Genomic DNA, 288,358 nt, shown 5'->3' with positions numbered 1-288,358 from the left:
GGGGACAGAACCCAGGTCTCCCGCATTGCAAGCGGATTCTTTACCAGCTGAGCCACAAGGGAAGCCCAAGGATACTGGAGTGGGTAGCCTATCCCTTCTCCAGCAGATCTTCCCGACCCAGGAATCGAACTGCGGATCTCCTGCATTGTAGGCCGATTCTTTACCAACTTAGCTGTCAAGAGTGTTCTCACCTAAAAGATCCTGCAGATCCGATTTTTTTCTGAGGGGCCTGGCTACACGTGGTTCCTGTTTTCCTTCCATCTCTGCAGATCCCTTCCCCACTCTCTAATCCTTTGACTCAACCCAAGCCTCTCTCTGGTCCTTGCAACCTACGAGAGGCTCATTCACATCTATCTGAAGCAAGACTCCCAAGATTGAAGTATTAGGGCAGTCAAAGATAAACAATGATGCACTGATTAATAAACATCTCAAAGGGCAGCAAATAACAGGTGATTTCTTTTCCCCCTTTCTGAAGTTTGAAGATTAAGAAGCCCTGGAGAAATAGGCACTGATGAAAACATCTCGAAACCTGTTAAACGTCTCCGCTGCTCCCCCTCCTCTGGACTTTTCCTCCTCCTCCCGTGTTCCCCTGCTTCCCTGATAGTTTTCTGTTCCTGCTCCCACCCCTCTACGACTTGTCTTCCCCGTGTGGCTCTCTGTTCCCTCTGCCTCTTCGCTTCCGTGTCAGTGTCCCCCGCCCCACTGCCTCCACGTCCTCTCTTTCCCGCACTCTTTCACCCTCTTCCTTCCCTGGCTGCTTTCCTTTCCTTGCTGCCATTCTTTAAAGACCGCGCAAGAAAAGGAAATATATGTGTTGGGATTTCTTGTGCTTATTGTATTTTGTGTTCTGTTTTCTTTTTAATAGCAGGCGATCTGAGCATTTTATTTGTGATTAATTAAAAGAAATGCCAATGCAATCCGCTTTTGCATGTGTCCCTCCAATTGTTTTCTTCCATGCACTGTGGCCTTGGCAGAAAATAAAGGCTCTCCAAGCCCAGGACTGTGCATAGAAGGTTACCAGGGAAACAATGGATGCTCTGATCAGTTTCTATTTGAAAGACTTAAAAAAAAAAAAGAAACACTCCCTGGTGTTTAAGTAGAAAAGAAAGCAGAAAGAGAAAGATGTGATCAATTATTTTCTAAATTAGATTATTAATTCGAAAGGTATAGAATTCTTACTACAGTGCAAATAGCAATTTTAGCCTTACTATATAGCCATTAGTTCTCTCAGGGGTCTCCTGTAGCTGATATAAATCTTTCTGCTAGACTAGTCTTTTAATTTTTCCATGCTGCACATTTCCTTTGTGAATCTAAAAGTAAAAAGTTTCAGAATATATCCTACCCTTCATAGGCTCAGGCCAGAGCCCCAGTCATAATTCTTACCATCCTGTCAAATGATTATAATTCCTGGTGACATTAATGTCACCAGAGAAAGTTATCCATGGTTTGTTAAGCATTGTAATGCTAATTGCTCATTTGTCTCCAAGAGCATAGTCATCTGCCACCTAGTGTTTTAATTAAAAAACTGCAGTAAGTGACGCCTTCAGCCAGGTTCCCTCTGAACTCCCGGTTTGATGCTCTGGGTTTAGCTTCAGACTCTTCTGGGCAGCAGACAAGTCCCTTTAGGAGAGGCTACCAAATCCAGCCTCTCCATTCTGAGCAGCAGAATCCCACCTGTGACGTCAGGCGGGGTCCCGGGGTCTGTACGTGAGAGCATCCAGAGGAGTGAGCTGACTCAACTTCACGGGGGAGCCAGGGGGCGCCGAGAATGGGCAAAATGGGCATGGCGTGAGAAGTGTTCAAAATGCATGCAGTCCATGTAACAGTTTACCTCAACGATAATTATATGCGGTGAGCGAAACTATGTTTTCACTTAACATTTCAGAAATGTTTACGTGTCGACTGCAGGCTGGGCGTTGGGAATGAGACAGGCAGTGTCAGACAGGGGTCCCGCCCTCGGGAAGCTGAAGTGAGGAAGATGGGGAACAAGAGAAGCTCATATTAGGACGCACATATAAAGGAAATAAACAGGGTCAGCAGGTCAGCGTTCTCGACAGCTTTGTTTCAGGTGGCCAGGGAAAACCTACTCCAGAAACTGGCATTTGAATGAGACTCACATACTGAGAAGATGCCAAGTGGAAAAGTAGCTGGGGAGAGTCCTTCCAGGCAGAGAAAACAGCAAGTGCAAAGGCCTAGGAAAAGAAAGGATCCTGGCGTGTCCAAGCGCCAGAGAAAAGGACAGTGTATCAGTGTCTGAAGTGGGGTGAAGGGGTCAGAGTGGTGTTTGTTCTCTAGACGTAGCCAGTTCGGGGCAGGAGAAGAAGCCAAATTGCCCTCTGAGACTTAAGTTTTGAGATCAGTACATGATGGATTATATATTTATCGGGACTCTTTTTGGTTCCAAGAGACAGAAATCTAAATCAGACCACATTAAGAGAAAACAAAGTTGATAGGGGAGGGTTTTATTGGAGGGTTTTTCATGGAATCAGAGAGATTACTGTCTGGGGCTGCGGGGGTTCTGTGTCACCAGCTGTTTCTCTGTGTGCATGGTGGAGTCAGACTGTCCTGGCACTAGGCTAGAACCATGGATGCTGGTACTTCTCAGCTTCATACAGCCTCCTAATCAAGCAAGAAACAAAGGGTTTTTCCTCCCAACCCAGTCTGAAAAACACAGGGAAGGACTCTGATTACCTTGACTTCTCGCTGACTCCTTGAACTGACTGTTGTGGTCAGGGATGTGAGGAATTATGGCCCAGATAGCCTTTGTCCTGTGCCCACCCCTGTGGCCAGTTACTGCAAATGCAGAGCAATTATGTGAGAACGTGAACATGGCCCCTGGGATATCAGCATCACTCTGATTTGTCTGTCAGAAATGAGAAAGAAATATGCCACATCATATGAAGGCTAGCGTGTCAGTAAGATGTCTCTTTAGCTTAAAAAGAAAGACAAGGAGGTATTGAGTGATATTAATACTACCCAAAGAAAGAATGGGTTTTGTTCAGCCATTAAAATACAGAAAGAAAAAAAAAAAAATCCTGGAGATGAAACCTGGTGATTCTCCCCTAAATGATATCTGGGGGCAGGGAGTCTTGGCTAATGTCCCCTCTGGTGACATATATTGATGAGCTAGCTACTCTCTCTGAGCTGGTCCCTCTGTGCCCCATCCCCTTTTCGTTCAGCATGATCAGTGAGTTTCTGATATTAATTTGAAGTATACACTCATTGAAGAACTTAAAAGGCTCTGTTAGCTTGAACATAGCCAGGGATAGTCTTAGCTCTTTTCCCAATTTTTTCTTCTTTCTTGACCCAGGTTCTGTTGATATGTTTCTATGTCCCGCACTGGTTCACTTGAGATTTTACTCTCTTGTAATATCATTAACAAGCATATCTGACTCTCAGCATCAGCTCTTTCTGTTAGCTCACATAGAATTTGGCATCCTTTTCACTAAGAAGACTTTACTTCCGTCTAAAGGGTCCTACAAAATGCTCTCCTGCTAGTTAACTTGTGATAGGAAAATATCTTCTCCTTCAGTTTTTATGACACTGCAGTTCAGTTGTGTGTATATGTGTGTGTCCCTCTGGTTACCTGCCTTGTCTTCAGCATGGTGAGCATCCACTTTTTGGAGAAAGTTCTGTATTCCATTGCTTTTGACATAAAAACAACCATTTAACTACTGAACATGGGTTCAATCTTGGACAAAATTATGAATGACAATAAAGATTGAAGGCAAAATATTAAATACCTTTCTGGACTGGACTAGTGTTTACTGTTCTGGGGATCTCAGTCCTCATTATGGTCAAAATGTACTGCAATCACTTGATTCTCAATAATATCTGGATCCCACCATGTCTGAAAAGATGATGAATAAGACTTGGGTCCTGACGTTAACACCTTTTAAATTTGGGACTGGAACAGATAAATGTGTACAGATAATGATGATGCTAGGGCTTCATGGTGATCAGAGATCTGTGGGAGGAGGGCACTGAGGTCCTAGTGATGGAATTGCCTTTGTAGGACTTAACAGCTTGAATAGGTGAAAGAGGAAGAGAAATTCCAGGTACAGGGGACAGGGCTCATTAAGAGACCTCCGTCCAGGGGATTTTCCAGGCAAGGATACTGGAGTGGGTTGCCATTTCCTTCTCCGGGGAATCTTCCTTACCCAGGGATTGAACCCAGGTCTCCCGCACTGCAGGCAGACTCTTTACCATCTGAACCACCAGAGAAGCCCATAAAAGGACGGAAGAGGAGTGCTAAAGAATCAGTTGGAGGAACGTGGACTCCTCTTGTAGGAATGAATGATTGAGTCCATTAGAATGGTCGTGGAGCAAAGAATTTGGGACTGACGGAAAATTAGGCTGAAAGTCCTAGAAGGCAGACTGTAGACCACTCAGTGACCATGCAGAAGATCTAGAATTTGTTCTGTAGCAATGGCAATCCATCAAAGAGGCGTGAGCAAAACGACGTCTTTGTCAGCAGCTCATGGAATGAGCTCAGTGGACAAGAGCCCGAGAAGGCTGGCGGACAAAGTATCCCTTAGCTGTCGCCTTGCCATTTGTGCAGGCAGAAAATAAAAATCTGACTCCCGCTGGCGCCTGTGAAAACAGAGGAGAGATGGTTTCGGGAGACCGCGGAGATGAAGAGAAGGGGGGAAGAGGAGGAGGAGGGACTGAGGCTGACCCCAAGGACTCTCACCGTCTCGGGGTCAAGGGACGCTGAGGCCACACACTGAGGCGGAACACTGGAGAAAAGAGGGAATTTCAGTTCCTGACACATCACGTGTGAGGCTTCAGGGAAACGTTCAGGTGGAGCTGTTCAGCTTAGAGCTCAGTCTCCGGCACTTCACGGTACCTGTTGAGAGCTGCCTTTCATGCGCTGTCTGCCAGGTGCTGGTAAGTTTTATAACACCTAAGGTAGATATCAGGAGCCACACTCTTCAGATTAAAAGAGAGAGGGAGAACTCAGACACTCAAATTCCCCACATTCACACAGCCAAAACCAGAATTTGAATCCAGTTTTGCCTGATTCTAAAATCTGCGTGGTTTTCAATATTTTGCTTTCTCCTGTGCTTATATTTTCCTCCTTATTTCCTGAGGGACAATTCAGCTTAAGTGTTTAAATAGGTGTATAAAATAATTCTCAGCCTGAAAAGAGAAGTTTTAGGTCATTCACTTCTTTGTCAGCCAGGATAAAAGGAAAAATAACAAGAATATTTGACATATTTCATGCTCAAAGGCTTATAACTGAATTCTTCTAAGGGAATGGTGAGCAAGCAGAACAAACAGAATACAGTTTTTTGAGTTCTGTTTTTTAGGCCCTAGAAACAACTATACCGTCCCACTGGTGAAGTAGATATTGTGCTAATAAGAAACCATGATTTTAGAAAAGTGAATAACCATCATTATTAGTTTTGTGTTAAACAGCAGACTCTGTATAGAGAGACTGGGGCTCTAATTCTGCTGTTGAATCTAGTTACTGTGTTGTAAAAATTTAGTATTTCAAGATCATAATGTCCCCACCTAGTAAAACAGCTTGTGACAACACATTTTTCAAGAAGCTTTTGGATATCTTAGACAAAACTGCCCCTGCTGGTGAGATTGGAAATTATCCCTTAAATATACAGATATGGGAGCATTCTGCCATTTCTATTCCTTTGGGTCAATGTCAAAGGGGTGGTATCACTTTAAAATCTATATGTATATGTGTGTGTGTGTGTGTGTGTGTGTATATGTATATACACACATGTGTAGATATTCGAATATATCTGTAATGATCTGTAATGGAGTCAAACAGATACTCATAAAGCAGCTGCTCTCAATCCTGACAGCACATTTGAATCATTTGCAGAGGTGTTTTTTTTAAAAAAAAAAAAAAAACAATAACACCCTTGGCCCCAGCTTTGAGATTCTGATTTAAGGGATCTGGGGTGGGGCCCTGGCATTAGTGGACCCTAATAGCTAGCCAGCATGAACAAGCACTGCCCTGAGGAGAGTGCTTTGCAGGTAGATAAACCTGAATTTTCTTCCAAGGAGCAAGCATCTTGATTTCCTGGCTGCAGTCACCATCTGCAGTGATCTTGGAGCCCAATAAAATAAAGTCTGTCACTGTTTCCATTGTTTCCCCAGCTATTTGCCATGAAGTGATGGAACTGGATACCATGATCTTCATTTTCTGAATGCTGAGTTTTAAGCCAACTTTTTCACTCTCCTCATTCACTTTCATCAAGAGGCTTTTGAGTTCCTCTTCACTTTCTGCCATAAGAGTGGTGTCATCTGCATATCTGAGGTTATTGATATTTCTCCCAGAAATCTTGATTCCAGCTTGTGCTTCCTCCAGCCCAGCATTTCTCATGATGTACTCTGCATATAAGTTAAATAAGCAGGGTGACAATATACAGCCTTGACATACTCCTTTTCCTGTTTCTAACCAGTCTGTTGTTCCATGTCCAGTTCTAACTGTTGCTTCCTGACCTGCATACAGGTTTCTCAAGAGGCAGGTCAGGTGGTCTGGTATTCCCATCTCTTGAAGAATTTTCCACACTTTGTTGTGATCCACACAGTCAAAGGCTTTGGCATAGTCAAAAAAGCAGACATAGATGTTTTTCTGGAACTCTCTTGCTTTTTCAATGATCCAGCAGATGTTGGCCATATGATCTCTTACTCTGTCTTTTCTAAATCCAACTTGAACATCTGGAAGTTCACGATTCATGTACTGTTGAAGCCTGGCTTGGAGAATTTTGAGCATTACTTTGCTAGTGTGTGAGATGAGTGCAATTGTGAGGTAGTTTGAACATTCTTTGGCATTGCCTTTATTTGAGATTGGAATGAAAATTGACCGTTTCCAGTCCTGTGATCACTGCTGAGTTTTCCAGATTTGGTATCATACTGAGTGAGTGCTTTCACAGCATCATTTTCTAAGATTTGAAAGAGCTTAACTCTAACTCCATCACCTCCACTAGCTTTGTTCATAGTGATGCTTCCTAAGGCCCACTTGACTTCATATTCCAGGAAGTCTGGCTCTAAGTGAGTGATCACACCATTGTGATTATCTGGATCATGAAGATCTTTTTTGTACAGTTCTTCTGTGTATTCTTACCACCTCTTAATATCTTCTGCTTCTGTTAGGTCCACACCATTTCTGTCCTTTATTGTGCCCATCTTTGCTTGAAATGTTCCCTTGGTATCTCTAGTTTTCTTGAAGAGATCTCTAGTCTTCCCCGTTCTATTATTTTCCTCTATTTCTGAGGGGGAAAAAAGCCCCTGAGGAAGGCTTTCTTATCACTCTTTGCTATTCTTTGAAACTCTGCATTCAAGTGGGTATATTTTTCCTTTTCTCCTTTGCTCCTTGGAAGAAAAGCTATGACCAACCTAGACAGCATATTAAAAAGCAGAAACATTACTTTGACAACAAAGGCCCTAGTTAAAGCTATGGTCTTTCCAGTAGTCGTGTATGGATGTGAGAGTTGGACTATAAAGAAAGCTGAGTGCTGAAGAATCGATACTTTCCAACTGTGGTGTTGGAGAAGATTCTTGAGAGTCTCTTAGACTGCAAGGTGATCCAACCAGTCCATCCAAAAGGAATTCAGTCCTGAATGTTCATTGGAAGGACTGATGCTGAAGCTGAAACTCCAATAGTTTGGCTACCTGATGCAAAGGACCGACTCATTGGAAAAGACCCTGATGCTGGGAAAGATTGAAGGTGGGAGGAGAAGGGGATGACAGAAGATGAGATGGTTGGATGGTATCACCAACTCGATGGACATGAGTTTGAGTGAACTGCGGGAGTTGGTGATGGACCTGGAAGCCTGGTGTGCTGCAGTCCATGGATTTGCAAAGAATCGGACACAACTGAGCGACTGAACTGAAACTTGAATTTGAACTTTACTTCACTACCTATTAAGCTTTCCTGGTGGCTCAGATGGTAAAGGGTCTGCCTGCAATGAGGTAGACCTGGGTTCGATCCCTGGGTTGGGAAGATCTCCTGGAGAAGGAAATGGCAACCCACTCCAGTACTCTTAACTGGAGAATCCCATGGACAGAGGAGCCTGGTAGGCCACAGTCCATGGGGTCGCAAAGAGTCGGACACGACTGAGCGACTTCACTTTCACTTTCACTACCTATTGGCTTTGTCTTTTTTTGGTCAGTTATTTATCTTCTCTGTGTCTCAGCGTTTCATCTGTGCAAGAAGAGTGATAGCTATTTTGTGGAGTTAGCCTGAGGATTAGGGGTACAGAGGGCCCAGTGCCCCGTGCAGGCCATGCTGATGGAATGACTGAGAGCCAGGCTGAGGGGCTAAGACAGAGGAAGGGGCTGGAGGAGCAGAGAGGATAGGTGGGAAAGGGCCAGGGCAAAGCCAACTGAGGCCGCCTCCGCCTTATAAAGACGTGTGTCCTGCTCCTCATGTTTGTCTTGGAATCCAGTTAAAAGCAAGAGGTTGGCTCAGAAAGAATGAGCAATTTCCCCCAAGGAAGTCCTGCAGTGTGGAAAACCAGGGTGCTCTGCCACCTTCTCTCTTTTCTATTTTTTTTGACCTGGGAAGGTTTACAGTACCTGCGCACAACCTGAAACCTCGGTCCTAAGTTTGCCACTTACTCTGGAACAGCGTCCCATCCCAGTGGTCCTCAAGATGTCCCCAGCCCAGCAGCACCGGTATCGTGTGGAAATGTATTAGAAATGGGACACTGTGGGACCCCTCCCCTCTGACCTACTGAGTCAGAGATTGGGGAAGGGCCCAGCAAACTCATTTACAGGCTCCCTGGATGATTTTGATGCTAAATTTTGAGACCCACTGTACTGAAGTCTTATAGTAGGTGCCCTCAGCAGTAAAAACAGTTACAATAAGTCAAAGCCACAGAAATTTGGATTTCATTCACTAGTGTATCCTAAATCTTGTCTTCTTGGCTCAATGAATTTTATAAATGGGGGAATATCCCAATTAATTTTCCTTCAGAAAGAAATAGAAAATCATCGTTTAGACCTCAGTTGCTAAAGCTCTCAGACAACACTTAAAATTACAAATTACCATATTTACCTGTGTATGTGTGTCCTTTCATATGCTTAAATATATATTTAATTATTTATTCATCTTTGCGAATTCCTTTCACAATCACTTCTCTAGATGTTGGAGGTTACTCTGCTATGCTTCCCAATTAGGTGTGTTCTTCCAATCACGTTGGTCTGTCCCTAGTGAGCCTAATTTCCACTCACAGTGCCTTTTGTACAAGGAGAGACCACCAGTGCAGGGTGTAAAAGCTTAGATTCTAGAATCAGCCACCATAGGCTTCATTATATATACACATATACATGTATATATATTATGAGAGACATTAAACTTGTATTTTGTGGTGAATTACTTAATCTCTGAGACCCTTATTTCCTTATCTATTGAAATGAGATTAATAATTAATACCTGTGCCTACCTTATGGGATTTTTGCAAAACGTGTTAAATAATCAATAAATCCTACCTATTATTGGTATTGTGACTTCCAGAAGTCTCTCAATGAGATATAAAACACATGTCAATTTTTGAAGTAAGAAGACGTAAGTGAATAATAGGATTTTTGTGGGATTTATAATAAAATATTCAAAGCAGTGCTTTTTAAACCTTAGCATGTATACAGATCCCCTGATGTTCTGGTTAAAAGACAGACATGGGTCGATTCGGTATGTCTGAGATGGGGTCTGACATCCTGCATTTCCAACAAGCTCCCCAGGGACACCAGTGCTGCTTGTCCCAGTTAAAAACACGGGGCTTATGTCTTGGGACGTGTTAAATATTCAATAAACATTAGCTTTTGGTATTGGGACTTCCAGAAGTCTTGTGCTTTTAATGACAATTTAAAATTTCTTTCAAAACTCAGAATTTTTAATCAGGTAGACATTATATAAAATCTATGTCTTTCAAAGCTAGGGGGATGTTACCAAGATCTGGCTATTATTAACTGCTTTGTTTGGGTTTTAAAAAGTGGGAGAAGAAGAGTATTTTTCCTCTTCGTAAGGAGCTGCTTCCCACCCCAGTCGGAGGCACTCGCCCTTGTGCTTCGTAATACCTTCCAGCCTCCCTTCCCTTTTTCAGCCAGGCAAATCCTAACCTGACCTCAGCATCCAGCTCTTTTAGGAGAAATCTTGCTCTCAGTACATGAGTGACTTACCACATAGGTTTGCATGGTGTGATTCTAAAATAACAGTATCACGTTTTGAGTAAAACCATGAGCACTGATACACTTGGCAATCAGTGTTGTCCTTCACACCATTTGAAGAGACTCAGGGGTTTATGGAGCTTCCCAGGTGGCGCTAGTGGTAAAGAACCCTCCTGCAAATTCAGGAGTCGTAGGAGACCCAGGTCGATCCCTGGGTTGGGAAGATCCCCTGGAGAAAGGAAATGGCTACCCACTCCAGTATTCTTGCCTGGAGAATTTCCGTGGACAGAGGAGCCTGGTGGGCTCCAGTCCATGAGGTCACAAAGAGTCAGACACGACTGAGCGACTAAGCATGCCTGCGTGCATCCACAGGTTTATGATGGTGCTGCCATTACTTCGAACAGGTTTGGAGCTTGTTTTACTCTTTTGGAGTTGTCTCTCTGTTAGTACACACTAGGCTGTGTCACATGACAGAAAAATATTCTAATACTGCATTGACTGACTGCTATAAAAGTTTATTTCTCAGTGGCATCCTGGCCTAAAAGCTGGTCTGGGGCCTTTCCTGAAGGCTCTTCTCCAAATACTGACTCAGGAGGTGAGACTCCTTCCTGTGTGTGTTTCAGGCCTGTTTTAGAACACTGGGCTGCCGGCTAAGGAGTGGGGAGGAGCATGGACAGTGGTGTGGGAGGACTGTGATCAGGACCGGAATGACTGCACACAGGATCCTGCCAATCTCTGCACCCAGATAAGGAAACAGGGCTGGTGAGCGCTCACAGAGTCATTTCACAGGATGTGTTATAACAAGCTTCCCAGCCAGTGCATGAGGCTCGGCCAAGCGCAGTGCTTGGTCCTGAGTCAGTGGAGACACCATGTCCTTCCCCCTCTGGGTGGGCCGGCAGAGACTGTGGCATCGGAGGACCCTCCCCAGGTTACCACATTTGCTCATAAATAGCCTCATCCACTGTATCTAGTGTGCCACGCACATATAATTTCGTGGTTTGGGGACAGGGTGGGGGGTGGGCAGGGGAAGCACTCGTGTTTGGTGATACTAGCTATGACCAACCTAGACAGCATATTAAAAAACAGAAACATTACTTTGACAACAAAGGTCCATCTAGTCAAGGCTATGGTTTTTCCAGTAGTCATGTACGGATGTGAGAGTTGGACTATAAAGGAAGCTGAGTATTGAAGAATTGATGCTTTTGAGCTGTGGTGCTGGAGAAGACTCTTGAGAGTCCCTTGGACTGTAAGGAGATCCAACCAGTACATCCTAAAGGAGATCAGTCCTGAATATTCATTGGAAGGACTGATGTTGAAGCTGAAACTCCAATAGTTTTGCCACCTGATGCAAAGAGCTGACTCATTTGAAAAGACTCTGATGCTGGGAAAGATTGAAGGCAGGAGGAGAAGGGGACAACAGAGGATGAGATGGTTGGATGGCATCACCGACTCAATGGACATGAGTTTGAGTAAACTCCGGGAGTTGGTGATGCTGCAGTTCATGGGGTCGCAAAGAGTCGGACACGACTGAGCGACTTAACTGAACTGAGCTATTGACCAAAAGCCATTTTATCTGGCTTGGCCACTCTTCTTGACTCTTCCCCAAATCAAATGTATCTCCCAGTTATCTTCCGCATTAGAGAAACTCGAGTTAGAGTAGTATATATTCTGAACGTAATTCTATAAAGAGTTCCAGAAATGTCTTATTAGTGAAATCATCATGGTAAACGTCTCACGTCATGAGGGGGCTGCATTGACTTCGCTTTTGTCTGTGAAATAGTCTGCTTGTTAAGATAGCTGTGTGCAAGTTGGCGCCATCCTGCCCGGGATACTTTCCCTCCCCTTCCTCCCCCCTCCCTCATCTTCTCCTCACCTCTGCGCCCCTGCCCCTCCTTCCCCTCCCCTTTCTTTCTTTCTTTCAGATATGTTACAGGCTGGCTGTTCTTCCCCTTGTAGCCTCTCTGTAGTGAGAGCTTGCTACTAGACCCCTGACAGGTGCCCAGAAAAAAAATTACTTGTTGATTAATATGCTCTGTAAACATGTTCATAAAACAAAATAGGTTTAAGCTGGATCTTTTAAGGTGAAATTAAAAAAAAAATTCCTTCCCAGATACAATTATTTAATCTCACAATCAATTATTTGGAAGGGTTTCAATCCTCATTAATGATCACAGTCATAGTTTAATATATGTCATTCATTTAATGTACATTGTCTTTCTTTCCACGTATGTATGTATATGTTAGTCGCTCAGTCGTGGCTGAATCCTTGCGATCCCATGGACAGTAGCCTGCCAGGCTCCCATGGAATTCTCCAGGTGAGATTACTGAACTGGGTTACCATTCCCTTCTCCAGGGGATCTTCCTGACCCAGGAACTGAACCCTGGTCTCCTGCATTGCAGGCAGATCGTTTACCACCTGAGACACCAGGGATCCCTACAAACATAAAAATTCTGGAAAACATTATTTTAGAGGTATCTATCACTGACCTTAACTTATTAAATGATACAGATGTTACTGAATTATCCAGTGTGCAGACCTTCTCCCAGTGAGGATACAGTATCCTTACTGGGACACCATTACCTCTCCCTCTCCAAAAGCAGCGTTCTTGCTGTTATTCATCATCAAGTTGGGTCTGACTCTTTGTGACCCCGTGGGCTACAGCATACCAGGCCTCCCTGTCCCTTTCTATCTCCCAGAGTTTGAAGATATCTCCCAGATATGAACTCTCCAAGTTCACGTCCATTGAATCAGTGATGCCATCCAACCATCTCACCCTCTGTCGTCCCCTTCTCCTCCTGCCCCCAATCTTTCCCAGCATCAGGGTCTTTTCCAATGAGTCAGTTCTCCGCATCAGGTGGCCAAAGTATTGGCGTTTCAGCTTCAGCATCAGTCCTTCCAGTGAACATTCAGTGTTGATTTCCTTTAGGATAGACTGGTTGGATCTCCTTGCAGTCCAAGGGACTCTCAAGAGTCTTCTCCAATACCACAGTTCAAAAGCATCAATCCTTTGGTGCTCTGCCTTCCTTATGGTCCAGCTCTCACATCATCAAGAAGCTCTTTAGTTCCTCTTCACTTTCCAGAAGCTGCTACCATCCTAAATTTGGTGATTATTACTCATATGCCTATATTGCTCCTTAGTACATATGTATCGACACAGAAATACTTTATTTTTTTTTAAATATTCATATTAATTTTATTTTTTATTTTTTTTTAAATTTTTTATTTTTATTTATTTTTTTTAGGTAATTAATTTATTTTTTATTGGAGGCAAATTATTTTACAATATTATATTGGTTGGTTTTGCCATACATTGATATGAATTTGCCCCGGGTTTACATACGTTCCCCCTCCTGAACCCCCCTCCCACCTCCCTCCTCCCTTTATCCTCCCTCTGGGTCATCCCCACATGCCAGCCCCGAGCATCCTATAACATGCATTGACCCTGAACTAGTGATTTGTTTCACATATGACAACATACGTGTTTCAATGCCATTCTCCCAAATCATCCCACCCCCACCCTCTCCCATAGAGTCCCAAAGACTGTTCTATACATCTGTGTCTCTTTTGCTGTCTCGTATACAGGGTTATCATTTGCATCTTTCTAAATTCCATATATATGTGTTAGTATACTGTATTGATGTTTTTCTTTCTGGCTTACTTCACTCTGTATAATAGGCTCCAGTTTCATCTACCTCATTAGAACTGATTCAAATGTATTCTTTTTAATGGCTGAATAATACTCCATTGTGTATATGTACCAAAGCTTTCTTATCCATTCGTCTGCAGATGGACATCTAGGTTGCTTCTATGTCCTGGCTATTATAAACAGTGCTGCAATGAACATTGGAGTACACATGTCTCTTTCAATTCTGGTTTCCTCGGTGTGTATGCCCAGGAGTGCGATTGCTGGATCATATGGCAGCTCTATTTCCAATTTTTTGAGGAATCTCCATACTGTTCTCCATAGTGGCTGTACTAGTTTGCATTCCCACCAACAGTGTAAGAGGGTTCCTTTCTCTCCACATCCTCTCCAGCATTTATTGCATGTAGACTTTTGGATAGCAGCCATTCTGACAGGTGTGAAATGGTATCTCATTGAGGTTTTGATTTGCATCTCTCTGATTATGAGGGATGTTGAGCATTTTTTCATGTGTTTGTTAGCCATCTGTATGTCTTCTTTGGAGAAATGTCTGTTTAGTTCTTTGGCCCATTTTTTGATTGGGTCATTTATTTTTCTGGAATTGAGCTGCAGGAGCTCCTTGTATAATTTGGAGATTAATCCTTTATCAGTTGCTTCATTTTCTATTATTTTCTCCCATTCTGAAGGCTGTCTTTTCACCTTACTTATAGTTTCCTTTGCTGTGCAGAAGCTTTTGATTTTAATTAGGTCCCATTTGTTTATTTTTGCTTTTATTTCCAATATTCTGGGAGGTGGGTCATGGAGGATCCTGCTGTGATTTATGTCGGAGAGTGTTTTGCCTATGTTCTCCTCTAGGAGTTTTATAGTTTCTGGTCTTACATTTAGGTCTCTAATCCATTTTGAGTTTATTTTGGTGTATGGTGTTAGGAAGTGTTCTAGTTTAATTCTTTTACAAGTGGCTGACCAGTTTCCCCAGCACCACTTGTTAAAGAGACTGTCTTTTCTCCATTTTACATTCTTGCCTCCTTTGTCAAAGATGAGGTGTCCATAGATGCGTGAATTTATCTCTGGGCTTTCTATTTTGTTCCATTGATCTATATTTCTGTCTTTATGCCAGTACCATACTGTCTTGATGACTGTGGCTTTGTAGTAGAGCCTGAAGTCCGGCAGGTTAATTCCCCCAGTTCCATTCTTCTTCCTCAAGATTGCTTTGGCTATTCGAGGTTTTTTGTATTTCCATACAAATTGTGAGATTATTTGTTCTAGTTCTGTGAAAAATATCTTTGGTAGCTTGATAGGGATTGCATTGAATGTATAAATTACTTTGGGTAGTATACTCATTTTTACAATATTTATTCTTCCAATCCATGAACATGGTATATTTCTCCATTTATTAGTGTCCTCTTTGATTGCTTTCAGTAGTGTTTTATAGTTTTCTATGTACAAGTCTTTTGTTTCTTTAGGTAGATATATTCCTAAGTATTTAATTCTTTTCGTTGCAACAGTAAATGGAATAGTTTCCTTAATTTCTCTTTCTGTTTTCTCATTATTAGTGTATAGGAATGCAAGGGATTTCTGTGTGTTGATTTTATATCCTGCAACGTTACTGTAATCATTGATTAGCTCTAGTAGTTTTCTGGTAGAGTCTCTATGGTTTTCTGTGTAGAGGATCATGTCATCAGCGAACAGTGAAAGTTTTACTTCTTCTTTTCCAATTTGTATTCCTTTTATGTCTTTTTCTGCTCTGATTGCTGTAGCCAAAACTTCCAGAACTATGTTGAATAGTAGTGGTGAGAGTGGGCACCCTTGTCTTGTTCCTGACTTTAGGGGAAATGCTTTCAGTTTTTCACCATTGAGGATAATGTTTGCTGTGGGTTTGTCATATATAGCTTTTATTATGTTGAGGTATGTCCCTTCTATTCCCACTTTCTGGAGGGTTTTTATCGTAAATGGATGTTGAATTTTGTCGAAGGCTTTCTCTGCATCTATTGAGATAATCATATGATTTTTATTTTTCAGTTTGTTAATGTGGTGTATTACGTTGACTGATTTGCGGATATTGAAGAATCCTTGCATTCCTGGGATAAAGCCCACTTGGTCATGATGTATGATCTTCTTAATATGCTGTTGGATTCTGATTGCTAGAATTTTGTTAAGGATTTTTGCATCTATGTTCATCAGTGATATTGGCCTGTAGTTTTCTTTTTTTGTGGGGTCTTTACCAGGTTTTGGGATTAGGGTGATGGTGGCCTCATAGAATGAGTTTGGAAGTTTCCCTTCCTCAGCAATTTTCTGGAAGAGTTTGAGTAGAATAGGTGTTAGCTCTTCTCTAAATTTTTGGTAGAATTCAGCTGTGAAGCCGTCTGGACCTGGGCTTTTGTTTGCTGGGAGATTTTTGATTACAGTTTCAATTTCCGTGCTTGTGATGGGTCTGTTCAGATTTTCTATTTCTTCCTGGTTCAGTTTTGGAAAGTTGTATTTTTCTAGGAATTTGTCCATTTCTTCCAGGTTATTCATTTTATTGCCATATAATTGCTGATAGTATTCTCTAATAATCCTTTGTATTTCTGTGTTGTCAGTTGTGATCTCTCCATTTTCATTTCTAATTTTATTGATTTGGTTCTTCTCCCTTTGTTTCTTGATAAGTCTGGCTAGTGGTTTGTCAATTTTATTTACCTTCTCAAAGAACCAGCTTTTGGCTTTGTTGATTTTTGCTATAGTTTCTTTTGTTTCTTTTGCATTTATCTCTGCCCTAATTTTTACAATTTCTTTCCTTCTGCTGACCCTGGGGTTCTTCATTTCTTCCTTTTCTAGTTGCTTTAGATGTAGAGTTAGGTTATTTAGTTGACTTTTTTCTTGTTTCTTGAGGTGTGCCTGTATTGCTATGAACTTCCCCCTTAGCACTGCTTTTACAGTGTCTCAGAGGTTTTGGGTTGTTGTGTTTTCATTTTCATTCATTTCTATGCATATTTTGATTTCTCTTTTGATTTCTTCTATGATTTGTTCGTTGTTCAGCAGCGTGTTGTTCAGCCTCCATATGTTGGCATGTTTAATAGTTTTTCTCCCATAATTGAGATCTAATTTTACTGCATTGTGGTCAGAAAAGATGCATGGAATGATTTCAACTTTTTTGAATTTACCAAGGCTAGATTTATGGCCCAGGATGTGATCTATCCTGGAAAATGTTCCATGTGCGCTTGAGAAAAAGGTGAAATTCATTGTTTTGGGGTGAAATGTCCTGTAGATATCAATTAGGTCTAACTGGTCTATTGTATCATTTAAAGATTGTGTTTCCTTGTTAATTTTCTGTTTAGTTGATCTATCCATAGATGTAAGTGGGGTATTAAAATCTCCCACTATTATTGCATTATTGTTAATTTCCCCTTTCATACTTGTTAGTAATTGTCTTACATATTGCGGTGCTCCTATGTTGGGTGCATAAATATTTATAATTGTTATATCTTCATCTTGGATTGATCCTTTGATCATTATGTAGTTTCCTTCTTTGTCTCTTTTCACAGCCTTTGTTTTAAAGTCTATTTTATCTGATATGAGTATTGCTACTCCTGCTTTCTTTTGGTCTCTATTTGCATGGAATATCTTTTTCCAGCCCTTCACTTTCAGTCTGTATGTGTCCCTCGTTTTGAGGTGGGTCTCTTGCAGACAACATATATGGGGGTCTTGTTTTTGTATCCATTCAGCCAGCCTTTGTCGTTTGGTTGGGGCATTCAACCCATTTACGTTTAAGGTAATTATTGATAAGTACGATCCCGTAGCCATTTTCTTTATTGCTTTGGGTTCGAGTTTATACACCGTTTCTGTGTTTCCTGTCTAGAAAAGGTCCTTTAGCATTTGTTGGAGAGCTGGTTTGGTAATGCTGAATTCTCTCAGCTTTTGCTTGTCTGTAAAGCTTTTGATTTCTCCTTCATATTTGAATGAGATCCTTGCTGGGTACAGTAGTCTGGGCTGTAGTTTATTTTCTTTCATCACTTTAAGTATGTCTTGCCATTCCCTCCTGGCCTGAAGAGTTTCTGTTGAAAGATCAGCTGTTATCCTTATGGGAATCCCCTTGTGTGTTATTTGCTGTTTTTCCCTTGCTGCTTTTAATATTTGTTCTTTGTGTTTGATCTTTGTTAATTTGATTAATATGTGTCTAGGAGTATTTCGCCTTGGGTTTATCCTGTTGGGGACTCTCTGGGTTTCTTGGACTTGGGTGATTATTTCTTTCCCTATTTTAGGGAAGTTTTCAACTATTATCTCCTCAAGTATTCTTTCATGGTCTTTCTTTTTGTCTTCTTCTTCTGGGATTCCTATGATTCGAATGTTGGAGCGTTTAACATTGTCCCAGAGGTCTCTAATATTGTTCTCATTTCTTTTAATTTGTTTTTCTTTATTCCTCTCTGTTTCATTTATTTCTACAATTCTATCTTCTAGCTCGCTTATCCTGTCTTCTGCCTCTGTTATTCTACTGTTTGTTCCCTCCAGAGTGTTTCTGATCTCATCTATTGTATTATTCATTGTATATTGACTCTTTTTTATTTCCTCTAAGTCCTTATTAAACCTTTCTTCCATCTTCTCAATCCTTTTCTCCAGCTTATTTATCTGTAACTCCATTTTGCTTTCAAGATTTTGAAGCATTTTCACCACCAAAATTCGAAATTCTTTTTCATGTAGATTCCCTATATCTTCCTCTTTTGCTTGTGTTGGTGGGCATTTATCTTGTTCCTTTACTTGCTGGGTATTTCTCTGCTTCTTCATCTTGCTTATAATGCTTTGCTTGGGGTGGCCTTTCCCTCTTCTGGCCGTTTGTGGAGTTCTCTTTATTATGTAGTTTCCTTGCTGTGTGTGGGGTTGGACAGGTGACTTGTCAAGGTTCCCTGGTTATGGAAGACTGTGTCGGTGTTCTGGTGGGTGGAGCTTGATTTCTTCTCTCTGGAGTGCAATGAAGTGTCCAGTAATGAGTTATGAGATGTCAGTGGGTTTGGAGTGACTTTGGGCAGCCTGTATATTGAAGCTCAGGGCTAGTTTCCTGTGTTACTGGAGAATTTGCGTGGTATGTCTTGCTCTGGAACTTGTTGACCCTTGGGTGGTGCTTGGTTTTAGTGTAGGTATGGAGACGTTTGATGAGCTCCTATCGATTAATGTTCCCTGGAGTAAGGAGTTCTCTGGTGTTCTCAGGATTCGGCCTTAAGCCTCTTGCCTCTGGTTTTTGGTCTTATTCTTGGAGTAGTCTCTAGACGTCTCTATCTGTCATTTCCAAGGTGGTTCCCTCTGTTTTAGCTTCTGTTTGCTGGTCTCTTCAGTGTCTAATTTCCGCCCTGATACTAGGGGGTGGGTGGACACTTTTTAAGGCTCAGTTGTTCAGTCCTGTTCTGGGAAGGGAGGAACACTGCAGTCGATTATCTCTGGCGTCTGTGGGGAGTGCTCGCAGAGTCTCGGCCACACTGGGTTTGCCCCCGCTCACAGCACGTATGCTGTCCCAGTCTACACTGCACAGGCTCTAGGTTGCTCTGCCGGGAACTGTCTGAGGCCGGCACCGGGTTGTATGCACTTCCCAGGTCTGAGCGGCTCAAGTTCAGGTTCTCAGGTACTCCACAAAGGCGCAGACTTGGTTGGGCCTGCGTTTTGTGCCTTCCCCAGTCCGAGCAGCTCAGGGGACCAGGTGTTTGGCGAGCGCGGTCTCTGTGACTTATCGCCTCCCCAGTCCCCACCACTCAGTTTTCTGGGTGTACAACCGGCGCACCTTCTCAGGGGGTTATCGACCGGCCCGAGCCCAAGAAGTCCTGATTAGCAACAAGCCTGTGTGCAGTTTGTATCAGATGCCTTTCTGGGGCCGCGGTTGCCCGCTCCAGCTCTGGCTGCGCTCCCTGCCTGTCTCGGCGGGGGATGGGGGATGGGCCAGCCGCAGCCGGCTCACTCTGCTCAGTCCTTTATTCTGTGAGTGGGGCTGGCCGAGTCGTAGGTTAGAGCTTTCCGCCTTTTCATGGGGAAGCTATCCCACAGTCTGCTTTGCTCTCCCCAGTTCTCTCAAATTGTTCTCGTGGCATTCAAGCCCAGTCCTCTCTCTAAGCAGTTCAGCCGGCTCCTCCCTGCCCAGCCCCCGCTTGCTAATGGCGTCTGCAGGCGTCTGCGCTGCTTCTCCGCTGGGAGTTACCGTTTGGCTGGTAATCTGTGGGTTTTAAAAAAATCTTAAAAAAAAAAGAGGGTTATGTGGCCCTCTGAGCTTCCAAGGCTTGCCACCGATTCGCCAGTGAGAGTGTTTCCTGGTGTTTGGAAACTTCTCTCTTTTTAAAGCCTCCCTTCCCGGGACCGAGCTCCGTCCTTACTTCTTTTGTCTCGCTTTTTATCTTTTATGTTTTTTCCTACCTCCTTTTGAAGACAATGGGCTGCTTTTCTGGGTGCCTGACGTCCTCTGCCAGCATTCAGAAGACGTCTTCGAATTTTTGTGGACTTTACTCGTGTTCAAATGTTCTTTTGATGAATTTGTGGAGGAGAGAGTGGTCTCGCCGTCCTATTCCTCCGCCATCTTGTTCCTCCCCTCCCAGAAATACTTTAATAATATTTTACAGGTTAGAAATTTTACAAATGGTATTTTCTTCCTACATCTTTGACAATTGCCTTTTTTCCCCTTAATGTTATGTTTCTGAGGTACGTGCTGTTATATGCATCTCTAATCCATTTAACTGCTGTATAGTAGTCAATACTGTAAGAAAATGTATTCATCTGTTCTGCTATGTTAGCTTGCTTCTAGGTTCTTCCCAATACCTTTGTTTTTACAAGAAAAGAGCTTCTATAAATCCTTGTAAATACCTCAGTGAGAGCATGTGCCAAAGTGTTTCCAGAACATACCCACAGGAGTGGGAATGATGGCTTTACAAGGTCTTGCTGTTAACTTTACAGGGTCATGCCAAACTGATTTATAACGCCACCACTGTCATATACCAAATCCCCAAATATGTGCAAAACTGTTTCTGGTCTCTCTTCTGTTCCACTGGTCACTGTATCCACCAGTGCATCACACCACACTGCCTTAATTGTTTTTATGTTAATAATTGTATAGCAAGAATATCTGGTAGAGTTACTCTCCCATCTGGTCTTCTCTTTCAAAGTTGTTTAAGCTATTCCCAGCCATTTTATTTTACATAAGCTTTAGAATGAGCTTGTAAAAGTTCAACAGAAAGCCCAGGTAAGGTTGTCACTTGAACTGCGTTAGAAGAGATGAACTGAAAGAGGACTGACAGCTTTACAATGTTGGCTCTTCCTATCCTTGAACCTGGTTTCCTCTCGCGTGTTAAGTCTTTTCTTTAATGTCTTTCAAAGATGTTTTGTACTTTCTTTTCTTTTTTACAGTTGAGCATCTTTTGTTAGTTTTAATGTAGGCACTGACTGTTTTTCTTCTGTTACACTTTTGGGCTTCTCTGGTGGCTCAACTGGTAAAAAATATCCACCTGCAATTCCGGGGACCTGGGTTCAATCCCTGGGTTGGGAGGATCCCCTGGAGAAAGGAAAGGCTACCCACTCCAGTATTCTGGCCTGGAGAATTCCATGGACGAATCCATGGGGTCGCAAAGAGTTGGACATGACTGAGCGACTTTCACTTCACTCACACTTTAAATTTTCACAATGCTATGAGTTAGATATTTTCTTGTCTATTTTATAACTAAAGAAAGTAAGGTTCAAAAAGATTAAATAACTCATCACATGTTATTGGTGGCAAGTGACAGGGATGGGATGCAAAGTAAGTGCTGCCTGACTCCCCAATCCAGGGCTTTCACCTCCAGTCCATCCTCTGTCTGGTGAGGAGTTTCTTCAGTTACAGCATTTTTAGATTAAACAACTTTGTGTTTAAAAGTGCAAAGTAATCATCATCATCATCATCATCTCTCTCTCTGGGAAAACATCAAGATCAGTACTTCTCAAACTTTAATGTTTATGTAAATGACCTGGAGGTCTTGTTAAGTGTTCCTCTTGCTCTAGTAGGTCTAGAGTCTGAGGTTCTTTTCCCAGGAGCTCTTTTATGTAGGTATCCACAAGTATCTCTCAGTGAAATGTTATACCTGTTTTCATAATTACCAGGTGTTTTTTTTTCGGTTTAATGCTAGGCTCCTTAACATCTTTTATTATCCCTGCTCATGTTATCTACATTTTGTTTAAATCTTCATTAATGCTGTGAGTTACACATTTATAACTAAGGAAACTAAGCTTGAAAAGATTAAGTTACTCGCCAGTTGTCATAGGTAGTAAGTAAATGACCAGGTAATGCCTGTACTGCTGGTTCAAGGAGCTCCCTTTGAGAACCACGGCTCTATAGTTTTCCTCTGCAAAGTGACCCTTTAATTAACAACGATTAAAGAGGAGAACTCCACCAGATGGCAGCAGAAGCTCATTATATTACCTGGACTGTTGGACTGTAAAGAAAGCTGAGCTCCGAAGAGTTGATGCTTTTGAACTTTGGTGTTGGAGAAGACTCTTGAGAGTCCCTTGGGCTGCAAGGAGATCCAGCCAGTCCATCCTAAAGGAGATCAGTCCTGAATATTCACTGGAAGGACTGATGCTGAAGCTGAAACTCCAATACTTTGGCCACCTGATGGGAAGAACTGAGTCACTGGAAAAGACCCTGATGCTGGGAAAGATTGAAGGCGGGAGGAGAAGGGGACAACAGAGGATGAGGTGGTTGGATGGTATCACCGACTCAATGGACATGAGTTTGAGTGAACTCTGGGAGTTGGTGATGGACAGGGAGGCCTGGCGTGCTGTGATTCATGGGGTCGCAAAGAGTCGGGCACGACTGAGCGACTGAACTGACTGCACTGACTCTCCACTTCCCTGCTGATTGTTCCTGGCAGATGTCTGACTGAGATTACTTCAACGAGAGGAATCCTGTTCTCTTCTCCCTGCATGTCTGTGATCCCCTCCCTCCCACAGGGCTTCACTGTCGACAGCTGGTTTTCAGCAGGAGCATCCAGCTAGGCACAGGGTATCGTGCCTGCAGTTCCTCTCAGAAAGCTTATTTCAAGAGGCTTGTAAATGAGAGTGAAAAATTGTTTCCTACCCTTTACTTTTTCATCATAGTTAGGTCAATTTAGGCACTTAACCAAGAATGGGAGGCAATGATTTGAAATGTTTGGCAGGATATGAGAGGAGGAAATGATTCATTCATAGGGGGTGGGGGAGGGCAAACTGTTCGGGCAGATAAACCTGCAGCAGAGTCCAAAGATTCAGGGAGAATTCAAGACCAGTCGCTTCAGGCAGGAGCCCAGACCCAGCTTTGTCGAGGGTCCTCAGACCGTCCCTCTTACTCAGTTCTTCTTTTCTTCTTTTTTTTTTAAAAATTCTTCTGAACCTGACTTCCCTAATGGCTCAGATGGTAAAGCGTCTGCCTGCTATGCCTGAGACGTGGGTTTGATCCCTGGATCAGGAAGATTCCTGGAGAAGGAAATGGTAACCCAAGTATTCTTGCCTGGAGAATCCCATGGATGGAGGAACCCAGTAGGCTACAGTCCATGGGGTTGCAAAGAGTCGGACACAACTGAGCGACTTGGAAAGGAATTCTCATGTTCCCATCCTGAGGTTGGGAAGGTGAAATCAGAAGAATGACAGACTCCTGACTGACACACAAGCCCGGGCCGGGGCCCTGGGGAGGCCCCAGGGTACCCTGAGAAGGCTCAAGCAGGGGAGGTGTTGGTCAGTCCCTGGGGAAGGCCCGCCTCCTCATGGTCCTCGTTCTGTAGGAACCATCTCCCCCACTGGCTTAGTCAGCACACATCTCTCCGAGGACTCTGCCCGCATCTCTCAGATGGCTTCATCCAGGGGCAAATGCACTCATGGAGAATGAAGCAAACCCAAAAGGGTTGTTTGAGGCTCTGCTTGGCTGAGACCAGCACTGAAGGAGAACATACCTAGTCCGCTGCTCCAGAAACCAGGCAGGCCAGGGAGCCTAAGAGGGTTGGCTGGGGGATTGTGGTGATGAGGTGCTCACTGGCCCTTTTAGTTAAGGACCACCGCTTCAAGCCTTTGCTGGGAAGGAGGGCTCAGGGGGCAGCTTTCATGCCAGTGAGGCCCAGAAAGTTGAAGTTCAGAGCGGTCAGGGCCACTGCTCCAAATCCTATGGCTGCAAAGTATAGATTTGTGAATGCAGGACTCCAGTATGTGAGCTTTCGGATGCTGGGCTGCAACCCCCAAAAGTTGTTTTATTGGATTCATTTATTTTGCAGCACACACACACAGAACGCCAGAAATAAGAAACCAATCATCTGGAGACAGGTGAGTGGCCTCAAGACTTAGAAGATCTTGGACAATTAGCTCTGAGCCCCACGACTTTCCTCTGGGTCTGAGGATTCTGGCTCTGTCCCCATGAGGCGTGGTACCCTGGCCTCTGGAACTTTCAGCCACATTTCCCTGCTGTGGCTTTGATCACACCTTCCTTATGGCTCTCCGCCTTCTTCCTTTGATATATGTCAAGGCCATAGCCTGAATCATAGGTTAATACCCTGGGATTAGTTGCCACTGTGAATCATTTCAGAAAACAAAGGTGTCTTCTGTAAAAAAATAAAAAATTCTTCTCAGTTAATTCTTGTTATCTCACCGGTGGTTCTCAACTCTGTTTTGGCCACAGATTCTCCTGAGAATGTAGTGAAAGGCTACAGACCTCCTACCCTATAAGACACACACACACACACAACTTCAGGAAGGTTCATATACCCTCTGAATTCTATCCTGAAACCTCAAGCTGGGAACCCCTGCCTTAGATGGCCATTATTTGGTGTGTTTAAATTGAGGCACACTCACAAAATGCCACTGGCATCCTTTAGTAAGGAATAAGAATAGGAAGGGATAGAATTTGGAGGTTATCTTGAATTCATACCATTTAGGTGGGCATAAATAATAGTGCTTTAAAAAGCTCTAGAAAAAAGCATTTTCTTAGGAAAATGTTAAAGGTAATTTAATTGTTTGAAGTGGTAACATCAGGTGAAAAATGAGGGAGCAGGATTTGGAGGACACTTCACAGTAGGGCAAGGACCCAGGCTCTGCCCCCACAGAGTGCATGGACCTGCTCCCTGGATAGGATAGGGCTCTCCCTTGCTGTTAGCTACTGGGTGTGTGGAGTTGGGGGGGTCCTAGCTTGGGTTGGGGGGACAGACCAGGGGAGACTTTAGTTCCATCACATAGTACTGCTAGGGCTACTCCAGTGTCCACCTCTCGAGAAGGGAGCAGATTCCCAAGTCCAAGGTAAGGTTGAGCATCATAGGAGGCTAGAGCCAGCTCTTGAGGAGCTCTGTCTGGGCTCTGTGCTCCTTGGGGTTTAAAGATGGTATAACAGCTTTGCCATCACTCTACTAGAGTGACAAACCATCTTGGTTTCCCTGATGCTCTCCTGAAAGTCTTGCATCTCAGGAAACCCCAGTCTCAGGCAAACTGAGAGAGTTGGTCACCCAACTTGAGCCCCGGATAGTGACCTTCAGCAAGATCTTTAATCTCTCTGAGCATCAGTTTGCATATCTGTAAACTAAGGCTATCAACCCTGTGTTTCAGTTTATGAAGATTAGATTGGTGATAATGCATGTCCAGGGCTTCCCAGGTGGCTCAGAGGTAAAGAATCCACCTACCAATGTAGGAGACGCAGGTTTGATTCCTGGGTCAGGAAGATGCCTTGGAGGAGGGCATGGCAACCCACTCCACTATTCTTGATTGGAGAATCCCATGGAAGGAAGAGCCTGACAGGCTACAGTTCACAGGATCACAAACAGATATGACTGAGCACATGCGCACAAATGCATGTACAGGTCTTTCTCAGTTTACAATGGGGTTCTTCCTCACTCCAGTATTGTGGCCTAGAGAATTCCATGGACCATATAGTCCATGGGGTCACAAAGAGTCAGACACGACTGAGTGACTTTCACTTTTTATCCCAATAAATCCATCATAAGTTGAAAGTATCGAAAGTAGAAAATGAATTTAATACCCCTAACCTACTGAACAGTATTCTTAGCCAAAGCCTCTGATGCTGGGAAGGATTGAAGGTGGGAGGAGAAGGGGATGACAGAGGATGAGATGGTTGGATGGCATCACCGACTCGATGGACATGAGTTTGAGTAAGCTCTGGGAGTTGGTGATGGACAGGGAAGCCTGGAGTGCTGGAGTCCATGGGGTCACAAAGTGTCAGACACGCCTGAGCAACTGAACTGAACTGAGGGCTACTAGAATACCTATGGTTCCCTCCTCCAAGTCTCCCAGGGCCTCTCGGGCAGGTAACGAAGCCCAGCATCCATCTGGAATCAGGAGGACGAGCCCAAGATTAAAATGTGATAGTGGCTAATTCAACCTTTAACTCCCTTTCTAAACTCTTTTCTCTTCCTTCTTAGAACTCTTGAAATTTCCTCAAGGAACCTCAGCTTCTCTGCCTTTCCCTTCAAAAATCTGCCCTCAGGAAAGGAGTTGCTAGCAGACACCTGTACTTTAAGTGATTTAAAAGAAACTCCTAAAAGGGTTGGCATTTTAAATGTCTTGTAACATACAAGGCCTTGTCTCCCTGTAAAGGAAATTCCAAGACTTCCCTGATGGCTCAACAGGTAAGGAATCCGCCTGCAGTGCAGGAGACACAGTTTCGATCCCTGGGTCGGGAAGATCCCCTGGAGAGGGAAATGGCAATCCACTCTAGTATTCTTGCCTGGAGAATCCAGTGGACAGAGGAGCCCAGCAGGCTACAGTCTGTGGGGGTCGCAGAGTCACACACACGCAAAAGAAATTCCCACACTGGAAAGTTTGACTCTGATGGCTATATCAGTTCCGTGAAGTTCAGCTGCCCTTAGAAGCAAGCAGTTAAGATTGCAGCACTTAAGCAAGGTGGAGGTTCATTTCCGCTCCTTCCTGAAAGGGTAGGGTTGGCAGTTCTACAGCTGTCATAGACCAAAGCATTGTCAGTCTTTCTCTCCCTCCTGCTCAGAGCTGGCTTTCATCCTAAAAGTCACTTCCTAGTCCCCATAGCTGCTGGAGCTCCACTGTTACAGGCCATTTAAGGCATAAGAAAGAGGAAAGGTCAAGGGCTCAGAGTCAGACTGCTGAGTCAGTCCCATCTGAGCAGCCTTCCCAGAAGTCCAAGCAACACTTCCATTCACATCTCATTGGCCGGAGATTAATTACATGATTACCACCAGTTGCTAAAGATATTGGGAAATAGACTTCTTTCTGGGTAGATTTCAGCCTTACCTAAAATCAGGGCTTACATACTAAGGAAGAAGGGGGAGCATGGACCTAGAAAATGTACCAAACAGGGAACCTACTCTTAGTGAAAGCTTTTGTTGGTTTCCCTGGGGGCTGGTTGACTAGAATCACTGTAGCTTCTGGTCTCTCTGTCTTCTTGTTCTGGTAACCAGCCCAAATTTAATCACCCTACAATGATCATTAAAAAGAATGAAGGGAATTAAGCTATTGCAAGAGTTTGCTTCAGTCACTAATCATTGGGTCAGATTTCCAAAGGATGTTTGGTCTCAGGACTTAAAAAACCTACAGTATAGGCTTTTCATTTATCTGGGGGTTTAAGGATTATTGTGTTCTCTTAGGTTCTATATATAGCTTCTGATTGTTCCTCGTCTCTGTAATGAAATTAGATTCTGAAAGCAGCCAGGAACTCTTAAGAACAGAGGCTATTTCTTCTCTAACATTTATTGATCGTGACTCACATAGGAAATATAAAATGACCAATGGGCCTTCGGCTCATGACTTAGAATTGGTAATATAGTGGTGGCTGATTGCTGTGGAGAAATAAATCTTATGAGACAATTTCTAGCTTGCCCAAGAAGGAGTAAATCATTTCAGTTCAGTTGCTCTGTGCTAGCTGGAGCTAGCATTACGGAAGACGTCAGCTGGGTGCGATGCGCATTGTATTGGGCCTGATGCTAAAGAAAGTCTTCTGATTCCTTTTCCGTGAATACACGGTTCTCTCTAGCATTAAGGTTTAATCTCAGAAGTGAAGACAATAACTAAATCAACCTTTGAGCTAAAAAGAGTAATAAGTAAGTGCTAGAGGACACGACTGAGCGACTTCACTTTCAGTTTTCACTTTCACGCATTGGAGAAGGAAATGGCAACCCACTCCAGTGCTCCTGCCTGGAGAATCCCAGGGACGGGGGAGCCTGGTGGGCTGCCGTCTATGGGGTCGCACAGAGTCGGACAGGACTGAAGCGACTTAGCAGCAGCAGCAGTAGAGTTGGCTTCACAGATATCACGGCTCTGATCCAGGGTGGAAGCATCACCAGGTATGTGAGTTTGATCGACTGGAAAGAGAGTTCAGGAATCATTACGTGCTCTATTTGAAGAAGGCATTGAGAACAAACTGAACTAGGAGGTATCTTCATTTTAGACTGAAAAGCAAGGCCTTTTCCTCAAGGAAGAAAAAGCAAAATTTGCATTGCGCAAGCAGTTGCCATTTGCTGACTCATCTTTTGTGGAACCGTCTAGAAGGAGACGATATGCTGCAGGGAGTAGCACTGGCTGCCAGAGTACATTAGCCCTGATGGAGAAGGAGCGTGTAGTGCTGTTTCCTGAATTCAAAGCAGCCACTGTCCGACTGTGTCTCTTTGTGAAATGCCTCATTACGCAAGAAATATAAATTGGTTTTCCTCTGCAAACAGACTGTGTTTCTGGTGTTTCATGAATTGCAGCATATGCAGTGTGCCTCAGTAATCTGTGTGACCTGACGCTCTTAACTGTCCTCTTCTGGGCTTTCGTCTAGCCGGCAGGTCAGAGAACCTAAAACATAGTAATGGCAGCTGTTTTCAGCAATTCCACAGCAGCCAGTAAAGAGAACATTAAAGCTGAGTGACACTGCTAAATTCAGGCGGTTGAGCATGGAGCCCTTGGGTTAATTCTTTCCAGAGTCAGTAATGGTAATAATAGCAGCTAAGTGAGGCACCCATTCTGCAAACAGCTTTATGTTCATCAGTTCAGTTCAGTTCAGTCGCTCAGTCGTGTCTGACTCTCCGCGACCCCATGAATCACAGCACGCCAGGCCTCCCTGTCCATCACCAACTCCCGGAGTTCACTCAAACTCATGTCCATCGAGTCGGTGATGCCATCCATCACAGTCTCATTTAATTCTCCCAGCCCCCGCCCCCCCATTTTTCAGAATAGGAAAGAAAGTCTCAAGGTCTTATTGGGTAGAGTGGCAGTGCTGTTATGTAAATCTGGACCTGTCTCAGTGCAAATCCATGCTACTTTCTCCTCCATTTGCTTGCCTCATGAAGGTTCAGATTCCTTTCTCCTCTCATAGTATTTTAACATAACTTTTTGGAAGGAAAGAAGAGAGATGTTAGGGTTTTGTTTTTTTCCCCAGAACACAATAATTTTGTTAATTTTTCAGAGAAATTTAAGCGACCTTATGTTCGCCAGATCTAAGTTGCTCCCAAGCATTCTGCACATTCTCTAGATTATTATTAGACCTTTCATCCATGCACTGTACCAGGGCTTGCCACAAATATTTATAGGTGAAATGAGGAAATAGCCTCTGCTGCTTCACGGGGGAGTGTTCTGATACCAACCTTGTGTGTGTGTGTTTTCTCGGCACACCTTTCTGTGGGAAAGAGGCAACTACTCTTAGTCAGACCGTGGAGTCTTTCTACTCACTGACTAAGTGTCTATCATTGAACAAGTTTCGAACAGTCTGGGAAAATAGTTTGGTGAGATTCCAATCTTGTCAATACACGGGTCTAGTTTGTCTGTTATGAATGTAATCTGGAAAGACTTGTGTAAGAATTACAATAGTTACCATTGACCAGTAGGATTCCAAGTGTTTTTTTTTTCTCTTTGGTGTTGTCCAAATTTCCTGAAATAAATGGGTATCCTGTATCCCAAAGTGATATTTTTAATGGACATGAAAATTCCCAAAGCATAGAATGAGTAGCCAGAGGCACAGATTTATAGCATGAAACCTGTTAGTATCACACCGTCTCTTGTTTATGAATGTGATCACTGATAATAACGATCTTTGATATCATCTTTTCCAATTTTCAGAGGCTAAAAAAATAAACTGATCTCAAAAAAAAAAAAAAATGGCAAAGTGAAAGAGTTTGCCGTGGAGTTAATCACTATGAACCAGTGTCATTTAGGGAGCGAATACTCTCATCCCTTTGTGTGGCTTTGTGTTTGTATTCCCTTTGTACAAGGATTGCTTCTAGAGATACGAAATTGGGGCATCATTTTGGTTATCTATTTCCTTGGCAACACGTGGATTCAGGGAAGAGCTCTTGATGCCTTTGCTACTTATCGTGTGCAATTTCCATGGGCACAGGGTCTTTCTAAGTTAGCAAAGTTAGTTTTCTGTGAGACTGTCTTATTTGTTGTAAGTATCTGAAGCAGACGTGAGATACAATTTTGACTTTCAGAACTTCTGTTTATGTCAGCAATTCCATGAACAGCGGCAAAGGGCACTGTCCAGCACTGTGAAAATTAACTCGTTTTTCATGAAAGCTGTCTCTTAAAAAGATTTCCAAACAAAATTATTTTCAGGATTACTATTTAGAGTGTGACAATGAGGGTATTTCAGTTTTCTAGTTAAGTTTCTGTATTTCTCTCTCTTGTACATACATATATACTTTATAAAATAGAATATGAACTCTCTTTTAATCTCTGCTGAAATAGGATAGACCAAAATTTTGTCCAGAATTCTCTCCTTATAGTGTTTTCCTGGTAAATGCTTGAAACTAGTGACAGAATTGTACAGAGAGTTAGGAGGCAGAATTCTGGTCTTATTTTGCCACAGCCTCTGTGATCTTGGGCAGTTTTCTTCACCTGTCTGTACTTCCAGTTTCTCATCAGTAAAATCATCTAAGCTAATAAAAGTAAGGAAAACCAGTTTGAAAGAAGAGTGATAAAATAGAAAACAGAAAAGTAGGATTGCCTCTATCCCCACTCCAACACAACATCTGTTCCCGTTTCCGCCACACGTGCAGGGTTCATAGCAGGAAAGAAAGAACGAAAGAGGCCTCCTCATTGCTGGCCAGGTGCGCACATGATCCCCCAAACAGTTTTCAGGGTACTGTTCACTTCAGGTTCAAGCGACGTATTTACAGCCCCCACACATCCATATGGCTTGAGTGAGATAAGCTGGTTTATCTAACAGCCCATTAAATTTATACCCACCAAATTACATTGCTTTGCCAACAAAGGTCCGTCTAGTCAAAGCTATGGATTTTCCAGTGGTCATGTGTGGATGTGAGAGTTGGACTATAAAGACAGCTGAGTACTGAAGACTGTATGCTTTTGAACTGTGGTGTTGGAGAAGATTCTTGAGAGTCCCTTGGACTGCAAGGAGATCCAACCAGTCCATCCTAAAGGAAATTAGTCCTGAATATTCACTGGAAGGACTGATGCTGAAGCTGAAGCTCCAATACTTTCACCACCTGATGCGAAGAACTGACTTCTTGGAAAAGACCCTGATACTGGGAAAAATTGAAGGTGGGAGGAGAAGGGGACAACAGAGGATGAGGTTGTTGGAAGGCATCACCGATTCAATGGACATGAGTTTGAGTAAACTCCAGGAGTTGGTGATGGACAGGGAGGCCTAGCATGCTGCAGTCCGTGGGGTCGCAAAGAGTCGGACAGGACTGAGCGACTGAACTGAACTGAACTGAAATTTATCTTGACATTCAGGGATGCAGGTCTAGTTTCAGAATAAACAGCAACCCCCTCTCCTTTTTTTTATTCTCCCTAATATTTTTTAGGAGGAAGGGGAATTTGTTACAGGGTACTATGGAGTTCCTAGGCTTTCCAAGAGGGCCAGACTCTGAAGAGCAGTGTATCTTTTTCCCTGGGGACTGCAAAATCGGGGGGAATATCAGGCACAAGTGGCATTCTGCTGGTTCAGCCAACTGGACCCTGGCTGTAATCTGGGAAATCCAGGAGAGACACAGAGTGACCCGGCCTTCGGGAGGTCACTCCAATCTGCAGGTGAGTCAAGAACAGGCGCCTGAACCAATGAAACTTAACCTGCCCTTTGGCCCTCCAGGAAAACTCAGGGGCCTCAGGGCAACCTGGCTGCAGTCTCTCCTCTAGGGCTTTCTGCTGTTACTAAAATGTCCCCGAGCTCTCCCAGCTGGTGAGCGTCAGCAAAACCCAGCATTCCAGCCCAGGGTCTGTGCCCTGATGCCCGAAGCGTGGTTTGTGAACGAGCCTTGTCCGCGCCACCAGAGCTTGTTACCTCACCGTCTGGTCCATGTTTCATGACAGGTAAGAGGAGAGTAATACCCCCTTCGCCTCCTTCAGAGGCTGGTTGTGAAAGTCCTTGACGAAATTTTTTACTGCTCTGCAGAAGCCTGAGAATATTCAGGGGAGTATCGTGAATCTGCCAATCAGTCCATCTTAGGCTGCTTCAAGGACTCTTTATATGAATGACCTCCTTGCTCCTCTGCTGTGATCAGGAGCTCCTTTCATGAGTGATGGCGATTGTAGAGAGGAACATTTTTTCTCTCTTAAATATATTCTTTGACAAAATGCAAAGTTGGGAACTCTGTTGATACTTTTCTTTTTTGTAATTTTAGTTAGTCTATGAAAACAAAGTCTGCAATCCACCATGTGAAAGTGGTTGGAAAACTATAAAAGTGTAAAAAAAAAAATGAGGTGTTAATATTTTCTTAAGTAGAAAATACTTCCTGAGAAAACTCCTGTTTGAAGGGAAAAAGGTTGTGCTTATTGGCCAGAAATGTAAATGTCTTTACTGTCTGCTGTATTAATTGCAATTGTGGGGTTGCTGGGAAGGAGGAGAAGGATTCACGGAGACCATTAGTTCCCTGGCCCCATGAGGTACTACCCGAAGTTGTTAGGACCCTCTTCAGGTCCCGTTCCTCAGGCACTCCGAGCTTCCTGGTCATAAGGCAAATCCTGAAGGTGAAATTTTGGGCTTCCCTGGTGGCTCAGATGGTAAAGAATCTGCCTGCGATGTGGGAGACCTGGGTTCAATCCCTGGGTTGGGACGATCCCTGGGAGAAGGGAATGACTACCCACTCTGGTATTCTTGCCTGGAGAATTCCATGGACAAAGGAGCCTGGCAGGTGACAATCCATGGGTCACAAAGAAGGTGAAATTTACTTTTTTGTCATTCTTTCCTTTTCATTTCATTGGGCAAGTGCCTTATCCTACAAGGTGAAGAGGAAAGATTTTTTTCCTCCACTGATTGCTTTTGGTGATTCTATTGTAGGAGAATACCTGTTTTCAGTGAAAATAGATGTTACCATTTCTTATACAGACTTTGAGAAAGAAGATAAAGCCTTTTAAACATTGTTGATTTTTAAAGCATCCTTTTCTTTAAAAAAAAAAAAAATCCTTTTAAAGTGACCATCTCAGTGCACAAAAACTTTTCTCCACTTGAAATTATCTTTCACTACATAAAGGCCCCATTTGCAATAATATGCACTAAATAGTTTCGGCAATTTTGTTTGCAATTGCTCTATAGAAAAGAAAGTTAATAAATAAGTTACTTGAGCAGATCAGAAACTCTCCCACAGCTATAATGTTTGAAGTTTAAAAGGGTGTCACTCAGTAACTTGCTGCTCAGAATTTGTTGTTGTTTTTAGTCACTAAGTCAAGTTCGACTCTTTTGTGGCCCCATGGACTGTAGCGTAGTCTGCCAGGCTCCTCTGTCCATGGGATTTCCCAGGCAAGAATATTGGAGTAGGCTGCCGTTTCCTTCTCCATGGGATCTTCCCGACCCAGGGATCGAATCAGCATCTCCTGCTTGGCAGGCGGATTCTTCACCACTGAACCACAAAGGAGGCCCACTGCTTAGAACAGATGCCTTCAAAAATGGTGAGCATCAGTTTTAACCCTTCTATAAATCACATAGTGCAAAAACTGTGCATATGGACTGAATAAGATTTCTATTTCTCTTCGATAAGTATGCCCTGACAATATGTGGAACATTAACAATGGAAGGAAATAACAGAAATCAGCCAGTCAACCTTCTTTTAAGAACCTAGGAGACTGCCTGATGTAGTTGAAGGTATGTCAGTTTTAAAGTCAAGCAGGCAGATCTGCCCAGGCTGGGCTCAGCCATTTGACAGCTGTGAGCCTCAGGACGTCATTTGTCACTCACACCCCAGCTTTCTTATCTGTGAAGTGAGGATAATAATATCCTGAGATAACCCAAGTCCCAGAAAGCTGGGAAGTTAAGTGGCTTTCACAATTAGTTTAACCTTCAGAGCCCAGATTAGAAAGCAAGGACGGGATGCTGTTTCCCTGCACGATGAGAACACGACCAGTTAACAAAGATCTTGTCGCTGAAGGAACAGGTCATGTGATCATACAACTGCTTTTTTTCTGTATTCTGGCCCTTCTTGGTTCGTAGTGAATTGGGAGTCTGCACCTCTCGAGCTGAAGTCCTTAGAAGAGTTTAGCATCTGTAACAAATGATGCCTTGACTTCACAGGCATAAGAGGCAGGGAACACCTTGACTCCTCATGTTCAGTGACCTGTCCGTGAAAGAATTCCTCCTAATTAAATGACATCTAATATGAGAAGTTCGCCTCTGAGAGCCTGGCACTGGGACTTCAATGAACTTCATTTCTTCCCTTCCTTTCTCTCTCTCTCTCTCGAGGATGGTAACATGAAAGGCAGAAAGCTCAAGCAGCTTGGGCTTGCTCATTTCCTGTCTTTCAATCCACTGTTCTGCTGCCTTAGAGAAAGGACCTCCCTACCCCTTTCCGTCCAATCCTGACTTACCCAGGCTGGACCATGTGTCACAGCCCTTATTTGGTGTTGACTTTGGCAGAGGTGAACTTCTTTGCATTCAAGTGCTATAAATTTTGCAAACACAGTGTTAAGCGACAGCCATGCCCTAGACCAGCAAAGCCCAGGATGCTGTGGAGGAGGCTCGACATGATCAGTCTCAGAAGAAGGCAAGGCTGCTAGGCACCTCAACCTGGAGGAGCCTAGGTCTCCTGGTCACAGCTGTCTGCCTTCGCAGTTAGGCACCCATTCAACTAATCTGTATGGAGCCCGGTCCTGGGCACCTGGGACCCAAACAGTTATGTTCCCTGACTTCAGAGCTTGCTATCAGATTAGAGACGAGAACCCAACGAATGAGCAACTCAACATAACTGTTGTGCAGGATAAAGTTAGCTTTTGTGAATAGTGTGAGGAAGAAACACATGGTTCATCCTTTTACATTCGGTTACTCCATTCGAGAAGGGAATGGCACCCCACTGCAGTGCTCTTGCCTGGAGAATCCCCATGGACAGAGGACCCGGGTGGGCTACAGTCCACGGGGTCGCAAGGAGTCGGGCATGACTGAGCGGCTAACACTACTACACTACATTATTCCGTACCATTCGTAAAAAAAGACTGTCTTTCCCCCATTTAATGTTCTTGATACTCATAAAAATCAGCTCACCATAAATGTCTGAGCTTATTCCTGGATTTTCAGTGGTCTATATGCCATCTCTTTGCCAGTACCACATTCTCTTCATCACTTAGACTTGTAGTTAGTTTTGAAATCAGGAAGGGGATGTCCTCCAACTTTGCTCTTCTTTGTCAAGATCGTTTTGGCTATTCTGCATCCCTTGCAGTTGAAAATTTAATAGGGTTTAGGTTTAATCTGTAGATTAATTTTCATGGTATTACCCTAATAACAATAGTAAGTCCTAATGATCCATTTATTCAGTTCCTCTTTAGTTTTTTTAGACAATGTTTTGTAGTTTTTGGCATATATACAGTAGTTCATTTAAATGTTTTTTTTTTCTTTTGATGCTATTGTAAATGGAATTGTTTCTTGGTTTTCAGATTAAGCATCTTCTCTTATGTAAAACTTTCCCTGACCTTAACTCCCCCAAGTGAGGGCAAATAACTCTCCACTCAATGCTCCCTGTCTACCCCCCATATATCCATATTATAATACCCACTGTAATATACAAAATACAATAAAGGTCCATCTAGTCAAGGCTATGGTTTTTCCAGTGGTCATGTATGGATGTGAGAGTTGGACTGTGAAGAAAGCTGAGCACTGAAGAATTTATGCTTTTGAATTGTGGTGCTGGAGAAGACTCTTAAGAGTCCCTTGGACTGCAAGGACATCCAACCAGTCCATCCTAAAGGAGATCAGTCCTGGGTGTTCATTGGAAGGACTGATGCTGAGGCTGAAACTCTAATACTTTGGCCACCTCATGCGAAGAGTTCACTCATTGGAACCTGATGCCGGAAGGGATTGGGGGCAGAAGGAGAGGGGACGACAGAGGATCAGATGGCTGGATGGCATCACCGACTCAATGCACGTGAGTTTGGGTGAACTCCGGGAGTTAGTGATGGACAGGGAGGCCTGGCGTGCTGTGATTCATGGGGTCGCAAAGAGACGGACACAACTGAGCGACTGAACTGAGCTGAACTGAATATACAAAATGGCCCACATCTGTGAAATGTCAATTGCCCTTACTTGTAGGAAGAGACCATGTTCTATTCCCCTTTTTTGTTCTGAATACTTTCAGTTCAGTTCAGTTGCTCAGTCATATCCGATTCTTTGCGACCCCATGGACCTCAGCACGCCAGGCCTCCCTGTCCATCACCAACTCCTGGAGCTTGCTCAAACTCATGCTATCCAACCATCTCATCCTCTGTCGTCCCCTTCTCCTCCCACCTTCAATCTTTCCCAGCATCAGGGTCTTTTCCAATGAGTCAGGTCTTCACATCAGGTGGCCAAAGTATTGGGAGTTTCAGCTTCAGCATCAGTCCTTCCAATGAATATTCAGGACTGACTTCCTTCAGGATGTGGAGAAGGGAATGGCAAACCACTTCAGTTTTCTTTCCTTGAGAACCCCTGAATACTTACTTAGGGGCAATTATACAATAGCAACCCAGTAAATGTTTATAGAAAATATAAAAAGAGGAAATAATTGCCACCACTGAGGCTTCTAAATGAGACTTGGCAGATCAGTTAGGCGCGCTGGGGAGAGGGAAGATGGGGGACTGAGTCTGGAGATGCAGGTGACAGAGGCTGGAGCTGGTCTCCCACTACCCACACAAAGGGCAGCAGCAGGGTGAGGACGATTCTGCCAGTGTTTGAAGATGATTGATAGGTTGTTTATATCGCGGGATGTCAACCTGGAGACTTCCTCCAGGAACTTGCTTACATATGGTTATAGGGAGGTGAGTCTGATGTGTGTTAATATGTGTAGAAATAGGAAAGAATGTGAGAAGTGTTGGGAATTCAGAGTTTTTGAGATTTAGCAGCTGGTTAAATTTGAAGAGGAAATCAGTGGTTATAACGTTTTGATTATGAGAGGCCAAGAAGATGGACAGAAATCGCCCAGTTTGGGGATGAAGCCAGGGATGAAAGTTTGATGGTCTCGGCAATTTTAGCAAACGGCTCCCCTTCGCTCAGAAACACAGTCTCCACTGATCGTTCCGGGAGACAGCATCTCGAGTCTTCGCTGTCCTCTCTGTTAAATCACAGCCAGTGTATATCTCATCTCTAATTTTCCAACCGTTTAGAACAACTCATGACTCATCCTGATTCCTTCAGTCTGAAAATGGAGAGGGAATTATTCCTTTATTCCCTTAATGTGTTTCTGAGTTCAGGCTAGCCTGGTAGTATAAATTCCTTGAGCACGCCAAATATTGTGTATACTATGTTTGTGTTGTCTGACTACATAATGAACTTATCTTCTGTAAGGACACAAAGCAGTGTTTTGATATTGGAAGAATGCGCTGATTTTTTAGCAGAGTATGCATGTTCCATTTAGCTTTTTATTGTACTTTTTAAATCAATTTAACCTTTATAGTAGAACCAGAATGAATAAAAGGGGTTCAAGTCTTGGTTCTCTTATTCATTGACCTATGCACATTATCTAAGTTTCATGAAAGTCAATTTCTACAAGGTAGGGTTGTTGTAAAGATTATGTGAAATTATGTATTAATATATCAAGTCCCTTATAGAGAGATGCTTACACACATATTTTCAAAATATGTGTATTAGTTCTTCTTCCATTCCTTCTGTTTCCAAATATGGCATGCTTTCCACCCTTAAACTTCGGATAAACTGAGTCCAGTGGAATGGGCTTTCACCTTGAAATAGGGAACCAGAGAGCTGGGGTTGGAGAGGACGGAAGCAGTCTCATTTCCTGAACATTAAGGGCCTTTCAGTTCTGAATCCTACCAGTAAAAATAATCAGTAGTGCTCCCTCTGAACTAAAATATATTGTACCCAACGTAGTTTACATTTTTGACTGATTTCTGGTATATTCTACCAAGGCTATAATTTTTTAGTCTTTTTGAGCTTTTATGTTCATTAAACCTCAAGAGTGAGACCTACAAAACATTTGCATTCTGACTGCTCAGCAATTTAGAGGAGTCAGAAGAGCATTGGGCAAGGTGTCTTTACTTAAAAAACTCACTGTCTATTTGGAAGGATAAATATTGTGTAATGACAACGAATCACAGTAATTTGGCACTAAACGTTATGATTCAGACTTTAGGTATCATAGAAATTCTGACAAGAGGATTATTTTCAGAGGCTTTATGGCTAGAAGGAGACCTTAAACTCTAAGTAGAATATGACACATTAGGTGGGTGGATTTCCTATAAGAAAAAGCGCCTGAAGCATGGAAAAGCATGATAGCAGAGTCATTGTACCTGGTAGGAGATTTAAAACATCTTGACAAAAGGGAGCTTTTGAGATGGGAGTTATGGAGATATGATAGGAGCTAGAATAAATTCATACAGACTTTGCTATTTGCTTTGTTTCCAGACCTAAACTACCTGTTTGTTTTGTTTTTGAGGGGGAGAGATGAGAGTGTCTAGAAGGAACAAATATTGCCAGGCACCCATTGAAAGAAGACTTAGCTACAACCACTCTCTGAGTTGGTTGGGAACTAAGGACTATTTACAAGATCAAGAAGACTATTTATAAAATCACATTTGCTTCTGTCCTAGTGGGTATCAGGAAGAGATGCCTGTCTCCAATTCTACTAGCTACTCCAAGACTGGGCAGCTGCCATTCAAATGGCAATAGCCTCTTTGAAACAGTACATGATTTTTATTTGTGCTTAGTGAAAAAAATTGCTTCTGCTTCAGGTTGAAGATTCTTTGCCTTGGCTCATAAGAGATAAACTTGGATAGCTTAGTTTCCCTCTACTTTTTACATCAACTCATCCTTCCTCAGTTCAGTTCAGTTCAGTCGCTCAGTCGTGTCTGACTCTCCGCGACCCCATGAATCACAGAACGCCAGGCCTCCCTGTCCATCACCAACTCCCGGAGTTCACTCAAACTCATGTCCACAGAGTCGGTGATGCCATCCAGCCATCTCATTCTCTGTCATCCCCTTCTCCTCCCACCCCCAACCTTCCCCAGCATCAGAGTCTGTTCCAGTGAGTCAACTCGTCACATGAGGTGGCCAAAGAATTGGAGTTTCAGCTTTAGCATCAGTCCTTCCAATGAACACCCAGGACTGATCTCCTTTAGAATGGACTGGTTGGATCTCCTTGCAGTCCAAGGGACTCTCAAGAGTCTTCTCCAGCACCACAGTTCAAAAGCATCAATTCTTCAGCGATCAGCTTTCTTCACAGTCCAACTCTCACATCCATATATGACCACTGGAAAAACCATAGTCTTGACTAGATGGACCATGGTTGGCAAAGTAATGTCTCTGCTTTTAATATACTATCTAGGTTGGTCATAACTTTCCTTCCAAGGACTAAGCGTCTTTTAACTTCATGGCTGCAATCAGCCATGATCTTTCTTTTCTGAATGTTGAGCTTCAAGCCAACCTTTTCACTCTCCTCTTTCACTTTCATCAAGAGGCTTTTGAGTTCCTCTTCACTTTCTGCCATAAGGGTGGTGTCATCTGCATATCTGAGGTTATTGATATTTCTCCCAGCAATTATACCAGAAGGTATTTATAAATACAAGCCCTCTCTTGAAAACAAAATAACCAGACTCCCAAAACATATTTCAACTCTAGTTGAATCCTTCTAGCTCATCCTTCCTACTGCTTCCTAAGACCCTGTTCAATAACTAGTCCTGGTCAATGTTTAATCTTGGCGATGTCAAACTCGGCTTGGTACAGGTACATAACCACATGTCAGGAGCAGGATTTGGAAAGTCAAAAACACTTACATGCCCGACTTGACCTCTCTATGACTCAAGTTTCCTTATCTGCAAAAGGATTATAATAGTAGTACTAACAATGTTATTTCTTACCTAAAATCTTAAACTTGCACGAAATTGAGATTTTTTCATTATTTCATCAAAGCCTATGTTAAAACTGCCACCAAAACTGGGAAAAGTAAGGATCATCTCTTGACCAGTGAGGTATACTTTTGCTTCTCCTGCGTTGGCAGGCGAATTCTTTACCACTCTGCCACCTGGGAACCCTCTTCCTGTTCCTCCTTTAATAGACAATTAATATGAGTGGTTTTCTTTGTGTCTTCCATAGATTTTGTCATGTCCAACTCTTGGTAACCCCATGGAGTGTAGCCCACCAGGCTCCCCTGTCCATGGGATTTCCCAGGCAAGAATGCTGGAGTGGGTTGCCATTTTCTTCTTCAGGGAATCCTCCTGACCCAGAGATCAGACCTGTGTCTCCTGCTAGGCAGGTGAATTCTTTCCCACTGAGCCACCTGGGAAGCCCATAGATATTAATACTTTCATATAGTACTAATACTTTTTCTTATTATTCAGTTCAGTTCAGTTCAGTCGCTCAGTCATGTCCGACTCTTTGCAACCCCATGAATCACAGCACGCCAGGCCTCCCTGTCCATCACCAACTCCCGGAGTTCACTCAAACCCATGTCCATCGAGTCGGTGATGCCATCCAGCCATCTCATTCTCTGTCGTCCTTGTCTCCTCCCACCCCCAATCCCTCCTAGCATCAGACTCTTTTCCAGTGAGTCAACTCGTCACATGAGGTGGCCAAAGTATTGGAGTTTCAGCTTTAGCGTCAGTCCTTCCAATGAACAGGTATTAGTATAATACTAATACTTTTTTTTTCCTCCCCTTTTAGCCAAAGAGCTGCCTCTTTTTTCATATTGCTCTGAACTTTGCATTTTATACTTTAGAGAACATTCCTTAGTAGTATAAGAAGAACTTCCCCATTGTTTTTTATAGTTGCATGCTCCATAATTTATTCAATGAATGCCCTATCGATAGAAATTTAGGTTGCCTCCAAAATATTCTCATTAAATGAAATACTTCTATTAAAACCTCAGAGATCATTTTGCATATGTGCAAATATGTCTACAATATATAATTCTAGAAGTTATGTGAGTCAAAATTTAGATGCACTTGTAATTTTGATAGATATTGATAATTATTTGATACCCTGTTTCTCTGTGTTCTTACCAATGCATCATTCTTGAAATTTTCTACCTTTGCCAGTTCCGAAAGGTAGCAAAAATGATAATGAGGTGCAATTTTAATATTCATTTTGTTTCAGTTCAGTTCAGTTCAGTTCAGTCACTCAGTTGTGTCCAACTGTCTGCGACCCCATGAATCACAGCACGCCAGACCTCCCTGTCCATCACCAACTCCCGGAGTACACTCAAACTCATGTCCACAGAGTCGGTGATGCCATCCAGCCATCTCATTCTCCGTCGTCCCCTTCGCCTCCCGCCCCCAACCTTTCCCAGCATCAGAGTCTTTTCCAGTTTATCATGCGTGAATATGAGCATCTTTTCATATGTTAAGAGGTGCTCATATTGTTTTTAATAAAATTTCAATTAATGAGACTCAATATAAAAAATTATGTAAAAGCAGGGTAATAGCACAGTTTAATGATGTAAATAAATATCTTTTCTCTCTGAGCATCTTTCCTATTCAGATAGCAGTTTTACAGAAGTGAACAAAGCATAATCTTTAAGAGAAACTTAGTAGTTGGCCGATTATGTCTTGGCTCGTCCCAACATCAGTTGTACTAATGATAGTGTAATTGTTCTACATGTTTACTACGTGCTGAGTGTGATCCTAAACACTTTACATTACTTTTCTCAGTTAATTTTCGTAGCAACCACATTAGATAAGTTCCATTTCACAAATAAGAAAGGAAGGCCCCCAGACGCCAGGTAGCTTGCCCAAGTCTACTCAGGCAGAACATTCACACAGCTACGCAGAGAAGATCTCACATAACCCCCAATTTCTGGAATGTGGCTTTCCAGCCCTCCATTTTTCCATTTTAAATAATCCCAATCCAGGAGTAAATAAATTCAGCTTCTTAGGACGCATCTTTCAAGTAACTTCCCCTGGTGAGTTGTTGTAGGATCAGTAACCAAAGGAATTTCAAGACCATAAAGTAACATTAATCACATAAAGACTGGCCCAGCTTTATGAACCTTGAGAGTTACAGCAACGATATCTCCCCAAAAGAATAACCCCAAAATATACACAATCAAAGAGCTTATTTTTCTCATCTGAATATAAATTTTTATGTTTTATTAATAACTAGTTGATGTTTTTTTTGATAAAGAAATTTACAAGATAAATAAGCTTTACTATTTAAGCAAAATATGATAATGTAGTATTCTGTCTGTATAAGTAAATTTAAAAACTTAAAGGTTAAACTTATGTACAGGGTTCCTAGTGTGAAGAAACATGTGAATGGGCCTTACAGAAAGATGACTGGCCCTCTGGGTCACCACTGTTTTATAAAGCCTTGATGCAGACCTGAAACAGCCCCGGGTGGCCTGAATGGACCACCGCCTTCCCTGATGGAAGTGTTGGGCAGAGTGCAGGGCTTGGCCGTGGAGAGTTCGGGTCCCTCACTGGTGTTTTATGAGATGCAGAGCAGTAAGTAACCAGGCCCTGCACCTCAATTGCTTCTCTTCCTTGGAAAAGAAAAAGCCGTTTACATCCTTCAGAGGTTCCCTAAGACCACCCCAAAGACCAACTTTGGGTATTTTGTGCCAGACAGTGTCAGGTGGGAGGTACACACGGCAGCTCCTTTATTTTCAGATCAGTAGGCTCAAACCCTCTGTTTGGGTGTAGCCAGAAAGAACATTACAAACAGCCCAACTTGTCCATCTCCCAGCAGTGAACCCATTCATGGCCGTTGTCAACACCAAGGCAACTTTCAACTTCCACGAGACTCATGGGTCTCAGTATTTTATATCTGCCCCATCTAGTTCCAAGAGTCCCTTCTGCACAAAGCGCACATATGTTGCAGAGGAACCTCTCACCACCACGCACTTCTCTGTCCCGCTCAGTGTCCTCTCCTCTCTCCTACAGCCCCCAGGGAGATTACGAGCAGAAGGCCCCGCCTGCCGCGGAGGACGTCTCCCCTTCTTCAGACACGCTGGGCCTGGCACGTGACTCTGTCTTCTTCTTGAGAGCTTTTTCTACCTTTTGCTTTTCAGCCCACGTGTTGCCTCTTGGTCCTGCCCCTGTTCAGCCTCGATAAGCGCCCACCAACATTCGATAACTCTTACGGGTAGGCCTGTTCACCCTATGCATCTGGGAAAGATGAAATCGCTCTGAGCCAGTGAGGGGGTATGAAAGGAGAGAGAGTCCCCAGGAAACTCATACAGATTGAGCTACAGGGACCCACACTTGTGATCAAGGGGGCTGAGCACTGCAATCTGTGCCTAGAGTTATGGCAGCCACAGTTAGCTCTTTGCTCTGTGGAACAGAAAAGCCAAGTCTCAGCCAAACACTCATCCATGCTTTTAAGGACATATGAAACTGTATTTGAGAAAAATATAAGTTGGCTTTTCTTTGGGTTTCCTCTGCAGTCTGTTTCTTTGAGCTGGTGGATTGTCCTCAGTTGTGGGCAGGCATGTACATTGGGAGCCAAAATGTTTACAGAGGAATGCTACACCTGCTGCCTGATGTTCGGGTATTTATAGCTAGGGATTTCTTTTTAACCAACAAAGCAGGATAGTTGCCCTTATAGCATTCTCTACAGAGATCAGCCTTGATATAATTGCTATCCAGGTCCTATTAATAGAGATGATGGCAGTTTCATATCTGGACAACTTAAAGAACATAAGTTCTCCTTTACAGGAAGTTAGATCACCAGACAGAAATGTTGTTAGAAGTATTTTTGTTGTTATTCAGTTGCTCTGCTGCCGCTGCTGCCAAGTCGCGCGAGTCGTGTCTGACTCTGTGCGACCCCATAGATGGCAGCCCACCAGGCTCCCCCATCCCTGGGATTCTTCAGGCAAGAACACTGGAGTGGGTTGCCATTTCCTTCTCCAATGCATGAAAGTGAAATGTGAAAGTGAAGTGGCTCAGTCGTGTCTGACTCTTCGCGACCCCATGGACTGCAGCCCACCAGGCCCCTACGCCCGTGGGATTTTCCAGGCAAGAGTACTGGAGTGGGGTGCCATTGCCTTCTCCATTCAGTTGCTCAGTTGTGTCCAATTCTTTGCAACCCCATAGACGCTGCACGCCAGGCCTCCCTGTCTTTCACCATCTCCTGGAGCTTGCTCAAACTCATGTCCATTGAGTCAGTGGTGCCATCCAACCATCTCATCCTCTATCGTCCCCTTCTCCTTCTGCCTTCAGTCTTTCCCAGCATCAGGGTCTTCTCAAATGAGTCAGTTCTTCACATCAGGTGGCCAAAGTATTAAGAGTTTCAGCTTCAGCATCAGTCTTTCCAATAAATATTCAGGACTGACTTCCTTTAGGATGAACTGACCGGATCTCCTTGCAGTCCAAAGGACTCTGAAGTCTTCTCCAACACCACAGTTCAAAAGCATCAAAGTGTTTTAGATCCACTTACATGTACTGGAATTATTTTCTATACCCTTGGCCACCTCATGTGAAGAGTTGACTCACTGGAAAACTCTGATGCTGGGAGGGATTGGGGGCAGGAGGAGAAGGGGACGACAGAGAATGAGATGGCAGGATGGCATCACCGACTCGATGGACATGAGTTTGAGTGAACTCCGGGAGTTGTTGATGGACAGGGAGGCCTGGCGTGCTGTGATTCATGGGGTCGCAAAGAGTCAGACATGACTGAGTGACTGAACTGAACTGGCTTTTATTAAGGTTCAGTTTATGAATATGTTACGGCATCATTTCTAAATCTTCTGCAGAACCACTGTTGACTACATCACTCCTTTGATAACTTACATGAACACAGAGATATGTGTATATGGAGGGAGCTAATACAGAAAGATCAATACCCAGTTGTGGATGTGACCAGTGATAGAAGCAAGGTCCGGTGCTGTAAAGAGCAATATTGCATAGGAACCTGGAAAGTTAGGTCCATGAATCAAGGCAAATTGGAAGTGGTCAAACAGGAGATGGCAAGAGTGAACGTCGACATTCTAGGAATCAGTGAACTAAAATGGACTGGAATGGGTGAATTTAACTCAGATGACCATTATATCTACTACTGTGGGCAGGAATCCCTTAGAAGAAATGGAGTAGCCATCATGGTCAACAAAGAGTCCGAAAGGCAGTACTTGGATGCAATCTTAAAAATGACAGAATGATTTCTGTTCATTTCCAAGGCAATCCATTCAATATTACAGTAATCCAGGCCTATGCCCCAACCAGTAATGCTGAAGAAGCCGAAGTTAATCGGTTCTATGAAGACCTACAAGACCTTTTAGAACTAACACCCAAAAAAGATGTCCTTTTCATTATAGGGGACTGGAATGCAAAAGTAGGAAGTCAAGAAACACCTGGAGTAACAGGCAAATTTGGCCTTGGAGCACGGAATGAAGCAGGGCAAAGGCTAATAGAGTTTTGTCAAGAGAACGCACTGGTCATAGCAAACACCCTCTTCCAACAACACAAGAGAAGACTCTACACATGGACATCACCAGATGGTCAACACCGAAATCAGATTGATTATATTCTTTGCAACCAAAGATGGAGAAGCTGTATACAGTTAGCGAAAACAAGACCAGGAGCTGACTGTGGCTCAGATCATGAACTCCTTATTGTGAAATTCAGACTTAAATTGAAGAAAGTAGGGAAAACCACTAGACCATTCAGATATGACCTCAATCAAATCCCTTATGATTATACAGTGGAAGTGAGAAATAGATTTAAGGGACTAGATCTGATTGATAGAGTGCCTGATGAACTCTGGACGGAGGTTCGTGACATTGTACAGGAGACAGGGACCAAGACCATCCCCATGGAAAAGAAATGCAAAAGAGCAAAATGGCTGTCTGAGGAGGCCTTACAAATAGCTGTGAAAAGAAGAGAGGCAAAAAGCAAAGGAAAAAAGAAAAGATATAAGCATCTGAATGCAGAGTTCCAAAGAATAGCAAGGAGAGATAAGAAAGCCTTCCTCAGTGATCAATGCAAAGAAATAGAGGAAAACAACAGAATAGGAAAAACAAGAGACCTCTTCAAGAAAATTAGAGATTCCAAAGGAACATTTCATGCAAAGATGGGCTCGATAAAGGACAGAAATGGGATGGACCTAACAGAAGCAGAAGATATTAAGAAGAGGTGGCAGGAATACACAGAAGAACTGTACAAAAAAGATCTTCACGACCAAGATAGTCCCGATAACGTGATCACTGACCTAGAGCCAGACATCTTGGAATGTGAAGTCAAGTGGGCCTTAGAAAACATCACTACTAACAAAGCTAGTGGAGGTGATGGAATTCCAGTTGAGCTACTTCAAGTCTTGAAAGATGATGCTGTGAAAGTGCTGCACTCAATATGCCAGCAGATTTGGAAAACTCAGCAGTGGCCACAGGACTGGAAGAGGTCAGTCTTCATTCCAATCCCAAAGAAAGGCAATGCCAAAGAATGCTCAAACTACCGCACAATTGCACTCATCTCACACGCTAGTAAAATCATGCTCAAAATTCTCCAAGCCAGGCTTCAGCAGTATGTAAACCGTGAACTCCCAGATGTTCAAGCAGGTTTTAGAAAAGGCAGAGGCACCAGAGATCAAATTGCCAACATCCGCTGGATCATGGAGAAAGCAAGAGAGTTTCAGAAAAACATCTATTTCTGCTTCATTGACTATGCCAAAGCCTTTGACTGTGTCGATCACAATAAACTGTGGAACATTCTGAAAGAGATGGGAATCCCAGACCACCTGACCTGCCTCTTGAGAAACCTGTATGCAGGTCAGGAAGCAACAGTCAGAACTGGACATGGAACAACAGACTGGTTCCAAATAGGAAAAGGTGTACGTCAAGGCTGTATATTGTCACCTTGCTTATTTAACTTATATGCAGAGTACATCATGAGGAACGCTGGGCTGGAAGAAGCACAAGCTGGAATCAAGATTGCTGGGAGAAATATCAATAACCTCAGATATGCAGATGACACTTATGGCAGAAAGTGAAGAGGAACTAAGAAGCCTCTTGATGAAAGTGAAAGAGGAGAGTGAAAAGGTTGGCTTGAAGCTCAACATTCAGAAAACGAAGATCATGGCATCTGGTCCCATCACTTCATAGGAAATAGATGGAAAAACAGTGGAAACAGTGTCAGACTTTATTTTTTGGGCCTCCAAAATCACTGCAGATGCTTATTGCAGCCATGAAATTAAAAGACGCTTGCTCCTTGGAAGGAAAGTTATGACCAACCTTGATAGTATATTAAAAAGCAGAGACATTACTTTGCCAACCAAGGTCCGTCTAGTCAAGGCAATGGTTTTTCCCGTGGTCATGTATGGATGTGAGAGTTGGACTGTGAAGAAAGCTGATCGCCGAAGAATCAATGCTTTTGAACTGTGCTGTTGGAGAAGACTCTTGAGAGTCCCTTATACTGCAAGGAGATCCAACCAGTCCATTCTAAAGGAGATCAATCCTGGGTGTTCATTGGAGGGACTGATGCTAAAGCTGAAACTGCAATACTTTGGCCACCTCATGCGACGAGTTGACTCACTGGAAAAGACTCTGATGCTGGGAAAGGTTGGGGGCGGGAGGAGAAGGGGACGACAGAGAATGAGATGGCTGGATGGCATCACCGACTCTCTGGACATGAGTTTGAGTGTACTCCGGGAGTTGGTGATGGACAGGGAGGCCTGGCGTGCTGTGATTCATGGGGTCGCGGAGAGTCGGACACGACTGAGCGACTGAACTGAACTGAACTGAATGGAGTTTAGTTCATTGTAACGTGTTTGTGGGGTATGCCGTGTACCATGCAGTGCTAACAATAGGGAAACTGGATGCTGGCTGTATTGCAGCCTTTCCATGCTTCTGAAATTATTTAATATGAAAATGTTTTTTAGATAATTAGGGATAGATTTTCATACAAATATATATATTTGAATCAGAATTCCTATAGAGAAGTAAAGAGCAGAACAAAGTAAACACCAAAGTGAACATCAGTTCCATTTGCCTAAGGCCGTCACAGTTTGGCAAGACAGCGCAATGGATGAAACGTAAGTGCTTTAGCACCACACAGCTGTGTTCAAACCCCAGCTCTGCCATTTACCGACTGTATAACCTTGAGCAAGTTACATAATCACTCTGAACCTCAGTTTCCTTATCTGTTACCTCTGGAGGAGAAAACTGAATGCCTGTTTCCTAGGATTATTCTGACAACGGAATGAGGTGGTGCATAAAAGCACTTAGCTTAGTGCCTTCTGTCTTAAAATCGTGCCATAAATGCCAGTTGAATTATTACAAAGCGTCTGTCATCATTATTAACTGAAAAATTTTAAGCCAAAGCGTATCCTATTGACAGGGACAAACCAATTTTGGCTGGATCCCAAGTCAGAAGCAACCTCTTGCCTAGCTGTGGAATGTTTTAGATCTGTCCCCATTCAGCCAGCATTCCAGACATTCCCTGGACCACAGAAGGATCCATAGGCCAACAGTACTCTAGAAAAGTGCTAGACCTGCGAATCTGACTGAGCTAGCAGGCAGAACTCACCCTGATGTGGTCCTCATCCCCAATAATGGTACTTTTTTCCATTTCCCCATGAAACATAAACTTGATGGAAATACTTGTTTCATTTGTGCTTGCGCTGATAGAATGGCTGGTTATCTGAAACAGCGCTAGCATTTGCTAGGCAACCAGGAAACAAGTTTGGGCCGATGTGTTCATGGTAAAGAATACACCAAACACTGAGACCTATAGTTCCCGTCCTGGATTCGGGACACATTCATTATGATTCCTGAGGCCTAGAGGCAACACAGGAAACAGTCATGCAATTAACTGTTCTGGCTGGGAAGTGGCTCTCTGGAAACTGAGTTCTAGTCTTGAAACCTGGCTCCTTCCCTCTAACTTCCATTCTTCCACTCACAAACACCATTTTTTATTGAGTTAACTTTCTAGATAGAAATTTTAGTGGTCCAGTTCTCTCAGCAGCAAATAACAACTTGCTTCAGATTCTTAACAAATCCGAATTGATTCTTTAATGTGTTGTTTCTGTCTGGAATTTACCAAGGCAAAGTAGTTCACAGGAATCAACTTTTATTTAAAAGAGTTATTATATTCTTGAGATATAGAAGTCTTCAAATGATTTTCTTATCCTTTCTATGTTTCTTATTCTACCCCTCCCACTCCAAAGAATAATCATCTAAATTTTCCTTAGGCCTGACCCTCATTTCCTCTCTCAGCATGTCTTTCCCCCATTAAGCACTGTTTCTTGAAGCACATCCAGGTCTTTAGACTGGCTGATACACTGAGCAAATCATATTTCTTCACTACAGAGAAAAAGAAACCACAATTGGTCATCAGCGTGACTCACCCAGGCTTCCACCACCACACCCAAACCACACAACAATGCAGATTCTTTGGTTAGATTTAGTCAAGAAATTAAAGCTGTCGTGCAGGGCAAGCTTTTGTGGAGCCTTGTGTGCTTAATGTCACCTCTCTCTAGAGTTTATAATAGTCTTGCCCTTGCTTGTTGCAGACACTTTACGTAACATAGTTAATGAGGATTTTTATCACGCCCCTGGCCCTTTGACATTTCTGTTGTTTCAAAGACAGCAAGGAGATCCAACCTGTCCATCCTAAAGGAACTCAGTCCTTAATGTTCATTGGAAGGACTGATGCTGAAGCCGGAACTCCAAAACTTTGGCCACCTGATGTGAAGAGCTGACTCATTTGAAAAGACCCTGATGCTGGGAAAGATTGAAGGTGGGAGGAGAAGGGGACAACAGAGGATGAGATGGCTGGATGGCATCAATGGACATGAATTTGAGTAAACTCCGGGAGTTGGTGATGGACAGGGAGGCCTGGCGTGCTGCAGTCCATGGGGTTGCAAAGAGTTGGACACAACCGAGCAGTTGAACTGAACCGATTGTCACATGTGGACAATGAGTCCGTTCTAAGAGGTTTTTCATTGGCTTGTAAGCTCATCATTGGTCCAGGTTTTCTTTTGCTGAGAGAATGTATGTCTTCGGTTATAATACTCAAAGTTATTTTGGGCATTCGCATAACCTTGATTTTTTTAACCCAATATATGAGAGATCCCCCACTTTCTGGAGCAGAGAGTTGACAGCATGCACCAGGAACCCTGTGTGCCATCCTTCCAGCCCAATCCAGTTCCTCCTTCTCTGGGGTGGAGTCCCAGAGCCCATTAAGATTCCATCACTCTACACCATTCCTTCCAGCCCACAGCTGATGGGACCAGGGGTGGACCTGATTACACTGACCTAAATGGGTTTGCTTCCCTCATCGGGAGGTAGGGACAGGATGAAGAAATGAAGGAGACAGAGAAAAACTAAGTAGCAAAAAGTATGACATGAAGGATGTTGTACCTGAGGGTTATTGGGGAACCGAGAGTCCTGCAGGCCGGCCTGCCATGAAAGTGCGTGGCCGGTCCATCAGGGGAGCCGAGGGCAGAACTGGCAACAGAGGCGAGTGTCCTTGCAGCCTCCAAGCTGTGAGCTCCAGTCCCAAAGGAGGCCTTGTTGCTTTAGTTCTGCGTGCGTGAGTGCGTGGTCACTCAGTCGTCCGACTCTTTGCCTGACTGTCGCCTGCCAGGCTTCTCTATCCATGGGATTTTTCAGGCAAGTATACTGGAGTCGGTTGCCATTTCCTCCTCCAGAGTCTTTAGTTCTGGAGGGCCTTAAGTCCTCAATCGATCCTGTGGACTCTAGCTCACCAGGCTCCTCTGTCCTTGGGATTCTCCAGGCAAGAATACTGAAGTGGGTTGCCATTCCCTTCTCCAGGGGATCTTCCTGACCCAGGGATGGAACCCAGGTCTCCTGCATCACAGGCAGATTCTTTACCGTCTGATCCACAAGGGAAGTTCTCTTTAGTTCTGGGGGCCCTTAAATCCATGGAATGAAGCTGCCCTTCATTTTGTGGAGTAAAGTTGGCTTTTTTCTGTTACTTAACAGTGAAGATCTTAACGAATTCAGAGCATCACTGGAGAATTCCCTTCTCTCACTCCTGCGTATCACATTCACAAATTTCTTTCTGGGCTGCCATTCAAACCCATTCCTAGAGACCGCCTAAGAAGAGTTGTCCAAGCCCTCCCTGCGCCTGGGTCCCTGCTTCTCCCAGTGGTCCTCACCCTTCTCCGCAGGAAGTCAGCTGTCTCCGTGCTGGGTGGTCTCCTCCCTGGACCAGGAGTCTTGCTCCTTTCCCCTTCCCTGCAGTTTTCCATGTTGTTGTGCCTGGGAAGTCCCACCCCCTGATTGTCTAAATCCTGCATGTCCTTCAGGGCCCAGCATAAGCCCACCTGCTGTGAGATCTGACCACTCTCTGCCCCACATTTTGTCCTTTTCCAACCTTGAAGATTCTGCCACATATGTATTGACACTGAAAAGCATTCAGAATCTTATGTTAGATGAAGAATGCATTTCACCATGTAAATTATGATGTTATAAAGAGAAACCTATGTGTCAGCAAATTAACTGTGTGATGAGATTTGAGGGTAATTTTCATTTTATTTTCTCAGTTTATGTTTTCTTAGTTATTTCTACATTAAACACCTAAGGTACAATAAAAATAATAAAATGAAAATTTTTTCTTTGACTTTTAAGGACTTCCATAATTTGTGTTGTCTCAAAATATAGAACAAACCTACATGGTCTTGAATTGTTTCCCTTTCATTTATTCAGGATAGCTTTCACTTCCAAGTGTATTGTAGCATTCAGATCATACATCCTTGGTTTTTCTTAATCTTCATCTTTCTGTTCTGCTCATTTTGCTATGATCATTGATTGATTAGCTTGTTCTTGATAATATCTGAGTGAAATCATGTAAAAGCTTATACTATGTATGAGTGTGTGTGCTGCCTCTGAAGGATGAGATAGTTAGGCTTTCATTGTTGGGATCCCTGTGACCATCATTTCTGTCACCAACATTTTTGGGGGAAGACTTCAAGTAGCACTTCTTACATTTTGCATTGCATTGTTTTAATACAGACAAGATGATCCAAATATATATGTCAAGTGTGAATTTTAAAAAATAAACAAATGGTATATAAGTCATTCCTTGAGTGGGTTTGGTCAAATGCTCTATGTCAGGAGGCTGTATGACATAGGGCGTTTAAGTGGAGGTGTCGCAGAGGAGTCACCTAAACATATATCTTCCTCTCTGTGTGTGACAATGAGCTGATTGTATCTGTAGCTAAATGTATAATTAAGTACTGTGGATTACTCAGTGGACTTTTCTGCTTTTTCCCCCTTCCTTAGGGTTTTAATTGAGCACTATTTGGTGCTTCAGCTAAAATGATATAAATCACTTGTCTTTCCTTAAAAAGATCCCTGTGACCCACTTGCTTTGATTATCAAAAAAGCAAAGGCAAATATTATGGCCAGAGTTGGAATATACCCTCGGGTTGTCTAGACCTTGCATTACCTGAATGGTGTCTTCTTAGGACCATCCTTGACCATGGTCATCTGGTCTCTGCCCAGGTGACTACTGCAGATAGGATTCTGCACTGGCATGGGCTTTGGACTCAGTTAAATATAGTTCTGAATCACAACTCTGGTGCTTAGCTGTGAGCTCTTAGCAATTTGCTGAATCTCTCAGAGACTCAGTACCTTTATCTGTAAAACAAGCCTACTATTCCATACCTTACAGGGCTATTATTTTTTAAAACAGGTTACAGGGAACTTCTGACCAAATACACAGATTGAGCTTGTCTCTTGATTCCTTCTCTCCTCTGAAGCTCCACTAAAAGGAGAGTAAAGGGATTTAAAACAAATAGGAAAATTATAAGCCCACAAAGAGAGAGAATAGAACAGGAGACAGTTACAGGCATGCCTGGAAAATGTGCAGTGAGAGTGGAATATGGAAACTGACTTAGAGATCGGAGGAAGTGGCAGCCCAACCACCAGAAGCTACTGCCAGAAGGGAGCCAGGCTGAATGCCAGGGTGAAGTTTGGAATTTAGAGGTGGGACATGGGCTGAATCCAGGGAAATGGCTGACTATCTCCAGACTGAGGTTAGCCCCTCAGGCCCTTTCTTCCATCCCACACAGCAGGATAACTACCCTTTTCCAACCTCAGATAATATGAGGGACTCACTAAGAAAAGAACCAGACCAGGGAGAAGATAAGAAAATTAGAGGATCAAATCCAGACGTGCAATAGAGGGAAGGATATAATCAAATAGTGACATTAAAAAAAATAATAAAACAGAGGAACTGACCGATAGTCATTTAAATACACACAAGAATCAGGTAGATGGAGAATAGGTAAATGAATGGGTACATGGGAAATACATCTTAGGTTGATGGGTGGAGAGAGTAGAGGAGAGAACTTTGCAAATAAATTAACTTTGCAAATGAACTTTTTGAGGAGGAAGCCCGCTGGAGGGGGATTGTCTGATATTACCTCTGAATGTCTTTCTACATGCCAAGGAGAAATACTAACACATTTGCTTCAGGAAGCAGCAGTTTATTAGGATAGGATAGACTGTAATGCAGTAACCAGCAAATTGGAAACTTCAATGGCTAGTCAAATAGAACATTGCTTTCTATGCAAAGTTTCCTGCAGGTCCATCAGCTCCCCAAGGCAGCTGACTTTCAAGTTATCCGTGTTGTCTTTTACCTATAATGTCATCATTTCAACCTGAGACCTAGGCAGGAGAATGCAGAAGCTGTGGAAAGTTCATAACCTCTCTTTTATAAATACTGAAAGATAGTAGTTGATTTACAATGTCGTGTTGGTTTCTGGCATACAACAAAGTGATTCAGTTATTCGTGTGTGTGTATGTATGTATGTATTCTTTTTCATTATGGTTTGTTCCAGGGTGTTGAATATAATTCCATCTGCTATATAGTAGGTCCTGATGGTTTATCTGTTTTGCATACAGCAGTGTATATATGTTAATCCCCAACTCCTAATTTATTCTTCTCCCACCCCCTGTCTCCTTTGGTAACCTTAAGTTTGTTTTTTAGGTCTGTGATTCTGCTTTTGTTTCATGAATAAGTTCATTTGTGTCATATTTTAGATTCCACATATAAGTAATACCATATGATATTTGTCTTTCTCTTTCTGACTTACTTCACTTGGTGTGATAATCTCTAGGTTCACCCATGTTGCTGCAAATGGCATTATTTCAATTTTTTTGGCTGAGTAATAGTCCATTGTGTATATGTACCATGTCTTCTTTATCCGTCTTAGGTTGACAGATATTTAGGTGGCTTCCATGTCTTACCTGTTGCCAATCGTGCTGCTATTTACATCAAGGTGCATGTATCTTTTCAACTTCTAGTTTTCTCTGAATATATGCACGGGAGAGAATCACTGGATCATGTGGTAGATTTAGGGCTTCCCAGGTGGCACTAGTGGTAAAGAACCCACCTGCCAATTCAGGAGATGTGATAGACATGGGTTTGATCCCTGGGTTGGGAAAATCCCCTGGAGGAGAGCATGACCACCCAATCCAGTATTCTTGCCTGGAGGATCCCATGGACAGAGGAGCCTGGCGGGCTATGGTGCACAGGGTCATAAAGAGTTGGACACGACTGAAACGCCTTAGCACGCACCTGGTAGATGTAGTTTTAGTTTTTTAAGGAGCCTTCCTACTCTTCTCCATAGTGGCTGCACCAACTTACATTCCCACCAACAGTGTAGGAGGTACAATCACTCTTTTATGTTCCAACCTAAAATAACCCACATCATCTCTGCACTTCTAGTCAAGTAGCCAGATCTACTCACAAGGCCAACATAATTACAAGGGAGTCTGGGAAATGAGGGGGTTCACGTGGACTTTGATGAGCATTAAATGTTTCTACTGCAGGCTGAAAGTGTGGATACAGTGCCTGGCTCTACCAGGTATTGTGTAATTTACTTAACCTCTCGATAGCTCAGTTTCTACAACCATAAGATACAATGATGTCTAACTTACGGTATTGTTTGTTACAAGGGTTATATGAGAATATTCAAGTAAAGCATCTAGAGCAGTGGCTGTCCCAAAGTTCTCAGTGATTATTATCGATAGCTATCATATTCTCATCAGTAGTAAATACCTTGCTGTGTTCACCAGAGTTTGGCTAATCTTCATTGCCTCTAATAATTAGAAGTTTAGGCACGATGCTAAGGAAACGCATTACGCATGCATGGCATTTTATGGCTTAAATACCCATAATAAATCTGTAAAGCATGCATAATGAACATAATTCCCGTGTAATTAATTAGGAAAGATAAGAAACTGCTCAGGTGGGTCAAGGTCCCACTGCTAGCTGTGGGAGGAAGACTGGAATCCATTTCTCATGAGTCTTTGGTCCCAGACTGTCTTATCAAGGTAGAAGCCAAGATGGCAAAGGCTGCTGAATCTGGGCCACAGAGCAGACCAGCGGAGGAGAAAGAGTTAGAAATCTGGTCCCTTGGCATCCAGTATTTAAGAGAAGGCGATCATCAGTGGATCCTGGGAGAAGCAACATGCCCAGTCTCAAGCACCAGTGATGCTTCATGGCAGCAGAACTTTAACCATGCCTATTGAAATAAAAAGTCCAGATGTGAGCCAGCCACTAAGGTCAAGAACACACACTAACAGAGAGACGATAATGGACCCTCCTCATCAGAAACCAGGGGTGCAGTGGGAATAGCAGCCCGTGGAGAGGGCAGGAGTGTTTTTTTTAATTAATTTATTTTTTTATTGAGGGATAATTGCTTTACAGAATTTTGCTGTTTTCCATCAAACCTCAACATGAATCAGCCATGCTGCTGCTGCTAAGTCGCTTCAGTCGTGTCCGACTCTGTGCGACCCCATAGACGGCAGCCCACCAGGCTCCCCCGTCCCTGGGATTCTCCAGGCAAGAACACTAGAGTGGGTTGCCCCAAATCAAGCAACTGAACCTTCTTTCAGCTTAAATCCTTTTCACAATTGAACAACCAGTCCATCCTAAAGGAAATCAGCCCTGAATACTCATTGGAAGGACTGATGTTGAAGCTGAAACTCCAATATTTTGGCCACCTGATGCGAAGAAGTGACTAATTTGAAAAGACCCTGGTGCTGGGAAAGATTGAAGGTAGGAGGAGGAGGGGACGATAGAGGATGAGATGGTTGGATAGCATCACCGACTCAATGGGTATGAGTTTGAGTAAACTTCAGGAGTTGGTGATGGACAGGGAGGTCTTGTGTGCTGTAGTTCATAGGGTTGCGAAGAGTTGGACATGACTGAGCGACTGAACTGAACTGAAATTGTATGAAATGGTCATCTCAAACATTTTGAATGTAAGCAATTTTGCAGCCTCATAATTGGGGTAGAGAGGTTTCTTCCCCTGTGATACCTCTTGGATGTATAGTCAGGCCCACACAAAGCCACAGACACCTCCTGTAACAGAAATGTGACGAGTGCACCTCCCTTGTGCTAACACTCTTCTGGGCCCTGAGGAAAGATCAGTGAGCAAGAGACACAAAGTCGCCACTGCGCTATTAGTCGGACTTGGCTTAACAGGTCTGCTTTACTGTGTGTGATTCCCAGAGTCAGGGCTTCAGAGGCGATCTAACCTGTCGTGATTCCCGGCTCCGTGTGGCCATAAACAAGTGTTTCTATATCTCTCTATATAGACAATGTATATGTGTATATATTTATATATTATATACACTATATATATGATATATTTATCAGTCGTGTCCGACTCTTCGCGACCCCGCAGACTATATACAGGTCATGGTATCTCCAGGCCTGAATACTGGAGTGGGTAGCCTTTCCCTTCTCCAGGGAATCTTCCCAACCGAGGGATCGAACCCAAGTCTCCCGCATTGCAGACGGATTCTTTACCAACTGAGCTATCAGGGAAGCCCATATATATATATATGTATATTTTTTTATATACACTATATATGTATATGCTGCTGCTGCTGCTAAGTCGCTTCAGTCGTGTCCGACTCTGTGCCACCCCATAGACGGCAGCCCACCAGGCTCCCCCGTCCCTGGGATTTTCTAGGCAAGAACTCTGGAGTGGGTTGCCATTTCCTTCTCCAATGCATGAAAGTGAAAAGTGAAAGTGAAGTTGCTCAGTCGTGTCTGACTCTTCATGACCCCATGAACTATAGCCTTCCAGGCTCCGCCGTCCCTGGGATTTTCCAGGCAAGAGTACTGGAGTGGGTTGCCATTGCCTTCTCCAATATATGTATATAAATATATATATTTATCACATCCGATCTATGGTGATTCTTGCCTCTGTGTGATCATGAAGATGTGTGTATGTAGAAGTTCATAGTACAGACGTATTGAATCAAACACTGCATAAATCGTAACCATTATATTTATGAGCATTTGTTGAAAGAACCCTTTCTTCAAAGATGTTGGCATTTAAAAGAGAGCTGCTGCTGCTAAGTCACTTCAGTCATGTCCGACTCTGTGTGACCCCATAGATGGAAGCCCACCAGGATCCCCTGTCCCTGGGATTCTCCAGGCAAGAACCCTGGAGTGGGTTGCCATTTCCTTCTCCAATGTGTGAAAGTGAAAAGTGAAAATGAAGTCACTCAGTCGTGTCCGACCCATAGCGACCCCATGGATTGCAGCCTACCAGGCTCCTCCATCCATGGGATTTTCCAGGCAAGAGTACTGGGAGTGGCTTGCCATTGCCTTCTTCGTTAAAAGGAGAGCAATATCCCCCAAATACTAATTTAAGAGCTGAAATTTCAACCCAGAGAGAGAGAGAAACTGACAGGTTTGTGAGGGCAGGAATGCGAAGGTGACCCCACAGAGCACAGGGTGTCGCTGAGTGGCCCTGTTCTGAGACGGGGAGGCTGCCGAGACCCGTGAGGAAGTGTGCTTCAGACAGGTTGCGGAAGGGAGTGTTGAAAGCGTGGAAGAGGAAAACTCGAGCAAGGAGATCCAAAGCCTCATAAAGACAGCCCAAAAGGTGGACTCAGCCACACAGAGAGAAGGGATGTCATAGCCCTTCTTCCAAGAATGTTGTGGAGACACAACCCAAGTAAAGCTGGTTAACTCTTTCTAGCCTAAATGCTCAAATCAGAGTTCAGATCTGCAAAAGGCATTTCTTGGTACAGGAAGAAACTGGAAAGGTCTGAGTCATTTTTGAGCTGAGTCTTTATACCTGTGTCCAGCATTCTGCCTCCTGAGTGTATTTGTCGGCTAAGGCTGCCATAACAACAGCTAGGGCTTGTTTGCTGCTGCTGCTGCTGCTGCTGCTAAGTCACTTCAGTCGTGTCCGACTCTGTGCGACCCCATAGACGGAAGCCCACCAGGCTCCGCCGTCCCTGGGATTCTCCAGGCAAGAACACTGGAGTGGGTTGCCATTTCCTTCTCCAATGTGTGAAAGTGAAAAGTGAAAGTGAAGTCGCTCAGTCATGTCCGACCCCTAGCGACCCCATGGACTGCAGCCTACCAGGCTCCTCCATCCATGGGATTTTCTAGGCAAGAGCACTGGAGTGGGGTGCCATTAACCGAGATGCATTCTGCCTTAGTTCCGGAGGCTGGAGCCTGAAGCAGCGTGCCGGCAGGGTCTCAGTCTTTTTGCAGACGCCTGTCTCAGGTCTCTCTCCAACTTCGCTAGTGTCTCAGCATTCAGCAGCATAACTCCAGTCCGCACACGATGTCCTCCCTGTGTGTGCATCGGCACCCCAATTTCTTCTTTTTCTGACATCCATCATCCTGGGTTAGGGCCCCATCTAATGACCTTATTTTACCTTTGCTATTTCTGTAAAACCCTATCTCCAAATAAGGTCAAATTCTGTTGTATGGGGTTAAGATTCCAACATACCTTTTTTGGAAGGACACAGTTAAACTCACAACACAGAAAAAAGGAAACAGACCTCATCATTAAAGTACAATTGGCTTGAACAGTACAAAGTGAAGTGAAGTCGCTCAGTCGTGTGCGACTCTTTGTGACCCCATGGACTGTAACCTACCAAGCTCCTCCATCCATGGCATTTTCAGGCAAGAGTTCTGGAGTCGACTGCCATTTCCTTCTCCAGAGGGTCTTCCCAACCCAGAGATCGAACCTGGGTCTCCTACATTGCAGACAGACACTTTACCATCTGAGCCACCACGGAAGCCCCAATAGTACAAAGCGATATCGTATTTGCGAATTCGTATGAAGTAAAAATCCTGTAGGAGCAAAAGAGTTTTACAATGCAATGAAGCTTCTTTGCAAGAAGGCTGTTTTTACCACAGAACTACGCTGTGTTGATTTGATAACAAGTCATGCTTAAAGCAGGATCTTCTGTTATCCATGCTTTTAGAGTCTGAACTGGGTCTAATTAACAAACAGTGTTGTGAAACCAAAAGGGTACTTTGACCCTGCGGATACGGAGAAAGGGGCTGCTAGCAGAGTAGAGTTTCCTTTCTAGTTCTCTGTGTGTCACGAGGCAGCACACAGCACCCCGCCACCCTCCACCCAATCCCATTACAGACATGACAGCTGTGCCAGCAGAAAAGTCAGGTCACTTTACAGAGACAAAAATAATCCGAGTCTCAAAATTATTCCAGAAAAAGATGGCAGGACACTCCATCTTTTCCCTAGAATACCTTTTCAATATTCAATAAACTTTTCAACTGCTAGTTACTTCATAGCAGAGAGGCTGGGTCTCAGTTAAACTTCACCCTCCCAATTGTAATCACCTTTGTAAGTTTTATAAAATAGTTCAAAAAATAAGAATAACGTTTTTATATTTTAAACTGACAGTTAGTTCCATATGAGATCAATAATTGTAATCATGTGACTCTGGGTATGGGAAAAAACAACAAGAGGAAATATTTTCCTGGACCAGGAGGCTAGTAAGAGAGTGGTCCAGAGACTTTTGCTACTTGCAAGGCCTGGTCCAATTTTAGCACACTGAGTGGTCCATCACTTCCCTAGATCTGAGAATGAGCCTTCCCAGCACCGCGGGACACAATGGCCATGAAATGGTGTCACATGGTCGGATATGTGGCTATGAAGAGACCCTGCTGACTAGAAGTTGGTACTTGCCAGCTGCCTCTACAAAGATTATGTCATGACCATTGCAAGCTGCTGACCTTCAACACCCCCTGAAAGAAGTTCAGGGTGAAAATCAGGAATGAGGCACTTTGTGCTCTGAAAAAAAAAAAACAAAAACAAAACTGGCAGAATAGGCCTTCAGATAGTTAGATGTTTTCAGAAAAAGGTTTTATGAGTTCCAATTCTTGCATCTTCTCATACCTAGAAAACCACTGATGTCATTAATGGTGAAATCTGCTTTGGCTATTAAAAAAAATTTTTTTTTTTACAATTAAAAGTCAGAATAGCTATGGTTCAGACATCCTGGGAAATAACTATTTCCCAGATATCCTGAAAAATGATATTATGGGTGTGATTTCAGATTAGACGCTGTGACCTAATGTAGAACTTAATGCCCCTGTAATGCATTTTTGCTTCTGTACTTTGCTTGCTGCTCGTAAAACCAAAGTTACTCCATTTTAAGATAAGGTTGTTTTTAAGTAAAGATTCCTAAAATTGTTTTTGAAAAAAAAAATAAAGGAAAAAAAAAGAAAAAAAAATAAAATAATTTGAGTGTGAGCCGGACTTAATGACTTGCTTCCAAAGAACAGAGTATAAGAAGGGAGAGATTAGAATTCTTCAGTGGAGAAACCCAGCAAACACCACCTTACTCAAGTGATGGAGATGACTGTCGCTAGTGACAGAGCACGTGGATATCATTGTACCTTCCAGAGGACGTGCTGAGAAGCCACTTTCCACTGTAGGATTCCTCCCCCAGACCCACAGCCCCAGCCTACTCACCAGAAAAACATCAGATAACCTCAAATTGAGGGACATTCTACAAAACACCTGCCCAGCACGCCTCAAAGCTGTCAAAGTCATGACTGCCTGTCAAGGAAAGGCTGAAGAACTGTCACAGTCCACAGAGAGTCTGGGAAGATGTGACGCTAGTGCAAGATCCTGGATTAGAGCCTCAAACAGAAAGGGGCCATTAATGAGGTGACCGGTGAAATAAAGTCTGGGGTTTGTGAACAGTAATATACTAACTAACACTGGTTTCTTAGCTTTGATGAATGTATCACGTAAGATGGTGACATTGGGGGCAGCTGAACATGGGAACTTTATACTACCTTTGCAGCTTTTCTCTAACTCTAAAATTATTACAAAATGAAATTTTACTGGGAAAATGATTTCCTATTTTAACAAGAATTTTCTGAGAATAAACACCCCTAAAACTTTGAAATGAACTTTTATTTGTAATCACCATGTTTAAAGGTTTAAAGATAATCTTCCAGTAGCCCATTTATTGCTTGAAGTAGCTAACCAACATACTACCTGAATCTGCCAGGTAACAAAAGCACTCCTGTGGTGAGTATCTTTTCCAAAATCCTTGGAGGAACAGCAAATATAACTGGGTAAACAGAAGTTTAAGTGGAAGACCTGTACTCCAGAAGGATCCTAAAGTGTTCTTTTGAAATTCATAGATACCCATTGTGATGAAGACAGATTTGTAAGGAAGTATTTTTTAAAAAAACAGCTTAATTGAAATATCATTCACATACTACACAATTAACTCAATTTAACTATGCAATTCAGTGGTTTTTAGTATATTCACGAACATGCAAAGCACCAGTCAATTCTAGGATAAATTTTTATCACCTCAAAAAGAAATCCCAAACCCTTTAGCTATCACCCTCCTATCATAGGGCTTTCCTGGTCGCTCAGTTGGTAAAGAATGCAGGAGACCCTGGTTCGATTCCTGGGTCGGGAAGATCCTCTGGAGAAGAGATAGACTACCCACTCCAGTATTCTTGAGCTTTCCTGGTGGCTCAACTGATAAAAAATCCACTTGCAATGTGGGAGTGGAAGACCTAGGTTCGATCCCTGGGTTGGGAAGATCCCCTGGAGAAGGGAATGGCTACCCACTCCAGTATGCTGGCCTGGAGAATTCCATGGACTGTATAGTCCATGGGGTCACAAAGAGTCAGACACGACTGAGGGACTTTCACTTTCTCCTGTCCTGACAACCTTCTCACCCCATCAACGAACCCAGAACAGCTGCTGATCAACTTTCTGTCTCTATAGATTTACATATTCTGAGCATTTCATATAAAAGGAATCATATAATATATGACCTTTGATGACTGGCTAGACGTATTGTTTTTATAATCTCCAGATGTACTCTGAAACACAGATAGTTAAGGTACCTTGGAAAATTCACTGTTATCATTACAGATATTGAATCACCCATTTTGAAATATAATCTCAATCCCCAACCCACAAGATGTACGTAGCCCATCCACATTCCACTCCCGAGGCCATTATCAGTGTTTGTATGTAGCAAAGAATAACCTCAGCGTAGTGGTTAGGCACCCGCAGCAGAGAGTGAGACCTCCAGATTCAAATGCTAAGGCTGTCACTTAGCAGCTCTGCACCCCAGGGCAAATTATCCAACTTCTCTGGGCCTTAGTCTCCTCATCTGTGACATGGGGGAAGTAATGGTTCCCACCTCATTAAGGGTGAAACGAGCAAATATTACCGAGTGTGGAGAGCCATTCGATACAAATAGTACCACCAAGTGTTTAGACAGCTCTGCTGACCTCCTGATCCTATGTGATCAGAGACCGTTTCAGTTATAAGTGTCTTTTTAAGTTACCCAGTCGAGTGTACTCCTTTCATCTTTTGAAGACGGAAGTTTAGCCTGGGAAGACTCAACAGTGTGTTCTTACTCATTCCGTAAATATTTTTTGAGGACATAGTCTGTGCCAGGGAGAGTCTCAAGTGTTGTGAATAAGATTGAAAGGGTCCTTTTCATCATGGAGTCTAGTGGGGGATATGGATAATCAGGCAGGAGGTGAATCAGAGAACATTAATATTCACAATGATTTTACCTCCACTGGACCCTTTAAGAGGACCCTTTGCAGCGTGGCAGAAGGAAACAAGGGGGATTAGAACAAAAGAACATCTGGCTGATCTCTGAAGTGTTTATTGAAGAAGTTTCTGAGCAGGGGGTTGGCGGAAGGTAGTTAAAGTAAGATTCAGAGAGAAAGGATTTTAAAGATGTTTTGCTGAGTGTTCAGATTCTTTGCCCACTCAGGCACCTTCAATTGCAGTGAAGATTAAAATGCTTTTAGTTCCTTTTGGAGCACTGAGCCACTGTTTCTTTAAATATAAGCCAAATTTAGGATTGAGCCGTGTCCTGGGCTTTCTATGGGCTCAGACTATTACAGCGTAATGCAGTGCTGGGGAAGGTTAGAGCCTTGGGGATGGGAAGGCAGGAGTATTTCAGAAGGAAAGTGAGTGAAGGCAGGAACTGGGAAGAGCGGGTGTCCCCCAGGACCTGAAGGCAGGAAGGCACGGCTGGAGAACGATGGTCTGAAGGCACAAGGTTGCAGATAGGGCTTCCCGGGACAGGACCATCCTGCAGGTCCTGGGAGACCATGTTAAGCCCTTTTGGCACCGTGGAACCACCAGGGACCGTAAACAAGAGGGATGACTCACACGTTGAAAGTTAGTTGTTGGCCTGCGAGCATAGCGCACTAACTGTGCAAACTGAGCCCTTTTTAGGAACCCATATTCTCAGAATGGAAAGTTGCAAACTTACCTTTTGGGGAAACTAGCAAGGAAACTTTGGGAAATTAGCAAGGAAGGCAGAAGAAGCTGAAGGCTTAGAGCTCCTGGGCAAGCAGAGGGTGTCTATAACCACCTCCTCACATGCTGCCAGACTTACAGAGCAATCTTTTTGTTTGCTTGTTTTAATACTACAAGACAAAACTAGAAAAGAGAAAGGTTATTTTCTCTTAATTTCTACCCATTCTTAGCAATAACAGTTGTAAAAGTGTTGTTTCCACATATCTAGACAGTAGTATTGACAGCATGGCTGCTCTGTGAAACGAGGTGTTCTTCACTTTTGCCTTCTTGAAGACAAACTCAGCTGTAAAAGGAGGAAAATTTTAATTAAACAGGTTATGCTTTCAAGCCTAATGTTCTGTTACATAGCAGTCTGACAGCACGTATTTGCAACATTTATTCTCTCCTCCATTCTTTTTGCAAAGTTCTACGGAGAAGGCAATGGCAAGCCACTCCAGTACTCTTGCCTAGAAAATCCCATGGATGGAGGAGCCTGGTAGGCTGCAGTCCGTGGGGTCGCTAAGGGTCGGACACGACTGAGCGACTTCACTTTCACTTTTCACTTTCACACATTGGAGAAGGAAATGGCAACCCACTCCAGTGTTCTTGCCTGGAGAATCCCAGGGACGGGGGAGCCTGGTGGGCTTCCGTCTATGGGGTTGCACAGAGTTGGACACGACTGAAGTGACTTAGCAGCAGCAGCATGGTGTTACGTAGCCTTGAAGGGTGAAGCAGATGTGATAAACTACCTGAATCCTGCCCAGGGATGAAGGAACCCTACCCAGGTTCCTACCCCAGCTCCTTGGAGTGCCACCAGCTGGTAACCCTCATCAGCCCCCTTAGGGGTTCCCACCACTTAAGGGAGACATCCCCCCATCTTTAAAGTCACACTCCCTCCCCTTCAACTACATCTAAGGACTGGTTGATGCAGGCTTATAAAGGCTCAGCTCTCTCTTGCCAACCCTGGACATCTCTAAAGGGCATCACATCTTCGTCATTCCCTACAGGATTATGTGAGACTTCTGCCGGGTCTGCACTCCAGTTCAACTTCTTCCTTTGCCCATCTTTCCTTACCTTAACCAGGTATTGAGCCCAAGAGGAGTCCCTAATATCGCCCTGAAAACTCAGCCCTCTGTGTTCCACCGACAAGAAGCAGAAAATTGTGTCCAGTTGAAGAACAAGACCTGAAGGTATATGCGGGCATCTTACTCCCTTCAGTTCAGTCACTTAGTCATGTCCAACTCTTTGCAACCTCATGAACCACAGCACGCCAGGCCTCCCTGTCCATCACCAACTCCCAGAGCTTACTCAAACTCATGTCCTCTGAGTGGGTGATGCCATCCAACCATCTCATCCTCTGTCGTCCCCTTCTCCTCCTGCCCTCAATCTTTCCCAGCATCAGGGTCTTTTCCAATGAGTGAGTTCTTCACATCAGGTGGCCAAAGTATTGGAGTTTCAGCTTCAGAATCAGTCCTTCCAGTGAACACCCAGGACTGATCTCCTTTAGGATGGACTAGTTGGATCTCCTTGCAGTCCAAGGGACTCTCAACACCACAGACTCCACAGGTGTGGAGTCTTCTCCAAGTCTTCTTAAAGAAGTTCAAGTTTTGAACTGTGAACACCACGGTTCAAAAGCATCAATTCTTTAGCACTCAGCTTCCTTAATGGTCCAACTCTCACATCCATACATGACTACTGGAAAAACCATAGCCTTGATGAGACAGACCTTTGTTGGCAAAGTAATGTCTTACTCCCTGGAGGGACGTAAAGGCTGAGAAGTAAAACCCGGGATCCCCTGCATAGGTGTGTGTATGATTCAAGTTCTTGTTTGGTAGTAGTGAAAACTAAAAGCCATTTCATCTGCTCTTGATTCCTGTCTTCCTCCTCTGACCCTCCAATCTTCCATTCTTTCTCCCTCCCCGTCCTCATCTGCCATCCACGCACAAGCCCGGGGTGAGCTGAGAAGCAAGGTGTCTCAGTCCATTCAGGCAACTATAACAAAACACCACAGACTGCAGGGCTTGGGAACAACAGAAATGTTTTTTCTCAAAGTTCTGGAGGCCAGAAGTCTGAAATCAGGGTGCCAGCATGGTTGGGTGAGGGCCTCTTCCAAGTGGCAGACTTCTTATTGTATTTTCATAAGGAGGAAAGGGCAAGGCAGCTCTCACAGGGATATTGCATAAGGGCATTAATTTCATTCATGAGGGCTGTGTCCTCAGGACCTAACACTTTGGAAGGTCTCACCTACTAATGCCACCAGCTTGGACATTGGCATCCCAACTTAGGAACTTGAGGGGACACAGACATTTAGGCAATGGCAAGGCTCCTGTGGGCTAAACAGCATCTCCTCCAGGTCAGCTCTCCAGTTCTTTTATGCACAGAACTTCAGGGCTTCCCTGGTGGCTCAGCTGGTAAAGAATCTGCCTGCAATGCAGGAGACCTGGGTTTGATCCCTGGGTTGGAAAGATTCCCCTGGAGAAGGGAACAGCTACCCACTCCAGTGTTCTGGCCTGGAGAATTCCATGGACGGTATAGTCCATGAGGTCACAAAGAGTCAGACATGACTGAGCGACTTTCACTTTCACTTTTTCATCCCCGAAGGCATTCTTCTGGATAATCCAAGTCAGAAGCATGAAGCTCCTGCTCAGATACATGTTTGTTAAAAGGGAAAGGAGGCTCTGAGAGCCTTTGAATATTTCACTACTCAGTCTTTGCTGGTTTGCTAGAATGCTTATTTTCTGGCTTACTTAGGCAATCACTGTGGAACGGAGCAAACTTGGCTGAGAGCGTTAAATGGCCAACAGGACAGGCAGCTTTCGGTGGCATCAGAGGGCACTTGGATGTCAGCCAGAAGATCCAGGATTTCAGGGGTAAATTCCCCTCCTGGGGTGTAGAAAAAAATACTGTGGGTCGGGGCTTCCCTGACAGCTCAACTGGTAAAGAATCCTTCTGCAATGCAGGAGATCCCAGTTCGATTCCTGGGTCGGGAAGATGCCCTGGAGAAGTGATAGGCTACCTACTCCAGTATTCTTGGGCTTCCCTAGTGGCTCAGCTGGTAAAGAATCCACCTGCAATGCGGGAGACCTGGGTTTGATCCCTGGGTTGGGACAATCTCCTGGAGAAGGGAAAGGCTACCCACTCCAGTATTCTGGCCTGGAGAATTCCATGGACTGTATAGTCCATGGGGTCGCAAAAAGTCCGACACGACTGAGAGACTTGAACTTCCCTTCCCTTCACTTACACCGGGAGTCAGCCTTTCCTTTCGGAAGGCCCTCCTCCACCATCTTCCTTCAGCTCCTTTCCCGCACCTTCTCAGGCTGCCCTGCTTCTTCTCTGGACATCATCCTGCCTTTCTTTTTCTCCTTCACACATTTCCTGATGAAAAGTGATGAGTTCCTGCACAGTGGCAGCAGTAACGTGTGGTGGAGGAAAAGGAGGAGATACAATGTGGAGATTGTTCAGAGCAGGTTTCAACTCAAGTCAGAGATGAGGGGAGGGCGCAGCCCTGAGCTCTCCCCTGTCCCCAGCCCACCCGTCCCTCAGTCAGAATGAGCCCCTGCAGGGATCCAGCAGGGCTCTTAGGCTGTCTCTGCTGGCGGCTGCTCTCATCGCATGGTCATCGTGGATTCGTTTGTCTGTCTCCCCTACTAGACTGTGAGGTCCTTGAACTCCTGTTGCCCCCCCAGAGCCTGACACGGAGCAGGCATCCTGTTACAGACTAAACAAAGGAATAAGACAGAGCATGCGTCCAGGCGCAACCTCACTTTACTGTGCATTAAGGGCTTCCCTGGTTAGCTTCCCCACTTTTTCAATCTGGGAAAGATTAAGGGCGGGAGGAGAAGGGGACAACAGAGGATGAAATGGTTGGATGGTGTCACTGACGTGATGGACCTGAGTTTGAGCAAACTCCAGGAGTTGGTGATGGACAGGGAAGCCTGGTGTGCTGTAGTCCATGAGGTCGCAAAGAGTCGGACAAGACTAAGTGACTGAACTGAACTGAACTGGTTAGCTTAGACGGTAAAGAATCTGCCTGCAATGCAGGAGACCCAGGTTCAATCCCTGGGTTGGGAAGATCCCCTGGAGAAGGGATGGCAACCCACTCCAGTATTCTTGCCTAGAGAACTTTGTGAAAAGAGGATACAGACCATGGTATCACAAAAGTTGGACATGACTGAGCAACGAACACACTTTACTGTGTATTACAAAGACCTCGTTTTTTACAAACTGAACGTTTGCGTTCTTTGGATCAAGTCTATCAGTACTATTTTTCTAGCAGCATTTGCTCATATCATATCTCATATTTTTACAAATTCGCCAATATTACAGACTTTTTCATTATTATTATAGTTACGGTGATCTATGATCATTGATCTTTGATGTTAATGTGGTAATTGATTTTGGTGTATATTTTTAAATAAACACATGTACATTACTTTTTTAGAAATGTTGTTTATTGCATACTTAATGGATATGGCATCTGGTCCCATCACTTCATGGGAAATAGATGGAAAAACAGTGGAAACAGTGTCAGACTTTATTTTTTTGGGCTCCAAAATCACTGCAGATGCTGATTGTAGCCATGAAATTAAAAGATGCTTGCTCCTTGGAAGGAAAGTTATGACCAACTTTGATAGTATATTAAAAAGCAGAGACATTACTTTGCCAACCAAGGTCAGTCTAGTCAAGGCAATGGTTTTTCCCGTGGTCATGTATGGATGTGAGAGTTGGACTGTGAAGAAGGCTGATCACCGAAGAATCGATGCTTTTGAACTGTGGTGTTGGAGAAGACTCTTAAGAGTCCCTTATACTGCAAGGAGATCCAACCAGTCCATTCTAAAGGAGATCAATCCTGGGTGTTCATTGGAGGGACTGATGCTAAAGCTGAAACTGCAATACTTTGGCCACCTCATGCGACGAGTTGACTCACTGGAAAAGACTCTGATGCTGGGAAAGGTTGGGGGCGGGAGGAGAAGGGGACGACGGAGAATGAGATGGCTGGATGGCATCACGGACTCTGTGGACATGAGTTTGAGTGAACTCCGGGAGTTGGTGGTGGACAGGGAGGCCTGGCATTCTGTGATTCATGGGGTCGCAGAGAGTCGGACACGACTGAGCGACTGAACTGAACTGAACTGAATGGATATGGTGTAAACATAACTTTTATCTTTAGTTCAGTCAATTCAGTCACTCAATCATGTCTGACTCTTTGCGACCCCATGGACTGTAGATGCAAGGTTTCCCTGTCCATCACCAACTTCTGGAGCTTATGCAAACTCATGTTCATCGAGTCAGTGATACCATCCAGCCATCTCATCCTCTGTTGTCCCCTTCTCCTCCCACCTTCAGTCTTTTCCAGCATCAGGGTCTTTTCCAATGAGTCAGTTCTTCACATCAGGTGGCCAAAGTATTAGAGTTTCAGCTTCAACATCAGTCCTTCCAATGAATATTCAGGACTGATTTCCTTTAGGATTGAGTGGTTGATCTCCTTGCAGTCCAAGGGACTCTCAAGAGTCTTCTCCAACACCACAGTCCAAAAACACCATTCTTTAAAAGCATCAATCAGTTGTGGATGTGACTTGTTATGGAAGTAAAGTGTGATGCTGTAAAGAGCAATATTGCATAGGAACCTGGAATGTTAGGTCCATGAATGTTAGGTCCAGCTTTCTTTATAGTCCAAGTCTCACATCCATACATGACTACTGGAAAAACCATAGCTTTAAATAGATGGACCTTTGTTGGCAAAGTGATGTCTCTGCTTTTTAATATGCTGTCTAGGTTGGTAATAGCTTTTCCTCCAAGGAGCAAGCATCTTTTAATTTCATGGCTGCAGTCATCATCTGCAGTGATTTTGGAGACCCCAAAAATAAAGTCTGTCACTGCTTTCATTGTTTCCCCATCTATTTGCCATGAAGTGATGGGACCAGATGCCATGATCTTAGTTTTCTGAATGTTGAGTTTTAAGCCAACTTTTTCACTCTCCTTTTTCACTTTCATCAAGAGGCTCTTAAGTTCTTCTTCACTTTCTGCCATAAGGGTGGTGTCATTTGCATATCTGAAGTTATTAATATTTCTCCCAGCAATCTTGATTCCAGCTTGTGCTTCCTCCAGCCCAGCATTTCTCATGATGTACTCTGCATAAAAGTTAAATAAGCAGGGTGACAATATACAACCTTGACGTACTCCTTTCCCGATTTGGAAACAGTCTGTTGTTCATGTCCAGTTCTAACTGTTGCTTCCTGACCTGCATACAGATTTTCTCAGGAGGCAGATCAGGTGTTCTGGTATTCCCATCTCTTTAAGAATTTTCCACAGTTTGTTTTGATCCACACAGTCAAAGGCTTTAGCGTAGTCAGTGAAGAGAAGTAAATGTTTTCTGGGAGATTCTTGCTTTTTCAGTGATCCAAAGGATGTTGGCAATTTGATCTCTGGTGCCTCTGCCTTTTCTAAATCCAGCTTGAACATCTGGAAGTTCATGGTTCATGTACTGTTGAAGCCTGGCTTAGAGAATTTTGAACATTACTTTGCTAGTGTGTGAGATGAGTGCAATTGTGTGGTAGTTTGAACATTCTTTGGTATAGCCTTTCTTTGGGATTAAAATGAAAACTGACCTTTTCCAGTCCTGTGGCCACTGCTGAGTTTTCCAAATTTGCTGGCATACTGAGTGCAACCCTTTAACAGCAATCATCTTTTAAGATTTGAAATAGCTCAGCTGGAATCCCATCACCTCCACTATCTTTGTTTGTAGTGATGCTTCCTAAGGCCCACTTGACTTCACATTCAAGGATGTCTGCCTCTAGATGAGTGTTCACACCATCATGGTTGCCTGGGTCATGAAAATCTTCTTTGTATAGTTTTTCTTTGTATTCTTGCCACCTCTTTTTAATACTTTCTGCTTCTGTTAGGTCCATACAATTTCTGTCCTTTATTGTACCCATCTTTGCATGAAATGTTCCCTTGGTATCTCTAATTTTCTTGAAGAGATCTCTCATCTTTCCCATTCTATTATTTTCCTCTATTTCTTTGCATTGATCACTGAGGAAGGCTTTCTTACCTCTCCTTGCTATTCTTTGGAACTCTGCGTTCAAATGGGTGTATCTTTCCTTTTCTCGTTTGCCTTTAGCTTCTCTTCTTTTCTCAGCTATTTTAAGTCCTCATCAGACAACCATTTTGCCTTTTTGCCTTTCTTTTTCTTGGGGATGGTCTTGATCACTGCCTCCTGTACCATGTCATGAACCTCTGTCCATAGTTCATCAGGCACTGTCTATCAGATCTAATCCCTTGAATCTATTTGTCACTTCCTCCGTACAGTTGTAAGGTATTTGATTAGGTCTTACCTGAATGACCTGTATCTTCCCTGGGAAACAAAAATTTCATGTGACTTGCTGTGTTGTGATAGTCATTTCTCTGCAGTGATCTTGAACCAAACGTGCACTAGCTCAGTGGTATGCCTCTACTTATAATATGTGCAAATAAAAACACAGCAGAAGTTGCCATATATGTTTTAAATGAGCTTCCCGAGATCCTCAAGTGGTGGTCATGGTATCAAAGTTCCCAATTCCTCACCAACTACAAGAGAAAGTGAAAACATCAATCTTCTTCTTCTCCTTTTTTGAAATTCTTCTTTACTCATAATCATTAATGTGATATTTAGCTTGTAATTTTTCTGCTTATATGAGTTCTGACTCTTGAGCAAAGCCTGAAGGCTGAAGCAATTCATTCTCTTACAGATTTTGGTATCAACTGTATCATGAGCACACTGTGACTGTTTAATAATAAGCTAATATGTGGATTGATTACTCTTGAACTTGAACCAGTGGCTCTAGTCAGGTGGGTGGGCTCCTTCTTATTTCCTGATCTATCCCCACTTTGAATGAAATGTTCCCTTGGTATCTCTGATTTTCTTGAAGAGATCTCTAGTCTTTCCCATTCTATTGTTTTCCTCTATTTCTTTGCACCGATCACTGAGGAAGGCTTTATCTCTCCTTGGAACTCTGCATTCAGATGGGTATATCTTTCCGTTTCTCCTTTACCTTTTACTTCTCTTCTTTTCTAAGCTATTTGTAAGGCCTCCTCAGACAACCATTTTGCCTTGCTGCATTTCTTTTTCTTGGGAATGGTCTTGATCCCTCTCTCCTGCACAATGTCACAAACTTCCATCCGTAGTTCTTCAGGCAGTCTGTCTATCTGATCTAATATTGAATCTATTTCTCACTTCCATTCAGGGAGTTTGTGATGGACAGGGAAGCCTGGCATGCTGCAGTCCATGGGGTCACAAAGAGTCGGACATAACTGAGCGACTGAACTGAACTGAACTGATCCCCAGTTTCTTCTAACCACGACCTGCCAGCCAGTCAGCCAGCTCAAGCCTGCTTTCCCATCTTATAGTCCCCCAAACCCACAGAACTTCAAATTCCCAAGGTATGTTTGTATTTATTCACCCACTGTGTGTCTTTCAATGCCACCCAAATGATCATGTGTTACAAATGCTATATGACTTCAGCTAAACTCTTAAGTCCCTGGAGGGCAGGAAATATGTTTTTTAACCTTTATATTGCTCCCTCTACAGTCCTTTTCATCGTGCTTTACATGGAAGCCTTTCGAATATGAAACTGGCCAGTTTATTTTTTATTTTTGGATGCGCTGGGTCTTCATTGCTGCACACAACCTTTCTTTAGTTGTGATGGCGGCACTACTCTTCACTGTGGTGAGTGGGCTTCTCATCGCTGAGGCTTCTCTTGCTGTGAAGCACAGGCTCCAGCTGCATGGGTTTCAGCAGTTGCAGCCTGTGGGCTCTGTAGTCATGGCACATGGCTTAGTTGCCCCATGTAGCGTGTGAAATCTTCCTGGACCAGGAATCAAACCTGTGTCCCCTGCATTGACAGGCAGATTATTATCCACTGTACCACCAGGAAAGTCCTAAGTTCAATTTCAATTCTCCATTAAAAAATAACTCAGATTTTAATGGGAACTGTCCTTCCAGAGTCAGAATAATGTACTCAGGGATGCTGAATCTAGGCCCTTTAGGATCCTGGGAGAGGTGGTTCCAATTCCTGGGCCTGGAGGTGGGACCATTATATCACCCCTTTCGTTTTACATTTGCTTAAATTACTGTAGGTGTTTGAGCACAATCATAAAAGCATTTTTCACATTTATGACATATATTCTTTAATTGTGAATGTAACTGATGCCACAACCAGTTTTTCTTGAATGGGCAATCATAGGCCCCATATCCAAGTTGATTCAAATTATGTATAAGTTGTCTTGTGAAGTGAAAGTCACACAGTCGTGTCCAACTCTTTGTGACCCCATGGACTGTCCATGGAATTCTCTAGGCCAGAATACTGGAGTAGGTAGCCTTTCCCTTCTCCAGGGGATCTTCCCAACCCAGGGATCAAACCCAGGTCTTCTGCATTGCAGGCAGATTCTTTACCAGCTGAGCCACAAGGGAAACACGTAAGTTGTCTTAGGTTCATCCTAAACAGCACTTCCTGGTTTGGGGCTGTGAATTATAACAAGCCTGAAGTGAAATGTTACAAGCCAGACTAGAAAAGGCTCCTCTGCAGTGATTGCCTGCCTGTGGTTGCTGCTGGTTTGTGACGATCCGACAAAAGTAAAACTGTTAATGCTGTTTTTTGGAAATACCAGATACACAGATATTTCCTTTAAGAGGAAATGCATTGAAATCGTCCCTCCCTGCTTTCCCCCATGAAGAATGACGCTAGTCGGTCCCTTGAATAAAGGTAAGCCAGAATGCCCAAAACGAGAAGGGAGAAGGAAACAAGGATTCCATTCTGCCAAGGTCCATTCAGCATGACCAGTCTTTCTTTGTAACCTGCACCCCCTCTCCCCAACTGTCTGAAACGCAGCACCACAGACAGCAGTGACCCCAAGGCCCACATTGTCAATGCCATGGCAGGGTTAACAGGTTTTCTTCTATCGGATCTTCACAAACCAGCAGCAACCACAGGCAGGCAATCACTGCAGAGGAACCTTTTCTAGTCTGGCTTGTAACATTTCACTTCAGGCTTGTTCTATTTCACAGCCCCAAACCAGGAAGTGCTGTTTAAGATGAACCAAAGACAAAAACAATCCGGCCACCTCGCAAACAAAATTCAACAGCCTCCTGAAAGGTTATGGGGTTTAAACTTGGGACTGTTCTTAGGTTTTGATTGGAACTTAAGGCTTCTTCCACAGGAAACATCATTGCACTTTCAAAACTACCCTCCACCGCATAAAGTGGCATAAAACATACCGAGGCCCGTGTGTGTACACACACACACACACACTCACAACACACGAAGTCACACATAGACCAATTTGTTTCTGCAATCTGCTTCCTTATCCAGAGGGTTCAGGCCCCAGGGCCATCTGAGTTGGTAAGTTCTTCTCCTGGTTAACCCGGAGCAGACTGCAGAAAAGCTGTCTAATTCTTGAGATTCTTAGGGAGGGGGGCTTGAGGTGTAGACGGGGCCACGCCCCGGTTCCGCTCTCCTTGCACAACTGCAAGCCAAGTCTAGGCAAGTTGGAGGAGGAACCCCGCCACCTCCAGCCCCTCCTCCCTGGGACCCACTGGGGCACCCAAGGAGACCTCGGGTGCGGTGGGGTGGGGGTGGGGTGGGGTGTCCCTGGAAGAAGATACGGGATCAGGGTGTGAGCTGCAAACAGGGCGTCCCGGGCCGCTGCTGCCCGGGCGCAGCCAGCTGCAGGCAGGAAGGGGAGGGCCCTGCCCGGCGAGGGGGAGCCCCCGCGGGTCCGGGCTGGGTCGGAAAAGCTGCCTCACAGGCGCGCCCGCCAGCCCCTCCGCGCCCTCGCTCCCTCCCAGCGCTCCCCGGCTCGGGCCTCCCTTCCAGGCTCCGCCGCGCCCGCCCGGAGGCAGCGCTCGCACCGGCCTCGCCATGTCCCAGCCGGGCCCGAAGCCCGCCGCCTCCCCGCGGCCCCGGCGCGCTGCCCGCCACACCCAGGAGGTGAGTGGCGCTCCTACCGCCGGACTCGAGCGCGGGGAGGATCTCGGGGCCCCCCGAAGCCGCGGGTCCACCTCCAGAGGGGAGCTAGCCTGCCTGGCCTGCTGCCCCTGGGCGCCACCCCTCCCGGGCCCGGAGAAGCATCTGGAGAGAGGGGCGTGTGGACTCAGAACCTGCCTCTGGGCAGGTGACTGGAGGGGCCCACGGATGGCCCTGGGTCCCTGCCAAGTGCACTGGGCGCGGCGCAAGCCACACTGGAGTGGGCTTCCCTGGTGGCAAAGCTGGTGAAGAATCCGGCTGCAATGAGGGAGACCTGGGCTCGATCCCTGGGTTGGGAAGATCCCCTGGAGAAGGGAACTGGCTGCCCACTCCGGTATCCTGGCCTGGAGAATCCCCTGCGCTGGATAGTCCATGGGGTGGCAGAGTCAGGACACGACTGAGCGACTTTTGCTCACTTCTCACGCGTTGGGAAAAGTTGGTGGATGAGACGGGGGTGGGCGAGAAGCGTATGAGGGTAAAAGGAGAATGAAGTTCATTTGGGACCCCCCCGGCATTCCGGAGCCTGTAGGACATTTCAGCAGAAAAATTGGGTCTTCCGCGTCCAGTCCAGGCTGCAGGGCGTGGCTGCCTGGAGCAATAACACTTCTTCCCTAAGCAGCTTTGAGCCAAACCGGCGGGGCGGGGCGGGGCGGGGCGGGGCGGGGTCAACCGGGGGCGGGGTCAACCTGAGGGGCGGGGTCGGTATAGGCCCCGCCCAGCTGCCTTGCCCACCCCCTGACAGCCGTGGGGCTTGCAGAGCTCAGCCCCAGCCAGGTCTGCGGCAGGTGGAGTGCGAACCCGCGGCCCCTTGCTGCGCTGCACCCGTGTCCTCGCCGGTCTCTCGAGCACATCCATCTCTCGGAGCACATCCATCGTCGCCATGGCATTTGCAAGCTGGTGGTACAAGACGGTAAATAGGAGCGATCGTCCCTGGGCAGGACTGGGAAGGGAATGTGCTCCTGGGCTGTAGGCGAGGTCGCTGTTCAGGATTTTGCGAGCAAGGGTTGGGGAACAGGTTGTGACCTCCTCTCAGACCTTCAGGGGAGGCTCCGGGAGAGGCTGAGACCCACCCTGCTGTGGTATGTGGGAGCCGGCTCGGACATGCACGTGCTAGTCGGCGTGAGTTCAGGCTCACAAGTTGAATGGCACAGGGATTGTTGCTGGAGGAATTCTGCCCTCGGACGCGGATTCCTGGATGAACACGGACTCAGAAAGCGCTCAGCTCTAGAGTTTGTATTTAACTCTTAAGTAAAGCGCAAAACTTTCAGAGGCGTGTTGTTGGGCGTGCATTTTCCAGCGCAAAGTAGAGAGTTAACCAAGATAGTGGGGCGGGGCAAGGAGAAAAATCCCAAAGCTCCAAGGAACATAAACGAGAGGGAGACTCTATACTTTATTGCTTGGATCGGGGCAAAGATGTTCCATTTATTTAATGCACTGAATGCTTGTCCAGCCATGTACGTGTGATATCCAGTCAAGCTGGTACTTGTAATGTTTTGAACAAAGAAGCATGCTTTAATATAATATTAGGATGCTTTCCAAAAATAATAATACACATAAGTCTTGTTGACAGAAAGGATAGAAATATTTATATCCCATTGATTTATGAAGAGAATTGAAAAAAATAGTGAAGTACACCCTTCTCTCTCGTCATGTGGTACTGGGAACAGCAAGAGTGTTGTAATCAGACACTCTTTAGAGAGAAACCTTGTACTGGGATCAGTAAAATGTCCCCTTTCAGTTGCCATTCACTAACCATCTACTGTGTGTCAGACTCAGTATTAGCCTCAAAGGAGAAAATGAGACAGAATTTGTTCTCTTTTTTCAACCGGGTTTCCACATCTATAGAATGTGAATGATAATAGGTACCACATAAGGGTTGCTGAAGACTTATTTCCTGAATAAAAGTACCATACCCATACATTGTTAATGACAGAGAATTTCCATTTCCCTAGAGATTCTTCTTCATGAATGCTTCCTTCTCCATTTTCTGGGTTTTTTTTAATGTAGCATCCTATCGAGGTGCTAAGAGCAAAAGTTTACTTTGAGTCATTATTGTCCTAAGGTTCTTATCAAAATGCACCACATGAATTATCTGCAAATATCAATAACAGTGGTTCAGAGCTAACATCACTCTTCTTCCAAATTCATGATTCTTTAAAGGAAATTGTGCTGGAATATTGGGATGAAAATAGTTTAAAGGTATGTTTTTAACCCTATTATGTTCAGGCACAGTCTGACATCTTTGTTGAAACCTCTCTTATAATCCAGTGTTGGAACTATTCTAAATTTTCTTTTTCTGCTACTAGGAACCTCCTAGAATCAGCAACCTGCCAGTGATGAAGCTCTAACTTTTCCCTAAGCAGAACTGTTCAAATATAGTGTGAACCATATATGTGATTTTAAATTTTCTGGTAGTCACATTAGCTGATAGAGGAAATTAATACTAACAACATATTTTAATCAGCCCACTATATCATAAATGGTATTATTTCAACATGGAGTCAATGTGAAAATCATTGGGATATTGTAAATTTTCTTTTTCACTTTCTTCAAAATCTGGTGTGTATTTTATACTCAGAGCACATCTCAGTTAAGTGCTTAATGGCGTGAGTGGTTAATGGCTATTGTATTAGGCACTATAGCTCTAGACGTTGGTTTCTAACCACTTTCCTTTGGTGGCTGTGAGGGGATGAACACAGCCATTTTGAGAGTTAAATGAAAGTTGTGGACCACTTTCCCACAACAAAATATACGAACACACAGTACACAGTAGACCATCTATAATCCCTTAAAGATCTATGGAGCCAATTTATATATGTGTATACACACATATATATGATTTATATTACATGCTGTTAAATATAACATTTATGCAGTTTATTAATACAAAAATTTTATACAAAAACACTATATAATGCATATCTGCATATATGTATATCATGCTTCAATAAGTCCTATAATTAAAATGTCTTTACTGAGATCCTTTAAATACTGAGAAAGATTGTGAATGAGCTAACTTTAAAAATTCAGGCAGAATAAGGTAAAATAATTGAAGGATGTATCTATGATGTGTTTTGTTTAAGGGACTGCTACCTATAAAGCCAATCAGTGAAAGGCTTCGATGTATATTTTCCCAGTGAATACTATGAGTATTATGGATCTGATCTTTTGAAGAACTATGTGGTTTTAGTAAAAAAAGCAAACAAAAAATTTACAAAGCTAGATTTGAAGAACATCTGATGACCTTCATAATGATGAAGCATGAAGAAGAGTACATTTGGTTGGCTGACACCAGTAATCATATTCCTGAGTCATAAGTTGACTCTATTAGACCATGTTAATTAAAGATGCTTCTTAGCCTAATTAGACCTATCGGTCCAGTGGCAGAGTCATCTAGGAGCTCAGTCATTTGGGAGGCCCCGTCATTGTGACCAGCCTGGGAAGAGTGTCACAAACCTTCCCTGGCAGGACAGACCACTTGACTGCAATGACTTTTGAGAGTAAGGAATGTAAATTATAGATTCTGCAAAAAGGGCACAGCACCGTCACCTTCTGCCCCGCCCCCATCCCTCCCCCGCCGCCGTCTCCCAATTGGTTTGCTTCCCATTGCAGATAAGACTTAAGAGTACACCTGATGATATTATTCTTTAATCCATTGTGACACTTCCCAGAAATTTAATTGTATTCTATAAATACTTTTTAAAGAATGATGTAGCTTGCTGGTGGTGGAAACAGTGGGTGGCCGCTTGAGGTTCCAAAGGTAATTAGTTCTGAGTAGACTATCTCAATGGAGTATAAAACCTCTAAGCAACCTGTCTTTGCTTTGGTTTTTTTCCTTGAGGTTTTTTTTAAAAAAATTATTGTGGTAACACACAGAAAATGCACTGTCTTTACCATTTATAGCTGTAAAGTTCAGTGGAATTAAATATTCATAATTCTTGTGCGACCATCCGTCTAGCTTCAGAACAATTTTTATCTTGCAGAACTGGGACTCTATACCCATTAAACAATACATTCTCATTCAATTTTCATATCTACATTTGAACGCATGGTCCTATATTCCAGTATCTGTGTTCCTTATCATTTTGATTGTATTATGAAAACATTTAACCTGAAATGTACCCTCTTAACAAATTTTTGACTATGCAGTGCATTGTTGTTCACTGTAGATACAATATTCTACAGCAGATCTCTAGAGCTTATTCATTTTCCTTGACCACAACTTGATGCCTGTTGATCAGTAACTCTGCATTCTTCCCTCCCCTCAGTCCCTTGCCAGCCATCATTCTACTTTCTATCTCTATGATTTTGACTATCCTACACACCTCAAATCAGTGGAATTTTATAGTCTTTGCCTTTTTGTAACTGACTTGTTTCACTGGACTTCCCTGGTGACTCAGGTGGTAAAGTGTCTGCCTACAATGCGAGAGACCCGGGTTCAATCCCTGGGTGGGGAAGATCCCCTGGAGAAGGCAGTGGCACCCCACTCCAGTACTCTCGCCTGGAAAATCCCATGGACAGAGGAGCCTGGTAGGCTGCAGTCCATGGGGTCACCAAGAATCGAACACGACTGAGAGACTTCACTAATCCCTTCAAGATTCATCCATGTTAAAGCATACATCAAAATTTTCTTCCTTTTAAGGCTGAAATACACACACACACACACACACACACACAGTGTTTCGCTCATCCGTACAACCGCTGTGGAAAACAGTAAGGTGGTGCCTCAAAAAACGGCCGTCCGTGGAAGCAGCCCAGGTATACCTGACGACGTCGCTCTGGTCCTGTCGGCTCTGTTTGTCATTGTGTTGGTCACTCAGCTGTGTCTGACTCTTTGCAACCCCATGGACTGTAGCTCGCCAGGTTCCTCTGTCCATTGGCTTCTCCAGGCAAGAATCCTGGAGTAGGCTGCCACGTCCTCCTCCAGGGGATCTTCTCAACCCGGGGATCAAACCTAGATCTCCTGCATTGCAGGCAGATTCTTTACCGTCTGAGCCACCAGGGACACCCTGTAGGCTCTATTTGCTTTAATCATTTTCCTTTCTGTTCCCCAGACTCTATAATTTCAGTTGTCCTATTTTTGATTGCAATGATTCTTTCTTCAGCCTCAAGTCTGCCTTTGAATCCCTCTAGTGATTTTTTTCATTTCAGTTATTATATGTCTCCACTCTAGAATTTGTTTTTGGTTTCTTTTTAGATTATCTATCTTTTATTGGTATTTCCATTTTGTTTATGCATTGTTTTCTTGACTGTCTCCCCACTTGCTTTAATTCTTTGAGCATCTTTAAGGCAGTTGTTTTAAAGTTTTTATCTAGTGTATCTACTATCAGCTCTTAGGGACAATTTCTGTTTTTTATTTGTGTTTTTTTTTCCCTTGATTGGGCAATACATCTCTGTTTCTTTGCATGCTTTGTGATTTCTTTTTTTTTTTTTTTTGGTTGAAAACTGGACATTTGAATCATTGAAAGCTTTGGAAATCAGATTCTTCTCTTTCCCTAGGGTTTGCTGTTTTGTTTTTGATAATGATGGGCTCTTTTTGTGCCAAGGTTCAGCCAAAAGTGTACACTTAAGAGCTTCTCGGGTCTTTTCTGATTCTGCACCTCTCCCTGGGCGTGAGCGATCGTGCTCAGAGTGCAGATCCGCGATATTTGGAGGGCAGAGTCCGCTTTGCTTGCTTCAGTGCACACGTGCTTGCTGTGAGTTGTGTGTGCTCAGTCACTCAGTCCTGTCTGACTCTTTACGACCCCGTGGACTGTAGCCCGTCCAGCTCCTCTGACAACTGGATTTTCCAGACAAGAATACTGGAGTGGGTTGCCATTTCCTCCTCCAGGAGATCTTCCCAACCCAGAGCTCACACCCACGTCTCCTGAGTCTTCTTTACCCCGAGCCACCTAAGCTGTGAATTGGGGACGAGGAATGGGCACCTGCTGCTGAGCAGAGCATTTTGCAAATTAACCAAAACTTATCGTTTAAATGTTCCCCTGGAAGTTGCAAGTCTTTGATGGACTCAAGAGCTTCATAGTAGTTACATCAGACAGGTTCTGCCAGGGAGATTTTGTTCCAGGTCGGGGGATGGATTCCTGGTACCTCCTACTTCATCTTCCCAGAATCTTCCCTTTAAATTGTGTTAAGGATTGAAATCCTGTTAGTGTGATTCTAAACCTCTCTTCTTCAAGTTGTCTCATTTTCTTTTCATAAAAAAATGACCCAGAAAGCTTTGCAGCTACCATAAAGAAAAAATATCCAGTGTCTTTCACTTAAGAGAAGTGTGAAATTACTAGATCCAGTGAGTACCATCTATGTAAGTTGCTTCCTCAGATGGGAGAGTCATTAACTCCAGAAGAAAAAGGATCTATAGTTAGTTTTCCTAAAATTTATGGAATTCCTTCTGACTGTGGAGAACTTATAGAACATAACTTTGGTAAAGGCCAAAGATGTTCACAGTTGCTTATTGCCCACCTACTGTGTGTCCTGTTTTGAACAGGGTGCCCTGGACACAGAAATTATCCTGATGGTCCATTCCTGGTCTTCTCTTGCATTTTTCATAGATAAAAATCACAAGCACAGCCTAAAGACTAGTACAAAAGTAGCAGAGTAGCTATTTAAATTCTCATGGCATCATCTTTGACTCAGAGGAAATTCAAAAAGCCTTCCTACAGTGGAACCCCTAAGCTAAACAAGGCAGAAGGAAAATCAATGTTGTGAAAACTGGGCAAAAAGGAGTGCCCTTACACTGCCACCTGGGTGTATCCACTGGAATGTTAAAATGTTAGAGAAAAGCAAATGGAGTTCAAGGAAACATGAGGATTTCAGAATTATACATATGCAGTTAAACCTTAATTTGTGTCTTCTTTTATATGAGAACCCCAAAGAAGGTTATCCTGTATCTCTATAGTTTGATAACAAATGTTTTTAGAGAAGCAGGAAGATATCATGCATCACACCTTTCATTTACTTACTTTAAATAATTATTCCTCCTATAAAACCTAGCACACAGCGGCTTCTCACTGATTATTTTTTTAGTAAAGGAATTTTTCCTCTCATACTAGCCTTCTCCATTATTTTGGGGTTTTCAGTATTAAAAGCAAGTAAAAATGGCTAGGATATTCCCTTTGTGTGACTCTGTTGTTGTTCAGTTGCTAAATTGTGTCCAACTCTTTTGCAGCCCCATGATTTGCCGCCTGCCAGTCTCCTCTCTCCATGGCATTTCCCAGGCAGGAATCCTGGAATGGGTTGCCATTTCCTTCTCCAGGGTATCATCCCTTCCCAGGGATCGAACCCATGTCTCCTGCATTGGCAGGTAGATTCTTTACTACTGAGCCTCCAGGGAAACCCTTTGTGTAACTTTAGGGAGATATAAGCTCTTCAGTTCAGTTCAGTTCAGTCACTCAGTCATGTCCGACTCTCTGCGACCCCATGAATCACAGCACGCCAGGCCTCCCTGTCCATCACCAACTCCCAGAGTTCACTCAAACTCATGTCCACAGAGTCGGTGATGCCATCCAGCCATCTCATTCTCTGTCGTCCCCGTCTCCTCCCACCCCCAATCCCTCCCAGCATCAGAGTCTTTTCCAGTGAGTCAACTTGTCGCATGAGGTGGCCAAAGTATTGGAGTTTCAGCTTCAGCATCAGTCCTTCCAACAAACACCCAGGACTGATCTCCTTTAGAATGGACTGGTTGGATGTCCTTGCAGTCCAAGGAACTCTCAAGAGTCTTCTCCAACACCACAGTTCAGAAGCATCAATTCTTCGGCGATCAGCTTTCTTCACAGTCCAACTCTCACATCCATACATGACCATTGGAAAAACCATAGCCTTGACTAAGACGGACCTTTGTTGGCAAAGTAATGTCTCTGCTTTTTAATATACTATCAAGGTTGGTCATAACTTTCCTATCAAGGAGTAAGCATCATTTAATTTCCTACTGCAATCAGCATCTGCAGTGATTTTGGAGCCCAAAAAAATAAAGTCTGACGCTGTTCCCATGGAGTGATGGGACCAGATGCCATGATCTTTGTTTTCTGAATGTTGAGCTTCAAGCCAACCTTTTCACTCTCCTCTTTCACTTTCATCAAGAGGCTTTTGAGTTCCTCTTCACTTTCTGCCATAAGGGTAGTGTCATCTGCATATCTGAGGTTATTGATATTTCTCCCGGCAATCTTGATTCCAGCTTGTGCTTCTTCCAGCCCAGCGTTTCTCATGATGTATTCTGCATACAAGTTAAATAAGCAGGGTGACAATATACAGCCTTGATGTACTCCTTTTCCTATTTGGAACCAGTCTGTTGTTCCATGTCCTGTTCTAACTGTTGCTTCCTGACCTGCATACAGGTTTCTCAAGAGGCAGGTCAGGTGGTCTGGTATTCCCATCTCTTTCAGAATGTTCCACAGTTTATTGTGATCCACACAGTCAAAGGCTTTGGCATAGTCAATGAAGCAGAAATAGATGTTTTTCTGGAACTCTCTTGCTTTTTCCATGATCCAGCGGATGTTGGCAATTTGATCTCTGGTTCCTCTGCCTTTTCTAAAACCTGCTTGAACATCTGGAAGTTCACGGTTCACATGTTGCTGAAGCCTGGCTTGGAGAATTTTGAGCATGACTTTACTAGCTCTTAAAAAGATTCAAAAATATTTAAAACTTTCTTTTAGCACAGAGACAGAGAGAATAATATCAACCCTCCTCTTGTACCCATCACCTTCTATAATTATCAACATTGTAACATTGTGCCTAACCTACCTTATCTATGGTACTAGAAGCCCCACCAACACACACACCCCCCACACCCTTGAAGTATTTTATAGCATGGGAATTGCGCAATAAGTGTTATCCCTGTGACCAACTTGGTGTTTGTTGTTTGAAAAAATGAGTTCTCTATTCCCTGTGTACTTTGTTTCCTCATTTTTAATATGGCAATGTGAGACTAATGTAATAGTGTCATGAGGTAGGCAAAGTACTAAACATAAACTTATCAGATGAATCTTGTTCCTTCCTACTTATGGCAAGTTAAAATCTAAATTCCCTGCTATATTATTTATAGCCGTAGAAAATGAAAGCTGAAACCTTTGTTTCTTCTCATATTCATTTTATTGTCTCATAATTCACCATGCCAGTGAAAAAGAAGGGAGTGAAATGACCTTTACTGTGTTCTTAAAATGAACGAGCCAGTGGACCAGACTCCTCATTAACAGTGGATCAGGCTCCTTCTCAGTTGTTTCATACGTAAGCCAGCCCCTGGGGTAGGCATCATGACATGCATTTTACAAGGAGAAAACAGAAAGTTTAAATTATTGGCTCAAAGTCTTGTAGCATTTCAGACCCACATTCCTCCTGTCTTATCCGAGTTTGGGAAATGGAATGGAATGCAGGGAGCTGGTTGCCAGGTAACAGAAGAGGCTGGGAAGCCAACTGGGGTGGATGAGGCAACACAGGGGTTAGAAATCTAGGAAGCTGCTACCATTCCTAGACTGGAGGGGAAGCAGGATCATGCTGCAGAAGCTGAAACCACTGCTGGCCTGTCCTTCAGGAGGCCCCCATGGAGGCAGCCATCACACATTGCTGCTACACCAACTGCCCGGGCTCAGGGCAGGGAGTCCACCCTAGGGCAAGCAGGTCTACATAGGTCTGCACCAGGGAGCCTGTTTTAAAGCAAAACCAGCTTTCCATCTTGAGCCTTATGTTTGTTTGCTGAACATTCTTGTTTTAGAAAGCAGAATACATGCAAAAATAGATTTTTAAGGGACTTTGCAGGAAATCCAATTTGCATATCGTCTCTTAATTTTTCAAGCTATTTTTTTTCAGTTTTAAAAAAAGTCTTTTACCTCGTCTACTAACCTGAAAAGAGCAAAAGTACTTCTCAAGGAATGTTTAGAGGTTTGTGGAAATGCAGTCATCAGTCAAGAATTGTTTGTCGGACCGCTACCACAGGACTAGGAAAAAAAGAATTTAATCTACCATCTGGTTGAGCAGGCAAAATACACATTTATGAAGTAATCAGTAAGCAGGAGCATATATAATAAAGTGCTGATTGGTTTGCTGTACTAAGAAAATAGAAGCTTACATGCAACGTGAACATCTGATGTGCCATGAGCAGGACAAGGCTCAGAACTCGTCAGGAAATACTGGGTTAAACAAAGGGCACTGGGTTCCTGCCTTGAACAGTCGGTTCACCCAGGAGGCCCTGAGCGGCCCTGGCCTGTCTGACTTGGGGGAGCTCCCATGGGTGCTGACTCAGTGGGGTGATTGGAGGAGTGGAAACCTCCACTTCCTGTCATGGTGCCCACAGAGCTCCTCTCCAAGCAGTGGTTTCAGTCCTAGCTGGATGTTAGCTTCAGCTGGGGAAGTTCAGGGATGTACATCAGTCCCCAACATCGCCCTGGATAAATTAAATCTGAATCCCCGGACTTTAGCTTAAGTGTTTCCAAAAGTGCTTGGGTACTTGTGACCTGCACTGAAAGATGAGTTGTTGTTCAGTCGCTAAGTCTTGTCTGACTCTTTTCGTCACCATGGACTGCCGCGCACCAGGCTTCCCAGTCCTCCAGCATCTCCCTGAGTTTGCTCAAGCTCATTTCCATTGAGTCAGTGATGCCATCCAATCATCTCATCCTCTGTCGCCCACTTCTTCTCCTGCCCTCAGTCTTTCCCAGCATCAGGGTCTTTTCCAATGAGGTGGCCAAAGTACTGGAGCTTCAGCTTTAGCATCAACCCTTCCAATGAATATTCGGGGTTGGTTTCCTCTAGGATTAACTGGTTTGATCTCCTTGCAGTCCAAGGGACTCTCAAGAGTCTTCTCCAACGCCACAGTTCGAAGGTATCTATTCTTTGGCGCACAGCCTTCTTTATGGTCCAGCTCTCACATCTGTACATGACTACTGGAAAAACCGTTGCTTTGACTATACAGACCTTTGTCAGAAAAGTAATGTCTCTGCTTTTTAATATACTGTCTAGGTTGGTCACAGCTTTTCTTCCATGGAGCAACCCACAGCTAGAAGAAGGCTTTTTGATCCTTAGGGAGCACCCCTACCCCGCCCTCCCCAGCAAGCCTTTGTCTTTGTATGCAGCAGTGGTGCAGGGAGGGAGCTAAGGAGCATGCACCAGGCTCCAGAGGGCCCTGGGATTATGTTTTATTCTTGATTTTGCCACAGCTGTCACTGGACGTGCAAACATTGATCCCATCAGCATTCCCCAAATTGCAGAAGGAAGATCTTCCAGCTGTTTTCACATAATCTTTATTATTTTCTTAAACAGCTTTATTTGGATATAATTCACAATTTACCTTTTAAAACATACAATTCAGTATTTTTAATATTTTATTATTGAAAGTGAAAGTGAAAGTCGCTCAGTCATGTCCATCTCTTTGCGACCCCATGGGCTATAGCCCATGGAATTCTCTAGGCCAGAATACTGGAGTGCGTAGCCTTTCCCTTCTCCAGGGGATCTTCCCCACCAGGGATTGAACCTAGGTCTCCTGCATTGATGGCGGATTCTTTACCAGCCGAGCCACAAGGGAAGCCCCGTTTTATTATTAACTCAGCATTATTATTTTATTAGCACTGAGTACAGAGTCCAAGCATCACTTTAAGGTCATTTTACAATGTTTCTGTCACCCCCTAAATGAAACTCAGTACCTTTTTTTTGGTTTTAAATCTAACAAAGGCATATCGGAAGCACACTAGCGTTTGATGCTCTTTCACAGCTGAGCTTAGGCTCGCAGAAGCTCAGTTTTTGTCTGGTTTCCTTCTCTTCTAATATGTGTAGAAGTTTGAGCTTCATCTCATCCTGTGACATATACCCTTGTCTCTGAGTGTGTCAGGGTGTATCTGGGTAGCACTGGGGAGGCGGCCCCTTTTTGCTGCAGAGTCAAAGCCTGGCGCTGGCATACGTCCTTAGCTGGGTGGGAGTGCAGTGCCAAGCTTCACTCTCCTTGCTCCTGTTGATTTCCCGACACGTTTGTGAGATTGCTAGGGCAGAAAATTGCATGCATATTAATGCCATCTTCTAGAATGAGGACAAAGGACAGCTATGCTTACCAAATATATAATGATGCCAGGAGGTGGAAACAGATTGGAAAATTCTTTTTGAAACAAGACCGAAAAGCCCTTTATCTGATATTTTCTCTGCCTCTAAACTCCTGTCACTCTTGTTCTTTCATGTGTTTTCATCTTAGCTCCTGGCCTCCAGGGCCTTATCCTCCTAATGAAATGTCTCCTGCTTTAGGGCCGGCATCCTGCACTTCCTGTCTTTGCTCCTGTCCAGCTCCTAAAACATCCTAAAACAGGATGACACTTTGGTGTTGTGTGTCTGATTAATTTCATTAAAAAAAAAAAGAACAGTTTTAGAATTGGAAGGTTTTATCTGGGTTTTGTTGATATTTTTGAGTTGCTTTCCTTTTAGAGCCTTGGATTGAGACTTTCTTGATGGGCATCGAAAGTTTTCAGCTGGCTGTTAACTAGCCGAGTCTCTGGCCTCCAGACTATAACCCACACATGTAGCTGACATGTCGTGTGATTGAGGAGGAGCTCACGTCTCACAGCTTATTTCTTTATCAATAAAATGAGCTGCCAGTCGTGTCCCTAGAGTTTTTTACTGCTATGGCAGTCAAGGAGACCACAGAGAGGAAATGCCCAGCGCTGGGCTCACAAAGGAGATGCTTAGGACATGTTAGTTTCTTTCCACTCTCACAGAAAGGTCCCCCCTGGATATTTCAGGTTGTGGTTCTGTTCCCGACTCCTTCCCTTTTCCGTGTTTCTCTCAGCTCATGCCAACCCACCACCTACATGCAGTGATGGTAGACAAAGGTTCCTCTCTTCGCTCCTTGAGACACTTGCTGCGGGTTCCTGAGCTGGATCAAGTCTGAAGTGTGTAATTTCCAAACATTTATTTCATCAGCAGAATGGAAAGTATGTGGAAAGTACACGGTTATTCCATGAATGTAGAAATCAGGCACTTTGAGTCTCTCTCAATGAAAAGATATAACTGATTTTGTATCATTAATAAGCTTCCCTGGTGACTCAGATGGTAAAGAATCCACCTGCAGTGCAGGAGACCTGGGTTTGATCCCTGGGTTGGGAAGATCCCCTGGAGCAGGGCATGGCAACCCACTCCAGTATTCTTGCCTGGAGAATCCCCATGGATAGAGGAGCCTGATGGGCTACAGTCCATGGGATCTCAAAGAGTTGGACACGACTTCGCGACTAAGCACAGCACAGCACTAGCTACTGAATATTGAATAAGCGCCAAGAAATGGTCAGGGCAATGATTCACTTATAAAGTTTCCATTTACTGGAAATTGAATGGCATTAGGTAATTCTTATTAATTCTGTTAGAGTTTTGTTAGAGTGAGGATGTATTGTAATTATAGAGGAAAAAGTCCTCAGTTTAAGGACATGCTTGATAAAATGTTTAGAGGTAAAGTCTCAGAACATCTACAGTTTACTTTCAAATGCTGGTACATATGCAAATATATGTAGATTATGTGTCTGTCCATAATATATGTTGATATGGCAGTGTATGGCAACAATAGTTAATAGTTATTGACTCTCAGTGGTGGGACTATGGCTATTCATTGTATTTTTCTTTCAAGTTTTCTGTATGTTATAAAATTTTTATAATAAAAAGCCAGGTTAAAAAAACTGGAAAATATATAATCCTGATAGTTCCTAAAAAATGTTGCCGTTTCACTGTGTGATTTTTATATTGTTATACTTACTCTGTTGAGAGCGAATATTTCTTTTGAAGTTAAAAAATGACAATTCTTACAGTACATAATTTTTATAATTTGTCATTAAAATTCAGCATTTTAAAAAACATTTGCTTTTTTAAAACCTCATTTTGTAAAACATATTTAAAATAGACATTTTAAGCAAAAACTAGCATTTGTTATATATATATGTATATACATATATATATATATCCCTCTCAAACTATTATTTGGAAACTGTAATTGTGAGGGATTTTGAGCATGTCAGTGGAAGCAAGTAACTGATGATGTTGGTTAATCTGGAGGACTACAATTTTGAATACCAGGGAATCAACTTTATAAACGTTTTGTAGTAAGACATCTATCTACCTTTATTTTAAAGAGAAAGGCTGTCTGCATGTTTACCATCGGGTAAATCATAATGTATGTTTGCCACCCGAGCAAGAAGCAAAGTGGGACCTTGCCCAAGACAAGAGCAAGTTGCATGTCTGTATTCTCATTTCTGAAACGGGACTTCACATTGCTAGTGCAAAGAATCAGCCTACCAATGCAGAAGACTCAGGAGACTCAGGTTTAGTCCTTGGGTTGGGAAGATCCCCTGGAGGAGGAAATGGCAACCCACTCCAGTATTCTTGCCTGAAGAATCCCATGGACAGAGGAGCCTGGTGGGCTACAGACCCTGGGGTCGCAAAGAGTCAGACACAACTGCGCAAGTAAGCACATTTCTAAAATGGAGTAATCGTACTTCCTAAAAGCAAACAAGGCTGTATGTTCAGTGTGAATGCTCAAACAGTGGATATTCTTGTGACTAGATATTACCTATATCTAATCTGAAAAATATATAGAATTGGTGATAAGAAATGAATGTGATATCATGGTTCTAAATTTACCAGTTCTGAAAGGAGACAAATTGAATAAAGTTGTGTCAGGTAGACCCATCCCTCTCAAATTCTCTCTCCAAACAGTGAATAATTCTTTCCTTTTGCTCACCAGTTATTCTTAAAACTTATCAATTGCCATTTAATTCTGACATATATATGTGGGCTTTTAAATGGCTCTTGTTTTTTCCAGATTCTTTAATTTCTCAATACCTATTGCTCTCAACTGTGGACAAACTCTTTTTTTTTTTTAACACACACCACATCTTCTTTATTCATCATCTGTGGATGGATACAGGTTGCTTCCATGTCTCGGCAATTGTAAATAATGCTGTCAATGTAAGCATGAACATTGCTATTGTTGCTAGGTTGTGTCCAACTCTTTCGTGACCCTATGGACTGTAGCCCGCTATACTCTGTCTGTGCTTCCCTTGTAGCTCAGTTGGTAAAGAATCTGCCTGCAGTGCAGGAGACCTGGGTTCAATTCCTGGGTCGGGAAGATCCCCTGGAGAAGGAAATGGCAACCTGCTCCAGCACTGCCTAGAGAATCCCATGGACAGAGGAGCCTGGTCCATGGGGGTCACATGAGCAGGACACAACTTAGTGACTAAACCACCACCACCTCCTCTGTCCATGAAGCTTCCCAGGCAGGAATACTGGAGTGGGTTGCCATTTCCTTCTCCAGGGGTAGACAAACTCTTCACTAGGTCATCTGGGTGAAACAAGCCCTGTAGAGAGCTTCATTCACCAAGCTTCTGCAGTCTGCCTGCTTTTCTGTGGGCAGAAATTCATGAGAGGTTTCTGTTTGGGAGAAAGTTTTCCATTTGTGAAAGTGATTTATTTCTAGTTTTTATACAAGGAACTACTGAAAGGTTTCATCCAAATGTCTAATATTGCTTAGCCTTTTTATTTTACAAAAATATCTGTTGATATGATTTAAAGAAATATTATCTTGTTTCATTTATCATAATTCATTTATCAGTGGGCTAGTTGCTAAGTCATGTCCAATTCTTTTGATCTCATAGAGTATAGCCCACCAGGCTCCTCTGTCCACTGGATTTCCCAAGTAAGGATATTGGAGTGGGTTGCCATTTCTTTCTCCAGGGGATCTTTCCAACCTAGGGATCAAACCCAGGTCTCCTGCACTGCAGGCAGATTCTTTACCGACTGAGGCATCGGGGAAGCTCTTATCCTAGTCTAGAGACAATAGATTTGCTGTCAGAAAACCAGCTTTGCAAGCTTTTCTCATTTACCGGGTGTATGTTTTTGTGAAAAGCGCATCACTTGACTCTTATTCTTAATTTTTTTTAATCCATGAAATCACATGAGCATCTTTTTTTGTATCAGATAAAAATACATATGAAAGTTCCTTGTAAGTAATAAAAAATGATAAACATTATTGTTATTACTGTTATTGCCATTCTTTTTAATTTGAATAACTTAAGTGACCTGCGTATCCAGGTTTTGGTTCCACTTTAGGGAACATAATGGGGTTTTATGGTTCAATTTAACTAAAGATGATGGGGCTAAGACCCAATAGTGAGCTTTTCATTTTCTTGTATTTAGGTTCCTTTTCCTATTTTATTGCGTATCCCACTTTATAAGAAACAAAATAATTCTTTGTCCCTAATTTTCAGGAACATAAAATATTTTCCTTTCTCAAAAAAATTCAAGAATGAGAACTTCCCTGATGGTCCAGTGGTTGGGAATCTGCCTTCCAATGCAGGGGGTGGGGGTTTGATCCCTGATGGGGGAACTAAGATCCCATATGCCATGGGGCAACTCAGCGCCACCCCAGCAACTAGAGAGGCCACACACTTCACCTGAGACCCAATGCCACCAAAATAAATAAATATATTTTTTTAAACTCAATAATCTTCATGGCTTCTTTTATCTTATCAAGCCAAATAGCATGTAAACTACTTGAAGCTTTTGTATACCACATAAAAATACTTCCTTGCCAATGCAGGAGATGTCAGAGAAAGATGTGAACTGGCTCCCTGGGTTGGGAAGATCCCCTGGAGGAGGGCATGGCAACCCACTCCAGTGTTCTTGCCTGGAGAATCCCATGGACAGAGGAGCCTGGCGGGCTGCAGTCCATGGGGTTGCAAAGAGTCAGACATGACTGAAGCAACCTAGCATGCATGCAAAAATACTTCCATTCATCACCAGTGTTCTAGAGAGAAAAACAATTCTGATTCAGGACATAATGAAATTCTAAAGCCATAGGTAATGAGCGTTGCAGGTATGGTCTTCCCAATGCACGCTTTACCTTTCTGTGTTGGTAAATAGACAGAACTCCAGAGAATTTCCTCCCTTGAGTTCATGCTGAACTGAGGCTTAAGTAATGGCTTCGGCTCAACATGGTCCTCAGACATCTCATCTCCGTGAGGAACCAGATGTCGCCTATGCTGGCAATTTGGGCTTTGAAATTTCAGGAGGCATTTTGTAGGAGACGAGATGCCGCCTTGGCACCACCATCAGATCTATGTCTGGTTAATTACAGACTTACTTTCTGCATCCTAAATAAACGTCTGTAGCTTCCCTCTATTTTTGAAGGCCACCTATGTCGATGGAGAATTATTAACAGTTCTCAGGAGGAAGATTAAAGGTGTCCTTGTTTTTATAGTCTGTATATTTAGCTCTTTGGGATTAAAGTCACTATTATATTATCTTGTATCACCTCCCTCTATTAAATGTTATCTCTTTTAATATTTTTACAGCATGTCAGTGGAAAAACCAGTGGATCGCCTTCCAAGTCAGGAGAAAAAAAAGGATCAGATGAGGTAATTTCTACAATACTGAATTTTCATTTTCTCTTGTTTTTAAATTGTGAGTTCTATCATGAAATAAATAATGAGGTACCAAATATCTCCTACTATAATGTTGGCAAATTTAGTTTTAACTAAGAGCTGCTTCAATGCTATAAGTGGAAATCATTAAACATAAATGAAGTGTTCCTCAGAGAGTAACTATTTCCTCTAGAAATAGTTTTCATTTAGGAGTAGAACTCAGTTATTTAGGGTGTTGTCTCTATAGGAATTGGTGAATCTTAACTTTTTTTTTTTTTTTTTTTTTTGGTTAAACAAAAACATACTGAAGGGAAACCAAATGCTACTGTTGAAAAGGAAATCTTTTCTATGAGAGTCATCGTGAAAGGAGAACAGTGATAACCTGGACTAAACCAGTCATTCAGGCTCATAAACAAAAGGAGAGAAAAGGACTGTTTTTATTTGGTTCCATCCTGTGGAAATAGTACTGAAAGCAAGCCTCACTTTGAGATGGGTTGTCTCTGAGTCCGTGAATTTCTCCTTTCACTGAACGATACCCCATTACGTTCACTATCAGCATCATTTGGTCTGCGTGGAAGGGTCGTGTGAAAGTGCTAGCCTCTGAGAGGGTCCTAGGCGTGCTTCCTTTTGCTGCTTTTTACATTTTAAATCTCAATGGAACATTCATCTTCATTCAGGAGAAATAATTATCATTATCCACCCCAGTTTGTAAAAGAGCCAGGTCCTGAAAGGTACCTGGAAATTTAAAAAGCATAAAGTAACCATTTTATTTTTCTCCCTTATTAACATGCTTCCAGAAATCTAGCTTCTCTTTCTGCTTATTTTCTGCAGTTTTGAAATATTCCATATATTTCAGTATATTCAGTATGAAGGGGGCCATTATGACTAGAACTTGCTATGAATTCTGCACTGAGGTTTAGTCCTCAGCTGTCTACTATTGTTTCCATTACCAACACCCAAGTCAATATAATTTAGATTATTTCTTACCATGCAAATCTGCAGTGAATATTTTTGTTTCCATGGAAGAAAAATTTCTTTAGTTAAATTATTTAAACTTTTTTTCCATAGGAACAAGCCAACTTTTACTATCATGAAGATCTATGTACCTAGTATCACTCAGTTCCCCTATCAATCCTACTCTTTAAATATATTTCCAGATAAGTTATCTATCAAATAGGTTTCCTGTTGAATTAAGAGACAACTACTATAGTGTCTCTTTATTGTCCAGATCAGGAAATAATGTTTTTAGATGTTATTCTTTATGTTAATATTAATCAAAAACAATTACACAAGAAAGGAAATCTTCCAGTTCAATCAAGTGGATAGTGACCTAGTTCTAAGAATCCTAGGTCTTAGAGGATTATTCTCAACAATTACGTTTTTATGTGGAAGCTTAAATATTATGTCTTGAACGTACAGATATCGTTGGTTAAGGCAGCAGCTGCTCACCCAGAGTTAGATCTCTTCTAATATATGGACTATAAAACGCCTCATTTTCGTTTTTATAAAGGGCTTGGGAAAATTGATATCTGAAAACTGTTATCAGTACAACCAGAGGAGGATTTGAGACTTCTGTGTCTGTGTGATGACTGGGCTTGCAGTTCTTTGAAACTGAAAGGCTGAGCTTCCATCTCAGGAGGAGAAAGAAAGAATTTTTCTTTTTTTTATCAGCAGTTCAAGCAAGTCTGACTTTGTTTCATAACATGTCTGGGAAATTCAGATTCACAGCTCTTGTGTTTGTGCCAGAACCTGGTCATCTGGGTCTGTTCTGCTCCACCCCAGCTGGCTGACAGAGAGAGGAGAGCCAGGCTTTGCCCTGCTCCCGTGACATAACTCACTGCAGAGATTCAGATAGCCTGAGACTGAAGACCGCTTATTATCTCACCAAATTCTGGCCGTATCTGTTTGATAGCATGGACGGATGTGAAGGTGGAATCATCTAGTGGTCTAGTTATATTTACAGTGTGCGCTGTCTCCAAGGAGTCTCTCATTCTTTATGTCATGGATGACATATTATGGCCCTGGAGACGATTCAAGGAAATCATCTGTTAGGCATTATTTTTACTCTATGGTCACGATTGTAAAACCACGTGGAGTCTGGACTTGTCATCTGCCCTGCCTGCCACCCACAGCCAGTTACTATCCTCTTCAGATTACTAGAGAAAGATTTCCTAAAACTGATTCTTTCTCACAAATGCTTTCTTATCTACTGTTCTGCTGAACAAGAAGTAAGATTAAGAAGCTTACTGGGGGGTTTTGGTTATCCATTTTCAAACTAGCATCTACCTCCAAAGGGTAAACAGCTTGTTGTCCCCAGGCATATGCAAACATACTGGTTAAGCTTCCAAGGACTAAGCCAGGCCTTTGAAACAAAATCAGTTTGAAAATGTGCTCTCTATGATCAGGGGTACTTCTCCAGTGCCTTTCATTTGGAGGTGCAAGAAAAAGGGTACAGAGAAGGGCTTTGGGAGGATTTAACAAGGATTGAAAATGATTAGGATTAGACAAGAACCATTATGATATTGTCATAGGTAAAACCACCTGGGGATGAATGCAGCGGTGTGGATTTCAGAGTTCTTTCTCTCCTGCTACCATAAATGGTTTTTACTTATCTTGAATATGACCTCTATACACCCACTAAGTGATCCTAGGATGTCTGCAGTTATTTTAATAGACTCTTGCAACTAAAACATCATTTGTCATGTTGCATTTGCAATATAAATGCTTGAGGATGGAGTTGAGTAAGTTTCTTTGAAAATGTATGTTTTGTTTTTTGTGACAATCGTTAAGAACTTAAGTCCTTCTCAGGTGTAGCGGAACTGTAAGACCAAAAGTTGAATGGACTAAAAAAAACAAAGATAAAATGACTACAGAGTAGGAAAAAGAAAAATGAAAACATTTAGCAGCACCTTTAAATACAGTGGAACAAAGTATTCTTTCCAAACCTGCAATCAAATCTATTTAAAGTGTTTGACTGACACATCTGACCATCCTGGGGGAGTGTGAGCCTTTTAGCAGCATATTTCCGTGACGTCCTGAGAAATAGAGTTTAAGACATGTGATGCACACAATTTCACAGAGCCTGTTTTAAGGACTTCAGATTTAATAATGCATATATTTTCATGGGTAAAGAAAGGGAGATGTACAGTCTAAATTGTGCCTTAAAGGTATTTGATAAACTCTCTCTGCCATAACCGCTTTTGTGGTATTCTTTCCCTCAGTGTGGTTACCTCTCCTCCTTCTTAAGTCCATGAATTACTCCAACATTTTAAAATTTCTTTCTAACATATTTTTTTCTCTTGGTGACATTAGTCTTTTTTAATCACAAAAGTAATATGTACCTGTGAAAAGCAAAAGTATTTACACAGTCTTACCACTTAAGTTATAGCTTCTGCTACAAAATTTTGTGTGTACTCTCAAATCATCGTGAAAATATTATATGTTCATAGTTATTATATATACTGATTTTTGTAGCTTTATAATAATGATGTAGCTCTTATGTATCATTATTTAAACATATTTCAATATGTTTCTTCTAAAGAAAATTTAGAAGGTATCAAAACTTTTAAAGAAAAAACACTGTCATCTAGAATTCCAGCCCCTAGAGAGATGGCCACTATTTCCATCTTTGAGTATCTTCCTTCATTTTTTTTCTGTGTTAGTGTTAGTCACTTAGTCTTGTCCTTCTCTTTGAGATCCCATGGACCACAGTCCACCAGGTTCCTCTGTCCATGGAATTCTCTAGGCAGGAATACCGGGATGGGTATCCATTCCCTTCTCCAGGGGATCTTCCTGACCCAGGGATCTAACCTGGGTCTCTTGCATTGCAGGCAGATTCTTTGCCATCTGAGGCACCAGGGAAGCCATATTTTATGTTTAAGCTGAGATAGCAAAGGAACATTACTAGACTAAAAGGGCCTAAAGATGATAAACAATGTGCTTTGTGATCAATATTTTCCAATTGAAAGGAGTCATCATTGTGTGTGGCTTTTCAATACATGGGGTTTTCCAGGTGGCGCTAGTGGTAAAGAACCTGCCTGCCAAAGCAGGAGGCATAAGAGATGCTGGTACCACCCCTGAGTCGGGAAGATTCCCTGGAGGAGGAAATGCAACCCACTTCAGTGTTCTTGCCTAGAGAATTCCACGACACGGAGCCCACAGAAGAGCCTGGGGGGTACCATGAGGTCGCAAAGAGTCGGACACAACTGAGTGACTAACACTTTCACTTTTTAAATACAGAGAAAATCGTGTTTGAGTACCCTGGCATTTCAAATAGAATTTTATCTGGTTATTATTTTGTGTTGTGCGTTTGAGAGAGGAAAACATGTTTCTTGTTAACAAGTTTTCTGAGACAGTGTTCCCGCCAGCAAGTGATAAAGCCGTCCTTAGCAAATTCTGGAAAAGTGCCACAGCAAATGTTATTTTAAGGGGTGTTAAGTCATTACAATCTCTTGTCCATTTTAATTGTGGGGACTTGATTGTGCTGCACAAGTTTATGTCCCAGTGCCACGAAGGAGGCCACACTGAAAAGGCACCCCAAGGGCAGTCCCCATCTCTTACCTGGAGATCCAGAGCTCTGCTGGGTGTCCGACTTGGAAGGCAAAGCTCACTAAAGGAAGTTCCAAAATCCTTCTCAATTGCACTTTCCCATTTTTTTTAAGTCTAAATTTTTATTTTTTTTTCCATTAACTGCAATATTTTTAAGATAATTTATTTTTCAGTGAAGGCACACGGATGGCGATTTTCGGCATCCGTGTAGATCCTAAGCATGTTTTTCTACTGGCCTCACGCAAGATGCTACTACTAAGTTGTAGCTACTACTATTTGTTTTGGGGTAACAGTTCTGTTCCCTTAAAATTTTCTACCTGTTGCTGCATTGTTTTCTGACTTTTTGTGCTATAGAAAAGATGTCTGAGGGAGCCTAATTGTTGTTTATTTTTAGAGAACTTGTTTTTCCTGCTTTGGTGTATTTGTGATTTCTTTTTCTTTCATTCTTACAATTTAAGAAATTTGCCAGGATGTGCCTACATGTGTATTTTTCTATTAACTTTTTCCTAGAGCGTCTGTTATTTAATCATTGCTCTTATTTCGGTTTCTTTTTAAACACACATATAGTTCTGAGATCAGACATTCATTATCACCTGCCTCAGTTTTCTCTTTGACCTTCACCTTTGTATTCTGCGAGAGCTTCTGAAGTTTATCCCCCATGTTTTTATTTCTGTCATCTAAATTCTGCTCCTTGAAACTTCCAAGGCAGGCTTAGATTTCGCTGTTTTTCCTGTTGCGTTGTAGCCCTCGCTCCTCTGACTCGCATCTCTTCGTCTTACTCTTATTTTCCCACCTCTGTCTTCTCTGCGTCTGTGGCTTTCTGCCCGGGTTTCACGGGGGCAATGCCATCTTGTTTCCTACTAAGGATGCAGACAGACTTCTCTTCTGAAATTTTCTTCTTGTGGTGTATCATTTTATGAGATTTACTGTCTCAGCCTCCAGGAAAACGGCGTCTTTCTTGACTACTTTCCTTTGGTTTTTCATCTTCTCACTTATCTGGTTAAACGTCTTTTTTTGGAACTCAGGCAAGGCCTAGGAGGCCAGAGTTTTTCTGCAAACCAGAGGCCGGTGGAGGAGGTGGTGAAGGGGTGGGAGGTGGTCTTTCCCGGGAAGGCTCCACAGGGTCCTGCTCAGTTACCGTCAGGTGGAGATTTTACCTCAGTTTTAGCAATTCCCTGACTTTGTTGTTGAGTCAAATTCCAGCCTCTTCTGTGAGAAGATGAGTAGAACATGCTGCCGAGATTGTTTTGTAGTAGGAACCCCGGGTGCTCTCCTAATGACTCTCTTTGGTGTCTTGAATCCAGTCTTCCCTTTTCTAGCCTCCTTTGGGTATAGCCTGTGAAGTAGGCCTTCATTGCAGACTCTGTTCTGTTTATTAGCTGTGTGTAGCTCCTCACAACCCACTCCAGTGTTCTTGCCTGGAGAATCCCAGGGACGGGGGAGCCTGGTGGGCTTCCGTCTATGGGATCACACAGAGTCAGACACGACTGAAGTGACTTAGCAGCAGCAGCAGCAGCAGCAGCTCCTCATGAGTTTCAACAGAAGGGCTTGAGGTTTAGGACTTGGGGAGCATTCCATGTCTCCTCTTTTCTGGAATTTCTTGGAGTGGTTCCTGGTGTGTGTGCCTTGTTCTGTGTGTATGTCATCATGACATACTTAAGGTACTGCTTGCCTTTCAGCGACTGATACTTGTTTACCTAGGTAATAGAATTTGTATTTTCTTATGTGGAGCCTGCCATATGGGTCTTCACGAGCCACCTATGGATTTAAGTTCAAAACCTACGGTTAGAATACCAGCCATTATGTAGCCATTCAAACAGCCTGTTTACCTGAAGACATGTGTTCAGGTTGAATTCTGAGAAAAACGCAGGGAGTTTCTCAAATTCAGGGCAAAAACTCTTTGCCATCTTGAGACCACGGTGAGAGCATCTTCTTTCTCACGTGCCGTGGAAGCGTTGAAAAGCCACACTCCCAGCCCAGTTAGCCCGCCCCCAGTCCACGGTGCCCACAGAGGCAGCACGTTGTAGTTGCTGAGAGCAGGCCCTGGAGTCCCAGTGTGTGGACTTGTTCCCAGCTCTGAAGCTTTCTAGCTGGGTGTTTTTAGGCAGACCCCTTTGCCTCCCTAAGGGTGCTTTTTTCATGTGTCACATAGAGACAGTGGCAGGTTCTACATGAGTTAATGGGAAGATCAATGAGACCAAGCAAATGCAGTGTCTAGAACAGTGCCTGGGACATGCAAAGGTGTTAGCTGCTGTTATTATTATTACTGCTGTTATTACTTTTACTAGGCAATGAGGAAAACTTGTTTGCCAATAAAGGTAAGCACCTTATTGCTTTAGAGCCAGGACTCAAATTCTTCTGTTTACTATATCTTGCCAAGCCTTTCCCATTAAAAAAGGAAGGAAGTTTGGTAGTTCATTAAGCAGTAGTCTCTTTTGTTTCAAAACAACTCTGTAACACCCAGAAATATATGCCAGTTGCTAGAAAATACAGTCCCTCTGTAACCAAGAACATGAAAATAATTTTCCATTAAATTAAGTATTTGTGATATACAAAATGTTATGTAAGTAGTAGGGAGTGACTAATAAAAATAGTTATTATTGCACTTCGGAGTAGAGCTTAACTGCCTAAGATCTTAGGTCCTACCAAAATTGTCTCTGAAGACTGTACCTTATAGCATAGGAAATTAGAATTAAAGTTAAAAAAATCAAAGAAATTGAATAGAAGTTAAATTTCTCAACTTTAGAATAGAACTTAAGTCCTGAAAACCTGAGGGACAAATCAATTAAATATTAATCCTGAAATATCCTGTTTTAACATTTATATTTTTTTCAATCTTCTCTCTAGACTTTATTAGCTTCTAAAAGATAATGAAATGACTGATTCAAAAGGGAGGATGACCTAAAATTGTGCCCATAGCAAGAAACCTTTATCATTTAAGGACTGAATATGTATGATTCTTGTCATAAAGCCAGTAATATTTTATCATATATCAATGTACATAATAACTTGTTAAGAGCTTCCAAAAAAGTTCACTTGTGAAGTCAAAACCTCTTAGCAAGTTGACATCGTAAATTAGTCTTATATATTTCAATCACCATTATTTCAGAACGCTTAGTAAATGTGTAGAGTTCAGTCAGTTCAGTTCAGTTCAGTCGCTCAGTCATGTCCGACTCTTTGTGACCCCATGGACTGCAGCACACCAGGCCTCCCTGTCCATCACCAGCTCCCTGAGCTTACCCAAACTCATGTCTGTCGAGTCAGTGATGCCATCCAATCATCTCATCCTCTGTCGTCCCCTTCTCCTGCCTTCAATCTTTCCCAGCATCAGGGTCTTTTCAAATGAGTCAACTCTTTGCATCAGGTGGCCAAAGGATTGGACTTTCAGCGTCAGCATCAGTCCTTCCAATGAACACCCAGGACTGATCTCCTTTAGGATGAACTGGTTGGATCTCCTTGCTGTCTAAGGGACTCTCAAGAGTCTTCTCCAACACTGCAGTTCAAAAGCATCGATTTGTTAGAATCATAAAAATTTATTTTAAACTTTGTCCCTCATCTCCTAGGACATTGCATGAGATTACGCAGTATTTCTCAAGTTTAAGCAAGCCTGTGAATCACCTGGAGACAGTATGAAAGATTCAGACGCCTGGGCCCAGATCAGAGTGCGATCAGGCTTTCAGTGTTTTTCCCAGTCATCTCCGCTGCCTCTCCTGACGGTGGTCTTCTGAGCACATTTCGAGTAACACAGTTAATTCTTCCAGAGCACATAACGCAGTTCCTGACAAACCTGAGCTTTTCTTCCTTCTTTTCCTTTCTCACCTCCTTTTCTCTTTAAAATGCCTGCCCACGCCGCCCCATCCCTCAGCCATCCCCTGTCTCCATGTCCTGGGGACAGCGTGGCTCTGAAGCACATTGAGGCCGCTGTGGTTTCAAGGAGCCATTGGACCACATGGGAGGCTTTGGTTGCAGGGAGAAATGCAGACCCTATTTCTTCCTGCTTCTCCTAGGACCTCATTCCTTAGCTCTTCCCTCATTCCTTTTGTTGTTGTTGAGTCACTAAGTCGCGTCCCATTCTTCTTTCTTCTTTTTGCTGCTGCTAAGTGCTAAGTCACGTCAGTCGTGTCCGACTCTGTGTGACCCGATAAACAGAAGCCCACTAGGCTCCCCCATCCCTGGGATTCTCCAGGCAAGAACACTGGAGTGCGTTGCCATTTCCTTCTCCTTTTTCTTTTTACTCCTTATTTAATGACTCTTTAGACTACGTTTCAGTTTAGTCTCCCTCATCATGAACTATTTTTAAATACTTCTTTTGAAGCTGCTCAAGCTCCCATTCCATCTTCCTTTTTAACCCTCACTGCCAAAATTCTTGGTTGAAATTATCGAAGAAGAGACTGGGGAGAAAGGAGCGAGAAACTAAAAGCAAATGTTAATAAATGGCTGCCTGAAGGAGGCGGGAAGGAGACACCAGTGGACGAGTCAAAGAAGCAGCAACAAACGGGGTAGGGGAGCCTGGATGTTGCCGGGTCCTGGGTGGGAAGGCTGGAAGGAGCATGTAGGCTGGTGATAGACCCGGGACCGGGGGCTGAGGGAGCTTTCTTGTTTGGTTCGCTTGAGAGCTGTTTCTGTTATGAGCCAGAGGCTGCTGAGTCAGTGGAGATTGTGTACCGATGACTCTTTTCTTCCAGTGTACGTGCATTTATAGTGAGCATCAGATAAAACGAAACAAAAAGTTTAAATCAGTGTCTCTTTACACAGAGAGAGGTAAGTGTTGCCCAGGTGTATCACATGGTACAGGTTTCTTGGATTGCTTGCCAGGTGTTTATAGGTAAATGGATTCGTTTATCAATTGACCAATATCAAATGAGAAAGACATTATTTGGGAAGGGCTCAGGAGTGAATTCTACACATACGTTTATCTTCATCATTAGGACTGTGGACTTTGTGGCAGGTTTTTCATGTTAAGGTGGGCACCCCTGTTCTCTTTCTTTTTCAAATCAAGTCTCTGATTCCCAAGTGGTCTAATTTGAGCTCAAGGTACGTAATGTTTGGACTTCAGTACCTTCCAGAAATATATCACTCTGAAGTCTGCAAAGTACAGTTTCAAAGAAAACACTTTTCTTACAAGAAACGGAGACCTAAAGTGATCTCATGTTCACTTTCCAATTTTGGTTTCACTTAGTGCTTGGGATAAAAATTACTTCTCTGAATGCAATTTTGTTACTTTTTTTTTTCCTGCTTACCTTCTTAAAACACTGAGTTTACTCAGTAAAGTCTGAAACCATGCATCTATTTCCCTGAAAAATGAAAGCTGAATAGAAAGTTGAATGACTAATTTTTAAAATAATGCATTTAAAAAATAACGAGGTTTCCTTCTACCAGCTATATGATGAGAGGTTGCTGAACTATTTGTTAGATAGGAGCTGGTGATACCTGCCTAACTTTAAAAATAGGATTCAGGGGACACCCAGTGGTTAAAAGGAGGAAATTCCTCCTGAGGTGCAGTGTTCAGTTGGAATAAGTGTTTCTTGTCTCAGCAGTCAAAATATTGATACATTGCTGATTTTGTCTTTCTGAATGAGCGTGTGTTAGCTGTGTGTGTGTGTGTGTGTGCTTTAAGAAGAAAGAGCCTTGGTTTTGACATCTATATGAATTTTCTTCAAGTATTTGAAAACTTACAAATTATAAGGTTAGAAATACGATTAAACTTTTCTTTCAATGAAGATATAATATTAAGAAATGAGAAATAAGAAACCCAGAGTCATAAATAAGAAAAACAATTAAAATTTTTTGACCCAGAAATTGTACTTCTAGATATTTGTTTCAGATATGTAATCAGAGGTGTACTCGATGCCTGTGTGCCGAGATATTCGCCATAGCTTTATTATAGCAACAACAGACATACCAGCTCCCATGCACGTGAAGTCGGCAGCGTGGACATAGTGAGTAAGGCGCCTGTAACACCGTGCTCTGAAGAGCGTTTACCACTGGAGGAGAATGTTTACGTTCAGTTCAGTTCACTCGCTCAGTCGTGTCCGACTCTCTGCGACCCCATGACTCACAGCACGCCAGGCCTCCCTGTCCATCACCAGCTCCCGGAGTTCACTAAAAAGCAATGATGAGAGACCAATAATTCCATGTATTTAACAAATTGTGCATATTTTATATTTGCATAAAAATAGAAAAATATAGTTTTCTTGATTGGCAAGATTTCGAGTAATTATTTTCTCTTCTTTATACTTTTCTCTTTATTCTAAACTTACTTTTTTTTAATTAGAGGGAGGAAAACAATAAACAGCATAGATAATAAAAGGATAATGGAAGAAAGTGTTATAACAATGATCAAAACTAAATCTGTGAATCTATCTGCTTAGACCTTAAATGGAGAAATGTTTTATGTGCCTTTTTCCTTTGGAACCTTCAAGAGATGTTTCCAGAGTAAAGCTGCTGCTGCCACCCTTTGTGTGAATGTGTCTGTGTGTGTGTATGCGTGTGTATGCGTGTGTGTACACACATGTGTTTGGCTAGAAGGGCACTTCTTATGTATGGACAGAGAATCAGGATTTAAGCACTAAGGCTGCATAGAGGGCAAGGATTGTTCATTATTTTTAGTTTATGGTCCTTTCAAAATCCAATGAAAACTAATTGTTTTCTCTGAAAATAACACATGTGTATGAATATAAGAATTAAAAAAACGTGACATACAACCTACATCGCTTCAGAGATACACACCACCCAACCTGGGACAGGGGAGGAATCTTACTGAGTAGCTATGTTTAGGAGGCATCATCTAATATTTTCCCAGTTGGATTAGTGTTGATGTCTGAAATCCCAACAATAGCAACTTCCTTAACCTCTGAATTAAGGATTGCCTTCCTGTGCGTCCTGTTTTAAATTGTAGATATTCATAGGAGGGGTAAAATATTAATTATTAACATCTCTGTGAGAAGTAGTTTAATAAGAGAGAAAGCAAATTATGTAAGCACTATCTTTATAGTTTTGATAAAGGTAGTAAAGAACTAGTGATCATTTGCCATTGAACATATGTAGGGGTTACACACACACACACACACACACACACACACACACACCTTACAACAAGCCCCATTCTCCTGATGAGAAAATTGAGGCACAACTTGATTAAATAACCTGTCCAAGGTCACACAGTTGTATAATAGTGGACGCCAGGATGGCACTCATTTTCCAGAGTCTATACTCTTAACTAGTATCCAAAACTGTTTATAAAGTTATCTATTTAAAAAATTCTATCTACTGCCAATTCCATAGACTTTCTTAAGGCTGTTGTCAGTTTTTGTAACTCACTTCTCTGACTCTTCATTGCCTTCTTTTTTCCACATGCCCTCTTTTTACTCAAAAGATCTTTAAGCAAGGTTAAATCATTCCATTCCCTTGGCTCTAAAATGTAAGGGAGTGTAAGGACAGCTGCTCCCTCCTGGTGGATGGGAAGTGGGGCCCCAGGGAAACTGAGTCCCAGCACAAGTAGAGTGGGAGAAGAAAGCACCCTCCCAACGCCCTGTCAGTGCGGCCACCTCCGATAGAAAGACCTGAGCTAGACCACCCCCAGGCCTTCTGCCTGGAGACCACGAATGGCACTGAGGAATCAGGGAAAAAAACTCCGTGGTGGCCACCATGACATGTGTTACTAAGACTGTTGTGGATGGGATGATTCATTCACTGAGTGAATTTCTGTATGATCTTAGGACTTATCGTTGTGACCCATTTAGCAGTGTATCCCAGGGGACTAACATAGCCCATTTACTGAACTGTGTTTGGGGTAACACCATTTATACGTGTTTCTGCAGTGAAAGCAACTTGCATTTGTCTGTAGACTACTTACAACCATGGTGTAACAGAACATTTGTAAATAAAAGTCACAGCCTTATAATTGCTTCTACTGGGGAATCTGTCTCTCCTCGGAAAGAATCTTTTTCTAGATACTGTTTTCCAATAAAGCATGTGTTTTCACGTGGAAACACAATATTTGCTTTTCATTTTATGGGGTGACTTAACTAATGGAACTGACTTGTCAACAAATATGTCAAAACATTTTAATGAGAGTCGTTATCCTGAAAAATACTACATTTCATCAAGCCTGAGACACCACTGATCTAAAAATGCACTAATTAGAAAATGCTAAGAAAGAAAGATAACTGTCAACTAAACTGTGACCAAAGCTTTATATTGATTTTAAGATGCATCAGTATGCAATAGGAAAGAAAATGGTGACTTAAAATCAATAGAACAAAATTCAGTAGTAACTTGAAAACTTATGTAATTAAGATGCCCATTGTTCAAATGATTCTGAAACTAATTTCACTTTTGCATTCAGGACACAAAACTGTTTCATATCCCCCTTCAATTTTTTTTCATTAAAATCACTGTTTTTCATTTTGATAGACTTCCCATATTTATCAGATATGAATCTGATTAACTTCCAGTAGTTTCAAACACTTAACTTGACATTCAGAGGATAAATATTTGTTTTGCTTTTAGGGATAATCAGATAATGTGTTGCAGACCATTCAACATACAGGATTTTTAAAACAGCTTAAGTAATTATATGAGTATTCCAGCTACCAAGGGACTTCCCTGGTGGCTCAGTGATAAAAAAAATCTGCCTGCCAATGGAGGAGATGCAAGTTTGATCCCTGCATAAGGAATATCCCCCAGAGAAGGAAATGGCAACTCACTCCAGTGTTCTTGCCTGGAAAATCCCATGGAGAGAAGAGCCTGGCGGGCTACATTCTATGGGGCCGCAAAGAGTCAGACATAACTTAGCGACTGAGCACGCAGGCACACCAGCTACCAAGTTAAACCTTTGAGGGCTTTCAGTGTTCATTTAATGCCAAAGTTTTTGGATAATTGTGTGCTCACAAATTCCATCAAATGTAGCACCTGACCTGTTACTTAAGAGACTGTTGCAAGCTGGAGAATCCCTAGTTGGCTTCCTTTTGAGGGCTGTAACTTTGGTGGAAATGTAGACAACCTCCCTTTTCACCCTCTGGGGTGGAGAGGAGAATCCCTGGAACTTTGTGACACCTTCACAGCACTGGAAGGCACCATAACTTAGCTGGGGCGGAGGAAAAGCTCTCACCCATGGCTTGACTCCGTTATCTCTTGAACTTTTGGGGGATGGGAGTCTAAAACCCAGTTTGCTCCTTCATACTCAACTCATCACTCTTAATAGGTATTTACTGAGCTTCTTGTGAGTTTATATTTTCATGCAGTTAGGAAATGTTTGACCACTATTTCTTCAAGTATTTTGTTTTGTCTCCTCATCTCTCTCTTTGAAAGCTGTGGTTGTGGATGTATTAGCAGCGTGGGATTGCCCCACAACTCAGCGATGTTCCGTCCTCTGTTCTCTAGCCCTTCACTTTCTGTTTCATTCTGGGTCATTTCTATTGCCATGTCTCCAAGTTCACTAGTCTTTTCTTCTGCAATGTCTCATCAGTTCTTAATTGCAGTGTATTTTTCATCTCAGACTTTTTTTTTTTTGGGCCGTGTGAAATCTTAGTTCTCTGACCAGGAATCGAACCCATATCCCCTGCAATGGAAGTGCAGGGTCTTAACCACTGAATTGCTAGGGACGTCCCTGGGTGGTTTTATTAAGATATTTGCTATTTTTCTCCTAAACATACTTTTAGAAAGCTTTTTATTTTGAAATAATTATAGATTGCCAGAAAGTTGCAAAGATAATAAGGCTGGTGTGACATACCGTTCACCCCGTTTCCTCACTGGTAACATCGCCTACAAATATAATATGATATCAAGATTGGAAACTTATATATAGTCTATGCCATTTTATTACCTGTAGATTCACGAAGCCAGCCCTGCAATCAAGATACTATGCTTCTTGCACATTATGGTTTTCCTGTGAATGGAAAAGCCCAAAGTCGCATTTTCTGCTTCTATGCATGCCTTGTAATTTTTTATTAGATGACAAACTGATGTGATTTTTGTATTGTGCGAGTGCTTTTTGTTACTGTTGCTTTAAGTTTTCCGGAGCTTGGTTCTAGAACGTAGTTAAGTTACTGGAGACACTTTGATCCTTTGGGGTTTGCTTTTAACCTTTGTTTAGCTGGACCAGAGCAGCTTTTAGAGGAGGAAGCTTTTTCTTCATTCCCTACCCAGTGATTCTGACTGCTGGGGACACGTCCTGGTCCTGGCCCCTGGGAACCCCTTTGATTATGTCTCCGCTCCTTCCTTCTTCTGAGTGTTCTTTCCCCACATTCGGGCTTTCCTGACATGCACATCTCTGGAGCTAACTTTTGCAGCTCCCCTCCCTGGTACCCTTCCCTTGACCCCCAAACTCCCAACTTCATCTCCTCAGCCCAGACAGTCAGCCAGCCATCGCATGATCTGACAGCTGGAAACTCCGCAGGCAATAGACAGTGGCAATCACAGGGCATCCCTGGTTTGTTTCCCTCGCCGGGGGACCCCGTCCTTGCTGACCAGTATCCAGCATCTGGAAACCACTGTAGCATATATTGGTCTAGGGTTTTCTTTAGTTATTTAAGGCAGAAACATTCCTTCCTTTTTAATTTCAATTTGCTTACATGAGACTGTCATCAGTGTAAAAGGGAAACAAACCTGTGTTTGCCAGGAGGCTGTGGCCCAGCTTATAAACTGAAGTTCCTTCTTTTACTGTGAAGGGATTTGAGTGGTGACATTTTTCTCATTTATACGCCTGGTCACTGACTTGCTTCTTTGTTCATTTAGCAATGAACTTGAGTGTTCTGCAGGTATTTTACTAATATTGAAATGTTCCACAAAGGGTGTTGAAATCGCCTATCCCATATCCTGTCCTGACACCCTGTAGTACCTCAGAAGGAGCCTTGCCACTCCCAGAAACACTGAGGTCATGTTTATTCCTACAGATCTCGATGACCTGGATCACCCTCCCACACACACACTCACACACCGTGTGACACTGCCAACACCTGGGAGACCTAAGAGAGCAAGGTCCAGAGGGGCCGTCTTCTTTGACAGCGGATGCATGAACGCCAGGACCTGCTGCTCTGGCTCTGGAAGGCCACACTCATTAGGGAGGCCTTTCAGCATTGACCCTGGAAGTAGTTCCAGGTTCCCCTCAGCTAGCAGTTACCGGGCTTCCCAGGTGGCTCTAGTGGTAAAGAACCCACCTACAATGCAGGAGACTTAATAGACACGAGTTTAGTCCCTGGCTCGGGAAGATCCCCTGGAGAAGTGCATGGCAACCCACTCCAGTCTCCTTGCCTGGAGAATACCCATGGGCAGAGGGGCCTGGTAGGCTAGTCCATGGGGTCACAAAGAGTCAGACACAACTGAAGTGACTTACTATGCACAGGAGTTATTGAGTAATCATAGTATCTCTGAGTGTGGGCTTAGATGCCTTGCATATATAATTTCACATCATCTCCAGAGTTCCTGTAAGACCAGTCACAGGACATGTTCTCACCAGTCAGAATCTCCGGGTACAGTACTCACTGTATTGAAAAAAAATTAGTTCTGCTCCGAAGGCTGCTCTTGTCCAACCTAACAAAGCTTAAAAGCAAACCTCAAAAGGATCAAATTATTTCCAAGTAATAGAATCATGACCAGTCCTAAAAAAAAAAAAAAATCACTTTCTTTTCAATGAAAAAAACAATTATTTTTCTATTATATAAATGGGCTTCCCTGGTGGCTCAAATGGTAGAAAATCCACCTACAATGTGGGAGACCTGAGTTCGATCCCTGGGTTTGGAAGATCCCTTGAAGGAGAGCATGGCAACCCACTCTAGTATTCTTGCCTGGAGAATCTCCATGGTGGGCTGCAGTCCATGGGGTTGCAAAGAGTTGGACATGACCGAGTGACTAAGCACATGTATTATATAAATAACAAAGCTCAAAAAAATTCTCAGCAGCCACTGAAACCCATTATGAGTTAAAATCAGGGGTTGCCCTGGGTTGATGAGTCTGTGCCACTGCCCCTGGTTCAGGGCCTCGGGCCTCTCTCTCCCCCAGAGCAGGGACTCCCAACCTGTGAGCCACAGACTTCAGGCCACAGATCGTCTCACACAGTCCTCTGTCTCTCTCTGAGATACAGGTAGGGCTATTTCCATTGCTCAGGTGAGAAAGTAAGTGTTTATATGTGCTCATAAACTTGACCGAAGTCTCACAGCTGGCATTTGGTTGTAGCCAGGATTTTCCTGCCACATGTATCAAACAGCAGGACCATTATTCTAAAGGATTTGGAACTTTTCTATGTAGAGTCATCAGGTCTCAGGCTGGCATGAGGCCTCACTTAAGGGGCCTTTCCTGAGATTTTAGAAGATAGTGACACAGCAGCTTTGCCTGGCTCTCGGAATTTCATTGTTACTTTGAAAACTTGAATTCTTACTTTGAGACTTGACTTCCGATTCATTCAATAAACACTTTTGTTATGAACCACAACAGACATCCAAGAAAGGCATGCCATTAATTCCTTTCATATCCTCCTGCAACAGCAGATAGGATGGATGTAATCTGTGCGGTCTTTATCCATCTTGTCTGCTTAAGACGAGGTGCCCATTTTATGGGTCTCCTGGCTGGCAGACTCTGAACTTCTTTCGAGATGGGTGAGGCAGCTTCTAGCAGAAGGTGTGGGTTCATGGTCCATGGAAACAGGGCCTGTGTCTTCTCAGGAGTCTGCATCTGAGCAGGAAAAAATCACACAAATTCCCTATAAATGGACCAGACCTGATGTCCTGGAGTCAGAGTCCAATAGAGGCAGATCTGGCATGGATGGTGACACTTCAGCTCCTGTCAACTGTTTTTAAGACTGAAGCCCTATGACAGGCTTGCCTGCCAGGAAGAGTGACTCAGCCACAGACGAGGGGCAGACTGTTCCTGACCATTTCCTTTCTATAAAACTTAAGTTAAACAGAGACGTGCTCATAAATGTTAGAAGGAATGCAGTTGAACGGCAAGGGGAAATCTGTTCAGGGGCCTTGAAGGAAAACTAGTTGAACTCAAACTTTGAATTGTCCAGTACTGGTGTTCTCATGTAACAGCTTAATCGTTTAGAGACCAGAGCGTGTCTGTGTGTTAAGACAAAGGCAGAATCCTGTGGGATGGAGCTTGTTTTGAGTTTTCCCTTGCTGTGAGTAAATGAATTCCATTCTATCTGAGGGTAGATCCAGCCCTGCAGAGCTGTGAATGTGCAGACCTAGCTGGGTGAGCTACGTGTCCAGGCCAGAGTGGGATTCCTAAGGACTGATGCTCAATGGTTGGGAGAGAGGGGGTGAGGGTGAGGAAGACTGCACAACTTAAGTTCGCGGTGACGTGAAGCCAAAGGACTTTGAGAACTTTTCCCACGGAGACAAGAAAGACTCCCGTGGACTAGATGGTAGGTACCCAGAGAAGGCAGGAAGCCAGCCAAGGCTGGAAGAAACTGGTGATCCCAACGCACCTGACTGTGGGACCATAATGAACCCACATCACTTCAGACTAAGCATCTTGATTCAGCATCCTGTATCACCTTGTTCCATGTATGCCAGTACCCACCTTGCTTCAGCGACAGCAATTTCTTTCTGTTCCTCCAGCTTGCTAAACCCAGCCCGTCCTACCCCAGGACCTTTATCCATGCCACCCTATCCACCTTGAATGCCTCCCTTCCCCCGTGCCACACTTATATGCTTGATTTATTTATAGTCAGATCTCGGTCAAATGTCACTTCTTTGTCTATCCTATCTGAAGGAACCCTCAGCCAGCCACTCTCTGTTGCATTATCCTGATTCATTATCTTTACAGCACTCTTCACTCTCTGAAATCATCTTGGTTTTTGTTGACTTATTTAGAGTCCGAGTCCTCCCACTGGAATTTAAGCAGTACAGGAGTAAGACCTATTTTTGTTTAATTAGTTATTATATCGCCACTGCCTAGAATAGGACCGGGCTTCTAGCCAGGGTTCAGTAAATGTCCAGTGAGTAAAGGGATGGTGGTGGTGGTGGTGGTTTAGTCGCTAAGTTGTATCCGACTCTTGTGACCCCATGGACTGTAGCCTGCAAGGCTCCTCTGTCCGTGAGATTCTCCAGGCAAAAATCCTGGAGTGGGTTGCCATTTCCTTCTCCAGGGGGTCTTCTTGACCCAGGAATTGAAAGCGGGCCTCCCGCATGACAGACGGATTCTTTACCGACTGAGCTATGAGGGAAGCCCCAAGTAAAGGGATGTGTGAAGTCAAATACAGCTGAAGAGAGAACTACGTCATGTATCAGCCAAAACAATGTGTAACAATACTAATCTGAGAATAAGGGGTCTGTGCTGAGGTATACGTGTGCATATCTAAGCTTTTCTGCTGTGTTTCCAGTGCCTGACATTATAAATATTAGATAATGGAAGATCATTTTTTACAAATTCTACTCCTGTTTCAGCTCAACTAAATTGGTCCTTTGTAAACTATGTAATTCAGATGTCTCAAAGAACAAAGCAAGATCACACCCACGGGAAAGCTGAGATATCTATCCTCAGTTGAGTTAAAAGATACTGAATTTAATAATAATTTTTCAATTACCTTTTAAAGTAAACCTTAAGTTTATACACAGGTAAAATGAAAATCATTATGTATGTTAAATTTATTTTTTAAATAAATAGCATGTGTATTAAGTTATTTTGAATGTAACGGTTTCATAACTCAGCCGAAAGTTTTAATGTTTGTGGGCAAATCGTAGCTAACGGGTGGAGGAGAATTCATTTACAGGCAAGCCTGGGTCTGGTGTGTGCATTCTGACGTGAGAACTGGAGCTGCAGTTAGTGCCAATTGCAGCGTGACCTTCCCCGATCACAGCTGAGACCACAAGTTAATAGCTAGAGCAGTGGACAGTGTTCGGACTTTTCTGGGCTTCAGTCTCCTAACTGGAAATGGGGAGGCTGAAATGGAAAATGAAATTATAATGAATAACCCCAAAGCTGTACGCTTGTCTTCATTTCTTATATCTAACCCCTTACACTGAATCCATGTTACACACTATGGTTATCAGAAGCTATCTCTTAAGATACCTTATATTTTGAAACGGGATTTGTGATATGGACAAAACTTAGGCCATCCCCTCCTTTTACCATCTCCCATGTCACACCCAAAGTACTAATGTTTTAGTGGAAGTGAAAAAAGTGAAAGTGTTAGTTGCTCAGTCGTGTCCGACTCTTCGCGACCCCATGGACTGCAGTCCACCAGGCTCCTCCGTCCATGGGATTTTCCAGGCAAGAGTACTGGAGTGGGGTGCCATTGCCTTCTCCAAGTAGTTACATAAGAAAATACAAAAAAATTAAAAAAGCACAAGGAAGCACTCTTAACCCCACTATCAAAAAATAACCCCATGTGAACTTCAGAGATCATACTACGCATGTTACTTTATAATGTGGCTTTTCTTTATGTAAAATATAAGTAAAATATTTTCATTTAATGCAGTGTTCTTCTAAACATGATCTTTAAACAACCACATGACATTTCATCCTGTAGCTGTTCATAGCATGACCCCTTATGTGGGAGGCAGTGTAGGTAGAGAGAATAAGGTGAAAGAATAAGGTCTGAAATGGGGATAACAATAGTAACAGCTTTATATTGTGTAACGTTAAGATTAACTAACTTGTTACACATGATACATGTTACATATTATATGATGTTATACATGTTATATGATGTTATACACGTTACACATGATGATGCTTAGAGCACTTACAATAGTCCTGTAATACATTATATTAGAGCATTATTTTATTATTATCTATAATTATTCTGATAGAACAATTACCTGATACATGGTAAGAACTCAACGTGCAGTGAAAATGAAGTGAAAGTCGCTCAGTTGTGTCCAACTCTTTGCGACCCCATGGACTACACAGTCCAAGGAATTCTCCAGGCAAAAATACTACAGTGAATGGGCTTTCCCTTCTCCAGGGATCTTCCCAGCCCAGGAATCGAACTCGGTTCTCCTGCATTGCAGGCAGATTCTTTACCAACTGAGCTATCAGGGAAGCCCTTATGGAGTGGGTAGCCTTTCCCTTCTCCAGGGGATCTTCCCAACCCAGGGATCAAACCCAGGTCTCCCACATTGCATGCAGATTCTTTACCAGCTGAGCCACAAGGGAAGCCCAAGAATATTGAAGTGGGTAGCCTATCCCTTCTCCAGCAGATCTTCCCGACCCAGGAATCAAACCAGGGTCTCCTGCATTGCAGGCAGATTCTTTACCAACTGAGCTATCAGGGAAGCCCAAGAACTCAATAAACATTATTATTATTCATCATAGTATTATAACTTCAAAGAGCAAAAAAAATATAGGTAATAAAGAACTCAATAAACATTCATTATTACCTATATTGTTTTTTGCTTTTTAAAGTTAGAATACTGTGATGAATATCTGTGAATAAAAAAAGGCTTTTGCTCTTGTAATATTATTTCCCTAAGATAAGTTTCTTAGACATAGAATTACATCTTTGATACTTGCTGCTGAGTCACCCTCTGGAGGCTGTACTAACGCCTGCTCTGCAGTGCTCAGGGTAAGACAAAAAGTATGTACCCTGTTCTGGGAATTCATGGCGGTGGAAAATGGCACCTGCCCATGTGAGGATTTTGGCAGTTTTCCAAAATCACTGAATATTGAACAATTGCAGTTTATTCAATGCACTCTTTCTTTTTAATATTTATATAGTCTTCAGGCTAAGATATAAAAAATTAAAAACTTGTTTTTTGTGTGTGCTTAGTGTTGAGTGTATTAGTCTGAATTTTCCTTAAAAAGATATTTGTATTGATAGCAAAATTTGCGCTTGACCACATTGTTAAGGTATCTTCCCCCATCGAAGCTAATATTTTCTTTTTTTTTTTTCCAGAAAAAAGCAGCAAGCCTTGGGAGCAGTCAGGCCTCCAGAACTCAGGCTGGTGAAAAAGCCCCGATCACCAAGGTCAGTCAATTCCTGGACATGAAAAGACACCTACTTTACAGACGTATCACTATTGGGTGGGACTTACAGGGAAAGCAAACAAGTCAAATATGTCACTGAAAATTGAGCAAAGTATCCTTTCTGTTCTGGTGGGGGAGGTACAAAGCAACAGGCATGACATTTCTTAATAAGGACTTGATGATTTAAGACCTAATAAAGACATTTGTGTTATTATTTTTACTGGCATCTGATAGTAAGTGTCCAAAAATATTAATCATTATTTAAATGTTTATAAATAATATTTGATTTTTGTACATACTATGAGTAGAAATATAGTCTTTCCACTTCTTCAGAAAATAATTCAAATTATCTTTATGAGTATTAACCATAGCAGGCTCTTGCTAAACGTGGTGTATAATTATCTTATGTAATCCGTCACAAGCTTGTAATTATTATACCTTTATACCCGAGGAAACCTGGGCTCAGAGAGGTTAAGTAACCTTGACAGGTCACAAAGCCAGTAAGGTGGAGGTAGGGTTCAAACCCAGGCTTCCTGGTCACAAAAGATCCTGGACCTTTTAAAGTCTGACCGAGCCTTCTTTGGTAATATAACACTACAAAGTTTTGCAGCTTATAAAAATCACTGAAATTTCATCTTTCAAGATAAGCTGTAACTACCATTTAAGCTAGTACTTTTCAATATATAAAATAGCTATGCTCCTTCCACTTCAGCTGGTGATCTTCCAGTATATCCAGGATTATCCAAACCTTAACCTGTTTCAGGATTGCCTATATGACTATTGAACAAAAGCATTTTTTTTTTTTCCCCATTGAAACTGGTGGCTCTCCTGTGGAGGGCTGTGGACTTCCTCATTCATGTGTTACTTGCTTGGTGAAGAGTTCACATTTTAGAGCCTCCTGGAGCCTCAGCTGCTGTCCAAACCCCTTATAAGTACCCAGACTAAACCCAGCTGAGATATGAGAAGAGACTGGGCCAGGCTATCTCTGCTGCCATAGCCCTCCTTAGTCCTCATACTCTCTTGTTTGGAGGTCTCCAACTAAAATATATTTTCTAGACGTGGCCTATCTTTTGTAATATTATGACTCTTATTTAACTTGCACTTAAATATGCCTCTAAAAATTAGAAGCGTCATTGGTTCAGTCGCTCAGTCGTGTCTGACTCTTTGCGACCCCATGGACTGCAGCACGCCAGGCCTCCCTGTCCATCACCAACTCCCGAAGTTTACTCAAACTCATGTCCATCAAGTCGGTGATGCCATCCAGCCATCTCATCCTCTGTTGTCCCCTTCTCCTCCGGCTTTCAATCTTTCCCAGCCATCAGGGTCTTTTCCAGTGAAAAGACCGGTTCTTCACATCAGGTGCCCAAAGCTTCATTAGCCAGACCCTAATCTCAGGAGATTTTTAGTGATTCATTTGTAAATAGTTTCTAGAATTGTCATTACCTAAACTCTTGGAGTTTCAGTACATTGTCCAGATCTCCTGCCTGGGAAGAGCCTTTATTCATTTCTTTCATTCAAACTCTTGGAGGGTCAGTACATTGTGGAAAATCACACTTAGGTATTTTTGTTTTATTTCCTTTATTTCCCACCCCACCCCCCACTTGAATTTAGTGGTAAGAAGCAGTTCCTTTTACATCTTTTTTCTACACAGGAGTATCATCCACTCATTTCTAGGTAGAATTCTTGTAAAGAATTTGGCCATTCTCCTCAAATCCTGCCCTGCCTCGGGAAGCTGTGGGAGGGAGTGTAGCTGGGAGGTGGAGACATTTAGCCACACAGTGACTGTTTCAGTATTTACTGGCAAACTTGTAATTCTCTCCTTGGCTTCTCCCATCCCATTTTTCTATTGTTCTTTATCACTATGGTTCCCTGACTGGAGTTCCTTCACCAATTTCCTGAATATTGGTTTTTCCAGGATTTAATTCTTCATTCCTTCCTTTTTGTATCTTTAACTCTTAGAGTATTAGAAAAAAATATATATATACACACACACTTATATATGTGTATACATATATTTTTTTCTTAGTTTTTAACTTTGTCTTTTGATACCAGATTGAAAGTCCTCAGAATCATCATCACTTAAAAATGATCATTCCCACGCATCATTTAATTGCATTTGTGACCCCTTGAAGCCTTTTATTACACAATAAATTATCACAACACACAGGCAAATGATATTCTCCCGACACATGACAGGATAATAGTAGATATAATTGGCAGTGCGGATTAGTTCTGGTTTTCTTGATTCTGGACACATTCAACTCAAAAGTTAAAGTAACTGACAATTCTACAATTATTAAGAAAAACAGTCTATATTAAAAATTCCCTGGCCTGCTATGATTCATGGGGTCACGGAGAGTCGGACACGACTGAGCGACTGAACTGAAAACTGTATATAGCTGTATATTAGATACTGGTTACCATGTATTGCAGAAATGTTTTATGAGAATTCTTACAAAATCAATAATTATGTGTACAAATAATATCACTTCTGCCATGCAGTTCTGGGTTTGAAGGATCCGAAAGACTTAAGTGGCATAGATATTTCTAATTCAAAATCATTACTTTAAGGTGTTTAGTGCTTAAAATTGAATTTTTATAAATTAATAATGAGGACTAATGAGGCTATAGAAATTAGACTCTTACTAAATAAATAGCTGGGATCCAAAATCAGTCATGCAGTTGTATTTTACTGAAAGAATCTCAAGCAGCTTCTATTGTAACCACCAACTAACTCTGGTGAGGAAAGCGAGGTTGAACTTGCATTAAGAACATCTCTGCAGAAGACTGGCTATAAGAGAATGTGCTAGGTAAAGTTATCCGTTCCCACTGGAATCTACTCTGACGACTTCACGCTAAAGGGATTCTTTAAGGGCGAGTGGGTAGCTCCTAGAGAAATCCAGAAAGCTCCAGCAGAAAGAATCTATTTCACAGCCGGGAACAACACCCTGCCTCCCCGTGGCAGCTCCTCCTTGCCGCCACTGGAGCTCAGCACCTATCACGTTTAGGCCTGGATGCCAGGACCTTGGATACTGCCAACCTTGAACGCAGGAAGCCCTTCTCCTAACTCAGACCTACCAGTGGGCGACGTCTCCACTCTGCTCATTTCCGGGCTCACTAGTGTGAGGCACAGCTGATTGGCCAATGAGGGTCACGTGCATTAACCCTGCTGCAGAGGAATCTGGGGCTGGGAAGGCTCGCAATGTATTGACTGGGCTTCCCTGGTGGCTCAGCTGGTAAAGAATCTGCCTACAATGCAGGAGACCTGGCTTCAATCCCTGGGTTGGGAAGATCCCTGGAGAAGGGAAAAGCTACCCACTCCAGTATTCTGGCCTGGAGAATTCCACGGACTGTATGGGGTCGCAAAGAGTCCGACACGACTGGGTGGCTTTCAATAATGAAAAATTTCAAATGTATTGCCAGCTGCCAGCTATTTACTGTGGAAGGGAAAATAAGAGAACTGCCTAATTGAACTGGAGGAAAACTCACTGGTTACCACTCCAGTATTCTTGCCAGGAAAAATCCCATGGACAGAGGAGCTGGTTGGCTGGGCCACTGTCCATGGGGTCACAAAAGAGTCAGACACGACTGAGTGACTAAACAACAAATAACAGGTTATTTAGCAACATTAGACCTTTTAAACAGAAGAGGGCACATACAGCTTTGCTCCCAGTTGGCGGGGAGAAGATCTGTGCAGGAATAAGCGCCCACCAGAGAATTGCTTCTGTGCTTTTGGTCCTGGTTCTACCATAAATACCTGTTAACCTTGGCAGCACGGCCCTACTTTTCTCATGCATAACGTGAGTTAGGGGCGGGGTGGGGGCGGGGCGCAGAATAAACTCAGCATACTGTGGGAGGCATCCCAATGTTCAGTGTCAGCCTCACCCACAGAACCTTTGGACCACATGTGGTGGGTGAGATGATTCTGTGTGTTGTTAAGTAAGCAAGCATTTTTATTTCAATAGTTCTGCATGTGTTTTAGTGTGCTAAAAAAAAGTAAAGTAGAACTTCCAAACTCATAATCTCTTGGATAGTTTTGCTTAAAACAAGGCTAAATGAAGTCACTCAGTCGTGTCTGACTCTGCGACCCCACGTACTGTAACCTACCAGGCTCCACCATCCATGGGATTTTCCAGGCAAGAATAGTGGAGCGGGTTGCCATTTCCTTCTTTAAGGGATCTTCCTAACCCAGCGATCAAACCAGGGTCTCGCACACCGCAGGTAGACTCTTTACCGTCTGAGCCACCAGGAAAGTCAAGGTTAGACATGGTTAAAATGTAAATTTGTTTTTAAAATGTTAAGTAAATATAGTTATGCCAAATAAAAAGAAAAAAATAGTGCCTTAGACGGTAGAGAATCTGCCTGCAGGAGACCCAGGTTCAATTCGTGGGTTGGGAAGATCCCTTGGAGAAGGGAATGGCAGCCCACCCCAGTATTCTTGCTTAGAAAACTCCATGGACAGAGGAACCTGGTGGGCTACAGTTTGTGGGGTTGCAATGAGTTGGACGTGACTGAAGGACCATAACACACATACTCAAATAACCAAGGTTTGGGAAACAAGATTCAGAGCAGTAAGTATCATTTTAATGTGCATATTCAGTCAGTGAGGTTTTTATAAAATGCAGATTCTGACTCAGGAGGTATGCGGTGAGACTGAGATTCTTTCTGCTTTTCTAACAAGCTCCCAGTTGCTGCTGGTGGTTTGGCAACTGCATTTTGAGCTGCAGAGATGCTGAATTGTGCTGAATGTGGGTAATTTAGGTTACTTGTATCTTAGATTACCTAAGAATAGCAAGGAGAGATAAGAAAGCCTTCCTCGGCGATCAATGCAAAGAAATAGAGGAAAACAACAGAATAGGAAAGACTAGAGATCTCTTCAAGAAAATTAGAGATACCAAGGGAACACTTCATGCAAAGATGGGCTCAATAAAGGACAGAAATGGTATGGACCTAACAGAAGCAGAAGATTAAGAAGAGGTGGCAAGAATACACAGAAGAACTGTACAAAAAAGATCTTCACAACCAAGATAGCCATGATAACGTGATCACTGACCTAGACCCAGAAGTCTTGGAATGGGAAGTCAAGTGGGCCTTAGAAAGCATCACTATGAACAAAGCTAATGGAAGTGATGGAATTCCAGTTGAGCTATTTCAAATCCTGAAAGATGACGCTGTGAAAGTGCTGCACTCAATATGCCAGCAAATTTGGAAAACTTAGCAGTGGCCACAGGACTGGTAAAGGTCAGTCTTCATTCCAATCCCAAAGAAAGGCAGTGCCAAAGAATGCTCAAACTACTGTACAATTGCACTCATCTCACACGCTAGTAAAGTCATGCTCAAAATTCTCCAAGCCAGGCTTCAGCAATACGTGAACTGTGAACTTCCACCTGTTCAAGCTGGTTTTAGAAAAGGCAGAGGCACCAGAGATCAAATTGCCAACATCCGCTGGATCATGGAAAAAGCAAGAGAATTCCAGAAAAACATCTATTTCTGCTTCATTGACTATGCCAAAGCCTTTGACTGTGTGGGTCACAATAAACTGTGGAACATTCTGAAAGAGATGGGAATACCAGACCACCTGACCTGCCTCTTGAGAAACCTGTATGCAGGTCAGGAAGCAACAGTTAGAACTGGACATGGAACAACAGACTGGTTTCAAATAGGAAAAGGAGTATGTCAAGGCTGTATATTGTCACCCTGCTTATTTACCTTATATGCAGAGTACATCATGAGGAATGCTGGGCTGGAAGAAGCACAAGCTGGAATCAAGATTGCCAGGAGAAATACCAATAACCTCAGATATGCAGATGACACCACCCTTATGGCAGAAAGTGAAGAGGAACTAAAAAGCCTCTTGATGAAAGTGAAAGAGGAGAGTGAAAAAGTTGTCTTGAAGCTCAACATTCAGAAAACGAAGATCATGGCATCTGGTCCCATCACTTCATGGGAAATAGATGGAAAAACAGTGGAAACAGTGTCAGACTTTATTTTTTGGGGCTCCAAAATCACTGTGGATGCTGATTGCAGCCATGAAATTAAAAGATGCTTACTCGTTGGAAGGAAAGTTATGACCAACCTAGATAACATATTAAAAAGCAGAGACATTACTTTGCAACCAAGGTCTGTCTAGTCAAGGCTATGGTTTTTCCCGTGGTCATGTATGGATGTGAGAGTTGTACTGTGAAGAAAGCTGATCGCTGAAGAATTGATGCTTTTGAACTGTGGTGTTGGAGAAGACTCTTGAGAGTCCCTTAGACTGCAAGGAGATCCAACCAGTCCATTGTAAAGGAGATCAATCCTGGGTGTTCGTTGGAAGGACTGATGCTGAAGCTGAAACTCCAATACTTTGGCCACCTCATGTGAAGAGTTGACTCATTGGAAAAGACTCTGATGCTGGGAGGGGTTGGGGGCGGGAGGAGACAGGGACGACAGAGAATGAGATGGCTGGATGGCATCACCGACTCGATGGACATGAGTTTGAGTGAACTCCGGGAGTTGGTGATGGATATGGAGGCCTGGCGTGCTGTGATTCATGGGGTTGCAAAGAGTTGGACAGGAACGGAACTGAACTGAGATTACCTAAACTGATCAGAGAATCAGAATATGTAACAGATTAGATAATCTGGTTAAAATGCAGATTCTCAGGTTCCATGCCACAAAAATCTGTTTCCTCATAAGGGGGTAAGGCCCAGGGTTTTCTTTATTTGATAAATACCTTCCAGTTTTTGAGAGGTGGGTGATGTGGAGGCCATGCTGGGAGAAAGGATGAACCTCAGGGACTAGAATAGACACAGTATCAGTTCAGTTCAGTTCAGTTCAGTTCAGTCGCTCAGTCATGTCCGACTCTCGGTGACCCCATGAATCACAGCATGCCAGGCCTCCCTGTCCATCACCAACTCCCGGAGTTCACTCAAACTCATGTCCACAGAGTCGGTGATGCCATCCAGCCATCTCATTCTCTGTCGTCCCCTTCTCCTCCCGCCCCCAACCTTTCCCAGCATCAGAGTCTTTTCCAGTGAGTCAACTCGTCGCATGAGGTGGCCAAAGTATTGCAGTTTCAGCTTTAGCATCAGTCCTTCCAACCAATACCCAGGACTGATCTCCTTTACAATGGACTGGTTGGATCTCCTTGCAGTCTAAGGGACTCTCAAGAGTCTTCTCCAACACCACAGTTCAAAAACATCAATTCTTCGGCGACCAGCTTTCTTCACAATCCAACTCTCACATCCATACATGACCACGGAAAAAACCATAGCCTTGACTAGACGGACCTTTGTTGACAAAGTAATGTTTCTGCTTTAATATACTATCAAGGTTGGTCATAACTTTCCTTCCAAGGAGTAAGTGTCTTTTAATATCATGGCTTCAATCAGCATCTGCAGTGATTTTGGAGCCCAAAAAAATAAAGTCTGACACTGTTTCCACTGTTTTTCCATCTATTTCCCATGAAGTGATGGGACCAGATGCCATGATCTTAGTTTTCTGAATGGTGAGCTTCAAGCCAACCTTTTCACTCTCCTCTTTCACTTTCATCAAGAGACTTTTGAGTTCCTCTTCACTTTCTGCCATAAGGGTAGTGTCATCTGCATATCTGAGGTTATTGATATTTCTCCCGGCAATCTTTATTCCAGCTTGTGCTTCTTCCAGCCCAGCATTCCTCATGATATACTCTGCATATAAGTTAAATAAGCAAGGTGACAATATACAGCCTTGACGTACTCCTTTTCCTATTTGAAACCAGTCTGTTGTTCCATGTACAGTTCTGACTGTTGCTTCCTGACCTGCATACAGGTTTCTCAAGAGGCAGGTCAGGTGGTCTGGGATTCCCATCTCTTTCAGAATGTTCCACAGTTTATTGTGATCCACACAGTCAAAGGCTTTGGCATAGTCAATGAAGCAGAAATAGATGTTTTTCTGGAACTCTCTTGCTTTTTCCATGATCCAGCGGATGTTGGCAATTTGATCTCTGGTGCCTCTGCCTTTTCTAAAACCTGCTTGAACATCTGGGAGTTCATGGTTCACACAGACACAGTATACCTGGGAGCAATTCCGTCCCTCTTCATCTCCAAGGAGAAGAGTCCTTTTCTACCTGTCCTGCAGGATAAGCATCTTCGGAAGTTTTATTTCACAACCATGTAATTACTAATCTGTACCCTTGAAGAGCTCAGACATACCCTCATTGAGAGAGATATGCTACCTAACGTTGGAGCTGTGGGACTCAGGGCTCATCCCTCTTGAGAAGTGGCCCAAGTAAGTCAAGCTGGTTGTTTGAAATGTCACTGATAGGCTGAGGTTAAGATAAGCTGAGGTTAAGAAACAAAAAAGCAGAGATAATACTGACCATGAACCAAAAAGGAATTTAAGCTACATTTTCATCTAGAAGAATTATGAGGATGGGGGTCTTCTCCTCAGGGAATTATAGAATATTAGAGGTGGAAGGGCTTTTCTTTCACCACCAAGTAAATGAAAAATGATAAGAAATAAGGTGGCTGTGGGGAACACCTTGCAGAAGTCAGTGGACCCCGCCTGCTTTGATTGCTGGGTGGATGTGGGTACCAGCCTGCCCAGATGAGCACTCTGCTGAATGCCAGCTGGCCGTCACCTCTGCTTTGGCTGGAGACAGAGTGAGTCACTGCTCAGCTGTCACTCGTGAGGCCTGAATTTCTGGTCCTCAACCACCCACTGCCACCGCCTCCTGCACTCACACCCCCAGCTCCCTGTCTCGAGCCTTTATTGTAAGCAGTTTATGGCTTTGGGGGAAACTGGCTTCCCATATTTCTTTAAAATTTTATAAGTGTTTTCCCTAACCCCAATCCCTTGTTTTATATTTATTTGTTAGCATTCTTCTATTTTCTTCCCTGCTGGGCCAGTCGGTAAAGCGTCTGCCTTCAATGTGGGAGACCCAGGTTTGATCCCTGGGTCGGGATAGGAAATGGCACCCCACTCCAGTACTCTTGCCTGGAAACTCCCAAGGCCGGAGGAGCATGGTAGGCTAGTCTATGGGGTCGCAAAGAGTCGGACACGACTGAGCAACTTCAAGTTTTTAAGTGTATTCTTCTATAAGGAAAAGTATTTCCTAATCTCTCCTCAGTATCTAAAGGATATTTATTGCTGGGAATGTGGTGGGGAGGTTGCTACCTGTGTAAGATTAAAACAGAATAGGGACATTTAGCAAAATCATTCCAGACTAGCCAAGGCTACATCTGCCAGCTGCTGCAGAAAGGGTAGGTGGCCAACTTTGTCTGTGTTTCAGTTCCCATGTTTTAAGAGAAGAGTCTCAGGGCGGAGAGGAATTTATTAGTGGTCGGTTAAGTTTCTTGAGTGTCCATGAATTGGCTGAGTATATATATAAACAAATTTATTTATGGCAGTATGGATTCATGCATTCTTATTTTATTCAGTGGCTTAAAATCCATTCTTATTTTGAAATGTTTAGTCATAATGTATAATGTACAGTAATTCAGTAGAATTTTGGTTCTGCTGAACCACTCTTTAGAAAGCAAAATCTGTTATGGGATGTAAAATGTTAATTTCCTCCGTAGTTTAAAAAGCGACATTTGGGGGCGTGTGTTCGCACAGAGACAGCCTTGGAGCGGCAGACCTCTGCCATCGGCGGGTGCCCTGCATCGCGTTGTTTTGTTAGCCAGCCCGGGGGATGCCGGCCCCGCAGGCAGAGCGGCCATCGCCCCCTCCAGGAACCGCGCGGAGCCCCGGGGGCGGTGCTGCCGGGGAGGGCAGCGGAGGGCGGGGAGCGCCTGCGTCGCGCGTCCCGGGACCGCCCCGCCGCGTCCGTCTCCGCGCGCTGCGCTGCGGCTGCAAGCTGAAACCGCGGGGGCCGGCGCAATCGGGAATGCAACCCGCGCGCCCCGCTGACGTCTCCGGGGCCCCGAAGCCGGACGCAGAGTGAGTACTGATTTCGGCCGCTTGTCCCCGAGGCTGTGGCGGCTTCCCGGGCCGGCGGGCTCCCAGCGCCTGGACGTGCGCCCCGACCAATCCTTTGACCTTTAAGATCCATCTCCTTCCAGTGGGTTCTAAGCTCCCTTGTGTTACTTGCCGACCCCTCCTCCCGGCGGTGCCGCTGTGCCTGGCTGCTGGACTGGGGATGGATCTGGTGATCGTACAGGGTAGGGTTCCAAAACCAGGGATTTGTGTGACCTGGAAAAAATGCTGAAAAACAAAAAAAGAGCAGCAGCTCTGTGGATTCAGTTTGGCCCCGTGATCTTTACGATTAGACCCCGTCTCCCCGCGCCCTGCCCCCTCCGCCGTGGTGACCTCCGTTTTAGAGAATGACTTCACTGTGTGTAACCTCTCCGTGTACCTGATAACGTGCGGGGTGTGGCGTGGCCGATGTTGTGACTTGTTTTGGTTCTGTTTCCTTGAACACAACCTGAGGCTGTGGTCGGATGACATCACTGAGCGGTCCTTTGTACCTGTCTTTCAAGAATGCAAAATGTTTTCGTGGAGATTGACGACCTCTTCTGAGCTGTTAGGGTGGTCCCATGCCTCAGTTATAAACGCGTTCGGGGCTGGTTCTTTATTCCTATTTTATAGCTTGAGAAAAGGAGGCTGAGAGTTTAAGAAGCGTCCTCCAAGGGTGGGACCTTGAGACCTCTGACTAGTCCCGTAGGGAATCTACCTGTACCTACATCAGAGGAATGGGACTGCTTGCTTACTCGGCAGTTCTGGAAAGTTCCTGCTATATGAGATGTTTTCGAGAGGGAAAACCTCTGCATTGCAGGGAGGGCCAATAAGGAGTGGCACCTGCTGTTTAAAGACGGCAAGTTTATTTTCTAATGAAGAGTGCCTCTTCCTGACATGTTGTTTGTGGGAACTGAATTTAACTTTTGCACGCTGATTTTTCAGTATCTACGGATATTTATTGCTGGGAATGCAGTGGGGAGGAGATTGCTGCCTGTGTAAGATTAAAACAGAATAGTGACATTTAGCAAAATCATGCTAGACTATCCAAGGCTACATCTGCCGACTGATGGAGAAGGGGTAGCTGGCCAATAGCAGCGAGGATAGAGCGCGAATCCTGGTACAGGCAGCAAGAACACTTGATGACTTTAAAAAAAAAAAGTGAACTTTGCAGACTGCCTGATGTGTTTATGAAGCAGTGCCTTCAAGTATAAACATTGTCTGTTTCAGTTCTCATGCTTTAAGAGAAGATGCTCAGTGCGGAGAGGAGTTTATTAGTGATGGGTTAGGTTTCTTGGTTGTCCATGAATTGGCTGAGTATAATTCTTCTCTCAGCAATGAAGATTTAAAAGAGAACAATTATTGGACAGGAGCGACTGAACTGAACTGAAACTGATCTGAAACTGATCATTTGAAAAAGATTTAGGAAAACATGCGGGGTTAATTTGAATTCAGTTGGTAAAATCAGCCAAATATTTGTGTTCCTATTCATTGTTTATAATAACAGCTATCTGTAAGGCATCACTACTTCTTAGCTGGAAGTATTTACTTTTCCCACAATATGAACCACTTAATCATTCAGTCCTATTTAAATGAAAGCCCACAACCTATGTTCTCCTCTGCACAGAGACACCTTTGTCTCTTCTCTTTACCTCACAGCGCCCTCATTTTGGAGACTGTTTGAATCTGGGATATTTGAATCTGTGTTTTAGCATCAGTGTGTCTGGCCTCATAAGAAGGAGCTATTTTATCCTGTAGTTTTTTATATACTGAGTTAATAATCTGCATACTGAGAAAGTACAATGGGCCTTCACAAACTGTTGTGTTTTATTTTTTTTCTGTGTGAATACCTTTTAACTAAAAAATGTCAGTTTCCCAGTGTTTCTCAACAGAGTACTAATGGCATTTGGGTTGACTGTTCCTAATTGGGCAGGGCTCTCTTGTTCCCACTAAATGCCAGAGCATGACAAAAATGCCATCATGCATACATTTTAAAATTCCCTTTCATTGGGTGCTGCCCCCCCCACCATGGTTAAGATCAGTCAATACACTATTTTTATGGAAAGCCATAAATATAATTACTCAGTCCCATTGTTTCCAGTCTTTAAGGGTCCTTTACAGCATCTCTTTGCTGGGAAGGGTTGGGGGCGGGAGGAGAAGGGGACAACCGAGATTTAGATGGCTGGATGGCATCTCCGACTCTGTGTACATGAGTTTGGGTGAACTCCAGGAGTTGGTGATGGACACGGGGGTCTGGCGTGCTGTGATTCGTGAGGTCGCAGAGAGTCGGACACGACTGAGCGACTGAACTGAACTGAACAGCATCTCTTAAGACAGGTTGACTTCTGAGCAAGTCCATACATATATTTGAACCTTGGAGATTTGGGTGGAGGCTGTGTGTAATCCTGTTGCTAAAGTGACATTGTTAGCCTTGTGCCCTCCTGTTCACATTTAGGCAATAATAATAAATTATTAGCAAGTGATTTTAATAGGTTTCAGAAAAAGAACAGATCAACACAATCTGTATTAGATCAGCGTATTGGCTCAGTGGTTAAGATTCTGCCTGCCAAGCAGAAGACGTGGGTTTTATCTCGGGGTTGGAAAGATCCCCTGGAGAAGGAAATGGCAACCCACTCCAGTATTCTTGCCTGGAGAATCCCAGGGACAGAGGAGCCTGGCGGGCTACAGTCCATGGGGTCACAAAAGAGTTGGATACGACTTCGTGACTAAACAGCAAAAAAAAAAAAATCAGCATTAATAGTTATAGCTATTCTTACTGACAATTACTGTGTTCTATGCATATGTCGAGCATTTTACATGATCTGATGATGAGAAAGGGAGGAGGTAGATACCCTTCTCATGCCCACTTTACAGATTAAGAGAGTAAGAGCCTGATCTTTTAACCACTGCACTGTGTTGTTTCTCAGGGCATGTTTAACACCTCTCCATAAAATACGTCCTAAATGTAGTGGGTGGAGTTAACACACACTGAAGTCTCGTTTGACTGTATCATCTCATTTGGCTATGGTTACTTTTGTTAGAATGCCAGCTTTTTACTCTGCTGTGAGCCCTTTGAAGACAAGATCCACATCTTTGGACCACCACTGCATCTTCCATGGTGCCTTCCACATAGTAATTGCTCAATAAATATTTATTGCATTGAAAAAGAAGATTGGTTTTTTTTACTCAATATGAACAGACCCCTAAGATACTGTTGCACGAGCGTAGAGATTTATCCGAGGTAGGTAGAAAAGGTAAAACAATATTCGTTTTTGTTCTCTAAGCTTTATGAGCATTTACAGCTTACCATCTGTTTGTCCATTAGGTAAAGATTAGGTAATCAAAAGAGATCCATAATGAACTATTTTTGTTTAACTTCTACAATGGCCCCACATGGTGCTCAGGATACAGATGTGAAGTATGGCCCACATAACAAATATAAAAACACAGTGTAAAAAGTGCTAAAAAGCGTTGCTATCAAGGTGCTGTGAGGCAGTGCAAGTTTGAGGTAAGGGGGATGAGGTTAAGCTTGGGCCTGTTTTTCTGGGAATAAACGTTAGTAAAATGAGTCCCTTAAAGGAGATCTGTAACCAGTCAGTTCAAGGCCGGACTCTTCAGAGATCTGAATGCATCCAACTTCCCAAGCGTTGGCTTGCCTGATTCATTATTTTCTTGATCCCGTCTTTCCAGACTTGCCCCTGACTACCAGTGGAGTTACTCTGATCTCCCCCCGCACACTTTTCCGTATGCTGTTATGTGGGACTGAGAGTTTTGATCCATTTTAGGGCTCTCTCGTGAGGTGTTCTTGACAACTGTCCCCTGCAGACAGGATTCCCACCAGGTGTTAGTGACAACCTGAGATTTCCATTTGTCCTGCGCATTGCACAGATTAGCTGGAGACTCCATAGCTGCCTGAGTCTGTGCTGTCTGTCTGCCAAACCAGCTTGGAGGGTGACAGGTCGTCCTGCTCATCTTCCTGTTGCTTCACAACCCAAGCTGCGATGCAGGGAGGGCAGACAAGCTCACCAACAGGATAACCTGCCCCTGCATTCCAGACACTTACCTCTAAAGGCACACTGTCTCCATTTCGTTTCTTATTGAATATTTCCTGTTTGTCAGCTGCCGCGTGGTGGACACATATCCTAGGCAAAATAAGGAAAAAGCGCAGAGGCTCATCTGCTCACCCTTGATCATTTTTACTGATTCCTTCGCTGGCAGTGATTGGCACATCTCAGTTACAAAGGGGCCTCTTGGTCTCTTTTGGTGATAGTGTCTGTTTATTTTCCCTTGGATGCAACACTTACAAAACCCTAATAGTCAGTTTTATTTGGGAGGATTTCTCATATGTTGTAAAGAAGATTTGGGTCTGCTTTTACGGATTAGTCAAGTTAGCTTTGGTAAACAGGTTTCAGTTCAGTTCAGTCGCTTAGTCATGTCCGACTCTTTGCGACCCCGTGAATCACAGCACGCCAGGCCTCCCTGTCCATCACCAACTCAAACTCATGTCCATTGAGTCGGTGATGCCATCCAGCCATCTCATCCTCTGTCATCCCCTTCTCCTCCCGCCCCCAATCCCTCCCAGCATCAGTCTTTTCCAATGAGTCAATGCGTCGCATGAGGTGGCCAAAGGATTGGAGTTTCAGCTTTAGCATCAGTCCTTCCAATGAACACCCAGGATTGATCTCCTTTACAATGGACTGGTTGGATCTCCTTGCAGTCCAAGGGACTCTCAAGAGTCCTCTCCAGCACCACACTTCAAAAGCATCAATTCTTCAGCGATCAGCCTTCTTCACAGTCCAACTCGCACATCCATACATGACCATGGGAAAAACCATAGCCTTGACTAGACGGACCTTGGTTGGCAAAGTAATGTCTCTGCTTTTTAATATGCTATCTAGGTTGGTCATAACTTTCCTTCCAAGGAATAAGTGTCTTTTAATTTCATGGCTGCAATCAGGTTTACATATTGCCAAAACATAATTATCCTCAGTTCTCTAGGGCTCATGGTACATACTGATCATAATGGCTGAGATGTGGGTGAGTGGTGATGACTCCGTGGCTCATCATCATCCACGTTCTGGAACGTAAGGAGTTTCCCAGGGAGCCTTGACAATGGACTAGTAATACTAAGCCATGGGGAAGCTGACTGTAACTGAAGCAAGGCTCCCTTAATTGCACAGAGCTGTGTTTTAGCAGCGGGGTCTCCTCAGAGGAGAAAAGGTTCTTGGTTCTCAAATAGAGAAGGCAGTCCAGTGGGATAATCCCAGGCTAATCCATGGGCCTGGGACTCTTCTAACCCTTGTCCTGGGGTTGTACTTCCTCCTCCCCCTTGGAATGCTCTAATGCAGTGTTTCATGATACGAAGCCTGGAAAGCATCTGTGTGAAATTCACCTGGGATCCTTAATTAAAAATGGAGATTGCCAGGTGGCACCTCAGACCTACCCAGTCAACATCACTGGAATCTATGGCCCAGTAAGCGTTTGAGGTAAATCCTTAAACCTGTAAAAGTGGAATGAGCGCTGCTTTAAGAAGGCAGTTGGCTCACCAGAGTCGGTCTGTGAGCAGCAGCGCAGTGCAGTCTTGCTGAGAGTTGTGGCTCTTCTACTCACAGAAGCTGAGACTTCTGAGCCATCCTGAGTGGCCTCCATAAACCGACCTGACTGATGTTCATGGCCCTCTGTTGGAGTCTAAGAAAGGACCTGAACCACTCCTCTTTCAAAGCTGGTATAAGAGAATGCACCTGGGTGAGTATGCAGGCATACTCTTTGGACTCTGACATGGATTGAGGTCCTCAGTATAAATACCTCGATGAGATCTTGATCCCTCCAGAGTTGTCTAGAATAGAGTTGCTGGGGCAGAAAGCTGCTCCTACAAAGAAACCAGAGACTCAGTCTCCTGCACATCGTTTCTTCATTAGCTGTACTAAGTAGGCCAGAGTAGCAGAGGGAAAATTATTTGTTTGGTTTTCAGTCGTGTGAGTCTTTTCTGTTTCCTTCTTATGGAATAGGGAATTCTGTTTAGATTTAACAAAGCAAATAGAATCGTCTAATAGAATGCCATTACCATGACTTGTCATCATCAGAGTCCTGGAATATATGCTTTTGGATATGCTTCTTTTCATAATGTTTTGTTTACAGAGATGCATGAGGTTCAGAGGGTTTGGTCTACAGCAGGGAACTGAGACTTGTGGCCAGAATTTTTATCTTGCAGAATTCTCAACTTCTCTTTTACATTCACCATCTCTTGATTTATCTCTTTATTTAATTAATGTTTTAATATTAAATTTTATACAGTATTTCTGTGTGTCTAGAACAGAAAGGGGCTCTTGAATCAGAATTCAGATTAATTTTATTAAGCCTGCGCAGTGTTTTTAAAATGTTTGAAAGCCTTTAGATGATAACCGCACGTTCTATTTTGTCATGAAGCTTCCTACCCCCTCTTCATTCTGGCCTGATACACCCATTCACATCCCCCAAAGTATATTTTCATTTGAGTGTTAGAATCCTGATCTACAGAGATAGGCAAATATTATGTTTCTAAAAATTTTTCAGAAAAAAAATTCACTTTTTTCTTAAATAAATCCTTGCAACTGAGCTGTATCCTAGATATATGGATATGTATAGAATTAAGAGTTCCTCTAGAAGCTCAACATTCAGAAAACAAAGATCATGACATCTGGTCCCATCACTTCATGGGAAATAGATGGGGAAACCGTGGAAACAATGTCAGACTTTACTTTTCTGGCTCCAAAATCACTCTGGATGCTGATTGCAGCCATGAAATTAAAAGACGCTTACTCCTTGGAAGGAAAGTTCTGACCAATCTAGACAGCATATTAAAAAGCAGAGACATTACTTTGCCAACCAAGGTCCGTCTAGTCAAGGCTATGGTTTTTCCACTTGTCATGTATGGATGTGAGAGTTGGACAGTGAAGAAAACTGATCGCCGAAGAATTGATGCTTTTGAACTGTGGTGCTGGAGAAGACTCTTGAGAGTCCCTTGGACTGCAAGGAGATCCAACCAGTCCATTCTAAAGGAGATCAATCCTGGGTGTTCATTGGAAGGACTGATGCTAAAGCTGAAACTCCAATACTTTGGCCACCTCATGCGACGAGTTGACTCACTGGAAAAGAGTCTGATGCTGGTAGGGATTGAGGGCGGGAGGAGACGGGAACGACAGAGAATGAGATGGCTGGATGGCATCACCGACTCAATGGACATGAGTTTGAGTGAACTCTGGGAGTTGGTGATGGACAGGGAGACCTGGCGTGCTGTGATTCATGGGGTCGCAAAGAGTCGGACACGACTGAGCAACTGAACTGAACTGAACTAGTGGGCCAGAATATCTGCCTGTAAGACGACAGCACTGTTGAGCTTGGTGAAGCTTATATTCTATATTTTTCTAGTGTAAGAAAGATGTACACTACAGGCATAATCCCAATTATCCCCTAGTCAGAGATAAAAGCCGAAAACTGTCACTCCTTGATGAACCATGTGAAGAACATCTCCGAGTTAGCAAGCCTGTCCCTCAACAAGCTGGTGTGAGCGTGCTGGGGAGCATTTCGAGTGCCAGGCAGCTCCGTGACTTCACTCACACCTCCTATGCAGAGGTCCTGTCCAGAGGGAAATTGAAAAACTGAGCAGTGCTGCCTGTTTCCTTAGCCTGTGATCATACTTCTCAGCTGCTCTTTCCCTGCCTTCACAGGGCTTTGTTAATTATTAGTCCATGGTAAAGAATCCACCTGCCAGTGCAGGAGACACGGATTCAGTCCCTAGGTCAGGAAGATCCCCTGCGGAAGGAAGTGGCAACCTACTCCAGTCTTCTTGCCTGGGAAGTCCAAAGGACAGTGGAGCCTGGCGGGCTACAGTCCACGGGGTCACAAAGAGTCAGACACAACTCAGTGACTAAACAAATAGCAAAGGTGTTAATGCTTGACCTGGCACAGTGCCCAATAGCTTGATATAACATTCATTGCCAGCAATCATTATGCATAATTTTAGTATAAGATAATTAAATATGTATAGATTCCTGCATATTTCACATAGTTTCACTGATTAAAATTAGTGATCATTTTCCCCTAGCAATATTATAAAACCGTATCATCTTCTATGTGATGTCCTACTGTAACTTGAGTTTTAACTCAATCGGTTTATTAGCTAATTATTGATAGAAATTTTAGCCATAAAGTGTCCACACATTACTAAGGAACAGTGTACCCCCTTGTTGAATATGTAGAGATCGTAAGGGAAAGGCTCCCCGCTTTGGCCGTCGAGTTTGGGTTCTTCCTTGGTTTCAGGAATTTTTTTCAATATTACGGTATTGGGTGCCGAATTATTCTCAAATAGTGTTCTTGTGGCAGGATTCCTAGGCTGGCAAATTAGAACCGTCTCATTCTGTAGTCCTCTGACAATCATATTCTTACACCTCTTCTTGAGTTTCCAGAGATTGAATGTGATGAACACTGATCTACATATTTGCAATTAAAATGTTGGCAAAATACCCCAGTTGATTTCCAGTTGAACCAGTGATAAACTGTAACTTTTCTCTGTGTGTATAACTTCTCCACATTCTTCTACTGACCAATGAACTGAAGATTTGGTTACTATTTAAAATGGAGAGACAACTAGTAGGAAACAAACGATTAACAAAGGACATTCTGATAATCTGTAGATAATTCTGGAATGCTGTGGGAGAGGGGTTAGGTCCAGCAGTATGTATGTAGTTTGGAGAAGCTCTTCAGGATCTAGATAAATTGAAAATAAATGAAAAGAAGAAAAGCCAATTGTTTATTAATTTGTTAAACAACTACTGTGCCAAGTGATTTATGGATTTCATTTAATCTTCTTAAAAGTTGCATATTTTGCAACTAGATAAATGGGTATTAGGACCGTTTTTAAAATGAGAAGACTAAAGCTTAGATTAATTTACCCTGAGTCACATAGATAGCAAGGTTCTATTTGATTCCAATGCCTTTTTCAGTAGACCAGTCTTATAAAATCCTACACTCAATAGTTTATATTCAGGCAGTTTAAATAACTGAGAGAGGAATTTGTATCTAAATTCAGAAAAGCACTAGAAATTGATATTATGCCCTCAATATTATGCTCAGTATCTTAATGCTGTGGAAATTGTGATTGATTAAATTTCCTGTTTCTATGAAAGAGTATATTATACACTGATTGGAATTAGCAAATAAGACTTTTGTTGACTAGAGTTTCTTCAGATGTCTTAATGGACAGTAAAGAAGGAATAAATCACACATCTAAATATAGGGAAATTTTTTAAAAAAACAAGTAAAATACATAGTGAAAAAGATCCTTCTGGTGTCGGAATGCAGAACTTTTCCTTAGACTTAAGGATAAGCAGCGCTGATCATATTTTTACAAAGTTTTTACATATTTAAAATGAAACCTAGTTTTAAAAATCAATTCTCCTGTTGATTTTTTTTTTTAATTTTAGGGGAAAGTGGGATGAAATGTGGAAGGTATTGATTCTTCCCACTGTACAGATGAGGAAACTGAGATACAAAGCAGTTAGGGAATTTGTGCAAGGTCATACAGCTGGTAGCAGAGCTGGAATTCAAACTCAAGTGGTCAGGCCCCACAGCCTTTTTCCTGACTGCATGACGTTACCTCTTTAATACTTGCAAAGATTAAGCTTGTTGTTAGTGTACGTGTGTAAATTTGTTTTTCTTATGTGATTTCAAGAACAATGTTTTATTTCATCCTGCATTTTCATTTTCATTATTTGAAAATCAGCTTGGAGAAGGGAACTTTGTACTAATTCCTGTCAATTTAGTCTTCTTATTAAGAACGTGTTTCACTGAGAAGCCGGCTACAAGAATGGCCACGCGACAGGCTCATCTCTCGGGCACCATGCAACTGGCACCATCTCCGTGTTTCCGTATAGGTACCTTCTCGGTTTCGTTAAGAAGCGTTTTGAGCCTGTCATCCCTGTCGAGATTCAGATAGGCCGTGGCTTTTATTATAGAGCGGTCCATAACAACGTCTCAGTTCTTTCACGCTTTCTTAGGTTTGTGCCTAAGGAATGAATTTGAAAGCACTGTGAAAACCAAGCTGAAAGGCTCTCAGGCAACTGTTCGCCAGAGCTCAGAATTTTTTATTCTTGTACAATAATCATATCACCAGTAACCAAATATGCTTCAGATAAGCTCATAATCTTTTAGGATAAATAAGCAATGCATTTCAACCCAAAGAAAATTTCATAATGTAAAATAATATTGCCCTTTCTCTGTAGGATAAACAGTATGAGTGTGTAACTTCTCAAAGCAGTGGTCACCACTAAAGTGCTTCACCATTCTGAGACTGAAGAGAACTTTTGAAAGTGAAAGTCGCTCAGTCATGTCTGACTCTTTGTGACCCCATGGGTTGTATAGTCCATGGAATCTCCAGGCCAGAATACTGGAGTGGGCAGCCTTTCCCTTCTCCAAGGGATCTTCCCAACCTAGGGATTGAACCCAGGTCTTCCGCATTGCAGGCGGATTCTTTACCAGCCGAGCCACAAGGGAAGCCCAAGAATACTGGAGTAGGGAGCCTATACCTTCTCCAGGAGATTTTCTTAACCCAGGAATCGAACTGGGGTCTCTTGCATTTGCAGGCGGATTCTTTACCAACTGAGCTATCAGGGGAGCCTAGGCAATTGATACTTGTAAAACGATACAAATTACTTTTGTTTACTAACTTATGATGTGCCAGGCCTGATCAACACATCCTGATTAATTCCTCACTACCATCTTATGAGGTAGATGTCACCTTTATACCATTTAACAAATTTTTTAAAATGCAATCTTGGAAATTTTAGGACTTCTTTGTAGCTCAGACAGTGAAGAATCTGTCTGCAACACAGGAGGCTCAGGTTTGATTCCTGGGTTGGGAAGAGCCTCTGGAGAAGGGGATCCTTCTCCAGTATTTTTACTATTTTTACAGTCTTCATGCATCAAGTAAACTGACTCCAGTATTTCTTGCCTGGAAAATCCCATGGAGAGAGGACCCTGGCAGACTACAGTCTGTGGGTCGCAAGGAACCTGACACTAAAGTTTAAGCAACTTGCCTGAAGTTACACAGATAGTGTGACTCCCCAGGTCCGTGGGGCTCCAGAGGCTAAACTCTTGTGTTTTCCCCTTTGAACATCTATCACTGGGTGCATTATTTAACAAGCTTTACATATTTACAGCCTATCATATTAGAGTTGCAGAGCTACAGAGTTCTCAAGACTGACAGTTTACAGATGAGGAAACTGTGTTCTAGAGAGGTTAAGACTTAAGTTCAAAGAACCTGTCATGGGCAGTCTTCCTCATTGTTCATTATGTTGCTTCCAATCGGCTTAAATTGTGTGACTCACACGCTTCAGAATGTCCTAGCCAAGCAAACCTTTTCTAGGGGAGGGACCACGAGAGGAAAGTAGGCTGTCTTTTCTGGGTCTAACTTCTCTGGCTTGTTCGGGGCAGCCAAAGTCAGACATAGTTGGAATTATTCATGCATCAAGTAAAATAACTAGGCTCTCAAAGGCATGAACACAACTTTAAAAGAAAGAAAAGCTGCATTTCTCCTCTTTGATGACAAATCCAGGCTCTCTTCCTTGCCTACAAAATAATCAGCCCCAGGGGGAGGGAAGGGGAACACTGGAAAAGTGGGGCTCACAAAACAATGAAAATGAAACGGTTGTCTTAGGGTACCAAACTTCACACCTTTTTTCCTAAGCGTTTGGGGTGCTCCTGTGTCACAGCTCATAATCAGGCACTCACAGGGTGTGGCCAAATGTTCTAAGGTCTCTCGGGGCTTGGATTTCGATCACAGATCAGCTGTGGCTACTGTCCCAGTTGCCAGGCAACGTGTGGATGTTTATTTTGAGGTCTGCCCACAGGGTTGCATCAGAGGCCAAAGATGCATGTTCTCTCCACTTCCCAGAGCAAGTAGAGCTCAGACTTTCTATTTTTATCTTAAGGCTGTGCAGTCCCTTTTAATATATTTCATGAGTGTATAGCATCCTCAGCCTGGATAGAATCACTTTCTGTTTCCCCCAGGCAGTGTTCAGGTTGCCTCATTTTGCCATGTTCTACTTCATTCAGCTTCCGGACTGATGATCTCTGGTACTTCCCCACCTCTGAGTCTTGCTCAAGCTGTTTTGCTCATCTGGAATGACTACCCTATCCCTGGTTCCATCTCTTTGTTTTGCAAAACTAAAATATTTCATCTTACTTTTTGAAAGTAGGAGAGTCAACTTGTTATAGCGTAAAGCTTATGGACCTTATCATTGTCTGTGTTCAGATCCAAGCTCTACAGCTTCTTAACTGTGAGATCTTAGATATGTTACCTAACTTCTCTGAGCCTCAGTTCTCTCCTTTGTAAAATGCAGATAATAATGATTGGGTCCTAGGCTTTATAAAGATACACTGAAATCAGATGCCTAAAGCACCTGCCACAGTTCCTGGCGCATGGAAGGTTCTATAGTCCTCACCTACCTCCCAATCCCAACTGCCATGAGTACTAAGTAAATTGTTGCCATCTCCTCTGTGAAGTTTTCCCTGGGCATCTTCAAACCTGCATCTGAGGAATACAGTCTCCCTCTTCTGATCTCTTATAAGGATCCTCTCACGGTGGACCGGGTCTCATATTGCACACGTGTGGAGGTAGAAGTTGGTGCCGAACTAGGTCTCCTGGCACAAAGCCGTGTTTTCCCTGAAAGAGATGGCTCCACTTCATTCATAAATGACCCATTTCATGGGAATCATGTTTTTTGTTAGGAAACTGAACTGTGCAAGATGGTATGTCATGATATGACTGAAGGGCAAACAATAGACAGTTAAACATCTGAATATTCATTTCCTAAAGTGAATAGTCCATCCCCATAAATGTGTTCTCACTGGGTCTATGAATGGTGTCTGTGAAGAACAGCAGTGCTTTCTTTAGAAAGCCCCTCATGGGCCATCTATTGTTTGTTCCAGGTGTCTCACAGGAAGCAGCTAAGGGTGTTTTTGTGTGCCTCTGAGTATTTTTTTGAAGTTATACAACTGCTGGGTAATGCCAGTAAGGGTATAGAAGACTAGATGTTTTGTTTTCCTAACTAGTTTTCTGAACTGTGCTTTAAACAAAATTTCTGGTGATTGAATAAAACTAATATAATGTTGATTTGAGCCATCACATAACACTCATGTTTATTCATGTGCAAATTCATACGTTAATTTATTTAGCAAATACTTCTTAAACACCTATTGTGTGTGTCACTTGAGTATGTGCAGCTGCTGAGACAGGCATGGCCCCTGGCCTCGTGGAGTTCAAGTTTGGGACTCTGACAGAAACTGTAAAGAAAGAAGTTTTTAAAGAAAACCTATGTGGGTTTTTTTTTTTTTCCATTTTTTGAGAAGTATTATTAAAATAAAAATCTAGTATAGTTCAGAAACAAATTATACATTCTCTCTTGTGCATCTAGCAGACCTAAATAAAAGTCAGTTACTGATTTGTCAGAACTTCTTAAATTTTTTAATATTTGTTTTGTGCTTTGCTCAAATTGCCCTAGTATTTGGTATCTGACTCTCTCACAGTAACCTTGGGGGGTACATGGTATTCCTATGTGGGAAACTAGATGCTCTTCTGGTTTAATTGACTTGTCTGTGGACTCATGGCCATAAGAAGCAATCAGATTAAACCTTTCTTCTGATTTATTAATTATATTTTTGACTTTAGCTTTCTTTTTTAAAAAAGCAAGGTATTAAAACCATACCTCATTCTTTGTTTAAATGAAACTTTGACAATTAACAAATGGAAACAAAGATTGGAATCAACAGTGGATTTTGAGCTCCTCTCTGCTACTAAACCCTATGGTAGGCACCTTGGGAGTGGAAATGATCTCTGTCTCTTGGTCAATTTACAACTTTGTTGATAAGACATGACTGATATTTAGAAGAGACTCAGTAACCCTCAACAGCATATATGATCAAGTGTTCAAGTGAGAAGTACAAGCCTATAAGGGAGTTGAGAAGATAGGATGAGCTGAAGCGGATATAGGTGTTGCATCTTGAGCTAAATCTTCAAGGGTAGGAGGAATCTGAGCAGAGAAAGGCTTCCTTGGCTGTGGGGATGGCAAGATGCAAGGCTCAGTGGTGGATGGGAGCGTGGTGGTGATGCTAACACTGACTAGCCTTTGTCCAGCATTTGTCACTTCCCATGCATTGTTATAATGGGTTTGTGTGCATCAGGTAAGTCTTAAAACAACGCTGTAAGGGAAGAATTGTTACTCTTCTCATTTTACAGATGAGGACACTGAGGCACAGAGAGGTTAAGGAACCTACTTGAACTTGCACATGAATTCAGTGTTGGCTGAAATTCCACCAGTCTCGAGTCCAGAGTCCACTCTTGCTGTCTTAGCCAGTGAGTGATGCTGTCTGATGAAGTTCTCCTAAGACAGGAAGGACAGCATCCTGGGGTGGGGAGTGATGGGGAAACATGATATGGGACACAGCAAGAGACGCAATGGAGTAAGCAGATGAGGTCGAATACGAAGAATCTAAAGTCCAGGCAGAAGACATTGGACCTCATCTAGGATGGTGGGAAATCCGCAAGAGTGTAGTGCTTCATCAGAGTGGGAATCTGGTATGCATTTATCTCAGATAAATTAGGCAGTGATAGAAAGGGCTGGGTGCTGGAGGCTGGGGTGGGGCTGGGAGTGGGAGAGAACAAGGCATGAAATATTAGAAAGCACTTGATGTTATCCAGGTGTGGGAGATTCCTGATGAGACCAGGAGTGTGGGCAGGAAACCAACACAGAAGGACGGAATGTTGCTGAGCCCTGGAGGCAGCCCTGTGCCCACCTCCAGGTGATTCAGAAGAGGTGAATTTCCCCCCATTACGTCACTGGGCGACTCCGGAGGCAGGCAGTATTACTTTCCTTTTGCAGATTAGGGTGACGGCTTCTGGGAGAATAATTAAGTGCTGGAGCAGGCATTTGAGCCTGCCTCTTTCTCGAGTTCCTCCCTTTAAGGTAAAAATAATGTTTGGTAATAAAGCAAGGCTGCTGTTAAAATGTCGAGAACTGTTCACGGAGGAAACGATAAAGTCGTGGGGATTCCTGCATCTCCAAGGATGCAGGAATATGAGAGAGAAGGCAGAGGGTTGGTGACTACATACTAAAGAATGCAGAGCAAAATGGAGCCAAGTGGAAGAGGTTTCCAGAAGGAAATGGGTCAGAGGGCTGGGCATTGGCCCTGCAGCTCTCCAGGTCATAGTAGCCCTGGGGGAAGAGGATGGTCAGTGATTCATAGTGAAACTGTGGATGGACTGTCAGGTGGGGAAGGCTGGCATGGACTTGGGCCGGTGATCTTCATCACCTCCCCAAACAAAGGCAGCTGGGGTGTGAAGGGTGACTGGGCATGCTGACGGCGAGGGTTGGGGAGAGGAAGCCAGGTCTGGAGTGAGCCGTGGCCTTTGACTCATCTGCTGGCATCCTCTGGGTGCTCTCTCTGAACTGAGCTGGGGGCAGGGAGGGCGATCATGGGGCAGCGGAGAGAGTGGAGGGGAGAGACTGAGGGTCCCCATGAACCCTCTGACAGTGTCCGAAAAGAAGCTGATAGGAGCCCAAGCAAGTGAAAGACTGTGCCACGGGAGACGGGGAAGCAGAGGGCCAAGGGCCTGACGTTTTCATCAGCCGCACTTCATGGCAGAGGAGTGGCTGAGCCAGCCGTCTAGGACACCGCCCCTTCTGAAGAAGCCCTTGCTCTCTCAGCTGGGACCCATGGGCGAGGCCACTCACACCTAGCATCGCAGGATGGTTGGCTTGATCCGTGTCTTGCTTCTCTTCTCCTGCAGTCTCACTTGGCACCCTGCAGAATCTAGGGAAAGCCTTCGACAGAGACCTGCCTTGAGTAAGAGTAGGGTCAGTGGATGAGTATACCCAGCACTGATCTTTTAAACGGACCCCAAGGTGGTGGAGGAGACACCTCAAGACACAATTATGTCATTATCTGTCTGTGTAAGGGACTGTGTACAACAAAGCTAGTGGAGTTGATGGAATTCCAATTGAGCTATTTAAAATCTGAAAAGATGATGCTGTTAAAGTGTTGCACTCACTATGTTAACTAATTTGGAAAACCCAGCAGTGGCCACAGGATTGGGAAAGGTCAGTTTTCATTTCAATCCCAATGAAAGGCAATTCCAAACAGTGTTCAAGCTACTGTACAATTGGGCTCATTTCACACACTAGTAAGGTAATGTTCAAAATCCTTCAAGTTAGGCTTCAGCAGAATGTGAACAGAGAACCTCCAAATGTACAATCTGAGTTTAGAAAAGGCAGAGAAACCAGAGATCAAATTGCCAACATTTATTGGATCAGGGAGAAGACAAGGGAGTTCCAGAAAAACATCTACTCTGGTTCATTGACTATGCTAAAGCCTTTGACTGTATAGATCACAACAACGAACTGTGGGAAACTGTTGAAGAGACTGGAGTACCAGACCACCTTTTCTGTCTCCTGAGAAATCTATAAGTGGGTCAAGAAGCAACAGTTAGAACTGGACATGAAACAACTGACTCGTTCAAAATTGGAAAAAGAATATGTTAAGGCTGTATGTAGATTGTCACCCTGCTCATTTAACATATTCAGAGTACATTATGTGAAATGCCAGGCTGAATGATTCGCAAGCTGGAATAAAGATTGCCAGAAGAAGTATCAACCTCAGATATGCAGATGATACCACCTTTATGGCAGAAAGTAAAGAGGAACTGAAGAGCCTCTTGATAAGGATGAAAGAAGAGACTGAAAAAGTTGGCTTGAACCCAAACATTAAAAAAACCAAGACCACATCTGATCCCATCACTTCATGGCAAATAGTAGGGGGGAAAGTGGGAACAGTGACAGATTCTATTTTCTTGAGCTCCAAAATCAATGTGGATGGTAACTGCAGCCATGAAATTAGAAGATGCTCCTTGGAAGAAAAGCTATGATAAACCCATACAACATATTAAAAAGTAGAGACATCACTTTGCCAACAAAAGTCCACATAGTCAAAGCTATGGTTTTTCAAGAAGTCATGTACGAATGTGTGGTTGGACCATAGAGAAGGCTGAGCACCAAAGAACTGGTGCTGAACTTTCAAATTGTGGTGCTGGAGAGGACTCTTGAGAGTCCCTTGGACTGCAGGGAGATCAAACCAGTCAATTCTAAAGGAAATCAACCCTAAATAGTCATTAGAAGGACTGATGCTGAAGCTGATGCTCCAATCCTTTGGCCATCTGATGTGAAGAACTGACTCATTGGAAAAGACCTTGATTCTGGGAAAGATGGAAGGCAGGAGGAGAAGGGGACGACAGAGGATGAGATGGTTGGATGGCGTTATTGACTCAATGGACATGAGTTTGAGCGAGCTCTGGGAGATAGTGAAGGACAGGGAAGCCTGGCTTGCTGTGGTTCTTGGGGTCACAACTGAGCAACTGAACAGCAACAACGATACACATTCTTTTTCATTATGGTTTATAACAGGACGTTGAATATAGTTACCTGTGCTATACAGAAAAGTGTTAGTCCCTCTGTTGTGTCTGACTCTTTGCAAACCCAAGTACTGTAGCGTATAAGGCTACTCTGTCTGTGGAATTCTCCAGGCAAGAATATTGGAGTGGGTTGCCATTTCCTTCTCCAGGGGATCTTCCCAACCCAGGGATCTAACCTGGGTCTCCTGCATCGCAGGCAGATTCTTTACCATCTGAGCCACCAGGGAAGGTCCTTGTTGTTTATCCATTCTGTATATAATAGCTTGCATCAGATAATCCCATCCCTCTCCCCCTAGGTGACCACAAGAGTGTTCTCTCTGTGAGTCTGTTTCTGTTTCATAGAGGCATTCATTTGTGCCATAGTTTAGATTCCACATATAAGTGATATCATACAGTGTCTTTCTGACTTACTTCACTTAGTATGGTAGTCTTTGGGGCCATCCACGTTGCTGTAAATGTCATTGTTTCATTGTTTATGGCCAAGTAATATCCCATTCTCTCTATATATGTATGTATACATATACATGGAAACAACCTAAGTGTCCATCGACAAAAGAATGGATAGAGAAGATATGGTGTGTGTATGTTGTTTCCATGTCTGCCTGTTGTCAATGGTGCTGCTGTGAACACAGGGGCTCCTGTTTTGTTTTGAATATAATTGAATCCAGATGCATAACCAGAAGTGGGATTGACGTCGTTGTTCTCTTAGTATCATCTCTAACCCGGCTGTAACTTTCACAAGGTCAGGGACATGTCTGACAGTTTCCCATCATTTAACATGTACTTAACACAAACTATGTTCTGGATAAATGTTTATGGAGCCAGTGAACTGTGGTAAACTTCGACAGGTTACTTCATCTTTATGAGTTACCATTTCCCTCATCTGTTTAAAGCCTCCATATTCAAAGTTATTTTCCAAGGTTCTTCAAAGAATTATGGATTAACTCTTCAAAATTTTTGAATTTTAAGTTATTCACACCTATGATCAGAAATTCAAACCATATAGAATATTTAAATTGAACGTGTATATAATCCCTCAGTAGAGGTAACAGATAGTAAACGTTTCTTGTCTTACAACTAGAACAAAAATTAAACACACTACAGTTAGCCAGGGTGGAACCAGCCCTTCACAGAGTGGGATTATTTTCATTTCCAGCCCACATGAATTGGTTTTCCTCTTTTAGTTTCAAAATATTTAATGCCCTAGGGGTGGGATAAAACTTTAAGGGAGGAATCTATGCTGAAAACAGGTGCAGCCAAGGCTGCAGTTCAGTTCCCGTTACAATCTGCTCCATGCTCATTTATAGGCATTCCACGGAGATTTTACTGTTCTTGGTGAGCCTTTGAATGTCTCCTCCTTTCTAGGATTTAAGGATCCCTTCCAGCTATTGCTTAATAAAGCAGTAAGGCAGACTAGAAAACCCAAGGCTATGGAATTGCAAAAATGTTTTCATAAATTTGGATGTTTAGAATAAGTGACTGTTCACCCGAAGATCTGCAGCTTAAAAAGCGCTTTCGTGTGGAGTGTTTGGTCTTGCGTGGTTTTAGATGGCTGAGGGAAATCATCAAAGGAGTGGGATATAGCTAAGTGGAGCTTGAGTTTGAATAGAAATTTGTACAACCAACTCTACCTGTGGGAGGACAGTCATTAATATATAGATAGTGAAAGTGAAACTGTTGGCTGCTCAGTCGTGTCTGCCTCTTTGCAACCCCATGGGCTGTAGCCCACCGGGCTCCTCTGTTCATGGGATTCTCCAGGAAAGAATACTGGAGTGAGTCGCCATTTCCTTTTCCAGGGGATCTTCCTGACCCTGGGATCAAACCCTTGTCTCCTGCATTGGCAGGCAGATTCTTTACCACTGAGCCACTGGGGAAGCCAAAAAGATATGTTAATTCCCACATATTGAAAAAAATTCTTACAGAAAACTAAATATTCACGTATTTATTTGCTAGTTTGATGGGGGAAAATCTACTTTGGTACATCCTCCAGTTCTTTATCCTGGAGGGAAGGTAAGAGAGACCGTGCGTGCCTGCCACAGTGACCAAGTGTATGTATATGTGTGTGTGTGTGTGTCTGTGTGTGTATGTGTGTGCTTTGGAGTGAGGGTGCCCAATTGGTGCCTAAGGCTGCTCAGGAATAATTAAGTTTATATAACTGTGTTTGAAAAATCAGTATAATAAAGCTTTGGGCTTTGATCTGTCAATTGTGGCAATTTAACTGTAAGCACCACGCTGTCCGACATTAAGTGAGGTCAGCAGGAGAAGTGATCATGTTCATGGGCTGTGGGTTACAGTGGATTCATGCAGTCACCTTGAGAGTGGTTTGTCCAAGCTAGGGGAGCTGGGGACCAGTAGGCATGGGCACATCCTGCCTGGGGACTCAGCCTTGGAAGTGGCTCTAGGCCAGCCCTCAGGCCTGGGACTCCGGGTGCTGTTGGTAGAAAGACAACCAGTTACTTAAGAAGGCAGCTGTGCCAGATGGAGCCCCTGGACTCTAAAATCCAGTGGACTCACATGTTAAGGAGGTTTACATGAGCCTGAGTTGGAATTCTCAAAGATAGTAATTGTGTGTTTAATATTAGCCAGTGTAATACAAGTTAAGTACTAGAGTACATAGTTCTTACTACCATGCACATCGCCCTGCTTGGGTGATTAGATTGCAGGGACTGATACCACACCACTAGGAAAGGGGTTTCTTGAATACTTCAGTCCATTTATCACCTTTTGCCCTCCAGGGAGGAATCTGTTTGAAGGAAATGGCAACCCACTCCAGTACTCTTGCCAGGAGAATCCCATGGAGGGAGGTGCCTGGTGGGCTGCAGTCCATGGGGTCACAAAGAGTCAGACACGACTGAGCGACTTCACTTTCACTTTCTTTCACTTTTCTGATCTACCTGAGTCTATTTCCCACAGCTGTGCCTACTCTTCTGTCTTGTATAATACCTTAGGAACAATGCCCTGGCAATTTTACCCATATTATCTCAGATACATGCAACCCTGAAAAATAGGATAGGCTCCAATTTATATATTTGGAAAAGTTAAGACCCAAAGTCACAGAGCTAGTAATGGAGAAAGCTGACATTTGAATAAAATTCTCTAAGTTTCCAAGTTATGTTGCTTCTGAAAATAATGCAAACAAAAATTAGAATGATATTTTGTTGTTCAGTCACTCGGTTGTGTCTGACTCTTTGCGACCCCACGGACTGCAGCACGCCGGGCCTTCTTGTCCATCACCAGCTCCCGGAGTTCACTCCCGCTCCTGTCCATCGAGTCAGTGATGCCATCCAACCATCTCATCCTCTGTCATCCCCTTCTCCTCCTGCCTTCGATCTTTCCAGCATCAGGGGCTTTGCCATTGAATCAGTTCTTCACATCAAGTGGCCAAAGGATTGGATTTTCAGCTTCAGCATCAGTCCTTTCAATGAATATTCAGTACTAATTTCCTTTAGGATGGCCTGGTTGGATATCCTTGCAGTCCAAGGGACTCTCAAGAGTCTTCTCCAGCACCACAGTTCAAAAGCTTCAATTCTTCAGCGATCAGCTTTCTTCACAGTCCAACTCTCACATCCATACATGACCACTGGAAAAACCACAGCCTTGACTAGATGGACCTTTGTTGGCAAAGTAATGTCTCTGCTCTTTACTACGCTGTCTAGGTTTGTCATAGCTTTTCTTCCAAGGAGCAAGTGTCTTTTAATTTCAGGGCTGCAGTCACCATCTGCAGTGATTTTGGAGCCCAAGAAAATAGTCTGTAATGGTTTCCATTGTTTTCCCATCTGTGTGCCATGAAATGATGGGACTGTATGCCATGATCTTAGTTTTTTGAATGTTGAGTTTTAAGCCAGCTTTTTCACTCTCCTCTTTCACCTTCATCAAGAGGCTCTTTGGTTCCTCTTCACTTTCTGCCCTGAGGGTGGTGTCATCTGCATATCTGAGGTTATTGAGCACTTAATTACCAGGCAGCAATAGACTTATAAGGTCTTTATTTCCTATGGAAGAAAAATTAAGGGAAACTAAAGATCAGACAGTTTAAGTAGCTTGCCCAAGACTAGTAAGTCGCACACCCAAAATTTGAACCCATCTGGAGTGATTACAAAGGCTCTTTCCCACTGGACAACACCATGTGCTGAACTCTTATGGGAGTGTTACTCTAGGTGAGGTAAAACCAGGGTAAAGAGTTAAACGCAGGTATGGCTAAAAGGGACTTCCACCATGACTCATTCGGTAAAGAATCTGCCTGAAATGCAGGAGACCCGCGTTCGATCCCCGGGTCGGGAAGATCCTCTGGAGAAGGGGATGGCAACTTACTCCAGTATTCTTGCCTGGAGAATTCCATGGACAGAGAAACCTGGCAGGCTACGTTCATGAGGTTGCAGAGAGTCGGACACGATTGAGTGACTAACACTACTACACTGCTATTGTTAAAAGGAGCTGGAGCACAAAGCAGGTTGTAGGTGAACTAGAATCAGACTTCCTGTTTCTTTTCTTTCTAGGTGACTACTTCCTCTGCTTCAGCCAGCAAGCCTTCCAGTATGAATCCCACAGAAGCCAAGGTATGGAGAGTCTTCACGGGTCGACTTGGGCGAATGCCCTTCATTTTGTGAAGCAGAACGAATAGAGAGTTGGACAGGCAGGATGTGTGTCCTAGGAGACTTACGCTATGGAAGTAAACATTTTCTTCTTAATCAGTGAGGGTCTTTGAAAACTCAGCTTTCCTTTCAGTATTTGCTTCAAACACCGTGTATATACTTATACATCCTTTTAGAATATCTAGGAAAGTGTCGTCAGTGAGAGTTCTTTTGGTTCTAGACTTGAGTTTTTTTAAATTGTAAAATAATTTCTCTAAGTGCATTTCTCAGGATCTAGATAGAAATATGAATTCTTAATTTCTCACTGAAGCGGTTTTATTATCTTAACCATTTAAAACTAAATCCAAGAATGAGAAAGTTTACACTAGATGAACATAGAAAGAAGTGACAGATTCTGGTTATTTCAGGTGCTTTCTGAAGTTTCTTTCTGACATTTGAGTGGGTCACTTTATATAAATATAAAGTTATATTTCATGTGGATCACCATCTTATTGATAAACTGTTGTTGAGTTCTTGGGGTGTATTCTGATAATTTCTTGGAATTTCAGAATTAAAAATAAAAGAATGGCCTATAGTGGGATTGCCACATAGAATAACAAGCCTATTTCTAAACAGTCAGCTGAGCGGCATAAACCCTCTCACCTACTCACCATGACTCGAACTGAGTTTCTCGGGAATGTTCTAGGATGGAAGATTAAAGAGGAAGCATTTTTCAAGATGCTCTCACCTAATTCTTAAGAGCTAATATTCTTCAGTGTCTGTAGGAGCTACCCCAGCTCCATTGTTATCAAATTGCCCTTGTTTAAAATTGCCAACATATTTTACCAACATAAAAAATTACCAACGTTTGCTTTGTGTTTTCCTTGTTACTTTACTGTCCCAAGTAGGATCCTATACCATAATTTAATACTGGCATAATTTAGTACTGTTTAGTAATCCTGTGGCATCATCTTGAACTGTATTTAAAGGAGATTGCAAATATCTTGAAACACACCGTCACACTCTAAGCCCTTATTAAATGTCATTTAGCACTCATTTTTACTTTTAAATATAAAGTTATATTTTTATTTAGCAGTTAATTTCCTAATTTTTTTCAAAATACGTGTTATCTGATTCATGATTAACCACCTATTAGGTGTCACTACTTATTTATACCAAGCTTAATCTCAAAAAGTACCAGAAAATCTGATCTTTAAAATGATCTTAAGACTGTAGAAAAAACATTTACCCCCTGCCTCCGAAAAATTCTCATTGAACTTAGAGTCAGTGAAAATTAAAGTAAGGAGATAAAAAGGAGAGCCAGAAATGTGGGGTTTCCTTTTTTTTATTATTTTGGTTCACATTTGACACAATGCCTCATTATAATTCATCCCTGCTGACTCTCAGCTTAAGGGCCGATACTTATTTGAAGTGTGTCCTGTTTTCCAGAGTAAATGTCAGCAAGTGCTTCAGCCATTGCTGAGCGTGAATCATGAGAATTCTTGGCAGTCCTACAGCAGTGGACTGAGGGGAGAGAGAGAGGAAAGTAGGAGAGGGAAGAGAAGGAGGAACAAAAATAAGATGCACCAATGGGTGACTCAGAACCGCTTTTGGCCTTAATTTTCTGTCCTTGGTGGATTTCAGTCACACTGTTCTCAACAATTGTCTTACCTTCATGTGCTTCTTTAATTTTTTAAAATTTTAATTAATTTTAATTTTTATTTTATATTGCAGTAGGCTTCCCAGGTGACTCAGTGGTAAAGAATCTGTCTGCCAATGCAGGAGCTCTAGGCTTGATCCCTGGGTCAGGAAGATGCCCTGGAGGAGGAAATGGCAAACCACTCCACTAGTATTCTTGCCTGGATAATCCCATAAGGAGGGATGGGGAGCCTGGCGGGCTGCAGTCCATGGGGTCCCAAAAAGTCAGACGTGACTGAGCGACTGAGCCCACACACCACGGTTGACTTACGGTGTTGTGTTAGTTTGTGGTCTGAATGCTTTTCCCATTTATTACAGAATATTGAGTAGAGTTCCCTGCACTATGCAGAAGATCCTTGTTGGTTATCTGTTTTAAATACTAGTGTGTATATATCAATCCCAAACTCCCAGTTTATCCCCCACTCCTTTCCCCTTTAATAACCATAAGCTTCTTTTCTGTTTCTGTTTTGTAAATAAGTTCTTTTTATCATTTTTTTTAAGATTCTCCGTGTAAGAGATGTGACTTCCATGGTCACTCAGACGGTAAAGCGTCTGCCTACAATGCGGGAGACCTGGGTTCGATCCCTGGGTTGGGAAGATCCTCTGGAGAAGGAAATGGCAACCCACTCCAGTACTCTTGCCTGGAAAATCCTATGGACGGAGGAGCGTAGTAGCCTACAGTCCATGGGGTCACAAAGAGTTGGACACGACTGAGCGACTTTACTTACTTGTGTAAGAGATATCATGATATTTGTCTTTCTGTGTCTGAATTAGTTCACTTAGCCCAATAATCGGAGAAGGCAATGGCAAGCCACTCCAGTACTGTTGCCTAGAAAATCCCATGGATGGAGGAGCCTGGTAGGCTGCAGTCTGTGGGGTCGCTAAGGGTCGGACAAGACTGAGCGACTTCACTTTCACTTTTCACTTTCACACATTGGAGAAGGAAATGGCAACCCACTCCAGTGTTCTTGCCTGGAGAATCCCAGGGACGGGAGAGCCTGGTGGGCTTCCGTCTATGGGATCACACAGAGTTGGACACGACTGAAGTGACTTAGCAGCAGCAGCAGCCCAATAATCTCCAGGTCTATCCATGCTGTCCCAAATGGCATTATTTCATTCTTTATAATGGCTGAGTAATATTCATATATATATATATATATCTTTTTATCCATTCATCTGTTGATAGACATATAGGTTGCTTCCATGTGTTGGCTATTGTAAACAGTGCTTCAGTGAACGTTGGAATACACATATCCTTTTGAACAATGGTTTTCTCTGGACCTATCCCCAGGAGTTAGATTACTGGATCTTATGGTAGTTCTTTGTTTAGTTTTCTAAGGAACCTCCATACTGTTCTCCATCATGGCTGTGCCAATTTAACATTCCCACCAACAGTATGGGAGGGTTCCCTTTCTCACACCCTCTCTCGCATTTATTGTTTGTAGACTTTTTGATGATAGCCATTCTGACTGGTGTTAGGTGATGTCTCATTTTAGTTTTCATTTGCATTTCTCTTAATACTTAGTGATGTTGCACATCTTTTGATGTTCCTCTTGGCCCATTTGTGTGTCTTCTTTAGAGAAATGGCTATTTAGGTCTTTCCGTTTTATAACTTTTTTTTTAATATTGAGTTGCATGAGCTATTTGTAAATTTTGGATATTAATCCCCTGTCAGTCACCTCATTAGCCAACATTTTCTCCCATTCTGTAGGTTGTCTTTTCATTTTGTTTGTGGTTTTCTTTAATGTAAGAAAGCTTTTAATTAGGCCCCATTTTTTTATTTTCATTTTTACTCCCATTTTTCTGGGAGATGGATTCAAAAATATATTGCTGTGATTTATGACAAAATGTGTTCTGCCTATGTTTTCCTCTGAGTGTTTTATACAAGTATCTGGTCTTGTATTTGGGTCTCCAGCCCATTTTGAGTTAATTTTGTATATGATATTACATAATTTTCTAGCTTAATTGTTTTACATGTAGCTATCCAATTTTCCTGGTACCACTTTTTGAGGAGACTATCTTTTTTCCATGGTATAGTCTTGCCTCCTTTGTTGAGATTAATTGACCATAGGTACATGAAATTATTTCCAGAATTTCTATCCTATTCCATTGATTTGTATTTCTCTTTTTATATATTTCTGTTTTTATAGTTATTTGAAGACTGTAGCTTTATAGTGTAGACTGAAGTCTGGGAGCCCGATTCCTCCAGCTCCATTTTTTCTTTTTCAAGATTGCTTTGGCTGTTTGGGGTCTTTTGTTTCTCCATACAGGTTTTAAAATTTTTTGTTCTCGGTCTGTGAAAAATGCCATTATTTTGTAGAGATTGCATTGAGTCTGTAGATTGCTTTGGGTGGTATAGTCATTTTGACAATACTGACTCTTCCAGTCTGAGAACGAGGTGTTTCTTCCCTTTTGTTTATGATACCTTCAGCTTCTTTCATCAGCGTCTTAGACAGTTTTCAGAGTACAGGTCTTTTGCCTCTTGAAGTAGGTTTATTCCTAGGTATTTTATTGTTTGTTGTGATGGTAAATGGGATCGTTTGCTTAATTTCTCCTGATCTTTTATTGTTGATGTATTGAAATGCAACCATTTTCTCTGTGCTCATTTTGTATCCTGCAACTTTACCAGATTCTTTGCTGAGCTCTAGTAGTTTTCTGGAAGCATCTTTTGGATTTTCTACATATAGTATCATGTCACCTGCAAACAAGGGCATTTTTAGTTCTTCTTTTCCCATTTGTATTCTTTTTATTTCTTTTTCTTCTCCGATTGCCATATCTTAGACATCCAAAACTATGTTTAATAAACGTGGTAAGAGTGGGCATCTTTGTAGTGTTCCTGATATTAGAGGAACTGCTTTCAGCTTTTCGCTGTTGACTGTGTTGTTAGCTGTAGGTTTATGGCCTTTATTATTTTGGGGTATGTTCCCTTCATGCCCACTTTGTTGTTTTTCCCTTGATGCTTTTAATATTTTCTCCTTGTCTTTAATTTTTGCCAGTTTGATTACTATATATGTTTAGTTTTTTGTGGTTGCTGTTTGATTTTTGTTGGTGGCTGTTCAGCAGTTGTGATTTTAGTGTGTTCGTGAGAGCTCATGTCCTGCCACTCCACCATCTTGTCTCCACCGCCCTTCGTATAGTTCTGATATTTAGCTTATAACGTTTATACTAGCCTCCTCTTGGAGATTTTTGCAAATTGTATGAGCATATTTCTCTAAATATTTTGAGCTTTTAGAGAAAAGGTGTTACTCCTAGGTAAAGCCTGTATCAACTCTTTGTCATGTTCGGCACCTTTAAAATGAAAGTCAGTCTAGCTCTGGAGGCAGTGTATCTAGGGCTAAGTTCCCTCTCTTGTCCTGACACTTGTTAGTCATGCTGCTGTGTGTAGGGTGAAAGGTCAGCTCATTGTTAATCAGGGGAGATCCCTTCGAGATTCTGTAGAGTGGACACTGGAGCCCGATGGCTTGGCTTTTATTCCTGGTTCCATACTGGCTATGATATTGGAAAACTCCTCCTAACTTAATTTTAAACTTAATGTTTTATTTTATGTTAGCGTACAGTTGATTGGCAATGTTGTGTTAGTTTCAGATGTTCTCAGAGTGATTCTTTGTGTCATGAAATGGGGAAAATGGTGGTGATGATAATAATGATACTCACCATACCTTTCTTACGGGAATGTTGTGAGGACTCAGACAGTTTAGAACAGTCCCTTATACTGAGGGGCTATCAATAAGCGTTAGTTATTACTGTCATCGTTATTATGTTCATCAGCCTCACCGCCACCAAAAATAAACTTAAGAGATGTTAGTGATTCCTGATTAAAATGTATGTTTCATTAGAAGCTGCTTGATTCTGTGATTATACATTCTTGTGATTATGCATTCTTAATTGTATTGTAGAGTTCTTCCATGCAAAATATTGCCGTAATGCCAGATTACAAATTAGAAGCTATTGATAGACTCAAACCACTGTAATACCAGCTGGCTTATTTTCCTTGTTAATCATTTAATAGATTACATTTGCATAAACTAGAAAAAGCAGTGTTGCAAGTATAGAAACTCATTAACAAGGATCCAGTTTGAAAGGATCCAAAATTTAAAATTTTAAAAACGTTTCTTTGTTCATGAACTTTGTTTCCTTCCCAAAGCAATGTGTGCTGGCCTGAAAGGGTTTGTTATGTGAAGAGCACATTTACCTTCATTACTGAAGCATAAGACCTGGTAAATTAAGAGGAGTTTTGGCCTCAGTGCCTTCAGATAACATAGTTAAATATAGAAATTTATGTTGATACCACCAAGTACATAAAAAGGAAAGAAATAGCAGGAAGTATCAGGCTTCATTTTTAATCTCTTCTTTTGAGAAGTTCATAAACTATTTCATCAAGTTTTATTCTTGTTTTCATTTCCTCCCTGTATGGAGAAGGGATGTGTGCACTTAAGGAATTGTCTTTTTTAACACAGGTAACTTTTGGCTGGGTGAAATTGTCAAATACTCCACTAAAGAACCTGAATCACAGCCAGCTCTTCAGAAGCATTCCTCAAACTTTAGATTTGATCACTAGATTTTTATTGTGCAACAAAGAATCTATGCGCTGTTTGATCAAACCGTTGTAATATTATGCAGATAGCATTTCAGAAAACTTTTTATAAAACCTTTAGCTCTGTTAATTCGTGTTGCTTACTTGACTGTCAGATAAAATAAAGTCACACGTGGGGCTGTGCTCTTATATTAGGCTAATCCAGGCAGCAAACAGCTGGAAGGACCGCATCCTCCTAACAAGAAAAGACACAAAAAACAGGTGATGTGGTTCATTGTACCAGGGGACACGTATGTTTACTAATGGTCACTGCCGCTGCTTAGCACAAGCTAATAATTTCAGTCCACCATCTTCTGTAACGCTTTGGCCCGTCACAGACTTCTAGTAGGTTTAGTTACCCATCGCTCACAGTCTGGCACTAAAAATAAACTTCACTGCTTCCTGTGTTCTCAACACTGTCAGCATCCCGTTCTTTTACCTCATCAGCTGAAACCCGTGCTGAATATTCCACTCATAAAGAGGTCAATCGTGTTAGTGGCTTTGAGGGATGAGGGCTTTTATTTTCATTTATGTGTTAGCTACAGTGTTCATGGTAATAAACCTCTACATATCTGTAATACACGCAGAAGTAAGATGCAGATTGCCATCTCAGTCGTAACAGCAGACTGTTAATTGATGTGCTTCAGTATTTATCTAAAGAGTTACAATTCCGGGAATTCCCTGGCAGTCCAGTGGTTAGGACTCTCTGCTTCCCCTGGAGGGGACACAGATCTGACCCCTGGTTGGGGAACCAGGATCCTACAAGCCATGTGGCATGGCCATATAAATAGCAGTTACAACTCCAAGAAAAGCATAATAATTTTAAGTCACAACACTTAAATTTATAAATACATAAAACTTATCTTTTAGCTCCCTTAGTTCAAGAAAATATGTGATAAACTTTATAAACTCTGTTTATTTTTCCGTCCCTTCTTTTTCTTTCTTCTGCATTTAGGCTGTAAAAACAGAACCTGAGAAGAAGCCACAATCATCTAAGGTAAATGATTTACTAATTCAACTAATGAATTATTGGGATTCTTTGAAATAATAATGAATAACTAATTTTCTACACTGGTTACTGAATGGTAAAAAAAAAATTGTCAGTGAGCTAATTTTGGATTACCCTTTTGAACATTATTCTATAGTGTGGATATAAAATAATTATAATGTTAACTATATATATATATTGTTAAGATTAATAATATTTTATAAATGAACACAGAAAGCATTTTGTTCAAACCTGGGTCTTCATTATAGCTGAAGTAATTAAAAAGAAAAAAAAACACAGGAACATAGGACAAGAGACAAAGGGTCATGAGTATCTGATTAATGATGCGACGTGGAGAGTAAAGGTGTCTATTGAACCCAGCACCTGGATAACTTAGAGCTGACAGCCTCTGCTCAGAGGCCCTGGGTTTACCCTGGTGGTCCCACCTCCGCTGGTGGACTAGTTGTCAGTTGCTCAGGATGCAGCTCTCACTTGCCCTTGGGAACGGCTTCCCTTTCTTTCCTGATGCATGGCTGTCTAGACCGAAAGCCGATTCCCATCTGTGTGGACACGGACCCCAGAATGTCTGCAGGTGGGGCAAGTGTCTCTTTCCTGTAAGGTGCTATGCGTTACTTCTCTCAAGCACACTTGAGCAGTTACTCAGATATGATCGCAAGGTTTCCTGTCGGAAAGCACAAACGTGGTTTAGGCTAGAGTACTTTAAGTGCAGGCAGGGGTAGGGGGGCCAGGGTCATCTGGGTAAAAGATGAAGCTTTTGTGATTCTGTGTGAAACCTCTTGGTGGCCCCTGAGGATGCTAATTTCATAGCCTCCTATAATTCACCAGCTGGTGGAAGTTGTCTTCTATTCCAAGTTTAAATGTTTTTGGTTACCCAGCCTCAAGAGAATTGGGTTTCTGGTGTTACCTGTCTTCTCTGCTTGTAACATAGAAAAGATCATGTAAACCATTTAACTGAAAAAAATATAGTGTTCATCTCCTATGAAAGGAGTTTTTTTTTTTTAATTAATTTCTAGAGTAGGATCCCCCTATAAACAACTCAGTGTTCAGAGTGATCTTTTTGATCTTTTTGATGTTTCTGTGGGTGGACTTGCAGTTACCAAATGATCTACATGAATTTTGAAAAACAGCCTTTAATTTAGATACATACTGATGTGAAAAATCATTCCAGATAAAATACTACATTTTCCATTATTTTTTTAATAATTATCATTTTCAGACTGTTGGTAGGATTATTATCAACCAGACATCAACAGCCAATTCTCTCACTGGGCCTTTCCCAAGAGAGGCAGAATGGTCTAATTGGGATCTTTGTTTCTGAACTTATTTGCAAAATACGAAAACAATAGCCTAGAATGTAATTGCAATTTTGTCTTTTGAAATTGACAGCCATCTGTGGTTCATGAGAAAAAAACCCAAGAAGTAAAGTCAAAGGAACACGCAGAGGTAAGTGATCATTATTAGGATTTGATATCATAAGATGAAGCCTTTCTTATTTTTTTCCCTTATTTTTGTGAAGGATAAAATTCTGAACTCTCATCTTTCAACACTTAAGTCCTACCTAGAATGGCAGTTATTTGCTTTTCTGTTAGAATGGCACCACTGTGTGGCATCAGCAGGCATTGCAATTTACTCCTGTGATTCTTGCTGAATTTGGGAGGAAAGGAATTGCATTGTTTCAAATTTTGTACCCAAAGTGAAATTTGTCACATGTATATCATACTAATTTTAAATTCTCACAATTAACTACATAAAACATAACTGTTATGAATTGCTTTCTACTCCTCAGAGGAAAGTAGCAATATGTGTCATATTGTTAACCCCATGGGGTGTTTGTGTGTTTTCAGCCAAAAAGCATACCCAAGCACTCCTCAGATACAGGAAGCAAGCATGCTCCTAAGGAAAAAGCAGTTTCCAAACCAAGCGAGCAGCCACCATCAGAGAAATCAACAAAACCAAAGGTAAATAAAGCAGACCGATAGATGAAAGAAAGTGAAGTCTCTCAATCATGTCCAACTCTTTGAGACCCCATGGATTGTAACCTACCAGGTTCCTCTTTCCATGGAATTTTCCAGGCAAGAGTGCTGGAGTGGGTTGCTATTGCCTTCTCCAGGGGATCTTTCTGACCCAGGGTTTGAACCCAGGTCTCCCGCATTGCAGGCAGATGCTTTACCAGATGGATAGATGGGAGAACACTAAGGTCAGCTAGGGAATAAGATACAGATCCTCTACCGACCCTAATGTGTGTAGGTGACTTTTTGGAGCTGTGCCAAATGTATAGTCAAGATTTGGTGCTATCACTTTACTGGTGTTGCAAGTAATCTTGAGGAGACCTGGGACTACGTAAGGCCTGAGGAGGGCATCAGACAGGTCTGGGGGATGTTCCGTCATGCCCTGTCACTGCCCAGCAGTGTCCAGTTGTGACCTTGAGGGAGCAGGCTCTGGTGTCTTACAGAAGGGAAGCTGGGAGTTGAGGCTGCCTTCTGCACCCCTCTCCTCATGGCAGTTTAGTTGCCAGGTCATGTCTGATGCTTGCAAACCCATGGACTGTGGCCCCCCCAGGTTCCTCTGTCCATGGGATTCTCCAGGCTAGAATACTGGAATGGGTCACCATTTCCTTCTCTAGGGTATCTTCCCGACCCAGGAATCGAACCCAGGTCTCCCGCACTGCAGGCAGATGATTTACCAACTGAGCTATGAGGGAAGCCCTCTCATGGGCTGTGGGGATTCAGATGCCCTGCGTGATCTGCTCCTTACCTGGAGGTCTTAGAGTTTTGTGGCTCTTACTCGAGACATCAACTTACAGATCCAAAAAATCAGAAATATATTCTGTATTTCCAGAACTAACAGGAGTCATATATAAGAATAAGCATCTATGAGAAGAACTTTTTCGTTGCGAGCTCTTGGAAAACCATATATCTTGTATACAACAATATATCTTGTATCAGAATTGCTGTGTGGCCCACCGACTGTAGCCACTTGTGTATTTCATTTGGCTTACCGTAATCAAAATGAATTTTAATTAGCTGCTAACAATTGCAGTCAGAATAGTTCACATAAAATGCCAATTTCTAGCTTCTCTTGAAAAACTGGACTCGCTGGCAGCAGTGGGCTCCCATGGCAGTACTTGACTGAGTCCTTACAGCCTGGTATGAGCCTCCCTGGCCCACTTCACCTGTGTATGTTACCTGCGTGGCCTCTGTAAGCTCTGGAGTCTGGCGATGTGTGCCCCGCCTTGCGTCATGTCCAGCAGAAGCTAGTGACCGTTTCTCTACAAGATGTCCACGAGGGGAAACAGGCTCTGTATTATTCAAACATAACGTTGGAAATGTGTGATCTTGAAAATGGTCATTCAACGTTGACTTAATTGTGTTGATCATTTAGACCAAGTCACAGGACAAGATTTCTGGCGGTGGGAAGAGCGCTGTTCCTGCTGTTGTCACTGCGGTATCTGCCGAACCAGCTGACAAGGTGAGCACACGGGAAGGATACCGCGTGTGCATGGGCCCTGATGCTCATCAGGTCTGTTTATGAGAAACAGACGCTCAGCGAAGACCCGTTCTCCCCGGGTTGGCCTGTGTTTGACCATTCAGTATTCCAGCACTGTCATACCCAAGTAACCGGTCATTCGGTAAAACTGAGCACGTCGTATGTGGCAGTTTATGAAGAGGAGCGTGCGTCTAAAGAATAGAGAAGAGAGCAAGACAACAAAAATGAATTTAAAATTCCTGTATTCAGTACACAGTTACTGAGCACCTGCCATGTGTGAGGCCGCATGTCAATACCAAGGAAATTAAAATGTAGGTGGACTCAGACCCTGCCAGCAGGATTTATAGGTTTGGAATGAAGCACATAAAACTGCTGTGACCATTTGAATTAGCATTACTCTCAGCATTTCGTATAAACACTACCCTCTTGAAGTAAGTAAATCATGTGTGGTCACGGCACCTACATCAATTGATAGGGGAGGTTTTTGAGGGGGTCTCACAAGCCCTCTCAGGAGTATGTGTGCCATGCTGGCAAATTATGGGCAGCTTCCCTAGATCCTTTGAAGGGACCAGCCTGAGAGTGTAAGACAAGAAATGGTCTGCTGTTTCTACTCAGAGCAATACAGAGTTAGCAGTCCATTAGTAATCAGTTTGGAAGTCATCTTATCCCAGAATGGCTAGTACTTATTTCTCTTAAAGTCACAGGTAACTAATTGCAGCAGCAATAAGATGGAAATGAAAGCAAAAAAAAAAAAGTAACATGTTTATTTTCCTGCTTCTCAAAATGGGAACTGTTATCCCCCTGCAGGCTAGATGGTAAGGAAAGTCATAGGATAAAAGTATGGCCCATCTCCCTGAAACATCTGGTTTTCTTAGATTTTGAGAAAGAAAAGGCACGCTTATTTTTCTCCAAACTAATGCAGATACCAGATGGCTGCTGCTGCTGCTGCTAAGTCACTTCAGTCGTGTCCGACTCTGTGTGATCCCATAGACGGAAGCCCACCAGGCTCCCCCATCCCTGGGATTCTCCAGGCAAGAACACTGGAGTGGGTTGCCATTTCCTTCTCCAGTGTGTGAAAGTGAAAAGTGAAAGTGAAGTCGCTCAGTCGTATCCGACCCTTAGCGACCCCACGGACTGCAGCCTACCAGGCTCCTCCATCCATGAGATTTTCTAGGCAATAGTACTGGAGTGGCTTGCCATTGCCTTCTCCATGATGGCAAAATTTACATGAACTTTAAGTGGAAATACTCAAATTTTAAACTGTTCTGTTTTTCCCAGCAGACCCCCTGTATGTACCTTGAGACAACTCCTCCCTACCCCCAGGTACACCTCACTCTCTTGTGTTGATGAGAGATACTTAGATGCCACAGATAGAAAAGTGGATAGATTGAAGGCGGAGGATTGGATCTCTTGGAAAAGATTTAAAATGCACTCAAAATTTGAAAATGTATGCCACACATTATTTAGCCAGGGTTATCTATAAAATCAAACAGTAAAGCCAGGCAAGGTTTATATGGGATTCTGCTGTGCATTGGCTTGTTCTGGGGCTTGGAACAAATTATTTCACTTTTCTTTGCCTGTAATTTGTCTTCTAGAAAATGAGATTGACGAAACCTGCTTTTTCTTTTTCGGTCCACACCGTGTGTAAAGCACTGTGGATTGTGGTCTGACTCTGCAGGACACTGAGCTGCAGGCCAGCCTCTCTTTTTTTGAATGTGCTGTGCTCAGTCGTGTCCGACTCTTTGTGACCCCACGGACTGTAGCCCACCAGGCTCCTCTGTCCATGGGGATTCTCCAGGCAAGAATACTGGAATGGATTGCCATTTCCTCCTCCAGGGCTTCTTCCCAACCCAGGAATCGAGCCCGAGTCTCTTGTAGCTCCTGTGTTGGCAGGCAAGTTCTTTACCACTGAGCCACCTGGGTATCCCTGGCTGCTCTAGTGTGCCTGGGGCTGCATTCAGGCAGATTGAAACAGAACCCCGCAGGGAGCTGTTTGTGGAGACAGGGATTCTGTCTGATTTGGAGAACCCAGGAGGACTTTGAGTGGATACGATCTGAGTAAGTCGTGAAAGGGAAGCTGGGATTGCAGGCTTGCAAACATAATAAGAGAGAAAAATAGAAGTGTGATCTGAGTGCAAAGGGCATTCCAGTGTGGGTGAAACACAGGAGACGTGAGTGGGAGTCTCAGACCAGAAAGACAGGTCGAGGCGCTGCTGAGGAGCACGCCGAGATGCACTCATCCCCGTGGCAGTGATAACAGCTGGCAGCAGGTAAACACTGGGGATCAGAGAGCAGACGGAGCGATGCGATGGGGTTAAAGCCAGGCTCTGGAGGATTAAGCGACCACAGTGGCCACGATGAGACGGAGTAGAGATTGGAAGGAGGGAGGCTGGTCAGGGGCTGTTCCGGGGAGTCCAAAGTCAGCCTGAGTTAGAGCTCGGATAGAATCAGTGAGTGGGGAGCAGTGCAGGAGGCGTGGCAGAGGTGCAAGCTTCAGGTTTTAGCAAATGATGGGCGGCAGTAAAATCTCAGATGCCCTGGGGCCTCAGCGTCTGAATGGACTAGGTTGGCAACCCTAAGGTGAGACAAGAGAGCCGGGCACCTGGGCTAGGTTTGTGCCAGCACAGAGTCAGAGCCCGTGAGGCGGGCATCTTCTTAAGTGTGGCCCCGGTTACCACTGATGGGTGGACAGAGGTCAGGGGAATTGGTGGAGGCGGGAAACGGATGCCTGCCTTCCGACAGGCTGAACTGAAGTTTCTGAGGTGTCCCGAGAGAGAGAGCCGGTTCGAGCATCGCTTTGGAGCCCGGGTGACGATGGAGAAGGAGAAGCAGGCTGGGGAGAGAGTGACCCCGGGTGAACTCCTGCGCGAGGCTGTGGATGAGTCGAGGAACTGACTTCAGTTGCCAGGACTTGGGTTCACCCTGGTGCCTCCACAGTATCTTCAATACAACAATCACAGCAGCTGCTTATGTAGCACTTCGGAAGAGCTTCGCATGTGCCCAACCACCAGCTTTCACACTGTGATCGATCAGTTAGTTGAACCCTCACAACTAGGTGCAGTGACTGCCCTGGTTCTCACACACGAGGAAACAGAGGTTCAGAAGGAGACGTGACCTGTCTGCAGCCCCTTGCAGCCAGTGTGTGTGTGGGCTGGTGTGCAAACCCAGACCGTCTGAGCCTGTTCGCTCCGCCTCCATGCTCTGCTGCCCAGATTTCAGAGACCTTCAAATAAGACAGCTTCCCATTGTCTTCAGCCCAACAACCTTGCCATTTAGTTCCTGCCTGGCCCCGAAAGCATCTGGCCCCTGACTCTAGAGAATGATTGCCTGGGCCCAGCAGCACAGCAGAAACACACAGAGTATGCGGGGCAAGGGGCAAAGCAGAAGATTTGCCAGAGCGGGCAGAGAACAGAGGCCACATGTGCCAGCATGGAACCAGGATGGTGCTCTGAGAGATGAGAGTCAGGAGACGGGTGCTTGGCAGAGGAACGGAGGGGAGATTATGTCCGGGTAAAGGCATGGAAATTGCAGATTAGAGAGTTGTTGGCAATTACTGACGGAGCAACTGAAGCAGTGGTGGGAAGGGCATTCATTTCACGGAAATGAAGGAAAGAGTGTGTGCTGATTTGACAAAACAAGGGGTGTGGAGGTCTTGATGTGTGGGTACGAAGACTGCGAGAACAGCACCTAGGAACAGTGGCTGCCTTGTTGTAAGAAAGAATTCATGAGCGTTGCAAAGACTAGCTGTGGGTCCTGGGAGAGGCAGCCAAGAGCAAGGAAGAGATAGGTAGACCTGGATTCAAATCCTAGTGCTGTCCTTCACTGAGTGACCTGAGAAGTGACTCAGCCTCTCTCAGCCTTGTTCGCTGCATCACTAAATGAGATTAATATTATTGTTATTATTACTGATGCTGTTTTGAAAAGTATAGAACAGATACAGTGTCTGGCACAGAACAGATGTCCAGTGTCTGACCAATATTATTTGTGTTATAATGTATTCATTTTAAAGTATGTAATATTATTGAACTTGATGAAAGTATATGAGGAGTGTTTATCTGTTTCTCAACCCCCACCAGAATAAAGAAAATAAATCATTAATGTCGGCCGAACCGGTTGAATCCAAACCAAGTAAACCATCTGGAAAGGTATGAAGACAACCGTGCATTTTTGCATAGGTATTTATTCACAGTCTCTGTGTTTTTCGTGATCTGATTTCTTGAGGGCAAACAATATGAGGTGAGGGTAACTTAAAGGACCTTTTTAATGAATTGTTGTTTGAAGCTAATGTAACTGGGTTGGAAGTGTGATTTTTTTTTTTCATGTATATTTGTAACACTTTATATTGTAACCCTCTGTTCTGAAAACTCCAGTTATATATCAAGGAGTTTACATTCGTTTCCCTCCTGCAAATGTACTTTCTTTAAACAGAGGGTTAAAGAAATCTAAAGAATGCCAGGCACTTCTTTATTCTGAAATTTCCAATTGAATCAGCCCAAAGCTAACAGGCCCCAGATTCTATTACACAGTCTGGTGAGTTCCTGAAGTTGTAATAGATATATGGTAGTTGCAAAAAAAAGAAAATGTAAGCGATCATTTTTAAGCTGAATTAAATAGTAAAGGGTCTTTCCTCAACTTGTTATTTTTCCCTTTAAAAGCAGCTTAGTCTTCACAATGAATCATTAAAAAAAAAAATAATAAGTTGTTTTATTTGGCCACACTGTGAGACATGTGGAACTTCCCCCACCAGGAATAGAACCCTTGCTTTGCAATGGCCCCTGCAGTGGAAGTGCAGAATCTTAACCATTGGACTACAGGGGAAGTCCCACAATGTGTGATTCTTAACCTCAAAAATAGGATGGAGTCACTGCTTCTTTCATTTTACCATTTTAAGCCCATATCAACAGAATAAACTGTCACTTCTTATAAATTTAACATCCCTTTCAGGAAATTTCTATTTGTAAACATCTTCAGACGAGCAAGTGATCAGAAAACCACAAATGAATAAAAAAACACAGGGCAATCCATTTTTGAGATACATTTTATTTGGAAGAGATGGAAACAACTGATAAAAAATACCAAGCATTTTCCCTCTTTCCTATATCAACATGGTCATCATTCTTTGTATTTTGTTCATTTTTCTTTTGATTATCAGTACAGTGGTCTGGCAGCCGTGATGAACCATACGCTTGTTCACCTAGTTAATGCCTTTAGACTTACTGAAATTGTGATTCTTGCTTGAATGTGGCTTTCCATCTTGCCAACCTAGAGTCTGTACTCTGGGACTTTAATAAGTTCTATTACAGACCAGATTTTAACCATTTTGACCGCAGAAGAACTTTTGGTGTTTGGCATTTTTCTACATAGAATTTCTTTTGGTAGTTAAAATGTCGAAGTGAAGGGTGTGTAGCAAGTAGCATTTACGTATCTGCTCTGTTTTCCAGTCAGACATGGATACTGCTCTGGATGACTTAATAGACACTTTAGGACAACCTGAAGAGACGAAAGAAGATAACACCACATATACTGGACCAGAAGTTTTGGTACGTGACCTTGATGTCTCTAAAGATTCATACCTAGTGAGTAAGAGGGCTAGGAGGTCATGGGCCTGATGCACGCAAGGATGCACGGTGTTCTGTCACTTGAAGAGAAACAGGATGTTGTTAGTGTCAGTGACAGCAAATGAACATGAGTGTTGTGGTTGGAAACTGTCCCAGGAAGCTCTGCAAGTTGTGTTGATCAGCAAACACTGTCTTTCTTCTGAGACTACAGCTGGGCTGTACTCTGTTGAGTCACAAAGATTTATTTTCTGTCTTTGAGGTTTACATCCTCATGGTTTCCAGATATTTCCATCCTGTGACTTGAACTAATTCTGATTTCTAGATATTTTCTACCCTCAGTTCATTTCTATTCCTGATTCATAAAAAGCAGTTATATATTCTTTGTATTAAGAAAGACATTCCATAGATTGGAAGAAAATATTGCAATAGACACAACAAAGGACTTGTTTCTAGAGTTTATGAAGAATTTTTGAAAGTGAGAATAAAAAATTCCAGTATAAAATTAGGAGAAAATCTGACCAGTAGACACATGAAAGTCTCCCTAGTAATTAGGAAAATAATACTAAAACACAGAAGGATGGTACTTCACACTTACCTGATTGGCAGAAGTGTCAAAGTCTGACACGTGGCCCAGAGTCTGTGGATGACACATGAATATAAGCATTCCCTCTAACCAGCAGTTCCACGTCTAGACAGATTCCCTGGAGGGGGCCTTGCCCAGTGTGTAATGAGTTATAAGAACAGGTGAAACATTTGGAAATAATTTCATTCAACAGGAAACAAGATGATGACAAGTGGAATGCTTTATGGTGGTTAAAATGGTTTGTTCATGTATCAATATGGTTTCATTACAAAAGCATAATTTTGAATAAAAAATAGTACATTGCAGAATGATAGTAGAATTTGATCTGATACCGTTTATGTAACACTTGAAAATAGGCAAAGTAATGGTGTATATTGTTTATGGATGCTACATGTGGAATAATTGTTTTAAAATATACTCAGCCTTATCCTGATGGATGTGATAAAGTTTGGGGTGGTGGCTATCTCTGGAAAACAAGGAAGAAAAATTGGATTGGAGAGTGAAACAGAGACATCACTCTGACTTTTTTTTATTCCATAAGAAATAACTAGATCTGTTGAGTTATATAGAAATTCACTGTTATCAACTGCTCTTTTGTAGGTATAGAAATATTAGATAATGTAAAATATGTAAAAATAAAATGTATTTTATATAGAAATCAAATTTAATATATTGGTTTGAATATTTTATAGCATTATTTATGGGTTAAGCCAATTAAATATGGGCAAGTATCTGTAGAAACATAAAATTTCAGAGTTGCATAAAATGCTGGCTTCTTAATGATTTGTATTTAATCTCAATAGTTCCGTAAGTTAATAATGCAATAATACTTTGATTTAAGAGTTATGTATACAACATTCTCAGCTAAAATCCCTATACATACTTTTTTTTCCCCTAGGATCCAATGAGTTCTACCTACATAGAGGAACTGGGTAAAAGAGAAGTCACACTTCCTCCAAAATATAGGGAACTTTTGAATGTAAGTTAGACAGTTACTCATTTACACCTTATTGTTTTCTCTTTGGAATTATAATTTTTATCACATTAATATATCCAATTATTTTAACTTAAATAAAACAATGGGCTTGTGAAACTGTCATTACTCTGAAGCTCACCGTATTAGTTTGATGGGGCTGCCATGTCAGAGTGTTACAGATTGGATGGCTTAAACAACAGAAACTTACTGTCTCACAGTTCTGGGGGCTCAAAGACTGGAGTCGAGATGTGGGCAGAGTTGGTTCTGTTTCAGGCCCCTCTGCGTGGTCTCCACATGTAGGTGCCTCTGTGTAATAATTCTATGGCTTCTTTCCATGCGTACATGTCTGCATGTCGTCTTTTCTCTATGTGGATCTTTGGGTCACTTCTCCCTTTTATAGGAACACTGGTCATATTGAAATAAGACCCATCTTAATGTTGTCATTTCACCTTAATTACCTCTGTAATTAAATTAAATACCACTTCATGGCAAATAGATGGGTGGCTGACTTTATTTTTCTGGGCTCCAAAATCACTGCAGATGGTGATTGCAGCCATGAAATTAAAAGATGCTTACTCCTTGGAAGGCAAGTTATGACCAACCTAGACAGCATATTAAAAATCAGAGACATCACTTTGTCAACAAAGGTCCATCTAGTCAAGGCTATGGTTTTTCCAGTGGTCATGTATGGACGTGAGAGTTGGACTATAAAGAAAGCTGAGCACCGAAGAATTGATGCTTTTGAACTGTGGTGTTGGAGAAGACTCTTAAGAGTCCCTTGGACTGCAAGGAGATCCAACCAGTCCATCCTAAAGAAGATCAGTCCTGGGTGTTCACTGGAAGGACTGATGTTGAAGCTGAAACTCCAATACTTTGGCCACCTGATGCGAAGAGCTGACTCATTGGAAAAGACCCTGATGCTGGGAAAGATTGAGGGCAGGAGGAGAAGGGGACAAAAGAGGATGAGATGGCTGGATGGCATCACTGACTCGATGGACAGGGGTTTGGGTGGACTCTGGGAGTTGGTGATGGACAGGGAGGCCTGGCGTGCTGCAGTTCATGGGGTCGCCAAGAGTCAGACACAACTGAGCGACTGAACTGAACTGAAGGGCCCCATCTTCAAATAGAGTCCTATTCTGAGATTTTGGGGGATGGGACTTCAACATGTGAGTTTGGGGAGGATGCATTTCAGCCCATCGCATTCACTGAGTTATGCATTTTGCTGACTGTAAGGATTAATCTTGCCTTCTCAGCACCATCAAACTAATATTTGTTTCAGAAAGAAGAAGGGATCGCAGGGCCTCCTCCAGACTCCTCGGTGAGTTTACATAAATGTCTTCCAAGATCAGATTTAACATTTTTCATATCTTTGGTTGGGGGAATAGTTATCAATTCTGTAGTTTTGGATTATGACTATAGTGATCTCTAAATCAGATGACGTTTCCATCTATTCAGAGGAAGAGGGTGGGGATGGGGGTCATTTCAGTGCTTGTTTATTTCCTAATTAGTTTTTCTTGAGGGAAAGAAGAATGGGGCAAGAAAGTTTTAGGACAGAATAAATATTATTAAAAATAGGATGAGAGTATCCTACCAACATAGTAACAAGTATATTGAGAGAAACAGAAAAATAATATTCATTGAGCTTCCAATTTCCTCCCAAACATAGGCCTTCATCTGAGTTATTTCGTTAAGTATCTCCTTTGGTAGTCAAAGAATTGCATGAGTGCATTCATCACTTGCTGGGTTTATAATGTGTTCTGTCACTTGAATGATTCCCATGCGTGACCTGTCATGCTGCCTGTTTCTTTAGAAACCCCTGGGGCCCAATGACGCCATCGATGCCTTGTCATCAGACTTCACCTGCAGTTCCCCTACAGCTGATGCGAAGAAAACTGAGAAAGAGGTATTGTTTTTAATGCACTTAGGGAAACTTGTTAGACACTACCTCCCACTTTGAGACAACAACTTTTTTTTTTTTTTTTAACTTTATTTTTGACTCCACTGTCTTCATTGCTGCGTTGGGGCTTTCTCTAGTTGGGGCAAGCGAGGGCTGCTCTGTAGTTGCCATGTGCAGGCTTCTGCAGGGGGCTTCTCCTGTTGCAGAGCCAGGGCTCTAGGTACACAGGCTTCAGTCGTTGTGGCTCGAGGGCTCTAGAGCACAGGCTCGGTGGTCGTGGCGCACGGGCTTTGTTGCTCCACGGCATGTGGGATCTTCCCTGACCAGGGATCGAACCCATGTCCCCTGCATTGCAAGGCAGCCTCTTAGCCACTGGCCACCAGAGAAGCCCCAAGAGGCCAACTTTTTACTTCTGGTTCTTGCCATTTGGTTAATACGTTTCCCTCATCTACCAGTCAAACTTTCTTTTGTCTTTTATTTTTCAGAAATCTACAGAAGAGGCTTTAAAAGCTCAGTCAGCTGGGGTAATCAGAAGTGTTGCTCCACCCCAAGAGAAAAAAAGGAAAGTGGAAGAGGTATCAATAATTACTTCTTTGAACTTCAGCATGGTCCCCTTGGACAGCAGTTTGCTTTCCTGAGGCTGATCCTGCTGACTGCGGGACATCCCAATAGTGCATGATACCCATAGACCTCCTTTGTTCCCCTCAGGCCTGCGTGGCATAGTGAAACCAGTCAGGCTTATATTGGTCAGGCAGGCCTTCTCTATTTCTACAGATGCTTATGGGTGATTTTGGCACACGTGCCTTGGTTGTGGCAGGAATACACAGAAGAATTGTACAAAAAAGATCTTCACGACCAAGATAGTCACGATAATGTGATCACTGACCTAGAGCCAGACATCTTGGAATGTGAAGTCCAGTGGGCCTTAGAAAGCATCACTACGAACAAAGCTAGTGGAGGTGATGGAATTCCAGTTGAGCTATTTCAAGTCTTGAAAGATGATGCTGTGAAAGTGCTGCACTCAATATGCCAGCAGATTTGGAAAACTCAGCAGTGGCCACAGGACTGGAAGAGGTCAGTCTTCATTCCAATCCCAAAGAAAGGCAATGCCAAAGAATGCTCTAACTACCGCACAGTTGCACTCATCTCACACGCTAGTAAAGTCATGCTCAAAATTCTCCAAGCCAGGCTTCAGCAGTATGTAAACCGTGAACTCCCAGATGTTCAAGCAGGTTTTAGAAAAGGCAGAGGCACCAGAGATCAAATTGCCAACATCCGCTGGATCATGGAGAAAGCAAGAGAGTTTTAGAAAAACATCTATTTCTGCTTCATTGACTATGCCAAAGCCTTTGACTGTGTCGATCACAATAAACTGTGGAACATTCTGAAAGAGATGGGAATCCCAGACCACCTGACCTGCCTCTTGAGAAACCTGTATGCAGGTCAGGAAGCAACAGTTAGAACTGGACATGGAACAACAGACTGGTTCCAAATAGGAAAAGGTGTACGTCAAGGTTGTATATTGTCACCTTGCTTATTTAACTTCTATGCAGAGTACATCATGAGGAACGCTGGGCTGGAAGAAGCACAAGCTGGAATCAAGATTGCTGGGAGAAATATCAATAACCTCAGATATGCAGATGACACCACCCTTATGGCAGAAAGTGAAGAGGAACTCAAAAGCCTCTTGATGAAAGTGAAAGAGGAGAGTGAAAAGGTTGGCTTGAAGCTCAACATTCAGAAAACAAAGATCATGGCATCTGGTCCCATCACTTCATGGGAAATAGATGGAAAAACAGTGGAAACAGTGTCAGACTTTATTTTTTTGGGCTCCAAAATCACTGCAGATGCTGATTGCAGCCATGAAATTAAAAGACGCTTGCTCCTTGGAAGGAAAGTTATGACCAACCTTGATAGTATATTAAAAAGCAGAGACATTACTTTGCCAACCAAGTTCCGTCTAGTCAAGGCAATGGTTTTTCCCGTGGTCATGTATGGATGTGAGAGTTGGACTGTGAAGAAAGCTGATCGCCGAAGAATCGATGCTTTTGAACTGTGGTGTTGGAGAAGACTCTTGAGAGTCCCTTATACTGCAAGGAGATCCAACCAGTCCATTCTAAAGGAGATCAATCCTGGATGTTCATTGGAGGGACTGATGCTAAAGCTGAAACTGCAATACTTTGGCCACCTCATGCGACGAGTTGACTCACTGGAAAAGACTCTGATGCTGGGAAAGGTTGGGGGCAGGAGGAGAAGGGGACGACGGAGAATGAGATGGCTGGATGGCATCACCGACTCTGTGGACATGAGTTTGAGTGAACTCCGGGAGTTGGTGATGGACAGGGAGGCCTGGCGTGCTGTGGTTCATGGGGTCGCGGAGAGTCGGACACGACTGAGCGACTGATCTGATCTGATCTCCCTTGGTTGTGGGAGAAGACTGTCGCACCGTTACTTTACACAGAAGGGCAGGACCCCAGAGACACAGCTCTCTGGAGACATCAGATCTTTGGCTTGATTTTCTGAAGGGCCTGGAGTCCTGTGACCCTCAAGGGGAGCGTTGCTGCAGCTACTCTGTCCACCTTGACCACAGTCAGCTATAACCTGATTCTCAGGAATCCTGAAAGGCGGCCCTGCAGCTCTGGGCTGGATGAGAAGACCTGCCCTGTCTGCAGATCGCCCAGATACTGCAGGGAGGAGTTTTCTGTGGGCGCTGCTCTGCCTCTGGCTCGTGGAGTGGCCGGTTTATTTTTTATCTGGAGGAACAGAGAGCACCACACACCTGGGAGTGGGAATTCCTACAGCTATGAGCCACTTCAGGGCCCCATGCTTCCTGGACTTCACTGGGTTGAAGGACAGGGTTGTCAGAGTCATTTTAATGGACCTTGTTTAGAAAAAGAAAAACAGTACTTTGATACGAGTATTTTACAATTATTACTCTATTTGCACCTCTCACTTGCTAAGAGGTGAAGCCCTGGGCTCCTCTGTGTTAAAGGACAGGGTTGTCAGAGTCATTTTCAAGGAATCTATGTTTAGAAAAAGAAAAACAGTACTTTGATGCAAGTATTTTACAATCGTTACTCTGCGTGCACCTCTTGCTTGCTAAGAGGGGACGTGTACCCCCGGAGTACCGTTACTGTGCCAACGGGTCCTCCCCCATGTTTCCTCTCACCGGTAAGTTCTCATTTCTTTCCCTTTTTTTGCTGGGTTTCAAGTAAAACTGCCTTCCTAGAGTCCTTCCTCAAGCCACAGTTCATTCTTAGAGATTTACTGACAAAATGTGAATATCACAAAGAAGTAGGTGGCTTGTCGAGGTTGAGACCGTCTCTTTTTTCACGTACAGAATTCTTTGCTTCTCCGCAGGACGCCATGACTGAGCAGGCCCTGGAGGCCCTGTCGGTCTCCCTGGGCACCCGGAAGCCGGAGCCAGAGCTCGACCCCAGCTCCATTAAGGAGGTCGATGAGGTACTGACCTGGGGGTTCACGTACAAAGCCTGTTAGTCTGCAGCTCACGAGGTTACGAAACTAATACCCAACACATGTTTAGAACTTTTGCACCACTTTTGTTTTTAGTAGAGACCTCAAATGAAGTGTGCTTTGTTCTGCCTTACTTTCAGAGTCTAATTCAGGTATTTTATTGCTGGGGAGTTAGCAGCCAGGCAGGATATTTGAGTGTTCGTCTTATAAACCATCTAGAATTTTAATACTTCCAATGAACGACTAGTCTCCTTTGCCAATTCTTAAGTGACACCTGGCTAAACAAGGTAACATAGAGGTGGTGGCCTGGCGAGAAACAGGCTTGTCTGCTCGTATCGAAATTGGAAATTTGTATTTTCAGAAGGGTTCTAGGTGCTTCTCTTTATAAAGAAAGAGGGGAGATAGCTGCAGACGGGGGTGGGAGATCCTTTGTATAACTCTGGGGAAAAGTGTTGAAAGCTTGTCGTCAGTTGGAATAAAATCAAGCAATAATTGCTGTATAGCTAGAACGAATGCATGTTTAGAGTATGGAGGTAGGGAGTTGCTTGTCTTTGATAGAAGAGAGTTTTCATGTTATGTTTCCATTTTTAAGAGATTGTTGAGGAGTCCTCTCGGGGGGAAAAGAGGAGGAGATGCAGAGGGGTGTCCTGGGGGCACCCTTGGCCAGGCAGTGGTGGGGAGACCCTCCGGAGCGCCCGTCTCCTAGCTCAGGTGGGACCTGGCGGCCGTCGCTGTCACAATGCTGTGGCCTCTGCTGTCACTTCCTGTTCCGGTCTCCAGGGGAAGGTGGGTCTCGGTCACTCCCAGCAACTTTCCTGGAGTCTGGGACTGCCCAGTCCCCAATGGGCCAGTTTCTATCATCAACCTTCTTTGAGGACTCGCCGGACGCCATATGGCGTGAAAGGCTTTACGAAGGCGAAGGCAAGGGAGCGGGAGAAGCTGCCCTTGTCCTCCAGGACCAAGTAATGTACTGGGGGGAAGGGGAACTTGGATTGCAGCAGGGTGCGAGGGGTCACAGCATCTCGAGGAAACGGTGGTCCTGGCAGGACCCTGGGGGTCCACCACTGAAGGCCCTGTGGCAGCCCGCCAAGGGCACTTCTGCCTCAGGGCTGTTTGATTAGGGTGATTTGAGAAGATGCTAATTTGGGGAGGGAACATATAGACATAAATCCCAGGATGAAAAGACTCTTAGGAGTGACTGAAATCAGATGAGTAGATGTAAAACAAGTTATGTCAAAAAAAAGTTTTAAACAGTTTGGGTTTAGGGATGTAGAGTAATTAAAGTGTTACTCACTTTAATCCTGGGGGCTCCCTTGGCCAGGCAGTGGTGGGGAGACCCTCCGGAGCACCCGTCTCCTAGCTCAGGTAGGACCTGGCGGCCGTTGCTGTCACAATGCTGTGGCCTCTGCTGTCACTTTAATTTACTGGTGCCCCCCAGTAATTAAAGAGTCAGTCGTGTCTGACTCTTTGCGACCCCATGGACTGCAGCACGCCAGGCCTCCCTGTCCATCACCAACTCCTGAAGTTTACTCAAACTCATGTCCATTGAGTCGGTGATGCCATCCAGCCATCTCATCCTCTGTCGTCCCCTTTTCTTCTTGCCTTCAGTCTTTCTCAGCATCAGGGTCTTTTCAAATGAGTCAGTTCTTCGCATCAGGTGGCCAAAGGATTGGAGTTTCAGCTTCAGCATCAGTCCTTCCAAAGAATATTCAGGACTGATCTCCTTTAGGATGAACTGATTGTATCTCCTTGCAGTCCAGGGGACTCTCAAGAGTCTTCTCCAACACCACAGTTCAAAAGCATCAATTCTTTGGTGCTCAGCCTTCTTTATAGTCCAACTCTCACATCCATACATGACTACTGGAAAACCATAGCTTTGACTAGATGGAACTTTGTTGGCAAAGTAATGTCTTTGCTTTTTAATACCAGGGAATGTGTTAAATTTCCTTTAGAAAACTAGCAAACTCCTAAAATTTGAATAAAAAGAACAGTTCCTTTTCACTCTTTCCACTAGTTTTCTTTTTCAATTATATGTAAAGTATGAAGATTTTCTAATCCTTTGGATCCTTACGTTGAGTTTTAGTACCTGATGGTGAATGCACTGCTTTGGGTAGTCTGCTGTGATAACCCCATAAAGATTGATACGGTATAGGAGTCCGCGGCCACTCCAGCACATTCTACGCCAGATGATGCTTCAGAGAGGAGGTCCATGCCTGCTTATCATTCTTATAAATAATGTATCATGGCATATTTATTTTGTAGTGATACCTCATTATTAATCTCCCCTGATTCTAGGGCTTGCCTGGTTGCTCAGTTGGTAAAGAATCCACTTGCAGTGCAGGAAACCAGGACTCTATCCCTGTGTCTGGAAGATCCCTTGGAGAAGGGAATGGCAACCCACTCCAGTATTCTTGCCTGAACAATCCCATGGACAGAGGAGCCTGGCGGGCTACAGTCCATGGGAGTCGCAAAAGAGTCAGACACGATGTAGTGACTAAACCACCACCATTTCTAGTGCAGTTAACTAGTCTGGAACTATGTCAATTCAGGGATATTTGTTTTCATTGCCTGTTGAATACAGACCACAGTGCAGACACTTAAGAAATATAAAGGTCAAAGAGGAATAGAAAGGTATCTAGCTGTGCATATGACTCACTGTTCACAAGCCCAAGTGGGGGCACAGTCCTATATGGGTGACTCTTTCATGAGGACTGTTTTATAGCTGGAGACCTCACAGATCCCTGAACTGGGGAGAACTACGGTGTAATAGGATATCCTCTATATCCTGAAGTAGAATATAACCGGAAATATTTTTTTTAAAAATCCTTTCATCCCTTAATGATGGTTATTATTCTATAGAACAATAAAACTATAATCCCAAAGCCTAGTAAAAGTACCTGGCTTATTAAAAGTGCTCATTAAATATTTTAAAATTAATCAACTAAAGATTCGATGGAGAACCACGGTCTGAGGCTGAGCCATAGATGGGAGCAATAAGGTGAGCTGGAATCAGCTAAATACCACCCACCCCACACACACACATGCACATATACACACACTTTTGTGCCCAGCAGCTCCTTGGCTTGTGATTTAAATCCATGTCTTGATACTGATACAAATTATTACAGAGCATGAAACTTCACATTACCCACCAGTAACTTAAAATGCAGATATTCCATTCTGAAAGCCACCAATCTGCTGTGGAAGTGCAATTTTGTGTCCATGCATTCCGTCGCTCATGGTTCAGTAATCCAGTGACTCTTGGTGTTACTGAAGGGAGTTCTTTTAAAAGAGGTAAAACCAGTTATCCATGCATCAGCCAGATTTGTGATGGGATGTCTCTCCCATTTCTCATCTGTTTAACACTGAACGAGTTTAGCACTCCTGAGCATTGGGTTTTTTTTCTCCCCCTTAGGTAAGTACCTCATTGAGTATGACAGATGAAGGCTGTAAAATCATTGCAACTAACTTGTGCCCTCTTCTTAACTTTCTTCAAAGAATATTTATTTCATTTTCTCTGCTGGTCTTTACAAATCAAGAGAGCTAGGTAAGGGTTCTTAAAGAAGTAGCCCCATTTTACAGCTGAAGAAACTGAGGCAAAGAAAGTCTGGGTGGCTTCCCAGGGTCACGGAGACAGGGCAAGGACACCTCCCCGGGATTCCTGGCTGGCTTGTTTTTCCTCGACCTCTGGTCTCCCTATACTTCCTTTCTCCTGGCCGCTCTCTAGGCCCTTTAATCTGATTTGGTCTTCTCCTTGACACCCATGGAGTACATAAAGAGATGTCTTATTTTACCTGTATTATCCAAATGTTTTTTTTCTTTTTTGTCCCTCCACTTTCTTCAGGCAAAAGCCAAAGAAGAGAAGGTAAAGAAATGCGGTGAAGATGAGGAAACTGTCCCCTCGGAGTACAGATTAAAACCGGCCACGGTACATTGCTCACCTCATTGCATGCCGGCGGCTCACTGCTCCTGCCCGTGTGGCCTGTTTTGCCCTGTCTGTCCTCAGGAGGCTTCAGGGCATGTCTGTCCCAGTTCAGATAGCAACTCTGGAAACCCTGAAACTTTTATTTTCTGTCTGAACAGTTGGACCCTTTAAAAGAGAGTTTCCTAAGTAGTGACTGTGTGTGGTCACTAAAATTCCCACAAACTCAAGTGTTTCAGCTATTAACCATACTTGACATAGATCCTTAACCTTAAAGCGGAAGGAATAATTGGGAGTTTGTGTTTTCTCTAACTGCTGATGGAGAAAAGCACAGAGATCTTGTAAGTGGTAGAGAAACGTATGATTTACCAGTGTCTTCAGTGCAAGTGGGTTTGGTTTGGTGTGAGGAGACTGGACTTATCCCTCTAATTATATTTGTCATTTATCTTTGAAATAATGCACATAAACGTATGATGGGAAATACTTGTAATGCTTATATATGGAAAGTATAAAGTATTTTAAGAAATATTCTAGAATGTGAATATCCAAACAACTAAAACAGCTTCATAGGAATGAGATCTACCTCTTCACCCTGGTTGGAGAATCAAAACCTTTTTTTCAGCCTTTCTTTGATGAAGCTGCATCTTTCTTGCCAAAGAACCTTTTAAAAAATTCTACTTCCCTATCCAAAGATGGAAATTATTTTCCAGTAACTTTTTTAAAAAAGTACTTGCATTGTACTTTATAGCATTTGATTTTTATAACTCAGCTCCTTATTCTGATACTTTATTTTAAAAATTAATTTGAAATGCAAACTGACTCAAACATATTGGAAAAAGACAGTCTCTTCTCTCATATCCTGGAATTTCAAAAACAAACTTAATGGGATAAGAAAGCAAAATTTTTTGTTGCATTTTAAATGAATTTTCAATTTCATTCACAGGATAAAGATGGAAAACCACTCTTGCCAGAGGCTGAAGAAAAACCCAAGGTGAGGAAATAAATTTTTTTCTGATACTCAAAAAAAAAAACCAATACAACTCTAAGATATAAAGAGATAATTTTCATAGACCAGATCTCACTGTGGAGACTCGTATGCCAGCCTAGCATTAAGGAGAAAGGAACCTCTGACAGCAGCATTTGGCCATTTCACGCATTTTAATGATTATTACCTAACTATTACAAACTTATAGGTGATATTCATTGAATATAGGAGCCAATATCAAGAGGGCCCTCAAATTAGGTCATTAGCATTTACTTTGATCTAATCTTACCATCAAATGCTCTGATTCTATACTACCTTTACTTAATTTGCTGTTAACCAGCATAGTTACCTGTCATGATGATACTAACAACTACATCTATTAGTCACTTACTGTGTGCCTGACACTACACTAAATGGTGTTTGTGTGTTATCATTTTGAGAACTCACCGAATGAGGAAGGCACTAATATTATCCCCATTTTACAGGTGAGGAAATTAAGACATAAAACGATCCTGTAAATAGCCCAAAATCAGATAGCTAGGAAGTAGCAAGGCCAGGCCTCGAAACTCAGCCTGTCCATCTCTGGGGCCAAACTTGTGAATTTCATGCCATCTGTCTGTCTTAGATTAAGGCATGTGGAGATTTTGACCAATTACAGTAAATAAACAATACCACTTCACTGGAAGGAACTAGGGATAACAGAACTTTCCTGCCAAAACCCCACATTCTCACAGAAGGGGAATATATGATCTGTGTTTCCTCTGACTTATTCATTACGGAAGTCAGCAGGAAGTGGAAAAAGCAATCACATAATTAAAACTATGCAGCTCTTCACCGGAAATGGGCAATTTTATTTGAACAAAATTACTTTGAAATTGAAGTACCAGGAAAACTTTTAGCTGAATAAACCTTTAACATTTTTTGTGGTACTAGGGTGTTCAGTACTCATTATTTGTTGCGTGACATTTATCTTATATTGATAAATGAAATGTATGCCCTGTATAAATTCGCTTTGGGTTTTAGATCCTAAAATGCAACCTAATATATGTTAACTAGAAAAACTTTTTCTCTAGGAAAGCCTTTTTCTTCTATCAAAGTAAAAAAAAAAAATAATTATTTTCATACTGTATAATATTCCTTATATTACAGCCCCTGAGTGAATCAGAACTCATCGATGAACTTTCAGAAGATTTTGACCGGTCTAAGTGTAAAGAAAAACAATCTAAGCCAACTGAAAAAACAGAGGTATGTTTCTAAAACAAAATCTCCAGTTTTGGTTGTTTTTCAGTGTTTTTCTATGATCTTGAAAATGCCGAGACCAAAACTATTTTAACAGGAAGCAGCTGATGAAAAGGCCCATTTTGCCATATTTTTTCACATCCGTGTTCATCTTGCCTGTTTATGGATGTGCTCTGTTTTCCCCAGCTGACCCTGATATTCTTCCCTTCAGGAGAGCCTCACACCAATGCTTGTCTTTCCCTTCCTGCTTCTGTAACTGACCTACTTAAAGCTGTCATCACTCATCACCTCGAGATGGCCGTGGCCTCTGTCTCTGGTCTCCTTCCAGCCCACCCCATGTGTCCACCGGCATTATTCTTTCTCACGCATGTTTGCAGCCACAGCATCCCCCTGTTCCAACGCCAAGAGCTTCCCCAAAAAGTTCCTGCTTGTTTATTTGGGTCTGGAGAAGGAAATGGCAGCCCACTCCAGTGCTCTTGCCTGGACAGTCCCATGGACAGAGGAGCCTGGCGGGCTACACAGTCCATAGGGTCACAAAAGTCGGAGACGACTTAGTGACTAAACCACCACCACCACCAGCTTCCTTTCCTACCAAGATGTGTCCCCCATCACTAAACTCTGATAGTAAGTACTTATGTATCTTCAAGCTTTTCTCACGTGGTTCCTTCTGCTTGGAATGCTGCTGCTAAGTCGCTTCAGTCGTGTCCGACTCTGTGCAACCCCAGAGAGGGCAGCCCACCAGGCTCCTCCGTCCCTGGGATTCTCCAAGCAAGAACACTGCAGTGGGTTGCCATTTCCTTCTCCAAGCATGAAAGTGAAAAGTGAAAGTGAAGTTGCTCAGTCGTCTGACTCTTAGCGACCCCACGGACTGCAGCCTACCAGGCTCCTCCGTCCATGGGATTTTCCAGGCAAGAGTATTGGAGTGGGGTGCCGTTGCCTTCTCCTCTGCTTGGAATAACCTCTCCAAATTCTAGATCAGCTAAAATTGTAGTCAGCCCTAAAAGGCTCTGCTAAAATATGGCCTTTGTCTCCTGCATGTCCCTCCCCAAACTTTACCACACTTCCAGCTCTCAAGCAGAATACAACACACCAGGGAAGTCTGTCATGCTTTCTTTGTACATCCCTGTTGGGACATTTGCTGCAAACAAGGTTTTAGCTGCTTTGGTCTGTACTTCTCACGTGTGTACATATTTTCACATAGTAAATTTCTTGAAAGAAGAGATCATACACTATTAATGATCATCTGGTAAGCACCTTGCGTGTAGGATTTGCTTCCATAAATGTCTGGGATAAAAGCAACCTGTGTGAAATTTTCCTCTTGTGACAAAATGACTGTGACTCTCAAACTTCAGTGTGCATAAAGATGAACAGGAGGGTTTGTCAAAGCACAGATTACTGAGCCCCACCCCCAGAATTCTTGATTTAGTGTGTTAAGGTGGGGCATAAGAATTTGAATTTCTAACAAGTTCCCTAGCAGTGCTGAGGTTGGTGGTCGCAGGACCTCATTTTTAGAACCCCTGGGATAGTCTTACTACCTTGCATTTGTACCTAGCTATTTACAACTCACAAGGTGCTGTTAGATCTATGAACATGATATATTTAAATATTGCATAATTGCAATATATATATATATATAGTACAGCTATATAATATTATATGTTATATAACATTGTGTATTATATGATGGCAAATCATCTACATAATGACAGCTGATAACAATCTTTGAGCTTACTGTGTTCCCACGTACTATGCAAAGCACGTGGTATGTCTTGTCTCATTAAAGGCCTTGAGATGTAGGTACTGTTATCATTCCCATTTTGCAGATGTGGAAACTGTGTCTCAGAGAGTTAAGTAGCCTACCTAACGTGAAAGGTAAAACCAAGTTGAAGTAGTGGTAGCTGGAGAGGTTTAACATCCCTTGAGTTATTCACTGCTCAAGATCCTTAGGCATTCAAGAAAACCTTGCTCACAGCGGGTAGGGTAGCAGACCGTACTGTTGGTTCATTGTTGTCCCATTTTAATAACTGGGTGTTTCAGAAATCCTTCATTGTGCCTGCTTCTTTCTGCAGGCCTCCCCGGCCACTGCCCCTGTGCCCGTGGCAGAGGACGTGCCTCGGACCTCCATGTGTTCTGTGCAGTCGGCTCCACCCACAGCAGCTCCAGCAGTGAGTGACCCTCTGGGCCTTGAGAAATGTCTTGAGAAAGAAGTGTTTTTCCTCCCCTGCCCTTCCTGCTGTGTATTACCAATGTATTACCTTGTTCTAACAAGATAAAAATTAAATCTTAGATAGCTGTATTATCCTCCGTCTTGGGCTCCAGGGAGGAGCTGGAAACTCAGGCTAGATTTAAATGTTTACACTATTTCAGGTGGTTTTGTTTTTAACCTCTTAACATGCTTTCTAGCTCCTCAGCTACTGTGGATAATCGTGCTTCTTCACTTTCCTGTGTTTTTTAAGCTGATCTGGAGTCCCACCAACAGCCAGAAGTACTTTTTATTGACTGTCCTGATGGAAAAGTCTGCACCTTTATCATCAGCTCAGTCACTCAGTCGTGTCCGACTCTTTGCGACCCCACAGACTGCAGCAGGCCAGGCCTCCCTGTCCATCACCAACTCCCAGAGTTTACTCAAATCCATGTCCGTCGCGTCAGTGATGCCATCCAACCATCTCATCTTCTGTCATCCCCTTCTCCTCCCACCTTCAATCTTTCCCAGCATCAGGTCCTTTTCTAGTGAGTCAGCTCTTCGTATCAGGTGGCCAAAGTATTGGAGTTTCAGCTTCAACATCAGTCCTTCCAAAGAACACCCAGGACTGATCTCCTTTAGAATGGACTGGTTGGATCTCCTTGCAGTCCAAGATACTCTCAAGAGTCTTCTCCAACACTACACTTCAAAAGCAGCAATCATTTGGCACTCAGCTTTCTTTGTAGTCCAACTCTCACATCCATACCTGACTACTGGAAAAACCATAGCTTTGACTCTACAGACCTTTGTTGGCAAAGTAACCTCTCTGCTTCTTAATATGCTGTTTAGGCTGGTCATAGCTTTTCTTCCAAGGAGCAAGTGTCTTTTAATTTCATGGTTGCAGTCACTGTCTGCAGTGATTTTGGAGCCCCCCAAAATAGTCTGTCACTGTTTCCATTGTTACACCATGCCATGATCTTAGTTTTTAGAATGTTTTAAGCCAACTTTTCCACTCTCCTCTTTCACTTTCATCAAGAGGCTCTGTAGTTCTTCGTTTTCTGCCATAAGGGTGGTGTCATCTGCATATCTGAGGTTATTGATATTTCTCCCGGCAATCTTGATTCCAGCTTGTGCTTCATCCAGCCCAGCGTTCCTCATGATGTACTCTGCATATAAGTTAAATAAGCAGGGTGACGATATACAGTCTTGTTGTACTCCTTTCCCAGTTTGGAACCAGTCTCTTGTTCCATGTCTAGTTCTGTTGCTTCTTGACTTGCATACACATTTCTCAGGAGGCAGGTAAGGTGTTGTGGTATTCCCATCTCTTTAAGAATTTTCCACAGTTTGTTGTGATCCACACAGTCAAAGGCTTTGGTGTAGTCAATAAAGCAGAAGTAATGTTTTTCGAACTCTCTTGCTTTTTTGATGATCCAGTGGATGTTGGCAATTTGATCTCTAGTTCCTCTGCCTTTTCTAAATCCAGCTTGAACATCTGGAATTTCTCAGTTCGTGTACTGTTGATGCCTGGCTTGGAGAATTTTGAGCATTACTTTACTAGCCTGTGAGATGAGTGCAATTGTGTGGTAGTTTGAACATTCTTTGGCATTGCCTTTCTTTGGGATTGGAATGAAAACTGACCTTTTCCAGTCTTGTGGCCAGTGCTGAGTTTTCCAACTTTGCTGGCTAATTGAGTGCAGCACTTTCACAGCATCATCTTTTAGGGTTTGAAATAGCTCTCAGCTGGAATTCCATCACCTCCACTAGTTTTGTTCCTTTTTTTAATTTTAATTGGAGGCTGATTACTTTACAATATTGTATTGGTTTTGCATAGTGATGCTTCCTAAGGCCCACTTGACTTCACATTCCAGGATGTCTGGCTCCAGGTGAGTGATCACCATTGTGGTTATCTGGGTCAGGAAGATCTTTTTTGTATAGTTCTTCTGTGTATACACAGAATTCTGTGAATACACAGAACAACACAGAAGAACCTTTATCATCATAACTGGTTTTTTCTCCCAACTGAATGGCGACAGATGGACTCACTTCCTTTCCCTTTCTTCTTTTTGTGTCTCTGACTTTTCGACTTTTGTATGAAGTGTGATATTTAACTGGTTGAATCTGTGTTCTTCTGTTTTCATTAGCAGATAGATTCTGACTCAGAGGATACCAGCTGATGGAACTATGTTTCCTTACTACAGACTTAGTGAATCTACAGGCTAAATGACTAACTTCTTCTAGATGCTTTGCAGTATCTTCTCATTAAATTTTCCTGAGGACACTGTGAAGTCTGTTCTGATCATGTCTCTCTTTTGAATGAGGAAAATGAACTTTGAATGGACCTTGAGCAATTCACTTCACCCTTAAGAACCTCAGCTAGATTTAAGATAGGGTGCCTGGACTCAGTCCCCTTCAAGCCTAGCGTGGGTATGGGCCAGGTCTGATGCTCACAGTTCAGTTTGATCATTCTTCTATGGAAAAAGGAAAGCGGGTGAAGAAACTCCTCTCCTGGAGGAACTTGGAAAGGCTTGCTTGTGGAGGAACTTGGAAAGCAGCAGGATCCTGCTGAGAAGTGGGAACAGCACTGTCTCCTGGGGAGACCAGTGAGCCCAGGGCAGGCCAGCACAGAGATGTGGAGCCCTTGGGATACTGGAGTCGGTGCGTTTAGTTGTTTGAGAGAAGAGGGCGTTGGGGAAGGTGTGGGATGTGTGTCCTGGGTACCCCGAGTGGCTGCTTCCTGCCAGGGAATCCTGGGTGCCATCAGCAAATCCTTTCACAGTCTCCCTCCTGCCTTGGACAGGACGTGACCTCCTTTTATGCGTGGGAAATTCTCAGGGTACCCTCCAAAAACTATGACGTTGTGGGAGTCAGGCCACAGGCCAGGGTGGTAAAGAACAAAAGTGGGAGAGAGAATCTTGGCAGAGACTGTGAAGGGAGTAGGCACAGAGTCAGTGATTGGAGTCAAAACGACAGTAGCCGACGTTCCGGTGCAGAACTCTCAGGCCTAAACATACGGCCACTACCTGTCGTGTCGAGAGTGACTGCCAGGGCTTAAGAGCGAGTTAGCTCCTTTCCAACTTTACCTTGACTGTAGAGAGTCAAGCTTTGGAGAGGGGGGGAAAAAAGAGTCCCGGATTTTCCATTCTCTTACCCCCGCTACTGGGCCTCTACTCTGCCAACTCTAGTTACCACGGTTGCGGAGTTTCTCACCACTGAGGTCGCTTGGCATTTCTGGGGTTGTGACGCCCACGGGAGCCAGAAAGAATAGGCACAGAATGTGATAAAGGTCAGAGAACTCCAGAGAGGCTGGAGGATGAGTGAGCAAGAGCAGACAGTAAGCCGGGAGGGCAGGGATGAGTGTCTGCCATCTGCATTCTTGTGGTAGAAAAAGAAAGTTTATTGAGTACATCTGGAGGCTTGAGTTCTAGTTCTGAACTTGACAATGGAGATATAAGCTTTTGTCTGTAGTGCTGTTTCTAGACCCATCAGTTATTAAGACTGCTGCTTCTCCTAGCTTTTCTAATGCCGTTTCACTTATTTCTTGAGCCAGAGGACACAGACTAAGGCAGCGTTGGTTTCCAAAGATTCTGCAGCAGAGACTAGAAAACACAAGTGTGAGCAAGTGACTGGGATCGGGCAGCAGTGAGATTGCTTGGCTAAGACTCGGGGACTTCCGTAAATCTTGGTTACAGCCCCAAGCAGGGTGAATACATCAGGGGTGTTTGTTGTCTATGGGGAAGAAAAATCTATGGAGTTTCTAACCACTCAGTTCAGTCACTCAGTTGTGTCCAACTCTTTGCGACCCCGTGGACTGCAGCACGCCAGGCTTCCCTGTCCATCACCAACTCCCAAAGTTTACTCAAACTCGTGTCCATCGAGTCGGTGATGCCATCCAACCATCTCATCCTCTGTCGTCCCCTTCTCCTCCTGCCTTCAATCTTTCCCAGCATCAGGGTCTTTTCCAGTGAGTCAGTTCTTCACATCAGGTGGCCAGAGTATTGGCGTTTCAGCTTCAGCATCAGTCCTTTTCCAATGAATATTCTAACCACTAGATGGTGATAAATCCCTTCCCACTTAACCGCCCTTTATTCCCTGGTGATCTTTTGTGGTGCAGCTTAGCAGCAGAACAAGTTTTCTTCCTTAGGAGGGTAGCTAAGCTATAGAAAACAGACACTTTTACTCCAATATGTACTCCATTTGAGGTCATATATCGTTTACGATAAGAATAATCTTTGAGACTGTTTAATTCAGGAGCTTTCACTCTTTAGATCAAGATCAACTGTGGGGAATTCATCAATTCTGCAACCCACACAGTAGCAACAATAGTTTAGTCAATGGTCCTTATCCTTGATATGCATGATGTGTTCAGTTTTACTTTCTTCATTAAAAATAAGCCTGACCAGCACCTGCTAAATTGATTTAAGTGTTGCTCATGTATGGGTCGTGACCTATGGTTTGAAAAAAGCCAGCTCTAGTCCTATCTTTTAGCTCAAACATAATTTATTCTTTATTTTCCCTTTATGCAATTTACATTCTACGTTCATCCAGTTGTTGTTGTTTTTTTTTAAATAACACTGTGTCCAGTGTTATTATATCATAGGGAGCACGTTTCATTTTCATCAGCTGGACCACAGGCATACTGCCCTCACTGTGTCACTCAGGCTAGTAGGTCACACAGACCGTCATCTGAACTGGCGTGAGTCCACTCTGACCAGTAGAAGCCACACAGAGAATACAGGCTTCTGTGCCTCCAGGCTCAGCCGGAGCCATCGCCTCCAGGGCTGGCCTGGCTGTTTCATTGGGAAGGTCCTCTCGAGGGCTTTTCTGAGCCTCTTTCCTGTGCCATCTCTAGGACGGTCGCCTGAAGATCACGTCTTTCTCTTTCCTGGCTTTTGGCTTCTCCGTGGTCCTCCCCATTCAGTGAACTTCCTTTTTTCTGAAGCAGAATGCTGGTTATGTCTTAAAAGCTTCTCAGTGTCAGCTCATAAATTGCACACTCTCAATGTTTAATGTAAGAAACTTGCCCTCATTTTTAACACATCAGGTTTTTTAAACCTAGATTCTAATTCTGTAGATTTTCCAAATTATTAAAAGATGACATGTGCTTCTTATGTAGGCCCGAAAGAAGGATATGCTCATCTGAGTTGTTCGTTGTAGTCTCTTTTGAAAGGCGTGGTTAACCACCTATTCCGTATACCCGCTGCTGTGCTTTCAGAAGGGCCTGGTGCCAGACGATGCTGTCGAAGCCTTGGCTGGAAGCCTGGGCAAAAAGGAAGCAGATCCAGAAGACGGAAAGCTTGTGGAGGATAAAGTCAAGGTAATGGCAGCTCAGAAACTTCTAGAAAGGAGCTATCATTGGTCGCCCCAACTCCCCAAATAAGTCAGTCAGTTTAAAAAAAAAAAATTCCTGCAACACATGGCCAGCTGAATCCCTCTGTTATGGTGCATGCCCTGTTTAATAAATGGAACCAGAGTGAGCACCAGTGTTTAGGTGTAGCAGTGGATGGCCGGCATGCATAGATCGGAGTTCTGAGTCTCACCTTTCCACCTGCTTTCCACTGCCACGGACTAAGGTGGGAAGTGGTTCTGCCTGCTGCTCCTCACAGCTGCCCCTTAACCCAGCAGGCTGAAAACAGTGGTGTCTGAGCCTGCTAACCCAGGAGGATACAGCGTCAAAGATACAGGTGCTGTGGGAACCTCACAATGGATTCATGACCTCAGATTTAGTCACCCGGGCATCCGCTTTATCAGAGAACGGTGTATTAACAGTGAAAACGGTTTAATTTTTTTCAGGAGAAAGCCAAAGAAGAAGACCGTGAGAAACTTGGTGAAAAAGAAGAAACGATTCCTCCTGATTACAGATTAGAAGAAGCCAAGGTAAACAGGCTGCGGTCTTTTTCTCTAATTTATCTTCATTCATACTGGATGTCACATGCATGAAGAAGGGACATGGGAACAGACCTGGGACATAAAAGTCCTGTTTCTTAGTATTTCAAACATCAAATAGTATTGCTTAACTAACATCCTGTTAGCACACCCGCTGTAAAGCTAAAATATTTGTCAGTGGCCTGTCACTCCTTCCTTAGGTGAAAGAAGCCTAAGATTTTCTTGTCTGATAACGTGGTTTGTTGCAATATCAGAAATAAAGAAAACTCAGGAAATCATTATACAGATAGATAGGAAAACCAAAGGGAAGAGAAATTGCTCAGTCATGTCCGACTCTTTGCCACCCCATGAACCCCTGCCAGGCTCCTCTGTCCATGGAATTCTCCAGGCAAGAATACTGGAGTGGGTTGCCATTTCCTTCTCCAGGGGATCTTCCCGACCCAGGGATCGAACCCAGGTCTCCTGCATTGCAGGCAGATGCTTTGCTGTCTGAGAAACAACCACTTCCTGAGGAAGGATTTGCAAAACTCAGATATAAGTTGAAAAATAGCCTATTTGACATTGAATATAGTGAGCAATATGGCCTTCCTTGGTGGCTCAGATGGTAAAGAATCTGCCTGCAGTGCAGGAGACCCAGGTTCAATTCCTGGGTCAGGAGGACCCCCTGGAGGAGGAAATGGCATCCCACTCCAGTATTCCTGCCTGGAGAATGCCCATGGACAGAGCAGCCTGGCAGGCTACAGTCTATAGGGTCGCAAAGAGTCAGACATGACTGAGCAACTCAATATAGCCAGTGATAAATTGACCCATGTCCTTTATTTTGAATATACAGATTGTACAGAATAAGTGATATGGGAGAGACCACTGCTTAAGAGAATATTCTACCAGACTTCATGAATAATGCAGGAAAATCAAATTGATACTCTTTGTATTCATCGATTTGCACTAGTCCATTCATGTGGCAAAGATAGGAACTATACTGAGCTCTCCCTGATTGAAAGTTTAGTATGCTGGGTCCCTTTACTCTGCTTCCTTTCTGCATTTCACAATTCAGTCGAAACCATGGCATTTCTATTTGTTTGGGCTTGTTTGTTTATAAGGTTTTTACACCCCGTGGCCCGTAGGTAGCTGTCACATTCGGTAAAGCTTGTCAAGTGCCTGTAACTCTGTAGTGTAGGAGGTTGGAGGTTGGTTACTTTCTCTCGCCCTTTGCTGGATTTTCCTCGCAGCTTCTAAGAATGTGGCCGATTAGCTTTCCTGACCACTTTATTCTGTGGTTGTTTCCTCCTCAACCATGGATCTCACCCATTATGAATTACCTATGGCTCATAACATGTCCAGATGCTGGTTGATCTCGGGGTTAAATCTTGTGTTGTTCTTCAACTGCTCCCATCAGGCCTGCTCAGGAGAGTCATCTCCCCGAGGTAGACTGCAGGTTTCCTCTTCCAGACTCGGGGTGATCTCAGTGTGCGTGTGGAGCAAGTGTGCCCCCGTCCCCGCTCCTGTGTGTCCCTTGGGAGAATTGCTGCCTTGGCAGCTAAGGGTTGGCAAAGAGCATGCCCCGGGCTCTGTTCCCCTCCTAACTGGAGAGTGATCAGAAGGCCTGTGAAGACGCAGAGGACGTGGAAATGGGGGGAAAGCACTTTGAAAGAAGGGAAGCTGGGGATGCTCTTGACTACTGCATCTTCTTGAATGTTAGCAAAGCAAACGAAACCACCTTGATCAGTGTGTCAGGGGAACTGTGCAGCTGACCCTGGAGTGACACGCGTTTGAATTGCCTGGGTCCACTTCTGTTCGGGCTTTTTTCACTAGTAAACACTGCAGCATCGCACCTTGCGGGGCTGACTGAACCCACGGATGCGGAATTGAGGATGCCGAGGGCCAGGTGTGAATTACACATGGATTGTTTTCAATTGCTTGGGCCGTCCTTGCCCTGACCCCTGCAGTTTTCCAGGGGTTAACTGTGTGTACCAACAGAGAAACTTATGCTTACACATTTTTGCATATGTAGATAAGTCGGATTTTACCATTTATTTATAAATGGCCTTTTACTAAAGGGCCCCAAATGCTTTATTGATTTTGTCCCATTACTCAAAAGTGGCACTTAGAGTCATTTGAAGGTTGGCATCATCTGAACTGTAAGTTCTGAGTGTCATACCCCTAGGGTGAATTTTCCCAGTGCTTGGTATAGGTGCTTGGCACAGAGTCCGTGCATCGTGGTTGGATGCACTGCCTCTAAAGTTAACCGGCTTTTCCCAGGCAACTTGTGCAAAGCCCCCTCCCCAGGCCAGCGAGGGCCTCCCCGCCGTGTTCCCTCAGTGTCCCGCGCACGCTGTGCCACACGCTACAGTAGCTGTTGTCCGTGGGCTTCTGGAGTTGGCAAGCCCCATTAGCAGCCCTATGCCCAGGGGATGTCTGCCAGCTGTTTCTGGACATGAGCTCATCAGAGCATATTTCCTGGTGAGAGAATCTGTTTCCTGGAATGGGGAATTGACCTCATAATGTACCTCAGATATAACCTGTCAGCCTCTTAAGCTGTTTACAGAGTGCACACTTAGGATTCGTGTGAAATGACTCAATGCCATGTTTTTCTCCGCCTGCATAGGATAAAGACGGAAAACCACTGCCGCCTAAAGAGGTCAAGGAACCGCTCCCAGTAAGCCAGCCAGTTTTTCTCTGAGTGTATCTTTCTCCTTTAGTCCTGAGGGTTAATTTACGAAGGGCGGAGCTTCCTGGGTAATGAGCTGATCAGCCTATACACAGTGACAGTACTTTGGAGAGGACGCTGATGAGGTGGTGTTTGCTGACACGTCTCCTGGTTCTTTGCAGCCCGTGAGTGAAGACTTCCTCCTGGATGCTCTGTCCAAGGACTTCACTGTCCCCTCAGACATGTCATCACCTGTAAGTCTCCTGAGAGTCCTGGGTTTACTGCCTCACTTTTTAGGGTAGCAGAAATGAGTGGAAACTTGTGACTTAGGATCTGACACGAGAGATGAGGAAACAGTCATGAAATTAGTGGCCCTCAACCCATGTGGCCATTAAAGATGTATTCCATCAGGAAATATTGATCCAGCACAGTGGATGTTTTCAACAGTGTAACTAATAGAGCCAGTGACCATGCGCTCTATCGAGTATACATATGAAAAGAGAATTTAACGTTGAGCTGTCCAACATATTTGAAAAATAAATGCATAAAAATATGAAAAAACTGATAAGTATTTTTTAAAGTATTTTTAGGGAAGATTAATCCAACTAAGTGCCAGGATTATTTATAATACAGTAATGTTCAAAAGTAAAGTTCTGATCCAGAAAGAGAAGCCAAAAGCCAATGGGAAAATAACCTATCAATGACAGATTTAGTATATCTTTAAAGTGAGAAATGTCATTATTTCAGAAAGATTCTAGAATAATATACTACTTAACATTAAGGAAAAAAATGATACAACTGAAACCTCATCCTGTATGCCAAACATTAAAGCAATAGTAGCACTTATAGTTTATACCTAATACATTAACAGAATTAAAAATAGGATAAGTACCTAATTTAGGCAAGCAAGGCTACTGGAGACAGGCATACCCATTCATTGCTTTGAGCAGCATGATTTTCTAGCAGCTTTTAAAGAGAATGTATTTAGTACAATATAGCTAGCACCATAAAGAGAGCCACTTCTAACATTTACTCAGAGCAACTCATTACAAAGAGCAAAGCAACTCGTTACAAAGAGCAAAGCTAAAACACTTCTATCAGCCTAAATGTGCAACAAGAAATGTATAAGCCATAAAACTCTACAATAATTAGCTTATTGAGTATTTAGGATAGTAAGCAGGAAGAGAAACTAGGAAACTGTATAAACTAATGCTTGGAGTAGGAAGCAGAATGAAATGGCTCTTAAGCTGCTGTGTTGCTGTGCTTCCATTTGGATCAAGAGAACAACCATCATAAAGCTGTCCCGAGGGTATTATTTAAGTAATGGCATTGTGGGCATAATTTGCTACAACATATTAAACGGGTCAAATCTTTTTTTGTTATCGTTTTCCTACAAAAGCAATTTGAAGATGCTAAACTTTCAGCTGCTGTCTCTGAAGTGGTTTCCCAAACCCCAGCTCCAACTACCCAGGCGGCCGGTCCACCGCCCGACACTGCGGTAAGCAGCATGGCTTATAAGTAGTTGGTCTTTGAGCAGCAGCCAGAGGGTCACCAAAATGTTGCCCCCATCACTTTCTGTTTCAGAAGAGGAAGCCTGGCAAGATGGGGAGATGAGAGAGACTATCTAAAATGATTAAATAGAACAGTACCTGAAAGTATTTTACACACAGTGAAGGAGCTTCAGAGATTGTTGCTTTATTGGAATTGAAGTGCAATAATGCACATTGTGTGTATATTCAGATTTTTTTGACTGTTTAGCTTTCTTGACAATGTTTCCTTCCTTTATATTTTTCCTGATACATGCTGTAAGTACTACTCATTATTTAACCTTAAGTTTACTTTAAGGAATTGCTCAATGTTTGAGCTTCTCTCTGCCCACCAAATCACAGACTCCTGGTAGAAAAGCATTGTTTTCCTCCCAGTCACACCAGTAAAAACTTGTCATTTCCATGCTAGTAATGGGAAAACCTCAGTGTCAATATCGTTTGAATTATTTACACGTTCTGAGGCAAGACTGTGGGACCAAAGCTTTTCCTGACTTCCTTGATTAATTTTCTTTACGGTACCAAATTATACATGATCCAGGAGACCACGGCACATCGAAAGATAAAGAGATTGCCCTGAACCAGACCCCCAGCTCCTTGGGTTGAGATAGAAGTGCTTCGTGAGCTAGTTGGAGACGAAGTAGCTTGAGTGAAGTCAGCTAGGCTCCCTTTCCTTTTGATGTAGCATCAAAGCTTGGTTCCTGCTGCACTCTGAGATTCTGAGTGAATTTTCCTCCTGTTGGGCCAGTCCTGGGATCATCTGAAAACATCCAGAGGCACAAACGACAAAGCCCAGATCTGGCTGTGGGAGGCACCGCCATTAGTTGCTGTAATCCTGGGCTCGTGAAGCTTAAAACCAGTAAAACGCCCTCTTTCCACGCGTCTGGGTGTGTGTCAGTGACAAAAGTCCCTGTGCAACAGAGGGAAGACTCAGTCATAACCAGGCTGCCGTTTACACTTCCGTTCTTAATACTTGGATTTCAGGAGTCCCTAGAACAGTGATCGAGGCTATTAAGAAACATCCGCAACCAAAAAGCCTTTTTGGCCTTTCACAGTATGTTTTAGAATGATACCTTTCCCATCACTTCCTCCATCAGAGTTTTTAGTTAATATTTTATTTGAAGCTATCATTAAAACTAGGTATAAAGCTTTGTTTACAGCAATACACTTGGGAATCAAAGAGTAAACTTAGTGACTTTGTGGGGAACATAATATTACATGTATTGAAGGCATCATAAGACTTCCAGAAAATCAGGCCAAGAACCCTATCTTTTTAGGAAGAGAAAGGCATCTAGGGGTGGGGCAGGGTAGACAGCTGAAGAGAGGCACTACATGAAAAGTGAGGGACAAAGAGCCAGCGCCTCTGCCCACCTGCCCGCTCCCTGGGGAAAACCCACGAGCTTACAGAAGTCTCAGAGGCACTGTTGGGGCTGCAGGTGACCGAACGTGGCTAAACAGTGAGTAATACGGATTTACTTTTCAGCAGCGTGACAACAAAGAACTTGACGACGCCCTGGATCAACTTTCTGACAGTCTCGGGCAAAGACAGCCTGATCCAGATGAGAATAAACCCGTAGAGGATAAAGTCAAGGTACTAGAAAAAAGTAATTTAAATGGAAAGTTTTTATAGCCCTGACTTGCTTGGAGTCGGGCTTCCCTGGTGGCTCAGCTGGTAAAGAAACCTGGGTTTGATCCCTGCATTGGAAAGATCCCCTGGAGAAGGGAATGTTAACCCACTCCACTATTCTTACCTGGAGAATTCATCACCGACTCGATGGACATGAGTTTGAGTAAACTCCCGGAGTTGGTAATGGACAGGGAAGCCTGGCGTGCTGCAGTCCATGGGGTTGCTAAGAGTCGGACATGACTGAGCGACTGAGAATAATCACTTAAAAGCTTGTTTCAGTTTAAAATACAAGTAGAAAATTCATAGGTGTAGAATGACAGGCAGAAGCACTGGTTTTACTTTTTTTCCATCAACTGGAAATCTGTTGACATTGTTGCTCTAAGTTGCTTATAAAACTTAGAGGGACTATGTTTTGCCTCAGAAATAGCCAATAAATGCTGAATGCTGCATTTTCGAATGTGCTAGATGAAGGTAGAACAGAACAGTAATTTTGTATGTTCAACGTTTACAGGAAAAAGCCAAAGCTGAACACAGAGACAAGCTGGGAGAAAGAGATGACACCATCCCTCCTGAATACCGACATCTTTTGGACGATGACAAGGAGGTGAGTGAGGGTGGTGTCCAGGTTGGAACTATACTCCAAGGCTTTTGAGATTCAAACCTCACTTGAAATGAACAGAACCCTGTAGCAATAGCATAAAAATGTAACATGACTGACACATTTGATCTGTCCCCACTGAGCAGGCTGTCTCGAATTCTGTTTAATCTTTATTTGAGCCAGTATCATTGGATGCTTACTGTGCTGGGCACTGTGGCGTAAAGAGAATTGAAGAATGTTGCATCACTCACTGATGCTTCACCGTGATTCCGAGGCAGGTACACAGATGACTTCTCTGCAAGAAAAGGCTATAATAACAATGAATGATATGTGTAATCTTGCCTGAAGCAGAGTCTCTCTGTTGAAGGAGAACACAAAAAGAGCCAGGATGGAAATAATTCATGGGGCAAACACGACCCAAGGCCTGCTCTCTCTCTTTCTTCCCCAACACCACCACCGCCACTGCTGTTGAGAGTGAAGACAGGCAAAACCATATTCCCAGTCGAAAGCTCTGTTGCTCTGTCTCAATAGAGCAACGGTATCGTCAAGAAGTTTAAAGTCTTCGTCTCTCTCCTGGTCCACCTGCTCTGTTGCCTGCCCCTTCCTGTGTGGCTTCCATGTGTTAAATAACCCTTTCCAGATCTGTTCATCGGATAGAAACAAGGAAGTCCGAATGACAGCGTCTCTTTCTGCACTGACGGTTTGTGAAGGGTTTGACTGTGTAGAGTTCTGTCGGCTACACTGTCTTCTGTTACAGAAATCAGTTCCCTTTGCTTGCATTTAGTATTCATGGCAGCGCTTGTGCACCCTGCTAGAATGCCCCCTGCTATGATGGTCCCATCTGACCCTGCTGTGTTCTTTAGGAAATGTATTAATTCGTGTCCTGGCCTTTGCAGATGGGAAACATCCCTGATGAGTTGTCCTTGTAATCCTCACTGGGAAAAAATCACCTATAGACCCCTTCAGTGCCTCAAATCCTTTTGAAGTGTAATAAGCTGTAGTAGATACGCATACAGTAAAATAGCAAGTAGGACGTAAAAGCGCAAGTTCTTTTCTGTGATGTTTCAGCTAGAGTTGAGCAGTGACAGAGTTGCTAAAATAGTATTTCTTTCCCTTCCAGGAACAGACTCATCCTTGCGCTCTCCCCAAGGCTATTGAACTAGTTATGAGGTAGTCATTAAGCAGAGCTGCTGAAGAGATAATATGGACCCAGGTTTATCAGTTATGCAAAGTATACAGTTGTCCCTTGGTATCTAGGGGGGGTTAGTTCCAAGACCCCCAAAGACCAAAATCTGAAGGTACTTTAGATCATCTCTGCATTACTCTGCTGGTGCTAAGTCACTTCAGTTGTGTCCGACTCTGTGGGACCCCATAGACGGAAGCCCACCAGGCTCCCCCGTCCCTGGGATTCTCCAGGCAAGAACACTGGAGTGGGTTGCCATTTCCTTCTCCAATGTGTGAAAGTGAAAAGTGAAAGTTAAGTCGCTCAGTTGTGTCTGACCCTTAGCGACCCCACGGACTGCAGCCTACCAGGCTCCTCCATCCATGGGATTTTCTAGGCAAGAGAACTGGAGTGGCTTGCCATTGCCTTCTCCACTGCATTACTCAGAAGACCTAATACAGTGCAAGTGCTGCATAAGTAGTTGCTGCTGCTGCTGCTAAGTCACTTCAGTCGTGTCTGACTCTGTGTGACCCCATAGACGGAAGCCCACCAGGCCCCCCGTCCCTGGGATTCTCCAGGCAAGAACACTGGAGTGGGTTGCCATTTCCTTCTCCAATGTGTGAAAGTGAAAAGTGAAAGTGAAGTCACTCAGTCGTGTCTGACTTGTAGCGACCCCATGGACTGCAGCCTACCAGGCTCCTCTGTCCATGGGATTTTCTAGGCAACAGTACTGGAGTGGCTTGCCAAAGTAGTTGCCAGCATGTGGCAAATTCAAGATTTGCTTTTTGGAAATTCCTAGCATTCTGTTTCCCCAAATAGTTTCAATCTGCTGGTTGGTTGAATCTGCCAGTGCAGAAGCCACAGATGCAGGGGGTGATTGAACTCCACTGGATAAAAGATCATGTAAATACTGACTTACGCCTAAGTAAAACCTTTACAACAATTTGTTTAACCAGTAGTCTGCTTTGTTTCTAAGGGCGCATCCGGGAAGCCAAAGGCATCAAAGAAACCCGAGGCATCAAAGGTAAATACCACAGCTGTGTGTTTCCAGAAAAAGATTTTTTTAACCTCTAAGCTGCTGACTGAACTGAACTGAACTGAGCTGCAGCTTTCACATTTTAGAAATCTAAAATTCAGTGAATGCCTGCTCTGTGCTTGGTCTGATGCCAAGGCATGCATATAAGAGTATATTATTTCTGTCTTCCCAAGAGCCACTCGACATAGGCAGTTCCATTTTCCAGATTAGAACATCATAGCTCAGAGAATACTAATCACCTTGCACAACAGAGTGGAAGAAAATAGAGCTGTCAAGATTTTCCTGTTTTAATATCTCTTTTATAATAGTTTGTTAGGAAAAGAATGTCAGCAAGGCTTTGCTTTGAACAAACCCATTTTCCACAAAGCATCTTTCCCTTGCTTTTCCAAAGAGCAAATCTTGATGGTTATTTCTCTTGATATCTCAGAAACCTGCAGGTGCCCAGGACCCCATTGACGCCCTCTCAGGGGACTTTGACAGCTGTCCCTCAACTGCAGAAACCTCGACAAGCACAGCAAAGGTACTGGGCTTTTTCCTCTTAGCTTTTTTTTTTTTTAATGTATTTCTGTACAAATAACACACACAAACATTATATAATTTTATACCATAAAATAAACTGATTAATGCCCTAGAAAGCTTGAAAAAAATGCTACTTCCCCCCAACCACCATTATTTGGTGTTATTTCTTGTCTTTTTGCATATGTGGGTTTTACATAATTATACTTAGATTCTATATATAATACATTTCTTAAGAGTATATCATAAATGTTTTCCATGTTGCTTTATAAGCTTCATAGTCACCATTTTTTATTGCCATGCTGTATTGGTGTGTAACAGTAATGCTTTATCTGTGGTCATTTAAAAGGAGAGCAGCCCCTCACCCTTTGCCCTCTGGGGCTTCCTCCCCTTTTCTGCCCTGAGCAGCTCCCCTCCTTACCCCTCAGAGACCAGCTCAAGCCTCTACTGCTCCAGGAAGCTCTCCCTGTCTGCTTCTCCCTTTCCAGGTCAGGGGCTTCTCCTCTGTGCCATCCCTGCGCTGTGAGTTCCCTGTCCTGTGGGCCTCACCCCACTGAGCTGTGGGCTTTAGACAGCAGTCATGTGTCCGGTAGCTCTGTGGTCAGCATCAGCAAAATGCCTGGTGCATAGCAGGAGATCGAATGCGAATGGAAAGAAAAGTGTAATCCATCAAATAGAAGGAAAAGTGAAATGAGTGTCCTCCATTGGTATTTTCAGAAGAATTAAAATGCACATGGTTTCAGCAGGTATTAAACATACTTCCCCATCACTGAATTGTCAGTCTTCCCTATCTTGTGTGATTTAATTTCTAGATCACATCAGGATCCTATTTCTCAGCTCCTGGACCCTCATCAATAATGCCTTTTTGGTGAATGGACTTTACTTTTGTGTGTGACTGGCCCTAGCTCACTCTGGTTTCTTCCACTGTTAGATTCTTCTTCCATAACTCTGAAAGCAGTGTCCTCTTGGCACATAGAAACCAGTCCTGATAGAACCAGGCTCTATTTTGATGAGCAAAATACAGTCTGAGTGCATCATAAAAATTGGCAGGATGTCAACATGAGTCACCTTTTCCTCATTTTTTTCCTTCTTACCTCCCACCTTGAATACCTCTGTGTGCGTTCACTGTGGTTCAAAAAGTCATGACTGTGAAATACTCAAGTTTTCATTATTTAGTTAAACTGGAGATTCCAGGCTCCTAAAAAGAAGAGTCTGGGTCGACTTGCTTGCAGCAGCAGTTAGTTGCTAGATGGGGTGCTGGCCGCAACAGCCTCATTCCATCTCCTCTGCTCTAGGACAAAGACAAAAAGCCTGCTTCCACTGCCAGAGCACCCAGGAATGGCGGGAAAGCAAAGGATTCCACAAAGGTAAGTTCAAAGCTCGGTCGTGTCCGACTCTTTGTTACCCCCATGGCCTGTAGCCCACCAAGCTCCTCTATCCATGGGATTTCCCAGGCAAGAGTACTGGAGTGGGTTGCCATTTCCTTCTCCAGGGCATCTTCCTGACTCAGGGATTGAACCTTGGTCTCCCGCACTGCAGGAAGACTCTTTACCATCTGAGCCACCAGGGAAGCCCCCACCAGGGCAGTAAATAGATGACAAATGAGCTTGGCAATTACAGGGAACGGCGCGTTCTTAGTCATTTAGTTTCTGCTTGGGGTCTATTTAGAATGAAACCATTTTTAAGCACTATCTTTACCCTAGCACGTCTTGCCAAAGAAACTGAAGTTTTAAAGATGTTTATTTTTTTTAAATTTTATTTTAATTGGAGGTTAATTCCATTACAATATTGGAGTGGTTTTTGCCATACATTGACATGAATCAGCCATGATATATATTATTTTATAAAGTAATTGATACTTAAGTATCAATATTACTTATCAATAATCAGTATTCAGTAAGTATCAACTTACTGAAGGAACAAAGATTCGGAACACAATTGAAATGTCCTGCGTTGCCAGCCCTTGTCACACAAAGTCCCAGTGTCAGCTGTGCTGCTCTGGGGTGCGTGGAGGCCCTCTCCCTTCATCAGCCCCAAATACTTTGCACTCCCTTGTTGCTGCTTTCCCTACCGTGTGCAGAAAGCCTTGCCTCCTACTTAAAAAGAAAACTGAGGGTGCCTTGCAGGAAATAACCAAGACCCCCTTCCTGTCTTCCTCCTAGCAAACCCACTCTCCCCTCCTTGCCTGCAGCCCCTTCTCTCTCTCTCTCTCAAGGGGTCACTAACTCTCTCCAGGCTTCCCTGGTTGCTCAGCTGGTAAAGAATCCGTCAGCAATGTGGGAAACCAGGGTTTGATCCCCAGGTTGGGAAGATCCCCTGGAGAAGGAAAAGGGTACCCACTCTGGTATGCTGGCCTGGAGAATTCCATGAACTCTGTAGTCCATGGGGTCCCAAAGAGTCAGTCCTGAATATTCACTGAAAGGACTGATCCTGAAGCGGACACTCCAATACTTTGGCCACCTGATGCGAAGAACCAACTCATTGGAAAAGACCCTGATGCTGGGAAAGATTGAAGGCAGGGGGAGAAGGGGACGGCAGAGGATGAGATGGTTGGATGGCATCACCGGCTCAATGGACATGAGTTTGAGTAAGCTCTGGGAGTTGGTGATGGACAGAGAGGCCTGGCGTGCTGCAGTCCTTGGGGTCGCAAAGAGTCGGACACGACTGAGCGACTGAACTGAACTCTCTCCAGTATCTTTGTCTCATTTCCTTTGTAATACAAACACATTCCAGCTCTTCAACAACTCAAAAGCCCTATTCCCTCCATCCCCTCACCTCCTTGGAAGCTTTGTCTCTGTGACCCCTGCCCCCCCTTCTTGAGCTCTCCCTGAGAACAGCAATGACGTGCTGGTTGCTGTATTGTCTCCTTATCAGTCCTTATATGTTCTCTCGGGGTGTGCTTTGGGGCATTAGATCTGATGCTGTAATGACTGAGACTTCGGGATCGGTGAATATTTTCTAGCTTTACCTCCCCAGAGACCCAGACTAACACTTCCTACCTCACGTTTCCACTTGGGTAAACATTGACAGTACAGATCCATATACATTATTTCATCAAGTCTAAGTTGCCACCAATTATTGAGAAAAAGTCAACAGTTTGATTACGATGTTAGTCATCATAACAGCAAATTAAGACATGTTAAAATATGCGTGCGTGGCAAAGGAGATGACACCACCAGAGAATTTAGCTTCTGTAAATCTTGGAACAGGAAAGCAGAGAACTGGAGAAGCCCTTACCGTTTCTGAGATCCAGTATACTCACATTAAATACTAGCAGTCTTTCCTCCCAGCTGGTACCTCATTTTGCACATTGTTATGGAAAGCAGAACGGAGACTAATGAGTGGATCTGGTTTCTTAGAGCTGGGCGTTAATGCAGCATGGCACTGTGAAAGCTTCCTATTATTAAAATGACTCAAACCGTGGTTAGGAAAGGAGTGGAAGTTGGATTGGATAGACAACTTCTGGGTCCCCTCCAATTCTAAAACCACAGTATTCAAGTGGTTATGACTGTTAATTCCAATTATAACGAGAAATAAAAGATACAGGTCCGGAAACGATAATCCAGCTGCATCCAAACTCTTAAAAAGCAAGACGGTGAGTTCTGGTTCAAGGTGGTGATGTAGAAAAGATCAGCTCGCCTTGTACCATGGAAGCACCAGATCTACAGCTGTATATGCAACAGTTTCCTCTAGGAAAAAGCTCCCACGGTGATCTGAATGACTCCTATCCATTGGGCCGATAAAAGAAGGCCAGCATCAAAGAAGGTAGAAGAGGCTGCGACAGACTCGACATAAATCCAGTCCCAACACAGTTAACTCACCATCAGAAGGAAACTCAAAACTCAGAGCTTCTCCCGAGGAGCAAATTAGGTTGAACCCCCACGGCAGCACCCCAACCTTTAAAGACCACCTGAGAGATGAGCACACAAAACCTCTAGCTTTGGGAAGCCAATGGAGCTTGTGTCCAGAAGGCCACAGTAAACTGAGGAAAGGTTCTTCAAGGGCTCATGAGCTCAGACTCACCCGCACCCCCGACAAAGCAATCAGAGCTACAGTTCTTAGCCAGCCACCATCCCCCAGAGTGCTGCACAGACCGCAGATTAAAACACACCCCAGCTTTCTGTGTAAGAGGCCTCCTTGCTTGTCCTGCAGCTTCGGTGTGAGGAGCAGGCCTCCGATTTGGCAGAAGATGCCCAGCTGTGCTCTTAGGAGACATATGCTGGATGCTCACCACCATCGAGCTATTTCCCCATCTCGCTCCAGGTCACCAGTATCTCCCAGAAAGGGGACTTTGACACTTAACTAGAGGCCAAATTTTTGTAACTGCCCCCCAGGGGGGCACTTCCTGATCACCTGCTGTGGCCCTTCAAGACTATTATGTTTGTATATTGAACGAATGAAAATAAGATAGGCTGCTTGAACACTTACAGTGTTTTGAGAGATGATCAAGAGTCAGGGTTTAATAGTAAAGTTCATCTCCCACACGAGGCCACTCCTTCAAGACGGGAAGAGGTGACTGTTTTATCTAATGCACAGAAGCCAACACAGAGAGTCAAGGAAAATGGAGAAATGGAAGAAGACATTCCAAACGATTAAAACCTCAGGATAGAAACCTTAATGAAGCGGTTTGCCTGATGAGTTCAAAGTAACGGTCATAAAGATGCTCACCAAACTTGGGAGAAGAATGGATGAACACAGTGAGAACTTCAACAAAGATATAGGAAAGATACGAGAAAGTAACAAATAGTCACAGAGCTGAAGAATACAATAATGGAACCGAAAAAAACACCAGAGGGGTTCAACAGCAGACTAGAAGCAGAAGTAAGGATCCAGGAACTCAAGGACAGAGCAACAGGACTCACCCAGTCAAAGCAGCAAAAAAAAAAAAAAAATAGTAAAGATAGCCGAAAAGACTTATCAGACAGTATCACACAGACCAACACAGGTGAACATTTGTATTATGGGAGTCCCAAAAGGAGAAGCAAGAGAGAAAGAGACAAAGAACTTATTGACATAAGTAATGGCTAAAACCTTCTCTAACCTGGGGAAGGAAACAGACATTCATATCCAGGAAGCCCAGATGCTTTCAAATAAGAAGAATCCAAAGACACATTAAAATGTCAAAAGTTAAAGACAAGGAGAGGAATTTGAGTGTACCAAAAGAAAAACAACTTTTTACATACAAGGGGCCTCCGTTAAGACTCTCAGCAGATTTTCAACAGAAATTTCGCAGGCCAGAAAAGGAGTATCATGATATATTTTCAAAGTGCTGGAAGACAAAAACACCAAGAATATTCTCTTCTTAGAAAAACTGTCATTCAGTACGGAAGGAAAGAAAAAGTTTTCCCAATAAGCAAAAGCTAAAGGAGTTCATCACTATTAAACCAGTCTTACAAGTAACGTTAAAAAGACTTATTTAAGCTGAAAAGCATGCTAATTAGTAATGGGAAAAGAATCAAAATACAAATCTCACTGGTAAAGGTTAATATACAGCAAACTTCAGAATAATTTAATGTTGTAAAGGTGGTGTATTAATCACTGATAAAGCTAGTATGAAGTTTAAAAGACAAAAGTAGTTTAAAAAAATAGCTAACTATAATAATTAAGGGATACGCAAGATTAAAAAGATATTAAATGGACATCAAAAACATAAAACATGAGGGTGATGAGTAAAGCTGTGGAGCTGTGGAATGTGTTCAAACCTAAGTAGTTCTCAACTTGAAATATAAATGTAAGCTGTTATATGTAAGCCTTCTGGTAAACACAGAGTAGATACATGGAAACCTTTGGTAGATACGCGAAAGAGAAAGGAACCTAGCATACTACTGCAGGAAATCATCAAATCACAAAAGGGGAGAGCCAGAGAAGGAGGAACACAGAAACTACAGAACAGTCAGCAAACGGTTCACAGAATGGCAATACGTACATAATTATTAATACGTACTTTGAAAGTAGTGAGCTAAATTCCCCATAATACAGAGAGGTAGAATGGATTAAAAAAAAAGATGCATCTATATACACTGCCTATAAGAAACTCACTTCAAATTTAAGGACAGACTGAAAGTGAAGATATGGAAAAAATAGGCCTTGCCAGTGGCAACCAATTATGTTGGCCTTCAAAAAAAACCAAAGTCTAGAGCAGAACATTTAGAATCACTTAAGGTTATTTTTAGTTTATAAACTTCAAGGGAAAGAAAGAATTCAGTGTTTGGGCTAAATAAAATACTTAAAAAGGACTATCTTATTTTCCCCTGCTAACTGCCACCTTTTACCTTTTTAAACCTGAAAAGCATGTTTCCTCATAAAGCTGTTCTGGGTGATCAGCTTTGGGTACTCAATCCAGAAAATAAAGAACTCATTGATGGTTTTTGCTTGTCCTTTTAGGCAAAGGAGGAAACTTCCAAGCCAAAAGCTGATGGGAAAAGTACAAGTTAAAGTTCACACTATTTGGTAAGTTGGGTGTTTGTCACAAATGAAGACCACTGTGCCTTCTACCAGCCTGTGTGTTACAGGTGAGAGAAACTGAGTCCACTTCTTGAGTATTTCATGCCCTCTTTATGCTCTTGGCATGAAATGGACGCTGCAAAATCTGTAGAGTAATTCCCTGAAAAGCAATAAATGGTGCTTCCATAGTGTTTAAAAACATTAATCTTATAATTAAAAGCTCTTTAAAATATTAGGCCAGGCTCTTAAACAAAATGACCATCTAAGTCTAGTTGACTCTTTGAAACCCAGATGCCTATGACTACAGGCTACTGTGGCAAAGTAAAATTGACAAGTTACATCTTATGGTGAAATGGCCTTATGATCTAGATATTACCCAAAACACTTGTGGGGTGAGGAGAAGTACACACCTACGGTCTGATGGTAATTACAGGGTTTTGAGAATAGGGCAAAGGAAAAGACTGATAACTTGTGTTCATCTTAGTTTTAGAAAGTAAAGCCCTGTGTTTGATTCTACTTTATGGTAACTGAAGAGCTGGTATGGATGAGGAAGACTCTGACATCTGTCTTGAGAGCTAGGCCCTCCTTAATGTCAAAGAGAAGAGGTCTTTCTAAATGACAAAAGCATATAATTACTTGCTGCAAAAAAATCTAAAAGAAATAACAATGTAGGTTAAATTGGATTGGGCTTTCTCACCATGATTCACTTTTATTTCCTATAGAGGAAGGTATACTGATTAGAACTGCTCCAAAGATTTTCCCCAAAATTTAAAAAAAAAAAGTTTTTCTTCTAATTTTCTACTCTAATATCTGCTTATAGTAAATGCATCCTTAGATTTATTATGCCTGTAATAAGAAAGTAACATATCAAATGGTTCACTGGATTTTCTTTTTTTAATTTTTCAAGGTATCTGCATATGAAATCTTCAGCGGGTAGATGGTGACTTCTGAAGAACAAAAGGCTTTGACAACAGAAACAATTTCTGGGTGGCTTCTAGACAGTGGTATTTGTTGAGTCTTTTGACATCCTAAACATTGTCTGTTATTCTTTTCCTGAAAAGAAACTGAATTTGTCTGGTTCACCTGTGTTATTCTACTGAGTATTGATAAACTTTGAATTTTTAAAAATCGTCTTCAGTTGGGAGAGAAAGGAACTTTATATTTCTAAGAGATACATTTGATAGTTTCTTAAAGCAGGGCACACAAAAGGAAAAACCTTTGCAAACTTTTGCACATTCTCCCCACAGTGCCTGTAAATCTCATTAGTATTTTCAATTTGCACTTAATTATTTTTGTTGTTAGCATTTGGAAAACGATGCCTCACGTGTTCTTCAGTGTTCTGATTTCTCATGACCCCTTTCCTCTTGGACTTTTGAACTGTATTTGATGTTTCTTTGGGTTGATGTTTATAAGTCAGTCATAAAATACTGTGCATTGGGCACATGTCTCCTCTTGAGCTGCTAATCGTAGAGACCCTGGACAGACCAGGAAGCGCCGTACCCCCCCTTTCAGGTTGAACTTCTCTTTGCCGGAGGTTAAGACTTCTGCACCTTGTCCGCACAGACCCACCAGGACTTGACTCAAGTCAGAAGAGCAAAATGCAGACTATGTCACTGCATAACAAGTTTCAAGAATAACAAAATCTAATTCTTAGAATCCTCACATGGCTTGATCTCTGCCGCAGTACTGCCTTAAGCTGGGCTTGCCATCCTCTCTCTGTGAAACCCGAATAGCAGCTGTTAGCGTAGAGCCATTGTCACATGAGTCTTGCCCTGTACAGCATGTGGCTTAATGGAAGTTGGGTTTATTACCAAATACAAAAACAAACTTCTGCTTAAAAATAAAAAAGATCTTTTTAACATTAAAAAAAAAATCTGTTTTTTCCCCCATAGCCATTTAAGAACTAGGGAGGGTCTGATATCCCACAACTTGAAAAGGTTTCTCATATTTTTCTGAATGGTTGATGAAGATAGCACTGATGAAATTCAGTGATCAAAATCCCATCTTAATTTTCTGATAGTGAACGAAGGAAAAGATATCAGGTACGGATATCATAAAACGGATTTGGAATTCCTGGTTTCAGAGAGTACAGCCTTCCTTCGCATCTGTTTAAACTATTTCTTAGGACTTGGCAATTTCACTAAAAATAAGTAGTATCACTGATACTGTCTAATGGGGTAGGAGGCAAGCAAAATAACAACACTGCTTATCATGGGCATCCAGTTCTATTAATACTGCCTCTTTAAAAATCACACACATGCACATGCCTGAGATTGCAAACTTCATCCACTTCAAATGCTCTGTCTCCATCTCATGAGAGATAAAGGCATTATTAGTCTAAATCTGGGAAATATAAGCCAGCATTATGGTAACTTAAACAGACCTTTTCAAGGCACTAACAAGAAAACAAACACTTTTCCTGGGGGATTTTAACTATGTGTCTATAGGTAGTACAGAGTTGTTTTGTTTAAAAAAAAAAAAAAAAAAGTGAAACCTTTGACACTGACAGATGTGTTTGCAAAGATATGACTCCAGTATTACTAATTTACATGCATATATAAAGTTTTTTAAATTACGTACCAAATCCAGAGATTTAAGAAATGCCTGTAAAAGTAAACATTTATTTAAGGTTCTCTGAATATGCCTTTTGTTTATTCAAAATGTCTTCAAGACTTGAGTGTCTGCTGGTAATTAATGATGAACTGAGTAAGCTACAGGATCTAAATCAGTCCTTTTTCCCATCTCATTTGCAGTGAATAATTGCAAATATTTGCTTAGAGGTAAATGACATTTTTTATTACCAAAAAGGGTTTTGCACAGTGTTGTGGTGATGTGTGTCTCTTTAGAAAATGGACTTCTCCAAAAGCAAATGAAAATAGGTTCCTCAGGTGACCAAAACCGAAAACCACTGTTTCCATGTTTCATTACTCAAGATAGAAGATGCAATTAAAGGAAAGTATTTTACATTAAAATCTTGGCTTTGTATGTTTTTTAGAAGGAAAACACCTGGGGGGTATAAATTACCAGTGATTTCTTTTTTTTAGTTCTTAAACCATTAAGTCAGGCAGTATATATGAAAATGGAATTATAAACACATTTATGTCCAGAAAAGACCTTCTATTCCATAGTGTATTAGAACACATTGACATTTTTCATATCCGATTCCTTTAAGTTTTGCAATATATTAAACTCATAAAAGATTTCAACTCCAATACCATACCTGGTCTTCGCTTCAGTTCAGTTCAGTTCAGTTGCTCAGTCGTGTCCGACTCTTTGCGACCCCATGAATCACAGCACGCCAGGCCTCCCTGTCCATCACCAACTCCCGGAGTTCACTCAAACTCATGTCCACAGAGTCGGTGATACCATCCAGCCATCTCATTCTCAGTCGTCCCCTTCTCCTCCCGCCCCCAATCCTTCCCAGCATCAGAGTCTTTTCCAGTGAGTCAACTCGTCACATTAGGTGGCCAAAGTATTGGAGTTTCAGCTTTAGCATCAGTCCTTCCAATGAACACCCAGGATCAATCTCTTTTAGGATGGACTGGTTGGATCTCCTTGCAGTCCAAGGGACTCGCGAGTCCTCTCTAGCACCACAGTTCAAAAACATCAATTCTTCGGCGATCAGCTTTCTTCACAGTCTAACTCTCACATCCATACATGACCACTGGAAAAACCATAGCCTCGACTAGACGGCAAAGCAATGTCTAGGCTGATATAAGAAAGTAATTTCAATTTCACAGTAGCTTACATTTAGTAGAGTCTGCAGTGCCCACTGGCAGTAAGGGCCAACAACAAGTTATTTAAGGATTAAAAAACAGACCATCTCATCCTCTGTCGGCCCCATCTCCTCCCACCTTCAATCTTTCCCAGCATCAGGGTCTTTTCAAATGAGTTAGTTCTTCAATGGTTGGATGGCATCACCGACTCAATGGACATGAGTTTGAGTAAACTCCGGGAACTGGTGATGGACAGGGGGGCCTGGTGTGCTGCAGTCCATGGGGTCGCAAAGAGTCGGACACAACTGACCAACTCAACTGAACTGAAACCAGACCAAATAAGAAACAAGGAGGGGAAGCATCAAATACCGAAGGATCGATAACTCTCAGGTTCAACTTCCAATGAAAGGTTTCTCTTCTAGACCTGAAAGCACTCTGCTTTTGCAGAAGGGACACTGCTGGTCAGTGGCCTTGAGGAAATAGATGGCACCCTCTAATTAGGATTAGCTCAGGAGGGCTCTATGGAAGGTGTTTGTGGGGATTTTGTTTTGTTTTTAAACAAGAATATGAGCAGGCTGTATGAAAACCACGAGTCCAGACAGGGCTAACGAAAGCCAGGCTTCCGCTTCCCCCTTGCAGAGTTGAGAGGAGGAAGCATCTTACTAGCACAGAGATGCAGAAGCCTGGCAGGAAAGAGGGCCACCTCCCTGGAGCTGAGCCCTTTGGCTGGAGGTCAGCCTGAGGCTACCTGCAAGGGAGCCAGGGCAATAAAGACCCTCACCTGCTCTCTCCCCAACCCCAGCTCTGATCTGCCCTCCTGGGAGTGCAGCCGAAGCTGGAGGACAGGGAAACCTCGTGATGTGGCCGGACAGGTCAGCCCCTGGGCAAGCGGCAAGCGGGAGAAAGCTGGGATGGAGAGAGGGCGTTCTGGCTCAGTCAGCACCCCAGGGGTTCATGGTTCAGTAGTCATCACTGTTGGGAGTCTTCCCAGGAGACTGACGCAGCAGCGTACGAATGACAAGCGCGTGGGGAGCAGGGATGTGGAGACCACGGGGCTTCAGTATACAATGTAAGAAGAAAAAGGAACTTCACTTCTCCATAGTAGGGAACCCCCAACCTGGGTGTACATTTTGGGGTCACACCTATAAGGGAACACGTGGTGGCAGCAACTCCCTGAGGAAAGCGTGAAGCAGCCAATCTTCACGAAAAGGAAGGAGTGAAATGAATTGAAGGGGCAAGAAGCATCTTCAGTGGGTGCCAAGCTGGCCCATCTCCACTTTGAAAATATTCACATTCAACAGAAGTTTGGAAATTACACATCACAGGAACCGGCCAAGAGCCGAACCATTAGAGAAGGGTAAGCTTCTCATTTTGCAGCCACACTTTGATCTTATCAAAATTCTTATCCATCCAACGTATGTTTTCCTCGATGGTTTCAATGGTTTGTTGAACACAACGGAGCTGAGAGCCGTTTTCCTTCAAAGAGCTGAAGAATTCTTTTACCTTGTGGGGGAAAAAATCGTGCTTTTAAAATTTTGTTTTCAGGTTACACAAATGTAAGTTCAGGCTAGTTAAAACTGAAGCCAGAATTCCAGCATTTGTCAAAATTCTACAGAGAAGGCAGGGCCAGGTGTCTGGATACGATTATGGACATAAACTTGAGCTCTGAAATGAGCTCATACCTCATGATGTCAAGTGTTGTGCTTTTTTTTTTTTTCTCTCTGCAGCTTTTTAAAATTTATTCACAGTTGCCAGATTCTAAAAGACTTCGGGGTTTACCATTTTATAATTAACTTTTAATCTTGTATATCTATTTTATGCATCATCTGTGACATACACACTGATGCACTTAACATTTTTAAACATGTCTGAAAAAAGCAGAATGTGTAGAATCTCTTCTTTGCCAAGCCAAACAGCTTCAGCCACATAAAGTGCAGTCTTTCTCTATGGCCCTGGCCACGAATGTTATTATAGAAACACTGCAGGGATCGGGGTTCTTATGGTAGTAATACCCCAAACCTTGCCAATTTTTTTTCTCCTAATCCACAATTGATGTATTGTTCCCTCCAGATAAAATCCACACAACATTCCCCACGGTTTTAGAGAGATAAGAGCCACTTGGCTATCTCCTCGAAAATATCTGCTGTCGTTTCTCTGCTGGGTTTTAGCCCCTTTAAGATCACAGGAGGAATAGCTTGGCCTGGCAACAGCATTGACCATTGTGCTACTCTCTCTCACCATCAAGGGTTCTTAACCTTTTCCCATAAATTTTCACAGCATTAATCCATCAATTTTTGATTTCGTAGACAGGAAGCAAGTCTCAGCCAAGATGTTTTATTTATTCAGCATGGATTCCAGACAGTTAATTCCTTAAAAATCCATGTCATAATCATAAGTTTGGGGAGAGGAGGCGGGGAAGAATGGGCTTTTGAAAGATCAAATTCCAATTTTAAATGATTCAGGGTTGTTTTAAAATTAAACTCAGTAGAACTTTTCAGTGAGCTGAAGGCATGTCTTCCCGCTATAACAACCTAGAGAACACCCCACTTCACTGTCCTGCCTTAAATCGTAACTCAACCTACTGTTTCTCTATCAGAATTCAAGATTAATTAATATGCTATTTAAAAAATCACTCAGGGAAAAATCCTGTGCTAAACCATCAAGGAAAAGTATATGAAAAAGAAAATATGTGTGGCTGAGTCACTTTGCTATGCAAGAAAAATTAACATTGTAAATAAACTATACTTCAATAAAATGTAAAAAATAAAAAAATCACTCTGGGCACTCTTCAGTCAAACCACATCAACGGTTTTACTAATTGGTCAAATTAATTAGTCCTAAAGAAGCTTAACAGGATAGTACTAAAAAATACCTACAACAGCTCTGAACAAAGCCAGTTGTTAACCCCTGCCCTTCAACTTTTCTGGACCCAGATTTATCACTCCTGTCTTCATCTGTCTTGGGAAATCCAGCATCTCAGCTGAGGACATAAATGATTCATCCTTGCCTCCTTGAGAACATTTTCTGTGCAATCAGCAGCCTGATATATGGGTAGAGTCAATGATTAACTTCTCCAGGACTCAGATTGCTCGTCTGTAACACTGCAGAGCATTGGTGAGGACGCCGTTGTGTAATGTGGGTGAAGTGCAGAACCTAAATCCCAGAGGGTGTAACAGGGACTCACCCACATCCATTTCTTCATGAACATTGACTCTGATACTTACTCGTGCCTCTGGCTTAATGACTGCACAAGACACTGAGGATGAGGCCATGAGTCAGGCAAGCACCCTGTCCTCATGGAGCTTACAGTCTGCCAGAGGAGACAAGAAGTGAACAGGGATGACTCTGCGCCGCAGTGGAGAAAAATAAGCCCAGGCCACGATCGCAGCTGGGGAGGGGGTGGCCTGCCTTTGACAAAGTGGTCTGCGGACGTGATGACACTTGAGCTCAGGCCTCTGCAGAACAAAATGAACCTTCCCAGTCTAAAGCTGGGGACAGAGCAAGCCAGGAAGAAGAAGGAAAAAGCGCGGAGGCTTTGAGCTGGGAGAAACACCCGGTGGGGCCCAGGAGCAGGAGACTGAGTGGCTGAGACGGCAAACACAGAAGTGTGCAGGAATGAGCCGGAGAGGCGGGCAGGGGCCGGGTCATCGTGGGCTTATCCACACGGGAAGGAGAGGTTTGAGATGTCAAGAGCAACGGCAAGAGTTCCCAGAAAGGGTCAGTCCACCGTGGGTTGGTTTTCAGTTTTTAGGATGCAAAATGGTTTGGTGCTGGCCAAGTGGCAGGAGGAAGGCCAGTCAGGAGGCTATCACTGTAGACCCAGGCAAGAGATGAGAAAGGCTTGGCCACGCTAAGAGCAGAGGGGTGCCCAGAGAGGATGGACAAGCAGGAAGCAGAGCCAACAGAACCCAGGAGGAGCTGGAGGCGAGGGGAAGGGAGGGCGCGGGATGGTGCCTGCATGTTAAATGTCAGCAGCACATGTTCCATTCTGACAGCGTATCAGGCTCTCTCATTTACATCTCCTGAGGCAGAGGTTTTGTCCCTGATGCTTCCTCTGCACACAACACGCTCCTCCTAGACGTCTCCATTTCCGTCTGCACCTGCTCACACGTCCGCTCGTCATCCCACAGGACCCGGCGTCATCCCTTACCTAGTCACTCACTCTCCTTCCCCTGCCTTATTCATCTTCAGGGCATATAACTACCCGACATAGGCTGAGGTGTCCCTGCCTGTCTGATTCTCCTGGTAGAATATAAGCTCTGTGAGGGCAGGGACTTTGTCTATCCTGTTTCATCACTGTAGCCCTGACAACTAAAGCCATAACTGCTGGAGAGTAAGGATGAAATACATCTTGAATGCATCAATGAGAAAATGAATGATCAGTCAATAAATGAAATCTTTTGTTACTGCACATCTGGTCACAGCCCCTGGCTGGTCCTGCAGTCATCACACAGAGTATCTCCACCATAGACCTCACTAGAAGGTCAAACTTGAATTATTGTGTGCAAGTTAATTTTACAAGCCTGGATGAAACTACTGAAAAACTGGAGAAATAAGGGTTGTCACATTTCTTTTTCATTTTCAAAGCAGTCTCTATCAAGCTAGATCATGGAACTACACAACTGAACCATTCCTAAAAAAGTGAATATTAGGCTCTTGGCTTTTATCTAAATGCAACATTTTTAAAGCCATGTAAAATGTGTTCTACAACTTTACTGTAGAGAGCACTGTTAGAGAAGAGCCAGGCTTCCCAGGTGGCTTAGTGGGTAAAGAATCTGCCTGCAATGCAGGAGTTGCAGGAGCTGGGGGTTCGATCCCTGGGTTGGGAAGATCCCCTGGAGAACAGCACGGCAACCCACTGCAGTATTCTTGCCTGGAGAATCCCACGGACAGAGGAGCCTACAGTCCATAGCCTCGCAAAGAGTCGGACACAATTGAAGTGACTGAGCACACACACATGCACCTCTACAAAACGACCCATTAAGACTGAAAAGTTAAGTTGCTGTTGGTTTTCTTCTCGCGAAGCCATGTCGGGACGCGGCAAAGGCGGGAAAGGCCTGGGGAAAGGCGGTGCTAAGCGCCATAGAAGAAGGGAAAAAAAAGACGGAAAAGTGTGCTTTTGTGGAAAACGTGCATGTTCCATGGGTCTCTCTTGCATGACAATAACACATACGGTTTTCTCATCTTTCCTTGGCTGCTAGGAAACTGTGATAAATTTAGGGGACAACTGCAATAAATTGTCCTCAGCACAAATTCCTCATACAATTACCTCTTTCTGAACATTATGCAGCTTTTTGTTAATATTGTTTTATATGTAGACCTTACAAGTGGCCTAAAATTATTTCTGAAAGTAGATAGTACATAAAGTAAGTAATGGGAAACCATGAGCTTGAATAGTTGAGAACCTAGTTTCCAAACCGGCCTCTTTCAAAAATAACTAGATGATCACTTTAGTCACTTATTCCTCCAATAATCACTTTTAACATCCTAAATAGGGATTAGATGTCTAAGTAATTTTTTAAGCCCTAAAATTTCCAAAGGCAGAGCCAGGACTTCTAAACATGTTTGGGGAGAGGCACAGCTTTCAATTATTTGTAACTGATTTTTTGCTAAAATCAAAACCACCATACTGAACAAAACACACATCCAGAAAGAACATGCACTCAGTGACAAAATTCATTTCTAACTCAGCAGACCCTTCAAGTATTTTACTGACCCCCTATTTATTAGATAACCTATTAGCTAACTGTCACTTAGGTTTAAAAAGAAAGCTTTTCATTTTATTTTTTTTTTACCTCTTCGAGCCGTGCTCTTGTTGAGAACTGATTTGTTGTTCCCGTGACCATGTAGGCTATGGAATTTGAGCCAAGTTCAAACCTAGAAATAGAAATTGTCAAAATATATTATGAAGTATTTGCTCATTCCATATGTATTTTTAAGTGCCTCAACATAATCCACCAAACACTAGTTGGGCATGAAAAAGATAAGATATGATCCTTAGCTCCAGGGGGCTATGATCTAGTTGTAAAAAATAAACACATCAGCCACTGAATAAAAGATAAAGTACCCAAAAGAAAATGACACAAGTAATAAGTGCTGCTAACAAGGGCAGATGCAATGAGCAGAAGTACTAAATAGAAGACTTGGATTGAACTGTGCAGAAGAAGGCTTCATGTAGGTCACAGGGTATAGGAAAAGATTATTCCACGTGGCATGAAAAACTTGGCCACCCAGATCCACTAGTTAACACTGAATTAGAGTTTCATATTTTCTAAGGATATTTTGGGTACCTCTACCTCCTGTCTTCAGTCAAAAGAACCCCTTTAGATAACTCCTGGTATCTGACAAACTCGGCTAAAACCCAGCGAGGTTCAGGAATTTTTCCCAGTCATAGCACAATTTTTGGCACGACTTACTTTTGCACAAGTTTGTTCCAGTTTTCCCTCAGAAACTGCCAGGCCAACGGATATCCCACTGGGTTTCTGCCAATAGCTCTAAGAATATCTGGAAACTCTTGAGTTTTTATTACATCTCCCTTAAAACTTTGATCTAGTAGCCTAGAATGATTAAGAGACGTGTTAGCAATGAAGAGACCCTGAAAAAGTTCTGAACTTTTTAATACAATGATTTGTGAAAGAAAAAAAGTTGAGAAACTCACTATAGCTACATAATAATAAAAACTAACATTTATATTTACAACACTCCTCATATATTCTCTGTTTTTGCTCACAAGTGGCTAAATAAGGATACCAAGTATATGTTTCTAAATGCGTTAAAGATACACAAATACATACTCCTCAAAATATTTTTCCTAACACTCGCTGCTCCCTAATTATTTACCATACACATTAGATGTGCGCCCTCCCGCATAAAGGTTCCCAGCAGAAAACGTGGTTCCTGGCCAAGAGAACAAAAATAGATGCCAGAAGGATCTGCTGTCATTTAATTCCTCTTGGCTACATGAACATGAGTGAGTCACTCACCACTGAAGCTTTTCTTTATTTTGGCTGGTACAGAGAGCAAATTCAATTTCGTTTTTCTCGGTACTGGACAATGACGACTGGTATTTACTATAAAGAAAATCCCATCCTTCGAGGGTCTGGGCCCCCACGGCAAACACTGCCAAGCTCACATCGTTGGGCAGGCTGTGGAAAAGAACACACCCGGAGAAATGCTGGGATGAAGGCTGTGTCTGCATGCAGGGGACTGACTTACGAAATGATAAATTGGCTCCACAATCAGAGACACGTGCTAGGAAATACAAACAGGAATAACCTCTTTCCTTCAGTAACATTTTATGAAAGAGGCAAGAAAGAGTAACTGAAATTAGGTTTTAAGTAGCCTTCTCAAAAATATACTGTGAAATGCATCTGCTTCTAACATACTTGAATGATGCCAAGTGACTCAATAGGTAGTCACTTTTCAAGACAAAAGGAAAAAAATTCAAACTAGACTTAAGATGAAGTCTATGAACAAAAGTCAGGAACCCAATAGGACCACTGTTTGTAGGCATTTCTTTTATTTCCTGCATGGGATTTAAGCCACAAATATAAAAGGACTTGATCCCTGCCCCGTATCCCTCTGTGTCCCCTCCCCACCTGTCAAGAGCTTGAGAGGCCTGCAACAGCTCCGATGAGAGGCACTGCCTCTGTTCCTGTCCAGCACAGCTGTTTCAGTTCCAACAAGGTTTTGTATCCTTGTGTGTGTGTGTATGTGTGCTCACTCAGTCATGTCTGACTTCACCAGGCTCCTCTGTCCATGCCATGGGATTATCCTGGCAAGAGTACATAACAGGTTGCCATTTTCTACTCCAGGGGATCTTCCCAACCCAGGGATCGAACCTGTGTCTCTTGTGTCTCCTGCGTTGGCAGGCAGGTTCTTAACCACTGCTGCTGCTGCTGTCGCTTCAGTCATACTGACTCCGTGCGACCCCATAGATGGCCACCCACCAGGCTCCCCCGTCCCTGGGACTCTCCAGGCAAGAACACTGGAGTGGGTTGTCATTGCCTTCTCTAATCTCTGGAGTCACCTGAGAAGCCACCTTTGTATCCTTGAAGCGAAGTGAAGTAAAAGTTGCTCAGTCGTGTTTGACTGTTTGCCACCCCATGCCACTTGTGTGAGAGTCGTGTCACTGTTTGCCACACAGTCCATGGGATTCTCCAGGACAGAACACTGGAGTGGGTAGCCTTTCCCTGCTCCAGGGGATCTTCCCAACCCAGGGATCGAACCCAGGTCTCCTGCACTGCAGGTGGATTCTTTACCAGCTGAGACACCAGGGAAGCCCAACAATACAGGAGTGGGTAGCCTATCCCTTCTCCAGCAGATCTTCCCTACCCCAATAGAACCGGGGTCTCCTGCATTGCAGGCGGATTCTTTATTGACTGAGCTATCAGGGAAACCCAAAAGAAAGGATTATCTGAGGCCAAGTGAAAGTCGCTCCATTGTGTCCCGACTCTTTGTGACCCCATGGACTATACAGTTAATGGAACTCTCCAGTCCAGAATCCTGGAGTGGGTAGCCTTTCCCTTAGCTCCAGGGGATCTTCCCAACCCAGGGATCAAACCCCAGTCTCCCACATTGCAGGTGGATTCTTAACCAGCTGAGCCACAAGGGAAGCCCTTTTGTATCCTTGGCAATACCAAAAAAACCCAGTAAATATTCTAATCCCATTCTAACTGTTCAGATACTTGACTTTTGTGCATAGAAGTTTCCTCTTAGCATTTCTTCGAGCAGAAAGTTGAGAGGGGCATAGATAAATCTAAAAGAAAAAAAATATTATTTTCCCCAAAGAGCACCAGAAGAGTCTTATCTATACTATTTTCTTTTTTTTTGCCCCCAACATTGAGTTATGATGATGGAAGACAGAAAAGATACCCCTAACATGAACAAACTAGTTGCTCAATAAAAACAGACCTCAGGTTCCCGTCGGCTTCCTGCCACTGTCTGAAATAGCCTTCTGCCTTCTGCACGCAGGGCTGGTACTTGCGCACGCAGGCGAGGAGCAGCAGCTGACTCCGCAGCATCCGCTCCGAGACGGAGCCTTCATCTGTCCACGTCTGCTTGTCAATGAGGTCCCTCAGCAGCCTGATGAGAAAGGCCTGTGGGACAGCCACACCTGCCATCAGTCATCTCGTGGTTTACAGAACTCAGTACACCCTCGGGAGATGGGGGTTGTTTCTTAAAGCTTAGCCCAACTCAGATTTTCAAAACCATGCGGTTTGGATTCTATTTAATTATAAAAGGGGTCAAAAGCAAGAAATGATGAATGATTCGAGTATTTCCCTAACCATCTTATAAACATATATTTAGTCTACTTAAAATCAGGATGAGCTGCCACTTTCAAAACACACTAAAAGAGACAGTCGATGTGACATTTTGAAAGCAAATTATACAAGACTTCGTGACATTTTGCCAAAAGTAACAACTGTGTGCCTCCTGCTTAAGTACCTGAGTCCCAGAAAATCTTAAGAGCAACCATCACAATACAGAAGTAAAATGACATAAAGAATTAGCCACACGAGGGAATGACAAGCCCCTGAAACTTAAGAAAAGGATCTGACAGTGTCGTGCCTATTTTTAGTACCAAAATAAAACCAAAATCTTCACGGGTCAACTCAGATATAGAGATAATTGCAACTTTCTTTAAAATATATCAAGACATGTATATAAAATATACACCACGGTGAGAAATCTTTTCCACACACACACCAAAGCAAACTGGTTATCTAAAAATTATTTGGTTTATTCCAGCCTTTTACCTTGAATTGAGTTTCCACTTCATTCATATCTCTCTTCTCCATTAACTTATACATCGGTATCAGCTCATTCAAACCTTGAAATACTGGCATGATTTCAGTTTCATGCTTCAGGTACAAGGTTAAATCCAAGGCTTTTTCAATTGACAGCTTTCCAATGCTGGTCAAGAGACACCAGTGTTAGCAGTTTGAAAGAAAAATCCAGGAAATCAACTATTTGCTTCACAAATTATTTTAACAAGCTTCCAGCAAAACATTCAGTCAGATATAGACAACTCCTTACAGATAATGATCTTTATACTAATAGCTTTCCTGTCCCATATAAAACAACACGTGGCATGTTTGCACTGTGAAGGAACTTTCTCGAATAGCAGAGCTAGGGTTCACCAGCTCTGCTGGTTGTGGCTAAGACACAGTGGCAGCAGGTCAGCATCTGTCCCTCTAGGAAACATCAAACCTTGCTGGACTGGCAGAGTGAAACAGGAACTGTGATCAGAGATCCCTCAGGAAGCTTCACCAGAGAGGCTGCCACTAAGTCACCAGTGTGAGTCCCTGGAGTTAACACATCCTCGTCTCCGTTTCAAAAAGAAACTGAATATAAGAACAGAATTTTGGATTCTGAGGGACAAGGCGAGGTGGGATGATTTGGGAGAATAGCACTGAAACATGTATATTATCGTATATGAAGCAGATCGCCAGTCCAGGTTTGATGCATGAGACAGGGTGCCCGGAGCTGGTGCACTGGGATGACCCTGAGGGATGGGATGGGGCGGGAAGTGAGAGGGGGGCTCAGGATGGGAAACACATGTACACCCATGGCTGATTCATGGCAGTGTATGGCAAGACCAATACAATATTGTAAAGTAATTAGCCTCCAATTAAAATAAACAAAATTTTTAAAAAATCTACAAATTAAAAAAAACCAACAAAACAGAAACAATATAGATATAACAAAATTCATCACTATAATGAGAGTTGGTCTTAAAAGCCTCAGTGGCAGGGTACGTGTGCACATAAGCAAACACTGATTTAGGCAGCGGTGAGCTGTGGAGGGGAATATATTCAGGCAGGCAGAAACGGCTTCATAAGCAAACCTTATCTTTATTCCCCACCGCTTTCTGTCACCTTGAGAGGCCCCCAAAGGAAGAACTCAACATTTTAGAGCAGAGAGACATGGAGCTGAGAATTATAGTTTTCTCTCCCACTTGGGAGATTCTTCTTAGACCTCACTTCTACCTAAAGAGTGAAGAAGGTTGAGTTTTAGGCATGGGGGAACATTTCCTGAAAAGCCAATGTTATGGGGAGAAAAAAGGTGGAACATTATCCTCACCCACTCAAAGTTCATTTGGCTGGACCATGTCCTATGAACTACATGCCATAAAGATGCTATGACATCCAGGCATCCAGTTGAGTAGCATGGGGATAGGACAGGGGAACTGCTCTCTTTTAGTCCAAGAGATGTAATGACGACAGCTTAGGTCTGGGCGACCTTAGTCTTCTAAGAAGCCTTCACCCAGCAGGGAGAAACCTGATCTGTTACACACAGTAAGGCCAGGAAAAGCTGCAGGGCTAGGCTTTAAGGGCCAGGCAAGGGGCTTCTCCAGGATGTTGGTCTCCTGGTTTTCTGCACTTCTGCCTCCAACTGATCCAAGTTGTTAATGAAAAAGATTAAAATACAGATTCCTTTCTTTACCTCGGTCCTCAGCAGACACAGATAAGAAGTTAATCCTGAGGCTAAAAGCAACCCTGAATTGTTAGGAGAACTTGGAGAACACATCCTTCAATTTCTTATTAGCAATCAATCATTTTCATCTTTAGAAATCAAAGATTTGAATGATAACAGCAGCTTTCGGGAATAAACCACGACTGTGAGGGGGGCTTGCATTACCTGACAAGCTGAAATGCATTGTTAATGAGACTGGCCCGATCGTTACTGCTGATGGCCGTGTGTGTTCCTTTTAAAAGGCCAGTCAAAGAGTCCCATCCATCATCCTCATAATGCACAATGTAATAGCCATTCATTCCGACATTAAATTTGATCCATTCCACCTCTTCTGGGAGGATAAGCACATCTAGAGCAAATAAAGTAAATCACAGCTCCGTTTTCTCTCTTGACTGGTAAAAGCTTTTCTCATCATAGACTAAAGGCAGGTTTAATACTCAACAATTTTAATACTGAAATGAGTTTCATATTGAACGCACTGCTTTTAGAAACCAGAAAACAGCATCCCAACAGACAAAAGCCAATACTAGTTTAAGACATGAATTTTGTGAGATTTATAGACGTATGAGAAGAATGCTGCCAAGTTTCAGGCCATGTGTATGATGCAACCCACCAACGTTAAAGTCGGGGCGATTTTCCCAAGTGTCTCCTCCTCAGCATTATATAACTCAACTGTTTTATTCCCTACCTGGCAAGATATTGGCCGCCTTTTTTGCAACTGGACAGTATTTTCAAACCTATAGTCTTCACTAGAAATTGAAAGTCAGGGATCTGCTGAAGATGAAGTCTGACCCGATCATTTTTGTTTTAACCAAGATAAATACCCAGGAAAACTGATTATCTAAATCCTGCACATTTAAACGGTTCCTTCTTGAAGTAAGCTAGTTCGGTCCACAATAAATTACCTGTTCTTGTCTTCAGCAAAAAGCGTTGGACTGCATCTGATTTGCTGGTAATGAACGTCAGTGGGACATGCCACAGGACCCTAAGAGAAAGGCAGACAGTTCATTTGCTGATTCAACACAAGCAGTTCCTAAATCACCTATGATGTGCTGGGCACTGGCTTGTTTTAAGAAAGAGGGTACCCAAAACAGCTAGAGTTAAGAGCTCAAAACATCCCCAGCCCATTTCCAGCTTTGTTGGAGCTGCCAGTTCGGGTTTGATTCATTCTTCTTGGACTCCTTGAACAGAGCTAGGAATCTGGGCTCAAGGGAGCCCTGATAGTCTCACAGGGATCTCAGGGGGCGTGACTGTAAAAGTGAGACCACTAGAAGTGGAGGAGTTGACAGCCTGTGCCGTCTACAAAATCATATACTCAGAAGAGCACAGCATCACTTCTGTGGAATTCCTGCCAAGGATGCACAAGCTGAATCTGATTGTGGAAAAAAAAAAAACAGCAGAAAACCCAAATTAAAGGACATTCTTTAAAACAGCTATCCTCTACTCTTCAAAAATATCAAGGTCAAGAAAGATAGACTGAGGAACTGGTTCAGAAATCAAAGAACTACAGAGATGTGACAAGTAAATCAATCTGATCCCACATTAAACCCTGAACCAGGTCTGCTTGTTTTTTTTCTTTTGCTATAAAGACATGATTAGGACCACTGAGTAAAGTTGAATAAGGTTGATACATTTGATAATAGTATTGTATCAAGTTCATTTTATAATTTTAATAAAGGTTCTGTGATTATATAAATCAATTTTCTTTTTTTAGGAAATACTACTTATGACAGATGGGGAAATAGTGTAAACAGTGACCGATTTTATTTTCTTGGGCTGCAGACAGTGACTGCAGCCAAGAAATTAAAAGACGCTTGCTCCTTGGAAGAAAAGCTATGACAAACCTAGACAGCATATTATAAAGCAGAGACATCACTTTGCCAACAAAGATCCATATAGTGAAAGCTATCATTTTTCCAGTAGTCATATATGGATGTGAGAGTTGAACCATAAAGAAGGTTGAGTGCTGAAGAATTGATGCTTTTGAACTATGGTGTTGGAGGAGACGTCTGAGAGTCCCTTGAACAACAAGGAGATCAAACCAGTCCATCCTAAAGGAAATCAACCCTGGATATTCATTGGAAGGACTGATGCTGAAGCTGAAACTCCAATACTTTGGCCACCTGATGTGAAGAGCTGATTCACTGGAAAAGACCCTGATGCTGGGAAAGATTGAAGGCAAAAGGAGAAGGGGGCGGCAGAGGATGAGATGGTTGGATGGCATCACCAACTCAATGGACATGAGTTTAGCAAACTCCAGTAGACAGTGAGGGCCAGGGAAGCCTGGCATGCTGTCGTTTCTGGGGTCACAGGGTTGGACACGACTTAGCAACTGAACAACACACTGAAGTATTTCAGAGTGAAGAGGAATCATGTCTCCAACTTACTCTCAGTTAAAAATATATGTTTGTCATATACACAGAGAGAAATAGATACAGATCATATTTTTTGGAACTGTTTGATATTTTAGGTTACATGTAGACATATGAAATAAATGTGGCGAAGAGTTAACACATATCTGGGCCAAGATTATACGGGAATTCTTTGCTCTCCTTATAACTTCTCCAGAGGTCTGAAATCATTTCAGAAAAAAAAAAAATAGTGTCCATCCAGGGACTGAGCGACTTCACTTTCACTTTTCACTTTCATGCATTGGAGAAGGAAATGACAACCACTCCAGTATTCTTGCCTGGAGAATCACAGGGATGGCGGAGCCTGGTGAGCTGCTGTCTATGGGGTCGCACAGAGTCAGACACGACTGAAGCGACGCAGCAGCAGCAGAGTCAGTCAAGTTGCAGTGTCTCATTTCCAGCAATGTCCTCTGTAGTGTTAAGCTAAACAGGTTTGGATCCAAACCAAACTGGCAAAGAAGAGAAATCAAGTCTCTTGCACTTCCCGGAAATCACCTAAATGTTTATGTCCTCAGCTCCAACCCTACTGACAGGCACTGTTGTAATTTAGTGACAAATGCTTAGAGCTGACTTCAGTCCAGTAACTGAAAATTACCATCATGTCTAACCACAAACCATGAGAATGTTAAAGTAATTATATGTCATCTTTATCCTTTTGAAAAGATGGTGGTGTTTAAGTCAACTTCATAGGGTATTTAGATTTGATTAACATGTTTTGCAACAAAGGGAAGGGCACTAGTTCAAAAACAAGGGTTCATCCTGCCAGACAGACGTCATTACCAAGGCAGCAAATGAGTTTCTCGCTGTGAACCTCACCCGGTTTCTGGGGCGTCAGCCACGCCTTTCACGTAGCACTCTTGCTTCATATACACGTTCCTGCCTCTCACCGCGATGGTTATCAGAGGAAAACCCTTCTGCAGCGTCCAGGTGTTCATCGTGGTTTTCACATCAAGGCCTTCCCGTCGCCAGTGCTGGTTTATGAGAAAAAGGCAGATACATGAACTACTCGGACCCACCTCTAAGAAGAGAACCCAAGCTTGAGCTTGCAGGGGCTGCAGCCAGGGAAGCTCTTCTCTGCCCTTCCTCTGCTGCCAGCCCCTGCCGGCTCCAGCCGTAGCATATCCATCAGAGCACCAACTATTTGCTTTTCCTTCTCTCCCTTCCTTCTGTCTTAAAGACAGGTACCACACCTGGTTCTCCTGGGCAGACCTTGGGTTTGGCATCGGGCACAAAAGCAGGCACGTGTATGAAGGCAGCGGGAGAAAGGACAGAAAGTGGCCAGGTGTGCAACACCTCCGTAAGGATGCTGGCTATCCAACAAGCAAGGTGGGGAAAAGGGCTCCATCGCGAGCCCGTACTTCCCAAGTGATAAAACCGCATGGCCCACAACCCAACAGCCAGCCATTAACTCAAACGAGCATTTATCCTTCGATGCTAAAAAAGCTTTCAAATAATATTTAAGAGCTAATGAAAGGATCAAACATTCCACGGGACACTTCTAGAAACTACGGAATAAATCTGTCTCTGAAAGCAAAACAGCCAAGAAAATAAAAATCAAGTGGATACAATTCTGTTGAATCTCCAGGCTCACACTGAGTTACCTGTGAAAATATTCCACAAGGCCAGATAAACAGAGACTCAGGCTGCTTTGTGATTCAGGTGTTATGAATTCTTTATAGCTTAGCAGTTAAAGACATGAGTTAGATCTCAATTCAAATCCCCGCTCTGCAATTTACTAATCATATGCCTTTGGATTTCATTTCCCCAGCTGTAAAAATAGGGGTAATAGCATTTGCTCATAGGCTTATTGTGAAGAATAAAGCAGATTATACACATAAGTGCTTCACACGTGCCTGACACATCGTAAGTGCCTGAGAATGCTCACGCCATCTATGTTTTTTTTCCCCCACAAATGAAGGGCTATGGAAACAATCGACACAGCCTGATGGATATAGTCCTAATCTACCACAAGAAGCACATCATAAATCTACTGCTTTCCAGAGAGTGAAGTTGAAGAAATTAATATCAGTGAAATGTTACCAAAGAAGGCTGAAAAACTGTAAAAGGCTGTCACTCTGGTATAGTTTAAATGCAGCCTTATCTACAGAGAGACTGATATGATCCAGGATCTCAGAAAGCTTGGCACAAGCTAGCCTTCAAAGAAAATGGAGTAAAAGAATGGGTTTTGGGGTAACACGCACAGATGTGAAAACTTACCGCAGTTGAAGATGAATGTTCACCCCTAGAGCAAAATCCGTCCATGTGCTGTGTGTCATCTGTAGGGCAAATCTAAAAACCGAAAATAGACACATCACTCAGTCCTTAAGAAAAAAGAAAAACCACTCATGATTCTTCTCAGAGGAATTAACGCGGTACAGAACAAAAACAAAATAAGGCAATAAGCCTGTCAACCCCAAACACAGAGATACACGAAAACATACTCACGCTTGCCATACTATTCCACAGGTCCTCGTTTTTTGTGTTTTTATAGCTATACTTCTGCAGATACTTTACAATGCCACTTTTAAATGCGTCGGCACCAAGATAGTCCCTTAGCATATTCAGAATACAAGCTCCCTGAAAAGACCATATAAATAATTGTTAACTGGAGTCCACCTCCATCTCATCTACTGTCACTATGTTGGAGCCATTCGCTAAGATGCAGATGCCATAACATTTTTAGCATCTGATCACTTGTGGAACAATTAGAAAAACTGGGTTACACCTGGACCGTTTGAGGCAGGGGATCAATACGACTCTTCATGCTTTAGTCACCAGGACTGCTATTTTTTTGTCAGTATTCAAGCTTCCCCATCATCTGCTGGCTTCCATGATTCACAGGCGAGTGGGCGACGGTGCAGAATAAACACGGGACTTTGGACCACCACGTGGCTCTCCCGCCGCCACTCTGGGGCAGGAGTGGGGAGAGATGGAATCACAAGGGTTACCTTTCTCCGCATCTTCTCAACACTTGCTATTTGTCTTTTTGAGACTAGCCATTCTAGCAGATGTGGAGCAATGTCTCATTGTGTTTTGACTTGCATTTCCCCAATGATTAGCAACGTCGAGCACTTTATAATGTACCTATTGGTCATGTGTTTGTCATTGGAAACGTTTCTATTCAGTTCTTTTAAAATCAGATTGTTTTTACTCAGCCATTACAAAAAATGAAATAATGCCATTTGCAGCAACATGGATGGACCCAGAGATTATATCATACTCACTGAAGTAAATCAAGACAGAGAAAGACAAATGTCATATGATATTGCTTATATGTGGAATCTAAATCAAATGATACAAATGAACATATTAATAGATTCACAACAAACTTATGGTTACCAGGAGGGAAGGGTGGTGGGGAGGGAAAGATTGGGAGTTTGGGATTGACATGTAGACAATGCTATATTTAAAATGCCTTTCCATAAAAAGCATTTAAATTAAAAAATAAATAAAAATAAAATCAGATTGTTAGTAATCAAATAGTATGAGCTCTTTATATACTGTGGACATCAATCCCTTGTCAGACACATGGTTTTCAGATATTTCCTCCCATTCAGCAGGTTGCCTTTCACTTTGATTTCGCTCTGCACATGGCTTTTAATCTCATGTAATTCCACTTGTTGATTTTTGCTTTTGTTGGTTATGCACTTATGCTTTGGGTGTCACATGTGAAGAAAACAAAAATCACTGCAAACACCCATGTCAAGAAGCTTTTTCTTTCTATTTTCCATTTAGGAGTTTTATGGTTTCTGACCCTAACATTTAAGTCTTTAATCCATTTCAAGTTAGTTTTTGTGAGTCGTATAAGACAGTGGTGCAGTTTTATTCCTTTGTATATGGTGTCAGAAGAACTAAATGATCATTTATTTAAGAGACTCCATTTACCATTGTATATTCTTGGGTCCTTTTTCGTAAGTTAACCTTTATTCATGAGCTGATTTCTGGTCTCTATTCTATTCCATTGATCTGTGTTTTTGTTTATATGTCTATCTCACATCTGCTTTTATCTTCTCTGCACTATTGATGGAAACATGCAAACATGAAATACTTTTCTCTTTGTTACTCATAAAGCAGCCAAGCTTTATGATAAATGACACATTCTCTGCCTCGGTGAAGATAATGGAAATGGTTGGAATGGAAGGGAAAGTTGAAAAGCAGAATCCTGATCTCATAAAGGAGCCATGGCTTAGCTCCAGTCCACATTGCTAAGGGAAATAGAAGCCTGGTATGACCAGAATTCTATCTCCTTCAAAGAGAAGCCAGTAATATGGGTTTTTATATAAAATCTCCCAACTATTATGCATTGGCAACAATTTCCAGTTCTTTTATTAAACACATTTTGCATGATAACTGTTTCTGAAAGAACCCAAAGCTACAAAAGGGCAGGCATTTTTGCCTGATACAAAGCTAAAGCTCAATCAAGACCTATTTGTTGAAGGATAAATAAAAAGTTTCTGTAGATTGCGAATATTCACTTACGACAGTAAATGAATAACTGACAACACTATAATCTTTAGGATTTTAAGCCATACTTAAAGTTAGGCCTTAAAAAAGTTGACTCTGGGCAGCCTGAGTGAGAAGAGAAAGCCTTCAATCCAGGTCGGTCCTTATGATGAAGGGAAAGTCACCTCACAGCCCTAGCTATAGCCTCTCCACTCCAGTAAGTTTAGTGTGCAAACTGTATCCTTATAATACATTTTTACCTTGTCATAAGAAACTTCATCAAACATCTCCCGAATCTGAGCAGGATTCTCCACAGGTGTGGACACAGGGTGTGAGGAAGTCAAGGCATCCACCTCCATCGCATTGAAACACTTACCAAAGAAATAATCTTCCTATCGAGATCAAAAGACAACATCACCGATGATTTGCATTTAGACCAAAACCATGAAATGAGGCTGGCTGTATGTGGGATAACAGGTTTACCCTCCAAATTTCTGATGTGACCTATCATATATTTATAGAATTTACAAAATTAAATAGAATTATCTTCCAAGGAACAGACAGGAAACTGATTTTAGGTCAATATTAAAAATTTGTTTAAATACTTATCACCTTAGAATAAATAACATTCCTATTAAAAATAAAAACATTATGCCTACAGCCCAATAGTACCCAAATATGAAACTAAAATATATAATGATTTCAGGATCTCCAGTCTTTATCTATACTATTTTTTTGTAAATTAATTAATTTATTTTAATCGGAGGCTAATTACTTAACAATATTGTAATGGTTTTAAAGCAAAGAAATTTAGCTTTAACCATGTAATGAAAGAAAAAGCAGTGGAGAACAAATTCCAACTATAATCTGATTAGGGCATATTACACAATAAAACAATAAGCATACACAATCATTTTTATTATTAAAGACTATATGGAAACAGGAAAATACTTATTATGATCCACTATAATGTAATCATGGAGAAGGAAATGGCAACCCACTCCAGTGTTCTTGCCTGGAGAATCCCAGGGACGGGGGAGCCTGGTGGGCTTCCGTCTATGGGGTCACACAGAGTTGGGACACGACTGAAGTGACTTAGCAGCATACTGTAATCAACCCACTCCAGTATTCTTGCCTGGAAAATCCCGTGGATGGAGGAGCCTGGTAAGCTACAGTCCACAGGGTCGCAAAGAGTCGGATGCGACTGAGCGACTTCACTTTCACTTCCTTTTCACGTATAAGTTATGTATATAGGAAGATGAAAATGGGAATATGAATATATACAAATGAAAATTAAAATATGGTAAAGGATTGTTTTTACATAATGTTTCTTTTTAATTATACTGGATTTGATTTTCACAAGTTAAACATATGACTTTTGAAATCATCATGTAGAGATTCCAAAGCATTAAGTTCATGACCCATGAGTCTAAGTTCTCATACAATCAAATGTACAATTATCTTAAAACTCTTTTGATTTGGCAAGTAGGATCCTATTGAAACAACATCAATCTGTACCTAAAACTTCTTCAGTGAGCAGCCTGAAGGTGGGAAAGTGACACAGAACAGACAAGTTGTCATTATTTCTGTTTCTTTGACACTCAGGGAGGACAATTTAGTACTAACTTCATAACGCATAGATTTGGAAATAAGCAACTGAGTGTGGGAATAAGTCTTTGTGAGATACCTTTAAAGTACACTAGCATTTTGGAAACCTGACCCATATTTAAACTCCCAGGGAGGTTATCAATCTTTCTATAAATTCCATAATCAAGCATTGGTAAATATAATATTTTCCAGCAACAGATTAACCTAAAATGTACAAAAAAATGTAAGTAAATACAACGTACAACTTTCAGCTCTGGATGAGTCACACTGACTGACACAAACTCCATAAACTTGGCAAATCCTTCGTTTAGCCAAAGATCATTCCACCATTCCATAGTGACGAGGTTCCCAAACCACTGAAAGGAAAATATGACTCAGGTTATCCACAGATTTCTATGGCAACTGGATTATCTACGCGGCCATAAATGTCAAACATTCAGAAGGAAACATATTCTATATGTGTAATGTCAGTATATGAATGTTAACATATTTATAAAGCTAATATTTTTTTCAAAGTAAAAAGAAAAACTTTTCAGTATGTATTTTAAAACATGGTACCTAATGTTTTAAAGACATAAATTTTCCTCTGGGAGAAAAAGACAAAATAAAAATGAATCCATAGAACTCACACATCGATATGAATAACCTATGTCCCAGAAGAGCAATAAAACCATAGTTTATACTTTTTTGAAAAGTGTGATTGAGCTCATATACCTGGTGGGCAAGTTCATGAGATACAATCATCGTGATGCCGAGCTTACTTGAGGCGGAAGACTTTTCAGCATCAAACAACAGAGAAGATTCCCTGTATGTTGTCAGTCCCCAGTTTTCCATTGCACCAGACTGAAAGTCAGGAATCGCAGCAAGATCTTGGGAAGGAAACAAAAAACATCTTATCAATCTTAACCTACACATGGCCCAAGCACAGTAACTCTCAGAATGGATGGATGCAGGGATCAAAGAGTAACTAAGTGACCCATACAGAATTTTGGTTTCTGGACTGAAGAACCTTTCACAAGGAAAGGGCTCAGTGGCTCAGAGTTACTCTGCTGCTGCATGATAAAGTCACGCTTGGCTTTCAGACCTCCTGACTCCATTTCTAATTCTCTGACAAGGTGTTTGGAGACTGAACAATCTTAAAAATTGTCTCAATAATCCACTCTAGCTGGGATGCCCAAGACTCCCACACACTAAAAACTCAAACACATAATAGTTTTAACGGCTCGTGTAAGAAGAAAATGCAGATTTTCTTATGCTCTATCAAGGAATTCATTGAAAAAATTTATCGAGTATGTTCCTACAAAATGCGTGCCAATCACAGAAAAAAAAATGCAGCCTCTGTCCTTTGCTATCTGCCCACTAACAGAGTCATGTTTGTCTTTAAAATCAGAAGGCAAAAGTATCCCCATGCCACATGCCTCAAAAACCTGCTGGGGTTTTAATGACTTGAGAGGCTGCTGAGCTGATGGGGAAGATGCCAGTTAGGAAAATATAATCTACTGCTGGGGTCGTTAAATGCCAGTTTGTAACATCTGTACAAGATCTATACCTTGTTTGGGTAACGGATATGGGATGCTGAAATAATCCTCATAAAATTCTAGAAGAGTCACCGCAGCATCCAGTGCATAGTCTGCCTGATTTATCTTGTCTGGAACAGCATATACGGAAACCTGAAGAGGAAGACACAAGGGCGTTATCCAGATGCCATCGTGGCTTTTCTAGAAGCCTGACATTAACAGCTTCCTAGTGTGGGATATGGTTGCCAGGATTAAAGATGACAATTGCAGGCTGCTGTTTCTTATATTAATGCTGATTGTTCTCGATCAATCCCCCTACTGAAAACAACAGATGATGGGTAACAAATATAAAAATGTCTTCCTAATTGTTTCCCCGAGATAGTGAAAAGGTAAAGACAACTTAGTTTCCCAAACTGAAATGACCGCAGGACCCTGGGAAGTCAGCAGAGGGTCACTGCAGCCAGCTTTTGCCCTGAGGACACTAGCCCAATACAGATGGACTTGAGCTGAGGTCTTCATGGCACTGGAGAACAGGGGAAGGAGACAAAACTCAGAACCTGCTCAAGGTGGGTAGGAGATGTTCCCTGCTAGATCCCAAAGGACAAAGCCCTTACTAGAAGTCTAAACTAGAAAGAATCACCAAATTCCTCCGGGAGACTGCAAGGGGGGAAAAAGTGCCTTATTCAAACCCTGGTGATGTATGAGGAATAGTGAGAGAATCTCCTCAGAGAATTTATGGCTAAAAGCTAAACTTCATGCCGTCTAACAGCTGAACTCACACTTAACCGAGGTGGTCCGAAAACCTGAAGCCAATAACGTAAAGTGATTCTCAAGGCTGCAAAGTCTCCGGGTCACTTAACAGGAGCAAAATACAAATTCTCTCTGGAAAAATTCACCTTCAGCTCAGGTAAGAAAAGCTCACAGACACAATTCACAGTACACAGCATAAAGAAACAAGACACTGTGAACCAGAGCCAGTAGAAACAACAAATCACAGAACCAGCCACACCAAGACTTCATATATGACAACTTCTAGACATGATATAAAGTGTGAGTTTCATGTGTTAAAGAAAGAAAATGACTAAAATTATTGGCACACAAAGAGGGTCTGGGGACCCAATCCCGATGTAGATACATGTGGGAGGGGACAGTTCCCTCACGTCTCCAAGCAACAGCCCAACACCAGCTGGGTATCCTACAACTCAGCTCCATGCTGACACTCCTGGCGCGAGAGCATCACTCTACAGGATTCAGTCTTGCAAGCCTGCTCCCTAACCCGATTTCAGGTGCCAATCAAAAGTGCAAGTCATCACCCGTGCTTGTGACTTAGCAGCTATTGGCTGGAGGTTCCCAACCCCCTTCTTGAGTTTAATTTGCTAAAGCAGCTCACAGAACTCAAGAGTAACATTTTACTCTACAAGATGCCCAATCCATGACAAACAAACATAACAGGAACGAACGGCCACATGGGAGAGGTGCCTTAGGACGAGGTATGGAAACAGGGAGTGTAACGACCATGCCCTCTCCTACCAAACCACTTTCCCTACACCTCCACTGGGTCACCAACCCAGAAGCTCACGGGAGCCACCCTTTGAGTTTTTATGGAGTTTTCACAACACAGGCATAAATGATTGACCTTTGGTGATGAAACTGTCTCCAGTCCCAACTCTCCCATCACATGGTTGGTTCCCAGTCAACCAGCCTTAGTTAGGTTACCTAGGAAATTTTTATTAACTTAACAAGAGATAATACTTATGGTTCTCAACACATAGGACATTCTAAGAGTTTTAGTAGCTCTGAACCTTAATCAAGGATGAAGACCAAATACATATTTCTTATTATGAATTACAATATCACAGTATGAAAGACACATAAATATAAGCATTCAAAAAGGATTCATTGAAGTGGGCAAATCAGTGAGTGGATGTTTTTGCTGTTAATTTCACTGCTGAACTTAGACTGCTTCCTACAGCCAAGTCTCAAGGCTTAGCTTTAAATCCCCAGGTAAGCAGAGGTATCTCCACAAGGATAAGAAGACCCTTTATTCAGGACCTTATTCAGGCCCTGCAGGAGACCAGGCAATTCAGAAGAGAAAACGTAAGTATCCCAGGCCTCAGTCAAAACTAGCACAAATAAATCAGGTCATTTGAAATAAAACGTCCCTGCCTCCTCTTTGAAAATCGTATTTGCATTCAGGGCCACAGCATACAGTGGTGTAGGTTGTTCACTACACAGTGAGACCCACCCAGTGGCAAGGACCCCTTGAAACAAGACCTCTTCCCCTGACACTCCAGGATCCCCTGACCCAAATGCTCTCCCCAGAGCCATTTAATACTCCAAGCTGTCTTCTCTTACTTCCGTCCCATGGCTAGAAATCCCTGGCTCAGATAGTCAGTGATATTCACTTCCAAACTGCAGAAAGTTATAGACAGAAGAAGCAATCTGAGAAACCACTGCAGAATCTAATCCAACTTATACATTTTACAGACTATAAGTTCATCTCCAAAGGTAGCAGAAAGTCAGTTAATGGTGGAGCCAGCACCATGACCCAGGCCAGGCCATGTCTCCCCACGTGTTTCTGCTATTAGAACCCCACTGTAAACATGAGCATCTGTGACAATGGGATGGCCCATCAACTGGTTTGTCCAAGAATGAGGGGTGTTTCTAGGATGTGGGACTTCCAGTTATAAAACCAGGACTGTCCCAGGCAGACAAGGGCAAGCGGGTCACCCTATGTGACAATCACAAGTTCACCTTGACTCCGCTTTTGGTCATCTTGCTGACAGACTTAAAATCCGAAACAATGAAGGCCACCAGGTAGGTGCTCATCTTCACGGTGACGTCAAAGTGGTCTTCTATGAGTCCATCAGCCACAGTCACAGATTTAACCTAAAATCAGAATAACTGAGATCATCAAATAATCCAACTACCCAAGACACTGAAAACATTTTATGAAGAGAAACAGTCCTAAGTCCAGACATACTGAAAGTATATGACATGACATTTGTATAGTTATTTAAGATCATCTCTTTCAGAGACTTCCCTGGTGGACCAGCGGTTGGGACTCTGCCTTCCAATACAGGAAATGTGAGTTTAATCCCTGGTTGGGAAGGTAAGATCCCATAAGTCTCACAACCAAGAACCAAAACATAAAACGGGAGCAATACTGTAACAAAATCAATAAAAATTTTTGAAAAAACATCTCTCTTTCTTAAGTAATTTAGATAGGAAAGCCAAACCATTCTCCATGTGTTTATTGAGATATAATTCATATACCATAAAATTCACTGTTTTAAAGTATACCATTCAGGTTTTTTTTCTTAATTATATTCAGTTATATAACCATCACCACTTAAATCTCTAGCTAGACGATTACAAACTGACTCATACTGGCTCATGAGGATTGGTAACGTGGCTGGGAAAAAGCAAAACCAAGACTGCTGATTTTGCCATGGTGTAGCATGCGACGAGTTGACTCATTGGAAAAGACTCTGATGCTGGGAAGGATTGGGGGCGGGAGGAGAAGGGGACGACAGAAAATGAGATGGCTGGATGGCATCACCGGCTCGATGGACATGAGTGAACTCTGGGAGTTGGTGATGGACAGAGAGGCCTGGCGTGATGTGATTCATGGGGTCGCAAAGGGTCGGACACGACTGAGCGACTGAACTGAACTGAGCCCACATAATACAAGGTGCAAGAATAATCTGGAAATGCAGTGTCTAACTGGGTGCATGTGTTACCATGGATATCCTAAAAGAGCTTCTGCTTTCTTAAACAATTCAAAGAAACCCATGCCTGACCCTGCAAAGTCTCCTCCAGACTCTGATCTGCTTCACTGAAGTCAGGCTTTGCAGTGTAATCAGGGAGCAGCCTTGCAGAGCGGGGTTGGAGCCACAGAGGCACAGGCTGAGAGGTCGGCTTCCCAGGAAGAAAGTGTACTACCTCAGCCAACAGAAAGCAGGGGGCGGGATCTTGGAGAAAAGACCGGTCGAAACTAGTCTGAGAACATCCACGCTGACGCTGACGAGGCATCTTCCCTGTAATCCCATTTCCATCTGTTTCTATGCCTGTGTCCTTCCTTGTGATACCCACCAGCCACAAGCTATGGTTGCCTGCCGGTCAGCCTTTGGGCATTCATACCCTGACTCTGACAGCCATCCTAGGTTTATTCTTGAAGGACTGGAAATTACCTTTCTTTTTAAAATGTCTTCAGCTTACCCCTGACAAAAATTTCTGCTATTGAAGTTGTGCTCATTAGTAGGAAGTGAAGTGAAGTCGCTCAGTCGTGCAGACTATTTGTGACCCCAAGGACAGTAACGTGCACCAAGCTCCTCCATCCATGGGATTTTCCAGGCAAGAATACTGGAGTGGGTTGCCATTTCCTTCTCCAGGGAATCTTCCCAACCCAGGGATCGAACCCAGGTCTCCTGCACTGTAGACAGACACTTTACCGTCTGAGCCACCAGGTAAGTCCCACTAGGGAAGTAAGCTAATTAAACGAATTCAAATTTAGATGTGATTAACTCCTGCCCCAAACACTTGGGTGTTCCAAAGGAATATTTTTCTCCTCCAAAAAGATCCTTTGAGACCCCGCTGTCCTTCCCCTCAACCCCATGTCTGCAGTTTAAGTTCAGGCGCCTCTGTTAGATTTCTGCCAAGAGGAGGGATGGCCCGTCCAAGAGCAAGATTACATTAGAGATTTTCTGATCCTCAACAAGGGGGTCCTGGACATTCACGGACTGGGACTCCAGCATCTTTGTGGAGCCTCTGGGCTTTGGCCTTCCTCCTGCAAGCCTATGAAATCTCTACCAGTCTTGTTTAGTGGGTCAGTCTGTCCCTCACTTCCAAACCAGCCCTGTTCCTTTATTCTTCTTAAGCTGTAATTCTCTAATCAGAGAAGTCACTCCCACCCCAAGCAGCAGTACCATAATATTTGGGGAGGGAACTATAATTTGAAAAAGCATTTTCTCTATCTCAAATTTATATTAGGAAAATGGGATAACTGTTTCTTATCTTTCTATATACAAGTATGTTGGGGAAAGAGACAAAAGTTCTTGGCTGGTAAGAATTCACAAAAGTCTGCCTTTTATACAGGCTTCTGGTGCGGAATGTCAGAATCTCTTAACCTGGAATGTTAGGTCCATGAATCAAGGCAAATTGGAAGTGGTCAAACAGGAGATGGCAAGAGTGAACGTCGACATTCTAGGAATCAGTGAATTAAAATGGACTGGAATGGGTGAATTTAACTCGGATGACCATTATATCTACTACTGTGGGCAGGAATCCCTTAGAAGAAATGGAATAGCCATCATGGTCAACAAAAGAGTCCGAAATGCAGTACTTGGATGCAATCTTAAAAATGACAGGATGATTTCTGTTCGTTTCCAAGGCAAACCATTCAATATTACAGTAATCCAGGCCTATGCCCCAACCAGTAATGCTGAAGAAGCCGAAGTTAATCGGTTCTATGAAGACCTACAAGACCTTTTAGAACTAACACCCAAAAAAGATGTCCTTTTCATTCTAGGGGACTGGAATGCAAAAGTAGGAAGTCAAGAAACACCTGGAGTAACTGGCAAATTTGGCCTTGGAGCACGGAATGAAGCAGGGCAAAGGCTAATAGAGTTTTGTCAAGAGAATGCACTGGTCATAGCAAACACCCTCTTCCAACAACACAAGAGAAGACTCTACACATGGACATCACCAGATGGTCAACACCGAAATCAGATTGATTATATTCTTTGCAACCAAAGATGGAGAAGCTGTATACAGTTAGCGAAAACAAGACCAGGAGCTGACTGTGGCTCAGATCATGAACTCCTTATTGCGAAGTTCAGACTTAAATTGAAGAAAGTAGGGAAAACCACTAGACCATTCAGATATGACCTCAATCAAATCCCTTATGATTATACAGTGGAAGTGAGAAATAGATTTAAGGGACTAGATCTGATTGATAGAGTGCCTGATGAACTGTGGACGGAGGTTCGTGACATTGTACAGGAGACAGGGACCAAGACCATCCCCATGGAAAAGAAATGCAAAAGAGCGAAATGGCTGTCTGAGGAGGCCTTACAAATAGCTGTAAAAAGAAGAGAGGCAAAAAGCAAAGGAGAAAAGGAAAGATATAAGCATCTGAATGCAGAGTTCCAAAGAATAGCAAGGAGAGATAAGAAAGCCTTCCTCAGTGATCAATGCAAAGAAATAGAGGAAAACAACAGAATAGGAAAAACAAGAGACCTCTTCAAGAAAATTAGAGATTCCAAGGGAACATTTCATGCAAAGATGGGCGCGATAAAGGACAGAAATGGTATGGACCTAACAGAAGCAGAAGATATTAAGAAGAGGTGGCAGGAATACACAGAAGAACTGTACAAAAAAGATCTTCACGACCAAGATAGTCACGATAATGTGATCACCGACCTAGAGCCAGACATCTTGGAATGTGAAGTCAAGTGGGCCTTAGAAAGCATCACTACGAACAAAGCTAGTGGAGGTGATGGAATTCTAGTGGAGCTATTTCAAGTCTTGAAAGATGATGCTGTGAAAGTGCTGCACTCAATATGCCAGCAGATTTGGAAAACTCAGCAGTGGCCACAGGACTGGAAGAGGTCAGTCTTCATTCCAATCCCAAAGAAAGGCAATGCCAAAGAATGCTCAAACTACCGCACAATTGCACTCATCTCACACGCTAGTAAAGTCATGCTCAAAATTCTCCAAGCCAGGCTTCAGCAGTATGTAAACCGTGAACTCCCAGATGTTCAAGCAGGTTTTAGAAAAGGCAGAGGCACCAGAGATCAAATTGCCAACATCCGCTGGATCATGGAGAAAGCAAGAGAGTTTCAGAAAAACATCTATTTCTGCTTCATTGACTATGCCAAAGCCTTTGACTGTGTGGATCACAATAAACTGTGGAACATTCTGAAAGAGATGGGAATCCCAGACCACCTGACCTGCCTCTTGAGAAACCTGTATGCAGGTCAGGAAGCAACAGTCAGAACTGGACATGGAACAACAGACTGGTTCCAAATAGGAAAAGGAGTACGTCAAGGTTGTATATTGTCACCTTGCTTATTTAACTTATATGCAGAGTACATCATGAGGAACGCTGGGCTGGAAGAAGCACAAGCTGGAATCAAGATTGCCGGGAGAAATATCAATAACCTCAGATATGCAGATGATACCACCCTTATGGCAGAAAGTGAAGAGGAACTCAAAGGCCTCTTGATGAAAGTGAAAGAGGAGAGTGAAAAGGTTGGCTTGAAGCTCAACATTCAGAAAACAAAGATCATGGCATCTGGTCCCATCACTTCATGGGAAATAGATGGAAAAACAGTGGAAATAGTGTCAGACTTTGTTTTTTTGGGCTCCAAAATCACTGCAGATGCTGATTGCAGCCATGAAATTAAAAGACGCTTGCTCCTTGGAAGGAAAGTTATGACCAACCTTGATAGTATATTAAAAAGCAGAGACATTACTTTGCCAACCAAGGTCCGTCTAGTCAAGGCAATGGTTTTTCCCGTGGTCATGTATGGATGTGAGAGTTGGACTGTGAAGAAAGCTGATCGCCGAAGAATTGATGCTTTTGAACTGTGGTGTTGGAGAAGACTCTTGAGAGTCCCTTATACTGCAAGGAGATCCAACCAGTCCATTCTAAAGGAGATCAATCCTGGATGTTCATTGGAGGGACTGATGCTAAAGCTGAAACTCCAATACTTTGGCCACCTCATGCGACGAGTTGACTCACTGGAAAAGACTCTGATGCTGGGAAAGGTTGGGGGCGGGAGGAGACAGGGACGACAGAGAATGAGATGGCTGGATGGCATCACTGACTCTGTGGACATGAGTTTGAGTGAACTCCGGGAGTTGGTGATGGACAGGGAGGCCTGGCGTGCTGTGATTCATGGGGTCGCGGAGAGTCGGACACGACTGAGCGACTGAACTGAACTGAACTAAGGGATTTAATGAGCAATATGGAGTTCTAAAGGTTGGGAAATACTACACTGGAGGTTGGTTCATGGCTCTGAGTCCCGTCATGTGAAGATACTGCCTCCCCGGCCAGCATGGGGATGAGGTACGATACCCTTCCGGACTCTGGGCGAAGCCTGTTCCAGCCTGAGTCTCATCCATGGTGAACTTCTCTGAACAAAGGATGCATGTGCTTCAGCAGTTGGTATGTATCAGTGGCAGACTGACAGCTCAGCTTCTTTTTTTCCAGTGTTACCAGAATCATAGAGTAATGGACCTCACTGAGTAATTTTATTCATTTGGCAAGGTCATCTTCTCCTTTCCACTTTTAAAAATCAAAGGGGCTTCAGCCTAACAGATGCAGACTATTATATTTAGAATAGATAAGCAACAAGGTCCTATTTTATAGCACAGGTAACTATATTCAATATCTTGTAATAATCCATAATGGAAAACAAAAAAGTAGAATAAAAAAATAAAACTCAGAGGGAGCACTGTCCAGATCTGCTCTGGAACTGAAAAATAATGACTTCTTTAAAGGCAACTTGAGGTAGCTTCCTTAACAACAATTATTTTCTTAAAAGATTACTTTTTTATTTTTCACCTGCCCAACTTCATGCCAGTTATTTTTAATACAAATTGTATAGCTAATATTAGTAATACAGTATACAGAAAGTATAGGAAATAACTAAATCATAGAAATATGACCTTATTCGACAGAGCATTTCCTTTAAAAAATCCTTTTAAAACAGCATATGAGAAAAGTGTAAGTGCTTTATGAAAGGCACTCTCACTTGAACCTGACCTGAATTTCCTATATGGTTTCTCTCTTGTCAACATGGATGACCTGCAGTGTCACTCTTACCTAAATTTTGCATGTTTTTAGGGACAATATTTTTTTCCTTTGACCATAAATAAATTGCTGCTTGAACCAAAAGCATAGGTTGGAAGCGAAAAAGAAAACTTAGCTATCTGTCAGGCAAGAAAACAAACAAAACAGGTAGCCTGAAAGTTAACTGTCAGTGGGGAGATGCAAGCCACAGGGAATGAATGGACTTCCCATCAGAGATACACAATTCAGACTCACCAATGGCATATTGGAGATGGCAAGGTGTCTTGGTTCCCTTCTGATCTTGATTAAAAAACTCGCCTTGAAAGCAGGTTCATCAAAGCAGGGAAAGGCCATTCTGGCTGCAGTCGGTTCAAACTGTGTTGATGCAAGTACCCTAAAATTCCGGCCAGGGAAATAAAAATACAGCGTGCAGTACCAGGGACTGTAAGTGAGGTGTGTGATCAGGTCTTAACTCCTAAAGTTATCATAACCCTGATGAAGCTCACTACCAAAAGCGTGCTATATGACAAAAGCTACCGTAAACTAAAAGACAAGTAGAAAGAACAGGGAAAACTGATCAAAAGGTATTTAGCAAAGTGTTAATATAACCTGAACAAATAATGAGCTCTTAAAAATAAGTAAGAATTCACCCAGCAACCAAGCAGAATAGCACGCAGAGGTCATAAACAGGCAACTCTCAAAAGAAGAACCTACAAATAGTTAACAAACACATCAAAAGCTTCACAGCTTCATTAATAATCAGTGTAACAAATTAAAGGGGAAAATCTGTTGGTTTTTTGGCTCTAAAAGGATTGCCACTACATAGTATTAGTGAGAAATATGGAAGGCATACCAAAAGTTTGTTGACCCTCTGACTTAGCAATTTTACTTCTAGGCATTTATTCTAAAGAAATGACTTACAAAGATGCTGTCCAAGTACTGTTGATTCTAAAAAGTTGGAAACAACCTAATTTCCATCCATAGAGGGATTAGTTAAATAAATCAACACAGAAACATGCATTTTAATAAAGTTGTTAAAATGAAGTAAAGTGACAGTCATCATGTAAAATACATGTCAACATATATTTTTAATAAAAAAGCTCCCTTGTGAAACATAAAATACAACATAGTTCCATTTACATAAAATGATGTATATCCAGAAAAAAGTCTAAAGGATGTTCCCCTAAAACAGAAGCAGTAGTTATCTCTAGATAATAGGGATACATTTTATCTTTTCAAAAATTCTTTTCTGTAGTATTTGACTTTTTTTGACCTCAAAAAATAATATGGAATCAGAAAAGTAAGTACAAGCTACTAACAAAATTTGATTTTAAAATTTAGCATAAAATCTCCGAAAATACATTGTGTTTTTAAAAACAGAACTAAAACAAGGCAGGAGAGGATCCCTAAAAAGGTTTCAACTGAGACAAAAATATTTTCTCTAATAGGCCGTTACAGGTTGATTTGAGTCTTCCCAAAAGATATTTTGAAGTCTTATTACCTAATATCAGTGAAACTTTATTTAGAAATAGGGTCTTTACAGATGTAGTCAAGTTCAGATAAGGCCATCAGGTCAAGCCCTAGTTCAGTATAACTGGTGTCCTTAAAACAAGAGGGAAACCTGGAGAATGGTCATGTGACAGGCAGGCAGAGACCGGACTGATGTAGCTGCACGTCAAAGAACGTCAAAGACTGATGGCACCACAAGCCACGCAGAAGCAAAGAATGGGGCTCTTCAGGGACCTAGAGAGCTCAGGTCTCCTGACACCTTGATCTTGGACTTCTAGCCTCCAGGACTATGAAACAGTAAATTTCTACTGTTTTAAGTCACACAGTTTATGTCCTTAGTTAAAGCAGCCCTTGGAAACTGGTACCTAGGCCAAGAGAATTTAAAACATTTATTCTATCCCAGAAGTCTAATTAAATAAACAAATAGGTATTTACTCTGATAGAGCTGGAGGAAAGAAAATTGGTTCAAACAGGATGAAAAATAAGATTTAGAAAAAAAAAAGGAAAAGACTATAAGCCATTTTTAAATATGCAAAGACATGCAAAACAAAACCAAAGAAAGAATTCAACCATCAAGGGAGTTTTAAAGGACAAGCCACCTGAAATAATTAATTTAGTGTGGGTAGCACTTGAATCTTAAAAAAAAAATAAAGACAAAAATTACCTCACTTCTCCTTCCTTGGTTCTGTAGGTACTTTTATAAAATCCATGGAAACTCTCAGAAAGATTGCCAGCGTAGTGGATGACAATGGTGTACGGAAGGCCGACGACCAGCGGCTCGGAAGCCAGAAGCGCAATTTGCTCCTGAGGTGGGTTTTCCAGGACTCTAAGCGGCTCTTCGGCCTGCCTCTCGCCACCTCCCTTCCTCAAGGCGGCCCTGGATATTTGCAGGCGGTGACTGTGCAGGATGATGGTTCTGGTGGGCTTGCTGGCTGTGATTTCTATCTGTGTGGTTCCCCCGAAAGTCAGAGTGGTGAGGTTGGCATGAATCATGAGATTGTAATGAGCTGGGATGATGTGCTCTGGAAGTCGCATTTTATTCCAAGGAAACGGTGCCCCATTGCTAGCTTTTGGAGATGTCGGTTCCCTGCTCTGACATGAGGATGGAGTTGCCACCGTTAAGAGAATCAACAGTGACGAAAGCAGTAAGGGTCTGGTTGCAAGTGGCCGTTTGATGGACGGGGATATCATCTTGCTTGAAGTGGCTAGAGGCACAAATGTACAAAAGAAAAAAAAAAAAACTAAAATATTATCGAGAAAGTATGATTTCAGAATGCATCCACCCAGAATTAACAGATATAGATACAAAGTTAAAAAAATACTAGGTCTTTCCCTGAAAGTAAAATTATCTTTCCTATGTTAATGGGTCATAGGAAGAAAGAAGTTTATCATTAGCAACAATTATTAACATCTACTAAAAAGCATCATTTGGCATTCAAAGTTTAAATTAACTCTATCAGTCAGGGTCCTCCATTGAAAGCAAGGACAAGCTCTGGCTGAAGATCCTTACATGGATCACAGAACTGACAGGTCATTTGGGAAACCAGGCTCATAAAACAAGCAAAGATGGGCCACTAGAACTGTATTAGACAAATACGTGATTGATGACCACTCCCCGCCCACACTAGACCTTAGAGGAAGCCACACCAGTGCGGAGAGGTCAGACGCTGACATCCGTGCCGTCATCAGAGGAGGAGGTCTGTACTACCCTGCAACTTGTTGTTTCAGCAAAAGTGAGGTGTCCACACCAGGCAGGGAGGACACGAAGCAGCAATCTGGCCTTACTCTCTCAGTGGGAGAAAGGCCTTGCTTCCCACTAAGCTTACAAAGCAGAGTTCTTAAAACACAGGAAGTAAAGGAAGGAAATATACGCTCAGTAGCCAGGGGGAGGGGGAAGGCAAGTATTTGCAACAGTAAGCTTTAATAATATATTCAATCTGATTTCACTATTGATCATCTGGTGATGTCCATGTGTAGAGTCATCTCCTGTATTGTTGAAAGAGGGTGTTTGTTATGACCAGTGCGTTTTCTTGGCAAAACTCTGTTATCCTTTGACCTGCTTTGTTTGGTACTAAGGCCAAATTTGCCTGTTACTCCAGGTATCGCTTGACTTCCTACTTTTGCATTCCAGTCCCCTATAATGAAAAGGACATCATTTTTGGGTGTTGGTTCTAGAAGGTCTTGTAGGTCTTCGTAGAAGTGTTCAACTTCAGCTTCTTCAGCATTACTGGTCGGGGCATAGACTTGGATTACTGTGATATGGAATGGTTTGCCTTGGAAATGAACAGAGATCATTCTGTCATTTTTAAGATTGCATCCAAGTGCTGCATTTCAGACTCTTTTGTTGACTATGAGGGCTACTCCATTTCTTCTAAGGGATTCCTGCCCACAGTAGTAGATATAATGGTCATCTGAGTTAAATTCACCCATTCCAGTTTCAGTTTCAGTTTGCTGATTCCTAAAATGTCAGTGTTCACTCCTGCCATCTCCTGTTTGACCACTTCCAATTTGTCTTGATTCATGGACCTAACGTTCCAAGTTCCTATGCAATATTGCTCTTTAAAGCATTGGACTTTACTTCCAACACCAGTCACATCCACAACTGGGTGATGTTTTTCTTTGACTCCTTCTCTTCAATCTTTCTGGAGTTATTTCTCTACCAGTCTCCAGTAGCATATTAGGCACCTACCAACCTAGGGAGTTCATCTTTCAGTGTCCTATCGTTTTGCCTTTTCATACTGTTCATGGGTTCTCAAGGCAAGAATACTGAAGTGGTTGGCCATTCCCTTCTCCAGTGGACCACGTTTTGTCAGAACTCCCCACCATGACCCGTCCGTCTCGGGTGGCCCCACACGGCATGGCTCATAGTTTCACTGAGTTAGACAAGGCTGTGGTCCGTGTGATCAGTTTCGTTAGTTTTCTGTGACTGTGGTTTTCAGTCTGTCTGCCCTCTGTTGGAGAAGGATAGAGGCTTATGGAAGCTTCCTGATGGGAGAGACTGACTGAGGGGAAATTGAGTCTTGTTCTTATGGGTGGGGCCATGCTCAGTAAATCTTTAATCCAATTTTATGTTAATGGATGGAGAAACTCTATACAGTCAGCAAAAACAAGACTGGGAATGTGAAGTCAAGTGGGCCTTAAGAAGCATCACTATGAACAAAAGCTAGTGGAGGTGATGGAATTCCAGTTGAGCTATTTTAAAACCTAAAAGATGATGCTGTGCAAGTGCTGCACTCAATATGCCAGCAAATTTGGAAAACTCAGCAGTGGCCACAGGACTGGAAAAGACCAGTTTTCATTCCAATCCCAAAGAAAGGCAATGCCAAAGAATATTCAAACTACCACACAACTGCACTCATCCCACACACTAGCGAAGTAATGCTCAAAATTCTCCAAGCTAGGCTTCAACAGTATGTGAACTATGAACTTCCAGATGTTCAAGCTGGATTTAGAAAAGGCAGAGGAACCAGAGATCAAATTGCCAACATCCAATGGATCATTGAAAAAGCAAGAGAGTTCCAGAAAAACATCTACTTCTGCTTTATTGACTCTGCCAAAGCCTTTAACTGTGTGGATCACAACAGACTGTGGAAAATTCTTCAAGAGATGGGAATACTAGACCACCATACGTGCATCCTGAGAAATCTGTATGCAGGTCAAGAAGCAACAGTTATACCTGAACATGGAACAATGAACTGGTTCCAAATTGGGAAAGGAATACATCAAGGCTGTATATTGTCACCCTGCTTATTTAACTTATATGCAGAGTACATGAAGAAAAACGCTTGGCTGGATGAAGCATAAGCTGGAATCAAGACTGCTGGGAGAAACATCAATAACCTCAGATATGAAGATGACACCACCCTTATGGCAGAAAGCAAAGAAGAACTACAGAGCCTCTTGATGAAAGTAAAAGAGGAGAGTGAAAAAGTTGGCTTAAAACTTGTCAACATTCAGAAAACTAAGATCATGGCATCCAGTCCCATCACTTCATGGCAAATAGATGGGGAAACAATGGAAACAGTGTCAGACTTTATTTTTTGGGCTCCAAAATCACTGCAGATGGTGACTACAACCATGAAATTAAAAGACACTTGCTCGTTGGAAGAAAAGTTATGACCAACTTAGCATATTAAAAAGTAGAGACATTACTTTACCAACAAAGGTCCGTCTAGTCAAAGCTATGGTTTTTCCAGTAGTCAGGTATGAATGTGAGATTTGGACTATAGAGAAAGCTGAGCACCAAAGAATTGATGCCTTTGAAATGTGGTGTTGGAGAAGACTCTTTAAGTCTTTTGGACAGCAAGGAGCTCCAACCAGTCCATCCTAAAGGAAATTAGTCCTGAATATTCATTGGAAGGACTGATGCTGAAGCTGAAACCCCAAAACTTTGTTGGTCACCTGATGCAAAGAACTGACTCACTAGAAAAGACCCTGATGCTGGGAAAGATTGAAGGCAGGAGGAGAAAGGAACGACAGAAGATAACATGGTTGGATGGCATCACTGACTTTTGGTCATGAGTTTGGTCATCAACTCTGAGAGTTGATGATGGACAGAGAGGCCTGGCATGCTGCAGTCCATGGGGTCACCAAGAGTCCCACACGACTGACTGACTGAACTGAACTGAAACCTTAATAATACTGGTGTCTTTTTGTCCAACTATCCTGCCACAAGCTGATTTAATATCTATTTAGCCAGGAACGACTTAAAGAGTTTAGAGTGACTTTCATGAGAGTTTGTTACAATCAATCTCCTGGATTCTGCCTTACCACCTATCCAACAAATAAGTGATGCACGTTTGCATCTATAAGGCCGTGTGCCAAGTACTGTGTGCTATATAAGAATACACAAGACACAAATCCCATAATCAGGAACTTCAAAATCTGAAAGGGCAGAAAAATTTTCTACCAAAGAATAAAACACAACAGAGAAAGTATGGAGTGCTTCAAGAATAATAATAAAAGAGAGTGCTGAGGGAGAATGGAACATTTCGAAAGGGACAGCTTGACTCTGGCTGCAGAGTGATGCTGAGATGTCACCAAGCAAGAGCAGCACCAAGGGTGCTGGAAGGACAGGTGGGATTTGGAAGTGAAGGAAGGGGGTCAGAGGCACTGCAGGAGGAGCAAAAGCAGAGCACCACAGGGGAAAGGAAAGGGCTGTCTGGGCAATTGATGTGGACAGAAGATAACCCCAGGAGAACTTGCTAGAGCATGCTTACGCACTAGACAAAGAGGTGAGTGACTACAAGATTATACTCAAAGCACGCCTGGAGTCATGCTACAGAGCATATTTTGCACTTTCAAGTCCAAGGGACATAAAAGCAATGAGACTTTTAAGGGAGTTGGCAAATCATGTCCAGAGAACCAAGCAGACGTCTCTCTCTTAGACAAGGTTGGCTGACAGCAGTTTGCCAGGAGAAGCCCTGGTCAGGCGAACTCAGGTTACTGAAACGATGGTGGTACACTGGATGTCTCCTCTATGTCAGTGGTTCCCATCTTCAGCTGCTTGTTAATGTCATAGGCAGCTCTTCAAATGTCCTGCTGCTGCTGCTAAGTCACGTCAGTCGTGTCCGACTCTGTGTGACCCCATAGACGGCAGCCCAACAGACTCCTCTGTCCCTGGGATTCTCCAGGCAAGAACATTGGAGTGGGTTGCCATTTCCTTCTCCAAGGCATGAAAGTGAAAAGTCAGAGTGAAGTCGCTCAGTCGTGTCCAACTCTTAGCGACCCCATGGACTGTAACCTACCAGGCTCCTCCATCCATAGGATTCTCCAGGCAAGAGTACTGAAGTGGGTTGCCATTGCCTTGTCCTAGAAGCTCTTAAAATAATGACAAGCCTAGATCCCAAGGTCAGTTCAGTTCAGTCGCTCAGTCGTGTCTGACTCTTTGTGACCCCATGGACTATAGCACACTAGGCTTCCCTGTCCATCACCAACTCCTGGAGCTTATTCAAACTCATGTCCATTGGGTCGGTGATGCCATCCAACCATCTCATCCTCTGTCGTCCCCTTCACCTCCCGCCTTCAATCTTTCACAGCATCAGGGTCTTTTCAAATGAGTCAGTTCTTTGCATCAGGTGGCCAAAGTATTGAAGTTTCAGCTTCAGCATCAGTCCTTTCAATGAATATTCAGGACTGATTTCCTTTAGGATAGACAGGTTTGACCTCCTTCAGTCCAAGGGACTCTCAAGGGTCTTTTCCAACACCACAGTTCAAAAATACCTAGGTCACAACATCATAATTTTTTCAAACTTCCCAGAAATTCTATTGAAGAGTCAGATTGAGGAACCTCCTAGATAATCCTTGCCAAACAATAGTCTTATCCCTGGATCCTTATGTGGAGGACACTACTTCAAGGGCATAACCGATGTGATATTCCCACCCCTCACTCCCCATCCTGATTCCTTCCCAAACACACAGCTACTCATGCTTACCTCCTGCTTCCCCCACGGAGCAGACCAGCAGACTAAACAGAAAGAATGCCAATACTGTACAGAGTCAACCATGGAGGCACCGTAATCCCGATTCAAAAGGCACCACCCAGATGAGCCAGGAAAGAAATGTGAACAAGAAGAACAGGTTCTTTTCATGTTTGTGTTTCTTGGCTTTTTCATTTGTTTGCTGTTTTCTGTTGTCTGGGGATCAAGCAAAGGATGCTGCCAGCCATGGAGTATTGGAGCAGTTTGGAAGCGGAGAATAAAACTTGAACACTAAGATGGTAGAGCATTCCTGCCCCACGTCCTCAGGCAGAATCCTAGGGCAGGGGAAGAATGATGGCTCTCCCTTGAAGTTGGGGGGGGGGGGGCGCAGAGGTAAAGGGAACTCATGTGCTGCTTCCATTTGGAAGCTGATGGCAGCAGCTCAGTGGATGTGGCCCCTTCCCCAAGATGGCAGAGAGCACAACAAAGCTGCCAGGTTCAGGCACGTGGGGACTCTGGGAGCCCCTGAGGGTTCTCCAACAGTGCAGGAGGAGATCTAAAAATCCCAACCAGTTCTGAGCTGACAGCAGCTTTTAATAGGCTTCTGACTTTGGTAGAACTTCAAAAGCAGACCCAGGATTGATCCCTGGGTCAGGAAGATCATCTAGAGAAGGAAGCGGCAACCCACTCCAAGATTCTTGCCTGGAGAATCCCACAGACAGAGGAGCCTGACAGGCTACAGTTTGTGGGGTCACAAAAGATGCAGACTCAACTTTGTGATTAAACCACCACCACCACCATCTGAGCTGACAGCAAGGCCCCCGGACTGCTGATGGGGTGGGCAGCAAAGGCCTTGTTAGCTTTGGGTCTAGGAGAGAAGGGGGCCAAAGAGATCATGGCTGGGTCTTTGGGAGGATGCAGTTTCAGGAAACTAAAATGGGACATGAGATACAGACAGCATAAACGTTGCAATTCATATGTATGTATATAAGTATTGCCATATTAACTCTATATATACACATATATAATTATACATATGCATATGTTAACTACATATATATATATATTAGGTTAATAGTCAGAAGAGAAAATCTGGCTTTGAGTTCTTGCTCTGCTACTTACTCTGACCTTGGATATGCTATTTAATTTCAGTTTCATTTTCTTCATGGATAAAATGAGATAACACCTCCCTCACAGGATTATAGTGAAAATAAGAAAGGTAAAATATTTTCAATCACTCACTCCACAGATATTTCCTGGGGTCCTATTGCGTGCAAGGACTTTGTCAGGCAAGGCGAGACAGCACAGGTCCCTGACCTCAAAGAGCATATAGTGGGGGTGGGGTGGACTTTTAAAAAAGTTACACAAATAGATACACACATAGACAAAGGGAACAGCACACATATTTGCAAGCTCAGGGGGCAGTGGAGAGTGTTAGTTATTCATAAGATCAGTCAACCTGAAGCCCAGAATATGGTAGAAAGATGTGCCTGGAGAGGTGGGCAGGAGAAAGACCACCACCCAGCTTTCTAGGCATTTAAGGATTTTCAGACTCTGTCCTAAGGGCAAGAGAAACCACTGGGTTTTTCGCTAGGAGATCTTAGGATCCAGTTCACACCCTAAGAAAATCACTCGGTTGCTGGTTAGAGAGAGAACTGGGAAGAAGCAAGAGTGAAGGCCAAGAGACCAGTTAGAAAGTAGTCGAGAGAGTAAGATAGTGGTTCTTACTGGGATAGTGTCAATAGAAAGGGGTGGGAGGGAGTCAGTGAGAGGGACCGACTCAACATCTATATTTAGGGTGGATTAGACATGAGGGAAAGGACAGGATGTATCAGGATGGCTGTCAGGTTTATAGAAAGAACATCTGGGTGTCCTTTATCGAAATGGAGAAGGCCAGAGGTGGAAGAGATTTAAAAGGGAAGAGAGGGAACCAAGGCTTCAGTTTTTAATATGTTTAATTTGTGACGTCTATGAGATGTCCAATGGAAAATATCAAAAAGGCAGTTAAATATACACAGACTGAGAGATAAGGGCTTTAAAGGAATTTCCTGTTCTTAGCTGTACTCCTTTACAGTTTTAAAAAGTATCTTCCTTTGACATCTGATCTTACTAATGTTCTTTGACAATCAATGGTATGGATTAAAGTGCCTCAGTAACAGAGTTCCTAACTTTCTTTCACAGCCAGAAAGAGTTCAAGATACTAACTGCCTTTGGTGATTCGGACGTCTCCCACTCACACAGGAAGTCAGGGCAACTGGTCCTGGGCTGTCTCCTCCTTCCCTTTTTAGGACACCATGGAATGTCAAATCCATCATCAAGAGGTAACAGGCCTTCTTCCAAAGGCTCTGAGCAATGAAATTAACAAGCATTGATGACACCTAGTTACTGCTAGTAAATAATTTTTAAATGTTGATTCAATTTTTTAACGTATGAGAACTTTACCTGAAAATGTGCTGCCTATCAGTACCACTAAAACTCCGTGCAAAAGGAGACAAGCTGGCTAAATTTTCAGTCTTTTTTTTTTTTTTAAGTCGTTTACCCCATCCTGAGTGGAGAACAAATACTTGGGGGATTTAGTAGAAACCAGAGCACTTCTTTCTGAACCTGGCCTCACAAAGATCCTCCATGAAAAAGGTAAGGAAGTGTCAGCACTTTCTCCTTCCTCCCGAAATTAACTTGCTGGCCCACCAGTCTAGTAAGACACCGAGAGGGAATTTTAACTTGCTCCGACAGGAGAGCCTTTAAACTCAATAAACTTCCCCCGGCTGAGCCACAGCGAAGGGAGGCCAGACAACTATTGGCAAGAAGTGCAGAAGACTTGAATTGATCTTGAGGACGCTTAACTGTCCTTGCGACGACATCCCTGCGCCTGCAACTCACCGAACTCAGGTTTCTTTCTCCAAATACTATCGGCCAGGTGCCCTCTTTGGCCAAACCCCAACCCCTCTCCCCGGCATCCACCCACCACCTCACTTGGGCCTCCTCTGGATCCCAGCGGGCGAGGCTGGCAGGAGCCCAGCCTCAGGGAGAAGCGCAGAGGACGGCTCCGGCCTGCCTGCCGGGAAGTGGCGGGGCTCAGGGGGGCTCTGCGCCACTGGCCAGCGCCCGGTGCAGAAAGCGGCAAGGACACTGCTGAGCCTGCGCCAACCCCGCCACCCTCCCCGCGGACGCGATCCCAGCCTCACGACCCCCACCCCGCCACCCCGGGCCCCGCTCCGCAGCCCCTGATTCCCTTCCTCCCCGGGTCCCCGGACCGCCACGCCGCTCGGCACAGAAAGGATGCCATGGCCTCGCTCTTCCCCCGCTCAGCCTCCCCCGCAGCGGGGCGTACTGGGGTCTCTCTCACTCTGCAGCTGGGACTCGGGGAGCACGCCGCTGTCGCCTGCCTTGGCCGCCCCGGGACCGGGACCAAAAGTGAAAGCGAAAGGGAAGCCGGAGCGGCAAGCACGGGCGCGCGGGGCGCTGGGCCGAGCCCTGCAGGCGCAGGCGAGCCCCGCCGAGGGGGTGGGCAGCTGGGGCAGGGGGAGCCCGGCGGGACAGCAGACCCCGATGTTCCCAGCACAGTTCAGTTCAGTCGCTCGGTAGAGTCCGACTCTGCGACCCCGGGAACCACAGAAAGCCAGGCTTCCCTGTCCATCACCAACTCCCGGAGTTTTCCCAAACTCATGTCCATCGAGTCGGTGATGCCATCCCAAGACAGGGACTCACAATAAGGTGTACGGTGCAGGGGGAACCAGCGGGGAGAAGCACCCCTTTAGGGATGCAAATTATTTTCCCTGCACTTGTCTGGAGATCTGGGGGGATTCCCCCATGGTTTAGCCTTTGGGGCAGCAGAGGTTTGGGGGCGTAAGGAGAGGGCTGGCACTCTTTGAGGGCACTTGGGTGGAGCCGAGCTCCCCTCTATCCCCCCTCCCCCGCCTGAACCAGCTCAAAGCCCCCATTGGACTCAAGGCATGTCCATCATGTCACCTCCGCAAATGCGCCGAGAGCTCCGGGCCCGCCTCAGAGCGAAGCAGGAACCCAGAACTGCTCTGCAAAATGTTGGCTTGTTCAGGGTTTCCGTTGCAGAGAGGTTGGGCTGGAGACGCGGAAGAGGAAGAAGAGGGAAACAGAGGCGCAGGACTGCCCCACCGATACAAGGGGCCCTCGGACCCCCGCGGAGATGCTCCACCCACATTACAACTTTCTCCCTGGGCTCCGTGGTGAAGCATCTGTCTGCCAGTGCAGGAGACATGGGTGCAAGCCTTTATCTCAGAAGATCTTCCATGTGCCTCAGAGCAGCAGAAACTGTGGGCCCCAGCTACTGAGCCTGTGCTCTGGAGCCCAAGAGCTGCAACTACCGAGCCCAGGCACCACGGCTACTGAAGCCATTGCGCCCTAGAGCCCCGGCCTTGCTCTGCAGCAAAGGAAGTCTGTACACTGCAGCTAGAGAGTAGCTCCCACTTGCTGCAAGTGGAGAAAATGAGTTCCTGGAGCTCATGCAGGAACGAAGAGTCAACCCAGCCAGTAAAACAAATCTTAATAAAGAACTTATTAAGGTTCTTTAAAAATAACTTAATAAAAGTTCTCCCTACTTTTTCAAATCAAATGACCATTTCTGTGCTCCCCTTGGAACATTAAGACTGGATGAAATGTCTTAAGAAGCCCACCTTTAAACAGTTGAGGGTAAATGGGGTAAGAGGCCAAGAAGGCACAAATGTTCCTACTCATCGAATGCTGCCCTGGCCTCTCTGAGATCTTTTTCTCAGTACACGCAGGCTTTCTCCTCTCACTTCCTTCTCTGCTGCCTCGCCTTTGAGACCCTGGGGTTCCAAGTTACTCGAAGAGTATTTCTCAACTTCTTTCCCCTCAATCTTATGCCTCCTTTTAAAAAATACAATTTTTTCTTCTGCAAAGCCTCTCCAGTCAAGGTTATTTTGTAATATAAAACTAACACCCCATCCCCGAGCCCAACCAGAGTGGGACCAAGGGAGGTGTTTTCACTAAAATTCAACAATATAAACCAACTCTGGGATTGGGTAATATCTGCCTGTTTCCCAGGATGTCAGTGTACAGCTATAGCTCCCAGGCCTCTGGGTGTCAGGGAATGATCCCAGTTTGCTCAGATGAGAGCAACTGGTCCAGTAAACGCCTGCATTTCTTTGTTTTCATATTTGTATTTTGGGATTTGCTATTTCCCTTCAGTTTCTAATAAGCTCAGTTTCTTTGAAAAGATTTCTTGATGGTCAGGATGGAAGGAAGTGAAGGCACCAAACAGGTTGGAAAGAAAGTGAAAGTTGTTCAGTTGCGGTGGACTCTTTGCAACCCCATGGACCGTGGAATTCTCCAGGCCAGAACACTGAGTGGGGAACCTTTCCCTTCCCCAGGGGATCTTCCCAACCCAGGGATCGAACCCAGGTCTCCTGCATTGCAGGCGGATTCTTTACCAGCTGGGCTACCAGGGAAGCCCAGAGGCTGCTCTAAATGACCAGTTAAGGCAGGAAGAGGGGAATTTTACCCATACTGGGCAGAAGGGAGCTGAAATGTCAGTAAGGAGAAAGCTGGCCACCAGACTTCTTTCTCACAGCCGCTCCCTTGCCCAGACTTTAGATTCAGTTACTATGCTAAGAGTCCCTCTTCAGAGTCCAAGGACACTACAAATAAAGCAATTAAGACAAGAATTTGGCAGCATTCCCTTCCCGTTTCAAAGCTCCAGCAGGGATCTGTGGGATGCAGAACTTGAAGGATTCCCACTTGTAGAGTCCGTGAGATCAAAAGTCAACAGCCGCCAAGCTCAGAAATGGTCTTAGAGGGAAGTGGCCAGAAAGAAGGGGAGTCTAGGTTTATTGATTACTTACCAACTGTTAGATATTGTGCTAAATGGATTTGTGTGTATGTGTGTATAATTTAATCTTTTCAGCAGTCATGTAATGTAAGTACTATGCTTTATAAATTTTAAAAGAGAGATTGGCAACCTGCTCAAAAATAAAAAGTAAAACCTAAATTTAAACCCTCGGTGGGTCAATTTGACTCTAAAGTACATGTTTTTCCCACTTTTTTCCACACCACTTCCTCAGCTAGCTGTTATTTACTCCCCACAGGCTTCACCTTGCCACCGCTTCACTTGGCACTTCTAGCTTTGCTCTCTTGCAGGCAGCCCCTGGGAATTTCCCACCTTGAAAATCCTTCCTGGAGCCTCCCCACTTTCTCCTAGTGGATATTCAGTTACGCTGCTCTAACTACTGTATCAGTAGCTAAAGAACCCAAAGCTTGGTTCCTCACTCATGGTGCACTGTCCGTAGGCAGGGTCCTCTGCCCTGCACAGCCATTTGGGCTCAGCGTGCTGGAGGACCATCATCTTGTTGGTACATCCATCTGAAGCTTTTGGCTTTCTTGATCACCGCGGCAAGGAAGAGTAAGTCCAAAGAATTAGGCATCAGCTTTTCCCACCTCAGTGCTGAATAATATATATCCCTTCCATTCACATTTCATTGACCAAAACTAGCTACATGGTCTTCTGCAAATACAGGGAGAGGTTGGAAAACACTAATATTGTCCTCCACACAGTGTAGCAGGGTCAGCTGAGTCTTGCCTTTCAAAAGTTCAGTGTCCTTAGTCTTAGACGGGACCCGGGAGGAGGAGGAAGTCCGTCTCAGGCTTTAGCCATTAAACACATACAACCGTGGCTTCAGTTCAGTTCAGTCACTCAGTCGTGTCCGACTTTTTGTGACCCCATGGACTGCAGCACTCCAGGCCTCCCTGTCCACCATCAACTCCCAGAGTTTACTCAAACTCATGTCCATTTAGTTGGTGATGCCATCCAACCATCTCATCCTCTATTGTCCCCTTTTCCTCCCACCTTCAATCTTTCCCAGCATCAGGGTCTTTTCAAATGAGTCAGTTCTTCACATCAGGTGGCCAAAGTATTGGAGTTTCAGTTTCAGCATCAGTCCTTCCAATGAATATTCAGGACTCATTTCCTTTAGGATGGACTGGTTGGATCTCCTTGAAGTGGCTTACTGTTGATCAATTATCTTTCGCCAGCTTGGATTCCAGATGTTGATCAAGTAGTGTTCATTTTTGCTCTGATTAATTGCATTAGTTCTGTCTTCATTCAATTCAGTTCAGTTCAGTCGCTCAGTCGTGTCCGACTTTTTGCGACCCCATGGACTGCAGCGTGCCAGGCCTCTCTGTCTTCATTAGCTTTTGTCAATTAATGTCAGCATTTGGTTCATTTCTTCTCTTTTGCTGCCAAAGTTGCTACCATTTGAATGTGTCACCACTTTCCTTTTCTATGTAAAGTCTTACCCAGAATCATGATGTAGAAAACAGACAAAACAGAGCTGTTCTGATGAAGAGGAACAAGCCCACCCATTCAGTCGTTGCCAGCTGGCTCTCAACTCCATTCCCACATCTGCCCCCTCACATACACTGTGAATGCTTAGGTACCTCCATAGGCTCCTATGACCCCAGAACTTAATTTTTTAAGCACCACCTTAAAAAAGAATAAAACAAACAAACAAAAAGGAGCAATGTCCCTCATTCTTGATATTTCTGATATCTTGATATTAACAAAGAGAATGATAGTTTTCTCCCCTACAGGCCAAATCACAAGCCAGGCCTACTCAACAAAATCTATACCATTTTACTGAAAATAAAAAAAAAAAAAGGAAGAAAATATAGATGTCAAGTTAAAATAAACACTACTTAAAGAAGGCCAGTGACCCCACAACAACTAATGCTGCTGCTGCTAAGTCGCTTCAGTCGTGTCCAACTCTGTGCAACCCCATAGATGACAGCCTACCAGGCTCCCCCGTCCCTGGGATTCTCCAGGCAAGAACATTGGAGTGGGCTGCCATTTCCTTCTCCAATGCATGAAAGTGAAAAGTGAAAGTAAACCCCTCTAAAACATTGTGGTTTGAAAGTATTTACATGTACTCTATCTCACTGAATCCTCAGAGTGTACATGTGTAGGTGGATTCTGTTAAGGGTGAACAACAACAGTTCTCACTAAGTGATCAAAGCTGCAGTCAGACTACTAGGACTCCTGAAGAACTTTCTGGGTGACTTGAGGACTGATGACTTGTTTCCCATTCCCCCCACCCCAGACATCTATTTGACAAACTTCTGCCACATAGAGTAATCTGAGCGTGCCCCTAGTTCTTGCACCCTGCTGGAACCCAGAGACCTCACCCTCTTCTGTTCCTCGTCAGTAAATGACGGGCCGACCTCACCCCTCTCCAGCCGACAATCTGTATTCCTATGAGTTTTTCCTCTGTTCATTTCAACTAGGAAGTAAATCATTGTTAACACATGTTTTTAAGCTTTGCACTTCTTTCATTACTGTGAGATTCAACACTACACTGAATATATGTTGATTAGATGTTTTACTTTTTATTTCCTGTTTTGAGAATTATATGTTTATATTTGTTGCCTATTTATCTACTAGAAAGTCATTACTTAGTTACATAAAAATTTTCTATGACATCCAAGAGAAATCCATGAATTCTATTAAAAATGTAAAATATCACAGTCAGTAAGGCTTTGTTGTTTCAAAGCAATCCTGCAAATATGTCTAAATGAATCATGTCAGTTTATTAAAATCCCAGACCTGTACCTGCTTTGTTAAGTTATTTGAGATGTTGGAGCTTGTTTACCAGATATTGTTAGCTTGAACATTAAACAAATAGTGGTTCAGGAAACCTGATATTCAGGTTTGATGTTGTTTATGGCTCTTTCTGCAACAGCAACTGAACATTTCATCCAAAAGAAAAAGAATACATGTTCTTCTCAGCCATGAAATTAAAAGACGCTTTCTCCTTGGAAGAAAAGCTATGACAAACCTAGACAGCATATTAAGAAGCAGAGACATTACTTTGCCAACAAAGATTTGTATAGTCAAAGCTATCGTTTTTCCAGTAGTCATGTATGGATGTGAGAGTTGAACCATAAAGAAGGCTGTGTCAAAGAATTGATGTTTTTGAACTGTGGTGTTGGAGAAGACTCTTGAGTCCCTTGGACTGCAAGGAGATCAAACCAGTCTATCCTAAAGGAAATCAACTCTGAAAATTTGTTAAAAGTACTGATGCTAAAGTTCTAATACTTTGCCCACCTAACACAAAGAACTGACTCATCAGAAAAGACCCTGATGCTGGGAAAGATTGAGGGCAGGAGGAGAAGCAGACGATAGAGGATGAGATGGTTAGATGGCATCACCGACTCAATGGACATGAGTTTGAGCAAGCTTCTGGAGATGGTGAAGGACAGGGAAGCCTGCTGTGCTACAGTCCATGGGGTCACAAAGAGTCAGACATGCCTGAGTGACTGAACAACAACACGGTCTTCTCAAGGGCACATGGAGCACTCTCCAGGACCGATCACATTCTGGAGGACATACTGAGCCTCAGTAATTTTAAGAAAAGTGAAATCATATCAAAAACCATTTCCAACTACAATACTATGAGATTAAAAATCACTACGAGAAAAAAAAAAACACAAACATGTGGAGGTTAAACAATATTCTACTTAAAAAACCAATGGATCACTGAAGAAAGCAAAAAGTACCCAGAAACAAATGAAAATGAGAGCATAAGCATGATGATCCAAAATTATGGGATGCAGCAAAAGCAGTTTTACGAAGGAAGTTTATAGCAATACAATCTTACCTCAGAAAGCAAGAAATATCTCAAATAAACAACCTATCCTTATACCTAAAGCAATTGGAGAAAGAGGAGCAAACAAAAGCCAAAGCCAGTGGAAGGAAAGAAATAAAGATCAGAGCAGAAATAAATGAAATAATGATAAAGAAAGCCACAGAAAAGATCAAGAAAATTAAAACCTGATTCTTTAAAAAGACAAGCAAAATTGATAAGCCTTTAACCAGACTCATCAAGGAAAAAAAAAAAGGGAGAGGACTTAAATCAATAAAATTTCAAAATGGAAAAGGAGAATTTACAATGGACACCACAAAAATGTACAGGATCATATGAGACTACTACAAGCAACTATATGTCAATAAAATAGAGAACCTAGAAGAAAGGGACAAATTCTTCAAAAGGTACACTCTCCCAAGTCTGAAACAGAAGAACTAGAAAATATAAACAGACCAATCACAGGTGCTGAAGTCAAAACTCTGATTTTAAAACTCCCCAAAACAAAAGCCTGGGACCTAGTAGCTTCACAGGTGAATTCGATCAAACATTTGGAGAAGAGCTCATACCTATCCTCCTGAAACTATTCCCAAAAATTGCAGAGGAAGGAAAACTCCCCAACTCATTTTATGAGGCCACATCACCCTGATATACCAAAACCAAACAAAGATACCACAGAAAAAGAAAGTTACAGGCCAATATTACTGATGAAAATATATGTAAAAGTCCTCCACAAAATACAAGCAATCTGAAACCAGCAATACGTTAAAAGGATCACACACCATGATCAAGTAGGATTTATCCCAGGAATGCAAAGATTTTTCAGTATCCACAAACCAATCAGTGTGATAGACCACATCCACAAACTGAAGAATAGAAGCCATACGATCATCTCAACAGATGCAGAAAAAGCCTTTGACAAAATTGTACACCCACTTATGACAAAAGCTCTCCATAAAGTGGTCAAAGAAGAATCTACCTCAACATAATAAAGGCCATGTATGACAAACCTATAGCTAACATCATACTCAACAGCGAAAAGCTGAAACCGTTTTCTCTAAGATCAAGAATAAAACACAGATGTTCAACCTCGCCACTTTTATTCAGCATATCTTTCAAAGTCTTAGTCATGGCAATCAGAGAAGAAAAAGAAATAAAAGGAATTTAATTCGGAAAAGGAGTAAAACTGTCTGCAGATGACATGACACTGAGAGAGTCAATTCTTAGGCAGGTTGATAAGAAGTCCTGGGTCCCCAAGGAGAAGGAAGGGGTCTGGGGCTCTCAAAGTGGAGATGGCGGTCTATAATTCTCAAAGAGGAGGAAAGGACAAATATCTTTTTTTTTTTAGTCACATAAAATGTTTTTTTTTCTAAGCCTGGAACTGATGATTATATAAAAAACAACTCAGTTTAAACTCTGTACTAAGGATTATATAACATGTATCCTGCTTGATACATACATCCTCAATATCAATAATCTCAGATATGCAGATGACACCACCGTTATGGCAGAAAGTGAAGAGGAACAAAAAAGCCTCTTGATGAAAGTGAAAGAGGAGAGTGAAAAGGTTGGCTTGAAGCTCAACATTCAGAAAACAAAGAGCATGGCATCTGGTCCCATCACTTCACGGGAAATAGATGGAAAAACAGTAGAAACAGTGTCAGACTTTATATTTTTGGGCTCCAAAATCACTGCAGATGCTGATTGCAGCCATGAAATTAAAAGACGCTTGCTCCTTGGAAGGAAAGTTATGACCAACCTAGATAGTATATTAAAAAGCAGGGACATTACTTTGCCAACCAAGGTCCGTCTAGTCAACGCTATGGTTTTTCCAGTGGTCATGTATGGATGTGAGAGTTGGACTGTGAAGGAAGCTGATCGCCAAAGAATTGATGCTTTTGAACTGTGATGCTGGAGAAGACTCTTGAGAGTCCCTTGGACTGCAAGGAGATCCAATCAGTCCATTCTAAAGGAGATCAATCCTGGGTGTTCATTGGAAGGACTGATGCTAAAGCTGAAACTGCAATACTTTGGCCACCTCATGCGACGAGTTGACTCACTGGAAAAGACTCTGATGCTGGGAAAGGTTGGGGGCGGGAGAAGGGGATGACAGAGAATGAGATGGCTGGATGGCATCACCGACTCTGTGGACATGAGTTTGAGTGAACTCCGAGAGTTGGTGATGGACAGGGAGGCCTGGCGTGCTGTGATTCATGGGGTTGCGGAGAGTCGGACACGACTGAGCGACTGAACTGAACTGATCCTGCTTGAGGACAGTTTCTCCTTCCTTAAAACCTTCTGGCTAATCCTGTCATCTTAAAATGTAAATTATGGGAATGGGTCTAGTAAGATCTTTACAACATTGAGACATTCTTTTGATTTATTGCAATAACTAATCACCTAGAGCCAGACATCTTGGAATGTGAAGTCAAGTGGGCCGTAGAAAGTATCATGACCAAAAAAGCTAGTGGAGGTGATGGAATTCCAGTTGAGCTATTTCAAATCCTGAAAGATGATGCTGTGAAAGTGCTGCACTCAATATGCCAGCAAATCTGGAAAACTCAGCAGTGGCCACTGGACTGGAAAAGGTCAGTCTTCATTCCAATCCCAAAGAAAGGCAATGTCAAAGAATGCTCAAACTACCACACAATTGCACTCATCTCACACACTAGTGAAGTCATGCTCAAAATTCTCCAAGCCAGGCTTCAGCAATATGTGAACCATGAAATTCCAGATGTTCAAGCTGGTTTTAGAAAAGGCAGAGGCACCAGAGATCAAATTGCAAACATCCACTGGATCATGAAGAAAGCAAGAGAGTTCCAGAAAAACATCTATTTCTGCTTCATTGACTATGCCAAAGCCTTTGACTGTGGATCACAATAAACTGTGGAACATTCTGAAAGAGATGGGAATACCAGACTACCTGACCTGCCTCTTGAGAAACCTGTATGCAGGTCAGGAAGCAACAGTCAGAACTGGACATGGAACAACAGACTGGTTCCAAATAGGAAAAGGAGTACGTCAAGGTTGTATATTGTCACCCTGCTTATTTAACTTATATGCAGAGTACATCATGAGGAACGCTGGGCTGGAAGAAGCACAAGCTGGAATCAAGATTGCTGGGAGAGATATCAATAACCTCAGATATGCAGATGACACCACCCTTATGGCAGAAAGTGAAGAAGAACTAAAAAGCCTCTTGATGAAACTGAAAGAGGAGAGTGAAAAGGTTGGCTTGAAGCTCAACATTCAGAAAACAAAGATCATGGCATCTGGTCCCATCAATTCACGGGAAAGAGATGGAAAAACAGTGGAAACAGTGTCAGACTTTATATTTTTGGGCTCCAAAATCACTGCAGATGCTGATTGCAGCCATGAAATTAAAAGACGCTTGCTCCTTGGAAGGAAATTTATGACCAACCTAGATAGCATATTCAAAAGCAGAGACATTACTTTGCCAACCAAGGTCCGTCTAGTCAAGGCTATGGTTTTTCCCGTGGTCATGTATGGATGTGAGAGTTGGACTGTGAAGAAAGCTGATCGCCGAAGAATTGATGCTTTTGAACTGTGGTGTTGGAGAAGACTCTTGAGAGTCCCTTATACTGCAAGGAGATCCAACCAGTCCATTCTAAAGGAGATCAATCCTGGATGTTCATTGGAGGGACTGATGCTAAAGCTGAAACTGCAATACTTTGGCCACCTCATGCTAAGAGTTGACTCACTGGGAAAGACTCTGATGCTGGGAGGGATTTTGGCCGGGAGGAGACAGGGACGACAGAGAATGCGATGGCTGGATGGCATCACCGACTCGATGGACATGAGTTTGAGTGAACTCCGGGAGTTGGTGATGGACAGGGAGGCCTGGTGTGCTGTGATTCATGGGGTCGCGGAGAGTCGGACAGGACTGAGCAACTGAACTGAACTGAACTGAAGCGAAGACCAGGTATGGTGTTGGAGTTGAAATCTTTTATGATGTACTAAGTGAAGTAAGTCAGTCAGAAAGCCAATTATCATATGATATCTTTTATATGTGGAATCTTTAAAAAATGAACTTATTCACAAAACAGGAACAGACTTAGAGAATGAATTCATGGTTACCAAAGAGTTGGACAAGACTTAGTGACTGAACAACAACAAAAAGCTAAAAAAAAAAAAAAAAGAGTTAGCCAGGAGTGAGATGTTCTTTGCATATTCCAAAAGAAGTAATAAAAATATTGGTTTGAAAACATAGGTTGTTGTTGTTCAGACATGTCCAACTCTGCAACCCCATAGACTGCAGCAAGCCAGGCTTCCCTGTCCATCACCATCTCCCTGAGCTTGCTCAAACTCATGTCCATTGAGTCGGTGATGCCATCCAACCATCTCATCCTCTGTCGTCCCCTTCTCTTCCTGCCTTCAATCTTTCCCAGTATCAGGGTCTTTTCCAATGAGTCAGTTCTTTGCATCAGGTGGCCAAAGTATTGGAGCTTCAGTTAATTTCCTTGAAGTGATGGGAGTGGATGCCATATCTTAGTGTTTTGAATGTTGAGTTTTTAGCTTACTTCTTCACTCTCCTCTTTCACTTCCATCAAGAGGCTCTTTAGTTCCTCTTCACTTTCTGTCATAAGGGTGGTGTTATTTGCATATCTGAGATTACTGAGATTTCTTTCATCAATATTGATTCCAACTTGTGCTTCATAGAGCCCAACATTTTGCATGATGTACTCTGTATTTAAATTAAATAAGCAGGGTAACAATATGCAGCCTTGACATACTCCTTTCCCAATTTTCAACCAGTCTGTTGTTCCATGACTGGTTCTAACTGTCGCTTCTTGACCTGCATACGAGTTTCTCAGGAGGCAGGTATCCCCATCTCTTTAAGAGTGTTCCAGTCTGCTGTGATCCTCACAGTCAAAGGCTTTAATATAGCCAATGAAGCAGATGTCAACTATATTTTCTAAAGAACCATAGTATCATGCTACCAAACAGTTCTCATGCTCTCTCACATGAGAGAAGGGAGAGGAAAATGTCTATTTGCCACATTAATATTACTGTACACTGTACATCTAGGTATTTCTGTTATTGTAATCAGAGGATATGACAGCCTGTCTCATTGAGGCAAGAAGGATATGTAGATCCTGGAAGTGACTGATGAGGGAATACTTGGTCAGAAACTAAGGGAGGACCTTGACTCCAGAAACGAAAGATTTGAGTCTTCATTATGCTGAAAATGTGAATATCTCCCAAATAAGAAATGAGAAATTAATAGCAGGCTGAAAAAGTTCACTGATGGAAAATGAGTCAGCTTCTATCAGAAGAACTGATTCCAACCTCAGAAGAAAGATGACATCTGAGATTCTAACCAATAAAGAGATCAGAGCTCAATAAAATGATCTGAACAGTAAATGGACTTGATAAAGAAGGTGACCAAAGGTAGAAAGAGCTTTTAAAGGACAGGGAATGTATTATAGGTCCAGTAATAACCCAAAGTCAGAGTCCGGGCAAGATCTGAGAATGCCAGGGCAGGTGCAGAGAAGCACTGCGGAGCTGAGTCACTTGGGCCCAACACCAGAGATTCTGGTTGTTCAGTCGCTAACCAGCTTCAGCGGCAGGGCCACAAGGAGGGGAAGAGTCCAGCGATGAGTGGGTGGCTCAGCCAAAGATGTCAAAATGAAACTCGAGTTAAACTAGTGAAAATACTGGGCTCTTCTGTTTCTGTAGCATTGTGTTGGATTTATTTTCCCTCTCTGAGCTTCCCAGCCCTGGTGGTGGTTTGCTAAACTTTTACAGCATCTGTATTAGCCTAATCGTCCAACAGTCCCCTTTCTAAAGAGTGAAAACTGAAAAAGCATAGTACAGTACAATTTTATATTACTCATTTAACCTTTGTAGTGCACTGGTACATAAAATACCCAAACTACTGAAACTTCTTTTTTTTTTCTTTACCTTCCTTCCTTTCAACAGATGATTGATGCAGTGAGTAAAGAGAAGCAAAGAAATGCACCAGAATAATTTAGGGAAGCTGTCTTAGCAAAAAAAGATTCCTTACCTCCACCATAAGAAATTCTGCTTCAACCGATCTTGGTTGATACATACATTAAATTCAAGGGAAAGTATAAACTTTCTCTGAGGAAAAAAAAATTTTTTTTTTTTGTTTACACTGCTGCCCTGAGGACAAAGGGAATTCTCCATACCTTAGCTGGAAAAGTAGGAGGATTAGTGAACTCCTGAGGGCCAGACCTCAAAAGTAGGCAGCACCAGCTATTTGAGTTCTGGAACCTAGAAGGGACTACTGAAATAATGCAGACAGAGGAAGAAAGAGAGGTGAACAGTGCCTGGAGTCTGCTATGGCTGTTGACAACCGTCTCAAGCATTCCGTCAACCTCTTCTTTACCAAGGAAGAACAGGAAAATTTCAAGTTTGGAGATCAAAATATGCATATTTAGTGCTGGGAAAGGGCCAGAGAGGGCATTCTATTTGTGGGTTTGGTTTCTGAATCCTCAGCTTGTGAAAGAGGCTGTACAGGGGGAAATTAAGAAATGTGAACTGTTCCAAGAGTTCGAACTCTAGGGAGAAAGATGTCCCACAGAGAGGAGGACTAAATCAGCAAGGAGACTTTTGAGATACAAAGTGAACGCCTCCCTGATGGGGAGGAACAGTGGGGGCCGGGAGGGACAGAGGACCAGCGTAAAGCAGGCCTACTCACTGGCCAAGTCAGAGCACAGGGGAGCCCACTGCTGCAACGGAATGAGAAGGGTGGCCAGTGGATCTGGAGACGCAAATGGGAGATCTCAGCACAGGTATATTGAATAACAGCGTGTGTCCCTGGGAATCTAACTAACCACAGGTCAGTTAGGGACAGTGATCATCTTCCAACTGACCAGTGCATTGAAATCAGCCGATAATGCCAACCTCACTTCAGGCTTTGTATCCATGTAATTACAAAGATAATTGTAATATACTCTTATATGCAGAGTACATCATGAGGAACGCTGGGCTGGAAGAAGCACAAGCTGGAATCAAGATTGCCGGGAGAAATATCAATAACCTCAGATATGCAGATGACACTACCCTTATGGCAAAAAGTGAAGAGGAACTAAAAAGCCTCTTGATGAAACTGAAAGAGGAGAGTGAAAAGGTTGGCTTGAAGCTCAACATTCAGAAAACAAAGATCATGGCATCTGGTCCCATCACTTCATGGGAAATAGATGGAAAAACAGTGGAAACAGTGTCAGACTTTATTTTTTTGGGCTCCAAAATCACTGCAGATGATGATTGCAGCCATGAAATTAAAAGATGCTTACTCCTTGGAAGGAAAGTTATGACCAACCTTGATAGTATATTAAAAAGCAGAGACATTACTCTGCCAACAAAGGTCCGTCTAGTCAAGGCTATGGTTTTTCCCGTGGTCATGTATGGATGTGAGAGTTGGACTGTGAAGAAAGCTGATCGCCGAAGAATTGATGCTTTTGAACTGTGGTGTTGGAGAAGACTCTTGAGAGTCCCTTATACTGCAAGGAGATCCAACCAGTCCATTCTAAAGGAGATCAATCCTGGGTGTTCATTGGAAGGACTGATGCTAAAGCTGAAACTCCAATACTTTGGCCACCTCATGCGACGAGTTGACTCACTGGAAAAGACTCTGATGCTGGGAAAGGTTGGGGGCGGGAGGAGAAGGGGACGACAGAGAATGAGATGGCTGGATGGCATCACCGACTCGATGGACATGAGTTTGAGTGAACTCCGGGAGTTGGTGATGGACAGGGAGGCCTGGCATGCTGTGATTCATGGGGTTGCGGAGAGTCGGACACGACTGAGCGACTGAACTGAACTGAACTGAATTACAAAGATGAGAAAGAAAAACAAAATTGCCAAGAAGACCAGTGACATTTTAAAATCTAACCTCTATGCTGTATCAGTCAGGGTTCAGTCACAGAGAACAGAATCCATTCAAGCTATTTAACCAGAAAAGGATTTATTACACGCTATTACATAATCATTGGGAAGGCTTAAAACACACACACTGGAAGGAGCTTCCAGAACAAATCCCAAAGCCACCATGTAGAACTTGGCCACCAACAAAGTTGCTTCCCTTGCCATGACCCAGAAGCTACCTGCTATTCTGGGCAGCAGTTACCATAGCTGCTGGCTCCTGAACTATGTCGGGGATGCTACAAACTGTCCCAGCCAAAGGAATAACTCAAGCTTTGCCTCTCTCCCCACTTAACTCAGTTCCAGATTCAAGTCTCCCACCAGTGCCTCTGTTTGGCTGAGCCTAGTGAACTCCGGGAGTTGGTGATGGACAGGGAGGCCTGGCGTGCTGTGATTCATGGGGTCGCGGAGAGTTGGACATGACTGAGCGACTGAACTGAACTGAACTGAATGAACATTCAGAACCTGGGAGCAAGGGCCTCTGGGAGATGAAGTTTTTGCTTTCCAGACTCTGCAGTGGAGTAAGGAATCCTGAAAAGGGGCTGGATGAGGTACTGAGTGAACCAGATACAGTCTACACCCCCCACATTAAATGGTGTTGAGACTGAACAAATGAAAGAGAAAGAAAACAACTATGAGGAAACTTCGGGGTATTTTGAGTGTTTTTTGACAAAAACATAACTGGGAAATCAATGGTACATTTAGATTATGAGAGGCAAGGGGTACTTTGGAGTGGGATGAGTATTGCTGTGATGTAAACATATTGTCAAACAACAGGGTATGATGTGGTATCTCTGAAATGTCTCTAGGGGCTCGTTTTTTTTTTCCCCCTTTTGCCTGTTCAGCACTGGTTCTTTCCCTCTTTCTGGGAAATACACAGTCATGTGGCTCAGTGTAATTCTGGGATGATCAGAGCATCTGCATTCTCCAGCTACCGTGATTGGTCTAAGGACTGGCATGTGACCTAAGCCAGAGCAATCAGAGGCCTGGCTCAGGGTTATTCTGGCTGGAGCTATAGGAGAAGCCTTGAGTGTCCTGCCAAACCATTCAGAATCCACATCCCAGTTCACTTCTGCTGTTCTCAAGTCAGCATCACAGGCACAGTCAATTTCTGAGGTGATAAAAGCTAAAAAAAATTTGAAGTTGCACTCTACAATTTCATTAAGTATCTTAAAGGGGTTACTTAACATTCCAAAATTCATTTTTGTATATTTCATGGGAAAAGTTGGAGAAGGCAATGGCAACCCACTCCAGTACTCTTGCCTGGAAAATCCCATGGACAGAGGAGCCTGGTAGGCTGCAGTCCAGGGGTTGCTAAGAGTCAGACATGACTGAGTGACTTCACTTTCACCTTCCACTTTCATGCCTTGGAGAAGGAAATGGCAACCCACTCCAGTATTCTTGCCAGGAGAATCCCAGGGACGGGGGAGCCTGGTGGGCTGCTGTCTATGGGGTCGCACAGAGTCAGACATGACTGAAGCGACTTAGCAGCAGCAGCAGCATGGAAAAAGTACATACTCAAATGATATTTGAGATTGAAGTCCTATGAAAATATGCTATCGTCTAAAAATTATTAGTTTGCCTTAAGCTGTTGATGAAAACATAAACCACGAATAAGACCACATAAGGATTTTTTTAGAGTGAGTCCTATAAAACTGTGACTATTCCCGAAAAAAAAAAATTTCTTTCTTTTTTTTCTTTCTCAAAAAAAAAAAAAGAACAAAAGAGTCATATCCTTTGTGAAACCCCAAACAGAAAATTCTGGTTAGTTGTCAGATCAAATGCTCTTTTTTCACTTTTTACCCTGTTAGTTTTTGTGCAGTATTTGATGTCATTTATATCCCCTTGGACTGCAAGGAGATCCCACCAGTTCACTCTAAAGGAGATCAGTCCTGGATATTCATTGGAAGGACTGATGCTAAAGCTGAAACTCCAATACTTTGGCCACCTCATGCGATGAGCTGACTCACTGGAAAATAGTCTGATGCTAGGAGGGATTGGGGGTGGAAGGAGACGGGGACAACAGAGAATGAGATGGCTGGATGGCATCACCGACTCGATGGACATGAGTTTGAGTGAACTCTGGGAGTTGGTGATGGACAGGGAGGCCTGGTGTGCTGTGATTCATGGGGTCGCAGAGAGTTGGACACGACTGAGTGACTGAACTGAACTGACTGATAACCTCTCCCTTGTGTAACAGGAGGGGAAGAGGCAGGGCACAACTTTTGGAAGAATGACATATCCCAAGGACACAACATAACTGATTAGAATCAAATGGGGCCAAGATGGCAGACAAGACTAGACCTTAATCCTCAGTCAACAAGAGAAACGACACACCCAGAGGCGCCATGACAGCATTGATAAATGACCAAGGAGTGGGCAGTGGCCCAAATTCTGGAAAACACTCTTTCCCCAGAATAGTTGGAATAACCCTCCCACTCATTAGCACGTGAAATTACCCAGCCTCTGAGAACGAACGACACCAAATTTTGCAGCCACATTCACCCTCTGTGGCGGCCCACACTCTCTCTGTGGAGTGTGCTTCTCTCTCTGCATCTGAATGAATCCATTTCTTACCTCTCACTTCGTCTCTCACTGAATTCTTTCTGTGATGAGACATCAAGAACCTGAGCTTCATTAGGTCCTGAAACCAGGTACTATGGGTTTTGTGGGGGTTTGAGTCCCAGCCACATGGGTTCAAGTCCCAAGCAAGGTTTTGGCTGGGTTCAAATCCCAGCCATATGGGGCTGAGTCCCAAACTGAGGTAAAAAGTTTCACTTGCAATCTCTTACCTCTCTTGGTTTTAGAGATACCACTCTTACATGAATAATTTAAAATTTATTTATTTACTTTGATTTCTCTCCTGAACCGTGTATCTCTATTACCACTACTTATTTTGCAAAGTTTTCAGCAGACTCCAGAAGAAGCTGCCCTTGTCCCTCACAAGCCCATAACCCCCTTCTATCTTCCCTTTTTGATTCTTGACCCCGTTAGTGAATCTAGAAGAAAGGCAGGACTCATCATTCAGTCCCACGGACTTGAGAATACAAGACAAAGTAAAGGGCAAGGCCCAGAGGGATTCCTTGTCTTAGACCAGCCACTGATGATCATGTCTTATACCTGGATGAGTGCCAAAGTCAAAGAAGTTAAGCAAGTCTAACATAGGAGATTAGTGGAAATTAGGAGATAAAACATACAGTTTAAAAAGGAAATCTCAAGGACCTAAACAGACATTTCTCCAAAGAAGACATACAGATGAATGACAAACACATGAAAAGATGCTCAACATCACTTATTATTAGAGAAATGAAAATCAAAACTACAACGAGATATCACCTCACACTGGTCAGAATTGCCATCATCAAAACACTACAAACAATAATGCTGGAGAGTTTGTGGGGAAAAGAGAACGCTCTTGCATGGTTGTTGGAGATGTAAACTGATACAGCCACCATGGAGGACAGTATGGAAAATCCTTAAAACACTAGGAACACAACTACAATATGACCCAACAATCCCACTACTGGGAATGTAACCTGAGAAAACCATAACTGAAAAAGACACATGTACCCCAATGTTCATTGCAGCATTATTTATAGAATCTAGGACATGGATGGAGGAGCCTGGTAGGCTGCAGTCCCTGGGGTCACTAAGAGTCGGACACGACTAAGTGACTTCACTTTCCCTTCGCCCTTTCATGCACTGGAGAAGGAAACGGCGGCCCACTCCAGTGTTCTTGCCTGGAGAATCCCAGGGATGGGGGAGCCTGTTTGGGCTGCCGTCTCTGGGGTCGCACGGAGTCAGACATGACTGAAGCAACCTAGCAGCAGCAGCAGCAGCAAGACATGGAAGTAACCTAGATGCCCACTAACAGATAAATGGATAAAGAAGTTGTGATACATAAATACAATGGAATATTACTCAGCCATATAATGGAACGCATTTGAGCCAATACTAAAGAGGTGGATGAACATAGAGCCTATTATACAGAGTGAAGTAAGTCAGAAAGAGAAAAACAAATATTGTAAATTAATGCATACATATGAAATTGAGAAAGATGGTACTGATGAACACATTTGCAGGGCAGCAATGAGCCGCAGACAGAGAATAGACTTATGGACACGGGGTTGGGGGGTTACGGAGGCAGGAGAGGGTGGGATGTATGGATAGAGTAATACAGAAACTTAAATTCAGTTCAGTTCAGTTCAGTCGCTCAATCGTGTCTGACTCTTTGCGACCCCATGAAGCACAGCATGCCAGGCCTCCCTGTCCATCACCAACTCCCGGAGTTCACTCAAACTCATGTCCACAGAGTCGGTGATGCGATCCAGCCATCTCATACTCTGTCATCCCCTTCTCCTCCTGCCCTCAATCCCTCCCAGCATCAGGGTCTTTTCCTCAGTTCTTTGCATGAGGTGGCCAAAGTATTGGAGTTTCAGCTTCAGCCTCAGTCCTTCCAATGAACACCCAGGACTGATCTCCTTTAGGATGGACTGGTTGGATCTCCTTGCAGTATAAGGGACTCTCAAGAGTCTTCTCCAACACCGCAGTTCAAAAGCATCAATTCTTCGGCGATCAGCTTTCTTCACAGTCCAATTCTCACATCCATACATGACCACTGGAAAAACTATAGCCTTGACTAGGCGGACCTTGGTTGGCAAAGTAATGTCTCTGCTTTTTAATATACTATCAAGGTTGGTCATAACTTTCCTTCCAAGGAGTAAGCGTCTTTTAATTTCATGGCTGCAATCAGCATTCACAGTGATTTTGGGCCACCAAAAATGAAGTCTGACACTGTTTCCACTGTTTCCCCATCTATTTCCCATGAAGTGATGGGACCAGATACCATGATCTTTGTTTTCTGAATGTTGAGCTTTAAGCCAACTTTTTCACTCTCCTCTTTCACTTTCATCAAGAAGCTTTTTAGTTCCTCTTCACTTTCTGCCATAAGGGTGGTGTCATCTGCATATCTGAGGTTATTGATATTTCTCCCAGCAATCTTGATTCCAGCTTGTGCTTCCTCCAGCCCAGCATTTCTCATGATGTACTCTGCATGAAAGTTAAATAAGCAAGGTGACAATATACAGCCTTGATGTACTCCTTTTCTTATTTGGAACCAGTCTGTTGTTCCATGTACAGTTCTATCTGTTGCTTCCTGACCTGCATACAGGTTTCTCAAGAGGCAGGTCAGGTGGTCTGGTATTTCCATCTCCTTTAGAATTTTCCAGTTTATTGTGATCCACACAGTCAAAGGCTTTGGCATAGTCAAGGAGAAATAGATGTTTTTCTGGAACTCTCTTGCTTTTTCGATGATCTTACATTACCATATGCAAAATAGATAGCCAGTGAGAATTTGCTGTATGACTCAGGGAACTCAAACCAGGCCTGTGACAACCTAGAGAGGTAGGATGGGGTGGGAGGTGGGAGGGAAGTTCAAAAGGGAGGGGACATATTTATACCTCTGACTGATTTGTGTTGATATATGGCAGAAACCAACACAATATTGTAAAGCAATAATCCTTCAATTAATTTTATTTTTTTAAAGGAGCTCTTGAAACAGTAGGAAATCTGACGAGCTTCCCTGGTTCAGTTCAGTCACTCAGCCATGTCTGACTCTTTGTAAACCCATGGACTGCAGCATGTCAGGCTTCCCTGTCCATCACTAACTCCCAGGGCTAGCTCAAACTCATTTGCATCAAGTTGGTGATGCCATCCAACCGTCTCATCCTCTGTCGTTCCCTTCTCCCCCTGCCTTCGATCTTTCCCAGCATCAGGGTCTTTTCAAATGAGTCAGCTCTTCGCATCAGGTGGCCAAAGTATTGGAGCTTCAGCTTCAGCATCAGTCCTTCAAATGTATATTCAGGACTGATTTCCTTTAGGATGAACTGGTTGGATCTCCTTGCAGTCCAAGGGACTCTCAAGCGTCTTCTCCAACACCACAGTTCAAAAGCATCGGTTCTTTGGTGCTCAACTTTCTTTATGGTCCAACTGTCACATCTATAAGTAACAACTAAAAAACCATAACTTTGACAGTACGAACCCCTGTCAGTAAAGTAATGTCTCTGCTTTCTAATATGCTGTCTAGGTTTGTCATAGTTTTTCTTCCAAGCACCAGGCATCTTTAATTTCATGGCTACAGTCACCATCTGCAGTGATTTTGGAGCAAAAGAAAATGAAGGCTGTCACTATTTCCATTGTTTCCCCATCTATTTGCCATGAAGTGATGGGACTGGATACCATGGTCTTAGTTTTTTTGAATGTTGAGTTTTAAGCCAACTTTTTCACTCTCTTCTTTCACTTTCATCGAGAGGCTCTTCAGTTCCTCCTTGCTTTCTACCATAAGGGCGGTGTCATCTGCTTATCTGGAGTTATTGATATTTCTCCCAGCAATCTTGATTCCAGATTGTGCTTCATCCAGCCCAGCATTTTGCATGATATACTCTGCATTTAAATTAAATAATCAGGGTGACAATATTCAGCCTTGGTGTACTCCTCTCCCAATTTTGAATCAGTCTATAATTCCATGTCTGGTTCTAATTGTCACTTCGTGACTTGCATACAGATTTCTCAGAAAACAGGTACGGTGGTCTGGTATTCCCATCTTTTTAAGAATTTTCCACAGTTTGTTGTGATCCACAAAGAGGCTTTGGCGTAGTCAATAAGGCAGAAGTAGATGTTTTTCTGGAACTCTCTTGCTTTTTCTATGACCCAATGGATATTAGCAGTTTGATCTCTGGTTCCTCTGCCTTTTCTAAATCCAGGTTGAACATCTGGATGTTCTCGGTTTACGTACTGTTGAAACCTCGCTTGGAGAATTTTCAGCATTACTTTGCTAGTGTGTGAGATGAGTGCAACTGTGTGGTAGCTTGAACATTCTTTGGCATTGCCTTTCTTTGGGACTGGAATGAAAACTGACCTTTTCCAGTCCGATGGCCACTGCTGAGTTTTCCAAATTTGTTGGCATATCGGGTGCAGCACTTTAACAGCATCATCTTTTAGGATTTGAAATAGCTCAACTGAAATTCCATCCCCTTCACTAGCTTTGTTTGCTTCCTAAGGCCTACTTGACTTCATATTCCAGGATGTCTGGCTATAGGTGAGTGATCACACTACCGTGGTTATCTGCGTCATTAAGATCTTTTTTTGTATAGTTCTTTGGTGTATTCTTGCCACCTCTTCTTAATATCTTCTGCTTCTGTTAGGTCCATATTGTTTCTGTGCTTTATTGTGCCCATCTTCACATGAAATGTTCCCTTGGTATCCCTAATTTTCTTGAAGAGAGCTCTAGTCTTTCCCATTCTATTATTTTCCTCTATTTGCACTGATCACTGAGGAAGACTTTCTTAATTCTCCTTGCTCTTCTTTGGAATTCTGCATTCAGATGGGTATATCTTTCCTTTTCTCCTTTACCTTTAGCTTCTCTTCTTTTCTCAACTATTTCAAAGGCCTCCTCAGACAACCATTTTGCCTTTTTGCATTTCTTTTCCTTGAGGATAGTCTTGATCACTACCTCCTATAGAATGTCACAAACCTCTCTTTAACGTTCTTCAGATGCTCTATCAGATCTAATCCCTTGAATCTGTTCGTCACTTCCACTGTATAATCATAAGGGATTTGATTTAGGTCAAACCTGAATGGTCTGGTGGTTTTCCCTACTTTCTTCAATTTAAGTCTGAATTTGGCAATAAGGAGTTCATGATCTGAGCCACAGTCCGCTCCCAGTCTTGTTTTTGCTAACTGTATAGAACTTGTCCATCTTTGGCTGCAAAGAATGTAATCAATCTGATTTTGGTAACGACCGTCTGGTGGTGTCCATGTTTAGAGTCATCTCTTGTGTTGTTGGAAGAGGGTGTTTGCTATGACCAGTGCATTCTTTTGGCAAAACTTTTAGCCTTTGCCCTGCTTCATTTTGTTCTCCAAGGCCAAGCTTGCCTGTTACTTCACGGATCTCTTGACTTCTTACTTTTTCATTCCAGTCTCCTGTGATGAAAAGGACATCTTTTGTGGGTGTTAGTTCTAGAAGGTCTTATAGGTCATCATAGACCTATAAGCTGTTCAACTTCAGCTTCTTTGGCATTAGTGGTTGGGGCATAGACTTGGATTACTGTGATGTTGAATGGTTTACCTTGGAAATGAATAGAGATCATTCTGTCATTTTTGAGATTGCATCCAAGTACTGAATTTTGGACTCTTGTTGACTATAAGGGCTACTCCATTTTTTCTAAGGGATTCCTGCCCACAGTAGTAGATATAATAGTCATCTGAGTTAAATTCACCCATGCCAGTCCATTTTAGTTCACTGATTCCTCGAATGTCGATGTTCACTCTTGCCATCTCCTGTTTGACCACTTCCAAATTACCTTGATTCATGGACCTAACATTCCAGGTTCCTATGCAATATTGCTTTTTATAGCATCGGAGTTTACTTCCATCACCAGTCACATCCACAACTGGGCATTGTTTTTGCTTTGGCTCTGTCTCTTCATTCTTTCTGGAGTTATTTCTCCACTGATCTCCAGTAGCACACTGGGCACCTACCAACCTGGGTAGTTCGTCTGTCAGTGTCCTATCTTTTTTGCCTTTTCATACTGTTCATGGGATTCTCAAGACAAGAATATTGAAGTGGTTTTCCATTCCCTTCTCCAGTGGACCATGTTTTGTCAGAACTCTCCACCATGACCAGTCCCTCTTGGGTGGCCCTACATGGCATTGCTCATAGTTTCATTGAGTTAGACAAGGCTGTGGTCCCTGTGATCAGTTTGGTTAGTGTTCTGAGATTATGGTTTTCATTCTGTTTGCCATCTGGTGGCTTCCCTTGTGGCTCAGTGGTAAAGAATCTGCCTGTCAATGCAGGAGACATGTGCTCGATCCCCAGTCTGGGAAGATCCCACATGTTGTGGGGCAACCAAACCTATGGACCACAGCTAGAGAGTGGCCCCCACTGGCTGCAGCTAGAGAAAAGCCCCAGCAGCAACGAAGACCCAGCACAGCCATAAATAAGTAAATAAATGTTATTTAAAAACAAAAACAAATAAACAGTAGGAAATCTGAGACTGGTAAAAGCATGAGTGGAGCAGAGGGAGCACATCTCTGCAATAAGATCTGGAATATTTTGAGCATTTCCTATGTGCCAAGCACCATCCAACACTTTATATGAACTGTGTCATTATTTCTCACAACCCTACAGGGTATATACCATTATCATTTCCATTGAGAAAATGGAGGCTCCGAAAAGTTAGCTGTGAGATATATGGCTTGGAAATGACAGAGCCAAGTTAGCAATGGGACAAGGATGAATTCTAGAGATTAAGTGCTCCTGTTTTTACTTGTCTGCTCTCTTGGTTTAAATGGCATCAGTGAGGGGGAGACTATTTCAAGTGGGGTTATGATTTTGCTTTGACCTAGTCCTCCAAGCTAGGTCAATTAAGTAACATCATCATCTGCTGCTGCTACTGCTAAGCCGCTTCAGTCGTGTCCGACTCTGTGCGACCCCATAGACGGCAGCCCACCAGGCTCCCCCATCTCTGGGATTCTCCAGGCAAGAATACTGGAGTGGGCTGCCATTGCCTTCTCCAACATCATCTGGGACCCTTCATTCCTTTGCCACTCAACCCCACCAGGTCCTGTCAATATTATTTCCGAAAGCTGTCTTGGATCTTTCGTTTCCATTCCCACAGCCTCCAATCATTTCACTTCTGTTATTATAGTGATAATATCGTCTTCACTAGTGTTCTTAGAATCTCTGCCTCCTTCAGTCTGTTCCCTTTCTGTCTCCTGTCTAAACTGCCACCCTATACAAGCCAGGGCCCCGTAAATCTAACCCAGGAAGCCAGAGATTGCCAAGGGATTAAGACAGAACAACTCCTGATGGGGAAGGCGGGCAGGCAGTGTAGGAAAGTGGGATTAGGATACAGGGGGACTAGTGGAAAGGGAAGTAGAATAAAAAGTATCATCCAGGGAAAAGGTGGGCCCAGACAGCTACATAAAGTCCAGGGGAGGTATCGTTCCAACTAGGACCCTGCACAGATCTAAAAACCAGGTCTTAGGCAGAGAGGCTATAACTAGTTCCCTCAGGATTCCCTTGTGGCTCAGCTGGTAAAGAATCTGCCAGCAATGCGGGAGACCTGGTTCGATGCCTGGATTGGGGAGATCCCCTGGAGAAGGGAAAGGGTACCCACTCCAGTATCCTGGCCTCGAGAATTCCGTGGACTGTATAGTCCATAGGGTCGCAAAGAGTCCGACACGACTGGGCGACTTTCACTTCACTTCACTTCAAGATGAACAGGTTGAGAAAGAGTGTGAATAGAAAGTCATGATTTTTATCTGAGAATTAAGATTTGCCTGTGGGTGGGAACACACAGATGCTCTTAAGGACATTGTATTTGTTTCCTATTTTATGTAACAAATTTATCAGCGTGAAACAATATACATCTATTGTTTCAGTTTCTGTTGGTCTAGAGTCCAGGCACAACTTCTCTGGGCCCTGTGCTAAAAGTCTCACATGACTGCATTCAAAGTGTCATCCAGGACTGTGGTCTCATCCAAGGCATACAGAAACCTGTATGCAGGTCAGGAAACAACAGTTAGAACTGGACATGGAACAACAGACTGGTTCCAAATAGGGAAAGGAGTACAACAAGGCTGTATATTGTCACCCTGGTTATTTAACTTCTATGCAGAGTACATCATGAGGAACGCTGGGGTGGAAGAAGCACAAGCTGGAATCAAGATTGCCGGGAGAAATGTCAATAACCTCAGACATGCAGATGACACCACCCTTACGGCAGAGAGTGAAGAGGAACTAAAAAGCCTCTTGATGAACGTGAAAGAGGAGAGTGAAAAGGTTGGCTTGAAGCTCAACATTCAGAAAACGAAGATCATGGCATCTGGTCCCATCACTTCATGGCAAATAGATGGGGAAACAGTGGAAACAGTGTCAGACTTTATTTTTTTGGGCTCCAAAATCACTGCAGATGCTGATTGCAGCCATGAAATTAAAAGACGCTTACTTCTTGGAAGGAAAATTATGACCAACTTAGCATATTAAAAAGCAGAGACATCACTTTGCCAACAAAGGTCCACCTCGTCAAGGCTATGGTTTTTCCAGTGGTCATGTATGGATGTGAGACTTGGACTATAAAGAAAGCTGAGCAGCAAAGGATTGATGCTTTTGAACTGTGGTGCTGGAGAAGACTGTTGAGAGTCCCTTGGACTGCAAGGAGATCCAACCAGTCTATCCTAAAGGAGATCAGTCCTGGGTGGTCATTGGAAGGACTGATGTTGAAGCTGAAACTCCAATATTTTGGCCACCTGATGAGAAGAGCTGACTCATTTGCAAAGACCCTGATGCTGGGAAAGATTGAGGGCAGGAGGAGAAGGGGATGACAGAGGATGAGATGGTTGGATGGCATCACCGACTCAATCGACATGGGTTTAGATGGACTCCGGGAGCTGGTGATGGACAGGGAGGCCTGCATGCTGCTGTTCATGGGGTCGCAAAGAGTCAGACACGACTGAGTGACTGAAGTGAACTGAACTGTTTCACTGGGATGGTTTTTACCTAAGTTTTATTTGTTTTTTAATGTCTATTTAGGAAAAGCGAAAACAGAAGTGAAACTCAAGGATTTTACCCCAGTCAAATAAGCCCTATTCCTTTTCATCTCTTTCATACAGGACTTTTTTAAAAAGAAGGATCCCAAATGGGTTCCTTTGGGAACCCATATTTACTGTGATGGAGTAAAATACAGCCACTCAGTTCAACCAGCGGGGTGTTTTTTAAACATGTGAATTGGCAGGGCATTCTCCCGCTGGCCAGCACATCATTTCTGAACAATTTTACTGCAGTAGTTTCACATATTCCTATTACCCACAGGACCCTTGAAAGTATCTGAATTTTTGACCCCTGGCTTGAATGTGTGGTTTTCTTCTCCAGGAAGACCTCCAGCTCACCATGGCCCCTTACGTTTTTCACTGAGATTTTGAGATTAATTGGCCATTAGAGATGGTTCCGTTTCTCTAACTGCAGAAAAAAACGATACCCTGAAGTTGAAATAAACTGGGTTATAGAAATGTTTATTAGATATACTTATTGGTGCAGAGTGTAGCTGTAAAAATATCCCTTGCCGCTATTCCCACAAGGTTCAAACACTCACGGTATTTATGAGGTAGTTTTGAAGAAGGGAGGGAACAGAATAAAAAATAGTGTCACAGTGTTAACGTTTAAAATTGTATCAAGCGTTTTGGGATCTGAGACCTCCCTCTAAACCCTAGCTCTAATTCACACCTTCCAAAATAGAGCTTTCCTGTGTTTTTGCTTAGGTTTTAATAAAAGCCAGGCAGAGGAAGACAATTTTGGATGAAACTGCAAAGACTTGGAGTAGTTCTAGGGAGTCCTCTAATTCATGGCCACAAGGGGTAAGTGCTCTTTTGTATCCTTCTAAAAGTCAATTGGCTATAGAAGACAAGTGATTAGGAAGTTAAAAATAAAACTGAAATGCTTCCCTCTGTTTTAAGGAATGAAAATATAAATACATTCTCTGGAATTGGCTGCTTTCCATCTTTTAATAGCAGTTTCCATTTCCTTTTCCCCTCCACCTCACCTTTCCTCCTGCCTCCTCTTCCCTGCATGCTGCTCACCCCTGCAAAAAACCCCAAAAACTGAAGCTCTCAAATGCTTATCTAAAGAACACTAGACTTCTGTACTGGTTAACTCAATGAAGGTAACAGAAGAGTAGTGGGTTCTGAAACAGTAACCATTATTTTTTTCTACTGGGCCAGTTTAAAGTCAACTTTATTAGGTTTTAGAATTATTTTCCAAGTAAGACTTTTTAATTCACAGACTAACCTATTTAAAGCTACTGTGATAAATTAGGTCTATTAGAAATGACCCACACTCAACTTGTAAATTATTTTAAATTTCAGCTTGAAATTCTCCAGGCTTTTAAATAAAAATAGAAATTTCCTATTAAGCACACAGAATAGAACCCTTGAAAATACAGGCACCATCTCTCCTGCCTTTTGTGATGTCTAACTCCAAGTACCTTTTTATTTTCTACCTCTTACAGAATCAAGCCTTTATAGATTTTTTTGTTATTGAGATATAATTGACATATAAATTTGTGTAAGTTAAGGTGTGTAGCCTGTTGATTTGATATATTTATGTATTAAAAATGATTAACAGCACAGCATCAGCTAACACTTCCATCTCATCACATAATTACCCATTGCACGTCTTTTATTTCTTTATCATGCCTGATTTCTGTAGCTCAGATTACCTGCTGAATAAGATTAGGGAGCGTGGGCATCCTTGCTTTATTCCTGATCTTAGAGGAAAAGCACTCAACCTTTCACGTTGAGTATGACATAGGTTTGTTATATGTGGCTTTTATTATTTTGGGGTATGTTCCTTCTGTAACCAAGCTGTTGAGGGTTTTTGTCCTAAAAAGCGTGTTGTATTTTCTCAAATGCTTTTTTATCATTATTGAGATAATCTAATTTATAGGTCTTTGATGGATCATTTGTTGTTTAGTCGCTAAGTTATGTCCACCTCTTTTGCGACCCCAGGGACTGTAGCCAACCAGGCTACTCTGTTCGTGGGATTTTCCAGACAAGAATACTGGAATGGGTTGCCATTTCCTTCTCCAGGGAATTTTCCTGACCCATGGATCGAACCTGCGGCTTCTGCACTGCAGGCAGATTTTTTACCATTTAGCCACCTGGGACATAACTACAAAATAAATAGTTATTTTATTTTGTAATAAATTTTTTAAAGTTTATAATCAACTATTTAATTTTTAAAGTTTATAATCAACTATTTAATTTAAATGGATAAAAATTAAAATGGATTACTAATAATATAAAAGGCTCTAGACTCAGTATTAAATGTATTTTAGTAATAATAATAAGCATTTATTGGACACATTAGGTGTTAGTATTTTAGATATTAAATTCTCAGTTATAAACATTACTTGCATGTTACATTTCAGCAACTCAAGATACCTGATAAAGGCCAATAAGCTTCAAAATAATCTAGATTTTAAGAAATTACTCACCCACTATAATCAAAATTAACTTTGTATTCTTCTCCTGGCATTTTAGTTCTGCTTTTTCATTGCTTTAAACAACTCTGCAGTTCCCTAGGAGCTCATCCCAAATAACTTACACATTTATACAGATATTATTGCCCTAATAGATTACTTGTTTTTTTCACACACTAAATAAAATACAAAGGATTTCCAGAATTTAGTATGAGTTTCTTTAAACCATTGTGTCCTACAGCATTAGCATTACTGGCATGCTGACCTGTTTTAAATTTTACTAAATCCGAGAATGCCTTTAATGGAGAAGGAATTGAAACCATCATTTTCCCCATAGCAACAAATGAACTAGCCATTTTTCTATATACATTAAGACTTCCTGATTGAATTTTTCCCATTACTGTGATCTTTTTATACATTCTAATCCAACTACACTAACCATTTTAGATTCTATGAACACAGACATTGTTATCTATAAAAAAAAGTTTCCTGGCTGACATAATAATCAGCTCAATATTGAATTAAAGAAAACTCTAGGAAACAGGATTAAGAAATTGCAACATGTGGTTTAGTTTCCTTAAGGGCAAATTGCCTTATAAATTAATGATGATTCACTCTTTTATTTTTCATGATTTTTATATGTATTTTTTGAATAACTAATATATGCCTGAGCGCAAAAGGCAAAGAGTACAAAGTGGTACACATAGGAAAGTCAGTCTCTCTCATCAGTAGAAATGCTGTTCTCCATTAGTGAGTACATAAAACATGTTTGGATAGCAAGTTGGCATTAACTGGTAGGGTTGAAAGTGTGGAATTTCTACCTCTGCTAATGCTGAGGGAAAGCAGACCAATTCTTCCAACGATGACTAAAAAAGCTTGACAATTAAAAGGAATCTTTAAAAAATTTACCAAACAGCTAATGAGATGTCAGAGAAAGACATTTGGGGTCACTTTGAAAAAAATTTTGAAAAAGTTGGAGTCCAGGGTCACCCCAAGGTGGGGACCCTGGGAAACCCTATCTCACTGTGGAATGAGACACTGGAAGTCTGCACCCCAGGAATAAGGAAAACTTGGAAGGAAAGGAACCATCGCACTGACTGCAGACCAGTTCCAGGTCCTTAAGGAGGCCCTGAAGTTGGATGACAATTCTGACACTTGATGGAAGGAAATGAAAATATTCTCTGGAGGAAAATAACATTATCCTAGGCCCCAAATTTTCTCTAGAGAATAAAATGTGCACCATCCAGCTATGTAACTTCAGAAAACTGCAGCAATGTGTACCAGGGGACATGCAAAGGATATCCACGGCAGTATAGGGATGACTAAAAACTGAAAACAATCCAAATGTTCATCAACAAGATGAGATATTCATGTAATTGAACCATATAAAGCAGTAAAAATAAAAACTACTGCTGCATGCATCAGTATGGATAAATCTCAAGAATATAATATTCAGCAGAAAAATTATGTAGCAGCAGATTACATATAGTGTGATATTAATAATACAAAATTCTAAAGCAAGCAGTATTAATAACATGTTGTTCAGGAATATATAATGTAGTCAAACTTTCAGGCAACAATCATAAAATTCAGGGTAGTGTTGACTACTGGTGTGGGGAGTTTCAGCCATATTAGTCATGTTCTCTTCAGAGACATTCTCAATGGAATTCTCAATAGAAACAGTGACAGACTTTATTTTTGGGGGGGCTCCAGGATCACTACAGATGGTGACTGCAGCCATGAAATTGAAAGATGCTTGCTCCTTGGAAGAAAAGCTATGACAAACTTAGACAACATATTAAAAAGCAGAGACATCACTTTGCTGACAAAGCTCCATATAGTCAAAGCTATGGTTTTTCCAGTATCATGTATGGGCATGAGAGTTGGACCATAAAGATGGCTGAGCACTGAAAAATTGATGCTTCAAATTGTGGGGTTGGAGAAGACTCTTGAGAGTCCCTTGGACAGTGAGGAGATCAAACCAGTCAGTTCTAAAGGAAATCAACCCTGAATATTCATTGGATGGACTGATGCTGAAGCTGAAACTCCTAAACTTTGGCCACCTGATGTGGAGAGCTAACTCACTGGAAAATACCCTATTGCTGGGAAAGACTGAAGGCAGGAACAGAAGGGGTTGACAGAGGATGAGATGGTTGGATGGCATCACTGACTCAACGGACATGAGTTTGAGCAAACTCCAGGAGGTAGTGGAGGACAAAAGAGCCTGGCATGCTACAGTCCATGAGGATACAAACAGTTGGACACCACTTAGCTGCTGCTGCTGCTGCTAAGTCCTTCAGTCGTGTCTGACTCTGTGTGACCCTATAGACGGCAGCCCACCAGGCTCTGCCATCCCTGGAATTCTCCAGGCAAGAACACTGGAGTGGGTTGCCATTTCCTTCTCCAATGCATGAAAGTGAAAAGTGAAAGTGAAGTCGCTCAGTCATGTCCGACTCTTTGCGACTGCACGGACTGCAGCCTACCAGGCTCCTCCATCCATGGGATTTTCCAGGCAAGAGTGCTGGAGTGGGTTGCCATTGCCTTTTCCACACCACTTAGCAACTGAACAATAACAATAGGGTCATACATATTGATAATTACCTTAAATGTAAATGGGTTAACTGCACCAACTAAAAGACATACTGGCTGGGTAGATATGAAAACAAGACCCATATATATGCTGTCTACAAGAGACCCATCTCAAACCTATGGACATTTACAAACTGAAAATAAGGGAATGGGAGAAATTATTCCATCAAATGGAAATCAATAGAAAGCTGGAGTAGCAACACTCATATCAGACAAAATAGACTTTAAAACAAATACTGTCATAAAAGACAAAGAAGGGCAATATATAAGGATCAGGGATTCAATCCAAGAAGGATATATAACAATTATAAATACATATGCACTCAACATAGGAGCACCTCAATATGTAAGGCAAAAGTAACAACCATAAAGGAGAAATCAACAGTAACGATAATAAGGGTGACTGTAACACCCCACTTTCATCAACAGACAGATCATCCAGACAGAAAATTTAAAATGAAACACAGCCCTTAAATGACACTTTAGACAATCTAGACTGAACTGCTATTTATAGAGCATTCCATGCAAAAACAACAGACTACACCTCTTCTCAAATGTACATTGAATATTCTACAAAATTGACCACATGCTGTGCCACAAAGCAAGCCTTGGTAGTTTTAAGAAAAGTGAAAGCATATCAAACATCTTTTCTCATCACAACAGTATGAGATTAGAAATAAACCACAAGAAAAAAACTATAAAATTCACATCACAAACATGTGGCAATTAAGCAATATTCTACCAAACCACCAATGTATCACTAAAGAAATCAAAAGAGGAAGTGAAAAAATACCTGAAGACAAATGAAAACAAAAACACAATGGTCCAAAACCTATGAGATTCAGCAAAAGCAGTTCTAAGACTGAAGTTTATAGCAATAAAATCATCCCTTAAGAAATAATAAAAATCTCAAATAAACAACCTAACCTTACACCTGAATCAGTTAGAGAAAGAAGAATAAGCAAAACCTAATGGAAACAGTGTCAGACTTTATTTTTTGGGGCTCCAAAATCACTGCAGATGATGATTGCAGCCATGAAATTAAAAGACACTTACTCCTTGGAAAGAAAGTTATGACCAGCCTTGATAGTATATTAAAAAGCAAAGACATTACTTTGCCAACCAAGGTCCATCTAGTCAAGGCTATGGTTTTTTCCGTGGTCATGTATGGATGTGAGAGTTGGACTGTGAAGAAACCTGATCGCCAAAGAATTGATGCTTTTGAACTGTGGTGTTGGAGAAGACTCTTGAGAGTCCCTTGGACTGCAAGGAGATCCCACCAGTCCATTCTAAAGGAGATCAATCCTGGGTGTTCATTGGAAGGACTGATGCTAAAGCTGAAACTGCAATACTTTGGCCACCTCATGCGACGAGTTGACTCACTGGAAAAGACTCTGATGCTGGGAAAGGTTGGGGGCGGGAGGAGAAGGGGACGACAGAGGATAAGATGGCTGGATGGCATCACCGACTCTGTGGACATGAGTTTGAGTGAACTCCGGGAGTTGGTGATGGATATGGAGGCCTGGCGTGCTGTGATTCATGGGGTCGCGGAGAGTCGGACACGACTGAGTGACTGAACTGAACTGAACTGAACTGAACTGAATGTTAGTAGAAAAAGAGAAATCATGAAGATCAGAGTAGAAATAAACAAAATATAGACAAAGAAAACAATTGCAAGCATCAGTGAAACTAAAAGCTGGTTCTTTGAAAAGATAAACAAAATTGATAAAACTATAGCCAGATTCATCACTAAAAAAGGGGGAGGGGAAGAGGACTCAATAAAATTAGAAATGAAAAAGGAGAAGTTACAACTGACTCCACAGAAATACAAAGGATAATAAGAGACTACTAGAAGCAAGTGTATGCCAATAAAATGGATAACCTGGAAGAAATGGGGAAATTTTTAGAAAGATGCAGTGTCCTAAGACTGAGCCAGGAAGAAACAGAAAATATGAATAGATCAATCATAAGAACTGAAATTGAAACTATGACTTTGAAACACCCAACAAACAAAAGTCCAGGACTTGATGGCTTCAGAAGTGAATTCCATCAAACAATTAGAGAAGAATTAACATCTATCCTTCTGATTCTGTTCCAAAAAATTGCAGAGGAAGGAAAACTTCCAAATTCATTCTCTGAGGCCACCATTACGCTGGTAACAAAACGTGACAAAGATACCACAAAAAAGAAAAAGACAGGCCAATATCATTTATGAATACAGACACAAAAATTCTAAGCAAAATGTTAGTCATCAGAATCCAACCATACATTAGAAACATACAGCATGATTAAATGGGATTCACCTAGGGATGCAAGAATTTTTCAGTCGGGGCTGGTATGCGGGGATGACCCAGAGGGAGGATAAGGGGAGGAGGGAGGTGGGAGGGGGGTTCGGGAGGGGGAACTCATGTACACCCGGGGCAGATTCATGTCAATGTTTGGCAAAGCCAACCAATATAATATTGTTAAATAATTAGCCTCCAATAAAAATAAAAATTAAAAAAAATTTTCAAGTTAGTCAATGAGATTCCACATCAACAAAATGAAAAAAAATTTTAAATATATATCTCAAAAGATTTTTATAAAATTCAGCACCTACTTATGATAAAAACCCTCCAGAAAGTGAATGTAGAGGGAACATATCTCAACATAAGACAGGCCATCTATGACAAACCTACAACTGACATCATACTCAACAGGGAAAAGCTGAGAGCATTTCATCTAAGATCAGGAAGACAAGGATGTCCACTCTTGCCACTTTTACTCAGTATAGTTTTGGAAGTCCTAGCTACAGCAATCAGAGAAGAAAAAGAAGTAAAGGGAATCCAAAGTTGAAAAATAGGAAGTTACAGAGTCACTACTTGCTAATGACATGGTACTATACATAGGAGGTCTTAAATATGCTACCTGAAAACTTCTAAAACTCAATGAATTTGGTAAAGTTGCAGGTTACAAAATTAATACACAGAAATCTGTTGCATCTCTATACTTTTGTTAGTCAACAAAAAATCAGAAAGAAATTCAAGAAACTATTCAACTTACCATCCCATCAAAAAGACAAAATATCTAGGAATAAACCTACCAAACCTGTACTCTGAAAATTATAAGATGATAATGAAAGAAATCAAAGGAGACACAAACAGATGGAAAGATATAGACTATCCTTGGATTGGAAGAATCAAAATGATCAAAATTACTAAACTACCTAAGGCAATCTACAGATTCAATGAAATTCCTATCAAATTACCCATGACATTTTTCACAGGACTAGAATAACAACAAAAATCTCAGAATTTGTATGCAGACCTGAAGGAGCACCAAAGGATTGATGCTTTTGAACTGTGGTGTTGGAGAAGACTCTTGAGAGTCCCTTGGACTGCAAGGGGATCCGACCAGTCCATCCTAAAGGAGATCAGTCCTGGGTGTTCATTGGAAGGACTGATGTTGAAGCTGAAACTCCAAAATTTTGGCCACCTGATGCAAAGAACTGACTCATTTGAAAAGACCCTAATGCTGGGAAAGATTGAGGGCAGGAGGAGAAGGGGATGACAGAGGAATGAGATGGTTGGGTGGCATCACCAACTCAATGGACATGGGTTTGGGTAGACTCTGGCAGTTGGTGATGGACAGGGAATCCTGGGGTGCTGCAGTCCATGGGGTCACAAACAGTTGGACACGACTGAGCGACTGAACCAAAGTTTACCAAGGCCGGCTTTGTGGCCCAGCATGTGATCTGTCTTGGAGAATGTTTCATGTGCACTTGAAAACAGTATGTATTCTGCTGTTGGATGGAAAGTTCTATAGATATCAACTGAGTTTACCTATTCTAACATGTCATTTAAAGCGCAATTGTGCTTATTGATTTTCTATGTGTGTTAAAGCCCCCCACTATTATTGTGTTACTGTTAATTTCTTTTTGTATCTGTTAATATTTGCCTTATATTTTGAGGTGCTCTTGTGTTGGGTGCATACATATTTTCAGTTGTTATATCTTCTTCTTGGATTGATCTGTTGATCACTATGTAGTGTCTCTCGTTGCCTTCAATATTCATCCCCTCGCTTTCAGTCGGTCTGTGTCTCTAGATTTGAATTGAGCCTCTAATAAATAACATATATCTGGGTCTTCGCTTTCATTCAGCCAGACTATGTGTTTTGGTCAGAGTATTTAATATGTTTTCATTAAAGGTAATTATCAATATGTATGTTCTTATTCCCATTTCATTAATAGTTTCGGATTTGTTTTTGTAGACATTTTTTCTTACTTTGTTTTTGTTCTCTTATGATTTGATGACTTTCTTTAGGGTTGTGTTTGGTTTCCTTTTTAAAAAAAAAAAAACACCTCTCCAGAAAGTGGGCATAGAAGAAATCTACCTCAGTATAGTCAAGGGCATATATTATAAACCTACAACTAACATCATACTCAAAAGTGAAAAACTGAAAGCATTTCCTCTAAGATAAAGCATAAGACAAGAATGTTCACTCTTGCCACATTTACTTAAAATTTTGGAAGTCCTAGCCATGGAAATCAGAGAATAAAAATAAATAAAGGGGATTCAAATTGAAAAAGAAATACAACAGTTACTGTTTACAGATGATACAATATTATACACAGAAAATCCTGAAGCTGCTACCAGAAAACTATTAGAGCTCATCAATGAATTTGGTAAAGTTGCAGGATGCAAAACTAATAACACAGAGCTCTGCTGTATTTATTAACAAACAAGATTCTGGATTTCTATGCACTATCAATGAAGTATCTGAAAAGGAAATTAATGAAACAATATCATTTACCATTAAATCAAAAGAAATAAAATACCTAGGATTAAACCTATGTAAGGAGGCAAAAGATCTGTACTCAGAAAGCTACAAGATGCTGATGAAAAAAAAATCAAAGATGAAACAGATGAAAAGATATACCATATTTTTAGATTGGAGGGATAAATATTGTCAAAATAACTATACTATGCAAAGAAATCTATAGACTTAATGCAACCCCTATCAAATTACCAATGGCATTTTTCACAGGACTAGAACAAAAAAATTTTCTATTTGTATGGAAACACAAAAGACCCCAAATTGTCAAAGCAATCGAGAGAAAACAACCAAATCAAACAAAAAAGGGTGCTGGAGGAATCATACTCCCTGACTTTAGAGTACACCACAAAGGCAGAGTCATCAAAACAGCATAGCAGTGCCACAAACAGAAATATACACCAATGGAACAGGACAGAAAGCCCCGAAATACACTCATGAACCTATGATCAATTAATCTACAACAAAGGGGGCGAGAATATACAATGTAAAAAAGACAGTCTTTTCAATAAGTGGTGCTGGGGAAACTGGACATGTAAAAGAGTGAAACTAGCATGTTCTGTAATACCATACACAAAAATAAACTCAAAATGGGTTAATTATGACCCAATATTATAAGCCACCTGGAGAAAAACATAAGCAGGACACTCTTTGACATAAACCACAGCAATATCTTTTTTGATCTCTCACAGTAATGAAAACAAAAGTACAAATAAACAAATGGGACCTAATTAAACTTAAAAGCATTTTCACAGCAAAAGAAACCATACATAAAGAGACAACCTATAGAATGGGAAGAAGTATTTGTAAACAATGTAACTGAAAACCAATTAATCTTCAAAATATACAAATAACTCATACAGCTTGATATCAAAAACAAGCAAGCAAACCAAACAAAAAATAAGCAACTATAAAGAGACATTTCTCCAAACAAGACATACATGTCTTCTCCAAAGAAGACATCTAAAGATTATCAAAAGGCATATGAAAAGATATTCAACATTGCTAATTATGAGAAAAATGCAAATCAAAACTACAGTGAGGTATCACTTTACACTATTCAGGACAGCCATCATCAAAAAGTCTATAAATAATGCTAGAGATGGCGTGGAGAAAAGGGAACCCTTCTACATTATTGGTGAAAATGTAAATTGCTTTAACCACTGTGAAGTATAATACGGAGGTTCCTTAAAAAACTAAAAATAGACCTACCATGTAATTCTGCAGTCCCACTCCTGAGCATACACAGAGAGAAAACCATCATTTAAAGAGATGCACGCACCCCAATGTTCATTGCAGCACTATTTACAATAGCCAAGACATGGAAGCAATCTAAATATCCATCGACAGATAAATGGTTAAAGAAGATGTGATACATTCACACATACACACACATACACACAGAGATGGAATACTAATCAGCCATAGAAAAAGAATGAAATTATGCCATTTATAGCAACATGATGGACCTAGAGGTTATCATACTAAGTCAGTCAGACAAAGAAAGATAAGTGCCATATGATATCACTTACATGTGGAATCCAAAAAAATAATGATACAAATGAACTTATTTACAAAATAGAACCAGATCCACAGACAAAGAAAACAAACTTATTGCTTCCAAAGGGGAAAGATGGTAGGGTGTGGGGGAGGTAAATAAGGAATTTGGAAGTAACATAAACACACAACTATGTATAAAATAAACAAGGACCTCCTGTATAGCTCAGAAACTATACTCAGTATTTTATAATAACCAATATTGGGAAAGAATCTTTAAAAGTGTATAGATACATATATATAACTGAATCATTTGCTATACAGGTGAAATGAACACATTTAAAATCAACTATACTTCAATTAAAAATAAATTAATTTTTAAAAACAGTTGCTTTAAATTGTTTGTACCATAGGATTTGGGGATCCTTAGTAATTCAACTACATCCATAGTTATAGTGGGATTTCATTGAAGAAAAATGATTTGATTAGCTCACTGTTACAAGAGTCTCCTTCTATATATTAATTTTCTTTATTGCAAAGATGTGTGTGTAATTTGACAAACAAGCTAAACTCATGGGTTTGCAGTTTAACAGACTGAGTTTCTATTCCAGCACTGCCAGTTTCTATCTATGAGAGTTCCTTACGCTTTCTAGCCTGGGTTTTTTCATCTGTAAAATGGAAATAATAACCCCAATCATAAAGAGTGCTGTGCATAGCAGGCATATCATTAATATTGATTCCTCCTTTCATTTTCACACAGTTATCAGGCCATGTCCAATTTAAAGAATTTAATTTAGTTGCTAAATTGTTGTATGGTAAGAGGCATCCTGAGTTTGATGAATATAAACTTCCAATGACACAGAATTTTCACATTTTGCCTGGTACACAGCAAAATGAATTACTTGAAGAAGAATAAAGATAGATTTAGGAACATAATCAAAATGAAATCAATGAAAATCAGTGGCCGCAATTTGCTGATATTCTTCTGTAAAGAACATTGACAACAGACCTGGGCATGTGATCATTGAAAGTGTTTGATGCTGTGTGAAGAAATAATTTTGCTATTTCACTGTCATTACTGAACGATTGCTGCATTGTGTTGAACCCAAACTGTTTGTCATCTAATGAAGATTCATTTTTAATGTTTTGTTAAGATACAAATATTGATCATGCAAAGAAACATGAGATAATAATTCCCTAGTAACATGCAGTTTTTCAGATCGACTGAATCAAACTGATTGAAGGACTTTTATTTTATTTATTTTTATTGACATACAGTTGATACACAATGTTGCATTCGGTTCAGATACACAGGAAAATGATTCAGCTTTCAGATTCTTTTCCATTATAGGTTATTACAAGATATTGAAAATAGTTTCTTATGATATACAGTGGGTCCTTGTTTATCTGTTTTATATATAACAGTGCATATGTGTTAATCCCAAATTCCTAATTTATCCTCCCCCTCCAACTTTTCATTTTACGTTTTAAAGAAGCACTCCCACATGATTCTTAGGCACACAACCAATTTGGAACCACTCGAATAGTAACTGCTGTCTGTCGGACACTTCCAGAGCTTAAGAAATACTGTGAAGCTTTCAGGAGTATACAGGTGGTTGAGAAGTTTGCTTTGATACCAGTGAAAAAGGTAACATCATGACACTGTCTATGGCTTGAGGTAATATTATAACATTGGCAGTTGAGGAAAGCATAACCTGTTTGTTGACTATCCCAGAAGGCTCAAAGGTAAATGGAACTGCCAAGTGGGTTATGACAAAAGCTGCTCTGGAACTGCTCTGGGGCTTGTTGAGTGATTCTTGCTACGTCAGGGGTCCTCAGGGACTTACCAAGTTCCCTGAGGACACTGAGGTCAGGACATTTCCCTCATTTAATGGTATGAATCACTAGAAGGATCTTGAAAAACACAAATGAAAGCCAGATAGAAGTTCAGATGCTGGTCTCAAATATTAATCCTGTGGTCAGAAATCTCTACCAAACAGTTTAACAGTAAATGTATGCAATCATGTGAAAACAAACAAACAAACAAATGCTTTAAAAATTCTATTGCTGATTATTTTATTATTTGGTATCTCTCTGTACATGAATTTAAAGTCAGTTTATAGTGTGCCCTTTTCCTGTATAACCATGTTTTAAACTGCAAGATGACAGCTACATTCAGTTATAGAAATGTAAATAAATCATCTGAAGCCAGCAGAAGCAGTACGGGGCCAGGCCCATCCTCCTTGTTAGTTACCAAAACCTTATTATCTAGGTCATTAGCCAGGTCAGAGTCTTCAATAGGAGTAATCAGGCCTCTGGGAATACAGGACTAGCCAAGGGATACCCAGCAAACAGGTGGCTCTCAGGGGATCAGTTTCCAGAACCCCAACTTCACACATTATCCAAGCGCCTCCTAAGGTTTAGAAGTCATACAAGATCTTCTTTCCACCTTTGCTTTACTTTACAAAGAAAAGCCAACCTCTCTCCATGGTTAATCTTTCTACGATGTAATCCCTAGGTTGAGAAAACCTCCGTGATGCAATTAAGAAAAACATGAAATATTTTTGTTGAAGTTGAGAAAATGAATGCCTCTAGTGATTGGGTAATAAATCCATTTTAATTTCTAAATGACCTCAAAGTTTGCTTTCAACAAAATTAAAGGAATACATAGCTAATAGATAATTAGAAACAGTTCTTAATGATAGATTGAGGTGTGATTTTGGGTTTGTAAGTGGAGAATAGTTCAAAGATTTGGGTGACGCCATCAGAATAAAATTCATTACATTCTCAACTAACTTACATGAACAAAGCTCTTCAGCAGTTACACACTAATAATTTAAAATAGAAATAAAATTGACACTGAATTCTGTTTCTAGCAATAAAGAGTCATACACAGATGCATTGATTGAAAAGTAAGACTAATTCATCTCCTTCATAGATAAAGAATGATAAATAATTGTCAGTTTGTTCTGTCAATTGTCAAAAAATTATCAATATTTATGCTATTTTGATTGTAATGATAGTGCAAACCAGAGGTTTAAAAAATAGCTTTAAAAGGGAATACTCCTACACTGTTGGTTGTAGGGATGTAAATTGGTACAGCCACTATGGAGAACAGTATGGAAGTTCCTTACAAAACTAAAAATAGAGCTACCATCTGACCCAGCAATCCCACTCCTGAACATATATCCAGAGAAAAACATGATCTGAAAGGATACACATACCCCAATGTCCACTGCAACACTATTTACAATAGCCAAGACATGGAAGCAACCTAAATGTCCATCAACAGAGGAGTGGCTAAAGATGTGGTACATATATACAACGGAACATTACTCAGCCATTAAAAAGAAGGAAATAATGCCATTTGCCGGGAGAAATATCAATAACCTCACATATGCAGATGACACTACCCTTATGGCAGAAAGTGAAGAGGAACTAAAGAGCCTCTTGATGAAAGTGAAAGAGGAGAGTGAAAAGGTTGGCTTGAAGCTCAACATTCAGAAAACAAAGATCATGGCATCTGGTCCCATCACTTCATGGGAAATAGATGGAAAAACAGTGGAAACAGTGTCAGACTTTATTTTTTTGGGCTCCAAAATCACTGCGGATGCTGATTGCAGCCATGAAATTAAAAGATGCTTGCTCCTTGGAAGGAAAGTCATGACCAACCTAGATAGTATATTAAAAAGCAGAAGCATTACTTTGCCAACAAAGGTCCGTCTAGTCAAGGCTGTGGTTTTTCCAGTGGGCATGTATGGATGTGAGAGTTGGACTGTGAAGAAAGGTGATCACCAAAGAATTGATGCTTTTGAACTATGGTGCTGGAGAAGACTCTTGAGAGTCCCTTGGACTGCAAGGAGATCCAACCAGTCCATTCTAAAGGAGATCAATCCTGGGTGTTCATTGGAAGGACTGATACTAAAGCTGAAACTCCAATACTATGGCCACCTCATGCAACGAGTTGACTCACTGGAAAAGACTCTGATGCTGGGAGGGATTGGGGGCAGGAGGAGAAGGGGACGACAGAGAATGAGATGGCTGGATGGCATCACCGACTCGATGGACATGAGTTTGAGTGAACTCCGGGAGTTGGTGATGGATATGGAGGCCTGGCGTGCTGTGATTCATGGGGTGGCAAGGAGTCGGATACGACTGAGCGACTGAACTGAACTGAACTGAATGCCATTTGCAGGAACATGGATGGACCTAGAGATTGTCATACTAAGTGACGTGAGTCAGAGAAGGAGAAATATTGTATGACATTCCTTATATGTGGAATCTAAAAAGAAATGTTACAAATGAATTTACTTAAAAAACAGAGTCTCACAGACCTAGAGAATGAACTTATGGCTTTTGGAGGTAAGGTTGGGGAAAAGGAATAGTTAAGGAGTTTGGGATGGACATGTATACACTGCTATATTATAAATGGATGACCAACAAGGGCCTACTGTACAGCACATGGAACTCTGCTCAATGTTATGTGACAGCCTGGGATGGAAGTCTGGGGGAGAACAGATATATGTATGACTGAATCCCTTGGCTGTTTATCTGAAACTATCACAACATTGTCTGTTAATAGCCTATATTCCAATACAAAATAAAAGTTTTCCAAGAAGAATTAAATGGTAGGAAAAAATAAAATATCCTTAAGACGTAAGGCTTTTGGAAATTAAATCTTCGTTTGCATCTCCATTTATATACATATTTTTGTTTCAGAAGATCATGATTGAGTAAAGATGGTCAATCACAAATTATATTAGGTTAAAATTCTGGGGAAGAAGTGAAGTGGGGACAAAGGAAAAAATTTGACTATTAAAAAAGAACATTTTCACTTTTTTAGAATACATATGATAGGTATCAAAGCTTAGTCACATTCTTTCTCTACTGGACATATTCTAAAATGTAATATAAGAGTTGTAAATGTCAATATTTATAACCTACCAGAAATTACATCATTTTCAACTACAGAAAGTATCTAAGTAATTTAAATATGTGAAATTTAGATAGAAATTTAAATTGTTTCAAATGCTGGGAGGGCACATAGCTTTTCAAAATTATAAGAAAAAGCAGCAAAACATTTAGGGCCATTGGTAGGCCAATAGTGATACGGTAATATCTGGATTGCTAAGTGGGTTGTCATGACTACAGGGGGATTCTGATGCCAATGGTCCCAAGGACTGCAACTTGGGGAGAACACTTTCATTTAGGCTCTCTTTCTCCCCAGTTTTGGGATACAGTAATTTAGAGGTGTAGATTTACCCAAACACACATGTTAATAATATAGTAGTTCTTGCCTTGCAGTTTGAATTCTGTACCTTGTGGGACCTTATGAGATAAAGTTGTTCAGTTTAATTACTTCCTTACTGCTATCCAGATACTTCTTCCCAAAGTCCATCCATGGTAACAATGTGAAGCCATGTAAGAAGCCACAAAAACTTCTCAAGTTCAATGAGCAGGGCTCTGCCTGTGTTGCCTCCACCCTAACATTCTGCCAAAGAATGCTCAAACTACCACACAATTGGACTCATCTCACATGCTAGTAAAACAATGCTTAAATTTCTCCAAGCCAGGCTTCAGCAATACGTGAACTGTGAACTTCCAGATGTTCAAGCAGGTTTTAGAAAAGGCAGAGGAACCAGAGATCAAATTGCCCACATCCGCTGGATCATGGAAAAAACAACAGAGAAAAACAGAAAAACATCTATTTCTGCTTTATTGATTATGCCAAAGCCTTTTACTGTGTGGATCACAATAAACTGTGGAAAATTCTGAAAGAGATGGGAATACCAGACCCACCTGACCTGCCTTCTGAGAAATCTGTATGCAGGTCAGGAAGCAACAGTTAGAACTGGACATGGAACAACAGACTGGTTCCAAATAGGAAAAGAAGTACATCAAGGCTGTATATTGTCACCCCGCTTATTTAACTTATATGCAGAGTACATCATGAGGAACGCTGGGCTGGAAGAAGCACAAACTGGAATGAAGATTGCAGGGAGGAATATCAATAACCTCAGATATGCAGATGACACCACCCTTATGGCAGAAAGTGAAGAAGAACTAAAGAGCCTCTCGATGAAAGTGAAAGAGTGAAAAAGTTGGCTTAAATCTCAACATTCAGAAAACTAAGATCATGGCATCCGGTCCCATTACTTCATGGCAAATAGATGGGGAAACAGTGGAAACGGTGGCTGATTTTATTTTTCTGGGCTCCAAAATCACTGCAGATGGTGACTGCAGCCATGAAATTAAAAGATGCTTACTCCTTGGAAGAAAAGTTATGACCAACCTAGACAGCGTATCAAAAAGCAGAGACATTACTTTGCCAACAAAGGTCCATCTAGTCAAGGCTATGGTTTTTCCAGTAGTCATGTATGGATGTAAGAATTGGACTATAAAGAAAGCTGAGCACCGAAGAATTGATGCTTTTGAGCTGTGGTGTTGGAGAAGACTCTTGAGAGTCCCTTGGACTGCAAGGAGATCCGACCAGTCCATCCTAAAGGATATCAGTCCTGGGTGTTCATTGGATGGACTGATGTTGAAGCTGAAACTCCAGTACTTTGGCCATCTGATGCGAAGAGCTGACTCATTTGCAAAGACCCTGATGCTGGGAAAGATTGAGGGCAGGAGGAGAAGGGAATGATAGAGGATGAGATGGTTGGATGGTATTACCAACTCAGTGGACATGGGTTTGGGTAGATTCCGAGAGTTGGTGACGGACAGGGAGGCCTGGCGAGCTGCGGTTCATAGGGTCATAAAGAGTCAGACATGACTGCGCTACTGAACTGAACTAACATTCATTCATTCATTCAGGGCCTCGGATGGGTCCTGAGAATCTGAAGAAGAAGCAGGCAAGCTCCCTGCCCTCAAGTTGCTTCCAGCCAAATGAGCCACGTGAACCAATTATTTTTCATACATTGGATAAATATCAGAACAAAGAAAAGAATGAAAGACTTTGGGAATGCAAGCACAGTAAGGAGGTATAAATGGTGCCTTAAAGAGTTGGAAAAGTTTTTAAGAGAAAGGAAAAATGAGAAATTAAGTCCAGAAGTTTGCTAAAGTCCTGTCATTAGTAGAACCAGGCAATTAGTGTTAGTCACACAGTCGTGCCTGACTCTTTGAAATCCCATGGACTAAAGCCTGCCAGGCTCCTCTGTCCGTGGAAATCTCCAGGTAAGAATACTGCAGTGGCATTATCAGAGAAATGCAAATCAAAACCACAGTGACGTACAATCTCACACTGGTCAGAATGGCTGCCATCAAAAAGTCTACAAACAATAAATGCCGGAGAGGATGTGGAGAAAAGGGAACCCTCTTACACTGTTGGTGGGAATACAAACTAGTACAGCCACTATAGAGAACAGTGTGGAGATTCCTTAAAAAACTAAATAGAACTGCCATATGACCCAGCAATCCCATTACTGGGCATACACACTGAGGAAACCAGAATTGAAAGAGACACATGAAGTCCAATGTTCATTGCAGCACTGTTTACAAGAGCTAGGACACGGAAGCAACCTAGATGTCCATTGGCAGATGAAT

At 42.6% G+C, this 288,358-nt stretch overlaps 2 protein-coding genes across 14 annotated transcripts; one reads left to right on the top strand and one right to left on the bottom strand.

The window, feature by feature from the left end:
• Positions 1-74,219: 74,219 nt before the first annotated feature.
• Positions 74,220-199,518, top strand: CAST (calpastatin). 8 transcript variants are annotated; one of them, XM_055429450.2, is made up of 32 exons: positions 74,220-74,552; positions 91,886-91,948; positions 113,343-113,414; positions 145,325-145,384; positions 151,827-151,892; positions 152,626-152,667; positions 154,066-154,122; positions 154,524-154,637; positions 156,061-156,147; positions 160,242-160,310; positions 161,607-161,705; positions 163,205-163,285; positions 164,562-164,600; positions 165,093-165,185; positions 165,665-165,754; positions 168,540-168,641; positions 172,498-172,581; positions 173,519-173,566; positions 174,710-174,805; positions 176,869-176,964; positions 182,197-182,295; positions 182,772-182,855; positions 185,470-185,520; positions 185,694-185,765; positions 186,911-187,009; positions 188,539-188,646; positions 189,194-189,286; positions 191,419-191,466; positions 191,906-191,998; positions 193,290-193,361; positions 198,379-198,444; positions 199,346-199,518. In XM_055429450.2, the coding sequence occupies exons 1-31, from the start codon at positions 74,484-74,486 to the stop codon at positions 198,427-198,429; spliced, it is 2,397 nt and encodes a 798-aa protein (XP_055285425.2). In that variant the 5' UTR covers positions 74,220-74,483; the 3' UTR covers positions 198,430-198,444; positions 199,346-199,518. The 8 variants fall into 8 exon arrangements, with proteins under 8 accessions (XP_055285425.2, XP_055285424.2, XP_055285423.2 ...); XM_055429449.2 differs by having other exon boundaries at positions 182,194-182,295; positions 188,542-188,646; XM_055429448.2 differs by having other exon boundaries at positions 74,221-74,552; positions 182,194-182,295.
• A 1,392-nt stretch (positions 199,519-200,910) lies between these two features.
• Positions 200,911-243,999, bottom strand: ERAP1 (endoplasmic reticulum aminopeptidase 1). 6 transcript variants are annotated; one of them, XM_055429477.2, is made up of 20 exons: positions 243,671-243,999; positions 242,577-242,684; positions 234,585-235,125; positions 232,667-232,805; positions 226,366-226,500; positions 223,644-223,764; positions 222,809-222,963; positions 222,337-222,450; positions 220,747-220,878; positions 218,489-218,620; positions 218,261-218,332; positions 216,860-217,014; positions 214,538-214,617; positions 213,798-213,981; positions 211,913-212,069; positions 211,068-211,252; positions 209,138-209,299; positions 208,571-208,711; positions 207,950-208,031; positions 200,911-203,657 (listed from the first exon to the last, which is right to left on the bottom strand). In XM_055429477.2, exons 3-20 carry the CDS (start codon positions 235,109-235,111, stop codon positions 203,502-203,504), a joined length of 2,829 nt encoding a protein of 942 aa, XP_055285452.2. In that variant the 5' UTR covers positions 235,112-235,125; positions 242,577-242,684; positions 243,671-243,999; the 3' UTR covers positions 200,911-203,501. The 6 variants fall into 6 exon arrangements, with proteins under 6 accessions (XP_055285452.2, XP_088694580.1, XP_055285447.2 ...); XM_088838454.1 differs by having other exon boundaries at positions 243,686-243,999; XM_055429472.2 differs by lacking the exon at positions 242,577-242,684 and having other exon boundaries at positions 243,686-243,804.
• Between the last annotated feature and the right edge of the window lie 44,359 nt (positions 244,000-288,358).

The sequence above is a fragment of the Moschus berezovskii genome, chromosome 8 (genome assembly GCF_049115385.1).
Source record: "Moschus berezovskii isolate FMDL1 chromosome 8, NW_MosBer_1.0, whole genome shotgun sequence".
NCBI lineage: Eukaryota > Metazoa > Chordata > Mammalia > Artiodactyla > Moschidae > Moschus > Moschus berezovskii.
This window is presented reverse-complemented; position numbering and strand designations above follow the sequence as displayed.

Bases quoted from the DNA above. Each gene is read 5' to 3' on its own strand.
- CAST (XM_055429448.2), top strand. From the start codon at position 74,484: ATGTCCCAGCCGGGCCCGAAGCCCGCCGCCTCCCCGCGGCCCCGGCGC. The intron at 160,311-161,606 runs GTATGAAGACAA...TCTGTTTTCCAG, and splicing joins CAAGTAAACCATCTGGAAAG to TCAGACATGGATACTGCTCT. The intron at 163,286-164,561 runs GTAAGTTAGACA...TATTTGTTTCAG, and splicing joins AATATAGGGAACTTTTGAAT to AAAGAAGAAGGGATCGCAGG.
- ERAP1 (XM_055429477.2), bottom strand. From the start codon at position 235,111: ATGATATCCCCGTCCATCAAACGGCCACTTGCAACCAGACCCTTACTG. The intron at 232,806-234,584 runs GTAATTTTTGTC...CCGGAATTTTAG, and splicing joins ACCAAGGAAGGAGAAGTGAG to GGTACTTGCATCAACACAGT. The intron at 226,501-232,666 runs GTGAGTCTGAAT...TTCTGATTTTAG, and splicing joins CCATCTCCAATATGCCATTG to GTTAAATCTGTGACTGTGGC.